The sequence below is a fragment of the Hippopotamus amphibius genome, chromosome 13 (genome assembly GCF_030028045.1).
Source record: "Hippopotamus amphibius kiboko isolate mHipAmp2 chromosome 13, mHipAmp2.hap2, whole genome shotgun sequence".
Taxonomy (NCBI): domain Eukaryota; kingdom Metazoa; phylum Chordata; class Mammalia; order Artiodactyla; family Hippopotamidae; genus Hippopotamus; species Hippopotamus amphibius.
Genome location: NC_080198.1, coordinates 43,100,778 through 43,389,135, shown reverse-complemented (window position 1 = coordinate 43,389,135; position 288,358 = coordinate 43,100,778). Strand labels below are relative to the sequence as shown.

General features: G+C 43.0%; 2 protein-coding genes and 1 pseudogene across 4 annotated transcripts; all 3 read right to left on the bottom strand.

Annotated features, from left to right (window-relative positions):
* Positions 1-1,870: 1,870 nt before the first annotated feature.
* Positions 1,871-4,907, bottom strand: LOC130834441 (oxysterols receptor LXR-beta-like; annotated as a pseudogene).
* Positions 4,908-32,686: 27,779 nt separating this feature from the next.
* On the bottom strand, positions 32,687-35,788 carry EIF1B (eukaryotic translation initiation factor 1B). Its single transcript, XM_057705804.1, has 4 exons — positions 35,497-35,788; positions 34,390-34,553; positions 34,074-34,175; positions 32,687-33,708 (listed from the first exon to the last, which is right to left on the bottom strand). Exons 1-4 carry the CDS (start codon positions 35,525-35,527, stop codon positions 33,664-33,666), a joined length of 342 nt encoding a protein of 113 aa, XP_057561787.1. The 5' UTR covers positions 35,528-35,788; the 3' UTR covers positions 32,687-33,663.
* A 28,745-nt stretch (positions 35,789-64,533) lies between these two features.
* On the bottom strand, positions 64,534-286,122 carry MYRIP (myosin VIIA and Rab interacting protein). Of its 3 annotated transcripts, none has more exons than XM_057706817.1 (17): positions 285,835-286,122; positions 255,845-255,988; positions 179,243-179,464; positions 137,431-137,567; positions 131,244-131,324; positions 127,680-127,777; positions 127,192-127,272; positions 126,008-126,151; positions 118,871-119,018; positions 114,697-115,334; positions 104,306-104,545; positions 85,239-85,433; positions 78,554-78,715; positions 72,465-72,569; positions 72,293-72,353; positions 70,680-70,798; positions 64,534-66,622 (listed from the first exon to the last, which is right to left on the bottom strand). In XM_057706817.1, the coding sequence occupies exons 2-17, from the start codon at positions 255,952-255,954 to the stop codon at positions 66,590-66,592; spliced, it is 2,574 nt and encodes an 857-aa protein (XP_057562800.1). In that variant the 5' UTR covers positions 255,955-255,988; positions 285,835-286,122; the 3' UTR covers positions 64,534-66,589. The 3 variants fall into 3 exon arrangements, with proteins under 3 accessions (XP_057562800.1, XP_057562801.1, XP_057562802.1); XM_057706818.1 differs by lacking the exon at positions 285,835-286,122 and adding an exon at positions 282,837-282,940; XM_057706819.1 differs by lacking the exons at positions 64,534-66,622; positions 70,680-70,798; positions 72,293-72,353 and adding an exon at positions 74,956-75,018 and having other exon boundaries at positions 72,539-72,569.
* Between the last annotated feature and the right edge of the window lie 2,236 nt (positions 286,123-288,358).

The window sequence follows — 288,358 nt, the reverse complement described above, 5'->3', positions numbered from 1 at the left end:
GTATGAAGGACACAGAGGGAAACTCAGCCACACTATAGAGAGCAAAGGGCAAGTCAAGCAGAGTAGCCTATGTTCTGCACATTCAAGATAAAAAGAAATGACATAATTATACCATTCCCTATTTTTTTTGTGGTTTTAAATTTTTCATAATAAATATTTTCAAAGGATTGCTTAAATTTACATTATACAAGCATACTACTAAAAGGTAAATACAAAGAGATGTGACAATAGCATAAGAAGACAGAGAAGAAATCTCAAAGAAACAGAAGGAAACTCTCCACAGCTACTTTCTGTGACAAAAGAACCTTATCAAGGAAGACAAGCGGTAGGACTAAAGAAGTGAATATATTTTGGCTTTTGTTTTTTTTAAGACAGTTTTATCTTGAAATTATGAGCCTACCTTGCTCTCCTAATATAAGAAAAAAATACGATGGGCTAAGCAGAAGGTATTTTCTGGCTTTTGAAAAACTGATGAAAATATGAGATATGGGGAAATTAAAAATTTCCACCCTTTATTCTTATAACAAAGGTAGAATTATGTAACCTTATCCAAACATTGACAGTATTTTTAGTATCTTTTCATATTTTATTGGCCATTTGCTGTTTTTGTTTTTTTTTTTCCGGTGAACTGAGAGTACATATAATTTACTCATCTGTTTTCTATTAGGTTGCTCATATTTTAAATACATTTTTTTGAAAAGGTAAAAGATTAAAAATAAATTTTGTGTCCAGAGACCCTCTACCTGCTGGGGCTTTTGAGGACTTGACAACCTCAGATTGTTTGTTGCAGGATTCAGGGATAGACATGCCCTGGTGATGACAACACAGCTGCAACTCCTTTTAGTCTTGCTGGCTGTAATGTGGGGCACCCAGCCATGGACCTTGCAGGCAAAGGCTAACCTTCTCAGTGTCTGCATGTGTTGCAGAACCAAACGTGGGTCTACTCACCTGATGCACAGCAAAGCTAATCTACTGATGCCGGGTTGTGGTGAAGTTTATTGCAAAGTACCCACACGGGGCCAAGCAAGGAGAATGGGCAGCTCATGCTCAAAAGATCCAAACTCCCCAGTGGCTTCCAGGCAAGGGTTTTATTTTTTTTAATTTTTTAAATTGAAGTATAATTGATTAACAATGTTGTGCCAATCTCTGCTGTACATCAAAGTGACTCAGTTATACACATATATGCATTATTTCTTTATGTTATTTTCCATTATGGCTTATTACAGGATACTGAATACAGTTCCCTGTGCCATACATTAGGACCTTGTTGTTTATACATTGTAAATGTAGTAGTTTGCATCTACCAACCCCAAACTCCCAGTCCATCCCTCTCCCTCCCTTCCTCCCCCATGGCAAATGCAAATCTGTTCTCTATGTCTATGAGTCTATTTCTGTTTTGTAGATAGATTTGTTTGTGCCATATGTTATTTTTTGTCAGGTTTTTATTCATACTTTATTTTCCTGGTTTTTTAGTTTGTTTGTTTGTTTGTTTTTAGTTTTTATTAAGTAAAAGGAGCAGGGGGTGGGGTGGGGGCTGTGGTCTCTGGGGCTGTGGGGGAGCCACAGGCCCTCCCCTGCCTCAGGTTCAGGGTGCATTTTGAGGTAGGCTTGAGGTGTAAGCTGCACGGGGAGCACAACTGGGAGTGCTGGGAGAGGTCAGGGGTCAGGACCTGTGACCCATCTACCCCTCCCAGGGAGACTCAGTGGGCAGGGAGGGAGGATCCTGGACCCCAACTGGGGCTCATCCTGAGGGTTGAAGGTTGGTGGGGCCAGGGCCTGAGCTCCAACCCAGAAGGTGGGACTCCAGGCCCAGTCCAGCCTCTCCCCACCCAGTGTCCATTCATTGGAGGGTGCAGGGGGGCCGGGCCCCTCACTCATGGACATCCCAGATCTTGGATAGCAAAGACAGCAGCTTCTGGTCCTGGAGCTGCAGGACAAAGAGCTGCTCTGAGTGCACGGAGCTGAGTGTGCACAGGCTCACGAGCTTCATCAGTATGCAGGGGAAGCGCAGCTGGTCCTGTGGCCTCTTGATGTGGGTGTAGGACAGCAGCATGTCCACGCAGGGCTGCTGCAGGGCCTGGACTCGGCTGGGTTTCTGCACGTTGGGCTGGCTGGCCGAGAAGATGTTGATGGCGATGAGGAGGACGTACTTGGCGTTGTCCAGGCCCAGGCGCCTCATGGCCTGCAAGAACTCAAAGATGGGGTTGATAAATTCCACCTGCAGGCCTGCACGGTGGAAGTCATCCTTGCTGTAGGTGAAGTCCGTCCTTTAGGAACGTGATGCACTCGGTATCGTGGTTGTAGCGTGTGGCCGTCTCCAGCAACATGATCTCAAAGGTAGATGCCTTCAGGAGGGTGATCTGGTCCTCGCGACCCAGCTGCAGGAAGCCAGGCACCTACTTGGTGAAGTCCACGATCTCCTAGACTGAGATGACGGCCAGCTCTGCGAAGTGGGCAAAACGCTGCTGGTGAGCATCTGTGGGACTGGGGGTCTGTGCCCAAGGGCCAGGGTGTGACTGTGGGCTGGTCAGAGAAGGAGCGTTTATTGCACTGCAGCTGGGTGGCCACCAACTGCTGGATCGTTAGTTCCTGAGTGGCTGTTAACTGGACACCTTCGCCTTCCCAGGAGCCCTGGCCACCCTTGTCGGACCCTCCAGGGGAGGCCTCAGGCCCAGAGGCTGAGCTGCTGCTGACTCCCAGCCCTGTGGGTGACTGCTGCTGCTGCTGCTTCCTAACCTTCTTCCAGATCTGTTCTTTGAAGAGGACGCACTGCTCCCGCATGCTGGTCTCCTTGCATTTTCGCAGTCGGCATTGCTGGCACTTGCGCCACATGAAGGCATCCATCTGGCAGGTTCCACTGCCCCAGCAGGTGTAGCACCCAGCCTTGCCTCGGATCACACTTTGCCGGAAGAAGCTCTTGCAGCCTTCGCAGCTGAGCATGTTGTAGTGGAAGCCAGCAACCGTGTCCCTGCACACCTGGCACCGCTCGTCACTCAGCATCTTTGGAGCCGGGTGGTTCTTTTGCTTGTGCTCCAGCTCCTCTGCTGTGTCTAGGATGACCACGACGGAGGCTGAGTCGGCCCCATCAGTGCCTGGGACATCAGAACCCTCCCCTCCAGGGCATGGCTCAGGACCATCCTCCTTTCCATCAGGTGGAGAAGAGGGGGTGCGGGGGCCATTTCCAGGCAAGCGGGTGTCCAGGGAACTCGTGGTGAGGGTGGATATGGTGGGGTCACGGAGAAGCTTCTTTCCAGGTCCCACCCCTCTCGAACATCAGTGGGAGGCGGGTCTCATGGCTGCCCACCAGGATCTCGTGGGCAGCCTCTCCAGGGGTCCCCTACTCCTGTTGCCCTGGAAACAACTGGGGGCAGCGTGAGCCTTGCTCTGTTTCTCTTTCTCCTCCTCTGTATCCCCTGGCTCCTCTCAGTGACTCCAGTCCCCTCAAAAGTACCTTCGCCGCTTCTCTGTGCCATATTTTAGATTCCACAGATAAGTGATATCATATGGCATTTGTCTTCCTCTTTCTGACTTACTTCACTTAGTATGAGAATCTCTAGTTGTATCCATGGTGCTGTAAATGGCATTATTTCATTCTTTTTTTCATGGCTGAGTAGTATTCCATTGTATATATGTACCACATCTTCTTTATCCATTCATCTGTTGATGGACATTTAGGTTGTTTCCATGTTTTGGCTGTTGTGAACCACACTGCTATGAACACACAGGGGTGCATGTATCTTTTTGAATTAGAGTTTTGTCCTGGTATTTCCCAGGAGTGGAATTGCTGGATCTTATGGTAATTCTATTTTTAGTTTTCTGAGGAACCTCCACACTGTTTTACATAATGGCTGCAACAGCTTACATTCCCACCAACAGTGTAAAAGGGTTCCCTTTTCTCCACACCTTCTGCAGCATTTATTTGTAGACTTTTTAATGATGGCCATTCTGACCGGTATGAGGTGGTATCTCACTGTAGTTGTGATTTGCATTTCTCTAATAATTAGTGATGTGGAACATCTTTTCATGTGCCTGCTGGCCATCTGTGTGTCTTCTTTGGAAAAATGTCTATTAAGGTCTTCTGCCCATTTTTCTGTTGGGTTGTTTGTTTTTTTGTTGAGTTGTATGAGCTGTTCATGTATTTTGGAGATTAAGCCCAGGCAAGGGTTATTAAAGACAAAGCAAGTTGCAGGTGTACGTGATCAGCTTGTGCACGTCCTTCTGATTTGATGGTGAGCTAACAGCATGATGTTTTGGGGAATCTCAATCATCAACCTCCTGGTTCCAGCCAGTCTGGGGTCTGTGTGCTGGTGGTCAGCATGCAGTTAACTTCTTCCACGTGGTGGGGGTTTTAGTATCTGCAGAACAACTCAAGGATATAGCTCAGAATATTATCTAAAGCCCTGGAGGGGGAATTAAAAGTCCTTGAGTTTGTTTTAGGGATAAGCTATTATTATTTTGTCTTGCTTGATTATTTTCCTTTATTTCTGCATTTCCTCACTTCTCTGATTAAATTTGCTCTTTGGAAGTCAAGGTTAAAGCTTTTCTACAAACAAGAGGTGGGGGACATGGCGGGGGGTATATCCCCAGGAAGGCCCTGCAGGGTCCTGCTTGGTTTCCTATGGATGCTAAAGCACCAGAAGAAAAGTCCAGGCTCCAAGGACAAGCTGCATGAACAGTGCAGTTCCTGGAAGGTAAATGCTGGCTGCTCCAGGAAGCCCACAAGAATGCGTCCTGCCTCTACAGACTCACTGGAACCACCGTGGAGAGGTGGCAAACACCCCTTCATCCAGGACACCTGCCTCTATGAATGCTTCCTTGACCTGGGTCCCTGGATCCAGCAGCTGGGCCAGAGTGGGCACAGAGAGCAGATCTGGACCTGCCCCTCTGCAAAACGACTCAGTCCTCATGGGAAAACTGGTGCACCTAGGAGTGTGCTGCACAACGTAATCAGTGTCCAGTGGAGCTTCCTGCCACCCCTTTGATTTCTACTTCCCACAGCTGCCACTGTGCAATGAAATCAATGCTGGACATTGCACTGGGGCTGTGCCCCGTGGGGCTGGCCTTTCCTGCTCATCCTGCCCCTGACGCTGCTCAGCTGAGCTGTTTCTCCCTTCTGCTACCCGGACATCCCAGCTTGTTCAGCCCCACAGCACCCAGACCCTCAACCCCTGCTCGGTGGTGGAGTCTCTGGCAGCCAATTTAAATAAATAGACACCTTTGTCGCTCACACAGAAGTCTTGCAAAAGGATAGATGATGGAAAGTAAGCCTCCCTCCAATGACAACTGCATTTTAATTGTTTCTTATAAAAAATGGGAAGGTTGTTCTGAAAAAAATTCAGATTTTGCCAAGAATTTAATATTTCTGTCTTTTTTTTTACTTTAATATTTAAAATTTTTTTTCTTGGTTTACTTATTTCTCCTGAAAAATTACCAACATTCTGTCGCTGGTGCCCATTTCCCATCAGAACGATGCCTTGCACTGTTTCCTTTTTGGGGCCCCCTCCAGCTGGGGTATCTAACTGTCAGGGCAAGACCCCGTCTACTAATGTCACCTTCCTGGGAGTTTCAGCTCTCACCTTCCTGCCCTGCACCCTGATCCACGCTTCTGCAATTCTTCTGATTTGGTTTCATTGCTTTTTCTTTGCAGAAAGCATGTCTTCACTTGCTTTACTATTTTTGAGTTTGGAGAATAATTTTTTAAATGAAAAATTGGAGTAAATTGTGATGTCTAGTTAGGAAGGAAAACTGCCCTACGATGTGGAGAAATTCAAGAAAAGATGGCTAATAGTGATCATATTTCTCATCTAAGGCATGACATGGGCTTGACTTGGAGGTCATAAAGGAGTGTTTGGGGATGTTTTGTAGAAAGAGCCTTGTCTAAAGGAGCCATCTAAAAAGGTTCAGGCTGGTTCATTCAGTTTCTTATGACCAGAGCCTTTCAAGGCTTCATCACAGGAGTTTATAGATGGGTGTTTTGAGATTCTCCTAGAAACAGTCTGGGTTCTAGGAGTCTGGCTTGTATGATTCATTTAGTGCCTGGTGATGACTGAAGATCTCTGCTCCAGGCTGAATGGTGAATCTTAACTATGAACCAATAGCCAAGACAGAGCAAAGCTGCCAAAATACGTGATAGAGAAAGAGAAAAGAGAACAGCAATAACAAAAACTGATTAGAAAAAAGGAACTCAGGGAACAAATAAGACAATGCAAGTAGCAGAAGAAACTCTAAAATACAAACCCCAGAATCATTAAGCTTCTCAGAGAGACTTGAAGATATTGTATCCATTAAATAAGAAGGAAACACGATGGAACAGGAGCTATTTAGAGTGTATGAAGCCTTCTGTTGGGCATTTAAAACATGACAGATGAAGGGAAGAGTCCAGTTGACTGTTTGGAAGATAAATATAGGGAAATATATTAGGATGTATTATAAAAAGATAAAGAAAATGGTAGAGAAATTATAAGAAAAAGAGGATTGGGACTTTGCTGGTGGTCCAGTGGTAAAGAATCCGTCCTGCAATGCAGCGAATGCGGTTTCGATCCCCGATCAGGGAACTAAGATCCCATAGGCCGTGAGGCAACTACGCCCGTGCATTTCAGCTAGAGAGAAGAGAAAACCCACATGCCACAAATGAAGAGAAGAGAAGAGAAGAGAAGAAAAAAAAAGAGGATCAATTCTGGAAGTACAGCATTCAATAACAAGTTCCAGAAATAGAGGAGAGAAAATAGAGGGAGAGATTATCAAAGAAGTAATACAAGAAAACCCCCCACAATTGGAGAAAAATAATACCCAGATTGAACGTGCTAAATTGAGTGCCCAGCACAATGGATGAAAAAAAGAGGCAAAGAAGGCATATCATTTTCAAAGCATTGATGATGGAGAGAAGATTGGAGAGAGAGAGGGACAGAGAGAGAAGGAAAAAGAGAACAGTTAACTTACAAAGGAATAGATTGGTATCAGACTTAATGCTGAATACTAGAAGATGGTGAAATTATGTGTTAAGATTGCCTTCTATGACCAAATAAAATGGTGATGATAGTAAAAAATAATTCCAATTATAAACAATAGCTAATATTTATTGACTGTTTACAAAGTGTCGGGAAGTAAGCTGAATTCTTCACACTGACCTTCTTGTTTAATGCTCCAAACAAATTTATAAGTTTTATTATTATTCCCAATTACATATGAAGAAACCAAAGTGCAACATGATTAACTAACTTGTTAAAGGTCATGCAGAGAGTAAACTTTGGAGGCAAAATGAGTTTCCAGAAAATCATGAAAATACTTGGATCATGCAGTAAGATGTTAACATTCTATCTGTCATACAGGGTAAGAGAGTAAAGAGAAGAAAAGAACAAAAAGAGAATTTGACAATGATTCCTACATTTTAGGTGTAAAAGAAATATCAATCAGAGATGGAAAGGGGAAAAAATAGTTTTGTAGCACTTAGGAACTCTTATTTTTGTTTCACCCCTCTGCTAATGAGCCTGATTGCAAAGTCTTTGCCATTAGGCAATGTCTGATACTTTGCATCTACTATGATACTGGGCACCAAAACAAATACTGGTCTACTTGTTATGTCAAAATGTGGTCTGCTGTGAATGAAGCATATCTGCACCTTGAGCCCCACTTACCTTGTGAAGCAAGAAAGGGAGTTCAAGGGGAAAACATTCAGGGTGTTTCGGCAGCCCCTGGAGAGGCGGGCGTGTCCCTTGAAGAAACAGAATTTAATTTACTTTTCTACAAGTAGAACTGTATTGGTAACAGAGTCTTGGTGAAAAGTTAGTGTGAACAAAGGAGGCTCTTAGGAAGAGAATGAGTCACCTTGGGTACTGCAGCTGATAACCAGTGTTGATAATCTTCAAGATAGGCAGAAAAAAAATTCTAGGGGAAATTTGATGTATTTGGGCATCTGAAAAAATTATTATTAGACATGTAATGGATCTTTTGGATTACTTGAAAAATCATGGAAAATTAAGCAAATAAAAACTGGGGGAAAATAGAAAATTGTAAAGGGAAGGAAGCAAATCATAGAACAACTTGGCTCACCAGTGAATAATGCTTATATTGGCTATTTGTTCAACCAAAAAAGCTATGATTTAACCATATTGCAAAGATGAAGAAGAGGAAGCAAGTGGTCATGACACATAAGAGCACGAAACTCTCAAATACCATAATTGGAAATTAACTGAGACGCTCTAAAATGGATAGATCTATAAGGGGCAACAAGGGCATCCTACTTAGAAACGTGAAATTAAGTATAAGAAGCAGCTGAAAGAGTTGAAAGTAGATGCTTCTGAAGAAGGACAGGGCAAGGGTGGGGGTGGAGATAGGTGGGGCATAGAACTGCCTTTTAACACTATTGATTTTTAAATTATGTGCCTGTATTATTCTATTATTAGTTTTTTACAATAGAAAGTATTTTCACATATTTCAAAATTCAAATGGTACTGTAAAAAGTCTGCTTTCTTTCCTACCTGGCTCCCCTCTGTAAAGGCATCCGACATTTTTTCCTTGTGTATTGTTCCAAAGACAATTTAATTATATTGTTTTTATTAAAATGAATATTAGTTTAAAAGGAGTTTAGGCAAAAAGAAAATCTGCTGAGGTATGTAGTTGACATGGTCCAATAAAATAAATTTTATCTTAATGCAGTGAAGTGACTTTTTCAGAAAATTAATAGAATGTCCTAATTCCTTGACATCATCAATAGTAATTCATACCATTGCTTTAATAACATTTTTTGAAGAAATAATTATGTCATTAAGTTAAAAATCAACAAATTTGCAATAATGACAACTTCTCTTTCCTTCTTAGAGGCATGGGCCTCAGATTTTAATTTTCTTATATTTCCTGCAACTTTTAGAAGGGAAAGGGGCTGACTTCAAGCCAAATGTTCTGTCCTTACACTTGAAAATAAATCCCTCTCCCAGAGGTAATGGTAAATTTAGCTGCAGGTTTACCTAAAAGGCAATTACAAATATTGGTAAAGACAAGATGCAATTTGTAGGCAGCCTAACTTGTTATTAAGTACAAAGTGTTTCATTGTCTTGTTAAACACTTTCCCCAGGGCTCTAAGGATTCATTCTCAAGCATGATGTCTAGCAGGTGGAGGAGGCTGAGGTGGAGATGGTGTGGGAAAGAGTAACATCTCAAAGGCTGCCCTATTTGATTGTAGAGGAGATGAGAGAAGCCCAGTCCTTATAACTCTGTGACTGTCACATCATTTGCCACAACCATGACAAAACAGTCTGCAGATAGTCTGTTAAAATCCTCTGTGTGTTCATTTATTCATTCATTCAAACATCAAGTTGTATTGAATGTCTACCTTGTGTCAATGCTGGGCTATGTTCAGGAACTATACAGAGGAGTGAGGCAGACAAACGCTCGTTGGCAAGATGCTCTTTTTTTTTTAATGGAATTGCATCGTTTTTAAAATTTATGTATGTATGTATCTATGTATTGGCTGTATTGGGTCTTTGTCGCTGCGCGCGGGCTTTTTCTAGTTGTGGAGAGCGGGAGCTACTCTTCATGGTGGTGTGTGGGCTTCTCGTTGCGGTGGCTTCTCTTGTTGCGGAGCACAGGCTCTAGGCTGAGCACGGACTCTAGGCACGCGGGCTTCAGTAGTTGTGGCACATGGGCTCAATAGTTGTGGCTCACAGGCTCTAGAGTACAGGCTCAGTAGTTGTGGCACACAGGTTAGTTGCTCCGCCGCATGTGGGATCTTCCCGGACCAGGGTTCGAACCTGTGTCCCCCTGCATTGGCAGGCGGATTCTTAACTACTTCGCCACCAGGGAAGCCCGCAAGATGCTCTTTATTTTTTGTGTTGCCAACTAACCAAAGGACTTGATGAAATCGTAAATTCTGGAGCGGGAATCTTCCTTAGAAGTTATCTTTCCAGCTGAGGCCCAGTGAAATTAAGCAACTGGCCCAGAGCCTCACTAGTATTTGCAGAACTTGAGATGAAAACCAGCTTCCAAACCTGGTTGGCTCCATGCGATAGATTATTAAAGGTGTAAAAGAGCTGTAGACAAGGACATTCTGTAACTCTCTTCAGAATAAGGTTCTGGAAACATGACTGAATGGGCTCCTTGACTTTTTACAGACTGAACAACTCATTGAACAGCTATGTCAAGGGGAAGGGAATTACCCCCAAGTGTCAGAAACCTCCTTGACCCTCCAGGCCAACTCCATGGTCTATCTGAGTAGCTGTGCTGGGGTGGGGAGACCCTGGCAGTAAGAGCCTCAGAAAGTGATGGTTGGACAGCAGAAACTATAAGGGGAGAATCAGGAAGTGCAAAAACCAGAAGTAAAATAAGAAGTCTCTGGTGACATCCATGGAAGGTAGAAGAAAGAAGGGAAAGTATGTGGAAAGAAAGGGTGGGAGGCCCGAAGCTTGCCATGCACTTAGGAGGAACTCCACAGGAACTGCTGCGTTCACAGGTCTCTATGAGAATGGAAAGCATTGTCCCCAAGGGAAAAGCTTATTGTTTGATATACTCAAGATAAGGACGGGAAGCTTTCTTCTACCTTATCAAGAGCTTCTGTTCCACAGAGAATAAAGCAAGCAGGCATGTTTCAGAAGTAAATGGCAGATGAATTACATTTTTGAAAGAGAGAGAAATAAAGTACATCTCACACAATTTTCAGCAGTAAGAATTGGGAACCTGAAACACTAGCACATGCAGTTAAGAGTAGAACATAGTTATTTGTTCAGTACTGTTGCTAATTCAGTCGCTGGGATGAAGCAAGGGCGGGGGTGGTGTGGGGGGTCAATAGGAAGAGAAGCAAATCTGAAGGGGGAAGGATAGGGTTAAGACAGAAATAAACAGAAAAGGACAAGTGTGGCGGGTGGAGACCCAAAGAGAAAGAACAGCAAAGATAGAAAAAAGACACCCTCAAGTGAGATTTCAGAGGAATAGCATGAAGATTCCTCAATCTGCCTTTAACCTTCCCTCCCCCCATCCCCAATAATTGTGGACTGCGAGATTTCTGGTTCCACCATCTCCCATTCAGATGAATCAAGGTCTCTCACCCAGAGTCCCTCCCACCATCACCTCCACCCCAAGAGATCATTAAAATCTCTATTTTCTTTAGCTGGTACCCACATCACCTGGCTTCTACTGAAGTTTTCTTCTAGCTCTTGTGCCTAAAGAATGTTGTAAAACTGTGTATCCTTCACACATTTTTAAGTTAACACCTACTCTTTTTTATCTTAAGATTAAGTAACTGCAAAGGATAGAATCTTCCAATGTACATATATATGAGCCTTAAGTATATTTTTATCAAACCATTGTTGTTGCAGATGTATCTTATTCAGTTTATGGGACTGTCTGCCATACAATCTAATTGGCAATGCGTGTCTTCATGGTTAAACCCATCCACCAAATCAGGCTCACTTTTTCTCAGAAGAAGTTTGGCTGCATTTTTTTTTTTTTGGGGGGGTACACCAGGTTCAATCATCTGTTTTTATACACATATCCCCATATTCTCTCCCCTCCTTGACTCCCCCCCCTCGAGTCCCCCCCACCCTCCGTGCCCCAGTCCTCCAAGGCATCTTCCATCCTCGAGCTTGGCTGCATTTTTGAACTCAGATGAAAACGCTCTACCTGTTCCTTTACAGCCACATCACTGTACAGAAAAGGTAGGGCCAGAGCGCCCCCAGGGCCACGCACTCTTTGCTTGTCCAGTTTTTGGATGCCCCAGAGGTGCTTGTGCCCCAGGATGATTCCCTTCGGAAGCTTTGGGATGTGTGAGAGGTGAGCCTTTTCTTGGTAAATTAGGAGAAGGAGAAACGGAAGAGTGCAAGCTTCTTCTCAGGTAAATTTACATTAGAAAGCAACACATAAAGAAGCTGAGGATCTGGAATCCTTTCTTCTCTCAGAAATCCCCTGGTACCCCCCAGGAGCATGAGTACCCCGTTCTGGAGACGGCGCTCTCCTGCCCCATTGCTGCCTCAAGTTCTCTCCCACTTTTTCCTTGATGCAGCCATGGTTTTTCTCCACTTAGTCAAACCCTGTGTATGTCTCTTGCCTCAAGCACTTCTGAGAATATTCTCCCCTCATCCTTGCCTTCAAACCCCCTAATGTCTATGTGCCTCCCCTCAGATGACTTTTTATTCCCTCGCAATCCATGGTAGGGAAGTTATTATTATTTTCTCCCCACCCTCTTATAAAAACCTCCGCTCTGTCCCTGGTGGGAACATAATTTGGGACAATCTCTATGGGGGCATTTTGTTAACTTTTTTTTCCACACTGCACAGCATGCAGGATCCTATTTCCCTGACCAGGTATTAAATCTGTGCCCCCTGCAATGGAAGCGTGGAGTCTCAACCACTGGACCGCCAGGGAACCAAATTTGCAAATGCACATATCTCTGACCCAGAAATTCTACTTCCAGGGCTTTATTTTTGTGAGGAGTTTAGGGCCAACTACAAGGTTAGGGGATACAGTCTCCACACAAGACCACCCTCACTTCTGACACTAACTGCAAGTTCAGAGGTTTCCCAGACCACCCAGGGGCTTAATAATCCACTAGAAAAACTCACAGAACTAATTGAAAGTGGTTATACTCATGGTTACAGTTTATTGCAGTGAAAGGATACAGATTAAGATGAGCCAAAGGAAGAGAAGCATAGGGCAGAGCCCAGGAGGTTTACAAACATGAGCTTCCACGGTCCTAACCCCGTGGAGTCAGGACATGCTCCCCTCCCAACATCTCCGTGTGACAATACACATGAAGTATCATCAACCAGGGAAGCCCAGTGCTCAGCATTTTTATGGGGCTCTATTACATAGGCATGGCTGATTGATTAATTGCCTGTGTGGCTGAACTTAGTCCCCAGGTCAGCTGATAATGCATGACCTAAAGCCCCAGTACCAAGTCATATGGTTGGTCTTTCTGGCATGGCCAGCCCCTACGCTAGGACTGTTGGGTGTGGCCAGCCTCCACCCTGAACAAAGGGACTTCTATCAAGTATGACATAGATTACTTTCCAGAAGCTGAAGGCAAAAGCCAGACTATCTCTTTGGACAGAGCCAAATTCTTTACTATGTAATCCTACGTATCCATTCACACATGTACAAAATGCCATACAGGTAAAGCTTATTAACCATAGCATGTTTGTCGTAGAAAGGTTTGGAACAACCTAACTATTTCTTAGCAGAGTGCCAGTTGAACAGGTTTAAGATCTATTTACCCAAGGTAATAATTTTTAGTCAGAAAAAAAGAATGAAGAAGATTTTTATGTATTGATATGAAATATATCATTAAGGAGAATTAGTTTTCTGTCATAGTGTAAAAACCACAAATTTTCTTGCAAATGCACAGTCTAGCTCTGGAAAGATAACCAACATTGTAATAATACTGTTCGTCTCTAGAGAGGGTAACTGGGTGGCTGCAGGATGGGCTGAGAGAAAGGTTTTCACTCCATACGAGTGAAACATTCTATAAGCATGTTTCTGTTTTGCTAGGAGACGCTTTTTAAAAAATTAATATAGGAATAGTGTTGAATTTTGTCAGATGGTATTTTAGCATCTAGAGAGAGAGATATTTTCCCCTTTAATCTCTTACTGTACTGAATTTCAGTAATAGATATCTTAATGTTCAATCATCTTTCCATTTCTAGAATAAACCCACAATATATTATCCTTTTAATCCACTGCCAAGCTCAATTTGCTAGTATTTTATTAGGGTATTTTTTCATCCATATTCCTAAGTAAAACCAATAGATCCCTTTCTTATAATTCACTAATTTTTGTATCAGATTTATGACAGGATCATAAATGAGTTGGGGAGATGTCCATCTCTTTCTGTGCTGTAGAACAATGTATGCAACATGAAAGCTCACTGGTCCTTTTTAATCATTTAGCACCAGGTACCTTGTTTAGGGTAGATCTTTTTTTTTTTTAAGTTTTTATTTTCTTAGTGATTTTTGGCTTATGTTTTAAATTTATTTATTTTTTATTTATTGACTGCATTAGATCTTCGTTGCTGCATAGGCTTTCTCTAGTTGTGGCGAGCCGGGGCTGCTCTTTGTTGTGGCGCTCGGGCTTCTCATTGTGGTGGCTTCTCTTGTTGTGGAGCATGGGCTGTAGGCTCGCGGGCTTCAGTAGTTGTGGCTCGCAGGCTCTAGAGCACAGGCTCAGTAGTTGTGGCGCACGGGCTTAGTTGCTCGGCGGCATGTGGGATCTTCCCGGATCAGGGATCGAACCTGTGTCCCCTGCATTGACAGGCAGATTCTTAACCACTGTGCCACCAGGGAAGCCCCTAGGGTAGATCTTTGACTGCTTTTTCTTTTTGGGTTGTTTTATTTTTCTAAAATAAATTTTTATCATCTGTATTGCCCTAAAATTATCCATTTGTTCTAGTTTTGCTTATTTATTCATAAAAAGTTTCACATAATTGATTCATCCTTTAGAAAATTCTTCCATATTTGCAGCTGTTTCTCTATTGCTGATCCTAATGTATGTGTGTGTGTGTGTGTGTGTGTGTGTGTGTGTGTTCTCTGGGATTATTTCTTTTTTTTTAATTTCTATTTTATTATGGAATATAGTTGATTAACAATGTTAGTTTCAGGTGTACAGCAAAGTGATTCAGTTATACATATACAAGTATGTATTCTTTTTCAGATTCTTTTCCCATTTAGGTTATTACAGAATATTGAGCAGAGTTCCCTGTGCTATACAGTGGGTCCTTATTGGATATCTATTTTAAATATAGTAGTGTGTATATGTCAATCCCAAACTCCCAATCTGTCCCTCCCCACCCCACTGCCCTCCAATCCTGGCCCCCTGGTAACCATTAGTTCATTCTCTGTCTGTTAGTCTGTTTCTGTTTTGTAAATAAGTTCATGTGTATCTTTTTTTTTTTAGATTCTGTATATAAGTGCTATCATATGATATTTGACTTTGTCTGACTTACTTCACTTAATATGATAATCTTCAGGTTCATCCATGTTACTGCAAATGGCATTACTTCATTCTTTTTAATGGCTGGGTGATATTCTATTGTGTATATGTACCACATCTTCTTTACCCGTTCTTCTGTCGATGGACATTTAGGTTGCGTCCATGTCTTGGCTATTGTAAACAGTGCTGCAATGAACATTGGGGTGCATGTATCTTTTTGAATTATGGTTTTCTCCAGGTGTATGCCCAGGAGCGGGATTGCTGGATCATATGGCAACTCACAGACCCTATGTCCAAATACAGTCACATTGGAGATTAGGGCTTCAAGATATGAATTTTCAGTGGGGGAGGATACAATCCAGTCCACAGCAGAGCTATTCACTTATGATGGGTACATTTTTCTGAATGTATGTTATACTTCAATTTTAAAAGTGTATTCAGTAAAGTAAAATGAAGGAGAACATGATGAGCATCAGAAGTCCCATGGTCACAATGGTTCTTGGAGACACATGGATCATATAACCATCTTACAGAGAGATGGACCAGAGCTCATAGCCATTGTGAAAAGTCCAGTCCCATCTCCAGGTGTGGGCTCTTTGCCTGACTCCCTGCTTTGGGGCACATCATAGGTCATAACAAAGTGCTCACTGTCCCTACGCAGAACACTGTGCCCACCTCCTCTGCAGTTTTCTCTTGTCATTGAGCCAATGATCTAACGAACAGGCTGTGGTCTGTATTAGGGTGTGACTGGCTGTTGGTAGAACAAAACATGGAGTATTCCTGGGGAATCGCAAGTTTGTTTGGAGGCTACAGGGCAAGTTGAGGTAAGGAGAGAGGAAAGAAGAAGAAAAGAAAGAAGTCAAAAATATTTTAAAATATTGAAGTGGAAAGATTTTTAAAACATTATTTGGTTATTAATTTGTAATTATATTACACTTTGATCATTAAAATTTCCACTTTTTGAAATTTGTCAACGTTCCCTTTGTGACCTAATGGTCAAAATTTGCTAATGTTTCATATTAGCATGAAAAAAGTTCATATTAATTCAACAAATACTTAATGAGGGCCTCTGGTGTACCAGGCACTCTTCCAGATTCTGAGGATCCATCAGTGAACAAAACAAAGGTCCTTGCCCTTGTGGAGTTTTCATTCAGGCGAGAGGAAACAGGTGGTGAGCAATACTCACAATGAATAAGCAAATCAGAAAGCAATATTGCATGCGCTGTGGAAAGTGACAGATGTTTTCCAAAATAGTAGAGTAGGGTAAGTGGGATGGGGAGTGCAGGAGTGCACAGATTGCGATTTCACGTAAGGTGGTCAGGGAAAGCCTGCTTGAAATGTGACGGTAGAGGAGATATGTGTGTTTGTGTGTGTATGCAGGTGTGCACACTTCCTGAGGGCTTTGTAGGGCTTTGCAGGACTTGGACTCATAGTGAAGTGGGTTTGGACAGGGAAAGGCCATGATCTCAGTTTTTCAGGACTCACACTGATGACTTTATGAAGATTTGACTGTAGGGGGACAAGAGTGGAGGCCGGGAGATGGTTAGGAGGTTATTAACATTGTTCAGTTGGGAGATGATGGTGGCTTGGATCAGGGTGGCAGCAGTAGCGGTGGAGAGAAGTAGTTGGACTGGGATATATTTTGAAGCTAAAGCCAACTGCATTTCCTGACAGATTAGTGATGGGGAATCAAAGAGAGGAGTCCAGGACCATGCCAAGGTTTTGGCTTGAGTGGCTTTCTAGAGCTACCATCAGCTGAGATGCAGAAAACTGTAGATGGATCAGGTTAGGGGCTGGAGATCTGGAACTCAATTTCTGAAATGCTAAATTTGAGATGTCGTAAGTAGCCAGTTGGGTCCATGAATATGGGATGCAGAAGAGAAGGCTGGAATGGAGATATAAATTTAGGAATTGTCAGCAGGCAGTTGCTATCTACAGCCAAGAGACTAGATGAGGTGACCCAGGGAGTGAGTGTAGATGGAGGAAAGAAGAGCCCGAGGACTAAGCTATGGGACACACACATGCCAAGTCTGGGAGAATTAGAGGAACAGGCAAAGGACTGAGAAAGAGGCACCAGTGAACTGGGAGGAAACTGAGAGGAAGGGGTCATGGAGGCCAAGTGCAGAAAGTGAATCGAAGGGAGGGAATATATTATTTGTTTTGAGGTTATAATGTTTACTGTATATTGTTGTTACTCAAATATTCTGTGTTCTTATTTATTTGTATCTACTCTGTCAACTTCTATTTTAAATTTTGTCATAAAGATTGTAGATTTGTCCATTTGCCCATGTATGTCTACCATTTTTGTTTTATGTATTTCAAAGCTTTAATGCTAAGTGCATAAAAGATTTAATTCTATAATTTTTCTACCTACTCTTTTTTTTCCCCTACTCTTTTTTGGTTTAAAATTTACAAAATTTGTGTATAGGTTTGTTCTTTACTTTCCTTTTTAATTTTATTGGAGTATAGTTGATTTACAGTGTTGTGTTAGTTTCAGGTGTCCAGCATAGTGATTCAGTTATACATATATACATATATTCATTCTTTTTCGGATTCTTATCCCATATAGATTATTACAGAATATTGAGTAGAGTTCTCTGTGCTATACAATAGGTTCGTATTAGTTTTCTATTTTATATGTAGTAGTGTGTGTGTGTTAATTCCAACCTCCTAATTAACCCACCCCCCCCGCCCACGATGTTTCCCCTTTGGTAACCATAAGTTTGTTTTCAAAATCTGTGAGTCTGTTTCTGTTTTGTACATTAGTTCATTTATATCATTAAAAAAATTAAATTCCATATATGAGTGATATCATATATTTGTCTTTCTCTTTTACCTACTCTTTTTTAAAAAATTTATTTATTTATTTATTTATTGGCTGCATTGTGTCATTGTTGCTGTGCATGGGCTTTCTCTAGCAGTGAGTGGGAACTACTCTTTGTTGCGGTGCACGGGCTTCTCATTGTGGTGGCTTCTCTCGTTGCAGAGCACGGGTTCTAGGCACGTGGGCTTCAGTAGTTGTGGTACATGGTCTCAATAGTTTTGGCTCACATGCTCTAGAGTGCAGGCTCAGTAGTGCAGGCTCAGTAGTTGTGGTGCACGGGCTTAGCTGCTCTGTGGCATGTGGGATCTTCTGGGACCAGTGATCGAACCCGTGTCCCCTGCATTGGCAGGCGGTTTCTTAACCACTGCGCCACCAGGGAAGTCCCATCTTTTACCTACTCTTAAAATTTATTTATTGCCTTGTTTTCTTCGAGGGAGCTTAGAGTAAAATGGAAAACACCACAATATTAAGGTCAGGGAAAGAAATGTGAGTAAGATGAGAGAGAAGCAAGAACTAAGATTTATGCCTGAGAAAAGTTACAGTGATTGAACACTGTCAAATGCAAGCTCCCCAAATATCGCCAACACAGCCTATTGATAAGGCAATGCTAAACTGATTGCTCACTGTGGAGGGGAGGACACCAACACCAGTGCAACAGAACTTTGGCTTGTGTCTTCAAGGGGCAATGGCAACGCTGAATCTTATTGAGAATTGAAACTTTTATCAAAGCAGGTCTTTCAGTATGATGCTTGATCAGGATTGGGTAAAGATCGTGACTAGTGGTTTAGAATTGGTGGTAACAGCAAGGTGAGAACTTTGAGGTGAGGGGTTCAAAGAATCTTAGGGAGTAAGCTGTCTGTTGATGCTTCCTTTACAGAGGCATTGATGTGTCTTCCGGGAGATTCATGTAATGAACTTTCACATTACTTTCCTGGGCAGGAGTCTCCTGGCATGGCAGTTATACTAACGCATAGGATGGAATAGTAAAGTCATGTTAAAGTAGACAGTAAGTTCTGTGTACGTCAGGGGAAATGGGTGTGTGTTTGTTTCAGTTCCTCAAACACAAAAACCAAGCCGGGCCATTTCTCACAGTGGTGTAGACCTCCAGTCCCCACCCTGATCACAGTAGGACTGCTTACTCTGGGCTCCCAAGGCTTTGAGTTGGTTTGACATCTCCTTAATGCTTGTAAGGTTTTCACAGTCAGTGAAGCTGCAATTCCTAATGAGCAGAGTCAGTTTAAATTGAAGAAAGCATAAGACTTGGACCAATACTGCTCATTGTTTATCTGCGGTGGATGTCCCAATGGACATAATCTTTTGTTCATTATTGACAAATTAGATTTGGAGTTTTCAGCTCCCATTTTGCTTTCCTACAAGCTTTCAGTTACACGTGATTAATGGCTGTAATTGTCCTGACTTTCCATTTTCTAGGAAGCACAGATTTCCTGGTACATGTGGCACTCTCCAGCTACCGAGCACAACTTACAGTATTCAACCTCTTCCCTTAAATTCCCTCACTACCCGGGGCATTGCTGAGAAAGACTCAGCTTAGAGTGTAGACTTAATTTTCTCATTTTTTTCCCCTGAAAGAATCACCAAGGTCCTACAAAAGGCTTAAAGATAGCTTTGATTCATCTCCCCATATTATTATTAATATTGATATTATTTTGCTTTGGTCATATCATTTAACTAATTGAATAATTAAATAAGTAGTTGAACAAAAGCTGCCATCCAGTGCATAGATACGCATTACACATTACATAATGAAAAATGTAATCAACATCAACCTCTCCATAGTGGACACTGTTGGTGTCCCACCCAGATGCCTCCACCAGGCTAGTGGACACAACCCCAGCAGCTGGGAGTGTTGGTGATCAATTATTAACAACTGCTTGCTTCAGAGAGTTGCTCTGGCAGACAGGAGCCATCTGGCCTGGAATATTACACCCCCTAGTCCACTCAGGGCAGCCCACAGCCAATGAGTGACTGACATGGGGGTATAAAAGGCCAGCCCTCTTGCCTCAAGCTAAGACTAACTCCACAGTACAATTCGTGCTTCATCAGGGCAGGAGAAGCCTCTGGTCTATAGTGTGATCAGCCCTGGCAGCCCCTGGGACCCTTGTTCTGAGCGAAGCTGCTGGGCCCCATGGTCACACCACCAGCAGTTCCCATGCACTCCTTGCCTTGAACAGCCCCAACATGACATCCACTAATTTGTTTCTGAACCGCAGAATTGTATTGAAAAGGTGACCAACAGAGCTGAGGATGACAGTGAGGAAAAGAAATGTGAAGTTGCCAGAGGATGGTGACTAAGAATAGCTCACTGGATGCTCTCGCATAACTCTCATACACTACTCGTGGGAGTGTACATTACTCACTCATTGCTTCCTGGTAAAATGGTCATAGCCTTTGACATAGATATTGGTTTCTCTAAATTTATTCTTACGATATACGTGATTAATTAGGCAAAGAATCAGCTATATGGAGGCCCATTTCAGTTTTACTTATAATAACAAAAAAATGGAGACAATCTGGAGCCCAAGAAAGGGGAATGATTATATATTCATGCAGTGCAACACTGCTTAGTTATCTAACCATGTCCTTCATTATCACTCATGGTTTCTGCAGACAGAATGGAGTTGGCTTATCTCTGCTCTGTGTTGTCTGGGGCCTCAATGGGACAACTTAAAGGCTGGAATGATCTGAAGGCTTGTTTGCTCTCATATTGGCAGACACTGATAATCAGCTAGAGGCCCAACTGGGTATGTCAGCTGGAACAATCACATGTGGCCTTTCCATGCAGCTTGGACTTCCTCACTGTGGTGGCTTCATTCCAAGATTGAAAAGAAAGGCCAGGCAGAAGCCATATTGCCTTTTATGACCTGCTGTGGAAGTCACATAGCATCACCTATGACACATTCTACTTACTGTGGTAGTTACAAAAGTCTGGCCGGGTTGAAAGGAAGGAAACAAAGACCCCGCCTCTTGATGGAGGCATGTCAATGTCACATTGTAGGAAGAGCATGTGGGACGGGATTATAATGTGCTGGTGCTAGCATCTATGGAAAATACAATGTGACTGTAACTAATCATATCAGAATGGCAAAATGTTCGTGATATGCTATGAAGTTAAAAAAATCAGATTATAAGACAATATGTACAGTATAATCCCACTTTGAAGGAATACTATATAGATGCAAAGTATTAACAATGGCTTCCACTGGAAATGAGATGAATTTAAATGGATAACTGGTTCATCCCAGTTTGTTCAAGTGTGTGTGTGTGTGTGTGTGTGTGTGTGTGTGTTGGGGCGGGGGCTTTACTGAAAGCATCTGTCTTCTTTGCACATAGGCAATTCCGGGGGTTTCCTTTGGGAGTGTTCTCTTTGGCCCCCTGAGTAGATCATTGGATTTAATAGTCAGGAGAAGCTGTTTTTACTCAGTGATGCTTCTGGGTGTTCTTCTATCAGGCCCTGGCCTGAGTCCAGGTTACTTAGCGCCGATTCCCAGCAGCATGTGGCCCCAGGGGCAAGGCATGAGTGAATTAAAGTTTAATTAAAGGTGAAACTCCACTGTAGATGGGGCTGCCTGTTTCCTCTTGGTTTGTTAGTGCAGGCGAGTGTTGGAAAAGGCAGCACAAGGACTCCTGGTAATATTGAAGCTCTTTCCCAGGCTTGTGTGTAATCAGTTCACCCAGCACTTTTGTGGGACACCTTTCTTTTCCTCTTGCAAAGGGAATAAAGAGATGCTGAAGAATATGGTAATGAAGACACAGAGGACCAGTGTGGGGTAGCACATCCAGAGTGGTTTCTCAGGTTTAGAATCAAATTGGTCCCCCAGCCTTGCAGACTCCCTGTCCCGGGCCCCTCAAGCAGCCATCTTTGAAAGACCAGTTGGTAAAGGTTTCTTGGGGACAGACCTGACTCTCATGGCTGTCAAGGAGCACTTAGCCTGATGACCCCCCTGCTGCAGGTGTGGGCGTGGAGAGGAAGGGGTGCACTTAGTTCTGAGGCTTTGGATCTCCATCCAGAGCAGAGCCAGGGCTGCCCACACTGGTCCGCACTGCCTGCATTCTCACAGATCACCTAAAGCTGACCGAATTATTTACAGTAAGAAATATCATTGCCAAAATAACCAACAGGAAGGGGCTGCTTACTTGGGAAACAAAATTAAGAAAGAAGGAAAGGCACTTTGATATGTACACGGGACCCAAGCAAGGAAGGTGCCACGTAGATGACTGTCCAAACTGCTGGGCAGTTTTTACATCCACTGCCAAGGTGACCTAACTGCTCAGAGAGGTCACTGGACGATCAGAAAAGCACCTTCTAGGTCACGTGTCGGTCTCATCACACACTGGCTCTGGAACTTTCTGTGAGGCTGGAAGCTCCTGGAGCCACAGTCTCCTCACCTGTGAAATGGGGCTTAAGTCACCTGCCTTACCTTTGCACCAGTGAAATGATGCCTGCTAGAGTTAGGCCTTGTCCACGGCAAGATGGGAGTTTATTTCAAGAATACGATAGAGCAACGAAGGGGACAGAGTTTCATGGAAATTAGCAAAAGAAAACTTAGTTGTGGCAAGGCCTTAGAAGTGACTGCAACTGGACCCATGGAAGTTCCAGGGACCTCAGCAGATGGAGTTTGCAAATCTTCACGGTAACATGGTAACAATGCAAATAATAATAATCACAGTAATAGTGATAATAATTAAGTCTAGCAAGCATTGACTCTGCAGAGCACATGCTAAGACCTTTGTACACATCACCTCATTTACTCATTCACTCCCCACCTCAACCCTGGGAGGCGTTTTCACCTTCACTGTAACCCTCCCCACCTAACGATGCCTCATCATTCCAGCTTAGACAAAGCTTTGGCTTGCCCGTGGCTCCTGCTCCCCTCAGGACCTCTAACATGCCTCCTTTCAGAAAGCCATAGTGCCTGCTACTCACTGCTTATTTCCCAGTTTCCCAGCTCACATTTCTGAGAGCAGGAACATCCCTGGTCTGCAGGGACCTGATGCTTATACAATTTTAGAGATATCTTTAAGAAAGGAAAAATACAACATATGAATGCAAATCTGGGCTCAGGGACCTGGAGGAGGCCTGGACAGGTGAGGGCCCTGAAGCTTCAGTGCATGTGTTTCAGGGTGAGTCAGCCTCTACTCCAGTCTAATAATAAGTTATTTGATGGTTGGGGTGGAGGGTGACATTCCATGGTACCAAGCATGGCTGGTAAAAGTTGGTACCTTTCAACACAGCCTCTCTCTGCAGTGGTCTCCTCTCAACCACTCAGAGAAACCTGGTCTCAGTGAGCCTGGCCATCTCTCCATCTCGTGTGTCCCTCTGTTCTTCATTCAGAAGCTGGACTTGGGAGAAGGAGACTGGGGTCAGGAACTAAGAACCAGGCTCCCTGGACACCTGAAGGTGCATAGTGACCAAGCGGTAATTTTGTGTCCTGCATGTCCCTTGTTCCTTGCATACCTGGCTCCCTCAGGGATCTCATGGGGATAAGAAATGGCGAGATCGACACGTGGGGCACTTATGGGGCTCCTAGACCCATGGCCAAATCACCTTCTTAAAACTGTCCAGACCTTTCCATTGTTCCTAACACTCCCCCCGATGATTTCCTTAAAAACAAAAAAGGACCTGAAGTTGGAAGATCTGAACATTTTAAGGCCCTCAGCATGTAATTTTGTTCAAATGAAACTGAATCATTTCATTCCAGAAAGTGATACTGATTTACACGTGCTCCAGAGAGGACACGCACCCTCCCCCAGATACCATCACTTCCTCGTTCAGTTTCACTCTGGTAGAAAATTGTTCCCAACTAAAGACTCGAACTTTTTTAACCCTTGAAAGTGAGTTCCAGGAGGCCTGCTCCTCTGCAGGCCAAAACAAGTCAGCTAGGTGACTTGGGAGGCATCTCTAGGGTGTGGCTAAGCAGGTCACTCAGACACCACGACACAGGACAGCAAATACTTCTTCCTTCTATGGGGTCCTGGACTTCTGGAGTAAGTCCCCAGGGGGACATTTTTCTGAATTTTTTAAACCAAAGTTCTTATATATTATGTTCTTTTCTTGAGTGCCTGGAGCATTTGAGAGTTTAGCCAGTATCTTATAGCCTCTCCATCTTTTCTGACTTTAAGGTCTTTTCTGTAAAACAAACTCAAATGAAAACAAACAAATTAGATGACTATGTAGGAAATGTAAGGGCTGGCTTTAAACGGGTCAATAGCATCATCTACTGGCCATTTGCAGGTACTGCAGCTACTATTTTTTTCAACTTCGTAAAATTTACAAAAGATATTCCTGACACCCTACAACAAAAAAGAAACAACAAAGAGAATTAGAAAGTGAAAAATAAGCACTATCTTCAAAGAATTATGTTAACACCTGATATCTCCAAATATACTAGTTGAGCAGAGTGACGCGTGCAGTGAAGATAATCCAGATTGAGGAGGATGCCATTGCATATATGTACCACATCTTCTTTATCCATTCATCTACAGGTGGATACTTAGTTTGCTTCCATATCTTGGCTGTTGTAAACTATGCTGCATTGAACATAGGTGTGCATATATCTTTTCAAATTAGTGCTTTCGTTTTCTTTGGATAAATACCCAGGGATGGAATTGCTGGATTGTATGGTAGCTCTATTTTTAATTTTTTGAGGAACCTCCATACTGTTTTCCATAGTGGCTGTACCAAATTACATTCCCACCAACAGTGTATGAGGGTTCCCTCTTCTCCACACCTTCTCCATTCTAACAGGTATGAGGTGATATTTCATTGTGGTTTTGACTTGCATTTCCCTGATAATTAGTGATGTTGAACATCTTTGCATGTGCCTGTTGACCATCTCTGTCTTTGGGAAAATGTCTAGATCCTTTGCCCATTTTAAAAATTGGATTGTTTGTTTTTGCTATTAAGTTGTTTGAATGGATTGTTTGTTTTTGCTATTAAGTTGTTTGAATTCTTAATATATTTTGGATATTAACTCTTTATTGCATATGTGATTTGTAAATACCTTCTCCCATTCAGTAGGTTTCCTTTTCATTTTGTAGAAGGTTTTCTTTTCTATGCAGAAGCTTTTTGGTTTTGTGCAGTCCCACTTGTTTATTTTTGCTTTTGTTGCCTTCACTTTGGGGGACAGATCCAAAAATTCCATACCAAGGCCAAAGTCAAGAACTTACCGCCTGTTTTCTTTTAGGATTTTTATAATTTCAGGTCTTCCATTTAAGTCTTTGACTCACTTGAGTTTAGTTTTGTACATGATGTGAAAAAATGGTCTAGTTTCATTCTTTTACTTCTAGCTGTCCAGTTTCCCAACACCACTTATTGAAGAGGCTGTCTTTCCCCCATTGTATATTCTTGCCTCCTTTGATTGACTGTATGTGTGGGGGTTTATTTCTAGGCTCTCTGTTCTGTTCCATTGATCTATGTGTCTGTATTTGTGTCCATATCATACTGCTTTTATTAGTATAGCTTTGTAGTATAGTTTGAAATCAGGGACCATGATGCCTCCGTTTTTGTTCTTTCTCAGGATTGTTTTGGCTAATCAGAGTTTTTTGTGGTTCTCTATAAATTATAGGATTATTTAGTCTAGTTCTATGAAAAATGCCATGGGTATTTTGATAGGGATTGCATTGAATCTGTAGATTGCTTTGGGTAGACTGACTTTTTTTTTTTTTAATTGGCTGTGTTGGGTCTTTTTTTTTTTTTTGCTGTGCACGGGCTTTCTTTTTTTTTAGTTGCAGTGAGTGGGGGCTACTCTTCGTTGTGGTGCACAGGCTCCTCATTGCCGTGGCTTCTGTTGTTGTGGAGCACAGGCTCTAGGCGTGTGGGCTTCAGTAGTTGCAGCACATGGGCTCAATAGTTGTGGCTCACGGGCTCTAAAGCGCAGGCTCAATAGTTGTGGTACACGGGCTTAGTTGCTCCGCGGCATGTGGGATCTTCCTGGAGCAGGGATCGAACTCGTGTCCCCTGCATTGGCAGGCGGATTCTCAACCACTGCGCCACCTAGGAAGCCCAGACGGACATTTTTAAAATATTAATTCCTCTGGTCCACGAGCGCAGTATACCTTTCCATTTATTGTGTCATCTTCAATTTGTTTCATCAGTGTCTTACAGTTTTCAGAGCATAGGTCTTTCACCTCTTTGGTTAAATTTATTTTTAGGTATTTTATTCTTTTTGACATGATTGTAAATGGGATTGTTTTCTTCGTTTCACTTTCTGATAGTACATTATTGGTATTTGGAAATGCAGCAGATTTCTACATATTAATTTTGTATTCTACATTACTGAATTCATTTATTAGTTCAAATAGTTGTTTGGTGGCATCTTTAATGTTTTCTATATATAGTATCATGTCATCTGCAAACAGTAACAGGTTTACTTCTTCCTCTCCAATTTGGATGCCTTTTATTTATTTATTTTTCTCTTGTATGATTGCTGTGGCTTGGACTTCTAATACTATGTTGAAGAAGAGTGGGCATGCTTGTCTTGTTACTAATCCCAAAGGAAAAGATTTCAGGTTTTCATTGTTGAGTATGATGTTAGCTGTGGATTTGTCATGAACGGCCTTTATTGTGTTGAGATATGTTCCCTCTCTACTCACTTTGGTGAGAGTCTATGAGAGCCATTTTTCCAACAGCATTTGCTCTCTTTGTGTCTCTGGGTAACATTTTGGTAGTTCTCACAATGTTTCAAACTTTTTCATTATTATTATATATGTTATGTTGATCTGTGATCAGCGGTTCATGTTCCTATTGGAAAAAGATTATGACTCACTGAAGGCTCAGGTGATGGTTAACATTTTTTAGCAATGACATATTTTAAAATTAAGGTATATATGCATTTTTTAAGACATAATACTATTGCATACTTAACAGACTACAGTATAGTGTAGGTATAACTTTTATATGTACTGGGAAACCAAAAAATTCATGGTGCTCTTTTAAAATATTTAAGAGTCTAGTGTTTATTTTTTTAACTTTATTGAAGTACAATTGATTTACAATCCTGTGTTAATTACTGGCGTACAGCAAAGTGACTCAGTTATACATATATATTCTTTTTCATAGTCTTTTCCGTTGTTTTTTAAAATTTTTATTTATTTATTTATTTATATATGTATTCAGTTATTGGCTGCATTGGGTCTTTGTTGCTGCATGCAGAGTTTCTCTAGTTGCAGCAAGTGGGGGCCACTCTTCGTTGTGGTGTGTGGGCTTCTCAGTGCAGTGGCTTCTCCTGTTGTGGAGCGTGGGCTCTAGGCACGTGGGTTTCAGTAGTTGTGGCTCGTGGGCTCTCGAGCGCAGGCTCAGTAGTTGTGGCACATGGGCTTAGCTGCTCCATGGCATGTGGAATCTTCCCTGTCCAGAGATTGAACCTGTGTCCCCTGCGTTGGCAGGCGGATTCATAACCACTGCGCCACCAGGGAAGTCCCTCCATTATGGTTTATCACAGGATATTGAATATAGTTCCCTGTGCTGTACAGTAGGACTTGTTTATCTCTCCTGTGTATAATACTTTACATCTGCTAATCCCAACTCCCACTCTATTCCTCCTCCACCTCCACTCCCTCTTGGCAGCCACAAGTCTATTCCCTATGTCTTTGAGTCTGTTTCTGTTTCTGTTTCAGAGATATGTTCATTTGTGTCATATTTTAGATTCCACATATAAGTGATGTCATATGGTGTTTGTCTTTTTCTTTCTGACTTCACTTAGTATGATCATCTCTAGGTCCATCCATGTTGCTGCAAGTGGCATTATTTCATGGTTTTTTATGGCTGAGTAATATTCCATTGTATATATATACACCACATTTTCTTTACCCATTAATCTGCCAATGGACATTTAGGTTGTTTCCATGTCTTGGCTATTATAAATAGTGCTGCTATGAACATAGGGGTGCATGTATCTTTTTGAATTACAGTTTTGTATGGATATAGCCCAGGAGTGGGATTGCTGATCATATGTCAACTCTATTTTTAGTTTTTTGAGGAACCTCCATACTCTTTTTCATAGTGGCTGCGTAGTGGTACTCTCTTTATTACAATATTCACTTTATTGCAGTGGGCTGGAACAGAACCACATCTCCAAGGTGTGCCTGTATTTGAAAGATGGGAAATATTAGGGGATATTTCTATGTGATGAAGAGGATCCAGTAGGAAGGAAGAAGTTGATGATTCAGAAAAAGGACAGAAATTACAGTGATAATTCAGGAGAAGAGGGGACGGTACCTCTTCTCAATTGAGGGGTTGATTTTAATGGGAGCAAGCACCCTTCATCCATTATAAACAGGAAAGAAGACAGAGAGTATGCACCATTGCCTTAGATGAGATTTGGAAATGGAAAAATGAAGCAGCTTCAAATATGTCAGTGATGGATGAGGCAAAGCCTTCAGCTGTGTAAGATAGAGGATGGGGCTGAAGGGAAAGAGAGAAGAACCATTGTTTTCCTCTAGCAACCGTGAGCTGTCCTGTGCAGGTACGGAGCCAGTGGTTGAGTTTAATAAGGGTTGCGGTTTTGACAAATGAGTACAAAGGAAGGAGACAAGATCAAAGGAGATGAGGGTATTTGCAAGGAGATAATTATGATGGTAAGCCAGGGAAGCTATGCTGAGTCATGATGTCTGTGAGAATTGCATAAGCTGATACATGTAAGGTACTCAGAACTCTAGGTTACAAATATTGAAAAGAAGTTAGCCATTTTTACTTTTATCGCAAGGAAAGTGAGAGAATGGGGGACAATGCTTGGTAAAAATGTGGAATGGTCAAAGGATCTATTGTTAGAGATAGCATATTTTCTGAAATAATACGTCCCAAACCTCCCTGGGGGTATTCCCTGGTCCGATGCCCATCTTGTCATTGATTCATGTAGAATCAAATCCCTAAAGTACAATTCCCAGGTTGCCACTGAGCTCCCATTAGGCTTCCCTCACTTGTAAAGGTGAGATCATCAGAGGCGCTCCAAGTGAGTATATTACTAATGATTAATCTGCCAAGTGAGTCCTGTTCTGGGTTCTTTAGGCCTAATGCAGTGGCATCATTGTGGATGTAAGGGCTTTAAGGGAGTCCAGTCACTGCTTTTCCCAGGCAAAAGTTGCTAATGTTCAAGTGACCCTCTAAGTAGGTGTGACTCTGGTAGCCAAACAGGCACACTCACCTGTGTATTGGTCTAAGACAGAGGTTTAAATTGAGAGCACTATGTATTTACTTTCTGTGTGTGTGCGTGTGTGTATAAAACTCCAGATTGTGTTCCTCAACAGGTGACAATTTAGCAGGAGCCTTGATTGTTTTCTAGCTTAATCATCCATTCTCTGGAGGCCATAAACAGATGTCTCTGTTTACATTTGGATTAAATTCCTTCTAATAACACTGTGATAGATAGTAGGTGAGGTGGCTTTATACATCCCCAGGGCAAGACAATGAAAGCATTTTCTTCTCTCTCCCAGGTTAAAGTAAACTGCAGTAGATTTCTATGGATTTCAATAATAAGGGATTGGCTAGATATATTTCTGCATAACATTTGAGGGATGACAAAATTAAACCTGTCAGCTGGTACTTTAATGATGCCTGCGACAACCTAAACCTCCCGTAATTTTCTGCGAACTGCCAAGAGCGATCTAGTTTTTTAAACGGCCACAAGGGGGTGTTAAAGGACTACATACTTGGCTCTAATCATCCCCTGCCTCTCCCCACCCTTTCTAGTCCTTACTTCAATAGAATCATTCCCTAGGTACCCTCTGTTGTTTCATTTCAATAATCTTAGTCTATCCAGTAGGTTGCTAGTGGTTCTTATAGTTTAATCTGAATATCAGGCTAATGTTTCCTGAATTTTTAGCAAGTTAATGGCAATTAGGCACTCAGAGTAGATGTTTGTGACCAGGGAGTAGGTGGGCCTTTTTCCTACTTCAAGGGATTATACCGCTGTCTAAATTCTTGATGATGTTTTCCCCACAGAATTTGTCACGATTGACATGGATTAAAGTGCTTTCTGATTTTATCTGCACTCTCCTGTATGTTGTTGTTGCCCAGTGACCGAGGAGGTGGGCCTGGGGTCCTGATAATGGATGAAAGACACATGGAGACAAACCTGGGGGTTATGGCTAGTTTCCTTCTGGACCACTGTGTAGGTCCAGAGACCCTCCATGCTAGAGCAGAGGGCTGCAGCAGAAGCCCAGCTTGGGGGTCAAGATCCCTTGGATTTTAGCTTTGAACTTTAGTCCCCTTTGTGCATTGAATGAAAGGTGCTTATCTCTATGTAATTGCTTTTTGCATGAAAAGAAGTTTGCAGGTTGTCCACTGGTTTGAGATGAAGACACCACGCTTCAGATCATGCCCTCAGTTCACTGGCAGATCTAATGCTCCTCCTGCTAGGTTCAAAATCAGGCTGAGGAGCTAATAGGTGAGTCACCCACCTCACAATGGCATCCTCACTGCCAATGCTGAGTTTAAATTGCCCTTTAAGTTCCCCATATAGCACAGAGAATCCCCACAGGCCACATGTCATCTGACACAATAATGCCTGGATTAGGAACATCCAAGGACAGCATAGTACTGCCTCCTCTACTGGCACCACTTCCACTGAATGGTTTTCCAGGAGTGAAGAAATAACAGCCATTTCTTTGGTTTATGACTTCTCTTTTCCCAAGCTTCCACTATCCAGATAAAAAGCGGGTAAATGCCCACATAGCCTCGTGAAAGGAGCTGTCAATGCTGAAGGCCCCTTACATGGTTTTGTTTTTGCTTAATTCTTGCTGATTCACTTGGCCCCTTGATCCCTGACAAGCACCAAGTTGCCTGGCTATCGCCTGTCAAGCAAGGGCAGCTGATTGCTCTCCATCTTGGTTTTAGATACATCAAGGCCATGCCTGCCTCATTTTCTTCCCACATGGAATTCTGACTTGGTGTGGGGAAACTTCACAGGCCCAATGGAACTAGTCTGTGTGGGCAATCTAATGAGCTCGATTTTTCCTGAGCTCTAACTGCCCATTCCTTTAGCTGGAGTCCAGCTGGTGACAGGAGGCACACAGAAGTCTGTTACCATTCTCTATGTCTCAAGTTATTTTGGTTAACTGCATCCCGATTGGGACCAGAACTGTTCCTTCCGTAAGATCAGAGCCGCCCCCTTTCTAGGGTGGTTCAGAGAACAGCTCTTACTTGAGTTCCTAAACAGGAAGAGCAGGCTGCACCCCCAGGCTTTCCTCTGCCACCTGTGGGGCCAAGATCGAAGGGCAGAGGACATTGTTGCTATAGCAGCAGTTTACTCAGGCTGTGTCTCAACCAAGCAAAGGTCAATTTCCTATTGGCTTCACCAAGACCTCTACCAAACCTAAAGGTTCAGGAACAAATCTACTAGTCCTCTACTCAGTAATTTTCATTTTGCACCATCGAAGTACAGGCCACTCAAAAAACTGCAGATCACAATTTTCCCACACAGGAGGCACAATTTTCCCACACAGTTTGACTGGTTATTTTTGCTGCATTTGTAGGGCATATTCTCCTTCCTCATTAACACAATACCACCCAGTCCCTTTCACAGACAAGAGTGCTGCAGTCTCTGAAGCGGACAAGAACATTGAGCTATTATGCTCTTGGGCATCTCTGAGGCTCCTGGTCAGACAACTTTCCCACACGAGGGGACTCGGAGTTTGACTGGTATGAGTAAAATTGCAGAAATCTGTTAACTATTTCCATTCCATTGCTGAAAGACAAGGGTACACGATACTGTTCTTGCTTCAAGGGTGGGGACTTCCCTACAGGTGACAAGTCCAGTCAGGTATCTGGGGCTCACAGGCTGAAGGATCAGAAGAGGTGCTCCTTACAAAATCCAGACTGAAGTTTCGCTCAAGGCTTTTGATCCCATCTAGTGGGAGTGGCCTGACATATGAAGTGATGGCCAAGACATTATTTGTGGGGTCCAAGAGGAAGGGCCTCTTTCTTTCCATTTAATGAGGTTTCCCTTGTCCGCCTACCTTCCTGTTCAATCTCAACAGACAATTCTTTTCTGGATATTACCTCAGATCTCCGTAGATGAAGCAGCACTTGAATATGCATGTTAATGTAAATTTCTGCTTTTATCATTTTCATAACTATTTCCACAGCACCTCTCAACGTGAGGTGGAATCATTACAAAATATTATAGGTAGAAAAGTGAGGATTTCTCAATTAAGTTAGAAAATTCTCCCATGCCTCTTTATCTTCTTGGTCAAATTATACTGCTGTTTTTCAGAAATGAGCTTACTAAATTTGGCACTATATTCTTGTGTACTCCTCAATATCCCAGTCTTTCTTGATTAGAGGTACAATGGGGTAAGAAAGTAACAAAACCTATTACTTAAGTATCCTTCAGAGGTAAACTCTGTGGGGGCTGCTTTTGTTTTTTCCAAAAGCAGTACCATCGAAACAGAGTAAGGGTTAAGCTGGTACAGACATTTTTCACACTATTAGCCCACTGCATTAAGCTAAAAAGTATACATCTATACAGTGGTCCCATCCTTATCCGAGATTTCCCTTTCTGCAGTTTCAGTTACCTGTGGTCCAAAACACAGGTAACTGGAAACTTCTAGGGATAAACAATTCATAGGTTTTATAGTGGGCACCATTCTGGGTAGTGTAAGATGGAATCTTGCACCATTCTACTCCATCTGGGTGAGACATGATTCATCCCTTTCTCCAGCGTATCCACACTGTATATGCTATCCCCGCCCCGTAGTATAGGAAAAAACATAGTATATATACGATTTGATACTATCTGCAGTTTCAGACATCCATTGAGGTCTTAGAATGTACCTGCCTTGGATAAAGGGGTGACTAGTGTAGATGCATTTCTCTATCTTGGTTAAATGATTTTAATGATACAGCCTGTATAACTGAACAATCACGGCTCAATAAAAAGCAGAAGTCTGGAACTCAAGAGGATGAGCTGCAAAAATCTCATAACCAAGAACTGCAAACTCTTTTATTTCTCACACTACCCCCAACCCCCATGCACTATTACTCGTGGCTCTTACTTCCTCTGGTGAATACCAAACCATGATTTAGTGAAAGAACATAGCTTTTCTGGTTGCAGGCCCTTGGCTGGCACCTCAACTCTGTCACTTCCCAGCACTTTAGGGAGGTTAACCCAAACCCTAATGCCTTCCATCTGTAGAACAGTGGCACCACCCACCACTCACACTTGCAGGGCAGTGCCTGTGACTAAATTTATTTTATGTCAGGAACCTACTTTATTGTCTGGCACTTAGGGATAGACTTGTGTTGGCATCCCAGTAACATAACCAATAAAAATAAAATAATTCTATGTGCTAACTTAAGTTTAAACTGTTTCATTTTCTTTTCAAAAATTTAATAGTACATTCTGGCAAATTCTTGGCTCTGGCTGAGTTTATACTGTTTCTACTCATTTTTCAGTAAGTAAAGAACTAAATTACATATAATAAAGGTTCTCCTCTAGCTTTAACAGCATCTGAAATTAACTGAAAACAATGCACAGAATGAGAACTCAAATTATGAAACACAAACTATATGTGTATATTACCTGCTTAGATTTGGGAGCCTAACTGCTCACAAAACGATTCATAGATTTTTTTTTTTTTATTGTTAAGCTGCAACATACATGGTTTAATACAACAAAAATTTAATCAAGTGAAAAGTAATAAACTGAACAATAAACACTCAAAACAAAATATTTTCCATTGGAAACATGTTAAGATGAATACGGGGTTTCATTACCATCTTACTGCAATTTTCTTATGTGTTACTAGCCTACATACCCCGTGTTTTCTGTAATCATGCACATGTGAATGGAAGTTTGAATGATTAAATAAATGAAAAGTCCTTTTACTGCAGAGAATCATTTCACAAAGCAGCCAAACTGGGTTTAGAGAACAAAATTATTCAAGAAATTCTCCACGTATTTAGGTTCATTTTAGAATCCATGAACCTTAAGCTGTTCCTCCTTGACAATGCCAACCTGCAAAATAAAATTTAGCAGAATCACTCTAACACATAAATTCATTCCTAAGAAAACAGAGCAGTCATTTTAGAATCACTGCTAACAGAGTATTGCAACACTATTATTTGTGGCATAAACTGTTAATAACAAAAATTCAACACACATTTGAATATCCTGACGTGCCACAAAACATCCTAAATGGACACAGGAATGATCAAGTCATTCTAATGACAAACTGGTACTCCATTCTTCAAAATAAGTACAACTGATGTGCTTCATTCACATGGATTTTTTACTAAGTAGGTAATTAATAATTCACACTGCCCTTAAATACAATTTTGAAAGCAATCTCAAGGTTGTACATAAAGCATCCAATTACTCACCTCCAGTAGAAACTGGCAAATGTTTTTTCTTTGGTCACCTTGAAGCTGAATAACCTCTCCGTATTCAGGATGTTCAATTACAGTACCATTACAGGCAAATTTCTGGAGAAGCAGATTCAACACAACTGAATTAAATACAATGATGTTTTATTTTCACCCTAAGATTATCTGGATGTTAATTAAGAGTATGAACATAGGTTTCTTGGGTCCAATCATTTTCACCCACACTGACAGTCAAGTAAAGGTGTGAATCGTAATCCTACTTAGAGTTGTGCATCAGTATTATATTTTAACCTCTTCTTCCTAACACCTTTACCTTTTTGAAAGCTTTCACAAGTTTCTTTTTGTCATAATCATCTGCAATGCCCTGAACTGTAGTCAGTGTCTTCCTGCCGTTCCGTTGCTGGATTCTTATATGAATGTAATCCTCAGTCCCTGCCGGGAGTAAGTCGTCACCCTTAGTTGCATCAGCAAAGGGGTCTGCAAAGGGATACAAAAAAATCCAAAGCAGGAAAATATCTTTTAGTCAGTAACTTCCAGATATATGGTACGCTACAATCTACACACTCAGCAAAGAAGGTTCTAGTACCTTTGCTTTTTTTCTGCAGGTGGGGATGGGGGGCAGTGATAAAGGTAGGGTATTAATAAAACCTCCAAGGTACTCTCACAAAAAGATTTTAAACAGGTATGTTCACTGATACCTGAACAGAAAAACGTTGCTATAGGTAGATAATGTTATCGTTGAACATAATCCTCTAATGAGAGAAAAAGAGATTTTAAGACCTTAATTTTATAGCCACTGTAAAAATGTGCGTCATCTCGATTACATTCTGATGACAACAGAAAGATTCACAGATGCCACCCCAATCATTTAACCGTAACTCTGCCTCGAAAAAAAAAACATATACACACACATATATCAAGAGTAGTTTTACACGTTACTGCGCAAGTAGAGAAGAGTGGCCCACTGCCCTGGAACAGAGCGGCGGCCTGACCCGCCGCACCTCTTACTAAATGACCCCGAGAGCCGCTCACACACAGCCCCGACCACTAATGGACGCCGCTGCCCCAGCTCGGGCCGGCGTCCCCCCGGCGAGCAGCAGCGCAGGTCTGGACGCCGAACAGGGCCGCAGAGGCGGCAGCGGGCAGAAACGAGGCGCGGGCGGCTCCCGGAGCGGGCAGGGGGCGGCCCGGGGCCCGCGGCCAGCGCTCCGGGGGCCGCCCCCGGGGAGGGGGTCGCCAGGGGCCCGGTCGCCATCTTCCGGGCGCCGAGACAAAGCCCCGCTCGGGGTGCGGGGAGGGCGGCGGGGGGCCCTTCGGGGCGGGGGGCGGGCAGTGGCGGCCGGCCGGCCGGGAGGCGCGCAGAGGCCGCGGGGGGGCGGGGGCGGGGGCGGGAGGGGGCGGCGGGGCGCCCCGCTCTTACCGAAAGATTGGAGATTCTGGATAGTGGACATGCGATACTAGTGTGAGGCCGGTGAGGGGACAGAATTCCTGCGGGGCCCGCCCGGATCACCGTGTCAAGAGGCTGCAGTAGCGAGAAAACGGAAATAAATAGGGAGACGCTTCGCTCAGGGGTTGGGATGCGGCTGGAGCGGCGGCGGCGGCGGCGGCGGCGGAAGCCGGGAGGAGGCAGGAAGAGGTGAAGGAGGAGGCGGAGGAAGAGGCGGCGGCGACGGACGCGGAGACGCGAGAGAAGAGGCGGCGCTGCGGCTTCTCCCACAAAATGGCCGACGGAGACTATTTAGCCGCGCCCGCCGCCCCTCCCACGTGACTCGCCCCCACCGGGCACCCTGGGACTTGTAGTTTTCGCGAGGCACGAGAGCCCGGAGAACCTGGAGCGGGTGGGTTGCCGGGACCTCAACTCCCAGCAGGGAGTGCGCCTCCGCCCCCCACCCCGAACGCCGGGCGGCGGGGCAGGGAAGAGTCCAGCCGGCTGCAGAGCCATCTGGCCAGAGCTCGCAGGTCTAGAGCTGTCCTCCGTGCGTTCTCGCAGGCTCTCTCGTGACTCTCCTTCTCTCGCGGTACAGTGGCATTGTCGAGGGTTTGGTGCTGAGGGGTGGGGGTACTCTCCATCAGTCACCCTCGAGGCCCTGGGTAATGTAAGTAAATTTGGGGTACAGGAGCAAAACAAGGCCCCTAGTCCCAGCTTTCGACTAGATGGCTGCCCCTCAGCACCTCCCCTCCTCGGCTCCCGCCTCGTCCGGTTGCAGGAACCCTGTTAGTCCCTACCAAGGATCGAGGTGGGAGCCTCCTGCCCAGGATTGGGCTGCCGTCTTATTCCCTAGCGAGGTGGTTCTCAAACTCTAGCGTGCATTTCCCCGAGGGCTTAATAAAATATAGATTGATAGACCCCAGAGCTTCTGTTTCAGGACATCTGGGGTGTGACCCGAGAATTTGCAAATCTAACAAACTGCCAGGAGATGCCGATGCTACCGGTCTGGGACCACAGTTGAGAACCATTGCCCACCTTCAGCAGGGGCCTGGCATCCACTGGGGGCCACGTATGTCCCCCAGGTCGACCGAACACACCAGAAAATCAGCCTGTCAACTTAAACACAGAATCTTGAACAGGAAGATTAATTGACCAGAACAGTAATATCTTCCTATCAAGCTATACACAGGAAAACAAACCTGAGACCATGGGAATGGGCTCACCCAGGCAGGTGCTCAATTGTGAAACTTGGTAGGCTTTCTGGAAGCAAAGAGATAGACTAAAAGTTCGGGATTCTTAACCTTGTTTTGTGCCGTGGCAGTCTTTTTTTTGTGAAGCCTATGGACCCCTTCTCAGAATAATGCTTTAAGTACATGAAATAAAACATGTAGGATTACGAAAAAAACTTATATTGAAATTAACAGTACATTAATAACATAGTATTGCTCCTCTGCTAATGCATTAATTAACGAGATCTAGCAGCAGGCCTCACAAAGGCTGGAATTTCAAAAAAGTAGCAAGATATTTTGAGATGTCTGTAGCATCAGAAGTGTAATATGAAAATATCTGTGACTTATATTGGTGCAAAGTTACAGATCCTTCAGGTACTACTGGGATGTTGCCAGGGTTCATAATGGAGGAAAGGGTAAATTTTGGTTAGAGGTTAGTGAAAATGTAGGTGGAGTCTTTTTTTCCCATCCAATTTTAGGAGTCCCCTCACCACCACCCCCTCAGTTTCAGCCATGGACCAAGGATCTGCAGACCTCAGGTTAGGAATACCTGGATTTAATCATCTTTTGTGATTAACTGTGATGATAGTTACCATGTACTGAGTGCATACTACTTGCCTGTTGTAAGCTTTATAAACAGTATTATTCATCTTCATAGCCATTCGATGACAGTTATTACTCTGTTTATATTCATGTAGAAACGGAGACTTTCATGGGTTAAATAATTTGCCAAAAAAAATCAAATTTTCAACTCTCAGGAATTTAACTACATTTTTGGTCTTTTAGTCCTGATTTAAATGAATAACACTTTTATTATTATCCAAACTTAAGTATAAAGTTTTAGAGCTGACTCTAAAACAAGGAGAATCAAATATTTTGTTGTTGTTCATTTGTTGATTACAGCTACAGTGGTTTTCTGGTCTTGTACCTTTATCAGCACACTTTAAAGTAATTTTTAATACTACTCTGGATGAAGTTCAGAATAAAGAAAATGCATCTCTATTTCTGTTTTCTTTCTTTGTCGCTAGACATCCCAAACCATTTTATATTACTTTGTTTCTTAGAAGGAGCCAAGGGTGGTCCAGTCAAGAAAAAAAAAAAAATAACAAAGAAACATAGAGAAGTTAAAAAAGATCCAGAAATCTTAGGGTTTCCATAGTCATTACCCCTGTCAGAAGAGCTCATACTTTCTTAGACCTAGTGTTTGCATCAGAAACCCCCAGGAGCTCAGAAATCTTCAGTCAACCCCAACTATGAATACAGGTCAGATACAGTTGGGATTATAATCTGGAAAACTCTTCTGACTCTGGTCATCATTCGTAGTCTTTGTGTTTAGACTTGACCTTTGGAAGACTTCAGTTTTCTCAATTTCGCCTGTTTCTTTTTACTTTTTAAAATGTGGCTGCTAGAGAAATTAATATTACATGTGGCTCACATACTATTTGTATTGGACAGCACTGGTTTAGAGTGAAAGGATTTGACCTATATGTAAAGTTATAAAAGGAACAAAATAAAGCACTTAAAATCTAGTATTTTTAGTTCTAAATGGTACCAGCCTAGTTTAAGGTGATTATTTCCTGCCTTATTTCTGAAGGGTGTTTAGATCACTTGCAGAGAACAGTAGTATTGACTAAAGGAATCAGCGAAGATTAAAAAAGAAAAAAAGGATAGTTGAGAAATAAAAGCCCCCAAAGCTAGAGATAGACCCCAGATCTGGTTCTTAACTTCCTGATGGTAAGAGAGAAAATCAGCTAGAAAGTCAGTATGTCTACAGGATAAAAACATACCAGTTGCATGGGAGGAATGACTTTGCCTGGCCCTGAGCCACAGGATGTGTTTCTCTTGGGCTCTCATAAAGGGGACACTGTGATGTAGTGGACATCATCCCCAGCAGTTTGCCTACCATGAAGGACAACGGTGGGTTTTATTCAGCTGTTTCGTATATCAGCCAGTCATGAAGACATGCTAACAGGTGAGGACCTCGGGTCCTCATCCATCCAGAGGTTGCCGGTTGCGGCGGCCTTGTGATGATGTGCTGCTCAGGTTTCCTGCTTCAGTGAGCATAACTGACCATCTGTTGCAGCTGCTGCACTCGGATTTCAACATCGCTGAGGTCACACCTCCCTCCAGCTGCTCCTGGTGACTCAACAAGGATCCTAATGCAGGCTCGTTCTTAAGAGACATGGCACTCCTCATCTAGGAGGACCTAGACCTACTGTCTAGTTCGGAAAAAGTCGCTTAAAAATCTCAACTTACTATCGTGAACCCTTGATTGTTATATTAGCAACGTGTGATATAAATGAAATGCTTGAAAACGTTAACCTAAAGTGGGAACTTGAATGATAGATCATTAAAATTAATAGTGATAATCAACAGTTACACCATCATTAAAGAGAAGGGAACAGTAATGGGCTCAAGATGGCTAACTTGGTATCTTCACTCTCAAAAGATCCCTAGGAGATGTGGGGATATATGTATAAATACAGCTGATTCACTTTGGTGTACCTCAAAAGCTGGTACAAGAGTGTAAAGCAATTATATTCCAATAAAGAGCTTAAAAAAATCCCTAATAATGTCAGAAAAGCTATATTTTAGGGAAGACTAAATCCAGCACTGAACAATAAGGGTGTGCCATCAATGGATCAGACATTTCTTTCCTCCTAAAGGAAAAAATATCAGAAATCAGTTGATAGAAGAAACTGCATGCTTAAACACTAGCACCATTGGATTATTAAAGATTAAGAAATATGTTTAAAATTCTGAGATTTTGAAACTGAAATCATATATTTAGGCAAAATAATATACAAAAAGGGAGGCAGAGGGACTTCCTAGGTGGCGCAGTGGGTAAGAATCCGCTTGCCAGTGCTGGGGACACGGGTTCAAGCCCTGTCCCAGGAAGATACCACATGTCGCAGAGCAACTAAGCCCGTGCACCACAACTATTGAGCCTGTGCTCTAGAGCCCGTGAGCCACAACTATTGAGCCCATGTGCCGCAACTACTGAAGCCCACGTGCCTAGAGCCCGTGCTCTGCAACAAGAAAGGCCACCGCAATGAGAAGTCTTCACACAACAACGAAGAGTAGCCCCTCCTCGCCACAGCTAGAGAAAGCCCATGTGCAGCAACGAAGACCCTACACAGCCAATTAAATAAATAAATTAATTAATTAAAAAAAAAACAAAAAGGGAGGCAGAATAAAGGCATTTTCAAAATGTTTAAAAACTCAGAAAGTTTATTCCCATGGACAATACTGATTACACACTCCAGAAAAATTAAAAACCCAAGGAAGAGAAAGACATGGGATAAAAGAATATAGGTGCATAAAGAAATCATTAAAAGTGATAGTTATGTCTAAACCATATCGGTATATAAGGAGCGTGAAATATTTTATGGGTGGTTTCTAGAAGAATAGAAATTTCATACATTTTCCAATCCAACAAAAGGCAGGAAAATGTATAAAAGCAACAAGAAATCATATAGTAAATTTAAAACATTAAATCATAATAAAGATGTAAAAAGTGCGTAATTATCAGTAATCACAAGTGTGAATGTTGTATTTTTCTATTAAAAGGTGACCTCTTTAGTTTCAATTAAAAATGGTCACAAAACTTTAGCTGTTATTTATGACACATTTAAGGTCAAATGACAAAGATTGAAAAAGTTATTGCAAGCCACTGCTAGTTGAAAAGTAGGGTATAACAATATTATTATTAGGAAAAATGAATTCAAGAAGAATTAAGCAGGACAAAGAAAAATAGTTCATTTGGATCAACGTTATATTGGACCAAGAATATGAATCACAAACTTTTATATTCCTTACAACTCGGCTAAATGTGTATAAGGCAAAAAAAGGAAAAGAAAAATATAGAGAAACTGAGAAGTTTGCAGTCTTAATGCAATACAGTAACAGATTTGTTTCAGAAACAGACATGTAAGGTAAACAAAAATGAAGATACAGATATTTTTAATACTGTAATTAATATGTTTGGTGCAATAAATATATGTAAAACTTTGTACCTAATGTAAAGCATACCGATTTTCAAACACCCAGGATGCCCAAATGTCCATCAACTAATGAATGAATAAACAACATTTGGTATATCCATACAATGGAATATATTCAGCCATAAAAGGAATGATACATGCCACAACATGGATGAACTTGGAAAACATTATGCTAAATGAAAGAAGCCAGTCACAAAAGACCACATACTGTATGATCCCTCTTAGGTGAATTGTCTAGAATTGGCCGAGCTATAGAGACAGCAAGTGGATTACTTGTTGCCTAGGGCTGGGGGTGTATTTGAGGGGAAATGGGTAGTTGCTGCTATAGAATATATAGTTTCTTTTTTGAGTTATGAGAATGTTCTGAAATTGATTTTGGTGATGGGTAAATTGTATGGTATGTGAATTATATCTCAATAAATTGGTGATAAAAAGAGTACACAAAAAGCTAAAAAAAGTTATTCATTGTCAACATATTAAATAAAATATTAGCCAATCAAGTCAGTACTCTATCCAAAAGAATATTAACCCAGACATGCTGTGATAACCAATCATAAGTAAGTATATTATTAAAATTGTTGTAAAAGCTTCAGAATTTAATAAAGATTTAAATATAGAGTTTTGCCATTTTGTAGGAGCACAGAGGAATGTTCATCAGCCAGGTGCTGAGGCATCCTCCACACCCCAAGTCTAACAAATCAAAATGACAGACTTTTACAACACGAACACGACCAAGACGACTCCCAGGAGTGGCATTTTAGTCAGTAGGGTTGGAGGGGCCTTGGGACACCAAGAAGGGGAATAGAGACTTGGTGATACTCGAGTAGAGGTGACAGAGACCTTGTGTCTTTCAGAGACGATGAGACCCCTTGACAGCATGGGAAAGAAAAGTGGACATCATAGTTTTAAGTCACCTGGCTTCAAAAAAGCTCTTTGTAAAGGGGTACTGATAACATACATTTGGAAAACCACAGAATATCATTTCATTGAGCTTTAACTTACAGGTACAGAATGAGGCACTACCACATTGTGAAGAGACTGATCCCTCCCTTCCCCAATATACTGACAAATTAAAGGACACAGGCTGTATGGTCATCTCAATAAGATGAAAAAAAAAAAACCCAAAACAAAACAGATTTTAATCGATCACCTGGCTCTATTCTCCAAGGATACTGCCTCCTCTCCCCACCCAATGAGGGCATGGCAAGGACCACAGCATGGGAGTTAAAGCTGCATGTTATATGATCTCATACAATTTCTGGAAGTGGGATGACACAGGAGGTTGTTCTTATTTCAAGGATAGACTGGTGACCTTTCCAAGTCTCAAATTTATGCTGATATTTTCATTGTAATAATACCTTTGCCTGAATTCTTAGCTCACTTTAATATGAGAATTACTTAGTTGATTCTATTACTCTTTTAACTGAGCCACCAGTGTTTTGTTTTGTTTTATATTCAATGTGCCCATATCATAGTCTGCCCACTATGGTATGTAATCCCAGAACAACGATGTCCTTACATCGCAGGGCTGTGCAAAGCTCTGGTAACAGCCTCACGCTCTTCATGTTTTGTCAGTTTCTTGGGCCATTGGGTCTACGTTTTCGAGACTTTTTTGAGTTTAATCACCTTTATTGGAAACATTTTCTTTATTTAATGGATTTACAATGCTGGTAAAACAGTCTAACCTAAGATTTCCTTCCTTCCTTCCTTCTTTCCTGCCTTCCTGCCTTTCTTCTTTTGACAGGATTGTATCTCATTTAAGCAAAGAAAAAAGAAATATTCATGTGTCAAAATTGTAATAGCTTGCATTTACTGAGTGTACACTATGTACCAGGTCAGGGCTAAGTGCTTTCCAGGCAATATTTGTATTTTCCTTAGCCTCATTTAAAATTCTAGACCACAAATCCCAAATGGGCATTCAGTACCACACTTCTTACTGCACTTCCTAGGATGTTTTCCTTTTTCTCACTCTCTACGATGATTATTTCATACATCTTCTCTCTTCTCAAAGCCAAATTCCTTCCCCTATGTTCCTTCTCAGCTGATGACCTTGCTCATATTTTGCTAAGAATATAGAAGCAATCATTTGGAAACAAATATCATCCAATCACCAAATCTCCAAATCTCACTGCATTTATACCACTGCTCTCTGCCTTGCCAACTTGTTACCATGGATAAGTATCCCTGCTTTCCTCTTTTGCCCTTTCAGAGATGTTGCTCCTGGAAGTATCCCCTTTTCCCTCTTGCATTTATAATGTTTCTCTCTCTATAGAATTAGTTCCACCAGGATGCAAATATTCTCTAGAATCTTCCATCTTAAAAGGACAAAAACAGAAATTCCTTTGACTTATATTCTTTTCTTGCCAGGACCTGTTTCTCTACTCTTCCAAAGAGTTGTCTACCATCACTGTCTCCACTTGCTCGTGACTTATCTCTCCTTAACCCCTCTAAACAGGCTTCCATCTCAACTGTTATGCTGAGACCATCCGTGCCCAAGTGTGCTTGACCTCCATATTGCCATCTCACTGTTTCCATCTGACTTGGTCCTCTCTGCGGCATGGGACGAAGTGAGCTACTCCTTTCTTCTCTTGCCTTCTATGACATTACCCTCTGTTGGTTTTCTTCCATACCATTGGTCACACTATTTCCAGCTTCTTTGCTGACTCCTTCTCTGCTCAAACTGTGCCTGTGTGTTTATTAAGATAAGAGGAAACAATCAGGAGATGTTGTGTTGGAAGCCAAGGGAACAAAATGTGTGTCCCAAAGGCTGAGTTATGAGTGGTGGTCGCCTGCAGAGAACAGTTAAACCCAGTGGACTGGCAACCCCACAGCTCCATCCAGTGGCATCGTGGTGTCAGGATGAGGGGATAGAGCTGAAGTAGAGGAGGTAGCTATTTCCAAACAGTCATGAGACCAGGGAGGGTCTCAGATCTCTTCCACTTGGGTTACACTGGTTATCATAAGCTACTGGCAAAAAGGAAATGCATTAGAACTTCCCCTTGAGCTAAAGAAAAATAAACATGGAGAGGGAGTTATTCTGCATGAAAAACATCTTTGAGGAAGGGAAACAAAGATGGACAATTATGTAAATAAAGCCATTTGGCTTTGAGAAATGGGTAGGACGTGGAAGAGAGGGTGAAAAAACAGACTAAATAAAAGAAAATCTCGAGTTTGGCTCACCTCAATTCCCTTTGAATATTAGGCATCTTTAATAGTAATACTTTTCCATAGAAACACAAGTATTTGCCGGGGTGTCAGTAATAGCAATGAGTTTGGAGGGCGACATCATTGCTTCTTGGAGTATAATTCCAAAATAAATAAAGGACCCAGGCAGTATAACAGACAATGTCCTCAGTAGCGTTTTTTTCACGGTAACTGCAGAAAGGGATTCCATGTGGCTTTTTCTTGCAGATGAAAAAGAGTAAAGACTTTTACTCTCTTAGAAACAGTTGTGCATCTGTCAAAACTACCCAGTCACAAAAACCAAATCTGGCTTTTCAAAATAAACATGTTGTTTCCTATGTAATTGCTATAATTAGCTGTGGGGACATCACTGACCCATTAGCAGCAAAAACAGATGGGATGAGATATGTCTTCATGCATGAGCTAGGATGTTGTGAAAATATTAGAAATTATTAGCCATAAACTCAGTCACCATGTTGTAGAGCCGGAATGCTAAGTTAACAAATAATGGAGGAAATGGTACAAGCAGTCCATGAAAGACCTCTTTTAGTTACTCACAGTGATAATTTTAGATGTCTTTCATGTAGCTAATTACAAAATGTGGAGATTGCAAAATCAGTTTAAGCAAAAATTTGAGAAAACTTCAGAGCAAGAGAAAGTACTTCTAATCCCCAAATCTATTCCTACTGTTTCAGCTAATGGAGCTGCCACTGACCCAGCAGCCTTGGCAGGAAACCTGGGGACCTTGTCACTCCTTTCTTCTCTCCACTCTTTCTGCTTGGTCTGGGTCGGCCTCCAACTCAGGAACACCTGCTTTCAGTATCACTAGTGTCTTGGGCCAGGGTGGGAGGTTATTAGGGAGTAGAATTGTGTGAAATGTTAGGATTTTGTAAGGGAGGTCGGGCTGACATGTTTATTCTTTAAAAAAATTTTTTTTTAATTGAAGTATAGTTGATTTACAATGTGTTAGTTTCAGGTGTACAGCAAAGTGATTCAGTTATACATATATACTTTTTCAGATTTTTTTTCCCTTATATATTATTACAAGATATTTAGTATAGTTCCTTGCGCTATACAGTAAGTAGGTCCTTGTTGGTTATCTATTAATCTCCCATGCTCCTAATTTATCTCTCTCCCCCTTTCCCCTTTGGTAACCATAATTTTATTTTCTGTGTCTATGAGTCTATTTCTGTTTTGTAAATGTTTATTTGTATCTTTTTTGTTTAGGTTCCACATGTAAGTGATATCATGTGATATTCGTCTTTGTCTGGCTTCCTTCACTTAGTATGATAATCTCTAGGTCCATCCATGTTGCTGCAAATGACATTATTTCATTCTTTTTTTTTTTTAATGGCTGAGCAATATTCCATTGTATATATGTACCACATTTTCTTTATTCATTTATCTGTCAATGGACATTTAGGTTGCTTCCATGCCTTGGCTTTTGTGAATAGTGCTGCTGTGAACATTGGGGTGCGTGTATCTTTTCGAATTAGAGTTTTCTCCAGATATATGGCATGTGTATTCTTAAAAAGCACCCGAGGGAACTCTGAGTATCCTTTCTCCCCACACAGTTCAGAGCCTCAGGGTGTCATACAGATGCTCAAGATCACAGGGAATACAAGTTCTTTTGCAGCAGGAACAGATTTTTCCAAACCCCAAATACATCATTCAAAATAAAGAAACAAAAGGCACCATGAAGGAGCCGTGAGGGAACAGGAAAGAACGGAGAACAAGCCAGACATGTGGACTTGAGGTACTCAACACAGATCTTTGACCACTGCCCCCACCCTGCCAGCCTGTCTCTGGGAAATACAACACTGCCCACTCCTGACTGTGCATCCTCCTCTAAAGGGCATGCCAACATCATTAATTCTGTGTCTTACTTCCTTTCCTAGACTGCAAGCTTCCAGAGAGCAGGATTGTATCTTTTCTTTCCACCTAGCTAGTGCCAGGTACCAGCCTGGCAAAGCCTGGGCACTAACACATGTTGCTGAATTCAGTGAATTCAGTGAGTGAATGTGTGTTTGTAATCTTCACGTGGATCTCTCCATCAGGAAGTCCAGAAGCACCTTAAACTCAATACGACCCGACTTGATCCTTTTATCGAGATTCTGCTCAACGTTATGCTGCCATTTCTGTACTGGTTGGTGCAATCAGGTCACGCAATCAGAGCCCTGATGTCTTCCAGTCTTTATACTGCTCGACCACTCAGTAGCCACTCACTCTCTTCTTCTTCTTCTTCTCCTCCTTCTTCTTCTTCAAGAAAGTGAGATTGATTGATTGATTTTAAATTTATTTATGTGTTTATTGGCTGCATTGGGTCTTCATTGCTGTGGGCTTTCTCTAGTTGTGGTAAGTGGGGGCTACTCTTTTTTTTTTTTTTTTTTTTTTTTTATTATTATTTTATTTTATTTTTTTGGGGGGTACACCAGGTTCAATCAACTGTTTTTATACACATATCCCCATATTCCCTCCCTTCCTTGACGCCCCCCCTCGGTTCCCCCCCACCCTCCCTGCCCCAGTCCTCTAAGGCATCTTCCATCCTCGAGTTGGACTCCCTTTGTTATACAACAACTTCCCACTGACTATTTTACAGTTGGTAGTATATATATGTCTGTACTACTCTCCCGCTTCTTCTCAGTTTCCCCTTCACCCCCCACCCCCTCCCATACCTCGAGTTCTCCAGTCCATTCTCTGTATCTGCTTCCCTGTTCTTGTCACTGAGTTCATCAGTACCATTTTTAGATTCCGTATATGTGAGTTAGCATACAATATTTGTCTTTCTCTTTCTGACTTACTTCACTCTGTATGACAGATTGTAGTTCTATCCACCTCATTACATATAGCTCCATCTCATCCCTTTTTATAGCTGAGTAATATTCCATTGTATATATATGCCACATCTTCTGTATCCATTCATTTGTTGATGGGCATTTAGGTTGCTTCCATGTCCTGGCTATTGTAAAGAGTGCTGCAATAAACATTATGGTACAAGTTTCTTTTGGGATTATGGTTTTCTTTGGGTATATGCCCAGGAGTGGGATTACTGGATCATATGGTAGTTCTATTTGTAGTTTTTTAAGGAACCTCCAAATTGTTTTCCATAGTGGCTGTACCAACTTACAGTCCCACCAACAGTGCAGAAGAGTTCCCTTTTCTCCACACCCTCTCCAACATTTGTTGTTTCCAGACTTTGTGATGATGGCCATTCTGATTGGTGTGAGGTGATACCTCATTGTGGCTTTGACTTGCATTTCTCTGATGATGAGTGATGTTGAGCATCTTTTCATGTGTTTGTTGGCCATCTGTATGTCTTCTTTGGAGAAATGTCTATTTAGGTCTTCTGCCCATTTGTGGATTGGGTTATTTGCTTTTTTGGTATGAAGCTGCATGAGCTGCTTGTATATTTTGGAGGTTAATCCTTTGTCCGTTGTTTCATAGGCAATTATTTTTTCCCATTCTGAGGGTTGCCTTTTAGTCTTGTTTATGGTTTCTTTTGCTGTGCAAAAGCTTTTAAGTTTCATGAGGTCCCATTCGTTGATTCTTGATTTTATTTCCATGATTCTAGGAGGTGGGTCAAAAAGGATGTTGCTTTGATGTATGTCAAAGAGTGTTCTGCCTATGTTTTCCTCTAGGAGTTTGATAGTGTCTGGCCTTATATGTAGGTCTTTAATCCATTTGGAGTTTATTTTTGTGTATGGTGTTAGGAAGTGTTCTAATTTCATTCTTTTACATGTTGCTGTCCAATTTTCCCAGCACCACTTATTGAAGAGGCTGTCTTTTTTCCATTGTATACTCGTGCCTCCTTTGTCAAAGATAAGGTGCCCATATGTGTTTGAGCTTACTTCTGAGTTCTCTATTCTGTTCCATTGATCTTCCTTTCTATTTTTGTGCCAGTACCATACTGTCTTGATCACTATGGCCTTGTAGTATAGTTTGAAGTCAGGAAGCCTGATTCCACCAACTCCATTTTTCCTTCTCAAGATTGCTTTGGCTATTCGGGGTCTTTTGCGTTTCCATACAAATCGTAAGATTTCTTGCTCTAGTTCTGTGAAAAATGCCATTGGTAATCTGATCGGGATTGCATTGAATCTGTAAATTGCTTTGGGTAGTACAGTCATTTTCACGATGTTGATTCTTCCAATCCAGGAACATGGTATAGCCCTCCATCTGTTTATGTCATCTTTGATTTCTTTCATCAATGTCTTAAAGTTTTCTGCATACAGATCTTTTGCCTCCTTAGGCAGGTTTATTCCTAGGTATTTTATTCTTTTGGTTGCAATGGTGAATGGGAGAGTTTCCTTAATTTCTCTTTCTGCTCTTCCATTGTTAGTGTATAGGAATGCAAGAGATTTCTGTGCATTAATTTTGTATCCTGCAACTTTACTAAACTCATCAATGAGTGCTAGCAGTTTTCTGGTAGAGTCTTTAGGGTTTTCTATATATAGTATCATGTCATCTGCAAAGAGTGATAATTTTACTTCTTCTTTTCCAATTTGGATTCCTTTAATTTCTTTTTCTTCTCTGATTGCTGTGGCTAACACTTCCAAAACTATGTTGAATAACAGTGGTGAGAGTGGACACCCTTGTCTTGTTCCTGTTCTTAGAGGGAATTCTTCCAGTTTTTCTCCATTGAGAACAATGTTGGCTTTTGGTTTGTCATATATGGCTTTTATGATGTTGAGGTAATTTCCTTCTATGCCCATTTTCTGGAGAGCTTTTATCATAAATGGATGTTGAACTTTGTCAAAAGCTTTTTCTGCATCTATTGAAATGATCATATGGTTTTTATCCTTCAATTTGTTGATATGATGTATCACGTTGATTGATTTGCGTATATTGAAGAATCCTTGCATCCCAGGGATAAACCCCACTTGATCGTGGTGTATGATTTTTTTAATGTGCTGTTGCAGTCTGTTAGCTAGTATTTTGTTGAGGATTTTTGCATCTATATTCATCAGTGATATTGGTCTGTAGTTTTCTTTTTTTGTGACATCTTTGCCTGGTTTTGGTATCAGGGTGATGGTAGCCTCATAGAATGAGTTTGGGAGTGCTCCGCCTTCTGCAATATTTTGGAAGAGTTTGAGAAGGATAGGTGTTAACTCTTCTCGAAATGTTTGATAGAATTCGCCTGTGAATCCATCTGGTCCTGGGCTTTTGTGTGTTGGGAGATTTTTAATCACTGCCTCAATTTCTGTACTTGTGATTGGTCTGTTCATGGTTTCTATTTCTTCCTGGTTCAGTCTTGGAAGATTGTATTTTTCTAAGAATGTATCCATTTCTTCCAGGTTATCCAATTGATTGGCATATAGTTGCTTGTAGTAGTCTCTCATGATGTTTTGTATTTCTGAGGTGTCCGTTGTGACTTCTCCTTTTTCATTTCTAATTCTGTTGATTTGCATCTTCTCTCTTTTTTTCTTGATGAGTCTGGCTAATGGTTTATCAATTTTGTTAATCTTCTCAAAGAACCAGCTTTTAGTTTTATTTATTTTTCTTATGGTTTCTTTCCTTTCTTTTTCATTTATTTCTGCTCTGATCTTTATGATTTCTTTCCTTCTGCTCATTTTGGGGTTTCTTTGTTCTTCTTTCTCTAGTTGTTTGAGGTGTAAGGTTAGGTTGTTTATTCGATCATTTTCTTGTTTCTTAAGGTAGGACTGTATTGCTATAAACTTCCCTCTTAGAACTGCTTTTGCTGCGTCCCATAGGTTTTGGGTTGTTGTGTTTTCGTTGTCATTTGTTTCTAGATACTTTTTGATTTCCTCTTTGATTTCTGTAGTGATTCCTTGGTTGTATAATAGTGAATTGTTTAGCCTCCATGTGTTTGTATTTTTTGCAGTTTTTTTCCTGTAATTGATATCTAGTCTCATGGCGTTGTGGTCTGAGAAGATGCTTGATATGATTTCAATTTTCTTGAATTTGCTGAGGTTTGATTTGTGACCCAAGATGTGATCTATCCTGGAAAATGTTCCGTGTGCACTTGAGAAGAACGTGTAGTCTGTCGTTTTTGGATGGAATGTCCTATAAATATCAATTAAGTCGAGATGGTCTAATGTGTCATTTAAAGCTTGTGTGTCTTTATTTATTTTCTGTTTGGATGATCTGTCCATTGATGTAAGTGGGGTGTTCAAGTCTCCCACTATAATTGTGTTACTGTCGATGTCCCCTTTTACAGCTGTTAGCATTTGCCTTATGTATTGAGGTGCTCCTATATTGGGGGCATAGATATTTACCATTGTGATATGTTCTTCTTGGATGGATCCCTTGATCATTATGTAGTGCCCTTCCTTGTCTCTTTTAATAGTCTTTACTTTCAAGTCTAATTTGTCTGATATGAGTATTGCTACTCCAGCTTTCTTTTGACTTCCATTTGCATGGAATATCTTTTTCCATCCCTTGACTTTCAGTCTATATGTATCCCTTGGTCTGAAGTGGGTTTCTTGTAGGCAGCATATAGAAGGGTCTTGTTTTTGTATCCATTCAGCCAGTCTGTGTCTTTTGGTTGGAGCATTTAATCCATTTACATTTAAAGTGATTATTGACATGTGTGTTCCAATTACCATTTTCTTAATTGTTTTGGGTTTGTATTTGTAGGTGTTTTCCTTTTCTTGTGTTTCCTACTTAGAGAAGTTCCTTTAGCACTTGTTGTAAGGCTGGTTTGGTGGTGCTGAATTCTCTTAACTTTTGCCTGTCTGGAAAGCTTTTGATTTCTCCCTCAAATCTGAATGAGATTCTTGCTGGGTAAAGTATTCTTGGCTGTAGGTTTCTCTCTTTCAGGACTTTCAGTATATCCTGCCATTCCCTTCTGGCCTGCAGAGTTTCTGTAGAAAGGTCAGCTGTTATCCTGATGGGTTTTCCCTTATATGTTGTTTGTTGCTTTTCTCTTGCTGCTTTTAATATTTTTTCTTTGTGTTGAATTGTCGTTAGTTTGATTAATATGTGTCTTGGTGTATTTCTCCTTGGGTTTATTCTGTATGGGACTCTCTGTGCTTCTTGGACTTGGTTCATTATTTCCTTTCCCATGTTGGGGAAGTTTTCCACTAGAACCTCTTCAAATATTTTCACAGACCCTTTCTTGTTTTCTTCTTCTTCTGGGATGCCTATAATTCGAATGTTGGTACGTTTAAGGTTATCACTGAGGTCTCTGAGGCTGTCTTCTAGTCTTTTTATTTTTTTATCTTTTTCCTGCTCTGTGGCGTTTATTTCTTCCATTCTATCTTCCAACTCACTTATTCGTTCTTCTGCCTCAGTCATTCTGCTGGTTAGAGCATCTAGAGTATTTTTAATTTCAGTTATTTTGTTATCCATTGCTGTTTGTTTTTCTGAGTTCTTATGAACTGTTTCTTGTACTTTCTCTAATTTGTTATCGAGATTTTGTATCATTTTTACTATCATTACTCTAAATTCTTTTTCAGGCATTTTTCCTATTTCCTCCTCATTTATTTGGTCTTGTGGGTTTTTTTCCTGCTCCTTTGCCTGCATGGTGTTTCTTTGTTTCCTCATGGTTGTCCAAGCTTTTGGGGTTGCTTGTCCTGGTGATAGAGGTGTTTATAGAAGACTGTCCAAGCCTCAGACTAATGTCCAAGTATTGGATTAGACGAATATTCAGTCGGCTATGTCGGGCTCCCCGCAGTCCCATCCGGTGTCCGAGGCCGTCTGCTGGTGTTCAGCTGGTTCTCTGTGGGAATGACTGCGTCCTTCCGTGCATTCCCAATGCATCTGTGGAGAGGGATGCACTCCACGTCTCTCTACTTCGCCGCCATCTTTTTCTCTCGGGGCTACTCTTTGTTGTGGTGCACAAGCTTCTCACTGCTGTGGCTTCTCTTGTTGCGGAGCACAGCCTCTAGGTACATGGGCTTCAGTAGTTGTGGCTTGTGAGCTCTAGAGCGCAGCCTCAGTAGTTGTGGAGCACAGGCTTAGTTACTCTGTGGCATGTGGGATCTTTCCGGCCCAGGGATCGAACCCATGTCCCCTGCATTGGTAGGCGGATTCTTAACCACTGTGCTACCACGGAAGTCCCCACTTCTTTTTTAAACTTCCTTGTTTCCTGAGACATGATTTTTTTCTGATTTTCCTTCTACCTTTGTGACTGCTCTTCCTCTGCTGGTCTAGTTCTACAGGGCCAGGGTCTTCGGTCCTTACCCTATTTTATAAGCTCCTTCAGTGATCCCATCCATAGGCACAGCTTCCAGCTCCGTCCAGGTCCCAACAACTCTTGGATCTCTAATTCCAGCCTGATCTCTACAATTGTGGATCCACTCACCTCCCAGTCCTCTCCACTTGGCCAACATCTCAAATCAAACATATCCAAAAGAGCGTCTTCCTTTCCCAGCCCCCAGCTCCATGAATAGAACCTATTGTTGTAGCCAGAGGTCCATGTGCATCCTTCACACTTCAATCTTTTTCACTACGCATATCCAACCAATTCCCGAATCCCACTTTTTTTGCCTCCAAAATGTCTTCTGGATCCAACAAAATTCTCCTTTCTCACTGTCCTAATCTAAGCTGTCTTGATTCCTTCCTGGACTCTATAGGAAGTCTCCTACAATCTCTTTGCCCTAATACAATATATTCCTTACATTAAAAATTCAGAGCTATTAAAAAAAAACAAACTCACAAATCTGCTCAGGTCACTTCTGAACTTTTCAGTGTCTCGCTAGGAATCATGGATTAAAGACAAAATGCACTGTATCAATCCAGACATGCACATAAATGATATATATCTGTATGAATGGGATGAAAATAGGGAAACATGCAAAATGCTCATATTACAAATGAAGGAGTGGATCATGTAACTCGGTGGGAAATGATATCTTAATGGTGAGTCCCAGTGCTCTGCTCAGGTAGAGAACTTCTCTGGATAAGTGATTGGGGCAGAGAGTGGGACGCTTACACCTGGGTTTTCAGTGGAGTCAAGGCATCAGAGAGGCCCTAGGAGTTGGCCAAGCTATTCTGTAGGTCAAAGACGAAGAGTCAGGGCCCAGCAGGATACTGGTGCTTTGTGGGGAGCCCACTATTGTTTGGAAAAAAGACTTTTGAGGAACAGGAATGTCTAAATTAGATTTTCAGCTATTAGGTGATATGCTATATGCCCCTGGTCCCCAATTTCTCCCCCACCCGCAGGCTCTGCCAACTCCTGCTGTGTATCAGCCCTTCAGTGAGATCTGCTACAGGGCTGCTTGATCTCTTTGTTGTTTTACGTGCAAATGGTGAAGGGGTTAAATTTCCTTTCTGGATTGATGCAGTACAAAATAGAGACTGCAAAACTGCTGATCTCCATAAGCACAAACTCACAGGCTTTTGGGAAAGTCTTTGGGCTTTAAGGGAAATAGAATTAGGGGTTTGAAGCAGTGTAGATTTGAACCTATATTTTTCATGGCATGGAACCTACTCTCACCTCCACCCAGGGCGACACTAGGATTCTCCTGGGCTGGGGAGGGGTTAGGATCCATCAGAGAGGACGTGACTTTTGAACTGAGCCTTCTTAAAGGAAGGGTAGGAATTTTCAAAGTCAGAGGGAGGCATTCCAGAGGACTGAACATAATGTGGGAAGATGCAGAATTTAGAAAGTTCCTAGTTTTAATGGTTTGTGACCCACAGAGGGTAAATGGGGCCCTACCAGGAGCTATGGTCCAGAATTATACACGGTTACAGCCCACCTCTGACAATGCTTGGAACAGGCTTTCCAAGCACATTTAGATCTTGTCTTTTTAGCATTAGCCAATATACCTATTTTCCTCTGCAATCAAAGACAGAGTAGGGGCCAGGGGAACAGAATCCTAACTGGTTCAAGTCAAGGCAGGGTGACTTACTCTTTTGTCATCAGACAGTTCAACGATCAATGGGCACCAGCCTGACATCTGGCCAAGTGGCATCAGCAGAGCTGTTGTGTCACAGACAGTCAGCATTTCAGCAGACCAGGGTCACTAGGAAGAATTGCTACTGGCCACAGAAAAGACAATAACAGTGTCATTTAACAACAAAAAAGAACCTCGGTTCCGCTAGACTGATGACAGCAACTCATTCATTGCCAGGATGGTTCTACAAAGATACAAATTACAAACAGGGTGGAAGCGCTGATTCATAGAGTCTGTTTTCGGTGGTAGAGCATTCATGACACGTGGTCTGCATTTATCAGAACAAAGAATACTTGTCTAGCCTTTACCTTTTAAGATGAAAATCTTTTTCTGACTTCCCATTGGTTTGTCATGAAATGAATGAAATAGTAGGGAAGAATAAATCAGAAAGGACAGGCTTGAAAGTGCAAGTTATTGTCATTACCAGGAAGCAGGAAAGGGCATGTTGAAGACAGACATGCAGAAGAAAACACTTGCCACCACCACTGCCTGCAAATAGCCCTTTCATCTTCAATTAAGTAATTACCACATTGCTCAGTGAATGAGGACAGCAATCACATGCCTTTTTATCCTGTCACCTCGCCACCTAGCACCTCGCCACCTAGCACCTCATGGTTGGAGCACATCCTGGCCCTGGGCCAGCACTGCCCCTTGTCATTTGATATACACAGTGCATGGAGGAGAAGGCAACTCTCACAGTCTGAGGCCCCCAGGCTCCCAGTCTTGTGCCTCCCTAAGCAAGTACAAAGCTGAGAATTCTGCAAACTTGGTGGCGCTGTCTGGGAGGTGCCAAATGCACACTCCCCAGATTTGCTATGATGACAGACTCTCCTGGACTCATGGAAGATTTAATGAGTTGACAGGTGTGTGCGGGATGTTTGGTGCACTTTTCCTGTGCAACTAGACTATCCAGAGGCTCTCAGGTTGCTGGGCTTGTAAACTACTGTGCCTGCCAGCCTGGCTGGCTCTGGGCACTATGATATGAAGGAAGGCAGGGCTGGATAGAGGAGGGGGCTGTTACCTGGTTCACCTGGCTCACAGCTCAGCTCACCTGGCTCTACAAGCAGAGATTTAGCTTTGTCCACTTCAAAGAGCCACAAGGAAACTTGATTAGAAATCCCCACTCCTCAAGACTGCCCATTGGGTTGTTTCCAGGCAACAATAACCTGATATCTCTTGGAAGTTCAGTTAAGATCGTTGGGTAGTAAGTAGACATCTCCTTCCTGGGCTGGGTAGGAGAGCAAGGGAAACAGATAAGACTGACAGAAAACTTTCCCCTAAAGGGATGGAACAACACTCATTACGGGGCTCAACCAATAGATTGGGGCTCTCTGGATTACCTCCTCACCTCTGCCCTTCTTTCAGCTGCCCTTTAAGCACTGGGTTAGATCTTGAGAATTAGCATTGTCCCTGACGGGGTAGTGATAGAGACTAGCTGGAGGGGGAATTTGAGTCATCAGAAGCTTATGAGGTTTTCTAACTAGTCTTTAAACTTTTGGGGCCACCCATCCCATCAGTAAAAACTGTTTGACAATGCATCCCCAAAATATGCATATTCACTTATAAATCACTTACGTGTACTTTCATCTATCCATGTATTTATTATTGGTAAATCTTACTTCCAGATAAAAGATAAGTGAAAGGACTAATATATGTTCTTTCACCTGACTCCAGTCGACCGTCTTCTGTACCTCTTATGTAGTCTGTACCCCACTTTGGAAACTGCTCTTCTAACCTTTGAGTTCCCCAAGCTCTGGCTTTTTATGGGCAAAGGATGAAGGAGAGAGATCCACTCAGAGAAAAGATGAGTCTTGGCTGGGCACATGGGTTTTGTTCAAAGAAGTCAGTGAAAAGAGTGAGCATCTCAACATCTTCCCTGCCCCTGCCTTATCAGTGATGGCAGGAAGGAGTCATGGCACCCAAGAACTCTGTGTTAGCTCTTGATCAGCTTAGAGACAGTTTTTTAAGAGGCCAGCTAAACTAAGCCAAGGTTACTGATGTCTCATTGGGGCCCACAGGTTGTGAGCATCTGTGCTTATAGGAGCTTTTGCTTTTGGATTCTGGGCAGCAGGTGCCTAGACCATTCACTGCCACCTAGGGTTGCTCCACTGTCTTTAGAAAAGTGGGGAGGGTGAAGTAGAGGTTTGGGGAAGCCTTTTGCTTCTCCATCTTGGTGTTGAGATCCCTCCTATACACTTCAGTGTTGGGAGAATGCTTACCCCCAACCTCAGGATGAGCATGAGGGTGTCTGTTGGGCACCATCTTCAGTTGAGTCACTTGAGCATGGGGTAACCACAGCCTAGAGCTAGGACCACCGTGGCCACCCTAGGTGAACCAAATTTGTTTCAAGCACCTGCTCTGTGCCAGGTTCTGTGTGGGATAAATGGAACCCACTTGCTCAAGAAGCTTTCAGGTCAGTGCAGGAGAAAGATTATCAAACATGCACCTTCAGTGCAAGGGATGTTTTAATTTGGGGTTTCCTTAAAGGAGATTCTGCGTTGAGCAGTGCATTTGGGAGGTGACCCCCAGGGTACATGCTGAGGGAGAGGGAACGTGAGAGAATGAAGGGAGGAAAAAGTCACAAAAGAAGCACTAATGAATAGGTTACCACTGTGGGTACCTGGAACTCAGTCTTGCAGGGGACCCTCTGAGGGACTCTATTAAACTGTGCTACTCAAAGTATGGCCAGCAACATCAGCATGACTTGGAAACTTGTTAGAAATGCAGTGTCATGGGCCCCACCAGGCCTGCTGAATCAGAATTTGCACATTAAAGTCTGAGAAGCACTGCCTTGAATCTTTCATCTTTATCAAACATGATAACTTTGATATTAAATATGTTTTTCTATATTTGAGGACTTGATTGTACGAAGCTGTATCCTTCTGAATAACTTCTTTGAGGTTTCCAATGTTTGAAGTGGATATTAAAGTCTTCCAGTCCCTTGAAAGCTCTTTAAAATGCAACTCCATTTACCTGCACTTTATCATAATTATAACTCAATTGCAGAGACAGAAGGCTCACGCAACCAACTGTTCTGTAAAATGCAAATTTTGTATGGGAAATACTTCCCCTGGGAGAAAATAGAGTGGCTGTCATTCGAAAAGTTATTTTTAAAGGAGTGCACCAAATGCCTCCTGTACTTTAAAGTTTTGTCAAAAATTTCAATGAATACAGGACTCTTTGTGAAAGATCAACACACACACACACACACAGAAGGAAGGAAGGAAGGAAGGAAAGAAAAAGAAAGAGAGAGAGATGCTTCCAAAAATGTAACAGAAATTTCATATATAATGAAATGTCAAAAACAAGTAGCTCAGTAGTTACTTATACATCCTTTATATTGGCATGTGATTTTACTTTTGATATCCACGTGTCTTCATTTCATCACTCACACAAGGAATAATCTAAGGTTATAAAACTAATTTTTCACATAGTATATCAGTTAGCTATTACTGCATAATAAGCCATCCCAAACTCAGTGTTTTAAAAGAGCAATGATTTATTCTTGCTCTTATGTCTATAGGTTGTCTGGCATGGCTCTGATGATCTTGGCTGGGCTCAGCTCAGGTTGGCTATAGGTTGGATCTGAGTTTGTTCCTTGGACCAGTGGCCTGCCTGTGGCATGTGCTCATAGGCAAATATAAGGGGACACACCCAACTCCATAAACACATTTCAAGCCCCTTATGTAGCTCTTCTTCTAGCATCTCATTAGCCAAAGCAAGTTACATGGCCAAATCCAAACCAAAAGTTGGATAATGCTATGGTCTGGATGTTTGTGTCCCACAAAATTCGTGTGTTGAAACCTGACCCCTAAGGTGATGAAATCAAGAGGTAAGGCCTTTGGGAGGTGATTAGGTCAGGAGTGCTCCACTCTCATGACTGGGATTAGCGCGCTTTTTTTTTGGGTGTGTGGTAGGATTTCTCCTTAAAGTCCCAATTTTTTTTTTGGAAACTTTATTGAGATACAGTTAACATACAATAAACTGCATATATTTAGAGCGTACAATTTGGTATCCCAATCTACCAATTCATTCCCCCCCAAGCCTCCCCACTTTCCCCACTTAGTGTCCGTATGTTTGTTCTCTACATCTGTGTCTCTATTTCCGCCTTGCAAACCAGTTGATTTGTACCATTTTTCTATAATCTACATATATGTGTTAATATACGGTATTTGTTTTTCTCCTTCTGACTCACTTTACTCTGTATGACAGTCTCTAGGTCCATCCATGTCTCTAAGAATGTCCCAGTTTCATTGCTTTTTACAGCTGAGTAATATTCCATTGTATTTATGTACCATATCTTTTTTATCCATTCATCTGTTGATGGACATTTAGGTTGCTTCCATGTCCTGGCTATTGTAAATAGTGCTGCACTGAACATTGGAGTGCATGTGTCTTTTTGAATTATGGTGTTCTCTGGGTATATGCCCAGCAGTGGGATTGCTGGGGTATATGGTAACTCTATTTATAGTTTTGCAAGGAACCTCCATACTGTTCTCCATAGTGGCTGTATCAATTTACATTCCCACCAACAGTGCAAGAGCGTTCCCTTTTCTCCACATCCTCTCCAGCATTTACGATTTGCAGATTTTCTGATGATGCCCATTCTAACCAGTGTGAGGTGATACCTCATTGTCATTTTGATTTGCATTTCTCTAATAATTAGTGATGTTGAGCAGCTTTTCATGTGCCTCTTGGCCATCCATATGTCTCCTTTGGAGAAATGCCCGTTTAGGTCTTCTGCCCATTTTTTGATTGGGTTCCTTGTTTTTTTGATATTGAGCTGGATAAACTGTTTATATATTTTGGAGATTAGTCCTCTGTCTGTTGATTCATTTGCAAATATTTTCTCCCAGTCTGAGGGTTGTCTTTTCGTCTTGCTTATAGTTTCCTTTGCAGTGCAGAAGCTTTGAAGTTTCAGTAGGTCCCACTTATTTATTTTTGTTTGTATTTCCATTATTCTAGGGGGTGGATCAAAAAAGATCTTGCTGTTATTTACGTCGAAGAGTGTTCTTCCTATGTTTTCCTCTAGCAGTTTTATAGTGTCTGGCCTTACATTTAGGTCTTTTATCCATTTTGAGTTTATTTTTGTGTATGGCATTAGGGAGTATTCTAATCTCATTCTTTTACATGTAGCTGTCCAGTTTTCCCAGCACCACTTATTGAAGAGGCTGTCTTTTCTGCAATGTATATCCTTGCCTCCTTTGTCATAGATGAGTTGACTGTAGTTTATCTCTGGGCTTTCTATCCTGTTCCATTGATCTATATTTCTGTTTTTGTGCCAGTACCATACTGTCTTGATCACTGTAGCCTTGTAGTATAGCCTGAAGTCAGGAAGCCTGATTCCACCAACTCCATCTTTCCTTCTCAAGATTGCTTTGGCTATTCGGGGTCTTTTGTGTTTCCACACAAATCATAAAATTTCTTGTTCGTTCTGTGAAAAATGCCATTGGTAATTTGATAGGGATTGCATTGAATCTGTAAATTGCTTTGGGTAGTATAGTCATTTTCACAATGTTGATTCTTCCAATCCAAGAACATGGTATGTCCCTCCATCTGTTTGTGTGTTCTTTGATTTCTTTCATTAGTGTCTTATAGTTTTCTGAGTACAGGTCTGTTACCTCCTTGGTTAGGTTTATTCCTAGGTATTTTATTCTTTTTGTTGCAATGGTGAATGGGATTGTTTCCTTAATTTCTCTTTCTGACCTTTCATTGTTAGTGTATAGAAATGCAAGAGATTTCTGTGTGTTAATTTTGTATCCTGCAGCTTTACCAAATTCGTTGATTAGCTCAAGTAGTTTTCTGGTGGCATCTTTAGGATTTTCTATGTATAATATCATGTTATCTGCAAACAGTGACAGTTTTACTTCTTTTCCAATTTGGATTCCTTTTATTTCTTTTTCTTCTCTGATTGCTGTGGCAAGGACTTCCAAAACTATGTTGAATAGTAGTGGCAAGAGTGGACATCCTTGTCTTGTTCCTGATCTTAGAGGGAATGCTTCCAGTTTTTCACCATTGAGAATGATGTTTGCTGTGGGTTTGTCATATATGGCCTTTATTATGTTGAGGTAGGTTCCCTCTCTGCCCACCTTCTGGAGAGTTTTTACCATAAATGGGTGTTGACTTTTGTCAAAAGCTTTTTCTGCATCTATTGAGATGATCACCTGGTTTTTATCCTTCAGTTTATTAATATGGTGTATCACATTGATTGATTGATTTGCGTATATTGAAGAATCCTTGCATTCCAGGGATAAACCCCATTTGATCATGGTGTGTGATGCTTTTAATGTGTTGTTGGATTCTGTTAGCTAGTATTTTGTTGAGGATTTTTGCATCTAAATTCATCAGTGATATTGGTGTAATTTTCTTTATTTGTGGTATCTTTGTCTGGTTTTGGTATCAGGGTGATGGTGGCCTCATAAAATGAGTTTGGGAGTGTTCCCTCCTCTGCAATGTTTTGGAAGAGTTTGAGAAGGATGGGTGTCAGCTCTTCTCTAAATGTTTGATAAAATTCACCTGTAAATCCATCTGGTCCTGGACTTTTGTTTGTTGGGAGATTTTTAATCACAGTTTCAATTTCATTACTTGTGATTGGTCTGTTCATATTTTCTACGTCTTCCTGATTCAGTCTTGGAAGTTTATACCTTTCTAAGAATCTGTCCATTTCATCCAGGTTGTCCATTTTATTGGCATATAGTTGCTTGCAGTAATCTCTTATGGTGCTTTTTATTTCTGCAGTGTCTGTTGTAACTTCTCCTGTTTCCTTTCTAATTTTATTGATTTGAGTCCTCTCCCTCTTTTTCTTGATGAATCTTGCTAGGGGTTTATCAATTGTATTTATCTTCTCAAAGAACCAGCTTTTAGTTTTATTGATTTTTGCTATTGTTTTCTTTGTCTCTATTTCATTTATTTCTGCTCTGATCTTTATGATTTCTCTCCATCTACTAACTTTGGGTTTTGTTTGCTCTTCTTTCTCTAGGTTCTTTAGGTGTAAGGTTAGATTGTTTATTTGGGATTTTTCTTGTTTTTTGAGGTGGGATTGTGTTGCTATAAACTTCCCTCTTAGAACTGCCTTTGCTGCATCCCATAGGTTTTGGATCGTTGTGTTTTCACTGTCATTTGTCTCTAGGTATTTTTTGATTTCCTCTTTGGTTTCTTCAGTGATCTCTTGGTTATTTAGTAGCGTATTGTTTAGCCTCCATGTGTTTGTGTTTTTTACAGTTTTTTTCCAGTAGTTGATTTCTAATCTCATAGCACTGTGGTCAGAAAAGATGCTTGACATGATTTCAATTTTCTTGAATTTACCAAGGCTTGCTTTATGACCCAAAATGTGATCTATCCTGGAGAATGTTCCATGTGCACTGGAGAAGAATGTGTAATCTGCTGTTTTTGGATGTAATGTCCTATAGCTATCTATTAAATTAAGCTGATTTATTGTGTCATTTAAAGCTTGTGTTTCCTTATTAATTTTCTGTGTGGATGATCTGTCCATTGGTGCAAGTGGGGCGTTTAAGTCCCCCACTATTATTGTGTTACTGTCAATTTCCTCTTTCATGGTTGTTAGTATTTGCCTTATGTATTGAGGTGCTCCTATATTGGGTGCATATATATTTATAATTGTTATCTCTTCTTCTTGGCTTGATCCCTCGATCTTTATGTAGTGTCCTTTCTTGTCTCTTGTAACATTTTTTTATTTTAAAGTCTATTTTATCTGATATGAGTATTGCTACTCCAGCTTTCTTTTGATTTCCATTTGCATGGAATATCTTTTCCCATCCCCTCACTTTCAGTCTGTATGTGTCCTTAGGTCTGAAGTTGAGTCTCTTGTAGACAGCATATATTTGGGTCTTGTTTTTGTATCCATTCAGCCAGTCTGTGTCTTCTGGTTGGGGCATTTAGTCCATTTACATTCAAGGTAATTACCGATATGTATGTTCCTATTACCATTTTCTTAATTGTTTTGTTGTTGTTTTTGTAGGTCCTTTTCTTCTCTTATGTTTCCTGCTTAGAGAAATTCCTTTAGCATTTGTTGTAGAGCTGGTTTGGTGGTGCTGAATTCTCTTACCTTTTGCTTGTCTGTAAAGCTTTTGATTTCTCCGTCAAATCTGAATGAGATCCTTGCTGGGCAGAGTATTCTTGGTTGTAGGTTCTTCCCTTTCATCACTTGAAAAATATGCCACTCCTTTCTGGCTTGCAGAGTTTCTGTTGAGAAATCAGCTGTTAACCTGATGGGAGTTCCCTTGTATGTTATTTGTCATTTTTCCCTTGTTGCTTTTAATAACTTTTCTCTGTCTTTAATTTTTATCAATTTGACTACTATGTCTTGGCGTGTTTCTCCTTGGGTTTATCCTTTGGGAGGTGATTAGGTCAGGAGTGCTCCATTCTCATGACTGGGATTAGTGCACTTTTAAAAGAGTCTCCAGAGAGATCCCTCGCCACGTGAGGACACAGAGAGAAGTCTGCAGCAGGCTTTCACCACAACCTGACTGGGCAGGCACTCTGAACTTAGACTCCCAGCCTCCAGAACTGTGAGAAATAAATTTTTGTTGTTCATAAAATTCCCAGTGTCTGGTATTTTGTTATAGCAGCCAGAAGACAGAGGAGTGTGCTCCAACAACCTTGAGGCAAGTCACACGGCCAAGCCCAGCTTCTGTGGGGTGAGGTAGTGCACTCCTCCCAGAGTTAGGGGATTATGGGAGTGAATATTTACAGAACAATAATCTCTTCTACTATGAGTAGAAAAATTGAGGCACAGCATTTTGCAAAATAAATCATGGTGCTGATATCTGAATGATTTTCTCATCGCAGGAGAAAAAGGAGGAAACCAGTATTGAGGACACATAATTACCAAACATTCTGTTGCGTTTTCTCGTGTTACTTCATTGAACCTTTTAACAACACCAAGAGGAAGATTTTTAACTCCATTTTACAGATGAGGTGGTAGGCCACAGAGCTGGTGTGTGGAATGTCAAAGAGTAGAGCCTAGTGTTTTCTGGCAGCCTTCAAATGCTGTGAATATTGGGTGACTTTTTTTTTTTTGTCATGGCAAATCAAGCACTTATATCTTAGGGGAAAATACTGTCTTTACTCTGTTCCTATTTACCCCAGAAGCAAGAAGAGCTGTAAATTTTCTATGAGTGTAGCTGCCCATCACCCTTGACACTCAAATTGTTGACCCAAACCAGTTCTCTTGAACACTCGGAGTGTTGACACAGATTGGCTCAATACAAGCTTTTTGGGCTTCTGGGTTAGGGAGGTGGGATGCCTGGGTAACTGGAGTGTGGCTGGACCCTCTTGGCTGTCTTCCCTGTCTTGCTGTCCTGTGGGAATATGGTGTGGGGCATGGGCGGGTAGGGAAGTCAGGAATTCTGGTCAGGAAATGCTGCTTGGAGAGTATCTCAGAGGGTCTCCTGGCATTGTTCTCCACACCCACCCCCAGCCTCATCTGAAATGCCCCGCCAACCTAAGTGTAAGCTTGTTTGTTATGAATGTTTAGCAAACATTATTATGCCAGGCACATTAATGGTAGCGTAGAGAAAGGTAAAGTGAGGATGGGGATGATTGGATTTATTCCTCGAATCTGTGTTTTTGCAGGGGATTCTGATGCCCTCTCAAGCTTGAGTACTACTGCCTTAGTCTATCAGGCAGAGAAGGCTGTTCTTCTTTAACTACAGTTGATTTGCAACACTGTGTGACTTTCAGGTGTACAGCTTCAGATTCTTTTTGATTATAGATTATTAGCAGATATTGAATATAGTTCCCTGTGCTATACAATAAAGCCTTGTTGTTTATCGATTTTATATATAGTGGTGTGTATCTGTTAATCCCAATCTCCTAATCTATCCCTCCCCCCTTTCCCATTTGGTAACCATAAATTTGTTTTCTATCTCCGTGAGTCTGTTTCTTTTGGTAAGTAAGTTGATTTGTATCATTTTTTTTTTAGATTCCATATATAAGTAATATCACATGATATTTGTCTTTCTCTCTTGGTTTACCTCACTTAGTATGAAAAGTTCTAGGTCCACCCATGTGGCTGCTCTTGGCTTCTATTCATATTTTTATTCCCTTATTCACTTCAGCTTAGTGGTGGGTTCCTATTCCCATCTGGGGATGGCAGGGGCCAGTGTCTGGGCAGGCCAGCCTCAGAGGACTAACAACTGCCTCTGAGCCTGTGAAAGACTGGGAGAGTAATTGCCTTGCTTCTCAGTCAGCTACACAGTCCCTGCAGACGTGGGCAGGGACTTTTCCACTGATGCCTAGACTTCCCTCCAGGGTCTCACCCAGGGTCCTCAAATTTGGCACCACTGACATTTTGAGTTGGATAATTCTTTGTTGTGGGGGGCTGTGTGTGCATTGTAGGGGCAGCAGCATCCCTAGCCGCTCTCCACTATACACATGCCCTGCCCCCACCAAGTTGTGATAATGTCCCCTGAGGCACAAAATCACACTGCCCCTCCTCCCTGCTCTGAGATCTGCTAGTGTTACCTGAGTGACCACTCAGTGGAGATGGTCCTGGGAAATTCTGTTCTCAGGAGAACAAGCAATGGAGAGGTGAGCGGTGTAACTGGAAGGAACATGTGGTGTAGAACAACTGTGGCTTTGAATCTTGGTCCCTCCAATGACTAGCCATTGACCTCTCTACCCCTTCTTCACTCCCAGTCTTCGCTAACCAAAAAAAAAATCACACACCCACAAACATTATTTTCATAAATGACTTTTACTTCTTTATCATTTCTCTTGACAGTAATTCTTGGCAATGTGCATATAACATGAAGGCAAGCATACTTTCAGAAGTCATCAAAGATATGGTCCTATTGGCCTCATTTTCTTAAACCATTAAAATATTTTCATTTATAAAAATTAATCTAAATATAAATATTGACACTGAAGATCAAAATCACTTGATGACAAAATAATTCTTCTGGAACTATAACATGTGTTTATGGATTTTAATAGTAAATTAAATCTTTGCACTTATTTGGCACAAGGAAACCTTTATAAAAATTCAAATGCCGTAGAGTAGGCTTCTTCTTTTTGTTTTTTTGCAAGGCTTACACAGTACACATTTTTGTCAAAGAAAACTGAATATTTTAACACTGTAACACAACAATAGTTGCTTTTCATGCCTCTTAAAGAAAACACTCTATTTGGAACTCAGATCTTTTCTGTTGTGTTTTTAAATTTTGTGTTTGTTTGCTTTTAATCACACCAACAGAACAAAAAGCCAAAGATTTGCTTTATTTCAAAGGAATCATTTCTCTTGGATAACACATACACAGCATCAGCAAGGAGTATTACTGGAAGATAGGTAGACTCCCATCAGGAAAGGATCGTTAACACACATTTCAGCAGCAAGTCATGTCTGGAAATGTGCGCAGCAGCAGAAGAATGCAGAAGTTGAAAACAACACAGAATGAGGCTTTGTCAGGCATTCGAATTATACTTAGCTTTAAAGGTCTGACTTTGGCAAATTAATCACTCTGGCCCTCAGTCTCCAAATCTGAAAAGTGGGGATACCTACTGAATAGGGTTGCTATTAGGATTAAAATGAGAAGAATAATGCCTTCTTCAGAGTGGTCACTTAATAAACATCAGTCATGCTATTCCCTTACCTCCCATCTTTTGCCTTCTTCCTCAGATTCAGAATATATCAGGAGCAAATTTTAAAAAAAGTTGCTGATGCTCAATTAATTGAGTGAAAGTCCAGTTCCATTTGCTTTTATAAACACACTCTAAATAGTCATGCATTTGAGACCACACATGTGGAGTTAGTGTCAACTCTTGGCATCTGTTGAGTTCAGAGTTTGTCCTTGCTTTATTCAGACAAGCAAGTTTTCTCAGGCTATTCCTTAACCATTTTTATCTTTAAGGTCATTTTACTACTTTTGCTGAACATTTATTGGGAAATAAATTTTGGAGGACAACATTTCCTCGTGTGGTTGTATCCTGCAATAACCCAGTTACCTAAACCTCATTTAGATGTGGTCATTGCTAAACCACATCTTATTGATTCTGGACAGTGTGCTCAAGTCCAGATGATGGGCTTTCTCAAGCCCCTCTTCCCTTCAGAGTGAGGAAACTCTCAGTGAGTCCAAGGAAGAGAACCCTGAATTCTCAATGAGACACTGTTTCAGACAGGTGTGGGCATGGCATTTCTGTCCTGTGGCTTGTGACTGCAAAGCAGTGGGAGGAACTGATGGTGTGGTGGGCTAGGAACTAGCGGGATGGAGGTGGCTGGAGGAAGACCTTGACAGTTGAGGGCTCCCCAAGTTAGACAGCCTCTAGTGCTCACTACAGGGGCATTTCACTTTTCTCCTTAGCATTGTAGGACAAAGAAGCTTGTGAGAGATTAATAAGAATTATTCTATGAGATAAATGTTAATATCCTTCCGTCCACTATCCCCTGACCCCAACAATAATTTTTGGGAGAAATTGTTGACATGTAATTCTAGTTGAATCAAAGGGATCACAAAAAAAAAAAAAGGTCTTAAAGACAACACACAGCAGCAAAGCAAACAGGGAAAAGATGCATTTTTTGAACATGGAGCTCTGCTGTTGGAAGCCAGCGTCTTGGTTTTCTGTCTTGGATTCTCCTGGGAGCCTAAGGCAGAGAGTAGGCAAGACCTTGATGCTGAAGTCTGGGTCTGCTTTCTGGTTGAGGTATCAGGACAGCCCTTTGCAGGGGTGCACTGTGGCCTCCCCAGGCCCTCTCCTCAGGTGGAAATCCGTACAGTATTCGATGGCTGTTGGGTCAAGGCACTGTCGTGTACGGCCGGAGGCAGTGGGTCACTGGCAGTGGAGTTCCATGGTGCTAATACATCACAGCAGACTCCAGGGTGGGCTCCTGAGGTGAGGAAATGAGCAATGCAATCAGCCACTTGGTGAAAGTGAGGAGAGGCCATTCACAAGGTCTACTGCTTTTTTATGTCGTAAAAGCTATTCATGCCCACTGACCAGTGAAATATTTCACAATATTCAAAAAGTGATGCATCTCTTACATGTACTTCTTAATCCATCTGAAATTCATTTTGATATATGGAACAAGGCAAACTGATTCCCTCTCCACTACATCCCGTTGGCTAATTTCCCAAGCACAGTTTGTTTTTGTTTTTAAATCTATACCTTCTCTACTGGTTCCTAATGCTTAAAAAACCATATAACACATTTTCATATGTGCCTGTATCTGTTTCTGAGCTTTCTATTCTATTTCATTAATCATCAATTTCTGTATACCTTTTAATTGCTTTTAAAATCTGGCAGGAAGATCACTTTAATTTTGCAAAATGCTCATCTATTCTTTTTGATTTATTCTTACATGAATGTTAGTTCCAAGAAAATCTCACTGAGAATTTTATGTGAACTGGATTAAACTATAAATTAATTTGGAAAGAAATGACCTGTTGGTGGGATCTATTAATATCTCAATATTAAAGATATTGGTGCATTCCTGTGAAGTTTACCCAGTAATTGATTTAATGTACTGCTGCATTTAATTTGCTAGTATTTTATGTAGCATGCCTCATCTCTCTGAAGAAGTGCTATTGGTGTGTTGTTTGTATGTGTCTGTGTGTGTCTATGTGTGTGTGAGTGGCGTGGAGATGTGTACACACTTACCAGCCCTGTCAGGCTTTGGTTGTTGGGGTTTTAATAGCTTCACAACATGAATCTTTTAGTTTTCACATTATTTAATTCTCCGCAGTATTTCATATTGCATGAGAATTAACTGTACCTTAAAAATTTATCAGTGAAATCATTTGGCTAGAGAATCTTTTTTGAATTTGTAATAAATTTTAAAATTTTATTTGTCAGTTTTTAACTAATATTCTGATTTGATTCTGATTTTATTAGAACCAAGACTTTAAAATTTATTAGCATAGATTTACATTACATCGTATATCTAAATAAAAATTTTACATCTCTATTAGAATCTTATTTTTTATTTATTGTTTTTTTTTTTCTTGAATTGGCTAACAAAAATTTTTCTATTTTTCCAAAGAATAAGCTCTTGGATTTATCATCATTTCTGTATTTTTTGGTTTTAATTAATTGGTTTATGCATTTATCTTTGATTTCTGAAAATCAGTGTCTAGTTCATTTTTTTTTTGCTTCTTTCTTCTTTAATAATGAAGAAAAGATTTAATACTGTGAATTTGACTCACTGTGGTCCTATATGTATCCCATTTGTTTTGATATATGTAGTTTTCATTTTGTAAATGCTCTGTGGATTAGCTTTTCTCTTTAATCCAGTAGTTACTGAGACATGCGTATGAGATGTGCACATTGTGTATGTGTTTCTTGTGTATGTGGATGCACATGCTTTAAAACTTCTGAGTAGGATTTCTATTTTAACTTTTGTTCTGATTTTCTAGATTTGCTCTATCCAATATGGTAGACACTAGCCACAAGTGGCTGTTTACATTTAGATTAATTAAAATTAAATAATATTTAAAAATCAGTCCCTCCAAGGCAGTAGCCACATTTCAAGAGCTCAGCAGCCACTTCTGGCTGGTAGCTACCATACTGGGCACTGCAGATATAGAACACTCCCATCATTTCAGAAAGTTCTACTGGACACATTGTGGGCTGTTTGAGATTATTTTTGGTATTGGCGTCACAAAGGGTAGTTTTACACTTTCTACTTTTTGGAATTTATTGAGGTTTTCTTTGTAGATAAAATCAATTTTTATAAATGTTCCATTGATGCTTGGAAAGAAAGTGAATTCTCTGTTGAGTATAAAGTTGGATATATTTCTTAATTAAAGTTCAATAATTACACTATTCAAATTATCTAATTTTTATTTATTTCTGGGTGTACTGGGCTTCCAAGGACTGATAAGGGAATTTTAAAGTCATCAACCATGGCACCTTAAATTGTGTTGCTCTATTCAAGAAAGACTCATGACTTACTTTGTTTTATCTATATCTAAAACATCCTCCCTCCCAGTGTCTTCTGTGTGCGTCTTGCCTTGAATTCTACTTGTTTGAAAGCAGTATTCCTGCCCTTTCTTTTTTGTTTGCATTTATTTAGCAAATGTTGTCTAATCTTTCATTTTTAACCTGTGTTATTTAAATTTAATTTATTTAAAAAATAATTTACTGAGGTGAAATTCACAAACCATAAAATTAACCATTTAAAAATTAACAGTTCAGTGGCATTTAGTACGTTTAGTGCAACCACCACCTCTATCAAGGTTCAAAACACACCATCACTCTAAAGTAAAACCTCTTACCTGCTAAGCATTTCCTTCCTATTCCCCTCCCCCAGAGCCCCTGGCAACCACTGATCTATGTTCTACATCTATGGAAGGTAATTTATTTATTATTTATGTTTTTTTAAGAGTGGGGGATCTGGAGCTTTATTCTTTAAATTTTTTTTAATTTTTATTGATGTATGGTTGATTTACAGTGTTGATTTACAATGTTGATTTACATTATTTCCAGATTCTTTTCCCTTATAGGTTGTTACAAAATTCTGACTATAGTTCCCTGTGCTCTATAGTAGGTCTTTGTTGTTTATTTTATATATATATTAGTTGACCTCAGACTCCTAATTTATCCCTCCCCCCTACTCCCCACTTTCCCCTAAGGTAATTTATTTTTATTTTATTTTTTTTTATAAATTTATTTATTTAATTTATTTATTGGCTGCACTGGGTCTATGTTGCTGCACACGGGCTTTCTCTAGTTGCTGCGAGCGGGGGCTACTCTTCATTGTGGTGCACAGGCTCCTCATTGTAGTGGCTTCTCTTGTTGTGGAGCACAGGCCCTAGGTGCGTGGGCTTCAATAGTTGCAGCACATGGGCTCAGTAGTTGTGGCTCACAGGCTTTAGAGCACAGGCTCAATAGTTGTGGCGCACGGGCTTAGTTGCTCCGTGGCATGTGGAATCTTCCCAGGGCAGGGCTCAAACCCGCATCCCCTGAATTGACAGGCAGATTCTTTACCACTGCGCCACCTAGGAAGTCCTAAGGTGATTTATTTTTAACTATCTTATTTATAACAGATTCCTTCCCTGGCCCTAGTGTTCTGCCCTTTTAGTGTGAAAATGCTTCTTTTTAGCTCTTTGAAGTAATGGCCAGGAGCCAGGTAATTGGACTTTGAAAGGTCAGGGGTAATGGCTGGCCAGCGAAACAAAGGCAGTGGGCAGCACTGTTGCCATATGGTGCCTAAGAGATGCAGTAACTTGCACTTCAAAATGGCATGCCCGCTATTACGCCATTACCTGGTGCTTCTGTGCTCATGACATAAGGACTGGGGGGCGGGTGATGGGAAGGGAGCGACAGGTGAGGCATAAAAGGCACGGAATAGGGTTGCCATTGCTTCAGTCTTGTCAGCCAGCCATTGTCTGCCCGCTCAGCATGACTGGTACCACGGAGGCCGTTTGGCTGGATCTTCACCTTCCACATAAGCAGCATCAAGTATTTGCAAAATTCTGAAGCATATGTTGGTGTTACAGTAATAATTCCTTAGCCTTCTTATCTGATCTCCAGGTTTATGCAAATTATCCACTATCCCTTCCTTTGTCGCATTTATGGGCAATTGCTGACTTTTTCTTTAGGAACACCAGTAATTCTTGGCTAACAAGAAATTTAAGGAAGAGTGACTATGAATCAAAAACAGAATAAAAACTTACACCTCAGTCAGACCTTATCTTTCTGTCTACATATTTTTATGTCTCATATTAAACCTGGTCCCTACAAAGAGCTGGAGATATAGTTGGCAGGATGTATCCACAGACCCAAGAGGTTAGCAATATAAGGACCCCACCACCCAACCAACAGACCACGAGACTAGAGAAAGGATGCTTCTCAGGGCTCTGACTGGGGATCTACAGAAAGAAGGCTACGGAATGGAGGTGCCATCAACAGTGAAAGTAACTGGTATTAAGATAGAGATGACTTACTGTCAAATCCTTGGTGGTGCTTTTCCTTTCTTTAGTCCTGTTTGTCGAGGAGTCTTGGAGAAGGAAGTTGCGGTTAAATGTTTTAATGGTGGTCGCTGAAGATGCCTCAGCTTTTTCAGCTAAAAGGAAACACACGGCAATAAGTATTATCCAGAAGCTGGACTGATGGTTAAGGAAGAAGGACTACGTGTCCAGATTACCCAGATTGTTTTCTAGACTGGCATCTCATTCTGGTCCATAGGTCTGACTGTGGAAATTTTTTGTTCTGTTTAATTAATTAATTAATTATTGGTGAGCCAAATAAATCAAGGCATCACCGGTGGCCTTCTAGGAAGAGGTAGCTTGGAGATAATCCAATACAGTCTACAAACTCTTATTTGCAATTCTGAAATATAAAAGGCTCTAAAAACAGCAAATCTTTACAACTTTGGAGTCAAAACTGCCTGATGGAAAAACCCGACTTAAACTGATAAGTGGCCATTTAAGTCCTTGTCCCTCTCCTGGAGCACGAACATTCTCATGCTTTGCTACAGGGATATTAATGTGTTTATCAGATGCTATTCCAGATGCCATGGGGAGGGGGCTGTCATGAAATACACAGTGCAGTTACCATATTACCTTTCTAAAGTCCAAATAATTCTGAAACACATATTGACCCAAGGGTTTCAAATAAGGGATCGTGGATCTGTAATATATTTTAATTGTTTAGGGCTCTGGGGAACATAAAGTATGCATTCAGTAAACGTTTGATGAACAATGAATGGTGGAACCAGGACTCAAACATATATCTTCTGACATTCTATTCTTCTAATTTGTAGGTCTAAATATCTAGTTTGGCATCATCATTCTGTGGCTTCTGAATCCAGGGAAACTGTTGAAAGTGTCCAGTAGATAAGGGTGATGGGACCGGCATTGCTGGAATCCCTCTAGGTTGGGCTCTGTGTTAGATGCTTTTGGTGCCCTGCCCACATCTCCCTGAGAGTCACCATTCCAGCCCACCCTGACAGCATCCTGCTGCAGGCTCCACCACTCTCTCTTGGCCCATGAATGATGGGGTGGGTCAGAAGTACCAGGGAGTTAATGTCCCCACCAGAAATAACCTTCAGGCAAAGATGAGAGTTGAAATACCTCATCTTCCTATTCTTTGAGCAGGAAACTCTGAGGTGCAGTTAAGACTGTCTCCCAGAGATCCCCAGCAGGGGTTAGCCCCATTTGCCCAAAGCAGCAAACTACTAATTAAAGTACAATTGTATTGGCTTAATTTCCTTCCCTGAATCTTTTCTCTCTTCCCTTATCAGTGTTTCTTTTTTTTAAGCTCTTTATTGGAATATAATTGCTTTACACTGTTGTGCCAGTTTTTGAGGTACACCAAAGTGAACCAGCTGTGTTTATACATATATCCCCATATCCCCTTGGAACTACCTCCCAAATCACATCCGTGTCCCAGGGTCTGCCTCTTGGAGGAATCCAAGTCAAGACAGACTCTTCACAAGGGAAATTCTGGGTGAGAACACTCCATTAGATCTGGTCCTCAAACTCAGATTCCTGAGTTACTCTGAGTGAATGAGTCAGGTTTAATTCTTTGGTGGCTCTGTGGTTTGATTTAAGCATACCTTTCACCGGTGGAGCAGGCAATTTCCTCCTCTGCTGCCTTGATGTGTCTATGGTTTGTACCTACAAACAGAACACGGCAATCAGTGCACCTTCGCGAAGCCAGAGATGTTTTAACTTCTACATTTTCAAGATTGTGCAATATTCCAGCAGAGGGAGGAGGGGCAAACACACCTGGTTCCGTTGCTTCTGATCTCGTTTTCTCGTGAGGCGCCCACAGGGTGCTATATTTAATCCTGCAATGGTCAGGGCTGAAATCCGGCTCTCAATATCAGAAATCTTAATGCAACAGAAAAACAGAATCACTGGGAGAAAGTCCAGGAAGAGAGAATCTTTGTTAAAAATGTTATGACTCTATAGAGAACAAATCTGCCTTGATATTTGCTCATTCATTCATTCATTCATTCAACTTCCACCAAGCACTTCTCTATCGAGTACTGTAGTGGGGAAATAAACCACAGGTCTTTCTCTATAATTTTCCAGTTGTTAGCTCTAGAGCATGTCACCCCTGTCAGAGGACCCCTAGGGATAAACAGAAGCCCAGGGCACGATGGGAACCCTGGCCCAGGGCCATCTGTCTCAGCATAGGGGTGGGGATGGGGGTCAGAGAATGCTTCCCTGGGAGGCCACACGATGTGAGCTTTGAAAGGCAAGTGTTATATATAGGTCTGGCTTCCTTATTCCGTGACTACCTGAATCCAAACCACAGCACTAGGTCTTAGGAGGGAGGCCCAGCAGCCCCTGGTTCAAATCTACTTCCTCTATTAAGAGGCCAAGTGGCCTCAAGAAACTCCCTCCTCTCTTTGGGCATCAGTTTCCTTTACTATAACATAGGAAGGTCAGAAGGAGTTCAGGTTTTTTTCCAGCAATGTCTTAAGGCAGAGATAGAGAACAAGAGCCCACTCAGGACTCAGGAAAGAACCCTGGTCCATCTGTGTTCCCAGGAGTGGAGAAGACATGGTCCCTGCTCTTAGAAGAGGGCATTACTGTGTGTTGTTGCCATGCTGAGTGCTTTAAATACATGAACTCATTCATGCTTCGTCCATAATCCTGTGACACAGGTACCATTCTCTTGGTTTTACAGATGAGGAAACCGTGGCTCAGAGGGATGAACGACACACCCAACATCTCACAGCAGAGCTCAGAATTAATGCCAGTGCTCACGCTCTCACGATGTTGCCCCATTCTCAGAGGCCGTGACAAGGCCTGGCCTGGGGGACACTGGAGGAGGCAGGAGGAGGCTGGGATCACAGCCATCCTGCCGCGATGGCACAGCCTGAGTATTGCTGGGGCATCACACAAGGAAATCTGAAAGTGGGCCCAGCCGCCAGTGTGTGTGCCCTCTGCCCCGATGTCTCCATTGCCTTCCCTGTCCCTAAGCTATTTGTGCTGTGCAAGACAAATTCTAATTCTGCTGTGATTTACTGAGGGCTTCTTTGGACAAAGCCCATTGGCATAGCTGCTATAGGAAGTGCAGAGAGAAGGTCTGAAAGGTCAGCAAATATGGGAGATGCTTCCCCTGTCCCGGAGGAGGGGAAATCTTTCTCAGATGAGGAGGAGGAGGCCGGTAAAGGCCAAGACTGTGGCAGCTGGTGAAACAATCCAAGTTAAGCTGCCCAGCAGCAAGCCCCCAGAAGGGGCCACTGTGCAGCCCCTGTCCCTTCCTAACCCCCAGATGCCTTCCTATTCTCATTCCTCAAATTTCACAATGAAAATTGCATTCCCTTGGTTTATAGACCCATAAATTGCATAAACTCTTATCAGTCATTTGCAACTGGTGTGGGCTGGAAGCCCACATTCTTTCCCGGAAGCTGTTTTGATGGAGGGCTTTGCTTAGAGGGCCCTGGGAGACAGGTCAATGGGAGAGCAAGTTGCTGACCTCCTGATTTGCTGACTGCCAGGCTCTGGAATAAGAAGGGTTAATTTTTCCAGTTTTAGTCCATAGGGCAAAAGATGAAGAAAGAGGAAAGGAGACTGCCAAGGGCTGATTTTGCCTACATTTTGTCTATCATCTATCTATCTATCTATCTATCTATCCATCTATCATGTTGTATTTGTGTTCCATTAATTCCCTAAGATTGCATATTAGGGACGCTTACACTTGCTAGAAGGGGACGACCAATTCAGCTCTGGGTTTCCTGGGAGCCAAAGCAAAAAAGATCAGTTTAAGACTCTATGTCCGCAAGATAAAAATCAAGTACTCAGAAGAATAGCTTTTCCTGATATTAAGAGTTAATAGAGACCTTCCCCAGGAATGCCCACAGAGATGACCCTGCAGGACGCAATGGACAGCATCCTTAGCACGCTGCCCGTGGACCATCCTGCAGTTGCCTTTAGCACCGGGCAATCCTGTCCCAAAGGTAAACTCCAAGGTGAAAGCAACCCTAGAATCTGAGCTAATCTAAGAACATCATTCAGCACATCTACCCTCCAGCGGGACCCTCCTACCATCCTGTAGGACACATTCTGTGACATCTTCTGTGAGGCTCTGCTTTGGACAAGAAAAGACAACAAGGAATGAGGCTTCCTTCTCTGGCAGCAACTATAGGACAAGGGGAGTCTCCACGCTAATAAAGGTTCCCACGTTGAAAAGATCCATAAAGATGATGGCAGGGTTGACAACCTCCCATGCAAAGTAAGGACTCTTACACAAGTGGATATATACCTGAGGGCAGGACCAGCACATTTTTCAGGAAACCACACAGGATAGACTGGTGAAGAATGTGGGCTGTGAGGTCAGAAAGACTTAGGTTAAAATCCTGGCTTCATCACTTTCTAGCTATTTGACTTTGGTTTAACCATTCTGAGCCTAATTTTCTCCAGATATAAAAAGGGAAAAATAACAATAGCCACCTCATGGAGTGGCTGAAAGGATTAAATACAATAATGAGTTCAAGGGTTAAGCCCAACACCTGGCCCACAGTAAGACTCACTGAACATTAGGTATTATTAATGACATTATTATAATATTTAATAACTAATGATAAATTAATAGGCACATTCAAACACATGGAAAATGGATATTTTGGACTCCAGGATTTTCTGCCATTAAACTTGGCTCCAGTAATTTGAGTAGAAAAAATTGGAAGCATGAATAATTAATTATCCAATAAAACCCTCCCAAATACCCATAACCAAATTCTTCCTGCTAAACCATTCAAGAAGTATTTTCTGCAAAATATACCCCCAGAAAACAAATTTGATTCTACTTTATGTAATACTACGTATAAGTTGATTAAATGTTGAGCGGCATTTGTGGGAAATGATTTTTTTTGTGTGGGGGTGTTGGGGGGGGGCTGGTGTTTCACATGCAGCTGAATCAAATCAATCTAACACACCACTATGCATATTGTTTCATAATTGACTTTGATTTTGAAGAGTTTTCACAATTTGGTGGGTGCGTTAGAATCACCTGGAAACTTGTTAAATATACAGGTGCCGCGACTCCATTCTGCAGTCTCTGCATCAGGACTGGTGTGAAGCCTGGGCATCTGTTCATTTGCCAAGCTCCCTGGATGATTCTGAGGTACTCGGTATTTGCAAAACCTCTTTGCCCCACTATTAGTTTTTTTTTTTTAAAGAACTTTTATTGAGATAAAGTTAACAGACAATAAACAGCATATTTTAGAGTGTACAATTTGGTGTCCCAATCTCCCAATTCATTCCCCCCCAGCCCTCCCCACTTTCCCCACTTGGTGTCCTTGTGTTTGTTCTCTACACCTGTGTCTCCATTTCTGCCTTGCATTTCCTCTGTCATAGCTGTTAGCATTTGCCTTATGTATTGAGGTGCTCCTATATTGGGTGCATATATATTTATAATTGTTATCTCCTCTTCTTGGATGGATCCCCCGATCCCTATGCAATGTCCTTTCTTGTCTCTTGCAACATTTTTTATTTTAAAGTCTATTTTATCTGATATGACTATTGCTACTCCAGCTTTCTTTTGATTTCCATTTGCATGGAATATCTTTTTCCATCCCCTCACTTTCCATCTGTATGTGTCCCTAGGTCTGAAGTGGGTCTCCTGTAGACAGCATATATATGGGTCTTGTTTTTGCATCCACTCAGCCAGTCTGTGTCTTCCGGTTGGTGCATTTAGTCCACTTACATTCAAGGTAATTGTCGATATGTATGTTTCTATTACCATTTTCTTAATTGTTTTGTTGTTGTTTTTGTAGGTCCTTTTCTTCTCTTATGTTTCCCGCTTAGAGAAGTTCCTTTAGCATTTGGTGTAGGGCTGGTTTGGTGGTGCTGAATTCTCCTAGCTGTTGCTTGTTTGTAAAGCTTTTGATTTCTCCATTGAATCTGAATGAGATCCTTGCTGGATAAAGTATTCTTGGTTGTAGGTTCTTCCCTTTCATCACTTGAAAAATATCGTGCCACTCCCTTCTGGCTTGCAGAGTTTCTGCTGAGAAATCAGCTGTTAACCTTATGGGAGTTCCCTTGTATGTTATTTGTTGTTTTTCCCTTGTTTCTTTCAATAACATCTCTCTGTCTTTAATTTTTGTCAACTTGACTAATATATGTCTTGGTGTGTTTCTCCTTGGATTTATCCTGCCTGGGACTCTCTGCGCTTCCTGCACTTGGGTAGCTATTTCCTTTCCCATGTTAGGGAAGTTTTCAACTATAATCTCTTCCAATATTTTCTCAGGACCATTCTCTCTCTCATCTCCTTCTGGGACCCCTATAATGCGTTTAACATTGTCCCAGAGGTATCTTAGGCTCTCTTCAGTTCTTTTCATTCTTTTTTCTTTATTCTTTTCCGCATCAGTGATGATCACCATTCTGTCTCCCAGGTCACTTATTCGCCCTTCTGCCTCTGTTAATCTGCTATTGGTTCCTTCTAGTGTATTTTTCATTTCCATTATTGTGTTGCATATCTCTGTTTGTTTGCTCTTTAATTCTTCTAGGTCTTTGGTAAACTTTTCAATCTTTGCATCCAGTCTTTTTTCAAAGTCCTGGATCATCTTCACTATCATTATTCTGAATTCTTTTTCTGGAAGGGTGCCTATCTCCTCTTCATTTAGTTGTTTTTCTGGGGCTTTATCCTGTCCCTTCTGGTACAAAGTCCTCTGCTTTTTCATTTTCTCTATCTTTCTGTGGCTGTGGTTTTCAGTTCCACAAGACAGAATACTGCTGATACTGCTTGATACTGCTGTCTGCCCTCTTGTGGAGGAAGCTATCTAGGAGCCTCCTGTGTGCTTCCTGATGGTAGGGACTCGGGAAATGATTTTTGAGGAGAGTTGCTCTTCAGTCATTCTTGCTGGTAATAAATGGTCAACAGGGCCATCTTTGATGAGACCATTCCTAGCACAGAACCGATGCCCTCCCGTTCTCAAGAGTGCTGAATGATATCAGTACTTGTGATTTTTTTAGTCTTTAAAATAAAAATATTCATTTAAAAATAATTATCACCCAAGACTGTCATCTTCTCCATCCAGAAATGGTTTCTATTGATCCGCATTCTCCAAAGGATGCAGTTTTAAAAGGCAGGGTCTACAGAAACATCAGTGAACCAGGGGTCTATGCTGAGCTTATACTGCAGAGACCAGCATTTCTCGTGGGTTGCTGAGTATGTGTATGTCCACGGACCCCAGTTTGAGAATCAGTTACTTAATCCACAGTCAATTCTGAGCCAGAGTCAGAGGACAAGAGAATATCCATGGAAACTGCAAACGAGCATCTTCAGAAAGTTATAGATAATATAGTAATTAGTTCTAAAACAGATGTATCTAAATTATGCAAAATATTGGTCTAAGAAATCTACACTTCATTTTTCATTCATTTATTCATCTCATTTTTGTTAAGGCCCAAACCTGTGTCAGGTGTTATGCTAGGCACTGGAGTTATTGTGTTAAGCTAGACAGCTATAGTCCTGTCCTCAAGGAGCTTTTAGTGTGTCGTGGGGAAAACTGGCATTAAATAGCTAATCAACAGTGCGATAAAGGTTAGGGAAGGGTGGGCTTGGGGTGGAATGGGAGCCTCTATAGCAAGGGTCAGAGAATTTGTCAAAGAGGAAAATGGCATGGGTTTTAAAGAGAAGTCTGATCGATTATCAAGGCCATAATTTGGGGAGATGAGGGCTGCACTTTAAAAAAGGAGGATTTGGTGGAATCCACCTGGAAGGACCATGTCCATGAAAGTCTGCTGGAGATGGCAGGAACTGACAGATACAAAGGCTTTGAAATGATTTTTGTGGAAGATGGGATGCCCTCTCCTTTTGCCTGGTGGTCCTCCATCTGGGCAGAGAGGAGAGTTCTTACCTGGATCTCAGCATGGTGGACCTGGGCTGCCGCCGTGGCTACTTGGTCCTCCAGATCTGCCAGTTCAACCTCATCAGTGCCACTGTGGATGGAGCGGGCGGCATCCTCTAGCTCACTCAGCTGGCCTTCGAGTCCGTACACCGTGCCTGCCGCCAAGTACACCTGTAAGAGGAGGCGTGGCCTTTAAGCTTAGGTCTGTGGACCCAGGACTGGTGGGGCCCTTGCAGGGGATACCAGAACTCAGGGGAGTGAGAGAGAACTAGACTCAACATTGGGAGAAGGAGACAGGGAATCCCCCATTTATAAACATTCTTCACACTTAAGTGCCAACACAGGGTCTTGCCACCCCCTCACTGTCAACCATACCTCCTTTTCCCCCAACTTCTCCTGCAAGAAAAAGTAGTTTGTACGGTTTAAAAATATAATAAAATAGTACAAGAATACATCAGCTACATAATTGTGAATTTGTCCAGCAACTATAACCACCACAGTATCAGGACAGAGGAAACAAAGAGAAAAACTCATGATGTAGTTTTTCCAATAAAAATTTTGGTTGGCATTTAGTAATTTGGGAAAATGCAGGAAACATGAAAGAGGTGAAATTAATTTAAGACAATTACAAATTTTGAGTGACTTCTCTCTAAGTACCAGTAGCTTGCTTGAATCAGGTTAAGGGAATGACAATGAACCTGAAATTTATCTTAGGAAAATACCTTATTTCTTAGAAAACAGTGTGATGTTGTGGAGCATGTAAAATCTATTTATGGTCAATTAAGACAGTTTTTTGAGAGCTCCTGAAGATTAAAGAGAAAATAAGATAAAGGAAGTAATTCGAGAGAAAATTAAAGGAAAAAATACTTTGGCTTTATGAGTTTATAAGGTGATTCTCATAAAAGTAGGCAAACAGAAAGTAAAATCATTGGAATAATTTAGACTGAGGGATGCTGGATAGGGTGAATGAAACAAATGCTCCTTCAGCCTAATTAATAACGTCATGAATCAATGGACAACACAAGGAACCAAATGTATCTAGAGAAGGTAATTACTTAAACAGAGTTTCATGAGGTTTAATCAATGTGTATAAAGCTCTAAACATGTAATCACAGCCATTTTGAACTGATTTGAATATGCACGGTCACTCCTGTAACAGTTCCTTTAACTTGAGTTAAAAATACAACAGAGTTAGGCAAGCCAAGAGCTATGCTCGCAGGTCACGCATGGTCGTCTGCACTGAGCAATGTTGAGAGTTGGTGAGGAGGGCAAAGAATCCGGAGATGGTCCAACTAGGTCAATTCCTTGGCATGATTCATGCATCTGCGTGAAAACTGGCAATTTTACAAAACACTTCAGAGTGGAGCAAAGGCAGGTGCAGGTTTGATGACAGCAAATCTGACTGTGCATCACCAGGGACAATTAGCTGGGCTGTGGGAGCTTCCAGCAGTGACTGACACAGCTGACGTCACATTGGGTGATTCATCGGTCATACAGGGGTCATGGACCAAATGTCTGCTGGCAGTTGCCCTATTTCAGTTTGCCCTTAGCTTTATATTTCTTTATCACATGCAAGTATTAGAGAACTTCTGTTTCTAAAAGATCCTCACAGTTTAATATAGCCATTTATTCCTTACCTTCAAAACAAGAAACACTATTGTTTGTCACATGAAGGAAATGATGAATATTTCAAAGCTATTTGAGTGTAGAAATCATTAAAAATTTGTCTCTCAAAAGTTGTGAGGTTGAAAAACTTATCTTTGGGGGAAGAAAAATTGAAGAGAGAGAGAGAGAGGAAATTAGAATAAGAAGGAGAAGAGGAGGTGGGAAAGGAAAGGGAGGAGGGGGAGGAGGAGGAAGAGGAGAGGAGAGGGGAGAGAGGAGAAGGAGATGGGAGAGATGGCCACAGTGGTTTGAGTTTGGATATTACACTTTTGGTACCCACACCAAAAAAAGGGGGAATTCATTTTGATAGGATAATTAAAACCATAAACTTACAGCTTTGCACAATGAAACTAAATTTAGAATTATTATTTAAATGAAATGAATAATTTCAGTGTGGCAATGGTTAAACATGACCTGACATAACTTTGGTCTCAGAGCCTTGACGTTTCCAGAAACACGCAAAACCCAACGTCGTCATATCCTATGGCTGTATCAACTTAATAGCACCTTGCTGTTTTGTCACCATGGACATCCACTAATGTTCCTTATTTTCTCTGCCAAGACAAAGCAATATGAAATCGCTCCAAGTCCTCAGTAAGGCCAGAATGTTCATCCTTTACTTTGTGTTCCCTAAAAGCCTGCTTTCCCGGCACTAGGGGGGATGGGGAGGTTCAGTGGTCTGGCACTGATAACTGCTCAACATGAACTTACAAGCAAGAGGATGGCACCAAAGGATTAGAGGATGATGGTGTGGATGACCATGACAGGTATTTATTGAGCCAGAGGGCTGGTGCCAGATTTCACACCTTTACCCACCCTGCCCTATGATGCTGTGATACTTAATCTCGATTGGAATGTTTTAGCGATTTACATTTCAAACGTTGGCACAAAGGTACTAGAGTTACTGTGGTTATAGATGGGTATAATATTGGCTCTGTGGCTGGGCTGAAATAAAAATCAACAAGCTATATAACGAAATTGTTATTGTAGTCTTAAAAATAACCCATTTGAAAAACATTAACCTGGAATTGCTTGCTTAATTAAGGTCCACTTTTGGCCAAAAAGTATGGTTACCATGTCTGAGTAATCTATATCCTCTCCAAACTCTAGTCACTGATGCCTGTGGCCCCATTGACTGGCTCCTGGTTCAACAAGCCTTTCTCAGAGTGGTTCAAGGGATGAGAATAAGTGTTTAAAATGAAGGACCTTATGGTCAATGCCCCTAGGGTAAAGAACATTAGACAGATTTCTTTATTGCAGGACTTCTCAGAGTCTTTAATGTGCTAACACGTATCTCGATTTTCCTAGAAAGGGTATATGGGTTTCTCAAACTTATCTGATCTTACAGCATCTTGTTGGACTTGGCATCCATGAAATATACTTTAGGGGACTAAGGTTAGACAGTAACAGACAGTATTTCTTTTCTTGTTCTCTGAGAGCAGAGAGCCACGACCACTTCTAGAAGTTCTACCTTTCCTGTGCTGTGGGTGTTGTACAAGGGCTTTGAGAAGGAAGATCAACCTCCTCTGCCTGGTCTTAGGTTCTGGGGGCCGAGCTGGGTCCCCCCACGGCCATCCCACTGTGCCTGCTGCCACTGGTTATACACTACAACCTATTTGGTGTTGCCGGAGTTATAAGGCAGAAGTAAAAGGCAAGTTGAGACTGTTCCTCCACTGGCTCTGTGGCTTGGAATTATGGGGTGCCCCAGGTGGTCTCTGTCACTTAGGAAAGATAAGAATGAGGAAGGTCCTTGGATGGGGGTGGGAGGGTGAGGGAGCTGACATCTCTCCCGCTCACAGCCCTGCATAAACGCACAAGGTGGCCCTGGTGGGTCCCTACCATCCACGCCACAGATGTGAAAATGGCCATACCGGTTGTTCTCTGTTGATCCCTATATCCATTTTCCATTCTTCTCTGCGCTGTTCTCTGTGAGGCTGATCTATACAAACTTTACCACAAGGCTCCCTTGCTGGCTGGGGTGGGTTTGGCCCATGGGCAGCACCAGCGGGAGATCAAAGGCAGGAGGAGAAAGAAGTGAGAGCCTGTTTTCCCCTGCTTTCTCCCTTCCTGGATTCCACGGCGACAGCTCCCATGACGGGGCACTCTTCCAGGCTCCAGTTTTCCCTGGGCTACACTGGCCAGAAGTGGTGACTACTTCCTTCCACTGCCACTCTCTGGGCACTTTAGCATCCCTTATCTTTGCCCACACCTGAGCCAATACTCCCTTCCCGAAACTCTCCTCTCCCAGCCAGACCCCTACAGGTACCGTAAAACGCTGTGCTTCAGAGCTCCCCAGACACTCAGTCCGAGAAACTGAGTCCCTGTTGTGTGTACAGGGGAGCCTGGCATTGGTCCGAGGTTCCTCCCACCTTTAGGGAAGACAGAGCTGATGTCACAGCCAGGCAGCAGGTGAGAAGTGTCAAAGCTAAGAGACTAAGGAAACTCTAAAATCCCCATGCCCTGCCCCAATTAAGTGGATTAACAAGGAAGTTTATGAAAACAGGAGATTCGACATATGAACGTGACATTTTTTGTTTTATCTTATGTAGCTCTGAAATCTTCCTACGTCTTCCTAAAGGTGAACATCCTCTTGCAAATGAGAATATTCTCTTTTATCTCAGCCTCTTGGTCTGCAGAAGCCAGTGTTCAGAAGGCAGACTGAGTGTTGCCATTTCTATTTCTGCCATTCCCTGGGCTCTTCAGCACAAAGGGGAAAGGCCGAGGAGGAATGAGGCGCAGGAGCGCTCTTTAGAACACAGACGGACAACAGCCCTGGTTTAATTAAATCAGCTGCACCCAGAGGCCAGTTTAAGAAGTGGCCCTGCCCTGCTCCTGCGGCTCAACTGAATTCCATCCTGGAAACAGCAGAGCAAGCAACCTGCCCGTGGCTCTGTGATCTGGTGAACTGAAGAGATAAAAAAAAAAGTCATCCCTTCTGTGACTCAAAGACCCACAGAATTCAAAGGAACATGGATGGAGTCTCTTGGGAGGTGAAATTTGAAAAGCTAGATGGGGTAGGGAAGGAGATGGAGGCAGGCAGTTAACTCTTTGGGAACAGGAGAGGCATCTTAGAGGGGCTGGACAGGGAGCAGGAAGTTGAAATGCCCCGCCTTCCACTGCTGGCATTCCTGACATCAGTGGCTAAGCAGATGTGTTTCGAACTCAAAGTGTGAATGGACCCACAAAAAGAAGCATGATGTACAACAAAAGGATCTTACAAAATGAAAACTCTGCCAAGGCCATTGTATTTTTCAATATACTCCTTAGCGGGGGACGAAAAGGCATGCTGTCTTTGCGTTCAGCGTGCCGTGGGGTCTGGCCCTTGTCATTTAAATCTGGATTATTTCATGCATTGTAAGTTTTTTGGATACCATACTTTGTAAAAAGAAAAAAATACATCCCTTTCCTGGTGAACCATCTCTTTATTTTAATCTTTTCAATTCTGTGTGTGCAGGATTAGGGCCATTTTAGGACTATCAGCCCCTGAAAGAATTGTGTTACAGGCATTTTTAAAGAACAGAGACCTACACATTAGAAGTAAAACATTTCTTTTTAAAAAAGGACTTTATTGATCTGATGCAATCAGATAAACACTCCTTGGGCACCTCCTCTGTGTCAGGCTCCGGGCCAAGGGCTAAGGCTACTGACAGGAAAGGCAGCAGGTCCTGTGCTGCAGGAATTTATATACCTGGTGTCCAACCTGGGTATGACCGCGCCCTTGTCTTCCTCCAGGCCCCTGCTAGCATTTGACAACGTCTGGAGACATTTTCGATTGTCAAATCTAGGAGGGTGCAGCTTCCAGCATCTAGTGGGTAGAGACTAGGGACACTGCTAAACACCCTACAATACACAGGACAGCCCCCGCAACAAAGAACTATCTAACCCAGGATGTCAGTGGTGCTGATCTAATGGGAGATATATGAGTGAACAGAAAGGGCAACAAAGTCAGGCAGACATACGCTTAGGTTTTGTGGAAATCCAAAGGGAGATGGTCTTCCACTTTCAAAGTGAAACTAATATTGGCTTCTTTTTTTTTTTTTTAAACTTGAGTCATTTTGATTTGTTGCTGTTTCAACTTAAGGCAAAAAATCTCTCTGATAACATTTCCTGGTTTCTGAGAACACCATTCATTAGAGCATCTCCAAATTAGGGTTGATTCTGCTGGATGTGGAAAGATGGAATCACCTGACTGGATCTGACATCAGGACTATGCCAACTGGTGATGGTGACAATGGCCTGAGTGGCTAATGTCCAGATTTCTCTGTGTCACCCCTGGTTTGCATTGTTGGAAGATTCTCATTGGACCTTTACTGAAGTTTTATGCGCGATTGTAGATATGTATACATAAGAATCTATTAATTCTTTCTTTCCTCAGCAGTTGGAAGGACAGAAAAATCCATTACAAACAGACATATCTGTGAAGCAGGGCAGAGCAGTTGTAGTAACCTAAGTTCTGTTGGCAACCACCCACTCTTATTCTCTATAGTGGCTCTGGCAGTGCTCCACCTGGATCCCCATGGATCCCGTATCTAGTTTCTGCATACTCCCTCCCTGCTCCCAAGCTGCAGTGTGCTTTTGTTTCCAACAGCTCAGATCGATGCAGAAAACTGCCTTTGGTCTACTGTAGACACTTTGCCTGCAGGCAGAGAGACTGAGGTGCCCGCTGGCTGTAGGAAAGGCCAGTTCCTTTGCCTTAGGTCAGGACAACTCTGAGATGCAACTTACACCCCAGAGTCACCTGCAGGATCGGGCTGAAGCTACTTTTCATCTGAGATCACAGCTTTGCTTGGCTTCTTCCTTCCCCCCACTCTCTTACCAGTCTCCCCTGGGAGCACTTCCCTAATAAATCACTTGCACAGAAATCCTCATCTTGGGGTCTGCTTTTGGGGAACCCAGTCTCAGACCCTTCTGAGAATATACTTGCTATGGCGGTGGTGTATTTTGTCCTTCCCTCTTTGTGATGAGTTACATCATCAGCTTCTCCTTTGAACGTGTGTGCCCTAGACAGAGCACAGCCACACTGTCTTACATTTTCTTCCAGGGAAGTCAGCTGCTCATCCAGTCTCACTTGGTCTGTCCCAAGAGGAAACGTCCCCTTCTCTCTGTCAGGAGGGACAGGCGGGAACTCCCAGGGCCCTGTAGATTCTGCTATCAACTCCTCTGTGGCATTGATGACTTTCAGGACTTCTGTGGAGATGTTGCAGAGAGAAACAGCAGAATACTTCTGTTTGGTCCAATAACAGAAGGGGACAGAAGACAAAAACAACATTAACAATGACATGGAAATTCTGCATTATCAGGGTGCTCATCCTGAGATCGATTCTGTTACAACACACACAAACATCAATGTGCCAAAGGACTGAGACACTAAAAAAATCTACCCAGTCTGAGGGGACTGAGAGGAGGCCGGAGGTGACTTGTGACTTGGCTTAGTTTCTGTGATTCACAATGAATTATTTCAGATTCTTAGGGAGAGAGGAAGGAGAGCTCAAGTGGAAGCTACTAAGTCCTCCCTCCACTGCTGATAGTTTCATATTCATTACCTTGTTTTCTGGATGATATTCTCTTTCCTCAACAGAACTTCAGTCACAGACTCTGTCAAACTACATTCATGATGTGGTCCAGTGGGTAGCTTTCTGGATGCGGACTTAGGAGACCTGGGCTCTAGATCTGGCTGTAGCTTCATCTAGATATGGGACCTTGGCCAGGCTCCTTCCCGTTTCTGGAACTCCGTACATTGAGAGGATTGGAAAGGGTTTCTCTGCAGTTTCTTGGTAGCTACTAGTTAGCTCACCTACAGCTATTCCCAAGCCCGTTCTTCCTTGTCTTCCTCCACCATTGAGGCCGAACAGAAAATATACGCCATTTCCCAGCCTCCCTTGCAGCCAGGGGCAGTCATGTTCTGACCAGTGAGCCTCAAGGGAAAGTCTGTTGAGGGGTTTCTAGCAAAGCTTTTGTTTTCCTAATCAGGTGAACAGATGAAGCAGATGCTCTCCTGCCCCCACGTCTCTCTGCCTGCATCATAGGTGTGCAGTTAGGAAGCCAGCAAGAGTGAGGATGATACCCAGTGCTGGGTCAGGTGGATCAGAAAGACTGAAAGAGCCTGGGGGCCCACAAAGCACTGGATCAGCTGAACGGCCTCCGAACACCCTGACACATGAGCAAAATAAGTCCCTATCTGTTGGAGCCCCCGTTGGCCAGATTTTCCGTTATTTGTGGTTGAATATATTTCCACTCACTTCTAGCTTTTGTATTCATGGCTCAAAATTACCGTCGGTCTGGGCCATTGTTTTTAATAGAGCAGAGGTACTTCAGCCACAAAGAATTATCTGCATCTTGAGTTTATCTGAACATACAGCACCAAGAAGTAAGCAGAAGATCAATGTTGCTTGGCAGTAATGGTATCCATCTATAATCAATTTTACTTAGCCCATCACCTGGTTTGTAAACTGGAAGTCAAATATTGCCTATGGGCATTTTTTTAGACCCCTAAAATGTTTTAGGAAAGCCTGGAATTTTAATTGCCTTTTGTACCTCCCAAGGTATTTATCTGATTCATATATTCTGGCCAAAATATTAGTGATAGCTCTGGCTTGATTTTGCAAAGTTTGTTTCTCTAAGTAAATTCTACTGCAGGTTTTATCTCACTAGAGGAAGTTTTCAGTGGCCCTGCAATTTCATTAGGGAGTCAAAGTGTCTAAGTGACAAGTCTGTGGCTGAGTCCACAGCCTAGAAGCTGGCTCTGGGCTCTGGCACATGGTTTCATCCTAGGGTCTCATTCTGGCACCTGTCAATCATCCTAGGGTTAGGGTGCATGTGCTCAGAGGGCTCCTCTCCAGCCTGTCTGTTCCACAATGGCTGCTTGACTGAGCCAAGAATGGTGCACTTTTGGTTCAAGGGACTTTGCTACATGCCAAAAAAATGGGTCTGGGTTATGAGGAAAATGAGATGGAGGGAAGGCGACCAGACCCACCAGAATAGGGAGGTGTCCGAGGGAGAGCCAAGCCAACTCTTCACCTTAGGAAAAGCTTGCAGAGGCCATCCCCCAGTATCCTGAATCCTGTAACTCGATGTGGCAGCTTTTGCAGATAAATTGGACTCAGAATGTTTTGGGCATGAAATAGTTGCCACTGTTTGCTTAAGTCCATTTTAGAAAAGGTGATGCTATATGTATGAAAGCAGATTTGTTACTCTTCTCTTAGTAAATAAAGCTTGTATTTAGAAAGTTTGCCCTTTATTTGATAGAAGAGGTACCTTTGTACATGTTTTTTTTTAAGCTCTTAATTGCAGTATAATTGCTTTACACTGTTGTGCCAGTTTCTGCTGTACAACAAAGTGAATCAGCTTTATTTATACATGTATCCCCATATCCCCTCCCTCTTGAGCCTCCCCCCCACCCTCCCTATCCTACCCCTCTAGGTCATTACCAATCATCGAGTTGATCTCCCTGTGTTATGCAGCAACTTCCCACTAGCTGTTTTACATTCGGTAGTGTATACATGTCAGTGCTACTCTCTCACTTCGTTCCAGCTTCCCCTTCGCCCCCCACCCCGTGTCCTCAAGTCCATTCTCTACATCTGTGTCTTTATTCTTCCCCTGCCACTGGGTTCATCAGTACCATTTTTTAAGATTCCATATATATGTGTTAGCATATGGTATCTGTTTTTTTCTTTCTGGCTTACTTCACTCTGCATGACAGACTCTAGGTCCACCCACCTCACTACAAATAACTCAATTTCATTCCTTTTTATGGCTAAGTAATATTCCATTGTATATATGTGCCACATCTTCTTTATCCATTCATCTGTTGATGGGCATTTAGGTTGCTTCCATGTCCTGGCTATGGTAAATAGTGCTGCAGTGAACATTGTGGTAAATGTATCTTTTTGAATTATGGTTTTCTCAAGGTATATGCCCAGTAGTGGGATTGCTGGGTCATATGGTGGTGTACGTACATCTTTTGAAAAGAAAGACATATGACTAAGGGATTCAAGAAAAAAAGGTAAGACCACAGCATGATGGAAGGGCAGGTGTGAACATTTACACACATCTTCAATTGGTCCAGGGTCATTAAAGGGCCAATGTTATTAACGGGAAGGATTTAAGAGGTGCTTAAACGGAAAGAGTTATCTGTATCTTGACTCCAACTGAACATATAATATCAAAGCAATAAGCTGGACATCAGTGTTGCTTGGCAGTCATTGTTCCTTTCCATCTATAAATAGCCTTGTTTATTCAATCACAGAAGTTGCCAGCTGGAAGCCAAATATTGCCTAGAGGCATGCTTTTTTGATAAGAATGACTTCTGTGAGAAAACCACTTCCTAGTTCTCTGCAGTCCCCACCATTCATTCTACATATTTTATTGGGGGCCTATGGTATGCAGGCTCTGCTCCAGGTGCTAGGCTGAAGCAGTGATGGGGATGAAGTCCCTGCCCCTACGGCGTGCCTTTAGCTCTACCCCAGCCACGTGACACGGTGACATACTTTCCTGACCGCTGAAGGTATCTGCTTTCGTCATTAAGTGAGAGTGAGCGGTCCCCAGCAGTTGGTCTGTGGAGAGCACCACAGCTTCACTTGGAAGGTCTGTGGTCCCCTTCAGAAGGGAATCAGCTTCCAGCTGGGGAAGTGACTGAAAAAAATTTATATGGAAATTGGGCAAGATCTCCCTGGTTGGTTGGTGTCCCAGTTCTGCCCTCCATTAGGAAACAAACTGGAGCCCACAAGCACTTGTAGGGAATGAATCCCACCTGTAGGGAATCAGGTGTTTCTTGCCTGTTCTACAGGCATCTTGCTGGCTTGTTTGGACATGAGAGCAGGAATGGACAGGGCACCTGCTGGAAGTGAAGATAACTGGGATCTTATGAGCTGTGCGACAGGAGCAGGGCACCCAATCTCCTTGTTCCTTAGTTTCCTCACTAGCCCAATAAGAGATTAGAAGATTTGTCACAGGGCTAACATCAGCTGGTTATGTAAATGTCCTGTTCCCTGCCCAGTCTAGTTTAAAAGTAGAGAGCACCTTCCACAATTGTGTGAAATAAAGCTATATTTAGCACCAGACAGGGTTTTGTTCAGATGAAAAGCTGGTGAGGATTCAGAGGTGCTGGCAGGGAGCCCTGTGTGTGTGAGAAATGAAAATCTAAAGGAGCCTTTCCACTTTATTGCTTACAGCCCCAGAGACCTGGGCTGAAGGGCACAAACAAAGCACGATTCCAGAGCCAGAGAGAGCTCTCTACGACGGCAGCTGACGTTCCTCCAGACGTGAATTGTAAGATGGATCAAATGTGACGGTCCATGGTATCAAATAAGAGAGAGGTGAAAGTGTGAAGAAAATCAGCTGGCAGAATAGGGGCTATTGCAGAACAGGAAAGTTGGCCTCAAGGACACTTGTGGCCAAGGGCCCCACAGATGATGGAATGCAAATGGCCAGTGGACCCATGCAGTAACCAGATTCAACCTTCTACTAATCAAAGAAACACAAATTCAGCAACAAATGTATTAAGTGCCAGGTACATGCACAACTCCCTTTCAGAATGCTCAGCGTAGCCAATACGGCTTCTGGAGCAGGAGCTTTCAGCTGCTGATCCGCCCAGGGATGTATTTTCTCTGATGCACCGACACTCCTCAGTTTCCGGACCACACGTGGTCACAACTGACAGTCTGAGTGTCCACTCTAGGGTCCAGTCTGTGTCCACAGCCCCTTATGGAATATCAAATTCATAATGTCAACTTCACAACCACCAGGCTGGAACCAATAGTCCACGCTCGGGGTACAGAAGGTGATGAGAAACCTCCAGTGTTTCTTCCATCATTCATCACTGAGGCAGCGAAACAAGCACTAACCTCAACAAAGACTCAGCTTCCTGCCCGACTTGTAACCAAAAACAGGACCAATGCAGACCTTTAAGGAGGTGTTAACCACTCAGAGGCGGGGGCCTGCCACAGTGGCTGTGTCAATGGACCTGAGAAGGAAGACCAGGTCAGGACCCAACACATAAATCCACCTGTGTCTCTTCTCTTCTCTTTAGGGGTTGCAGGGCAGAGCAGACTCCTTTACTTCTTGTCTTACTACCCACAAACTTGAGCCTGAGCAATCTCTCCATCCGTAGCCATGTCTTCTTTTTCTCTTCCTATAAAAACATGTTGGTAGAAACAAATTCTCCCTCCATTTACGCTTCCTTATAAACCGTTTTCCAAAGACATGCAGCATGCAAAGTGTTGCCAGGGGGAGATTCTGAGTCTCTAGAATTCAAAAGAAGAAAATATTTCCATCCTAAACGCTAGGTATACCTGCTTATTTGCAATCCTCGCAAATTCTCCCAAGAATTTTCCGGTGTCATTTAGCATTTCAAAGCTTTGTCTTGCACAAAGCAATGCAAACTCATGTTGACTTAAAAAAATATATGCACAAAGTGAGAGTTGCGAGTTAAGTTTTATTTGGGGCAAAATGAGGACTGCAGCCCGGGAGGCAGCATCTCAAATAGCTCTGAGAAAGTGCTCCAGGGAGGCAAGGGGAGGAGCCAGGATATATAGGGGTTTTGCAACAAAGGACAGGTAGTCAGGAAAGTCAAGAGATTATTGTTAATTAAAGGAAACCAGGTATCTCAAGTTAAGGAATTTAGCACTTTTCTATGTATGGGAAGATGCAAGCTTTGGGCTCACTGAAGTCATTCCTTTAATATGTACCTTAGCTATCTGGGGCCTGCATTTTCACATCCTGAGTCTCCTCAGGGCTCACCACAGGGAGTGACTCGCAGTCTGATGGCAGGTGTTCATATCAGCGAAGGCTGCAGTCCTTGATGACTGTGACATCCTTTATTTATTGATATGGCAGGAAATATTCCATTAATAAATATTCTATTCATTACACACTTCAAGCTGGAATAAGAGGGAATGCTCCTTATCAGAGTGGCTCAAGCTTGTGAACATGTGAGCAGCAGGGGCTCATTAGATGCCTGGCTTGACAGGAAGAGAACACGGTGGAACGACAGAGGGCTGTTCCCAGCCCTCCCTCTACCTTGGGCATGTGTGTGCACCTGCGTCTGCCATTCTCAGCTGCGCCAAAACAGATTCAGTATCTGGCTGTGTGTGATGAACTGGGGCTGTAACAGAGGCCTGCGGTATCTATTTATGTGACTTGATATGTCTTGATATGATAGAACCTAATACAATGTGGGAAAAAAGCTTTGAGGAGTAAATGATGCGTACAGGTTTCTGGGGCAGAGGAGGGAATTTCCTGGTCCCACCTCGGGGATTGTTCTGACACCTATAATAAGAACTAAGCAGGTGGAAGCTGAAGGGACATTGACGTTAGGGGTTTTGTGAGATTTAGAAGCGGGCAGTATGCTTTGAGGTCCACGGGTTAATCTCTGAAGCAGGGAGGGCAGTGGCGAGGGGACTGCCACATCGATAGGGTCCTGCCAAGGGCTACCTTACTCATCGGGCTCAGCAGGCGTGGAGCCTAGGGCCCACTATTCTTTTAAGGGGTCCATGAAAATGTCTTAATTTCTCTTAAAATCATAAGGAAAAATGAACTATTAGGTCCAAGCATGTGTTTTAATACATAATATTAATCTTTATATATACCAACACAGTTGTAAAATACAATATTGAATGTTTTTTTGTTGAGGGAAAGGGTCCACAAAGGCAAAAGTGCTTGGGCCCACAAAAGTCATAAACTGGCCCCGGTCTTGCTGATCTGGAGCCTCTATGGAGAAGGCACCTGGGCAGGGTTGGTTCCTCTGGTGGATCTGGGTGGCAGCAGCCTGGTGAAGGCCCTGAGCAGTCCCCTGTAGGAGGGCTGATCGTGAACATGTGGGAGGACCTTCCCCTAGATTCCCCCAAATAATGGAGGGAGACAGTGGGGTGGGTAGGTGCTCCGGTCTTGTGGTTTCCTGGTGGGGACGGATGCTAAGGTGACCTCCTCATTGTACACACCAGATGATGAGGCTTGAGAAATCCAGGTTACACTGTGTAGACTTAGGGGAAATAATCTCTCTGAGCCTCAGCTATGAAATGGAGATAACACCATCCAGCTCAAGGGTTTTTGAGAAGATGAAATTAGCTAGTATATATCAAGTGTCCGCAGTGTTTGGGTCCAGAGCTGTCCACCTCTCCTCAAACCTCTCCCACCTGCCCTACTGGCTCGAGCTGGGCACATTATTGGTGACGGCCAATGTCTTAGACACATTTTTATTATGTACTGTGTTCTTGAAACAACTTTCCTTGACTACTTGATGTTTTGAAGAATGCTTTTTACTGTTTTTTAACCAAAAAAAGTTAAACTTTGCTGTTGTTTCCCAGCTTTTTTTCTCCTGCTAAGTAAGAGTTAAAAAAAAAAACCACCATGGTCGACTACTATCCGGCATCACCATAACGTCATAAAGAAGGGACACCTTAACACCAAAAGTGGAAAACATAACATCAGAATACAGAATGGTCTGTCCTAAGAAATGACAGTAAATAACCTGACACTGACATTCAGACACATACACACGTGCATGCACACATGCACACACACACACACACACACGTGCACACGCACGTAGGACCCTCCATTTCCCAGTAAGGAGCATACTGAACCATAAATACGGATAGGCAATGAAAACAAGGTATGTCATTGCCTAGCTGGGCAACCAAACAAGGCAGGCCCTCAAACATCATCTACTATTTCCCATCATCACTAATTTAACTCAAGCCTTCAGGAAGCATCTGCTCTATGCCAGGCACAGCACTGGGCCCTGCAGGGGATGCAGAGTGAGTAAGCCTCGGTCCCTGTTCTCAGAGAGCTGAGACAGGAGAAGGGCAGGAAGACCCAGGTAGCAGAAAACAGGTCCTACGCTGCACTGGGAGCCACAGGCTGCGGACCAGCAGAGGGGCAAGCAGTTTCCGTTAATGCATGACTCTGGGGTCAGTCTGGAAGCACAGGAAAGATGCTGAGAAACAGAGAAGATGAGAAGGGTAAGGGCACAGGGCTTGGAGGTGCGACGGCATGGCGTGCACAGGGAATGGCACTGCAGCCCAGGGCGTGCAGAGAATGACAAATGGGAAGAGGGAGGCAAGGGGCTGGGTCCTACAGTGCCAAGTTCAGGGGTTTAAGTTTCAAACTGCTGGCGATCAGGTGCCACTGCAGGTTTCCACTACTGTTATTATCCAGAGCTGTCATTTCCTGAGTGCTTACTATGTGCCAGGCTCTGGGAGCCTCATTTAATGTCCGAACCTCCCTATGATGTAGGAACTAAGACCACTACCTGATAGATGAGGGACTGTGGCTTAGAGAGGTGATATGGTTTGCCCTGAAGGAGCCGAAATTTGCACCCAGGTCTGCCTGATTTCAAAGCCTAGGTTCTTAACATGCCAGCTTGAGAGGCTTATGCTTTAGGAAGGTAATTCTGACTACTACAGGAGGGACAGATTTAGGGCCTGGGAGCATCAGAGGCAGAGACAAGTGTAGGACACTATTACTGAAGCTTGACTCCAAGGTCACAAGGGCCTGAGGTGGGGCAGCTGGAGTGGGAACAAAAGGATGAAAGGGACAATATTCTGGAGCGAGAATGGAGAGAATTCTGTGGCCGTAAAGCCAACAGGGAGATGGTAAGATGCTGCTGTGCTTTCCAGCTGAGGGATCTGGAAGAAACCTATGCCATTAAAGGGGGTTGAAACACCAAGAGACAGAAGAGTTCATTAGGCTCCTCAAATAAGGAAAAACCATAATATTTCAAAGCTCTTTTTACAGCCCAGGAGACTGAGTGATTACCAAATGCCAAACAGAATAACCCCCAAATCACTGGCTCAGCCTTTATTTTGAATCCAGTATTTTTGATGTCAGGTTTCCCGTGTGGGTTTGGGGGCACAACCTTCACAGCTGGCTTTAGTAAAAATGAGAAAGTGGTGAACATGCGGGACCCTCCAGTCTTCCTTTCAGCCCTGTGACAAATGGATGTTCCTTTGAGGGTGAGCAGGGCACCGTGGGCATCCTGAGTAACAGAAAGAACTTTAGTAGAGTCTTCTAAAGACATATTGGCTCCCATGTAGGAACTACAGGCAGAGGAGAAAAGGCTGTCCATGTTCAAGTTGCATAAAATGTGTACGGGCCTCACCTTCTCTCCGGGACACCTTGCTCCTGAGAGAGCCTGTCAGGAAGGAAGGAAGGAAAGGAAGGAAGGAAGGAAGGAAGGAAGGAAGGAAGGAAGGAAGGAAGCTCAGCGTTAATGTGCACCCCTCCTGTGCCAGGTCTGATCCCAGGCTTCTTGTGATTTCGTGTAAACCCTCACAACAACCTGACGTGGTGACGATTTTCATCCCATCTTGAGAGGTGAGATGGAACTGTGGCTCAAAGAAGAAGATGCACAGCTGGGATTTGGACCCAAAGACTTTGGTCTCCAAAGCCCCCCACACTCCTTCCCACCTGCCATGACACCTCCTCCACCTCATAATTCCCAGGACCCAGTGGACTGCAGAAAGTGATGGGAGAACAGGATCTCACTGCATAATCAGATCAGCGAGAGAAGGGCCTGCAGCCTCCACCAAGTGATATCAATCAGAACGAGCTCCTTGATTTGTACAGCGACAACCAAGCCACACAACAGAGCTCGAGATCCCATGAGCGACCAGCTCCTGTTCTGAGCCTTACCGAGCCTACCTGAGATGGAGCCGCCAAAGACAACCGGAGCAAACAAGAATGTGGTCTCTGAGGAAATCTGCTCCAAGTGTGATCCAGACTTCACAGCCCGCTCATTACTTTTCTGTCCCACATTACAGATGCTGCCTTGGCTTTATGAAATGCTTCTATCAAACCACCAGAGCAAGCAAGGAAATTTGTCCAAATGCCCTGATTTCATGTATTTTTTTCCTTCTCAAAGGTAAGAAAAGAAACTCCATATGTCCTCCTAAATAGTTGACAGAAATCTGCTAGAAAAATTCAATGCAAATATGTTTCAGTTCTCACGAAACATAAGGCTCTCCGGCGAGGCCTCTACAACCCGTCAAAATACATTCTCCATGAACAGACTCACGTCCCCAAAGAGTGACTTGACGAAAGAAGGTGGCACAGAATTGTGGAAAGAAATTGGAGCGTGAACCTAATAAATTAGCATATGTAATAAACTGAAACGAAATATAACGGAGATTAGAGAACGGACCTCTAGGAATGTTTGGGTTCTTACTTAAATCATCTAGATTTTGATGGTCAGAGGTGAAAGAAATAAGAGTTTGTTAAATGGTGATGACTGAAATGAATTTTTAAGCATGTGCTATTTGCACATTTAGTTTAGTTCCAGAATTAACCCACGGGTCTGTCTGTTTCCCTGAGGTCATTTTCTTTCCCTTCCTGAGTGGAGGCCCTGTTGTTTGATGTAGGCACCTGAGCAGGGCCACTCCAGGATCTGGTAATGGTGAGAGAGGAGGGGAGTGACAGGGCCACTGCCTTTGACTAAACCTGCCTGGGCAGATGTAGGGCAGGCAGGACTTCCTGTCCTGGCAGAGGAGGTGATCCTGGTCATTAATTCTTTTCGCTTTTGTACACTGGCTGTTCTGCAGAAATTAGTTCCTGGTACTCACTGGACACACTTCCCCACTGTTGGCGGTAACCAGGGCTCTGCCAGGGCACGTGCTCAGCTCTGAAGTAGCCCGATGAGACAGGAAACCACCTTCCACGTCCACTTGGAAAGGAGGTGGCACATGGCAACCAGGGTGATCTTGATAAACGTAGGGTCCTCCTTGTTACGTCTCTGCTGAAACCTTCCCAGGTGCTTCGTGTCTCACGCAGAATAGAAGCCAGAGTTCTCTGCATGGCCCACACGGCTGGCTTGCTCTGGCCCCTGCCCTCTCTCACTTCTCCAAGCGCTCTCCCCGTGGCTACGTTACCCCAGCTACCCTAGCTCTTTAAGCCATTCCTTGAACTTGTCAAGGTCATTTCCACCTTAAGGCCTTGCATGTATTTCTCTGCCTGGAAAGCCCTTCCTTTAGAACTTTGCCTGACTTTTCCCTTCTTGCCCTTTGGGTTTCAGTGGAAAACACAGTTGGTCAGAAAAGTCTGAACCATCCAGGACTCCTCCTCCTCCCAACTCCATCCACGAGTGTCCTGCTGAATCTTCGTAGCACTGGTCACTGTGGACCTCTTCCCTTGTATGTGTTACCATACTTACCAGCTGTTGCCCCCAACAGTGCGTAAATTCCACAAGAGCAGAGACCTTTCGTCTCTGATCCCTACTGTACTGCAGCTCTTAGAATCGTTCAACAATTATTTGTTGAACAAATGGTAAATGAACAGGGATTCCAACTCCAGAGCTTGTGCCACCACCTCTCATGGGAAGTTGGCATCTCTTCCGTTATTGTCTCCTGTACATATTGCTGGGCCTACAAACCAGGGGAAGCCGTTCGTTCCTTTGCTGGAGTGAACATTAAGGACCTTCCTCTCTTGCCACATCCCTTCCCCCAAAAGAACAAGTGCACATATGTCTCAACACATTTATTAAAAAATGATCTCTTCCTGACCAGGGGTGAGAGGTGGGTGGTAGTTATGAGATAAATGGTGAGTTAAATAAAGTATATTCTAGGCCATACTTCTGGATTATTTCATTGCATCCTTTATCAATATCTCACAAATTTAATTGCTCTGCCTTTAAAACATAATGTACTATCTTAATAGATAGGTCCTCTTCATTTCTTTTACTTTTTCTAAACATTTCTAAATTATTCTTGACTTTATTTTATCAGATGATTTTTTGAATCCTTTTGAAAAGTTAAAAAAAACTTCTGGTTCAGATTTGACTTGAGTTACATTAAATGTCTACCCTCATTTTGGAAGAATTCTTCACACTGTCGTTCCTACCAGCAAACCCGGTAGGTTTCTTAGAGATCTGCAGTTTTCTTGTTAAGCTTTAACTTCACATTTTTTTGTTCCTATTATGTATGGAATTAATTTCCATTTTATCTCCCCAATCTTCCAGTCTGGTTTGAAATTTTAGTTATGAAACAGGGATTTCTAATGTAAATCCCAGAACCTATTAAGCTGTACTGTGTAACTGCACTGAATGGTACGATTCATGAATTGACATGATACTACTAGACCTTTTCTTTGAATAGAATCAATTTTTATTTTGCATTTATTTGCATTCAAAGTTGCTGTGTCCTTTTTTTAAAACTGAAGTTGATTTACAATGTTGTGTTAGTTTCAGGTGTACAGTAAAGTGATTCAGTTATATATATCAATCTATATATTCTTTTTCAGATTCTTTTCCCTTATAGGTTATTACAAGATATTGAATATAGTTCCCTGTGCTATACCACAGGCCTTTGTTGTTTATCTATTTTTATATGTAGTAGTGTGCATAGCTGCTGTATTCTTTTACAGGCTCTTTTTATCTCCGGTAAATGTTTGTGATCTCTGACCTTACCCTGGGGATCCTTTATATTTCTCCACATGTTTTTCTCCCATTCTATGCAATAGCTATTTCAAACCCTCTCCACAATCCTGATATTCCAATTTCACTACCCCTCTACTTTCAGAAGGCAAACTTGTTCAGAAAGTTCTAGTTCAGAAAGCTTTCTAGTTCAGAAAGCTAGAGATATAACCAAGCAGGACCTTACGGGGCCTTCCTGGGACAGACACCCCCCACCCCCCACCCCCACCATGTCCTCTGCCCACCTCTTGTTTGTAGAAAGACTTTAGCCTCCGAGGCCATCCCCGAGTTCCAAAGAATAAATTTAATAAATTTAGAAGTGAGAAAATGCAGAAACAAAGGAAAACAGGCAAGCAAGACAAAATAATAATAGATTAGCCATTAACAAAGTCAAAGAGCTTTAGTTCCTCTCAAGGGCTATAGGTAACATTCTGAGCCATTGCCTCTGAGCTGTTTTGCAAACACTGAAACCCCCACAGGTGGAAAACGTTAACTGCATGCTGACCACAGACCCCAGACAGGTTGGAACCAGAAGGTTAAGGATGTGGACTCCCAATTACCTCACTACCAACCAATCAGAAGAATGTACACAAGCTGATCCTGTGCCCTGCAACCCTCTCCCTCACCCTATCATTAAAAACCTTTCCCTGGAAGCCACCAGGGAGTTCCGGCCTCTTGGGCATTAGCCATCCCCAGTCTTGCTTGGCGCTCTGCAATGAACGCTACATCTTCTTTCACCCAACCCAGTGTCAGTAGATTGGCTTTACTGTGCATAGGCAAGCGGACCCAAGTTTGGTTGGGTAACAGCGGGTGGGACTGGGTGGGACGCACAGAACATAAAACAAACTCTCTTCATCTTCCTAAACATCAGATTTACCCACTTACTTGTATCTGGATCGTTCTGGCTTTGCTATTGCAATGCCGATGCCCCATCTGTTTTCTGGACCTTATCCCCTCCATTGCCCCAAGCGTCCCTTATTGTTGGACACTTAGGTTGTTTCAAAGTCTTCCTGGTATAAAAATATAACACTTGATGAACTGCACTGTGGTATACCCTTGGCTGCTTTTCCAGTTATGCCTTAGGATAAATGATTGAAAGTATATTCACTGGAGCAAAGGGTATGCACACTTTGACTGCTTTGAGTTACCAAGTCACCAGTGTGCTAATATGTGCTACTTTGTGGGTATTAGATTGCCTATTTCCCTGAACTCTTACCCACATTGATTACCGTTCTTTTTAACCATCCAATTTGTTAGGCAAAGTGGCATTTCATTATTTCAATTTGCATTTTTATTGTCTGTCTGAACAAACGATAAACTTTTCCCTGTTCATGGCTGTCTTCTCAGGGCCTCAATGTGCTTTTGTTGAATGGAAAAAAATGAATGTGCAAACCATATGCCAAGTTCTGGGCTAGGTGTTGTATTGAATACAGCTGAGATACAATTAAAGTTGAATATTTTTTCATATGCTTATCGGTCATTTACATTCTTTTTTTGTTTTTCTTTTTGGTGAATTGTCTGCTTATGTAGACTGCCCTTTTATCTACTAGCGTTATGAGTATATTAATTCTCGAGGGGTCAGTTCACCTTTTGCCTAGAGAGTAAGATATTCTGCTGAAGCCCTCGTGATCCAGGAGAGAACCCAGAACTCTCTTCCCAGCCGTGCAGGCCCCTCCCCCACACATACAGGACGCGTGGGAATGAGTTATGTCAGTGACAGCAGGAGTGAAATGAAACCTCACCTGTTCAAGTGCTGTGGATGAGAGCTATGGCTCTAAGTGGACAGCTAAAACTTCTCTTTTTTCCTAAGGCAGCAATTAAATAGAAACTTAGAAGAGGTGTTGATTCCTCAACAGGCATGAGGCCTACTGAGATCCGTGAAGCTCGTAAGATATGTCAGGATCTAACCTTATAGTCACTTTAGCATCAACTGAAGATGGAGACATGCTTCTCAAATGAGATGCTACCTGGGGTGAAAGACACTGAATCCTCATGTGGAGGGTGAGCCACTTTACAAGGGGGAGACACCCGTGGACAATACTTGATTTTATGTTAACACTGTGATATCAACAGAAGGTTTTTCACAAGCACATTAAACTGCAGAAACCTACAGCTCTGGGTTTTCTCAGACAACAGTCAATCAATCTGTCTGCTTGACCATTGACCACAACTGTGTTTCTCTGTGACTTGATGCTAGTAAATGGGGAGCAGCGATGGGAAGATGCACAAATTTGTCTCTTGTTTGAGGAGATAGACATTGATTACTTTAAGGAGGTCTCAGTACTTTGATGAGAATTATTCCATGAAACTATGAATATGGGAGATATCTGCTGGTCTGTGACTCCCTTGTGAAAATAAAACACAATGGTTCACTACTTGTGATAATTTATAAACAAAGACACTTGAAAGAAAAATGCTTTCAGGACACTGCGTGTACAAATTTGACTATAATGCAAGAATTTACTAATCTGGGCCTTCAACAGACTCACATTCCAAAAGCTTGACACATAGGACATCTTTTGTCATATAAATAGTGTCATCAATGATACTTATGCCAGGAAACAAAAACCTATTTAATGCCTTACATGTCGAGAACCATGGGATTTTAGAGCCAGCAGGGACCTTGGGGATCACTGCTCTAAGCCTGGGGAGATAGGGTTTTGTGGGAGATTCAGCCCCTACATGTAGCCTCCAACCTCAGGCTGGGGTTCTTGACCCTTCTTTGCATCCTCCTTTCAGGAATGCAGCACCTGCATACCTAGAGGCAGATAGTTCTAGGAACCACTTCAGCCAGGCCTTTCTTCCATAACCATTTGCATGGCCACCTGCCCAGCGGTAGAGGAGAAACGGTGCTCATTCCTGGGTTCAAAGGACCCCAAGGTTTGGAAGGTTAACCATGAGATTCAGTGGAACCAAGATGACTTCAATTAAAAACATGACCCTCTAGGAATCCAGGTTTCTGGGCTGGCCCCAAGCTTCACAAGCTGGTTCTTCAGGTCGTTACAATTTAGATGGCACTGACCATCCTTGAATCATCATTGGGTCCCCAACACCCAGCCAAAGTGAGTCAACTGTAGGGACAAGACTGCCTACAGAAAAGGGCCAATTCCCATTGAGAAAAAGCATGTTTCTAAAATGGTTCTTCCGCTGCTGGACAAGACTGTGAAGCCCTAATTCCTACATAGGTTGTCATACGAAGGACAGTGAACTGCCACTGATGTCCCTGTGTCTGTGGGAATACACGCATTCCTCTGCTTTGGCTCCCAGAGAACAGAACCTGTGGTAGAGGCAGGAGGGACGGTGAAGTCCGGATAAAGCTCTCTCTGTGTAAGGGGTCCCCGTGCTCAGGCAGAGGCCATTAGCAGCCAGTTGGGCATGTGGATTTCCCCACTGCTTAGTCACAAACACTGCAGCGAGTGTTTGTGAACTGGGGACTCTGCTGTTCTTCTGTTTGGTTACTGTCTTAGCCTGGTTTCCCCAGAAGCAGACCCTGAGACAGGGATTTGAGTGCATGGAGTTTATTTGGGAAGTGATCCCAAGAACCAGTGGAGGAGAGGAGGGGAGCAAGGCAGGGAAGGGAAGGCTGCCAGATCAAGCTGGTCCTCACTGCAGGTGCCCAGAGCCAGATCTGCTGAGGAACTCAGGGCGTCAGTGGGTAGCACACACTCTGTGGGCTACTGCCCCAACAGAGGCAAAGGCGCTGGAGTATTTATACTCTTCCCATCAGTCACTGGTTAGGGCTGCTGCCGGGGAGGAGAGTGTTATTCTCTCACTCCCAGACCGCCTTCTGCACGGGATGAGGAGCTCCTGCTGCGTCAGGAGCCCCCAGGCAGATGGACCTTGGGCCAGAGTGTGGAAGCACGGTAAAGAGATAAGGTGAGCACACACAGCTTCCGGAGGAGTTTCGGGAGTGTGTGTATACCTGTGTGTGCGTTGGACAAACTAGTTGTGGTTGGATTACAAGGGAAGTCATAGTTACTCTGATCCTGAAGAAGGGAGCCTGGGAGCTTCTGATGCAGTGTTTTCCCCATTACCTTCTTCAGAGCATGACCTAGCACAGAATGTGGTTACAGACCTCTGGCTTGACACTGCACGTGCGTCACTAAGCTGTTCCTTCAGTGCTAGCATGGGGACGTTATTTCACAACAGTGAAGTGTCTTTTCCTTGAGGTTGTTAAAGGGGCTATGAGGTTGTTAATATCTGCTGGGCTCTGGCTGTGTGCTACCCCTATACTGCATAATTCAGTCCTCCCAACTCTATAAGGGGGTACGGTTATCCCCATTTTACAGATGAGGCCAACCTGTGTTTGTCCAATCGACAATGAAGACCCAGACTGGTTTTAGGGATTGATATAAAAACAAGCCAGACATGGGCTTGTTGACATGCTAGGAGCAAGTTCAAGGGCCGCAGGGCAACTCCAGCTGCTGAGTAGAGAAAGGACTGGAGGGGCCGAGGAGGGCAACTAGGAGGCGGGGTGTAGGAAGCAGGCAAGCAATGGCCTTGGCTTAGAACCAAAGTCCAAAGGTTGCAAACTGCATGGTTGTGTTTCACATTCAGTCTATCCCTGAAGCCTATCCCTATACCCTCTGCTTCTAACTAATCTTCCGTAGATGAACTTATATTTCTGTTTTCCTTTCATCAGAGTAGCCCATGCCTGATGGAGAAAGATATATTAATCTCTTTTGGTTTGCTTATGTAGGTTTTTACATATACTAGTGATATCTGGTTGATCATTTAATCCATTGATTCATGGTTGGCAATGAGAAAGACAAACTTTGAGAAATTGACACATTTGGGAGTTTGAATAAAAGCAACTCCCCTAATTTCCTGCCCAGCGAGGGCACAGGGCAGGATGGGGGCAGGATGGAGGGTTTGTCCAAGTGCCCAGGATTTTCCTCCTTTCCCCATTCACATTCTTCCTGGAAGAGCACAGTACAGACGGGTGGCTGTGCCTCCAGAAGGCGAGGCCTGCAGGCTGACGGGGGTGGGGGTGCGTGACTCACCCCGGCCTGGCACGCCACTGGTACACCATGAGCTTTTGGAGCCTTGGGACCACCAGGCAGCAAAGCCAGCAGGATGTAGATCCATCGTAAGAAATGCTGTGATATTCTTCAGTTACCATCTGGCTCTCTGCCCTAGCAGACAAATGTGACTATAATGGGGCACTGGTTCAAGTAACAGAGAGGATCAGAGCCCATAACCACTGAGGAGGCAGTGCATCGGAGCCCACATCTCAGGGAAGGGCTGCGGGTGAAGGCCAAGATCTGCTCTCCACCCGGAGACGTGCCGGGGGAAAGAGGTGTGCGCCGTCCCCAAGCAAAGGACCTGGCAGGTGTATGAGTGAGGATTCAATGGTTATGGAGGCTGGGATGGGAATGAATGAAAGGCAGAGTCTGAGGTGTTGGGAGGTTCAGGGGCTCAGCCATGGAAGACGGTCCCCACTTCCCTTGGGGCCTGCTCTGGACCACCTGTGCTCATTCCCGGGTCGGCCAGGCCGCTGCCCAGTACCCCAGATTGGCTGTTTGAGCAGATGAAGGGGCTCATTCACTATGCATGTGGGTTATCAGCAGCCTGTTAGCTTAGCCTACCCTTAGAATAGGGAAAAAACTGATCCTAAACACAAAGAAGTCTAGATGTTACCAGACAAGATCTTATCTGAGTTCCAGAAGAGGCAGCTTGTTGTAAAGAGAGGAGCCTGTGATTTGAGGCAAAGCAGGTTTGTGATGCAGCCTTGGCTCTGAAACTTACTAGCTGTGGGCCTTGGGTAAGTACCTTCATGTCTGGCCTCAGTTTCCTCACCTGCAACATGGGTCTGTGTCTGCCTCAAAGGTTTTATATTAAATGAACTAACTAACATGTGCAAAGCATCAGGCACGGAGGAGACACTGAACAAATGCTAACTTCTTCCTCTTCTACTGGAGGCAGCAGGGATATCCTGACCAAGGGACCAATGTGTGAACGTACTTGGAGGAGCTGTAGTGGGAACCTAGGCATATATTGGAGGATGGTGGGCAGAGAGGCTGGGATCCCTTTCTACCAGAGGTAGGGTCTATTGTCTGTGGTTTTCACACATATCCCTTGGAACTCGGTGGCCTGCTTGGGGGAAGGAAGGGAGGACGGTGGGACTGAAGATCAAGTGGTTGGGGCTTTGGGGACCCTCAAAGCAGCAGTGCTTTCATCTGTTTAAAACACTGGGATTCCATAAAAGGTGTGTTTGAGAAAGGCTTCTAGCTAAGTCAAACAAGCCAAAATCTGAAAACTGCAGAGATAAATGATCCAGAAGGCCACTTTCAACACAAAGACTTTATACTATGAAATGAAGCTTCATCGTTGGCTAAAAAAGGATTGGCTAGATGCTCTCAATCCACAGGAAACATTCCTCAGGGAGAGGATGGGCGGGAATAATACAGCTCTTTACCAATGAGAGAGACCATGGGTACTACATTACAAACTTGAAACATAAGGCATAGGCGATGAGAGGTCTTGGGAGACTTCCAAGGACTTGCAGTGCTATTTTCCTGATTGAATAACTCAGTGTTAATCAAATAGTTTTCTTGGGCTCTCCCAAGTGCACAGGGATGGGCATCTTAGAGTACTCTTTGGTGTCCCAGCACATCTCTGCACAAATATAGAACCTTCTCCCACATCCCAGCTGCAGAAACCAAACCATCTACAGGTGGTTTCGCAGCCCTTACCTTCTTCAGCTCTTCCTGGACACTCTGGCTGTTGTCTTCAGAGGACAGACTTTCCTTCTGGTTCTCAGACTCTGTCTTGGGCTCGGACTCCTGATCCTCCCCAGAAGAAGTCTCCTTCTCACTCATTTTCATCGCCAACTCATACAGCCTGCTTCTTCGTTTCTCTTCTGCAGCGTCTGTGCCGGCCTGGGGTTGCTGAGCCTCACTGCTAATGTCAGTCTCTGATAAATCACCCGACACCTAAATGAAAGCCAGAATCATGAGCTGACGATTCTTCTGCTGCTGTCATGTTGCTTGCTGTTCCCAATAATCCCCGAGTAAAGGACAATCCAGGAAAATGAAGCTCTTACCTGATCTGCTTTCCCTATGGATGGACTTTTACTTTTTATTTTTACTTTCTCAAACACGTGTAACTTAAGACTTTGTTAAAAATTTAGGCAGGTGAGCATCTGTACTCAGAAAAGTGAATTCAGTGTTTTTTATTTGCAAAATACTTATCGAGTGTCCACTAGGGGCAGCACTGTGCTGGTGTTGAGGATGCAAGGCTGAGCAAACCTCCACCCGTCTCCGGGTGGAGGAGACAGTAAAACCCTGATATGTGCAGAGAAGCAGGGGGTGGGGAGGGAGGCTCTGACAGCCCATTGAGGGGCATCTGATGGGAAGGCTGGGCGTAAGGGAAAGCTTGCTTGTGGAGGTGATGTTTGAGTTGAGATTCAAAGTGTAGCAGTTACCCAGGTAAAAGGGAGAGAGGAAGGAACGGTATTCTAGGCAAATCACAAAGATTTTGAGATGGTGCAAGGTCCTTGTGCAAACATAAGGAATACTATGTGACCCTCCCTTGATAATTACACAATTACATCTTCGGCTCCTACTATCTCCTAAGCTCCCTCTGTGCGTAGAGCCCTGACCAGGCCTGGGGAACTCCCGGAAGACATGGACATTGTCACTCTCACTCTGTTCTTCACCTTACATTGGACAGATGTGTACGGAATTTTAACAAGATAACCCTTAGCATACCATCAGGGTCCACTGGACCCAATGTTAGTTTTTGAGTGTCCGCTTTAAGTTGTTCTATCTATTTATAAGACTTGGTATTTTATGGCTTTTATTCTTTCTTGAAGGACTCCCAATGAACAAAGAGAAAATATACTAATTTTGTAAATGAAACTCATTCTATTTTGCAATTACTATCTGGGTTGATTGGACCCTTTTATAAATCTAAGACACATGAAGGAATTTTTATGATCTCATTTTCCTTATCTTTTGAAATGTTTTGCTGGGAATTTCATCATCCTGGGAATTGTCTTTCATCATTACTCATCAAATATCTCAAATTATGCTCAAAAATAGACTAGAATAATAAAACAGAAGAACGGAATTACCTAGAAGGATGATTCAACAGCGAAATAAATTATCACCATTTTGAGACTGCTTTTAGCTTACTGTATACAGTTGGGAATTCAAAATTTTTCATAATGGCAAAGGAAAACAATGGACAGAGAACAGCATCTCACAATTATTAGATGATTCAGAAGATGAAGTCAAAGTGGAGAGCAGCTCCCCAGACTTTAACAGTGATGATGAAACTGATTGTATAAGTAAAATCTCAGACTAAGAATCTTCAGATAACAGTGGCCTAGTGAATGTCCTCAAACCCAAGGATCCATGAGTACACAACGTATTTATCAGGGTAAGAGAAAAGATGGTATTTTCATTCAGTCAGTCACTCAGCAAGAAGGGCTTCATCACATATTTTGCAACAAGAATCTAGACCATCCTGTTCTGCTAAAAAGATGTGTGGCAGATTCTTTAGTGTTTGTGCATCAAATGTGCTTGGTACAGTCTGTAACTGGACACATGCTAAAGGGAGCTGTTTATATAAAGGTGATTAGAGGGAGACAGATGATAGAAATGGAAAACCCCCCACTGGACTGATAAAAGCAAAAAGGTCCCTTGGAAATGAGGATTTTTTTTCTGGCCCTGAGTAAGACTCGATGATGAGGGCCTCGTGAGAAGTGACTCATGCCCCCAGCATGCTTGAGAAGGAGGAATCCTTTGGTCTGAGGACTTGGGGCAGCTCCCCGGGAAGAATGGCCCCTGAGCAGGTTCTTGAGAGATGAGGAGCATGTTAATACGTACACATGGGGACAAGCATCCTTGATGAGGAAGCAGCAGGACCCCTGAGACCCAGGATGCATGAAACTGCTCAGGATAGTTGGAGGAATAAAGCTCAGAAGTGGAGAGGATGGGGAGCGTGGGGGTATGGAGAAAACAGCCCTCGGTTAGACTGCAGAGGGCTAAGCATCCACCTGAGGAACTGAGCTTTATCTGTCAAATGTCTCCCAGGCTCCTGGGTGGCACCAAGGGCATCCAGAAGCTGGTTCATGGAAGATCTTTGGTACGGCTGGAAGGGGAGCACCTCCCTGGTATGGCTCCCTATAGTGGAAATGAGGTAGCTGCCCTGGGGCTGGACAGCCGCGCAGGGAGCAGATGAAAGTGAGAGCCTAGGTGGTGGGAGAGGTCCTGGGTTCTGACTGAGCGCACGGGAGACGGAGCCTTAGACACTGGCCGGGGATGCCAGGCGGGGGGCGGGGGCGGGGGCATGGCGTGATGAACAGGGGCCCCATCACTGAGAGACCTGCAGGGACCCAGAGGACACAACTCAGCTCTAAGAGGACACCAGAAGTCCCCCTCCACCTCAAAGACGGCAAAGGTAGAGAAAGTGGAGGGGTTGGACGACAGGTTATTTACTTTAAAAAATACAGTTTTAAGCAGAAAGTTGATTAAATCGCAAGAGGGTAAGTGTCCCTTGGATTGGCTGGTTTACATTCCTGGCTCTTCAGAACGGGGAGGCTGATGAGGAAACTTAAGGCAGTTATGGAAGAACAAAAAGCTGTCTTTTCTTTGCACACTTACATTTAGTGTGTGGAATGTGGAGTTTCTGGCTAAATAAGGATGTAAAATGTTAAACACCTGGTGACGGGATACTCATTAAGATAAGCTAGTACATTTTCTTAAACAAGAGACTTTTAATCTATTCTTAGTGGTCTGCAAGTTCTTGATACTAATCTTTACATTTTGGTTTTCATTTTACTGATGACCTAAAAAAAAAGGGCACACTGTGAACTACCAGGGCAACCACCTTAGAGCTGAGTGCTGGCATGGGGTCGCCGTTCCTGTATTTGTATTTATGCTTCTCGTGGTGCTAAGAGATTTCTTATGTTGATGCTATTTAAATTTGAATGCAGCCCTTCTCAAACTAGACAGCCTCTGAAAATTTCTTGAGTAATCTGTGAATTCTCAAGATTGAGAAACAGAGATGGAAATAAATGGAGGCGATGGGGATGTGAGAGGTGGGGGAAGGAACTGGAAGGTTCTCACGGCTGAGCACAGCTGTGTGGGTGAGCTCTGCCCTGGGCGCGGCACGTGGAATCTCATTCAAGGGTCGTAATCGTTCCCTCTGTGCCCACGAGGACACTGAGGTTGAGTAGGCTGTCCAAGGTCACGTGGCTAGTGCATGGCTGAGCTGAAGATGGCCTGACCCTGAAGGCCAAGTTCTTTGCATTCTTCCAAGATGAGGCTAGAAGCTCCACATTAAACCATGTTCCTTGGAAGAAGAACAGATAGCAAAACCACAGAGGGGAAGAACCCGAGATGTAAAGGATTTCACCTCTTGTTTCGTGAGGGGAAATTATAAAGGAGTGCGAAGATACTTTTTCTAGAAGCTTTTTGGAGGTACCCTCAGATTTTCTCAGAGGACCGTCCTTGCCTTCAGTCACCCTAGTGGTCTGTCTTTACAGACCTTGAAATCTTACCTGCTTTAATTCAAAGCAATTTTTCTCCTACTCAGCCTTATCGTCATCCTCATCAAAATTCTCTGCACATTTGAAGGGAGCAATGTCAATGCCTTCCAGGCTAAACAACCCCAGACCTGGTAACACTTTCCCAGAGCCTGGCTTTCAATGGCCAGCATTTGAGGCGGAGGTGGGAGGCTCTGGGTTTTCTCCATCTTTTCAAAAAGAGCCCCGCTAAAGAGTTACTCTCAGATGTTACCTGTCAGCCTTCATTGAATACATCCTGGTGTCCTGGTGGCTCTCCCCAGCCCCTGTGATGAAAGATACTGAACCTGACTTAAAAATCAGAATTTCTGCAGCTTGTTTTTAGATATTATTTTAGCCAACTTCAGAGAAAAGCCCCAACGGGTTAACTAACCCTAGAGGCACTGTATGTGCCAAATGTACGTAGTTTTACTTGCAAATCCCTTGGCATAGTTACCCCGAATTGGAGAACAGAAGAATGAGCCTCGGGGCTGGCTGACTCCACTGCTGGCCTGTTTCTTCTGAGGACTCAAAAAAGTTCTGTCTCTGTGCCTTAAGACAGAGGTTTGTCCTCTCCTGTTAACCTAAAACTAGATTTATTTACATGCTGTACTGTGGTGAATAAGGCATTAAAAAAAAAATAACTGGTGTAATAAGAACAGTCTCACATACCAAACTATACATACAAATCCTTGGTTAACTTAACAGGGTGGAAATGGGAAGATGGAACCTGGAATTTTATCAAATTTAATATTATAACATTACAATCTTCCTGCCTCAAGAAGAATTCCTCCACCTGGAAAGGTCTGAGTTGGGCCAGTGGCGCTGCACAGAAGGCAGACAGGGGTGCCCGGCTCTTGGAGATGAACTTGTTGAAGGAGGTTATGGGAATGTAGCACCTGGATGTCATCTGGAAGGCTTAATTTTAGCTTTTATAATTACAGGTCAGTTGTCTTGGTGTGAATCCCAAGCTGTTCTCTGAGTCCTTCACATTATAAAATTGATTTAAAAATAAAACCTTAATCAAATCTGGGGCACATTTCCCGCTCCCAGAACCCAAATCCCTCTGATGGATGGGCTCTGCCCCCAGTCTGTTTTCCCTTTATAATCTCCTATCTGGCAGAATTAACTACGCCATTTGTTGCAGCAGCAGCCATTTATTCCCTAGAATTATGGCAGTCCATATAAAATATCTGGAAAATCATTAGCCTAGACTTCTCAGGTCCATATTTACATGAGGAGTAAGCATTTAAGACACAATTCTTTTCATATTGCCCACAGTTGGCCTATCATCTTGTAGAAAAATCCTCTAGGAGAGAAGCAGCATTCACAGTGGATTTCATCTTTTTTTTCTTTGACTCTGGATTGGCACTGGGTGTCGATTAAGTTACATGATCCTTGAATTTGGATGGTGATTCAAAACCTGGACCGTAATGCAGTCGTGAGAGGCAGCATCTCAGAAGGGGCAGGAAGAGGCTCCTGGACAATCGCGTGATGGCCTTCAGGGCAGGGGCTGGCCTAGTGGGGCCGAGGGGCACTCCAGATCCCCTTCTTCTCATTGCTAACGACTCGCTACCTGTTGTGAGTGGGCGGGGTCCGAGTCCCTGCCATACGGAGAGCTCAGCATCTGCCTCACGTAGGGGACACGGTTTTACTGCCACAAGTAAGTAAAGGCTTTAACCGACGGGGAGCCCCTCTGTTTAACCTCTGCCCAAAGGAGGGCTATAACTTAACTATAGCAAAACACAGGTCAGTATGGTGGACGATCCGTGATATCCAGCAGAGTCTTGTTTAAAAAATGTGAAGCTCTGAGTGCTTGTGTTTATGCACATTTCCCCCCGCACCGGGGAGAAGACTCCATCATTCATCAGGTTCTCGAAAGGGCCTTTATGACACAGGAATGTTTAAGAAATACGGCTATACAGCGAATGTCCATTGTTTTCTAGACCTTTGCTCTGCAACTGGCTTGTCTTAGAGGGCACAGCCAGCAATTCTCACTCACAAGGGGAATCACTGGACAGATACTTGAGTCAGGTTTTTCTTCTGTCGAGGGGGTATGTGGTCATCCTTGCTCTAAACGGTTCGCAGGTTATGATCTGTGCTTGCTTACGCTGCTGTGGAGGTGGGAGGGGGACGGCAGCCCTGTCTCAGAGCGGCTCTTTAAGTTTTCATTTAAAGGAAGTTTCCGTGCCTAAAAAGAGATGAAAATCAATGGTGAAGAACTGGGGATGGAGAGGTGGGGACTATCGCCTTTTGGTCTGTGTACTGGAGGAAATTCAAATACGGTTGCAGTAGATTTAAGGGCTTGCTTGGGAGGGTTCTCTTGACACCTGCCTCAGAGGTAGGTGGACCTGTCAGGTGCCTCAGTGTTCATGGGCGTGGGGGGTGTTGTCATAGTACTCTCAACATGCACGGTCTTGCAAGCACTTGAATTCAGAGCCGCACGGCACTCATGAACCAGGGCTTGGGGAGGCAGCCATCCACTCCTCTACAGATCCCACAGCTTAATCCTGGAGAAACCTGGACCAGCAGAAGTCAGAGTATTTTGGCCCCTCGTAGACCTGACCCGACTGAGTTGTCCCCAGAGTGATGTATTGGTCCACACTGAGTGACGCTGTGAGAAGCAGCCTCCAAAGTGTGTATTGGTTTGAAGCAGTTTATCGTGGAGGGTGCTGTATTCTGCATTCTCTCCACAGGGACCCATGGGGTAAATTTCTCTTGGATCTCAGGTCCAGGAGCAGCATCTTTTAGGAATGGGTTTATGATTCTAACATGGCTTCCATGACTCGGGAAACTGCTCATAGCAGATATAGGATTAATTATTTAATAATGATTTGATGATGACAGACATTTAATTCGAAAAAAATAGGGTTAGACCTTACCTCATATGATCCCCCAAAGTAAAGTACAGATGGACTAAAGAGCTAAATGTAAAATACAAAACTACAAAGTATTAGGAAAAAATAGGAAAAATATTCTAATAACCTTGGAGATTTAAAACCTCAAACAAGGTACAAAATTTAAACGAAATGAAGAAAATAATTGATACATTATTAGTAGCAGAAATTTTTGCATGTAAAATATACTTAAATAAAGTTAGGTGAAAGTGATAGACAAGGGGAGAGTATCTTCAGCGTGTAACCATCAAAGAACTAAAATCTACAGTATAATTAGAAAATAAAACTTATTCCTAAAACTCAAGAAGGAAAAGACAACTGGTCTGACGAAATAATAGAAAAAAACATAAATGTGTCTTTCACAAAAGAAAAAAATGCAAATAGCTGTAAATATAGGAAAAATGCTCAATCTCAGTAGTAACTAGGTTAACTAAAAAGAAATGTATTTTTTTCCTCACATAAAGTTGGCAACAATTTAACAGACTGACAACACCAAGTATTGTTGACAATATGAGAAAATGTGCTCTGTAGTGCCTCACTATGTAGACTGCTATGAAGTTCTGGGAGTTTAATTTGGCAAGTACTCATTAAAATTAAAGATCCATCTCTGCCTCAAGTCAGCTATTCTACTCCTGTACTTGTATAATAAGCCTTGCACAATAGTATTTTCTGCGGTATTGTTTATAACATCAAACATTGAAAAAAGTCTTGAATATCTATCATTATGGGAACTATTGATTGTGGATTCCTCCCCTCCTTGGAACAGCGGAGAACTGAGGAGGTTGGGCGGGATGTTTGGAGAAATGCTGATGAAGTTCTTTTATCATTAGCATTGCTTAGAATTGTCTGTCCCTGGTGCAAGGTGATAATGAAAAAGACTTTAATTGGATTTATTATTGTTGTAAAATTCTCATCAGACAATGCACCCTCATTGTTTGCACCCTGGCCACTCCCACAGTCCCCCCTGAGGACCACTACGATGCAATCTTTTGATCTTTTGAAGGTACTATGCGGAGATCTCCGTGCTCTGACCTCTCCATCACTTACTGTTAGGAGGAAGAGGTGGAAGAATGTGGGGAGCCAGATGCCAATGTTGCTAAAACATAGATACATTTATAGAACTATATTTCCAAATGTGCTATACATACATGATACACAAATACAAATGCAGTCATTGCGGGGGGATGGCAGGGATATAGGGTTGTGGTCAAGGGAGACTGTATCTGTATGTTTTAATAATTTTTATATTCAGTTATTTATATAACTTATAAGTATGCAAACAGTTTATATATATACATATGTATAATTTATATACCTTTCTTTTGTTTTGCGGGGGGGGGCGGGGGGGTGGTTGGAGAGAAGAGAACTGCCCTAGTAAACTAAATAGAAGGGAGGACACGGAGGACCAGGGTTTTGAAGTCCCCAGAAGTGCAACGCCATCGCCACCTAGTGGCGGGAAGAGGACACTGCCAAGGAGGCTGTCACAGTGCAGCTCCTGGATCCTTTCTGCCAGCCCTTGCTTTCTCCCTGTTGATGCCTTGCAAGGATTAACAGCAGAAGACAACTTACAAGCCACCTCAGAATAAGTGGCAAGCTTCAGACACCTCGTTATGGTGGACAGGTGGCATTTTATACCTGCCAGTGAATCATGCAGACAACTCTCAAGAATATCCCTTGAGGCAAGTCACCCAGAGTCCCTGGAAAACAGTCTCCACTGGAGCTAGAGGATAATGATTCACACTTGAACAGAATTTTATATTTCTCATTTATGATCACAACAGTCTCACATGGCAGATTTGTAATGCTCTTATTTTACAGGGGAAATAAAAGGAGAGCTTGGACCAAATTTCTAAGCAATATATTAGCAGATCAGGCAGCACTGATGTTAAATTCTGTGACCTGAGGATCTCCAAGTTCATGACTATCTTAATGGGGGCCCCAGGATCAGGGATATTCATAGAATATTCATAGAAGATCACTGTAGCAGATGCTGGTGGTGTCCCAGGCTGTATCCCCCTGGACCTACACGAGTTGCCTGCAGCCACAGGGGACAGTTTCTGGCCCACTCATAGTTTCCCACCTCAGACCTGGGTCTCTCGCTCTCCTTCTCCATCTGAAGGATTTCTCAGGCACGGTCCATGCAAACCTGGCTGTGTATGGAGTTTATGCCCACCCTGGGTGGGACCTCTCTCTACTGGTGGGAGATGGGAGACCAGATAACTGCTCCCCGTCTTCTAGTGGGAGAAGCTTCTGAGCTGTGATCCACATGGCTTCTCAGGGGATCCCTGGTGGGATGGAACCCCAGTTGCCTATATCATATCTTCATTGGCCTTTCTCATTTCTCTGTTTCACTCTTAGGTTTCCTGGGATCGCCTTTCTCATAAACCTACATCCAAATCCTTAATTCCAGACCTGCTTTTGGTGGAACCCAAACTAAGAATGCAAGGCATGGTAGCTGGGTACTATGGGAGATGCAATGACATTCAGAAAGTGGGTGTGGTTTCTCCAGGAGCATAAAAAGTCAAGTTGACAGTAATGCGAGTAGCTATGGTGATGTGCCTACAGAAGGCAGAGGCAACATAACCAGCTCTTCCATAAGGCTCACAGTTTCAAATAGTGCAATCCATTGCTCATATAAGGGCATTTAAACGTTCCAGGCTACATGTGTCACTTTTGAGTTTAGAAAATATTGCTATGGGAAGGCCAGAGTCGGCATCATGAAGTTCAATATTCAGTCCCCAGTGATCACAGCCAGGAAGAGGTGAGGGCGAGGACACAGCGTGATCACAGGCATAGAGCTGGGGATGAGCAGGGTATATTCAGAGAATATGAAATTAATCTGGTCCATGAACTACCTGAAATTGTAAGCAAAATGTGTGTGTGTGTGTGTGTGTGTGTGCACAGGTCCATTTTTCTAGGGAGAGATTCTATAGCTTTAACCAGATTCTCTAAGGGGGTTCATGAGGTAAACCATCAGGGAAGAGGCACTGAGGATTCTGAGAAGGCTTGTGATGGGGACTAAGAATCACAGAATGTTAGTAAACTGTGCCCTGAATCATCACATTGAAACAACGCTGACTGTGCCCTTGTGCTGTGTTCTAGGACAGAGCTCAGCTCTTTATAAAGTTACCTTATTCACTCATCACAACCATTCTTTGAAGTGGATTCTAATATTATCCCCATTTGACAGATGAGGAAATCAAGACCTAAGAAGATGTCTCGTCCAAGGTCACACAGCCAGACTTGAACTTGGGCAGGCTGATTCTAGACCCCATACCCTGAACTCCATGCCAGTGGCCCTCAAACTTTAATGCACAGCAGAATCACCAAGAGAGCTTGTTATAACAGAGATGCCTGGGCCTCATCCCCAGAATTTCTGATTCAGCAGCTCTGGGGCGGGGCCTGAGGATCTACATTTCTAACAAGTTGCCAGGTGCTGCTGCTGCTGCTGGTCTGGGGCCCACACCTTTCAAACCTACTTTGACCTCTAAGCTCTCATCTCCAGAGAGGAGGGCATGGAGTCTCCGAGAGCAGTGACCTGTCTTAGCAGCAAAACCAAGATGAGAATCTGGGTCTGTGGACTCTGAACCTGGGACTCTCCACGCCACTCCTGCTTGGAGGAGGGCACAGCCTACTGAAAAATGTTTGTGTGCTTGCATGCACCCAGCTTTATTACCTGATGTGTGTCCAGTTCCGGAGGGTGGCCACTGGGGGAAGATAATTCCTTGCTTGTCTCCTCCGAGCCCATCCGGGTTCTTCTCCATCTCCTAGCCCTGCGGTCTGCAGCGGCTGGGGCTTCCTCAGGCTCACTGCTGTCTGAGGTCTCTCTGCTGGCTGCCTGGGGGTTCAAGTTCACGTCTAGCTCTCCCTGTAGGCGCATCTTCGTGGCTGCGGCGCTCCTGGGGGCCTTCGCCTGCAACCAGGACAGCCTGGCCCGGTGCCCAGCTTCCCGGGAAGAGCCCGCCGAGGAGGTCTCCGAGTCAGAGCACATGGCCTCGGGGTTGGGGGAGAGCCCAGAGGAGGCGGAAGCGGCGGAGGGGCCTTGGTCTGAGCCCTGGGCTTGCGTGGGCTGAGGCTGGGGGTTCCTGGGCAGGCCCCGGGGCTGCGGGCACAGCGTGCTCAAGGCCTCCCTCCAGTCAAAGTCCTCCTCGCTGTCGGAGCCCATCTCCTCGTAGGCGGATGCCACTCTGGAGGCCGCCTCCAGGGCCTGAAACGTGCCACTCTTAGGTTTGGCCAGCAGGCGGGTTGGGGGCAGAGCCCCATCCTTCAGGGCCATCCAGTTCCCATCAGGGCTCTGCAACACTGGGGCCACAGCTGTGGGCAGGAGGGAGAGAGAGACCAGAGAGGGGCTGTTATTGCCTTAGAGCAAGGGGCCCCTCAAAGACCTCTCCTCCTCTGACCCCTTCTTCCTAGGGCACTTTCTGGTCTCCCCGCCCAGACGTGGCCTCCTCCTTCCCTGAGTTGCTGTGACAGCCTGTCTGGTTCATTCTATGATCCAACTTGGATTCTGGTTGATCACACACAGGGTTGGGCCGATGACAAGGGCCCTGCGGCAGGGTCTGGGTCTCATCCATTTCTTTGGCCTGCACTGTCCCAAAGTCAGTTCGTGCAGAGGAAAGAGCAGAGGCTGGGCAGTCAGAGGGCCTCGGCAGAGAACCGGCTCAGCCACTCAGCCACTGTGTGAGTCTCCGAGCTTGGGTCTCTGGTTGGAGAAAAGGGCACAGCTGATACCTCCCTGGGCTGCGATGAGGATGCAATGAGGTGAGGCTCATAAAGTGTGGGACACATACCTGCTCAGGGCAAAAGATGAATTCTTAACAGCTCTTTCCCCCTTACCTATAAATGAGGCTGCTGTGAACTTAGGAGTCAGGCAGAGCCAGGGCCGAGCCCCAGTCACTGCCATTACCAGCAGGTGAGCTTGGTCAGAGAGCATCTCTGAGCCCGTTTCCTGACCTGTCAGGGGGGACAGTGTGACCCTCCCGGGCTGTCAGAGGATGATTATGAGACAACATACATGAAGTATCCATCACGGTGCCTAGTACACGGAGGCCCCCAGCTATTCTTATCGTCCATCTATTGGACTGGAATATACTGTTATTATTTAGCACCTGGCTAAGGAGCGGCACCTGTGTACTCCTTGTACAGGTGCACAGAAAACAGATATGTCTATACCCTGTGTCTGCATCCTGTAGTTCCTCTTCAGCACTAAAACGCTGTTTCCATGGACTGTGTGAACACTCAAAAGAGAGGCTACCCAGGATGTTATTACCTTTTACATGTTACGGGCTCTACTTGTGATAATAGTACATCTTCTGGGAGAAAGTGCTCTATTTTGTTGGCATCTTCCCCAGTGCCATCCATGTCCCAAGATCGCCAGTCAGGTCGTGCAGAAGGCAGTGACTAAAGAGCCCATCCGGGTTTCTCCAGAAACGTTCAGGCTCTCTCTCAGCTGAAGCTAGTCAAGGCCAGTGAAGAGAAATCTTGCCTTTCCTGATCTCTGGTAATCTTGGTCGCCAGAGCCTGTGCTGGCTGCCCCGGAGGCAGGATGGAATCACCACCTCCTGGGAGCAGCGCTGACCAGTGACTGTGGGGAGCTGGGAGATACGTACCGCAGCTGCCTTCGCCACTGGAATGCTTGGAGCTCCCCAGTGGGGCCAGCTTGTGGCCCTCGGTCCGCCCCCGCTTGATGACGAGTCATTTGTTGCCTGCTTTCCCTCCCTGTCTCATGTCCCTGCTTCTGTCTCTGTGGCTCCAGCTTCATCGCCAAATAAAGTACAGGCCCTCGGATCTTTATAGCAGGCTCCGCTTCTGAGGTAAGCCAGACAGACACCCACGTGACGCAGGCTCACAGACTCAGCCGTGGAGTACTCACTCTGAGGGGAAGGCTGCACCCTTGGGGCCTCACGGGTGGTGGCTAAGTCTGCCCTCAGGACCATCTCTGGGGCTCTGAGCCTGATGTTCCTCCTCAGTGGCACGCCCTCGGCCTTCTTTCCTGAGGCGCTCGCTACTCTGTTCTCTGAGCTGTGCCGGAAAGCTTTCACTGCTGGACCCCCAGCCCCTGGCCAGTTCTGCAACCCATCTTGGGCTTGTAAAGACCACTCGCGAGTGAACACAGGCACCCACAGCTGCAAGGGAAGACGGGGCTCTTGATGTGCGGCTCCACATGAGCCCGGCTGTCTACAGCCTCTCCTGGGGTCATGGGAGGAAGCCAAAGAGGGAAGGTGCTAATGATGCCACTCTGTGCCTGGCTCCAGGGTTGGCTGTGTTATAAATATGGTCCTGGGCCCACCTCCAACACCCACATGGTGGGCGGCGGTCTGCCCACTGCCAGCTCCTCTCTTCTCCTGCCTTTTATAATCCCAGATTGCATGTCCCTCTGGGAAGGCTAGAGGTTGGCCAATTTTTATCTCAGCGAAAGCAGGGATGGCTCCATAAATGCCCAACCCTATGAAAACCTTGGCTGTCAAGCTGCATTGTGGGAAATTCTCAAAGCTCTGCCTGGGCTCTGGTACCACATTCCCTTAGGGCACTGGGACATCCCTCTGGGACCCTGCCCTCCTCCATCCTCTCCTTTCTCCAAATTCTCACTCTTTCATGGTTGCGCAGACAACTCACAGTCAGAAACTCAGGAGCAGGAACTGTGCCCTGGTCTTTACTTCCCAGCACTGAGCACATGCTGTGTATATATATGGCAGACGCTCAATCAAGGTCTCCGAAGTGAAAACGTGTTTGGGGGGGACGTGCATGACTTGCTGTAAGCACTATCAAGACTGAAAACTGAAGGTGGGTTTACTCAGCCCAGTGTCCCTACAGCTGACCTCAACCGTGGACCAACAGGCTCCCCTGAGGCATACACAGAACTGCTGAAAATAGCCCAGTTGACGTGAACCTTCTAAGATGACCTCTGCCTCTGGGCCTCTTCTGTTCTACATTTCTGCTCTGCTGAGACTGAGCAGAACCCCCAGGGAATAACCTGCTTCCTGCTAAACAGATCAGACATCTTTCAAGACCTCTGGGGTTGGCCTGGACATTTTAGCATGTCAAGAACCAAGAGGTCCTCAGAAAAACCAGCAGTTTTCTACACAAGTGCTTTATATTTTTTAAGTCTTCACCCTGAGAGATGCATGGATTTTTGAGCCAAGTATGAAATATTTTTCTGTGTGTGATGTTGTTGAACTAAGCTTTTGGTTTCTACGCAACTGATAAATTACACATGGTGCCTTTGTTTAGACAAATTTATGCACAAAATTGTGTTTTGAAAACCAAGATCCTTTGCAGATTTATTTGGAATGCTCATAATTCAGCAGGAACTGTTTTGTAAAATGGAGTGTCTTTTAAAAGTGCTTATAATACCCCGTAAATTTGTCAATTTCTAAGTCTGAATTTTGAAACTCAGAGACACTTACTACCATGCATAGTTGAAAAGCCCTGCACATTGGAGCCCTGATGTTTGGGTTTGAGGACCACATTAGCTGTGGCGTGTTGGACGCTGAAAGGAATGCCTGTGAGGTTGCATCGGTGTCCCTGGCCAACATATAATAGGATACCTTCTACCTAGTCCACCTAGAACAGGCAGCTGAAGTGGGGCTGTGCGGCTGAGCGACTTGACCACACTTGCCCACTGTCTCACGGGTCTCGACAGGAAAGCTGCCCACGCAGGAAACATGCCCACATTCTATATGGAGTGCTGTGTGAGAGACCTTGTGACTTGGTGGTCCAGCTGTCCCAAATGGGCACACCCCACTCAGCTGACGGTAGGAAGGGCTGAGCAAACCACACAACAGCTGAGATGCCTCCCAACAGTATTTCTGAAACCCACAGACCAAGCAGATGCTGCTTAAAAGAGTTACTTGTCTCGTCCAGCCTGTCCGCACTCTTCCAGCTGGGCAGCGCCTCTTCCTCCCTTGGCTGCTGGTCCCCCGGCTGCCTCGATGCAACCTCCAGTGAAGACGTCCTCAGGGCATCTTCTCTGCTGAGTGAGAACGCAGACTGTGACTGCTGTGGAAAGAAAAGAGGGGAAGGGGTGACCTCGTAAGGCACACTCCCCAGGAGGAGTGCCTTCAGATCCGCAGGTACCCCATCACATGGAGAAGACACGGCTGATGGTAGTGGCTTTTCTTGTGGTGAGGTTTAGAAGTTGCAAATCAGTACATCATGCTGTATAATGGCACCAGTGGTTCCCTCTTTATTCCGTTGCAAGCAGCCTGGCCTGCCAGAAAGCATCAGAGATGTAGTGGAATCTGACAGAGCTGATTCTCACAAGGCTCCTTGTTTACCCAGCCATTCTCCTGGCCAAGATTTCTTAGGGCCAACTGTATGTGATGAAAATGAGAGCATCTTCCCTTCAGAGACCTCCAAACCTGAGCATTTCAGCAGTGTAGCTAGAAAGTTATAGCACAATGTAAGTGCTGAGATAGATAAGTGGGCCAGGGATGGTCAGTCCACAAGCCTGGAGCCTTTGCAACACATTCCCATTTAGTTAAAAAAAATGAAAATACACTCTAACCCAACGGCAAGTGGTAGACATGGGATTTCAAATGACTGACAAGAAATATGTTTGAACTGTATCATTTCTATATGTTACAAATGTTATATAGAGAATTTGAAGCTCAAATGTTCTATGTCGGGAATTTCATCAAATAGAAAGAGCCTATTTTTTTCCATTGTCACTTAATGAAAGAATTCTCTTTCATTGGTGACTTATTGCACTTTGCTCTTTCTACATCGATGAAACTGAGGAAGGAAGGGCCAAGCCACAGAAAGCACCTCTACTGCGACATGACCAGAAGTACTGATCTCTGACTCAGGGCCCAGGCAGTTTGGCGCCACCTGCTGGCGGACCTCAACAACAACAGCCCTACTGCCTTCTCCCTCAGGGAGAAAGCGGCTGGCTCGTCTTGGTAACTTTCTTCCTCTCCCACCACAGGCGCTGAGAGTAGGAGACCAAAGGGGAGCATGCTTGGAGAACTGCAGGCAGGGACCTCAGGCGGCTGAGGCTGGACTCAGGACTCAGCTGTGTCTGGGCTCCAAGACCACCTCTGCTACAACACTGTGGCTGAGTGACTTGATGAAAAGTGGAAACCTCATCGTGCTCTGCACACAGTAAATGCATAATAAGTGGGAGTTTTAAAAAGGTGTTTATAGCCAAGGAAAATAATAAACATAAGCTCCAGGATGTCTGGGTGGGAAAATTGAGCATCATGCCTAGGGTCTTGGGAGAGGATAATGCACTCTGCAACCTCGCCCTGAAGGATGGTTAACCGGTCCGAGAAAAGACTCAGAGAGGGCTGAGGATCAAGGCCCAGTATCCCCATCATTGCAGGCCAGGCCAGGGCCCAGAGGCCCTCAGACACAGGGCATCTGGCACACTTGTTGGCAAGGGTGGTAGAGCCAGTTCTGGTCCAGAAAGAGTCACAGGAAGCCTCTTCTGTTTCCCCTCACAAGGCCTTGAGGCTGATCCAGGAGGAAGATGGGTTTCCAGAACAAATATGGACCCTTTAAGCTGTGCACCAAGGGTCACAACCTGCCTCTTCTTTGATTACAGAAGAGAGTATGACGGGTCTCCAAGACCTGCCATTTGATGCAGGGGTCACAGGTTAATGCAGCCCAGGGGTGGAGGAGCTCTTTCCCTCTTATTGATTAGGTAAGATTCTGTGTGCATTCACTTCAAACAGGCCATGGTCTGTGGGAAACGCCCTTCCTCAAGCTGGGCTGAGGGTCCTGGCTGCTTCTATGCTTGCTGTGTTGTATGACACTCTACTGCAACATCTGTGGGTTTTTTTGTTTGTTTGGTTGGCTGGTTTTTTGCCTGGTGTCCCCACTAGATTGCAAGCAACCGAGGGCAGTTAATGGACTGTCAGTGGTGACATCCCCAGTCCCTGGCACAGTAACTGGTACAGAACTGGAAATCCATGAATGCTGGCTGTGGAGTGAATGTGATTCGGGGTGGGCTACGGGATAGGTTTTCAGAAGTGCCCGATTGATGACGATGATATGCTGACCTTCCTAACTCCTTGGGTGACACTGGGGAGCAAGAGAAACAAAGAAGAAGCCCACCGTCATCCTCGCTTACATCATGGAGGGCAGGGTCTTACTTGGAGGAGAGCCAAGCTAACACACATGTCAAGCGGCTTTCAGCTGGGTGCCAGTTCCGTCATTCTGAGGGCACAGCAACCACTGATCCTGTCTCTAGCGCCTGGAACAGCTCTGATACTTGACAACAACCAAGGTTTTCTTGGAGCTGGGTATTCAGGGAGCCATCTATAGTTTTGCGAAATCCTTGACAGATGATGAGCGGCTATCACAGAGGCAGAGATCAAGGCTGACAGTCTGCTGGCAAGTGAAGTTATTCAAAAGGAAGAAACAAATCCTTCCATGGCAAACCCCATGTATTTATATGGGGTTGTGTATATTCAGGGAGATATACCCTTGACACGCCTCCCACCTTGGACTGACAAGAAGACCCCCCTTCTCTGTGATCACACAGATCTTCCTGTCTCTGCTACAGTCACATTCCAACTTGTTGACTCCTCCACAGACTGTGAGCTCCTTGAAGACAGGGATGGTCTTTTGGGTGTAACCCTCAGTGCCACATTTGTGACTGAATTTGTAGGATGTAAGACACAGGTCTGGCCCGAAGGAGCTGATGGACTATTGCCAGATGCAGTATTACTGCAGCCTCACCTGAGCCATTTTCTATGCCCTGGCCTTTATTTTTCTGTCTTCAAACTTCTTCCTGTAAATTGCTGAATACATGTTTAAAAGAGAGAGGAAATAGTAGTTACTATTTCATTTTACAGTGGCTCAAGCCATATTTTATTTCTGATGTGTGTGTAGGAGGTGGCCGGGCTCCATTTCTATAGGACGAAAATGCTCCCTCACCTGCTAAAGTCAAGACCAAGAAATGAAAAGTCCTTCTCTAGTCCCAACAGGGAAGATGGGATCAATGTTTTTCATGAGTTGAGGATGCCAGGCTTTCATAATCTATTTCAGGCAAGCCATTGTTTCACACCAGGGAAAAAAAACTATACCCTGACAATCACAAAAATCCCCAAAGAGCTGCCTCCAGCTCGTCTCAGGACACTGCTGGCCTGCTGTCTCCAGCCAGGGTGGAAAAGCCCCAGCTTTGAGACCTAGACCCAGTTTTGCCACAAACTCGCTGCAGTAATCATATGACACAGAAGATGGCGCCACCATGACACTTTTACTTGCCATTTGGTTCAACCTCTGCGGCTCTCTGGAAGTGATGGGATTACTTGATTAATTTATTTGCTTTATTACCCTGGCTGGGCCCTCTGTGCCCACCCTTTCATTCCCACCCACCAATTCTGTTTTTCTTCCTCTTACCCACCCTAGGATCCGTGGAAGAAACAGGGCTGGTGATGTCAGGAAGGGCAGGCCGGAGTTACAGGGCCTGCACATCTCTGCTGGGGGGCTGGGCATGGTGGGTGGAGTCCATGGGCCCAGGAATGTTGCATGCCGGCAAAGCCTTGCAAAGATGGGCTGAGAATTTCCAACAGGCCCTGCCTCTTAACTCTTGGGGCATGAAAGGGTAGTGTGTTGGGTAGGGGGTCCATGCCAGCTCCTCCTCTTGTCATGTGGGATCTTGGGAGGATCGGTTCTAAGCCTCAGTTTCCTCACAGAAAGGGATCAGCGCCCTGCCTAGCACACAGGACGCACTCAGTAAATATCAGTCGAAATAACAGCATTTATTAAGCGCTGCCACTGAGCCAGGGCAAGGCCTCCATCCTCTCACTCAGTCCGACTGGGTGCACGTGAGTGAACGGCAGCAGCCTGGAATGACCTGCCCAAGCACCAGGCGGAGGCAGGGCTTGACCTTGGGTCTGTCTGGCTCCAAGGTGATGCTCTTCCGTGCCCTCTTGGTGCTGTGCCTCACACCCTTTGCTGAAAGCCTGGGGACAAGGCACTCCTGGATGCATGTTCCAACCCAGCAGGACCTGCCATCCAAACCAGCTGGTTCTGAGGCTTTAGGCAAAACTGGCAGTGTGATCACCAGCTACCTTTCTTAAGGCTTCCTCTGCAGCCGGTCTGGTCCCCCGTGTGGGCGCCCGTGTCCTGCTCTCCCTGCATCTCTTGTAATGTTATATTGTTGCTGTGACGGCAACGACTCGCATCATCGCCCACAGGGCAGGCTCCCTGGGGCACCGATCATGGCTTCAAAATAGCCTCTGCTCTCAAGGAGCCCACATCATCAAACAGGGAGAGAATGTTTTCAGTATCAAGGGTTTGCCGGCAAAGGATGGATAACAGCGTTCATATGAATAGCGACTGCGACATAGCGTTGCTTTGTATTTTTAGGGTCAGGCATCGTCATGAAATCCAATAATTATAACAAAAACGAAAAATACTTTAGGTCTGTACTGTAGTCATTTAAAGGAGAGAGCACATGTGAGGGAGGAAAGCGACAGAAACACAAAGAGAAAAGGCTGAGGAAAATAGAAACGGACGGAGGAGAGGCTGAGAGAGTCAGACCGAGATGCACCTTAGTCCCCAGACACACTGGACACCCAGCCTCTGCTGCCATCTCTGTCATCAGTAAGATCACCGTATCAACACGGAGACGACTTCTTATACACACGCGCCCACACAGACAGGCAGCAAGGGAATTCTAATCCCCGCACGGGTCCTTCTAGGATATTGTATCTTAAGGCTTTGAAAGCCAGACAGCAATGACTCCACACCCCGCTACTGGCGGAGAACCACACAATAAGGGAGGAAATTAAAAAGAGGACAATCACACTGAACTTTCTTTCAAGAAAACAGATGAGAAATCCTGTCAGCATGGGGATGGATTAAGCTTGGGTTTTGCAGTTAAGCCCCAGGAAGGAGGCCTGCTGTGCTATAGGATTCTGCATAGTTACCCCTGGAGCCAGAGTATCCATGTCCCTGGAGAACTGAGGATAAAGGAGGAAGCACTGCCAGAAGGCCACTGGTTTAGGGCCCTCCAGGGTCTGCAGGTCAAGGTGCCCCCCTCAAGATATCACAAAAAGGCTATCCTTAAGCCTGTGGCCTGCTGGCATCCCTGGCCAGCTCTGGGCCAATGTTCGGATGCCCAGCTCTGCCCCAGAGCCCGCGAGTCAGCGCCCCAGCGTAGGGCTTTAGCATGTGATGAAGATAAGAGTCCGGGGCGAGAACAGCCTGTGGAAAGGCGAGAGAGCCACTTTCCTTGAAGCCCCCAAGGACCGAGGCTTGGCCTGCTGGTTCATGTCCAGGCTCTGGCCAGTGTCCAGAAGCATTTCTGCTCTTATGCCCTCTGTTTCTCACTCCGTCTTTATCTAGCTCCCTAGACCAGAGCTGTGTAAGAAAACTTCCAGGGAGGCTGGAAATGTTCTGTATCTGCACTGCCCAGTAAAGTGGCCACCAGTCCCAGGGGCTGTTGAGGACTTGACATATGGCCAGTGTGACTAAAGAACTAGATTTAAAATTTAACTTTAATTAATTTAAATTTAAATTGTCACTTGTGTCTTGTGGTCACCATATTGGACAGTGCAGACTGACCTAGGACCTTTGGGATGAAAGGGACCTTAGGGATCAAGTCCACTGATCTCATTTTTTAGAGGAAGAAGCTGGATCAAAAACTTTGGAACAGGAAGAAGGTATCAACTTCCGATCCTACCGATCACTAGCGGTGGGAGCGTATGCAAGTTATGCTAAAGCTGTAGTTTCTTCACCTATAAAATGGGTCCACTAATACCTGTATTCCCACCTTTCGGTGGAGAGTAAAAGAAATAACACGTGATGGGGTGCTTTTCCCATGTCTTCCTTTTCATGTTTTTCAAACTGAATTATAGTTGATTTAAAATATTGTGTTAGTTTCAGGTGTACAGCAAAGTGGTTCACCTACATATACATAATGTTTCAGATTATCTCCATTATAGGTTAGTATAAGATACTGAATATAGTTCCCTGTGCTATACAGTAAATCCTTATTGTTTATCTATTTTATATATAGTATATCTGTGTATCTGTTAACCCCATGCTCCTAATTTATCTCCCCCCCACCTCCCTTTTCCCTTTGGTAACCATAGTTTGTTTTGTATGTCTGTGAGTCTATTTCTGTTTTGTATATATGTTCATTTGTATTATTTTTTAGAATCCACATCTACGTGATATCGTATGATATCTGCCTTTCTCTGTCTGACTTGCTTCACTTAGTGTGATAACCTCTGATCCATCCACGTTGCTGCGAATGGCATTATTTCATTCGTTTTCACCCCGCCTTTCCCGTTTTAAATGGCGCCTGGGTGTTGCCCCGTCCCTTGGCCCGTGCTGTGCCTGTGAGCACCTGCATCTGATAGCACACAGGCCCTGCTGGCCAGTCCTGCTCTCTCGTGCTGAATTTCCACACTGAGGGCCCAGCCTCTATCCCATTCTCCACACATCCTCGCCGGGGCTACTTACACACACACCAAAGGATTCTACGGGCTTGATGACTCTCCTGCAGGTATGGCCGGCCCAGACCCTTGGGTCACAGCAAGGACACTGTGCTCGGTGACTGGGGATGACAACCAAAAAGGTCTATCCACGTCCCGACTTCCTGCCCACGTCCAGATGTGTGCTGAGAAGCCAGTGGCAATCCTCTCGCTGTCACTTCTCTGTTTCAGTAAAGCAAGCGCTCAAGGTGTAAGAACACACGTGGCCCTCAGAAAGCCATTCTTTTTCTATGGGACTCAGTACAACTTTTGTCAGAATTAATTTTAAAAAGGCTCTTGACATTGTTATTTTTCCTAAATTGGTCTCTGTGTAAAAAACCACCTCCATGTGCGTAAGAGCACAGGCCTCCCAGCCCCCGCTCAGCGCTCTCTGCATCTCTCCCTGCCCTTCAGGAACTGTACGCTGTCTGGCGGGCACATGTGCTGACTACAGATGTTAAGCGTGGTGTCCCCGTTTCTGTGGGGAGAACGGCTCTGACCTGCACACACGCAGGGCACCTGTGGGAGGTGGGCCAGCACGGCGTGGGGACTCACCCAGAAGGTGGTGGAAGCTCGGTGGCCTCCCGGGGAGGCTGTGGTCCCCTCGTCAGCTGCCTTTGCACTGCAGCTCTGGGGCTGTGGCCACTCCGCTTCTTCTTCCATGTGCTGCTCACTTTTGCTCTTCTGTTTCCTTATGATCTGGGGCGGAGGGTGACAAAGGGGACAAGTTACTGGAGAGGCCTCCAGTGCTATGTGGGGTAACTGGGACCACCTTTGGGAAATTTTTAGCCATGTGAGAGCTTAGTTTCAGGGACTTCCCTGGTGGTCCAGTGGTTATGACTTTGCCTTCCAATGCAGGGGGTGTGGGTTCGATCCCTGGTTGGGGAACTAAGATCCCACATGCTTTGCGGCCAAAAAAAAAAAAACCAAAACAGAAGCAACATTGTAACAAATTAAATAGAGACTTAAAATGGTCCATGCCAAAAAAAATCTTAAAAAAAAAAAAGAGCTTAATCAACAGAATACCAGCAGAATACCAGAGCTGCTTAATGATAAAACAGCACCACTAAAGCATTGAACATTCTACAGCACTTTGCAGTTTACAGGTAGTCCTTTTATGATGCTGACAACTTCTCCTATTTATTAAGTGTCTACTGTGTGCCAGGCTCTGTGCTTGGCACTGTATATGCTTTACCTCATTTAATTCTCAAAGTAATTCTAAGAGCTACATACTATAATTCTCCCCATTTTACAGGTGAGGAATCAGGCTCAGAAGTTATCAGTTAAGGACACACAGCTCATATACAGTGGAGCTGGATCTCAAATGCAGAGTCTCTGGCTGTATATCCTGACTTTAGGAAGTATCTGAAAGCCCTAAGGAGGGAGCAGATACCATGCATCATGAGGGAAGGCTTCGGCTTGTTCACACCACTTGCTGGGTTGGGCATGGCCACCTGGATTTAATGAGTCCATTTGTACAAAGGTCTCTGGGCTGAGTTCCTGGCTCCTCATCCACCAGCTCAATCCCTAAAGGCAACCACGTTCACACTGCTTGGTTTTTGCAGCCCAATGCAACCCCTCTGCATTAGCCCCAGAGTACAATGGCAGAAGTGAGAAGGAACAGAACACATGGTGCCCAAGGCAACAACGGTGCCTACGGCGGCTCTTCCCCTCACCAACGGCCCCGGTCCAGGCCAGGCTGGTAAACCGCAGCCATGTGGATGCTAGGGTTCACCTACCTTCTGCAGGATGGTTGTGGCCAGTTCCTCAGTCAGCTCCTCCTTGTGGTCCCGCAGGTAACTGGCCTCATTCTGCTTGTCCTGCAGAGGGAGGAAGAGAACGTCGTGAGCTGTGAGTATGTTTGGGGGACGTGGCCATCGCTTTCTCAGGAGTCCTGACCACAAATGCAGGGGGAGGATGGGCTTTCGTCAAGGATGGCCACCGTGATGATGGTTTCCCCACAGCCTGTACTTTCTCTTGGCAGCCAGGACCCCACCCACATCTCCTGCCAGACAGATATCGTGTGGGGGGGGGTGCGTACCAGGCTGTCCCCATAGGCTTCAGCTTTCTCAGGAGTCCTGACCACAAATGCAGGGGGAGGATGGCCTTTCGTCAAGGATGGCCACCGTGATGATGGTTTCCCCACAGCCTGCACTCTCTCTGGGCAGCCAGGACCCCACCCACATCTCCTGCCAGACAGATATCGTGTGTGTGGGGGGGTGCGTACCAGGCTGTCCCCATAGGCTTCAGCTTTGGAAATCGCTTCCTCGATGGCCTCTTCAGCCACCCGTAGGGCGACAGCCAATGTGTCCATCATGCTATGTCCTAAACAGGAAACAACACAGACCACTTTCTGAAAGGCAAGGGCGGGTAAAATGAAGCTCTTCTGCTTCAATATGTAGGGGCCCCGAGGTAGGTTCTACATGCCCACCCTGGCACACAAGCCCCTGCCCTTCTCATCTGCCTCACTGCCTCCCACGCCTCAGTCACATCCCTGAGCCATCATCTGTGATGCTTTGAGAGCTACTGTCTCTCTCTCCATGACTCCATCATCTTGTTCCTCCTCCCTCTGACCCCTTGCTTCATCACTGAGCTGTTTCCCAAAGACACCAAGGGTTCCTCCTCCGGAAAATCTTCTGGACCACCTCTCCCTTTTCCCCACCTTGGCTGGATGCCCATCCGAGGCTCCGGGTTTACTTCCGTCAGAGCCAGGAAGGCCCCCTCCCACAGGTCATTCTCAGGGGTCATAGTCACCTTGTGTCCTGACAGTAAGCACAGCGCCAAGCACACAAAGTGGCTTAAAGAAAACTGCACAAAAGGATTTAATAATAGGAAATAACGGTTCTTCATCTACTTTCTCAGATAAAGATTATGTTTTATTTTGTGCATGTAATGTATCATGGTAATGATAGGGAGGAAAACTGTAAAATCTTCTAAGGGCTGTGCTCATGGTTTAATGCAAATACAAAATCCATGGCAGAACTTTTTAGACTCTAAACCCTACTGTCAATAACATTGGCTGACCTTGCCAAGCTCGACCGCGTGCTGGGCCGCAGACCCAGTGTCTCATACGTGATCCTTCCAACAACCCACTGCGCAGGCACCGTTTTATAGATGAGAGAACTGAAGCACAGAGAGGTCAAATAACTCACCCAATGCTGCACAGTGAGATAGAGAGCTGAGATTTGAATTCAGGACTCTCTGTCTCCATATCCGGTGATTTTAACCACGAAAGTGAGATAAATACAAGCTGACATAATTTTTTAAAATAGTGCTATCATATATTTAGTGAACATATTTTTTGCATATGGTGACAAATGGAAATTTTCCCAAGTCAAAGGACTTCTGCAGGTGACAAAATTCTTTTTGAAGTCAAGCACTTGGACAAGTTCTCCTTCCTGGAGGTACTAGACTTTTTGCTTCTTACTTAAAAGTGAGAATTTCTATCATTCCTCTTAGTTCACCCCAGAAGCTGACTCACATCAGGTGCAAGAGCAGAGGTCTGCAGGGGCTGTTTGCCTGTGTCTCCTTTTCCCTGATTTCAACCTCCTGTTTCCATTTATAATCTCCTAGTCATGCATTATTTAACACATGCAAATCTCCCGAAAGCTGCCTCAGATTCTTTGTAGAATGAGACAAGGTGTAAATATATTGATTCATTAATTAATCAATCCCTTAATTAAAATACTCAATTCAAGCTTCTTAGGCTCCTAAAGACACACATGTGGACAGAAAGTGGCATTTGGCAAACATAATAAATTCTCCCAAACCAACCCAGTTAAAGTCAAAGCCATCTAGCCAGGCAGCTGATGAGGACATTGTAGGCCAGCTGTGACAGTCCTGACAGAGACACGCGGCGGCAACCCAGAACCCCTCAGGGTGGCTGAGTGAACACACAGTTCCCCGGTGTTCCTGTAAGAAAAGTCTACAAAATCTAAGTTGTCACCACACCCAGTGCTGCCTGGAGACAGACACTGTATCTTCCATCTCTCTTCTTCAAGATACCAATCAACGTGTTTTTCACAGAAGTGGCACCCCGCCAATTCTTGTCGATTCAAAGTGCACCAAGACCTCCCCAGTGGTAAGCTCTCCAAGGGCCCCAGTGATGCCCTGAGGGACACGGGCTCAGTGCACGCTCTCATGCACTTTCTGAGCTATTAGGTGACCAGGCACACATGTAACTGCTAAGAGCCCTGGAAAGGAAGAGCCTGGAGCCATCAGAGAGGCTCTGGAGGCCACGCTTGTGATTTTGGCATGAAGTAGAGTGGAGCACTGAAGAGGTTTGGGCTGAAAGTGAAGGCTCGACTTGGTGTTTCAGAGACAAAAACTGGTGGGGTGTGGAGGGAGGATAAGGGGGCAGAGGCAGAGTGACTGAAGTTCACAGGACCAGTTAGGTGGGGGGACAGTTAGTTTCATGTGTCAACTTGGTGAGGCTATAGCACCCAGCTGTTTAATCAAACACTCACCCAGGTGTTGCTATGAAGGTGTTTTGTAGGTGGGGTTCACATTGTGGTTATAATAGTTGAATTTAAGAGAAGGAGAATACCCTTGAAAATGTGAGTAGGTCTCATCCAATCCGTTGAAAGTCCTTAAGAGCAAAAACAGAGGTTTCCCAGAGAAGAAATCCTGCCTCGAGACTTAAGCATCTACCTCTACTAGAGTTTCTAGCTTGGTGACCTATCTATAGATTTTGGGCTTGCCAGGCCCCCAGCTGTATGAGCTAAGTCCTTGTAATGAACCTCTTTGTGTGTGTGTGTGTGTGTGTGTGTGTGTGTGTGTGTGTCTGTGTGTGTGTCTGTGTGTGTTACGTGTGCATATCCTATTGGTTCTGTTACTCTGGAGAACCCTGGCTGATACACATGGTTACAGAAATTAATATTAACACAGAAGAGTTGAGGGCAGGGAGGTGCTCAGGCCATAGGCCTTGGAATAGAAAGAAAAGGATAGGATTGGAAATAGAACCAACAGGAACCTGGGTGACTGGGTGGAAGCAGGGAGGGGCATTGAGGGAAAGGTAAATCTTGCTGGTGGACTTAAGTGGCTGAGGAGCTTGATTAGGACATGCTGAGGTTAAGATCCCTGGAGGGGCTGCAGGTCTTGGTGGCCAAGCATGAGAACTTGGAGTCTAGAACTGGGCTGAAGTCAGGGCTAGGCATTCAGACGGAGGTGCATCAAGGCCATATGACGACCCAGGGAAAAGTTTCAGACAGCAAGGATGACAGAGGACGAGACCTTCACGAGAAGGTGCCCAAGGAAAGAACAGAGAGAGTACAGGAGCGCTGTAGGGGCCAGAGGACCAGGGGGACTAGGAGGCACCTGTTCCCAACACCCACTACTTTGGAGAAGGAGCTGGAGTGTTGGAGGAAGTTTTATTTGGAATTGGAAGAAGTTTGTTTTGCTTTTAACCTCTGCTCTAAGGGGACGATTATATTGGTATAAAAAAGTAAAGTTGATCAGTAAATGATACATTCTTTATAAGAATATTTTAATATGAATTGCACAAGTGAGAATGTTGACTGTCATATTCCAATTCCAGAAGAACACACACTAGTTGATCGTAAGTATCTAGTGGCTGGTAGGGAATGTACTTCTCTAGACTACACCTTACGTATATGCACCTATTTTGATGATGGGGTCACACAAATGGCAATGAAAGAAGACCCAGGGAAGGCTCTCACACACAATAACAGAGTTGCATCAGTGGTCCCGATGCAATGGGGGACCCTGTAGATCTGAAGGTGTTTCTAGTCCTCCAACCTCCCATTAGGTGTAAACCCTTAAGCAACCTTACCTTCTGACTGCCTATAAAATGTTGAGTCACTGCCTGAAATACTTCCTTCATTCTCCAGGTTTGCCTCAAAAAAGCTTCCTCCTGGGGTGGGGGGAGGGGAAGGAGAGAGAGAGGAGATTTAAGGTTATCCAAGGTCTCCAGTGAGCCCACTGCACCATGTCATTGAGCTGGCAGACCACCATTACCCACTTTGATTGTCAGCCTTGCAAATAGGCTTAGGGAATCACTAGGTTCTACAATAATGGTACACATTTTGACCAGTCACATTTTTCTTTCTCATACTAATTCCTAGTGCAGCATCACTTCCACCCCCAACTTTCTTCCAGATCCTTCCTTGGAGACAATATGGAATCAAACATGGGACAATAGGTTGAAGAATGAGAGATATAAGCTCATTTCCTGGAACTGCAAATGACTAGTTGTGTGACCTTGATCAAGTTACTTAACCTCTTGGACACCTGGCTTCCTTACTAGAAAACCTGTGATAATGGTAGAACTCTCCTCATGCTGGGTGATGAGACACTGCACGCCTGGCCTTTAGCCGCTGTCCACGGCATCAGTCCAAACCATTGCCTTTAGAAAGTGAGTTAACTGTCATTAGCAGTTAACAGAAACAAACCCAAGTGAGACAAGGTAAGCCACGGCATTTGAACTTTTCAGACCCACTACCTCTTCTCTGGCCTTCTCTCAATTGAACACACACCCCAGTCTTCGTTCCAGGCCGGGAAGAACATTTGGCCAAGCCCTTTTTAAGTTGGGGATTTACCATCTGTGTTCACACATTAATTCATCAAATGAGATCTTTAAAGGTGTGGAGGTGTGGATGATGCTGGCTCTTTCCTTTTCCAGTTCCTGTATTGTATCCCAGTGCCCAGGAGAGCACTGAGACAGCAGGGGGCTCAAAAGCATTCTTAAATTGGATGCTGGTGGAAAACACTGATAGAACCAAGAGAACAAATGTGGGTCTGCAGGTCTTAGCTCAAAAGGGGGACATGCTATGGGTGCCAAGTCACACTAAGCAGTAGACCTTTGATACACATAATACAGCCTATGCTTCCTTGGATGGGCTGCACGGGGCTCCGGTGTGGGAACCCTAAGGGTCTCTGCCCTAGGCACCTGCAGCGCGGTCAGCAGGCTGCGGCCGTTATGAACTAGGCCATTAGTGTGCGGTCTGCCACGGTGACTCGGACTGACCACGTACCATTCTCTGTGTTTGTGGTTTTTTGACCAGCCTTTCAAAAGATCCAAAGTCACTTATTCTAGCTCTGTGACCCTAAGGAAGTGACTTTATCTTTCTGGGCCTCCATTTCCTCACTTATAAAATAAGGCTTTAGGATACGTCATCGCCTCAGTTCCCAGGCTATACATCTAAGTGCAAATATTTCACTGTGGCTTGGCTGCGTCCAGCATCCATTCATTCACCCAGCAAATGTTCCATGGGCACCTAGTAGATGCCTGTCCCTGGGCTGGGTGTTGGGGTGTGCTGGTGAGCTAAGCCAGAAATCCTCCCTGCCCTGATAACCGTGATAGTCTGGTGGGTGAGAATTTATTAACCAAACATGTATGTAAATAGATATAAAACTGTGGATATGTTGAGTGCTGTGACTGGGTGGTTCACAGAATAGGGCAAGCGTTTAGCAGGGAAGACGGACCTAGACGGTGAGTAACCAGCCAAAGGAGGGTGGGGGTGGGAGGGAGTCCAGAGCAGGGCTTGCACAGGGACAAGCAGTGGGGACAGCGGGGTGCACCTGAAGAGCTAAAGCAGAGGCCGTGTGGCTGGGCTGCAGAGAGGAGAGGGAGCCTGGTGTGAGATGGGCTGGAGGCAGACCGCGCAGATCACCATGGCCACAGTCGCATTCTGATCTTTGTCCCAACTTGAAGCCACGTGAAGCCAGTAAAGGCTCCACAAGGGTGACCTGGTCAGGTGTGTGCCTCTAAAGGTGCATGCTGGCTGCTGTGTGGAGGACAGCTTGGAGGAGGGAGAGGGTGGGTGTCTAGAGAGGAAGCCGGGAGTGTGGTCCGCCCTCTGGAGTGTCCCTGTGATGGGAAAGAGCATGGCAGGGCAGAATTAAGGAAGATGTGCAGTGTGCGAAACCAGGGAGGACGCAGAGGACAGTAACTTGGAAACACCTGCGGAGGGCACATGACGGCTGAGTGACTGTAAACGTGTTCTGAAAACAGAACCAATCTCAAAGGAAAACCGACTGAGATAAGGCAGTCATGAAGCCCGACGGTGCCAGCTCCGGGTTGAAGCTTAGCTATACTCCCTAGTAGTGATAATATACACAAGGCGTTCTGTTTTGGCTCTTCTGAAGTCTCATGCCTTGTGTTTTTCATTATTTTGTTTGTAATTTGGTCTCTGCTAGAATGCTTTTGATCTTCCTCAATAAATATGCCATGGGAATCAGAGATCGGGGCTCTTGACTGACTTGGTCTTGAGTCCCCTGACCTCATGCTTTCCTATACTCTTGTGTGAATTTTCTTAATTCCGCCGTGCCACTCACATTCAGGTTCATTCGTGTGGAGGTTACCTCCACAGTGCAGTCCAGGAAGGGCTTAGGAAACGGGAGAGACTGGGTGTGATTATAAATCAATAGGAAGGAACCAGTTAAGAGAGAGGCCGAAAGGCAAGACAGAAGGGCTGAGTGACCTTGAGACCTTCGTGGAAGGCGACAGGGATCAGATGTGGAGGTGTACATGGTCTGCCCTGCAAAGGAGGCTGTAAGGCCGTCTCCTGAGACAATGGGGAGGGTGGTGGGGAGCATGAGGAGGGAGGAGAAGATCTGAAAACACCTTTGGGAGACTGCGCTGACCAGGACAGGCTCTGGTTTTACAGGATTATAAATCTTCTAGTACAACAATTCTCCCTGTGTCCCTTTAAATTCATAGATGGGGATTTTTCCAAGGGCAGAAAGCAACTGAACGGTTCCGGAAAGCACCGACATAGCAGCCAGAAATCAAGTCAGAGCGTTCATGAGCTGGAGGAACCTCTGATTTCGGGCGACTTGGTGTTTTAGACCATTTGTCAGTCAGATCCCAGATGAGAGATGTCATAGGCCTTTCCAAGAATCGTGTCAAAAATAGATATAGCATGTTAATAAACAAAAGCAGGACTTATTTCCTCCACTTTATGTATCCAATACTAAATAAATACATGTATTATTTATCAAATTGTCTAGGGATTAAGTATATTAATCAGGGCTGCTTTCATCTTTTCATATAGTGCTTCTTTTTAGAATAACTGTTAAACAGATCACGCTGAATCTATTGGATAAACCACACAGGCACACATTAACATTGGACATTATATTTTTTTATAACTCTGTTTACTTATTTCTCTGGCTTCTCCACTGCAGTGCTGGCTTTGAGATGGTACGGTCTTGCCCATCTTGTCACTCCCAGGTCTTAAACTAGGCGTTCAGTAAGGAATGAATAAGTCTTAGATGTATCTGACAAAACAGATGGGTCTCCTGTTAGGCCTAATCTGGTCACCTGGTATGGGCTGGAGGAAGAAGAAAGTGAGCTTGGGACCGATGGCCATGCAAGGGGTGCATGTCATGGCTGACCCGTAAGCTTCTGTGAACTCAGTGAATTTTCAATGGACTGTTTTTGTTGTTGTTGTTGTTGTTGTTGTTAATGGCAAACTGGTCCATGCAGTGGAGATGTTTCGTAGGTAAAAGGAGTTTTATACTGAGAGTCCTGGAGCAGAGCACAGGTCTTGCACCCTGTAGATTATGTTCTGACAATCAAAATTCTGAAACGAAGGACCCTCAGATGGGGTTGAAGATGGAACCATTTTATTCAGAACTCTGCCATACGTATTATAGTGAAGTTCTAGCTGAGGTTCCCAGTCTTGGCTATGTCTTAAAATAACCCGGGGTGCTTTAAAAAATATCTGTACTGGGCCCACCTCCAGAAATTTGGAAGTAATTGACTGGGGGTGGAAGATGATTCTGGCACTGTGAGGTTTTTCAAAGCTCCTGAGGTGATTCTAACGTGTAGTCGGGCTTGAGGATGGCAGAGGACAACCATACCAAGGTGCTGGGTGGTAGGCAGAAGCTAATGCTGATGACTCTGCAGTCATCCAGCATAACCAGGACGCTGCTTACGCACGGGGAGATCTGTCCGTACTTGAGGTGTAACTCAGTTTTCTACGTGGTAAGTAGAAAACTGTTTTATGATCACGACTTTACAGATTTGGGTACCACCTCATGAGCTGCCTCCTGCCTGCTTGTCTTCATGTTGCTCAAAAGGAAATCTCAGTTTAAACTGAGATACAAATCATGTTAAAGTAACTGATTCTAGTACCGCTATGAAGCGTCCTGGTACCCACCAAAGTGCTTTTAAGACTGAACTGTGGGGACTTCCCTGGTGGTCCAGTGGGTAACACTCTGCGCTCCCAATGCAGGGGGCCCGGGTTCGATCCCTGGTCGGGGAACTAGATCCCACATGCATGCTGCAACTAACAGTCTACATGCCACAACTTAAAAAAAAAAAAGATCCCGCATGCTATAAATAAGACCCAGCGCAGCCAAAATAAATAAATAAATATATATTTTTTAAAAATTAAAAGAAAAGCCTGGATTGTGCAATATTGAGGACCTAAGATGCACCAGCCACTGGACCACGCTTTGGGAACACAGAGGTAAAGAAGCTTATTGCTTCCGCCTGGTCCAGCAGGAGAGCCACTTTGTAAACCATCACCTGAATGCAACGTGCTAAGTGACTGAGGCCCAGATGAAAGACGTGGTGAATCACAGAGTCCAAGACCTAAATCTGCTTCAATAGTGGCACAGTTATTCCCAGCAAATGATTCACCTTTGAAAATGACACTTGAACGTTTGAAAGCCTTTAGCTGGCTCACTTGGAATTCATGTGCCCCTGCTCCACCTGTGGGGCCCGAGGGAGAGACAGAAAGAGACCGGAGTTGTGCTCTGTGTGTAGGATTCTCCAAATGAGTTTGCTTCTCCCTCTCATTTTGCATGAAGCAATAGAGAACACCTCTGAGATTTGAATGTGGTGACTTGTAAAGTGGTACCTGAAGCAGACCTGAGGATGAACAAGAAAGAAAGGATGGGATGGAAATGATGAGGCAACTCTATTCTGGAACTTTCTTGAGGTATCTCTTTGGGTTGAAAACCTACTGTTAACATGATTACTCTTAAGCTTTATTTCTTTTTTTGTCTTCATTCCTAGAGACACGTTTTTAGAAAAATCAGCAAAGAGAAGATAAAAATAATACGTGGAAACCTTCAGCCCTGCTCTCTTAGCTACAGGCTTCCTGAGTGGTTTGAAAGACAGAGCTTCTAACAACTACCACCAAAGGCCCTAATGACTCTCCGTGTTTAATGCTTCCATCCTATTTCCCCCTTGTCTCAGTGACTGGCATATTTTTAGATAAGACACAACCAAAGACTTTACTGAGAATACAACAATGTACAATAATGACGTGAAAAAGTTCCAAATGAAATGGATGAGATTTTTTTTTTCTTCCCTCTTTCTCATGGATGAAAAGCATTTACCTGTGTCAGCAAAGGGATGAAAAAAAATCTGCCTCTGGACAGGGAAAAAACAGGCTTTTTGGGGAGGACATGCTATTCGTATTCTGACAACCACTTCTTTCCACTGGCTGGTCTAATAGAAATAAGGATTATAATCTCTCATTCTAATTGCATTGGCTGTCTCCACAGCATAGGTAGGATTCATCCTTTAAGCTTCCTGGGAGGAAGCTGAGGCTTTTCTAACTCTCCCTTTACTTCAGGCTCTGGGCCTGGAGTGTAGAGAATTCTGGAGTAGGAAGGGAGGGGAGCGGGGGGCATATCCGCTGAGTGCAGACCTAGTCTGCACAAGCAAACAAAGATGAATTTCCAGTGTTTTAATCACTTGGGAAAGATGGCCAAGAATCTTTAAACTCTAGGGATTTGGAATGAAAATGTCCACAATATGCAGAAACACCTTGGTCCTCTGCTAACATATCTAGCCCAGTGGAGATGCTGGAATCAAAGGACTTAAAACTTAGAATCTTTGGTATATGTCCTTCTATTTCTGCTCCTTACTGGAACCAGATATTTAAGCCACTTTCTCTGTCCCAGGTGAGTGTGCCGCAGTGTACAGGGCCTCCAAGCCAGGCCTTCTTCTATTCTGCCGGCCCCTCAAAGACTCCCAGGATGGCAGGCAGCCAGCGTACCTAGGAGGTCGAAGCACCCTCCGCTCTCCAGCCGGTGTTTCCTGTACAGGTTCTTCAAGACCTTAGCGCTGCCAAAACGTTTGAAGCGGCTCTTCACATTATTGTAGAACCATTCCAGAGACTGGGTCCTCAGAACCCTGAGGACAACACAAAATTAGAAAACAGAAAATTAGAATTAAAGGACAGAATTCTAAAATGGTGGACTGCAAAAGTTGCCACAATACTCTGCAGCTCTTTTCATCGAGATGTGGAGTTTATTTCTCTACCCTTTGGATCAGGGCTGGCCTTGTGACGTGCTCGGATCACAGAGACTGGTGGAAGTGATGCTGGGTGAGTCCTGAGCCTGGCAGCTTCCTCTCTTGCTGCTCTTGAAAGCCCTGCAACCCACTGCCATGTGAACAAGCCCAAGAAAGCCTTTGGGATGACAAGAGACACTTGGCCTAATCACCCCTCTTGCCCCAGCCAATAGCCAGACAATCCCTAGATGGGTGAGTGAGGCCACTGACTGCCAGTTGACTGAAGATGCATGAGTGACCCTTCTTAAGACCAGCAGAAGAACCATGCACCTGAGTCTATCCAAAGAACAAGCTGATAAATGCCTGCCATTTGAAGCCACTAGCTGACACATCTGCTTAACAGCAGGCTTTATATTTGATACTCTCACAGCATTAACAACATTTCTAATTCAGCTTGGGAAGATAAAAAGCACACGTGAGACCGTGGGCTCTATGGCAAAATTCTGTAGGCTCTCACGCATTCAGCCTGAAGCACTGTGAGAAAGCGCTTTGCTGGTCAGTGCTGTCACGCTCAGTACAAAACGCTGATACGGTTCTTCTCTTTTCTGCCTGACAAGAACATATTTCTAAGCCCCTCCCATTTTAAGAGTAGCTTTGGTTGTCGTTTTTCTTATTACAAATGTAATAATGTCTACTCGTTTTAAAAGTTTGGAGAAGCAAAATGAATATAAATGCTTCTAATTCGATGAAGGAACAAGCACACACTTAGCTGCTCTTCCTCCCCAGATGCCAGTGAAATGTGAGAAGAAATCCAAAGGGAAAGAAATCGATGGAAATGAAGAATGGAGCTGAGATGAGAATCAGGGATTTTGACAGATTTCTGGAAAATTCAAGTAAGTGACAGCATAAAGGTAACAGAGAACGCTGTCCTGCAAAACAGGCAGAAGGGCTGGGACTCACAGAACAAGAGGTCCAATTTACAGCTGATTGGTGAACACTCAGCCATCAAAAAACAATGAAATTTTACCATTTGCCGCAACATGGATGAACTATATTCATTACGCTGTGTGAAATAAGTCAGACAGAGAAAGACAAATACTGTATGATATCACTTATAGGTGGAATCTAAAAAATACAACAAACTAGTGAATAAAACAAAAACAAAGCAGACTCACAGAAAAAACAAAGTTGGTTGGTGGAGAGAGCAGGACTGGATTACGAGATGGGATTCACAAAGCTAGTTTAATCATCTTGTGGACAACAGTGAGGCCTCTGGGCCCCCATCCCTATTCCCAAACACACTGACAACTGGTCCAAGGATGCTTGGTTCTAGGTCAAAAATAGAAAGCAGTTCTCTAATAAAATTGAACCATCTGCCTGAGGAGGACTAGGACTTCAATACGGGGGTTACCGCCTTGCAGTGAAGCCCTCCTTATTTGGCCCTGGGGGAGCCCCCACATGCCTGCCTACCAGACCTTATCCACGTACCCCAACGCCAAACCTGCCAGTTGTCTGGTGAACAAACTTGGAGCTCTCTGCACCAAGCCCAGCCCCTCAGGAGGCCCTCACTGACCACCCTAAAAAATACCACCACCGTGCCAACGCAGCTATCCTCTTACTCTCATTTTTGCTCCCCATATTTCTATAGAGTGCTTCTCTGTACCTGATGTTTAATTTTATATAATTCATGATTTATAAGATAATCAGTACATTAGTATGTTGATTAACAATGAATTATTAAATTGTTTCTTATCTATTTCCCGTTTCCAGTGGAACATAATAAGCTCATGGAAGGCAGGCTTTTTTCCCCGCTCCTGTATCCCATGTGCCTAGGCCACTGCAGGGTACAGAGCAGACACTCAATAAAATCTGGTGATGGGGGGACGCAGTTTTAAACCTATTTTTTCACTTACTATTCCTGATTGGCTTTAATGTTGTTGAACAGTCTTCGCCACAGCATTTTTGCTAGCCCCAGAGTTCGCCATAGGTGAACATAGCATGTTTTATATCACTAGTCTCTTGTCTTGGGATATTGAATCTGTCCATTGCATTTGCTATTAAAATTTGCTATTAAAAAACAATTCTGTGATGCGTATGTTGGCAGCTAAGTGACCAACATATGCAGAATTGTGGATTCTCAAAGTAGAACCGCTGGGTTCAAAGATGTCAGTCTTTCAGAAAATTTGTACCAATGTCACGCCTCATCCGTGGTGTGAGATTTTAAAGTCCTCAAAGTAGCCTCACATTGAAAAGAAACCCCCAATGGAGTGGCCAGGTACACCATGGAAAACCTATGTCTGAACCCCACGTGAAGCATAGGAAGGAAGACACAAGGGCAGAAAACAAGCATCACCTCCTCCACTCTGGCTTGGTAGACAAGACAGCAATTAGAGGCTTGTCTTCATTGAGGGAGAAAAGCAGCTATAAGACAGAATGTACCAAATGTATCATCCTTTTGTACAGAACTGCACTATATCATCAACATCATTAATGTCAAAAAAAAATGAACACAATTATGTGAGTGCTAGCTCTGTCATAGGCACTGTGCCAAAAGCTCTCCTTGAATCACTGTGTAATTCTCATGGAGTACAGCGCAGTGGGTAAGAGCATGGGTGCTGGAGCAGGTTGGACTGGTCCAGGCCCCAGCATTTCTGCCTGTGTGGTCGTGAGCAAAGTACTTAATCCCCTAGGCTCAGTTTCTTCATCTATAGTACGAGGAGGACGACAGCAACCGCCTTATAAGGCTCTTTTGAGGAGTAAATGCCATAACGAAACAATAAGGTGTCTGGCACAACAAGGGCTCAATACTTCCTTCTGACAGCTCTACAAGGATGAGTACCATTTTCACAGATGAGTGCACTGAGATGTGGTGGGACTGAGGCTCTGGCCGAAAGGACTGAGTGCCTGAGCAGGGATTCAAAAATGGGAGCTCACACGTGCCGGTCACAGGGGCCCAACATGAACAGCTGGCTCTCTTCAGTGTATTTCCCTATAGCATTTTAATTTATTACAGTAAGTATCTGTCATTTTTATTTAAAAAAAAACCCATAAAGTTATTTTCAGAATTTAGAATAATATAGCAGAAAAGAAACAAAGAAGACCATCCTTGGAAATCATAACCTCTGGGCTTATGATTTATTTGAGAGCTTTAAAAGCACGAAAGAACTGTGACTTTAGAAGAGAAACGTTCTCCAGGCTGCCTCTCCTGCACACCACCCTGCTCTCTGCACAGCAGCTGACCTCCAGGAAGGTGCTGCTGCAGCGCTCAGCGTTGCAGGTGGACAGATCCACAAGGGTATTGGTGGAGGAGAGTTGTGACTGCGCCCTCATTCTTCTTTTCCCTTTGGGACACTCCCCCTCCTTCCCAACTGAGTCTCTGTTGTTCTGGAAAGGTTGCCCCCACCCCAACCCTGCTCCCTGGCAGCCTTGGGGGTCGTCACATGACTCAGACTTCCGCATCAAGGTCTGAGGTGGGACTTTAACTGCTGTTGGGAAGAGATGCTCCCTTTCTGCTGGGCTGGCTTGGCAGCAGAATGAAAGCCTGGGCTGCTGGGGCCACCTCTGCCATCACTTGGGGGGATATTTGTGGTCTTCTGAACAAAAGCATATCTGACAGTGGGAAGGAAAAGGATCCTGTTGATATACTCTGAACACGTGGATCTACCCAAACATGAGGTCAACCCTTGGACTCTTCTATTTCATGAGCCAATAAAATTCTCTCTTTTGTTTAAGCCTTTTTGAGTTGGGTTTCTATTATTTGCAACCAAGAATCCTGATACTTCAAGTACATCATAGGATGAGCTTTCTGTTACGTCCCTGGTTATATCAAAACTCTATGGCATTTAGAAACACTTTGATGACCTCAAAAATAGAATGCCTCGGCTTGCTCAAGTCAGACAGAAGAATCAGGGCACTGCCTGGGCTGCTGGAAGGTGGGAGAACAGTGCTGAATCATTGGAGAATGACCGGCAAAACTACAGCCTGATTTGGAGACTAGAAAGCTTTTCCGTAAGAAGTGATGTATTTTAGATTATGTTTTGACTTAGAGTTAATGTGGAGAGCTTTTCTGGAAGCCCCAGGGAGAGCTCAGTCATGATTACCTTCATTTGATATTACTGCTTTTATTTCACTTATTTTAAAATTCATGGCTCAGAGGAAACTCACAGCATACATGCAGTTTGTGGGGCAGAGGTGTGGGGAGAGGGCCGTGAGGACGCCAGCACCCAGGATGGGCTGGCTAAATGCCGCAGGGTCCCCAGCCCACCCTCCCGTCTCCAGCTTCCCCCTGAACAGATGCGACTGCAGGCAAGTGTAGATGAGAAGGAAGGAGCCCTGTGTCAGCATCTTGCTGGAACAGAAAGCAGAGTGGAATCTACGTCTGTGTGTGAATTCCTTCATTTGTTCACTTATTCATTCTTCCATTCCTCATTATTTATTGAGTGCCCTACACAGCAGGAACTGTGCTAGGGATATGGGGAGTAAGAAAACAGATGAAACTTGTACCCAACAGTGTCGTCAGACTAATCTCTTCCATGAGTACCAGATGCATCATGAGATGGACCCAAAAGTCAAGCCAAAGGCATCTCTGTAATGGCCAGACAGTCTGTGTCCCACCGGCATCGGGTTTTGGACCCTTCCCACAGACATGAGAAACAGAGCCCACCTTGGTTTATGGCTCAGGCATTTTTTTCTGGACTTTTTAAAAAAACTGAAGTATAGTTGATTTACAATGTTGTGATACTTTCAGGTTACAGCAAAGTGATTCAGATATACATATATATAATATATATATTATACACACACACACATACACACACACATATATATATTCTTTTGCAGACTCTTTTCCATTATGGTTTATTACAAGATGTTAAAAATAGTTCCCTGTGCTGTGCAGTAGGTCCTTGTTGTTCATCTATTTTATATATAGTAGTGTGTATCTGTTAATCTCAAATTCCTAATATATCCCTCCCCCCTCCTTTCCCTTTTGGTAACCATAAGTTTGTTTTCTATGTCCGTGAGTCTGTTTCTCTTTTGTAAGTTCATTTGTATCATATTTTAGATTCCACCTATAAGTGATAGCATATGATATTTGTCTTTCTCTGTCTGACTTACTTCACTTAGTATGATCATCTCTAGGTCCATCCACGTTGATGCAAATGGCATTCTTTTGTTCTTTTTTATGGCTAATATTCTATTGTATATATGGACCACATCTTTTTCTTTATCCATTCCTCTGTTGATGGACATTTAGGTTGCTTCCATGTCTTGGCTATTGTGAATAGTGCTGCTATGAACACTGGGGTACCTATATCTTTTCGAATTAGAATTTTTGTCTTTTCTGGATATACCAGGCATTTTCTTCAATGATGCCCAAACTGCCGCTTCTCAGCTGCAGTAAACACATGGGGGGTGCCTTAGAAAGGACGGGGAGCTGAAGTCCTGGTGACGAGACTTGTGTTGAAAAGGTTCCCAACTTGGAACTGTCCAGAGGGCCCCTGTTTGACTTCCCTGGTTTATTATTTTTTTTTAAATGATTCCAAGTTATCCCTAAAAATGCTCACACAAAGGTTCTTAGTTCTGTGCAGTTTCACAATCTTAAGCATAATCATTTCTTTCAACACTAGAGCTTTAAAAAAATCAACATCAACCCTTCAAAATTCACCAATCACAACAGTCAGAATTGGTTACTTTTAGTCCTTGGAACTACAGTTGGTTCATCTGTAAAATTATGGTCACACAACTGACCAGGATAGGGAATACAGGAAGAGGATCAGGTTTGGAGGGAAGGTGGTAAGTTGAGTTAGGACACCTAAATTTGGGGTGCCCCCCATATCCCCAGGTGGCAATACCTGGTGGGCATCAGATATACCATACTAGTTTTGGACTTTGATAGGAATCTGGACTAGAAATATGGATTTGGTAGTCTTTGGTCCACAGGTAGTATGGAAACCAAAAATCAGTGTATTGGAGGTATAGATCATCATTATCTCTATTTTACAAGGAAAACAGAAACAAGTAATTTGCTGGTGTCACTGACTGAACGAAGAGCAAATCAGGGAACAGACCATAGACCTCATTCTTGGGTCAGTGCCTTGACGTCTGATGGCGTTATTTTCCTTCCAGAGCCCCTAGTTAGTCTTCTTATTGCAAATTACAGCTTTTGTTTCAAAGTTTAAGCAAATAGAAAGCCCCATGGATCAAGGAATCAGCAGACAATGTAAAATCATTTTATCATTTCCCTAAAACAACCTACTTATCACATTGTCAATACTAATCACTTCAAGGCACTTGTCTGCATAAGCAGATTGCTAATTTTTTTTCTATGACATGAATAAACTTGTAAGCATGGTGCATTCTCATCAGAAGACAGACTGGAATCACATAACTCATCACAAGAGCAGCCCTGAAATTACAACCCCATGAAAGCTTTGCCCAGGAATGCCAGACTGATTTTGGCTCATTAGACAAAACAGCATGATTGTGAGAAGGAAGGAACTGCCTACGTAAGAACTGCTCAGATCCTGGCTGCTGGTGATGAAGGCAAGGCCGCCTCGGCCCTCAGCCGACACGGCAGGCGCTGTGCAGACTAAGCTCACGCTGGGGGAGACTCCAGCAGAGACTGCGGATCCTGTTCCTTCCTGTGTGGTCCTTGGACCAGCAGGGTGGGCACCTTGATGAAAACGGCAATCCCAGCCCTCCACTCGCACCCTGAGACTGGCTGAATCAAATCGCACGTTAGCAAGATTCCCAAGTGGTTACTAGGCACATCAAAGCTTGATAAGCACTCGCCTAGAAAAATTAGCTGGGTGTTTTCTGAGTCCACATGGTTTTTGTTTTGTTCCTAATTTTGACCACACAATCCACTTAGGTAGGACAAGAGAGAGAACAGCTGACTTGCCTCCCTCCTTCCTGCTTTCCAAGAAAAAAGAACTGAACTGGATAATAAAAAGTTTGGAAGAGGAACAGAATAATTAAAGTGGTACTCCCCAAATCAGGTGCCTTCATTACAAAAAAAGAAAATGCCAAAAATACTGAATTTGAGCCAAGTTCAAATCATTCTATACAGCAAGGCTCCCCAATCTACAACAAACTAAACTGACAATTATGAAGTAACATTACTTTGTTGGTGAAAATTAGGAAGCACAGCAATTACAATCCATGACCAACTCAAGATGACCTTGATGACGTGTGGATGATGAAGCATCCCTCCTAAACACTGTAAGCACATCCATGATCTGGGAGCTTTGCTTCACAGAACACAGAATGAGAAGATTCAGCACCAACAACACACTGAATGATAATAAAAGAGAAAAAGCTCCAGGTCTTTCAAACAGAGGGACTTCAACATAGGCAATTGGTTATACAGATGACGAAACCACTGAGGCTCCAAAGAGAGTATGAGTGAGGCATCCCAGAGGCTAGCAATGGGGAAGCTGCCGCCACCCCAGGGACAGAGGGACAAGAGAGGGATTACCAGGAGGAGCATCCTGGAGCCAGGAGCTGGGGCCTCAGAGGAGATGCAGCTGCTGCAGAGACGCTGCTTGAGCCAGAAAGACTAATGCTGTGTTTTCTCTTTTCCTCCTGCCCTCCCAGGTCCCTCCAGGGCCTGTCATTGGCCAAGCTCAGAAGGGAGCCTGGGCAATGCAGTCTTCAGGGCTCAGCCCCCCAGAAACAGAGTAGAGAAAGGAAAGGCCAGGATGTGGCATCTGGCATCACACAGCAAATGACTGTTCTAATGTTAGCTTATAAAAACCAGATTCTGGCAAACCTTAATAACTCAACAGATTACTAGGAAGTAGCCTTAGTTTTAAGTAGAAATCTTAAGTCTGTAGAATTGTACCCCATTTGCCTACAAGAAGAGAAAAAAGGAACTGTGTTTAGGAGTTGGTTTGCAGCCTATAAAAGGCATCTCTGTGCCTCCAGAACATGCTTTAGGAATTGCTGGCGTGGGGCAGATGGGCTGGGGATCAGATTGAATTTTAGCACTTATCACCTGTGTAACCAAGGTCACATTAACTAACCTCTGTGGGGGCCATCTGCCTCATTTGCAAAATGGAGATACTAAAATTGATCTGACAGAGACTTACAAAGCATCACTGACCTAATATGCTTATGCATCTACCATGGAACTTGAACACAGTAAGCATGAGGAGAATGGTAGTTATTTAATCTCAGAAGAAACTAAATATTCATTAAATTTAAGTCTTATTATAAGGACTTTTTCTCTAAAGAAGTAAAAATCAGGGACTTCCTAGGTGGCTCAGTGGTTAAGAATCTGCCTGCCAACGCAGGGGACACGGGTTCGATCCCTGCTCCAGGAAGATCCCACATGCCACAGAGCAACTAAGCCCGTGTGCCACAACTATTGAGCCTGTGCTCTAGAGCCCACAAGCCACAACTATTGAGCCCATGTGCCGCAACTACTGAAGCCCGCACGCCTAGAGCCCGTGCTCCATAAAAAGAGAAGCCACCAAAATGCAGAGTAGCCCCCGCTTGCCGCAACTAGAGAAAGCCCGTGTGCAGCAATGAAGACCCAATTAATTAATTAATTAATTATTTTTAAAAAAGTAAAAATCAAAGAGCCACCTTCCCCCTACACAGACCACAGTATAGGACCAGTAGGAAGAACTTGGCTTATCCACTAGAACCAGTAACTGGCATCAGTGTGGGCCTCAGCTGCTTGCTACATGTCTCCTGAGAGCAGCTGTCCAGGGACAGGCTTCCCTGTGTGACCGTGTGCACCGTTTCTCCTGCCAGCAGAGCCTGGGGAGCGCAGAACTTTCCAGCTGGGTCTGTGGCCCTGCTGATGGCAGCTCTCCCAAGTGAGTGCTCTCACTGAGGAAAGGCCTGGGGACAGCCTTGCTACCAGAATCACTCAGTCCTACTCTGCTGAGACTCAACTCTTAGGAATTATGATGTCTAAGTAACTCCTTGGATACAGTGTCCCTAAAATAAACTCAAGGCATGATTACCCAACTTTACTAAAAAACCAAAAAACCCCATCAAACAAACTTTCTTTCTTCCCCACATCTGATCCTAGGCAACTCATTTAAACTATCAGAGGTTTTTTTTTTCCTTCTCCCCAGCTGCAAAAGGAGATAATATTTCATCAGATTTTTCTAAAGATTAAATGATATATAACACATGGGAGGCACTCAGCACAGTGTCCTGCCTGGTGTAAATCTTTAGAATATGCTATTTATTATCATCAACGTTATTATTTTATCCTAAGCCCTCTGAATTCTTTTTTGGCAGGAAGTGGGTATAATCAAGAGATAAAGAGTGAAAATAGACTTGTCGGGAAACGCATTCAATTCTTACATTTCATCTTAACGAAAAGGTTATATCTTAGGGTGAAGATGGTTCTTAACCTTTAGCATTTAGTTTTTAAACTTAAAACCCAGCTTGCTGCACCAACCTCAGAGTTTCTGACTTGTTTGGTCTGGGCACGGCCCGAATATGGGCGTTTCTGACAGATATGCAGGTGATGTGATGCCGTTACTCCAGGGACCACACTTTTGAGAATCACTGAGTTTGAGGATAGATTTGGCACATTGTAGAACATAATATCTTCCTGTGTTCTGTAGCCAAGAACACAGGAAGATATTACTGATTCAGAACTGTGGGGAAAACAACAGAATGACAGGCAGGTGTTTGGAAAATAAGACTCCTTCAGCCCTGACAGCACGAAGGCCCTTGAGCACGCAGTCAGAGCAATCAGTCTTGAAAAGTCAAGAGAGACTGGGCGACTGGTGGAAAAAAACAGCCCTCACACTGGGACCCCTGAGCGTGTCACTGGGAATTTGCAGACAGACATGGCCAGGAGGCTGGAAGTGTCATGTTCAGTTGATACGTGACAATTGCCATTAATGTGAAGTATCCTGCTAAGGGCGGGAAGCTGGAGTTGACAAATAGCAGCAAGGAAAGCCTGGGAGAGAAGTGAGGACGTGTGTCTGTGTGTGACACCCCCAAGGCTGCTTCTGGGCGCTCTGCACAACTCCTCCAATCTGCGCAGTGGCTAAAGGGAGATGGATGAAGAAACAGGCTGAAGGAGAGAGCAAAGGAGTAGATTTTGAAAATATTATTAGTTTTTTCAGGTTTAATATTTTTTTTACTGCAGTATAGTTGATTTACAATGTTGTGTTAATTTCTGCTGCACAGCAAAGTGATTCAGATATATATATATATATTTTACTATTCCATTATGGTTTATCATAGGATATTCAATATACTTCCATGTGCTATACAGTAGGACCTTGTTATTTATCCCTTCTATATATAAAAGCTTACACCGAGAGGAGAAAAGATGGCGGCGAAGTAGAGAGACGTGGAGTGCATCCCTCTCCACAGATGCATTGGGAACGCACGGAAGGACGCAGTAATTCCCACAGAGAACCAGCTGAACACCAGCAGACGGCCTCGGACACCAGAAAGGGCTGCGGGGAGCCCGACATAGCCGGTAGGGAGGCATCTACGACGGCTCAAAGAGGGTGAAGCGGCGGAGCTGTGGCAGACGGGAGGGAGTGAGAAACATATGGAGGGTCCGCAGCGCAGCTCAGCGTTCCTGGACTGAGACATCGATCCGCGGCTGAACGGAGGGTCCAGGAGCGGGAGCGTGGGAACCGGAGAGCTGGTTCAGGGTGAGAAACATTGTTGCCGGTAGGGTGACGGACCGAGAGGACAGGAGAGAGGAGGTCCGCGGAGAGGAGTGCCCGTCCCTGAGAGCTGCCCGGCCATGATGGCGGCTGGAGGCTGCAGGCTCACGGGCGGGGGGGGAGGAGCCGCGCGCATAGCCTCTCCCTCTCTTTCGGTGCCTCTGCAACAGGCAGCGGAGAGACGCCCTGCAGGCCACCTAAGGCGCTCAGGGATAACAAGCACCCTCAGGCGCTCGGGCGGGGCTAGATTAAAACCCCTTGCAACGCCAGCAGCAGGGAGGCTGCCGAGAGAAAAAAGAAAAAAAAAAACCAGCATCAAAAAGAAAAAACCCCGAGAGAGGCCCAACTCTAAGACTTTCTGTGTACGCCTGAGCCACCAGCGCCCTCTGCAACAGGCACCTCCAAGCCTGACTGAAACAACAGTGCGCCACTGCTCACTCACTCCCAGGAGAAGGAGCCACTATTGTACCCTCTCCCTCCCCACACACCGAGGCTTACAGACAAACAATAAAGGAACCTCTGCTGGTCACAGAATAACGCAAAAAAAAACCCAAGGCAAGGAGAAGGACACTTACAGCTGAGACGCTAAGGAAACAGAAATAGTAGTATCAATACCTATTGAACTGGTCCATTCTGGGATCAGTTCTGGATTTTTTTTTTTTCTTTCTCTCTCTCTTTTTTTTTTTTTTTTTTTTGATTTATTAAATACGATCTTAGCCCTAAGGGATCTACAAGTTTTATAACATAATTTTTTAAGGATATTTTTTATTCTTTTTTTTTTTTTTTTTTGCCTTTTTATATACTTCTATATCTAGCTAAGTTTTTGGTAGTACGGACAAAATATCTCTCATACTTTCCTTTCATCCCTATCTTTTATACACTTCTATTCCTTTCTTTTTCTTTGCATATTTCCAACCACATTACGCTCTTCTGTTCCCCTTTCTTCCAGCCTTTTTAAGTTTATTTTATCTTAACATACTTATAAGCAACACTATCGGTCTGCTCAGACTCCTTGCTCTATTCTCCAGATGATGCACTGCCTTGGTATTAATATTAGGCTTTTGTCTTTATCTTAGTTCTTAGTACAGTTGTCTAATTACATTCTGAGAATCTCCATTCTCTCTGGTGGTACTCCAGCTCATTTCTATATTTGATCCTAGCTTACAAAATCTCCCTGGATTGATGTTTGTAAGTGTAGGGTGTTATTTGTTGTTTGTTTGCTTTTGCTTTTGTCTCTGATTTGTTCTGTTTCAGTTGTCAATTTCTGCTGGGTTCCTCTTTGAATATCTGATAGCACATTGGGGTTCTGTCAGGTCTTTCTAGAGCCTTATGTCCTAACGGATTCAATAATTGTGTGTCTTATACATGTATGTGTTTCCTAGACTGAATATTCGTTTAATCCAATACTTGGACATTAGTCTGAGGCTTGGACAGTCTTCTATAAACACCTCTATCACCAGGACAAGCAACCCCAAAAGCTTGGACAACCATGAGGAAACAAAGAAACCCCATGCAGGCAAAGGAGCAGGAAAAAAACCCACAAGACCAAATAAATGAGGAGGACATAGGAAAAATGCCTGAAAAAGAATTTAGAGTAATGATAGTAAAAATGATACAAAATCTCGATAACAAAATAGAGAAAGTACAAGAAACAGTTCATAAGAACTCAGAAAAACAAACAGCAATGGATAACAAAATAACTGAAATTAAAAATACTCTAGATGCTATAACCAGCAGAATGACTGAGGCAGAAGAACGAATAAGTGAGTTGGAAGATAGAATGGGAGAAATAAACGCCACAGAGCAGGAAAAAGAAAAAAAAATGAAAAGACTAGAAGACAGCCTCAGAGACCTCAGTGATAACCTTAAACGTACCAACATTCGAATTATAGGCATCCCAGAAGAAGAAGAAAACAAGAAAGGGTCTGAGAAAATATTGGAAGAGGTTCTAGTGGAAAACTTCCCCAACATGGGAAAGGAAATAATTCACCAAGTCCAAGAAGCACAGAGAGTCCCATACAGAATAAACCCAAGGAGAAATACACCAAGACACATATTAATCAAACTAACGACAATTAAACACAAAGAAAAAATATTAAAAGCAGCAAGAGAAAAGCAACAAACAACATATAAGGGAAAACCCATCAGGATAACAGCTGACCTTTCTACAGAAACTCTGCAGGCCAGAAGGGAATGGCAGGATATACTGAAAGTCCTGAAAGAGAGAAACCTACAGCCAAGAATACTCTACCCAGCAAGAATCTCATTCAGATTTGAGGGAGAAATCAAAAGCTTCCCAGACAAGCAAAAGTTAAGAGAATTCAGCACCACCAAACCAGCCTTACAACAAGTGCTAAAGGAACTTCTCTAAGTAGGAAACACAAGAAAAGGAAAACACCTACAAATACAAACCCAAAACAATTAAGAAAATGGTAATTGGAACACACATGTCAATAATCACTTTAAATGTAAATGGATTAAATGCTCCAACCAAAAGACACAGACTGGCTGAATGGATACAAACACAAGACCCTTCTATATGCTGCCTACAAGAAACCCACTTCAGACCAAGGGATACATATAGACTGAAAGTCAAGGGATGGAAAAAGATATTCCATGCAAATGGAAGTCAAAAGAAAGCTGGAGTAGCAATACTCATATCAGACAAATTAGACTTTAAAGTAAAGACTATTAAAAGAGACAAGGAAGGACACTACATAATGATCAAGGGATCCATCCAAGAAGAACATATCACAATGGTAAATATCTATGCCCCCAATATAGGAGCACCTCAATACATAAGGCAAATGCTAACAGCTATAAAAGGGGACATCGACAGTAACACAATTATAGTGGGAGACTTGAACACCCCACTTACATCAATGGACAGATCATCCAAACAGAAAATAAATAAAGACACACAAGCTTTAAATGACACATTAGACCATCTCGACTTCATTGATATTTATAGGACATTCCATCCAAAAACGACAGACTACACTTTCTTCTCAAGTGCACACGGAACATTTTCCAGGATAGATCACATCTTGGGTCACACATCAAACCTCAGCAAATTCAAGAAAAGTGAAATCATATCAAGCATCTTCTCAGACCACAACGCCATGAGACTAGATATCAATTACAGGAAAAAAACTGCAAAAAATACAAACACATGGAGGCTAAACAGTTCACTCTTAAACAACCAGGGAATCACTACAGAAATCAAAGAGGAAATCAAAAAATATCTAGAAACAAATGACAACAAAAACACAACAACCCAAAACCTATGGGACGCAGCAAAAGCAGTTCTAAGAGGGAAGTTTATAGCAATACAGTCCTACCTTAAGAAACAAGAAAATGATCGAATAAACAACCTAACCTTACACCTCAAACAACTAGAGAAAGAAGAACAAAGAAACCCCAAAGTGAGCAGAAGGAAAGAAATCATAAAGATCAGAGCAGAAATAAATGAAAAAGAAAGGAAAGAAACCATAAGAAAAATAAATGAAACTAAAAGCTGGTTCTTTGAGAAGATTAACAAAATTGATAAACCATTAGCCAGACTCATCAAGAAAAACAGGGAGAAGATGCAAATCAACAGAATTAGAAATGAAAAAGGAGAAGTCACAACGGACACCTCAGAAATACAAAACATCATGAGACACTACTACAAGCAACTATATGCCAATCAATTGGATAACCTGGAAGAAATGGATACATTCTTAGAAAAATACAATCTTCCAAGACTGAACCAGGAAGAAATAGAAACCATGAACAGACCAATCACAAGTACGGAAATTGAGGCAGTGATTAAAAATCTCCCAACAAACAAAAGCCCAGGACCAGATGGATTCACGGGCGAATTCTATCAAACATTTCGAGAAGAGTTAACACCTATCCTTCTCAAACTCTTCCAAAATATTGCAGAAGGCGGAGCACTCCCAAACTCATTCTACGAGGCTACCATCACCCTGATACCAAAACCAGGCAAAGATGTCACAAAAAAAGAAAACTACAGACCAATATCACTGATGAATATAGATGCAAAAATCCTCAACAAAATACTAGCTAACAGACTGCAACAGCACATTAAAAAAATCATACACCATGATCAAGTGGGGTTTATCCCTGGGATGCAAGGATTCTTCAATATACACAAATCAATCAATGTGATACATCATATCAACAAATTGAAGGATAAAAACCATATGATCATTTCAATAGATGCAGAAAAAGCTTTTGACAAAGTTCAACATCCATTTATGATAAAAGCTCTCCAGAAAATGGGCATAGAAGGAAATTACCTCAACATCATAAAAGCCATATATGACAAACCAAAAGCCAACATTGTTCTCAATGGAGAAAAACTGGAAGAATTCCCTCTAAGAACAGGAACAAGACAAGGGTGTCCACTCTCACCACTGTTATTCAACATAGTTTTGGAAGTGTTAGCCACAGCAATCAGAGAAGAAAAAGAAATCAAAGGAATCCAAATTGGAAAAGAAGAAGTAAAATTGTCACTCTTTGCAGATGACATGATATTATATATAGAAAACCCTAAAGACTCTACCAGAAAACTGCTAGCACTCATTGATGAGTTTAGTAAAGTAGCAGGATACAAAATTAATGCACAGAAATCTCTTGCATTCCTATACACTAACAATGGAAGAGCAGAAAGAGAAATTAAGGAAACTCTCCCATTCACCATTGCAACCAAAAGAATAAAATACCTAGGAATAAACCTGCCTAAGGAGGCAAAAGATCTGTATGCAGAAAACTTTAAGACATTGATGAAAGAAATCAAAGACGACACAAACAGATGGAGGGACATACCATGTTCCTGGACTGGAAGAATCAACATCGTGAAAATGACTGTACTACCCAAAGCAATTTACAGATTCAATGCAATCCCTATCAAATTACCAATGGCATTTTTCACAGAACTAGAGCAAGAAATCTTACGATTTGTATGGAAACGCAAAAGACCCCGAATAGCCAAAGCAATCTTGAGAAGGAAAAATGGAGTTGGTGGAATCAGGCTTCCTGACTTCAGACTATACTACAAGGCCATAGTGATCAAGACAGTATGGTACTGGCACAAAAATAGAAAGGATGATCAATGGAATAGAATAGAGAACTCAGAAGTAAGCTCAAACACATATGGGCACCTTATCTTTGACAAAGGAGGCACGAGTATACAATGGAAAAAAGACAGCCTCTTCAATAAGTGGTGCTGGGAAAATTGGACAGCAACATGTAAAAGAATGAAATTCGAACACTTCCTAACACCATACACAAAAATAAACTCCAAATGGATTAAAGACCTACATGTAAGGCCAGACACTATCAAACTCCTAGAGGAAAACATAGGCAGAACACTCTTTGACATACATCAAAGCAACATCCTTTTTGACCCACCTCCTAGAATCATGGAAATAAAATCAAGAATAAACGAATGGGACCTCATGAAACTTAAAAGCTTTTGCACAGCAAAAGAAACCATAAACAAGACTAAAAGGCAACCCTCAGAATGGGAAAAAATAATTGCCTATGGAACAACGGACAAAGGATTAACCTCCAAAATATACAAGCAGCTCATGCAGCTTCATACCAAAAAAGCAAATAACCCAATCCACAAATGGGCAGAAGACCTAAATAGACATTTCTCCAAAGAAGACATCCAGATGGCCAACAAACACATGAAAAGATGCTCAACATCACTCATCATCAGAGAAATGCAAGTGAAAGCCACAATGAGGTATCACCTCACACCAATCAGAATGGCCATCATCACAAAGTCTGGAAACCACAAATGTTGGAGAGGGTGTGGAGAAAAGGGAACTCTCCTGCACTGTTGGTGGGACTGTAAGTTGGTACAGCCACTATGGAAAACAATTTGGAGGTTCCTTAAAAAACTACAAATAGAACTACCATATGATCCAGTAATCCCACTCCTGGGCATATACCCAAAGAAAACCATAATCCCAAAAGAAACTTGTACCATAATGTTTATTGCAGCACTATTTACAATAGCCAGGACATGGAAGCAACCTAAATGCCCATCAACAAATGAATGGATACAGAAGATGTGGCATATATATACAATGGAATATTACTCAGCTATAAAAAGGGATGAGATGGAGCTCTATGTAATGAGGTGGATAGAACTACAATCTCTCATACATAGTGAAGTAAGTCAGAAAGAGAAGGACAAATATTGTATGCTAACTCACATATACGGAATCTAAAAATGGTACTGATGAACTCAGTGACAAGAACAAGGAAGCAGATACAGAGAATGGACTGGAGAACTCGAGGTATGGGAGGGGGCGGGGGGTGAAGGGGAAGCTGAGAAGAAGCGAGAGAGTAGCACAGACATATATATACTACCAACTGTAAAATAGTCAGTGGGAAGTTGTTGTATAACAAAGGGAGTCCAACTCGAGGATGGAAGATGCCTTAGAGGACTGGGGCAGGGAGGGTGGGGGGGACTCGAGGTGGGGGCGTCAAGGAAGGGAGGGAATACGGGGATATGTGTATAAAAACAGTTGATTGAACCTGGTGTAAAAAAAAAAAAAAAAAGACATATCTGCAACAAAAATAGGAAAAAAAAAAAGAAAAAAAAAGCTTACACCTGCTAACCTCAACCTCCCACTCCATCCCTCCCCCAACCCCCTTCCCCTTGGCAGCCACCAGTCTCTTCTCTATGTCCACGAGTCTGTTTCTATTTTATAGATAGGTTCATTTGTGTCATATTTTAGGTTCCACATATCAGTGATATCATATGGTATTTGTCTTCCTCTGACTTACTTCACTCAGTATGATAATCTCTAGTTGCATCCATGTTACTGAAAATGGCATTCTTTCATTCTTTCATATGGCTGAGTAGTATTGCATTGTATATACGGACCACAGCTTCTTTATCTATTCATCTGTCATTGGACATTTAAGTTTCTTCCATGTCTTGGCTTCTGTGAACAGTGCTGCTATGCACGCAGGGGTGCATGTATCTTTTTGAATTACAGTTTTGTCTGGATATATGCCCAGGAGTGGGGTTGCTGGATCATATGGTAATTCTATTTTTAGTTTTTTGAGGAACCTTCATACTGTTTTCCTCAGTGGCTGCACCAACTTACATTCTCACCAACAGTGTAACAGGGTTCCCTTTTCTCCACACCCTCTCCAGCATTTGTTATTTGTTGACTTTTTAATAATGGCCATTCTGACCAATGTGAAGTGATACCTTGAAAACATTATTGATGAGTGTGCTTCCGTTAAGGCCAGGAAAGTAAAATTATAAGAAGTTGTGTTTTTGATTTAAATAAAATATTTAAACTTAAAATGACATTGTGAGTTTAACAGACATGCTTTTTAATTTTTCACTATTTTTTCAGATATTTTAATATGCTAAAAAATTATCATTAAAATACATAAGAATATTATATAGGGGAATAAATATTTCCTATTGTCTCAGTCTCCTATCAGAGGCTTTTATTAGAACCTATCTTTAGTTAAAATTTTTATATTTTGATAGTAAATATTTTATAATTATAAATGGAATATAACCTTTAAAAATTGTGAATCACTATACTACATGGTACACCTAAAACTTTTTTTTCCCTTTTAAAAAAATTATTTATTTATTTATTTATTTATTTATTTATTTATTTATTTATTTTTTGGGATCTTCCTGGAGCGGGGATCAAACCCGTGACCTCTGCATTGGCAGGCGGATTCTTAACCACTGCACCACCTAGGAAGCCCTATTTATTTATTTATTTATGGCTGTGTAGGGTCTTTTTTTTTTTTAAGCTCTTTATTGGAGTATAATTGCTTTACCCTGTTGTGCCAGTTTCTGCTGTACAACAAAGTGAATCAGCTGTATTTATACATATATCCCCATATCCCCTCCCTCCCTCGACTCCTTCCCACCCCCCATCCCACCCCCATCCCACCCCTCTAAGTCATCACCCATCATCAAGTTGATCTCCCTGTGTTATGCAGCAGCTTCCCACTAGCTCTCTATTTTACACTGGGTAGTGTATATATGTCAACGCTACTCTCTCACTTGGTCCCAGCTTCCCCTTCACCCCTCACCCTGTGTCCTCAAGTCCATTCTCTATATCTGCATCTTAATTCCTGCACTGTCACTGGGTTCATCAGTACCATTTTTTTAGATTCCATATATATGAGTTAGCGTACGGTATTTGTTTTTCTCTTTCTGGCTTCCTTTGCTCTGTATTAGTTGAGGCACGTGGGATCTTCACTGAAGCATGCGGATCTTTCATTGCAGCGCATGGGCTGCTCTCTAGTTGTGGCGTGCGGGTTTTCTTTCCTCGGGCTGTGGCACGCAGGCTCCAGGGCACGTGGGCTCTGTAGTTTGTGACACGCAGGCTTAGTTGCTCCACAGCATGTGGGATCTTAGTTCCCTGATTGAACCTGTGTCCCCTGCACTGGAAGGCGGATTCTTTACCACTGGACCACCAGAGAAGTCCTGGTACAGCTGTAACTTATATAACATTATATATCAACTATACTTCAATGAAAAATTTTATATTTTGTTCTTTATGAATTTCTGCATTAATTTTGATTTCTAAACATGCTACATTAAAATATTTATCTTGATTATTCAGTTTCGGTCAAGCCCTTAAATTTTGCACTGGAGGTGAGTGCCTTGTTTACCTGACCCTAACTTGGCCCTGACGGGCAGCCCCATGTTGGCACTTTGACCCTAGGGTTTCGTGCCAGAGGAGGCCTGGGGCGGGGGACACAGCTGTGACCCTGGAAGGGGGGAAAGTGCCCAGTGAAGCAGGTGGTCCCAGGAGGAGAGGGTAGTGCCTGGAGAGTACAGTGGCAGTACCTAGGGAAGTATGGTGATGCATGCAGCACCCAGGATACACTAAGAATGAGGAACAGTGGGGAAAAAAGTGGAAAAAAAAATCCATGGATGTCATGGGTTAGTTTTTTTTTTTAAGCTCTCTATTGGAGTATAATTGCTTTACACTATTGTGCCAGTTTCTGCTGTACAACAAAGTGAATCAGCTGTATTTATCCATATATCCCCATATCCCCGGGTTAGTTGTTAAAACTTGTGCCTTCAGACACTCCCAGGAATCCATGAGGGTGGGGTATGGAGAGGAGCTTTGGAGGCTGGGATCCTGCGTTAGTAGTTAGAGATAAAAACCAGTGAAGCAGCATCACCCAAGGAAGGTCTAAATAAGAAATTTCTGAGATGGTCTGGAGGTGGACGTGTCAGGGCATGCTCTGTCCCTTCCAGGACTTTCCAGCTGTCATTCATAGGACTTGGCACAGCAGCCTCCGCTTTACGGTCACTCTGGCCTTGGCAGGATCTGCCCAACTGTCCCTACCTGTCCTTCAAGAAGCCCTCACCAGACTTGATGCCACCGGCCCTGACCTGGCCCTGAACCCTTCCATCTCTCAGGCTGTCTCCATGGCCCTGGGCTCCATGCTTACGCTTGATGCCTTCCTCTCTGTCTGGTTCAGCGAGTCTGACTGATACACTCAACCAGGCAATCGTCAAGCCTGGGGGACGGGGGACGAAATGGTTTCTTTTAGTGTCAGCTGTTTGGAGGAAGGAATAAATGTCATTTGAATACAGCTTTTCTTTTGCCTTCTTATTTGTAAAGCTGATTGGGACTCACTTCTTTCGCTTGTCAGAATCAACTCGAAGTGAGAGAATTTAACTGCATTTGTTTGAAGAGCTGCTGTCCTGCTGTCCCTGCCATTTGCTCTCTAAACCAAGCTGGTCCAGAAGGGAAATCCTGCATCCCCCCGTGCTAACTTGTGTGATCCAGGGACTGAGACAGCAAAGAACAGGCAGTCAGCACATATGGGTTCTTCTCCCAGTCACATCACTCCGTGCACAGTCTTGAACACATATTTATCTTTCTGCATCTCACCTCCCGCATCCTCAGAATACAAACGATCACAGCTTTCTACAACCAAACTTCCAGGGACACACAGTTGCATTGGATACTGCCTTACCTCCCATGTCCTGACACACTGAGGTGTGCCAGCTTTGCTCTGATAACATCTTCACATTTGTATTTTTTAAAAGTGTGTAATTTCCTTTTTAGCTTATTCACCTGTTTGATTAATGGTAACGTCATGTTATATAATGAGGTGTCTTCCCGTTAAGTTCCAAGCTGGTTGTTGGAACAAGATGATCTGATTACTGTTTATATTAACCAATTGTGAACTTAGCTGTAATAAACACACATGTACTACTGCGAAGATTAAAAGGCAAGGACTTTGCTACATGAAGTGAGTGGTTAAAGATAGTGTAAAAACGTCACGGTTTGTTCATAGCAGATTGGAGTTGCTGGGGCTGTCGTGTAATTAGTAACATCTGCCGGTTCCTGAATGCCTCCTACCTGCCTGCCATGGAGCCGGGTCTTTTTAGTCCTCAAAACTAAATTATGAGACAAGCATTCTTTTGTGAAAACAAGCTACATAGCTCGTCAATGGTGAAGCCAATATCCTCTTTCTTTTTCTGCCTGTTAATTTTAAATAAAAAAAATTAGTAGATGTGTCATGGAGTTTAAAATGTACGTCTCCTGCTCACCCATGTTCACCCATCCATCCAGTTCCCTTCCCCAGAGGCAAACAATGCTGTCAGTGTCTTGTGCACCTATGCACACACATGACAATACTCCCCAAAGGGTTCCCCTTTGCTGTTTTTCTGTACAAATGGTAGTACTTCTCTGCACTGGCTGTTTCACAGAACACATCCTAGAGATCATCCCATATCATAAATATAGAGCCTCCTTATTCCTGTTGAGGGGTATACCATAATTATTTAACCTGTGCCCTATTGGTTGTCATTTAAATTGTTTCCTAATTTGCTGTTACATCAATGTGGCAGGGAATGGCCTTTACACACACACACACACACACACACACACACACTCACGAAGGGAGCAGAACATCTGTTAGGAAAGAATCGGGGAATCTTCTCTTTAAAGGATCTAGGCAGGATTTTGAAAGATGTGCTGTCCCTTTATTGTGAGCGGTAGGCAGAATATTCTGCAAATCATCACACTAGCTCTGTCTGTGTGTGAGTACGAGTGCCAGCTTCAGAATATTCCTGAGGACGCAGGCACTCTGCTTATAGCGTGCTGCTGTTGAAAAAGCACTTCCTTAGAAAAGGACCCACAGATAAACCGAGGGTGCTGAGGAAAGGAAGAAATTGGTCCCTTTTTGCTGACTGCCAAGTAACTGCAGCCTCTGTGGATGCGTCCCTTTCTTCCAGACAAACGTGCGTGTGCAAAATTCTGTTGCACTTTCCTGGAATGGATTGCATCAGAAGTGGGTTCTCTTCACACATGCAGGGCATAAACGCAAACTTTTTGAAATGGCACCTGCCTCACCCACTTTTTCTATGCAAAAATCAATGGCCACTTCTTACAAAAATGGGAACACACGTATATTCTGCAAATCCAAGATAAGTTAATGTATTTCTGTTCAAATGTAAATCTCAGAAAAAAAAAAAAAAAAGGCTGATGTTGTCTTTTGACTTGAAAAGTAAGTTGAAATCCTGGAGTCGTCTCTGACAGGGCCAGATGCAAGCCATCTGACCTGCCAAGCTTTTAAGACTGGTCATTTTGCGGGTGAAAGTGTTAGGAACTCTGACTTCAAGGGAGCGCAGTAAGGAGCTCAGATCAGAGTCTGCGGGGCTGCTTGGAGAGATGAGCGCAGCTGAGGAACAGTGGAAGTCTCTCACATTCTGGCTGAGCTCCTCTAGCCACTCCTGTTCTCGTAAGTCATCGAGCTCATCTCGGGCAAGGTCCGCACCACCCCCGCTGTCCATGCTGTCAACAGATCACGAATCCCCTTTCCAGTGTCCAGTGTGAGCAGGAGGGATCTCCAACTGGGTTCTGCAGCGTTCCCAGGCCTCTGCAGATTTCTCCCTGCAGAGAAACTCTGGGCGCCACGCTGCAGGATGCGTCCTTCAGGGGTGGAAATCGTGTGCATTTGCTACCAGTCTCCACCTCCAGAGTGGGAGCCTGGCCAGAGATCTGTGTGTGTAGGTGGTAGGGGCGGGATTTTATTTTAGCATTATCCACCACGGTGGACTTCAGATATTCTCCATCTGTACAGAGCCCAAAATACCTCTCAAGAGAAGCCCTGAATACATTACCTACATTCCTGTTAGAGGGGGCTTTTAACAGAATTCTCACCAAAATTGAAACCACTGACCAGGATTCAACTAAGCACCCCAAAACCCAGCCTTTAGAAAGTCTGCAGATTTTTGAGTTCTTGCGAGCATCACAGTGCAGAAGGGAAACTACAGAGCCAGCCTGCCTGCTATAAATCCCAACTCCTCCACTTCGTAGCATGTGATGGGAACGTTCCTCGACCTCTCTTTCCTTAGGTTCTGCATCTGTAAAATGGGTGCAGTATACCTGCTTTATGGAGTTATGAGGGTAGCTGAGTGCTTAGAACAGTAATTCAGTACAGAATAAGCTCTCAACAATGTCAGCTATTACACAGAAAAGTCATTTCCCTTTTCTACGAGCTTTTTTTGGTGATTGTTGGTCGTGGGATCTATGTGCAAAGGCAGTGATTGAAGGTCCAGCCTGTGAAGAAGCTAAAAGCTTCCATGGCAACAGACGAGCCTTTTTTTCTGGGTGCTGGTAGGGCCACGGATACCAAGCCACAGTGATGCAGAAAGCGGCGCGTTAGGACGATGGCTGGAGGGCTTTGCTCCGCCCAAACAGCACCCTGGGGGCCTTGCCAAGCAGCACAGATGCTGCCCCTCAGAGCATCCAGATTTTCCTTACAGGTGTCACTTTGCCTGGCAAAGAAAGCTTTTTTCATTTCAAAGATGTTGATGTCTTCTGTCCTATGCTCTCAGCCCTACTGCCCTGAGATGGGGGCCCTGGGAGAATCTGCTGGGCTGAACCCCATTTCCCAGGCTGCCCTTACAGCAGCTCACCAGAGGCCGGTCCGGACACCCCTCTATTCAGTCCTGGGCATGAAATCATGCAGAAATTCTGGCCTGCGATGGCCACCCCTGTGGCCAGAGCTGACGCAGACCCATTAAAAACAAGCTTTAATTTCTTTGCTCACTTAGATGAGGGTTTTGTTGGAGGGGCGTGGAACGTATGGACTCAAAGTCATTTGCAGAGATGTCCCCATTGGTTTATCATGCCGCCTGTGTCATGTGCTCAGCGTGACTTCATCCTCACACAGTCTCCCTTACTCCACAGGGAGGATTCAGGCCTGGGAGATGCACTTTATGTCAGAGGAGAGACATGGAAAGATATTAGCCTAGAGGTCCAGAGAGGTGGGTTCCCTGCCCACCTCTGTCACACAGTGGTTGTGAAACCAGGCTCAGATCACTTTCCTTCTCTGACATTAGTTTTCTTACCTGAGGCACTCCGTGGGAGCGTGAGCCCAAGCTTTAAAGTTGGAACTTACGTTTAGGGCTTGACTGCCTTCGGGGGTGTAACCAGAGATGGAATGACCCAGGATAACCCGTGCAGGCCCACCATTGAAGGGTCAGTGGTCACAGATGTTGTCCAGAGTTGGAGTGTGTGTGTGTGTGTGTGTGTGTGTGTGTGTGTGTGTGTGTTGGGGGACTGGGGAAGAGGGAGCGGGGTGAGGTGTTGTGTTGTACAGCCTCTATGTGTGTGAGAGAACAGGAGGAGAGTGTACATGTGAGAGAAGCAGAGAGACACTGTGGGTATCGCTTCTACGTGTGAGAGAAGGCAGGTGGGGAGAGAAGAGGGCAGGGAGAGGGGAGGAGGGACTGTGGAGAATTGGAGAGCATATCGTGAGTGTGTGAGAGAAAAAGGGAACAGGCAGAGGGAGAGAGCAAGGAAGAGAGGGAGGCAGAGAGGGGATGGGTGGTGCGTGCGTGTGTGTGCGCGTGCACACGTGTGGCAGCCGTGACAGGTGGCTGGACTATGCACACAGCCCCTGCCTACACGGTTCTCAAAAACCTCCCCAAGTTCCCTGGAGAAGCTCTGTCAGGGACTTTGGGGAATTCTCTCCTCTGACTGGCTCTAAAGCAAGGCTGGATTCTCTCGGTCTGAGGACGGAGGATCAGGAGGTCCCCAGGGTCCTGCCCCTCTGGTCAGGGCCTGATTTCTGGCTCTGGGTATCTGAAAGTCTGGCTCTGTGCTGGAGGAGATGATCCCCGCTCGGGACCTGGGGTTCCTCAAAGCAGCACAGCCTGTGGAGGCAGCAGCAGGAAGCTGACTCACCCTCCCTGCTCAGGGAGGGGGGATGCCAGGGTCTGTTTACAGCTCCAGGCCTGAGGAAGTCATCCCAGAAGGGATGTGAGGAAGGAGGAGTCAGGCTCTATCCTTGTGAGGGATGTAACAGCAATGGACCACTCCAGTTTGGAGGAGGTGTGAAGTCAGTTTGGGAAATTGTAAAAAGAGCTTGTAGTGGAAATCTTCCTTTCAGAGTCTGGCACCCATTCATCCTCTTTCTGATAAAAACAGTACCCCCCAATATTTGGGGAACCACCTCCCCCCATTCCCTTTGGTGGAGCTGACCTCGGCTCCAAGAACAGGTCTGGCTTTAATCAGGTGTCGTCCCCTCGTCCCAGCCACAGTGATTAGATCGAGGAGGGACAGGTGAACCCAAATCAGGCCAGTGGGAGCCACGCCTACGACGCTGTTCAACCCTTGCAAGTGGGGCGGTTTCTAAGGGTGTGAGATTGAGAGAATGGAGGGATTAGAGTTCTGGCTGTCATCCTGCTATTGTGAGGAGTTTGAAACTGCAACCCACCAGCAGAAAGCAATGGAAAGGAAAGAAACTGAGTCCTGAAGGTACCGCTTAAACTCTGGATCCAGCAGTACCTGAAGCCTCACTACTCTTGAACATCTTTGATTACATAGCTAATACATTCCCTTTTCTTTAAATCTAGCTGGGTTGGGTTTTCTATCGCTGGTAATCCATGAAAGCCTGGCTGAAACAGCGCTGAATGGGATTCCCAAACCCCTACTGAGAACCCACAATGTACTGGGCAGGTACAGTGACAGGTGCTGGGGGAGGAGGTAACTAAACACAAGGCTCCTGTCCCTAGGGGGCTTCCGGGCACCAGGGAAGGCAGATGTCTGAATGAGGAGCCAACACCCCAGTGACAGATGTTCTTGTGCTACAAAGGAGAGGAGCTGACAGCCTTAATCCAGAGCTGAGATGGGAAGGTCGGCAGGGGACAGAGGAGTCAGGACATGGGGTTGTCACTGGGTAACAGACACCAGCTTTAGAGACAGAAGGACCAAGCCTTACATCCCAACACAACCTCTCGAAGTCTCCATTTTTCACCTGCAAAACGGAGAATCTTATCTCACAGTTTTGTTGTAAGAATTAAACATTTAATCAGCCACTGAAGACATATTTGTTGAGAACCTGTTATGTGCCAAAAACTGTGGACAATATGATGTGCAAAACAGAGGGGGCGCTTATACTCCAGTGGAGTAAGCGTCAAAACCAGCGCCTAGAACCTGAGTGAGCGGAACAGGGAGGGACAGGGGTGGGAGAGGAGTCTCTACAAACAGTCTTTCTTGATGACAGTCTGTGGCCATGGAGGGGAGGTCTGGAAGCAGAGTAAGATTTGAGCATGTGAAGACAGAGGGAGGGAGCAGCATTCCAGGTGGAGAAAGACCCCTATCATGAAGAGACAGAGAGGAAGGAAGACGGGAGGTGGGAGAGCAGGTAGGACCGACCCTGTGGGCCTTTGAGGGATGTTGAGTTTTGTCTTTATCTTAAGAGCCAAAGAAAACATGGATGGATTGCCTCTGGATACTTAGGAGTTTGACGCAAACTGCTGTCACTGGTTTTGTGTTCAACTGCAATACTGTTATGGCCAAGTTGAGAAAAGAAATTAGGAGAGAAGCAAACTGTGATAAGCTCAGGGCATCTCACCTCTGTTGGAGAAATGCTGTGAACAAGGGCGGCGGCAAGCAGTGAAGGTGCAGGGTTATCCCTGTGCTGGGCAGGAGCCGCTGGTGGGGAACCACAGACTTGCTTCCACTGTCCCCTTGGAGGGCCAGAGGGACCAGGCCCGGGCCTCCGTTCCATGGCGGGGGCGTAGTCACTAACTACAAAGCTGTGATGCACCAAGGGGCCTGGACCTCCTGGGACATGAAGCCCATTAGTAGACCAAACTTCCAGGGGGTGGGGAGCATCTGAGACAGAGCTGCCTCTGGGAGCTGGCAGTGGTGGCCTCTCCTCCCAGGTCAGCAGAGTGGGACAGTGGAAAGATGCTGGGTTTCAAAATCAAATAAGCTGGGTTGCCCAATCCAGGCTCAGTGCATTGTCAGCCATGTGACTCTGAGCAGGTCTCGGAGCCCATCTCCTACCCTGTAAATCGAGTCTAATGCTTGCCTTGCAGGCTTTCTGGGGATGTGGGGAGTTAACGCAGACAACATGCCTCCCATTCAGAAAGCGGGCCGTGACTTTCACATCTCTTTTCCAGTCCTTCTTGGGGTTCTGGGTAACTAGCATGAGCCACATGTGACAAGATGGACCCAAGACAAGCCCCAGGCACTGCTGAAAGCATCCCAGTAGAATACCCTGAGTTGCCATAAGGACTTGCGTGTGTAAATAAAATTCCCCTGGGAGAAGGATTTGGGGAGCCATGCCCACCCCTTATCGCACAGGGTGAATGCCTTTCACAGCCTTTCCTGGCAGCTGGCTGTGATCAAGGGGAAAAGGAGAGAGAGAGCCCAGGAGGGGTGCAGAGCACGTAGTGGGTGAGGACATCCCCCAGGCAGGGTCTCTGAACCAAGAGTTAGTGGCAGGGACTTCCCTGGTGGTCCAGTGATTAGGGCTCCGTGCTTTCACTATTGAGAGCTGGTCTTCAATCTCTGATCGGAGAACTAAGATCCTGCAAGGCATGTGGCGTGCCCCCCCCCAAAAAAAACAGAGTTAGTGGCAGTTTCCATTTGCAGCAACATGGATGGGATGGACCTAGAGATTATCATACTAAATGAAATCAGTCAGACAAAGACAAATATCATATATCACTCATATGCGGAACCTAAAATCTGATACAAATGAACTTATTTACAGAACAGAAACAGACTCACAGACAGAGAAAACAAACTTGTGGTTGCCAAAGGGGAAAGGTGGGGAGGGATGAAATAGGAGTTTGGGATTCATAGATATACACACTATATACAAAACAGACAAACAACAAGGACCTAATGTATGGCACAGGTAACCATATTCAGTTTCTTGTAATAACCTATAATGGAAAAGAATCTGGAAAAATATATATATATATAACTGAATCACTTTGCTGTATACCTGAAACTAACACAATATTGTAAATCAATTATAGTTCAATAAAAAGAAATAAATAAATAAACAGCAAAAGAGTTAGTGGCAGTTTCAAAACCCCCCTTTGCAGTCACACAGTGGCAGTGGCCACATCCTCAGAACAGCACAGACTCGCAGGTCGGGGAATGGCAATCCAAACACACAGGGCACAAAAGACACGGCGAGAACACTGCAAGGCTTACAGGGCCTCAGAGAGCCACTTACAGCTTCTGAAATGCATTTTAATGTGTTTCTTTGCAATGCCATCTCTTCCCAGGCAAGTTCAATCCTTGGCACCATTACCAGGGTGAGAGTGGAAAGCGCAGACTTCCCTGGCCAAGGTTAGCATGAAATCTTCCTTCTGGGAGGTTCTGGGAAGAGGAGGAACAATCAAGCCAGAGCCTTTATCTTGTTTACCGTCCCCTCCTCTACTCAACCCCTGATGCAGCTCAGAGTCCTGCAGTCTAATTTGCAGATCAAGCATATTATTAGATGTGAGAATTAGAAGTGACAAGCAAAATGCCCCATGCCGTGATGCTAATACTCATTAAACCATCCTTGTCTATTATTTCAGAGAAAATACAAGCTCACTAAGAATATACTTAGTGATTGTCTGCTAAAAGATGCTCCTAGTGCTTTACGTCAAACATGGGGAGGTCTGCGCCGTCTTTGATTTGTCACGTGGCCATTAAAACCACGGCTGCAGAGAAATACTATGTTCTGTAATTTTAAAAAGTGGCTGACACCAGAAGGAAAGGTTTCACCAGGATGGAGCATCTCTGGATCAGGAAGCCTAAACTCTGGGGTCTCACCCCGAAGGCCAGACCCTCCTCTAACCTGGTGTCTCTGTTGGTGGCTGCCCCCTTCGGTGGCCCCGCTGGGGAGATCCCCTGGAGACCATGCCAGGGGGCCTCACCAAGACCTGGATGAAGGCTCCAGAGCTGCAAAGGGGAGGTGAACACAGAGGGAACCTTTGGCTGGATCAGCTCCTGCTAAGGACACCCGTCTCTGTGGGGCAGGTGCCACGTGCACTAGCTTACTTGGGAGCACACTAGCTTACCTGAAATTCACGCCTGGGAAACCACAACTGAAAGGAAGAAGAGGAATCCTATTCCCTGTTTCCGGAAGGCTTACCTCTGCTCCACCTGAGTGTCTGAGCATTTATGTGGCACCTACTTAAGCCTTCACAGACCCACCACGCTAGAATACAACTCAACACGGCACGTCCTCCACAGACATCAGCCAGGAGGCCTACACCAACGGAGGTGGGACACTGCCACTGAGGAATGAAAGGCACAGCTACCTGTGCCACATAACATGTCACCTTGTGGCCTTTTAATTCTGAGAGACATTTCTGAAATGGCTCCAGGCAGAGAAGTGCATAAGCCAGCAGGTTTGGTAGACGAGTTAAAAATGAATGAAGCTGGTCAGCTGAGTTAGGTTTTCATTTCCTAAACTTGAAACCCTATCCTGTAATACTCATAGGTGACTTGCTCTCGGAGACTAGAAACCAGCCTTCAGCAGTAATGGTGACAGGACAAGTCTGGCTGGTCTACAAGGGGAGCGGGCTCTCTCCACCACTTTCAGCCTCATGCCCCACACCAGGTGGGGACCTGTCACATGCAAAGGCAGATTCCTCTTTTTCCCAACCATCTTGGGGAGCTACCCTGTCCTCTAAGTCCAAGCTCACGCGATGCTGTCTGAACACAATCACCGCCCTTCACGACACAGGCAAATTTCAGCACCGAGCATCAGGCCAGCTCCTCACTGGCTAGCCACTGGGCGCTCTGAGGAATGTGTCACAGGGGTCCCTGATCACTGTCAACCTCTCAGGAGGAGCCCAGAAAGGTCAGGGATTTTGCACAAGGTCTCAAAGCTTACCAAGCAAGAGAATAGCCTGATTAGAAATAAAGCTGAGTATACTGATTTTTCTTGATGAAGTTTTGAATGCAACAAATATTCATGGCATGTTTTTCAGCATCCAGTAACACCACATGAGGTAATTATTAGTAAACCCTTGCGAGAGAGATTGTCCCAAGGTCAAAAATAAAAGGATGGAGAGAAGCACTTTTATATTATTATTAGAGGTGCACACGGTGTCAGAAGTGACTTTCCTTGACCTTGTCCCATTGAAACAGACTCACAGGCTCTCACACATCCACACACATCTTGGCCTGAAGATCCTGCATAGAATTTTAGAGAAGAAAACAGAAACTGATGGAAAGTGCTTTTCAGTGAAGCAAATGCTATTCTGCATAAATGTTGCCAAGGCCTTTTGTAATACAATAAGCCCAGAAACATCCAGCAAAGAGAAGCAGTTTCCTCAGAACTAATGTATAAAAGCTTTATGATGATGATTACATCCCTGAGACTATCATAAAAATTCTAAGTCTCATGCCCCCTTTTAGCTCTGTTTGTTTGTTTTTGGCTCTTTTTAGGGTTGATTTTTTTTTTTTTTTTTTTTTGAGCCACAGACAAGTCTAATGACCACTTCTAGCATTCTGGCATACTGCAACTATATCTAGGACCAATATTTTCCTGCTATGTGAATACACCTCAGTCTCAGGCCCAGGAGCATCTCTGAGTCTTAAGAACCTGCATGGAAAGCTACTAAGATTAAAGATGGCTTTTGAGGGCTCCCAGTGAAAAAGGACAATGTTGTTACAACTTCTGCAAACAGCAATTTTTTCAGCTACAAAATTGGAATATTGGCTCCACATGTCTCATGGGTGGCTGAGAGGTTAAAACAATATAATACAAGTAAAAACTGCTTCTTAAATTTAGTAAGGTCTGGCTGCATCCTTCTTAATGACCTAGACTTGAGCTTGGGTTCAGGCAGTAAGATGCTCTTAGACACAGGATGCTGTCAGGTCCCCTGTCTTACCCTTCAGGGCCTCTGCACTGCCTCCGGGTGCTCTCCCAGCATTTATACCAACTCTGTACGGTTATGGTTGGGACTTCCCTGTCTTCCGTAGTAGATTCTGAGCTCCTATAGGGCAGGGGCCTCTTCCTGTTGTTCTTGGAGACCCCCTTCTCCGCTCCAGTCAGTGCTATGTTCCAGCTGTGAGGAGCTGACTGTGGGCACCTCTCCCCAGCTCAGCATCCAGTGATAACATGTTGGTAGCTTGAAAACATATATGGTGGGAATATCTACACTATGGAAATTGCCAAATGCTACAAATCAAGCTCTTCTTTATCCCTGGAGAGCCAGCTGTCAAAAATTTACCAGGATACCACGGCACAGGCCAGCTTTCTCACCTCATCCTTTTAACCCGACACATTCACGCTGGACAAATGCTCTCTGCAACAGAACCAAAATCTAGTGTGTCATGACACCCTCCCTTCTCGAAGCAGATGTTTCAGTCTGTACCCTCAGTTCTGTGAGCCACTTGCCTGGCTTACTCCCCCGTGACGGCAACCATAACAACTGTAGGAACAGCTAACGCCTATTGGTACTCACTACGGGCGGCGGCTGGGCTGAGCCCTGGCACGTGCCTCTCACTGAGTCTCGTCCACAGCACTGTGAGGCTGGCACCACGTTACACTCCTCTGACCCAGGAGGGAAGCGAGGCTTGGGATCCTTGCCTATGAGCAGGTGGGGCCAGCATCAGAACCCAAGCCACCTTGGCCGCATCGGCCCCCTGTCACAGCCACACTGGGTCACTTGCCCTGCTACCCTCCCGTGGGCCCTCTCTCCACGGTCGTATCCCTGTGCATGTCCAGCACGAGTCAGCATGTGTCTGTTTTCACCCATGTAGCAGTGCTATGAGGGGAGCTCGTTCATTATGCTTTGTGGCACCTTATGAATTCCCTAACAGCCCCCAGTTTTCATCCTGGACTCAGGGCGTGGGGCTGGCCTCCCTCGTCCCCACCCTAGAGCTCTGAATGCCAACCGGCCTCAGTGTCCACCCTGAGATTCCCTTGCCGCTACACTCTTCCTTCTGGATTGAGGCTCCCAGGGGCCACAGCTGTCCACATCACTTCTCTGAACCTGGCCTTGGGAACATTCACTGGAGGTCCACTGCGGTAGGCACAGGGCTGCCTCATTTATTTCTCCCAGCACTTCCCTAAACCACCAAAAGCTCTATTTGATGGATGGTAGACTTGGGAGCAGACAGCTAGTATGGGGCCAAGCCAGGGTTTCAGCCAGGTGTGTATGACAGCTGGGCTGTATTCTTTCCACACTACCAGAGGTCCTGAATGTAAGTCAGGCGACAGGCCTCTGGATGGCCAGGGGAGCCAGTTCTCACTGCCATCTCCTGGCCCCTGGCCCACAAAGCAGCAGGCCCTGCCTTGGTGACCCTCTGGGTGTGGGCCCTGCAGCTCCTTCTCCCGTCCCAGCCCCTGGTGAGCAGGACCTTGCTGTGGGTTGAGCTGTAGCCCCGTCCTGTGCTGGGGAGGGCCTGCCCAAGGTATGAAATCCCCACTGCCACAAAATAATCATCCCTTGAAAGGCAGCCTCCGTGCAGTGAAAAGCAAGCTATTTAACTCTGCTTTAAGGTGGCAGCTACATTAAGACCAGTTCAGGTCACTAGGGAACATATCCATTCTGCCTGGGCTGCTGTGGACATCCTGGTTTGATTGGACCTTTTTTATTTTTATTTTTAAATTTTCTGACCTCCAGGGTTTCAGTTGAGAAACCTGTTGTCACTCGAATTGATCTTCACTTATAAGAAATATATTGTTTATGTCTGGCTGCTTTCAAAAGTTTTCATTTTTTCTTTAGTTTTTAATAGTTTATTATATATCTTGGTATGGATCTGAATGCATTTGGTTTTCCAAGTTGTGTGCTTATTTTTGAGGGTTTCAAGGACATATTCTGGCATTATTCTCAGAGAATGACCTTTTCTCCTCAAAATCAGCTGGTGAATTTATTTGCTTTTTATTTCCCTCGAGTACCACCCACAAGCCTTAACCAGCAGCTTCTAATTTTCTCCATTCGTGCTTAAAAAAATCCTCTACTGCAATAAAAAGTGTAGCTGGAATACTTGTATGAGTGTGATGAGAAGTGATGTCCTTGTCACAGGAGGTGCCATCCTCTGGCACGCCCGCAGGGTCTCGGCACGGCTTCCCAGCTGTGCCATCAGAGCCGGAGCCACCAGAGCCAGGGGCTGTGGACCGCAGAAAGGAAAAGAAATTAAAGTTCTTATCACCAGAGCCTCCTAGCCGTGGGACAGACACCATGGTGGGCACAAATCATCCTTTCTCTAATCCTTCTGCAACCTTCTAAGCCCAGTGTCATGAATTCCCATTTTTCAAATGAGGAAAATGACGCTCAAAGATGCTCAGCAACCGGCCAGTGGCCACACAGCTGTGAAGTGGCAGAGCCAGTGTCAACGTGCCAACAAATTTGAATTGCCTACCTACAGTAAGCACTAATCTTCAGTGTCACAGTGAATGTTTACATATGTGGACACACATAAGACCACCGCTTAGTCCATGTATAGAACATTCTAATCACTCCAGGAGGCTTGCTTGGTCCCCTTCCATTCAGTAACCCCTTTTACTCCCAAGGGCCATCGCTATTCTGGCTTCTCTCATCACAGATCAGTTTGACCATTTCAGAACGCTACATAAATGGAATCATATAGCACGTGCCATCTGTGTCTGTCTTCTTTGTCTCAGCATCACGTGGAGCTCCATCCATGGTGCTGCATGTGTCAAGAGTTTCTTCTTTTTCATTACTGTAGAGTATTTCATTACATGACGACACCACAATTTTTTTTAAAAGAACGTTTATCGAGATATGGTTAACATACAATAAACTGCATATATTTAGAGTGTACAATTTGGTATCCCAATCTCCCGATCCATTCATGACACCACAATTTTTATATTCATTCTCTGTGGATAGACTTTTGGGTGGTTTCCAGTTTGGGGGTATTACAAATAAAGCTGCTGTGGGTATCTGTGTGCATGTGTTTTCTGGACAGACACACTCTTACAAAGTCAACCGCGATGACCTCTCGCACCAGTTGCATCATGTAGCAGGAAGTTGTAGTTTTGTTCTATTTTGTTTGTTTTCTTTTGCCACAGAAATTATGCTTCTCTTATTTTTAGCCATGGGGGATTTAGGAAGGAAGAGTCTTATTGACTTAAACAGGAAGAGGTCTGAGTAAGTTCTTAAAGTGCTCTCCAAGCAGTTTTTAATCCCTTCTTGGTAAATCCTTATGAGGCAGGAGATAGATGGGCTCCAGGCTAGGCATTTACAACTGGCCTCCTGTTTGCATTTCCTGAGACAGGAGATAGGTGGGCTCCAGCTTAGATATTTACAACCAGCCTCCTGCTTGCACTTCGAGATAGAAATAACAGGAACAGGGTAAGTAGCTGGACTTTGTCTCCTGAGGGTACTTTAAGATAACAGTCAGGGCAGGGACAGAGAGGGGCTAAACCCTGTTTGAGTAAAAAATCAAGAGGTCATGTATTTCCCATCCCTGGGGTAAGGGAGACACCGTACATGTGCAGAAAGGCTCCTTGGGGGTCAAAAAGGAGGGGGTGCCATTCCATAACATGTCATGCTAAGCCCCCCCTCCCCCCAACACCATAGGCTTCTGGACTGGAATCCATCTTGGAAAAAAGTTGTGCACGCATGTTGCGGAGGGTCCTAGGGCAGGTCGGGTGTGGAAAAAGAAAACAGACAACTGGCCAAAGGTAAACAAAGACCAGGAAGCACTGCCCTGTGTAAATGACTTAACCGCCTCTTCACTGCGCTCCTCCTCATTAAGGGGGACGCCCACACCCTTTCTCTCCGGGTGTGCATCTCTGCCTTGCTTCTGTCTTAACTAAACTGTGTCTCCGTGTGCTCTCCCACTTGTTGTGCTGTGTCTCTAATAATAAACTGTGTACCTATTTTTACAGTTTTTGCCTCTTTGAGAAATGCATTTCTCAATAAGGGCAAGAGGCAGGGAAAACTTGCTTCTAGCCTCTAGCCCTTGCTGGTCTGTGGCGAGGATGCCTGGTTTTCATCCAGGCTACCCAGGTTCAACTCTAGGGCAGGGAACTAAGATCTCGCTTCACGCCACTGCTCACTGCTGCCTCTCCCAGATGATGTGGAAGCAAAGTGAGATGGGATCATTTTTACCTCTTCAGTAAACACATACAGGAGGATACACCCTCACACCTCCTCACACTTTGTATCATTTCAAACTCTGTGCTGCTCTACACATTCCTAAATTTCCAACATCATCCACCAACTACCCTACCTGACCTAAATGATACACCTCATGCTTCAGCCACACCAGTACTGCTGCCCTGAAAAAGATACACTTTTTCATGACCCTGCAATTCTACTGTACTCTTCCTCTTTGCCAGATCCCATCCTTCTTTCAAATCCTTGCTTAAATGAAGTCTTCCCTTTTCTCTTTGGCAAGCTGACAGAATTGTAAATTGGTGGGGACGTAAATTTTAAATACATAAACCTAGTACACAGACACACACATACACACACTTTAATTGAGAATATACAACAAATTTTGGTTTCCTGAAGGCAATTTTTAAACATAAAGGATGCAATGTAATGCACAGGAAATTTTTAAACGGTGAGAAGCAAATCACTTCTATTTGATAACATATAATGACCATGGCATAGCCTACCTACTGAATGGTATATTGTTTCCCCCAAAATTAAAGATCTAAGCTAAATTGATTAGAAGCAATGAAAAAATTTTAGAGATTTACAACTGTACCTGAAAGGTATAGCTGACACAAAGATTTCTTAAAGTTATTCAGCTTATTTGGAATTCATTACACTTCCTGAGTTTACAAGGCCATTCCTAGATGCCTCTCAAAAAATCTCATTTTAGAGGTTAAACAAATCACCTGAGGGACACACAGTCCCAGAAAATGCAGATGTCTTTGTGTGGTTTAATTCAAAGGAGGCTCTGGGAGCTACTTGACTGGGGAGTTGGAGGGTCCCTGGAACAATTCTTTAGAAAAAAAAGGAAATACTCTTTTGTTAATTATCTCATAACTTCACTTCTACTGGTGTAAACTATAAGCCTCTTCAGTTCTTTCCTCACCAACGAATTCCTAAATACTCCCCTGACTGGGCTGCCTTTGAATTACAGAGCCCATAATATTCTCTGATGCTTTTATGGTGATTCTGAGAGCAATTCACACCTCAGGCAGGATTCCTAGGAATCCTTTATGACAGTACAGCTCACACAGCCCAGGCTGAAGTAGCCCATTTATATGGTAAATGCATTGGCCCCTCCCATCAGGTGATGCTGAATTAGTTTGCTTTCTTTAGGCCACTTGTTCTGCTCTCAAATGAGAACTCAAGAAATTTAGCAACAGTGGCTTTCGGTCTTGATTTTAAGAGCTGTTTGTGGTCTTATGAAATGAACACAGCATCATCTTCTACATGAGTTCCTGCTAAACTTAATTGCCTTCATGCTGAATACTGCCTTGTCCAAATGAGAGCTTACTTCTATAGGACCTTTCTAAGGATTTACATTTCGTAAGGTTTTTATAAAGTGAAATGGATGTTCTTTACTGGCTATGCCCCTCTTATGTTGGGGGACATTCAAATCCTTCTTTTCAGTTCTTAAATTGATGCTCTGTGGACCTTTTTGAGGGAACTTCAAATTGTTAACCACAAGGCTTATCCTAGGCTTGTGTCTGTATATCTGTGCTTTATACATAAAAAGAGCAAGATTCCCTCTTCCCTCCAAAGACCACACTTTGCCTGGTTGGGGGAATATGGTCCTGTTGAGAATGCATACCCTGGAGTCAAAGATTTGGGTTTGGATCCTGCTCCCACCCTTACCTGGAACAGTAATATGCCTCAGCATCTACAACTCTAACAGGGGCTGCTAACCACCTTGCAGGACCATGAAGTGGAGAGTGTTGGCATCTAATTAACATTCTTTTCAGGACATCTACTCTCTGCTGCCTGCAGCCTAGGTTCAGCCCTCAGAAAGCTAGCCTTGCCTACCTTGCCCGAGCTTTCCAGCCTGCCTCTGCCTCCTGTCCTCCCCTGCTGAACTCCTACCTCGTGAAAGCCCAGCTCAGGCATCCCTTCCTCTGGGACACCTGTCCTGCTGTTGCTCTAACCATTGGCCCCCAAGGACTTCACAGTCTCTAACAGAGCACTCTTGACTCACAGCTACTCAGGCACAGACGTACCTCCAGTTAGTGTGGAAGCTGCCATGCGCCGTACTGGGATCTGTTTGACTCTTTAACCTTGGCCATCAACGTAGCCTGGACACTTGCTGAAGGAGAGAACCAGCGCCTCTGCTTATCAGAGAAATTTCAAAAGGATCAAAATTTCTGCTTAGGATTCCAGGCTTTCACTGCTGTGGCCTGCGTTCAATCCATGGTCGGGGAACTGAGATCCTGCAAGCCGCCAGGCGCAGACAGGGGGCCGGGCGGGGGGACCCAAAAAGATAAAAATTTCAGGCTAGCCCCTTCCCCAGAGTAACTGTCCTGAAACTTATGCCAGGAGGCTTCAGGAAGAAAGGAGAAAAGGAACATTACAGACAAAAGGCATACCAAGAACTCATAACAAAAAATTATACGGCAAACACTGCAAGTGAACATGTGAACAGACAGGTCTCCAGAAAATCAGTGAAGGACAGTAAAGAGTTGATTGCTTTAGTTCAGGCCTCCTGTGTAGGCTAAACTCAGTAAGCATTTATGGGGGAAATAAGTGAAAAATACTTCATTTACCATGAGATGTGTCAGTGTGTATTTCCAGGAACAAGGATGCTCTCTTACATAATCATGTAAAGTGATCAATTTCAGGAAATTTAAAACCCATACAATACTGTTCTATCATTATCCATATTCCAATGGTGTCAGTTGTCCCAGTGTCCTTCATAGCCATGTCCTCTCGCCTCAACGGCTCATCAAGGATTAGGCATGTCACTTAGTTATTGTTTCTTGTTAGTCTTCTTTAATCTAAACATTTCCTCAGTCTCTTTTTCTTTCAATGACATCAACATTTTGAAGACTTCAAGCCAGTTATTTTGTATAATATCACTTGATGTGTCTTTGATGTTTCCTCAAGATGAGATTTATTCTGACATTTGGAAGGGCAGACTGTCTCTCACAGTACACGAACAGAACTTACCACCAACATTCCTCATTTTCTTTTCCTTTAAATTCTTCAGTCTAGTGAAGAGATTTGTCAGTTGTATAGCGACTGAACAGCTCTGGGTAAGATGGGATTTTCCAAGTACGCAGTAATGTTCTTTGACTTGCTCCATCACAGTGTGTAAAGACATCCCAAGAGCTCATTCTTCAAAATAAACTACAAGAAATTGGCACACGGTGCTGCCAACACAAGTAATTCCATTGCCATTCAAGCTCCTTTGCCACATAAATATTCCACAAAGTGTACACCTAGGAAGAATGCTCTCTGTTCCAAAAAGTGAAACACTTCAAAGAAACCATGGCATACTAATTTTCAGTATAAGAATTTACCCATGCTAACACAATATACACATTATTTTAAATGTCTCATTGTATTCTGTCAAGTTGAATATGTCCTAACTTACTTCCTCTGTTCTATTGTTGGACATTTAGATTATTTCTGGTTTTTATATTACAAGTAATCCAGTATATCTCATTTTTGTACTGAGAATTAAAAATATTCCATTGTATAGGTATGGTTTTTGAAAACCATTAGGTATAGGTTTTTAAAAATGAAATTACTGGGTAAAAGGACTTGAACATGCTAATGGCTCTTGATACATGTTGGTAAAAGGTTAAGCCCATTTTGATTTTGCCAGCAATGGATGACAGTGTCTTTTTCAATCTACCCTTGACAACACTGAGGAGAATGTTGGAAAAAACCCCATTAATTTAATGAGGAAAAAAAAGCTACTTGAAACATCAATCTCTATTCCCTTGCTTCTTGTGAGGTTCAACATTTCCCCACGTATTTGTTAACCTGTGAATGTCCTCATCCCATAGTGATAATTTTTGTAATAAACTTATTTTATGTATTCATTTATTTATTTATTGGCTGTGTTGGGTCTTCGTTGCTGCACACGGGCTTTCTCTAGTTGCAGCGAAGCAGGGGCTACTCTTCATTGTGGGGCACGGGCTCCTCACTGCGGTGGCTTCTCTTGCTGTGAAGCACGGGCTCTAGGCACATGGGCTTCAGTAGTTGTGGCACTCAGGCTCAGTAGTTGTGGCTCATGGGCTCTAGAGCACAGGCTCAGTAGTTGTGGCACATGAGCTTAGTTGTTCCATGGCATGTGGGATCTTCAAGGACCAGGGCTCGAACCCATGTCCTCTGCATTGGCAGGTAGATTCTTAACCACTGTGCCACTAGGGAAGTGCCCATAGTGATAATTTTTTAATATCATACCCTCTTTCGGGATATTGCAAACCCACTGGGATATCTCTAAAACACGCTGTGGAGTTTATAGTAAAAGGGCAGCATGCTAATTTATGAATCATGTGGACTGTGTCAACACCAAGCAATAAGTGATCAGGTAGAAGTAAAGGACATTCAGCTCCAAGAGAAAACAAATGAAGGCTTAAGCTGTCTCAGAAAAACTAAAGCCAATGTCACAGGCATAATAAAGAGATATGTTTTGATTTCAGTCCCAAGGATAATTTTTCTGTCATTCCCTGAAAACAATCTCCCACACTGGTCTGTGTTAAAGGCGATAGCACAAAACAACAAAAATCAGAGAGAACAATTTTTATAATGAAGCAAAGAACCAAGAAGCCAATTTGTTTCCAAGGAAAGTAGGAACGCCATTCCTGAATCACTTCGACACCAAATGATAATGGCTGATGTGTACTTCTAGGCTCACTCAGAAAGTTTGGTTTCGTGCAGAAGATTTTAAAATGCAACCACTATATGTCCTTATTTATGATGTTTGACTGAATCTACGTAATAAATGGTTAAGAAGATTAATTTATATATAACAAAAAAATGACAGAATGATTCTGTTGTATCCCATTAGCTATATAACTTCTAAAATAAGTAATCCATTATTTGTTCTATAATAAATTCACTGACTTTGTTAATCTCCCAAAGCTAAAAATTTTAAACTAACACTGACAACAGAAATATGCTTTAATGCAAAACACATGGAGGAAAACTGACAAAGCACTAACCATCTGATCATAATCATAGCAATGACCATTACAAGGGAATTTTCATTCAAAATTCTTAAATTGCTTTTACTATAATAAATAACGAAACAGAACCCTAGGACAGGTAGACTCTTTTCAACTGCGATGAGAAAGAAGAAAGCTGAAGTTCCAGATTACCACCGTTTTTACAGTGACTTGACACTACCTGTGTCCTCCCCAGGGAAGCCCACATTCTAATCTGAGTCACTCTTGTGGAACCACACCATAGACAGTCCTGCGTGCTTGACACAGTCATTTACTTCTGACACAACAGGTTAATATTATCACGTGAATGTCTACCCTCAATTCCTAGTGCCTTACTTTTCTGTGAGCAAGAATTTTTATTATTACAATTATTCACAGCTTCATAATCTCTCAAAAAACATATGCATATGGTAGCTACTGGATAAACAGCTAGAAATTAAACCAATGCATCAAAAATGAAATTAATTTACAGAGGAAAGGAAAAGTATGTCATGGGCAGTGGGGAGTGAAACATGAGTCTAAAAAGTGGTCACCTCTGCAACTTCACAGAGGTGCTATCCACTATTTCATTGGGATTTCACACAATACACACACAGGTATTCTTCACGTAATTTGATATATACAGTGTTTTAAAACTCAATTGCTTGACTATAAATATGCTGAAAGAATCTCCCAAAGAGTAATACCCTAAAGTAAATCACTTCTAAACCAAGGTGAATTTCAGACTGCACGAAGGGCAGAGAAGCTGCTGGTCAAAGTAGATGGCAGCACAGAGTGATCCCAAACGCCATCCCCTAGCGTGACACTGGCTTTTCTCAGGTATTTAAAGTCTAAACCATCTGTTGTAAGTTAATTTTTTGTTTGTTTGTTTCAAGAAACTGGGCCGGTTTTAAAAGCTGTTATTTACCTGAAATTTTCCACACTTGATTCAAGTCAAAATATTCCTTAAATGTTTCCCATGATGAATTTGGCAGTGTGTCCTGTACAATGCTGAGGGCTTACGCAGCTTGTTACTACACAAATAAACTCGTCTGAGGCATCCTTCAAAACGTAAAAGACTGTCAGCCCACTGGCCATACATCTGAGGTACTTCAAGCTGGACATACTTCTCTATCAAACTGAGCCTTAGAGAAATTTCAAGAAGCAGAACCTGCCACGTGGATCGTGGACTTCTTTCCCGGACAGGTTCCTATGATGGACTTGAATAATATGGAAACACAGGAAATGAGCTCAACTTTTCCATCTTCTTTGGCTTCACACGATAATAATCCCAAGACTCCTGGAGATATCCCCACAAGACATCATACAAGATTGAACCAGCACAACTCCCAACTTAACCTCAGCATCCTCTTTCTGCCGACTCTAATTAAACAAGTTTGGGTGTGTTCTATCTGCATTAGACACAAGACTCCTTAGTAACCCCCCCCCCCCCTTAAATAATAATGCCGATCAATCAGTGACTGTTGGTTCCACCCGACTGAAGTAAGACGGTGCCATCAGTGAGCGGAGACCCTAAGGGTGCCCTCAGCCACTCACCTCGCCTGCTGGCAGACGCAGCAGATCCACACCTTCTCGTGCTTCTGGTAGGAGCAGCAGCTCTTGCAGACGTTGAACTTACAGTCCCCACACCGGCGCTTGGTGTTGACGAGGAAGGTGAAGGGCGAGCAGCAGCGCATGCAGCAGTGCTCCACGAACTTCTGGTGCTTGGAGAGGATGCTGCACTTGCTGCCTTCCTCATCCAGCTTCTGCTTCATCTCGCTGGGGAGCCAGGTGGGCGAAAGGGTGAGGAGAAGAGAAACAGCACATCAGGTCAGGGAGCTCCCTCCCTAAAGCACCGCACACCCCGGCCCTCCCGTTCGCCAAGCTACCATGTGGGATCTTCCTGTAAAACACAGAAAGATCAATGGCTTGACATAATATCCAGAGGAACGCTAATGGTGGATTGATTTTGTATTCTTCTATATGTCATATTTTCTATAAGAAAGCACAAAACCTTATTACTTGTATTTCAGACACTAGATTGAAACACATGATTAAAAAACTAAGCACATTACAAAAATCTTTAACTTAATTAACGCCTTTTTAAAGGAGCAAGAGATCGTTTATGTTAAAACATTAATCCTCACAACAGCCCTGCTGGGAATATGACAAATGCAATCCTGGCCCTTAATATCCCTGGAAACTGAAGCACCAGGGATTTTAAAAGCTTTCAAATCAATGTAAGTCAATAAAGATGCTCTGTGTGATGGGCTAATCCTAAATACTGGTGACTCAGAGTTGGATAAAAGTTAACCCCCTTCTTCCAAAGAGCTCGTGGCTGTTCTGGGCACACAACTGGTTGCAGTAATGTGAAACACCACATTGCATGCACTTTCTCTACACTCTGAGAAGGAAAGGAAAAACCCTAAGAGCCAAGGATCTACCCCAAACACACTAAGTTACCCAGGATAACACTGACCAGAAGTAACCAAGTTATTCTGCCTTGGCAAGTTTGAGTTGTTTTTTCCTTTTCAAAGATGGACACCCACAAAGAATGACAGAAAATAATTATTTTTTCCTGTATCCATTTTGTGATTGTATAATTCATCCCAGATGAATCTGTGATGTATGTGGCAAATATTTTCTTTCATTTTGCACTTGTCTTTTCAACTTTGTTTATGGTGTCTTCCATCATTTAGAAGTGTTTAGTTTTTCTGTAGTTAAATCTGTCAGTCTTTTCTTCTAGGGCTTCTGAGTTTACAGCTTGCTTATTACTCCTCCCACTCTCTACCAACCACTAATCTACTTTCCATTACTACAAATTTGCCTATTCTGGACATTTATTATAAGTGGAATCATACCATATGTGTTCAAGGTTCACCCATGTGATAGCGTGCATCAGAATTTCATTCCTTTTTACTGCCAAGTAATATTCCATTTACAGATATACCATATTTTATTTATCTATTCATTGACTGATAGACATCTAGGTTCTTTCTACTTTTTGGCTATTTTGAATCATGCTGTTATCGACATTCAGGTACAAGTTTCTGTGTGGATGTATCTTTTCAGTCCCTGGAGTGGAATTACTGGGAGAGATGGTAATGCTAAATGTTTAAACTTTTAAGAAACTACCAGACTGTTTTCCAAATTGCTGCTGCATCTTCACCCCACCAGCAACATATGAGGGTTCTGATTTTTCTGCATCCTCACCAGCACTTGTTATGGTCTGCCTTTTTTATTATAGCCATCCTAGGGGGGTTCAGGTGGTATCTAACTGTGCTTTTGATTTGCATTTCCCTAATGATGAATAATGTTAAGCATCTTTTCATGTACTTACTAGCCATTTGTGCATATTCCTTGCAGAAAAGTCTATACAAATCTTTTATGCATTTTAAAATTAGAATATTTCTCTTTTGCTTGTTGTGTTATAAGAGTTCTTTATATATTCTGGATATAAGTCCCTTATCAGATATATGATTTGCAAATATTTTCTCTTTATTATATTAGGCCTTATATTTTATTAGTATTTTTAGGTGTCTTTAGTATAAAGAAGGGCTGCACTAGCTCATCCCAGCCTACTACTAGAACTGGAAATCTACATATGGTTTTATAATCTAATTTTTCACTTAACAACACATCATAAACATCTTTCCATGAAAATTCAAAGAGTATTTGCAGCTTTAGCTTTCAGGTGCCCTGAGCTGGCTTACACAGCTGCCAATATATGCAGAGGGCTTACTGCTCTGTGCTGCGGTGCCCAATACTAATTTGTTGATTGAGCATCAGAAGGGGAGATTACATCAGGCCAGCTGATAATTCTACAGGATAAAATACTGTACAGGTATACCTGGCTGAACAAAATATTTACAGGGAAACAGGACAGAAGTTTTCTTCCTTAAGGCATGAAGATATTGCTATCCAGTCCCTCAAATTTAGGACAGAAGATGAGCTAAGTTATCAACAGCTCTGACCTCTGTAAACAATGTAAGAATGGCCTTGGCAACTGACCTTCTTCTATTGATATTTTAAAGACACTAAATTAAATAGGATAAAACACCCAAGAAGGAAAGTCTTTGGGATCAAAAAAAGCTCTGTGAACTCAACACACAAGATCACTTGAGTTTTATGAGTTTTGTTTCCTGATACACAGGACTGCAAACACCGGTGGCATTTAAAAACTCCCCGAGAGTCTAATAACAAAACTGTGCCAACTCTTCCAACGTTTGTTCCAAGCAAATGGCGTGTTTTGAATCACGAGGCTCAGTGGAGGAAAAGAATGCCCTTCTGGACCATCTCTTACTTCTCAGATTCTGCTGCCCTAGAGTACCTCATGGAAGGGGTCACTGAAAAGAATTTTATAGGATAACCTATAGTGGCTGACTGCAGAATCAACCAAGAATCATGGAAGACCAGGTACCTGCACTGAATGTCCTGGGAAGGACCAGGCCCCAAAATGGTCAGCCACGCGGGAAAGAGTGATGGATTTAGAGTCAGTGGCTGAAGTGCACAGCTGAGCTCAGTCACTTCCCAAAGATCCCTCCAACCTTTCTAAGCCTCTACTTTCTGAGTGGCAAAAGTAATTCCTACTTCACAGAGTTGCCAGAGATTTTAAATGAGCAAAGCAACAATAAGTAAACAGTATTTTTCATTTGGATTAGCAAGAAATCCAGTGGTCTCAGTACCCATAACATTTGATCACACTTGTTTCTATGTCAAGAAGGTTTTGTGGAATGAGGGTTCAAGATGGCAGAGTAGAAGGACGTGCACTCATTCCCTCTTGCAAGAGCACCAGGATCACAAGTAACTGCTGAACAATCATTGACAGGAAGACACTGGAACTCACCAAAAAAGATACCCCACATCCAAAGACAAAGGAGAGGCCACAAAGAGATGGTAGGAGGGTGCAATCACAATAAAATCAAATCCCATAACCACTGGGTAGGCAACTCACAAACTGGAGAACAAATATACCACAGAAGTCCACTCACTGGAGTAAAGATTCTGAGCCCCATGGCAGGCTTCCCAACCTGGGGGTCTGGCAATGGGAGGAGGAATCCCCAGAGAATCAGACTTTGAAGGCCAGCAGGATTTGATTGCAGTACTTCCACAGGACTGGGGGAAACAGAGACTCCACTCTTGGAGGGCACGCACAAAGCAGTGTGCACATGTGCACATCAGGACCCAGGGGGAAGGAGCAGTGACCCCATACGAGACTGAACCAGACCTATCTGCTAGTGTTGGAGGGTATCCTGCAGAGGCAGGGGGTGGCTGTGGCTCACCATGGGGACAAGGACACTGGCAGCAGAAGTTCTGGGAAGTACTCATTGGCATGAGCTCTCCCAGAGTCCTGCCATTAGTCCCACCAAAGAGCCTGTAGCCTCCAGTGCTGGGTCACCTCAGGCCAAACAACCAACAGGGAGGGAACTCAGCTGCACCCATTGGCAGACAAATGAATTAAAGTTTTACTGAGCTCTGCTCACCAGAACAACACCCAGTTCTACCCACCACCAATCCTTCCCATCAGGAAGGGTGCACAAGCCTCTTAGATAGCCTCATCCACCAGAGGGGAGTCAGCAGTAGCAAGAACTATAATCCTGCAGCCTGCAGAACAAAAACCACAATCACAGAAAGACAAAATGAAAAGGCAGAGGACTTTGTACCAGATGAAGGTACAAAGTAAAACCCCAGAAAAACAACTAAATGAGGTGGAGATAGGCAACCTTTCAGAAAAAGAATTCAAAATAATGATAGTGAAGATGATCCGGGACCTTGGAAAAAGAATGGATGCAAAGATCGAAAAGATGCAAGAAATGTTTGACAAAGATCTAGAAGAATTAAAGAACAAACAAACAGAGATAAGCAATACAATAACTGAAATGAAAAATACACTAGAAGGAACCAACAGCAGAATAACTGAGGCAGAAGAATGGATAAGTGACCTGGAAGACAGAATGGTGGAAATCACTGCTGCAGAACAGAATAAAGAAAAAGGAATGAAGAGAAATGAGGACAGTTTAAGAGACCTCTGGGACAACATTAAATGCACCAACATTCGCATTATAGGGGTCCTAGAAGGAGAAGAGAGAGAGAAAGGACCCAAGAAAATATTTGAAGAGATTATAGTCAAAAACTTCCCTGACATGGGAAAGGAAATAGCCACGTAAGTCCAGGAAGCACAGAGTCCTAGGCAGGATAAACCCAAGGAGAAACACTCGAAGACACACAGTAATCAAATCGACAAAAATTAAAGACAAAGAAAAATTATTAAAAGCAACAAGGGAAAAATGACAACATACAAGGCAACTCCCATAAGGTTAATAGCTGATCTTTCGGCAGAAACTCTAAAAGCCAGAAGGGAGTGGCACACTATATTTAAAGTGAGAAAAAGGGAAGAGCGTACAACCAAGAACACTCTACCCAACAAGGATCTCATTCAGATTCAACAGAGAAATCAAAAGCTTTACAGACAAGCAAAAGCTAAGAGAATTCAGCACCACCAAATCAGCCCTACAAGAAATGCTAAAGGATCTTCTCTAAGAGGGAAACACAAGAGAAGAAAAGGACCTACAAAAAAAAAAAAGAAAACCCAAAACAATTAAGGAAATGGTAATAGCAATGTACATATCTGTAATTACCTTAAATGTGAATGGAGTAAATGCTCCAACCAAAAGACACAGACTGGATGAATGGATACAAAAACAGGACCCGTATATATGCTGTCTACAAGAAACCCACTTCAGACCTAGGGACACATACAGACTGAAAGTGAGGGGATGGAAAAAGATATTCCATGCAAGTGGAAATCAAAAGAAAGTTGGAGTAACAATACCCATATCAGATAAAATAGACTTTAAAAAAAAGAATGTTGCAAGGGACAAGGAAGGACACTACATAATGATCAAGGGATCAATCCAAGAAGAAGATATAATAATTGTAAATATATATGCACCCAACATAGGAACACCTCAATACATAAGGCAAATGCTAATAATTATAAAAGAAGAAATCAACAGTAACACAATAATAGTGGGGGATTTTAACAACTCACTTACACCAATGGACAGATCATCCAGACAGAAAATTAATAAGGAAACACAAGCTTTAAATGACACAATAGACCAGCTAGATTTAATTGATATTTATAGGACATTCCATCCAAAAACAGCAGACTACACTTTCTTCTCAAGTGCACATGGAACTTTCTCCAGGATAGATCACATCTTGGGTCACAAATAAAGCCTTGGCAAGTTTAGGAAAACTGAAATCATATCAAGCATCTTTTCCAACCACAATGCTACAAAATTAGAAATAAAGTACAGGAAAAAAACCATAAAAAACACAAATGCATGGAAGCTAAAATATATGCTTCTAAATAACCAAGAGATCACTGAAGAAATCAAAGAGGAAATCAAAAAATACCTAGAGACAACTGATGACAAAAACATGATGATCCAAAACCAATGGGATGCAGCAAAGGCAGTTCTAAGAGGGAAGTTTATAGAAATACAATCCTACCTCAAGAAACAAGAAAAATCCCAAATAAATAATCTAAACTTACACCTATAGGAACTATGGAAATAAGAACAAACAAAACCCAAAGTTAGTAGAAGGAAGAAAATCATAAAGATCAGAGCACAAATAAATGAAATAGAAACAAAGAAAACAGTAGCAAAGATCAATGAAACTAAAAGCTGGTTCTTTAAGAAGATAAATAAAATTGATAAACCTTTAGCCAGACTCATCAGAAAAAGAGGGAGAGGACTCAAATCAATAAAATTAGAAATGAAAAAGAAGTTACAATGGACACTGCAGAAATACGAGGCATCATAAGAGACTACTACAAGCAACTATATGCCGATAAAAGGGACAACCTGGAAGAAATGGACAAATTCTTAGAAAGGTATGACCTTCCAAGACTGAACCATGAAAAAATAGAAAATATGAACAGACCAATCACAAGTAATGAAATTGAAACTGTAATTAAAAATCTTCTAAAAAACAAAAGTCCAGGATCAGATGGCTTCAGAGGTGAATTCTATCAAACATTTAGAGAAGAGCTAACACCCATTCTTCTCAAGCTCTTCCAAAAAACTGCAGAGGAAGGAACACTCCCAAACTCATTCTATGAGGCCACCATCACCCTGATACCAAAACCAGACAAAGATACTACAAAAAAAGAAAATTACAGACCAATATCACTGATGAATATAGATGCAAAGATCCTCAACAACACATTATAAAGATCATACACCATGATCAAGTGGGGTTTATCCCACAGATGCAAGGATTCTTCAATATATGCAAATCAATCAATGTGATACACCATATTAACAAATTGAAGGATAAAAACCCTATGATCATCTCAATAGATGCAGGAAAAGCTTTTGACAAAAGTCAACACCCATTTATGATATAAACTCTCCAGAAGGTGGGCATAGAGGGAACCTACCTCAACATAATAAAGGCCATATACGACAAACCCACAGCAAACATCATTCTCAATGGTGAAATACTGAAAGCATTCCCTCTAAGATCAGGAACAAGACAAGGATGTCCACTCTCGCCACTACTATTCAATATAGTTTTGGAAGTCCTCGCAACAGCAATCAGAGAAGAAAATAAATATAAAGAATCCAAATTGGAAAAGAAGTAGTAAAACTGTCACTGTTTGCAGATGACATGATACTATACATAGAAAATCCTAAAGCTGCCACCAGAAAACTACTTGAGCTAATCAATGAATTTGGTAACGTTGCAGGATACAAAATTAACACACAGAAATCTCTTTCTTTCCTATACACTAACAACAAAAGATCAGAAAGAGAAATTAAGGAAACAATCCCACTCACCATTGCAACAAAAACAATAACATACCTAGGAATAAACCTACCTAAGGAGGTAAAATACCTGTATTCAGAAAACTATACGACACTGATGAAAGAAATCAAAGATGACAAACAGATGGAGAGATATACCATGTTCTTGGATTGGAAGAATCAACATTGTGAAAATGGCTATACTACCCAAAGAAGTCTACAGATTCAATGCAATCTCTATCAAATTACCAATGACATGTTTTACAGAACTAGAACGAAAAATCCTAAAATTTTTATGGAGACACAAAAGACCCTGAATAGCCAAAGCAATCTTGAGAAAAAAAAAAAACCAAACAAACAAAAACAAAAACCAAAAAAAAACAGAGCTGGAGGAATCAGACTCCCTGACTTCAGATTATACTACAAAGCTACAGTAATCAAGAGAATATGGTACGGCACAAAAACAGAAATGTAGATCATTGGAACAGGACAGAATGCCCAGAGATAAACCCATGCACCTAAGGTCAACTAATCTATGACAAAGGAGGCAAGGATATACAATGGAGAAAAGACAGTCTCTTCAATAAGTGGTGCTGGGGAAAATGGACAGCTACATGTAAAAGAATGAAATTAGAACACTCTCTGATACCATACACAAAAATAAACTCAAAATGGTTAAAGACCTAAATGTAAGGCCAGGCACTATAAAACTCTTAGAGGAAAACAAAGGAAGAACACTCTTTGATGTAAATCACAGCAAGATCTTTTTTTTTAATTCTTAACTGCAGAAGGTAGTAGTTTTATATTTAAAAAAAAAACTAAAAATTCTTCAGGGTGAATGAATAATAAAGAGTAGTTCTATTTCTAATTTTTTGAGGAATCTCCATAGTGTTTTCCATAGTGGCTGCACCAACTGACATTCCTACCACAAGTGTTCCCTTTTCTCTACAACCTCACCAACACTTGTTTTCTCTTGTTTTGTTTGTTTGTTTGTTTTTTATAACAGCCATTGTAACAGGTGTGAGGTGATATCTCATTATGGTTTTGATTTGCATTTTGCTGATGATCAGTGATACTGAGCACCTTTTCATTTATGTGTTGGTCATTGGTTTGTCTCCCTTGGAAAAATGTCTGTTCATGTTGTTTGACTTTTAAAATCAGATTATTGGTTTAAAAAATTTTTTTTTGATTTTTTTCTTTTGCTGTTGAGTTATATGAGTTCCTTATATATTTTAGGTATTGCCCCCTTATCAGATATATAGTTTGCAAATATTTTCTCCCATTGTGTAGGTTTTCTCCTTCTGTTGATTTTTTTTTTTTTTTTTTGCTAGCAGAGGCCTTTTAGTTTGATGTTATCCCACTTGTTTATTTTTGCTTTTGTTGCCTGTGCTTTTGTTGTTATATCAAAAAATCACTGAAAAGACTGATGTCAAAGAGCTTTTCCCCTGTTTTCCTCTAAGATTTTATGGTTTCCAGTCTTGTTTGTCTTTAATCCACCTGAAGTTAATTTTTGTGATTGGTGTAAGACAGGGATCCAGTTTCATTCCGTTGCATGTAAAATTACCATATGAAGCAAGACCTTTTTTGACCCACCTCCTAGAGTAATGGAAATAAAAACAAACAAATGGGACCTAATGAAACTTAAAAGCTTTTGCCCATCAAAGGAAACTATAAACAAGATGAAAAGACAACCCTCAGAATGGGAGAAAATATTTTCAAACGAGTCAATGGACAAAGGATTAATCTCCAAACTATAAAAACAGTTCATCCAGCTCAAAATAAAAAAAAAAAAACAACCCAATCCAAAAATAGGCAGAAAACCTAAATAGGCATTTCTCCAAAGAAGATATACAGATGGCCAAAAAACACATGAAAAGCCGCTCAACACCACTAATTATTAGAGAAATGCAAATCAAAACTTCAGTGAGGTATCACCTCACACCAGCTGGAATGGGCATCATCAGAAAATCTACAAACAATAAATGCTGGAGAGGGTATGGAGAAAAGGGAACCCTCTTGCACTATTGGTGGGAATGTAAATTGATACAGCCTTTATGAGAACAGCATGGAGGTTCCTTAAAAAACTAAAAATAGAATTACCATATGACCCAGCAATCCCACTACTGGGCATATACCCAGAGAAAACCATAATTCAAAAAGACACATGCACCCCAATATTCACTGCAGCACTATTTACAACAGCCAGGTCATAGAAGCAACCTAAATGTCCATTGTCAGACAAATGGATAAAGATGTGGTGCATATATACAATGGAATATTAGCCATAAAAAGGAATGAAATTGGGACATTTGTAGAGACATGGATGGACCTAGAGACTGTCATACAGAGTGAAGTAAGTCAGAAAGAGAAAAACAAATATTGTATATTAATGCATATATGTGGAATCTAGAAAAATAGTACAGATCAACTTGTTTGCAAGGTGGAAATAGAGACACAGATGTAGAGAACAAACATATGGACACAAAGGGGAAAAGCTGGGGGGAGGGGGGTTGGGGGTGGGATGAATTGGGAGATTGGGATTGCCATATATACACTAATATGTATAAAATAGATGATTAATAAGAGAAAATATCAAATGTACAATTTAAATACATGCAGCTTATTATATGTCAAGTATATCTCAATAAAACTCTCTTTTGAAGGAAAAAACATTAATAAAATAAAGGTTTTGTGATAGTATCTGGGCAAGAAGGCTCAATATGTATTTGCTGCTTGTGCACTGAATGACAGTGGGTGTGAAGTGGTAGCTCAGTGTGGTTTTGACTTGCCTTTCCAAATGACTAATAATGTTGAACATAGCTAGTCTTGTCTTTAGCAATGTCATCTACCATCTGGTTTAGCCTCTTCCTGATAACATCACTCTGCAACAGACATATGAAAAGCTTATCAACATTTCATGGTATCTGGGTCCCCTACCATGCCAATTCTGATTCTCACCACGTGTTGAGAATGCATGCAGGCTCAGTGGGGCTAGAGTGTCATAAGCTGGCTGTGTCTGCCATGGGCGTAGCAGGGAGAATGGATGGTATAAATGTCACTTGTTTGCCATCAAAGAGACAGTAATTCGAGCCCATAGCTACGAGCCACCACTCCATGGTCACAGGCACTATTGTCTAGATTGCCAATTATTCACTCAATTCACACTCACTGAGTACCTACAATCCAGGCACTAGGGATGAAAAGAAAACAGGCCATAGTCCCTCCTCTTTGTGAATCATGTATTAAAGTGGAAATTCAACTGATTACAAACTCAATAAAATATAAAACGATTATAAATTATAAAGCATTCTATTACAGAATAAGCAGGGCACTTAGACTGAGAATGACATGGCTACCTACCCTAGACTGGATGGTGACAGAAGTCTTCTCTGGGGAGGTGACATTTAAATTGGGACTACAGGTTGAGAAAGGGCTAGCCCAACAGAAAAAAATAGCATAACAGGCAGAGAAAACAGGAGAGGAAAAGAGCTTAATGTTGGGGAAAGGGGAGGGAAGACAAGACAGGCCCTGGAAAGGAGTTTGGATTTTATCTTACATTGCAATGGGAAGTTATTGAGGCTGGGGAGCAGGAACAGAGCAGGATCCAATTTCCACTGTAATAGCACCTGCTGTCACATTAAGGCTGACTTCTAGGGGGTCATGTGTGGAAGCCTGGAGAGCAGTGCAGTCATCTAGGTAGATGGCTGGACCAGGGTAGGAGCAGAGGAGATGGAGAGGAGTGGACAGATGCATGGCACACCTGCTGAAGGATCTGACACCGGGGCGGAGGGAAAGAATGGACAAAGAACCATTCTCAGGTTTCCGGCTTTTTTGGGGAGTGAAGCCGTTTATGGAGCGAGGGAAGACTACGATGGTAGAAGCATGTTTTAGTGAAATCTGTGAGGCATCTGAAGGGATCTGCCATGTGGACAACGGACAGGTGTTTGTGCATCTCAGAGGAGGGATCTGGGCCAACTGTGTAAAGTTTGGGAATTATCTTCAGACCCATCTCCATAAATATGGGAATGGATAAAGGGAGAGAGGGCAGCAAGAGGAAAACAAGAGGGCATAGAAACAAGTCAGGGAAACCCCAAATGTTTAAACTCAGGCTGAAAAGTTGAAGAGGTGAAGCCAGACAAAGAGACTGAGAAAGACCCCAGAGGAAGATGTTTCAAAGAGAGAATGGCTGACTGTGTCTGCCGTGAGGGCAGAGACGTGTCCACTGGGTTTGGCAACATGGAGATCGCGGGTGGCCCCGACAAAAGCAATTTCATTGTGGGGGTGGGGAGCAGGGCAGGAGCCACTGCCATGGACTGCAGAGTGAGCAGGAGGTGAGGTAGTGGAAGCATCATGGAATGCCTCTAATGCCAGTAATGTTATAAATGCTATAAATGCTGAGAGCAAGGCTCCAGAGGTTGAGCCCAATTGATAGGAATAATAACAGTCATAATAATTTAAAAGCATGTTTTGCTTTTAATCTGTCATGGGTAATATCACCCTCTCACTGTGTAATTTCAGGCAGAATCATTTTGCTGCCTCCTGATGGTGTTATCAAAACTCATTCAAGGTTAATGGAGTTCAGTCTTCACAGTACAGAAAATAAACACTTAAAGATTCCCTCTGGATGGTGGGGTTAATAGACACACACCAAATATACTGTGATTACCAGCTCTAAAAGGAAGCAGACCATCTTAAACCAGAACTTTTGCTGGTCCCTTTAGCCCCATATGAGCATGTCTGTAAGGAGTTATGGGAGCTCCAACAACCTGAATTTCTGCAACCTGAACTTCTGCAACCTGAATTTCTGGATGCTGGGGAGAGGACGAGGGGCACTGGCTCTGCTCCTGATGGCAACAAGTTACTCAGCTCTTCTAAGCCTTGGCTTCTTTTCTTTTCTTTTCCTTTTTTTTTTTTTTTTTTTTTGGTCAAAGAAGGATATCAGCAGCATCCTGAAATGTCTGTTGCAGAAGTAAATGAGAAAATGTACCTTAGTTGATGAGCAGGTGCCTAAAAAGTAAACCTGATTGCACGGATGTCTGGTATTATTTCAGTTCAAACCAGCTAAGCCTCTGACCCACAGCAGGTGCTTAGAAAAGGCTCCCACCTCCCCACTGGGTCTTCTGGAATATTTGGCTAAAGGCCATTTGTCAGGATTCAGTTAGCCCACATCAGGTCAGGCAATTAGGTAATTTGACTGAAAGGATGGTTTGGACAAAAATTAATGTCTCCAGTGATTTTTTAAAAGAACTAGTGGTTTTTTTGGTTTTGTTTTGTTCTTTGTTTTGTCTCTCAAGGGGGTGAGGGTTAAAACCTTTCTGTATCTTGAAACATTTTTGCTGGTTACCATCAATATATAGGAAAACTAATGATACTGAAAAATTTGGGGTCACTGAAGAGAGCCATAGTTTATATTTATCACGCTGAAATTAATCTACAAATGATTTTGTCATCACAATTCAGAAGAAAAGGGTGTAAAATGAACACACATGTACATAAATTTCTGTGTGGAATCCACTGAAGTTTAAGGAAATAGAATGGAAACAGACAGTAAGCTCCATGTTTCATAAAATGAAGGAATTCCCAACAACCCGCCACTTCCAAAACAGACTATGGAAGTCCAGTGACATTTGGGATCTGGAGGGAAGAGGATGAAATCAGACACACATCCACCCTGACCCTGAGCAGACAGAGTTATCGAAATACAAACGAGGGCACCCCAGGGGCATCATAATTCTTTTCTTGAAAAGAAGAATGGCCAGGTCACCAGAGAAACTGGGACCTTCACCCTGTGGACTCACATCAATATCACAGTGTATCAGAGTTTCATGACAAACCCAGGCTGGCCAGGAGCATGTGAAAAAGAAAAACCAAAGGCATCTAGCCTGCAAGAGGGGTCACACCTCCGTGGTGGTAGGCGCATCAGATCAGATGGGGAATGCCTGGGAGGGACATCCCCACCTGAAGCTGATTACCTTCCCAGCTCACTTACCTTCCATTACCTTCCAGCATCATCCCCCTCACCTCCAAACAGCTAGGTCTGCTTTCCTAACCTCATGATAGCCTGGGGCAGGTCCCTCCTGGGTTTTCACAAAGCAGTTTTTCAATCACTATCTTCACAACCCAGGAAAGCAGGGGGGGCAATCATATCTCCCACCTCCTCAAATCAACCACAGTGCATACAACAGAACAGACCCTCGTTTAACAGCTATGAATGACTTCACTTAAGCAGTGGTCCAAGAGGAATGGAGGTGTGGGGGCTGAGAATAAAGAAGGCCCGCTGAGAATGTGCTAGATACAAAATAAATAATATAAAACAAAGCAAGCTTTCCTTTCTACCAGCCTTGCCTCCTTATGGGCTTTTGAGCGGCGAGCACCTGGACCCACTTCCCCTAGCAGACCTTGGCTCCCAACGTGCGGCTGTGCTCTCGCGCGATCTGGCTCCCGGATGTCCCCGGCGGAGCCGCCGGCCACTACGGCGCGCCGGGATGCATGTGCTGAGCCCGCTGCTCGTGGCTCGCTGGCCCCGCCCGAGAGGGGGCTTGCGGGGACGTTCCTAGTAGCTGCTGGAACCATTTGTTTCGGGAATTCTCCCTGTTTCTTCCATGCTGGGCACTGACTGCCAGCGTACCTTGGTGGAACGGAAACATGCACCTGGATGAGCCGAAGAGCTCCAAGACCGAGTAAGTCCACCGGTGTGCACCCGGGCCAGCTTTTCTTTTGAGCATCAAGTGCTATTTGGGCATTTTGCCAATTGGTTCTGACGTGTGTCTGATGTTGAAGACCATTGGTGAGCACAAGGTGCTATTTGGGCATTTTTGCCAGTTAGTTCTGACCTGTGTCTGATGTTGAGGACGCTTTGCGTTGAGAAATGTTTGTTTGGGACTCCATATCGGTTATTGTCTTGGAGGACTTCTAACAGTTGTCTTCTGGCGTGTGACTATGTTCCATTTGTGTGATTGGTATTCTTGTTGCTTTTTGTAAAATGGGGAATTCAGGTTCAGTTCATTAAGAAAAATTTTAGCTACGAGCCTATGACTAAGAAAAAGAAAGATGATTTTTTTTAACAGTGTGGCTAACAGTATTCTTCAGACTCCAGAAAAAATCGGTTAAGATGAAACTCTTCTGAAACTCCAAAACTGGTTCTTTTCGCATATGCAGTTAGAGAAAGCTAGCTTGATAAGATACTGTTTTCAGAATTCTGACCCTGAGAGAACAAAAATATGCCTAGGAGAAAGCTTGACGGTAACTCTTATCATGTCCTTGAAATACAAACACAGCCCACTCTGCCTGACACTTCAGCCCCTGGGTTAAAAAGATGTTTGGGTTCATCACTTATTTGCAAAGCAGAAATAGAGGCACAGACATAGAGAACTTTTAAACATATGGATACCAAGGGGCGAAGAGGGGCTGGGATGAATTGGGAGATTGGGATTGACATATATGCACTACTGTGTATGAAACAGATAACTAATGAGAACCTACTGGATAGCACAGGGAACTCTACTCAATGCTCTGTGGTGATCTAAATGGGAAGCAAATCCAAAAAAGAGGGGATATATTTATACGTATAGCTGATTCACTTTGCTGTACAACAGAAACTAACACAACATTATAAAGCAACTACAATAAAAATTAATTAAAAAAAGATGTTTGGGTTTATTAAACATGCATCTTGTACCACATTAAAGAGAAATTGTGCTATGAGAAAAATGTATGTTTTTAGAGTTTATGGAGTATGTTCTTAAGTTTGCCAGTCAGAAAATGCTGATATAACAAGTAATTCAATGACTTGTTTCTTGGTTTTGTCAAAGTCTTTTAAAGGTTAAAAACTGTAATATGTAAAAATGATAAGGGAAGCATCTCAGTGTGTAAAGCAAGTAGGATATGTGTTGGCGAGAGAAGGTGTAAAAAATGAAAATATTTTTTGCTGAAGGATAAAAGGATAATTTTGTCCTAACATTTGCTGTTTCTGGATGGGAAAATAAATAAGGGACAATTTAATATAGAGAAAGAAAGTGAAAAAAGGTTTGTTAAAAAAAAGAAAAAAGAACTTCAAGAAAAGAATTTTATTTTAAGATAAAGATTAGATCAAATTTTATTAGATAATTGAATTTTGTTATTAATAGTAAACTGATGCAAAACTGGTTTTCTCTCTGTAAAGAGAACAAAGTTTTTCTAAATGAATTAGGATTATTTGGTATGTTAAATTATACGGACAACACTGTCAAATAATAATGATAAACATTCTTAGTACTGTATGGGTAAATAACATTAATATAAGTGTTCTAGAAGTTAGGTGAAGTTTTAAAATTTTGAATATGTTCTGGCATTATGTTGTTAGTCATACTTCTAGTTATAGATTGTCTAGTAAAGTTGTCACTGAGTATAACTTAACTACTTATGTGTATCACTGCTAGCTTTAAGTCTACTGCTTGAAGCACATGTACAATGTTTGTGCGACAATTGGATATAATTGATGTATAGGTTATAAAATGTTTCCCCATCAGCATACCTCTGTATTTATTTGTTATGTCTGATTAGTTTTCCCCCAATGTGAATAACTAGGCCAATATATAAACAAAAAGTAGGCCTCGCACCAAGGGACATGAATAGACCCAGAGCAGGCAACTGAGCCACTCTGGCAGTATTGGAAACATACGAGGGTGAGTCAAAAATTATCTGCACTCTGGCTGTAGCATTTATTTTAATTAACTTTTAGAAAAGACAAATACATCATTTTTCAACATAATCTCCTTGCTTTTCAATACACTTTGGCCATCTGTCAACAAATTTTCATGTTCCCCCCCTAAAAAATGTTTTAGGCTGAACTGCCAGCCTGTCTTCGTTTCTTTATCAGAAGTGAATCTTCATCATTGTAGAGCTGCTTTCAGGGGACCAAACAGGTGAAAGTCTGATGGAGCAACACCAGGACTATAGGGAGGTTGCATTAACACCTCAAAACAAAGTTTTTGCAGAGTGTCGACAGTGTGGGCAGAAGTGGGCGGAGATGCGTTGTCATGCAAGATCACAACGCCCTTGGATAGCAGTCCTCTGCGTTTAATCCAAAGTTTAAGCTTGCTTCAGCTCTTCAATAAGATACTCTATCCATTCATACACACTTCTTCAAGGCAAAACACTTTCTCCATACTGTGCACAAAGTCTTCAGTAAATTATGGCACCAGCTACACCCTCAGACCACAAAAAAGGAATCACTGCATGCTGCTCTTCTTTCATTCAGATCACAAGTGGGGCATCCAATTTTGCTCACACCGCAGTTACAAATGAAGTGATGTAACATGTTCATGCCTGCACAGCAGTGACTGGGGAGACAGTAGCCTTGAACGGAAAGCACTGATAAGACAGTGAGGCCAACAGAAGTTTTAATATAACTGGAGTGTGGATGATTTTTGACTCACCCTTGGATATTGATTATCAATGCTTTCTATGAAAAGATTTGCTATTAAAAGGGGAAAATGGTGGAAGAAATTTTCACATATGGGGAAGTCATCTTGGCTTATACGTGATTAAACTTTAGGCTAACCAAAACAGCTTGTTTGTGGCTTATTAAACACATTGTACATCTGCTTTAACCATTAAGGGAAAAAAACACATTCAGAGAATAATACAAAGATACCTTTTGATTATTATCCTCACTGTAATATGTCTACTAATTTTCAAATGTTCGTCCAGGTGCTATGACAAAGTAATCAAAGAGGTCATGTTTTCATAATACAAAATATTGATGCTAAGCTTGGAACTCAAGATTATTCTCTGTGTCCATCCCTCAAATTAGGCAGGACTGTGCCCCACTTTAGCAGGAAGCAACCACAGTGGTTATTGCCCCATTCCCTCAAAGATTTGGGGAAAATTGCAACAGAAATGAAATTAAAACTGAGGTCCCCAGCCAAGTTTATCAGTAACCTCTCTATGCCAAACTTTATTCCCTTTCTGGTTCTGTACCTGTCCCTCCTTAAGACTGAGGAGTATAAAAAAAAAAAAAAAAAGGATGGGTTTGAAATGGAGCAGGACCTTATGGTTCTTCCCACCCCGCCCCATGTTCTCCATTTGCCTTTTGTCTACAGAAGAACTTTAGCCAGAGTAAGTTTAATCAGAGACGTGATAAAATGCAGAGGCAAAGAAAAGCAGTCAAACAAGACCCGATAATAATACAGTCCTTAAGAAAGGCAAGGACATTTAGTTCCTCCTCAGAGGCTACAGATAATATTCTGAGCCATATCCTTCGAGCTATTTTATAGATACTGAAACCCCCACCAGGTGGAAGACGTTAACTACATGATGACCAGACTGTCGCCGTGACATAAGCCGCCACACGAGTCTGCCCCCACCCCCCACCCCGACCCCTTTGCTGACCTCGGAAATAAAGCAAACTTTCCACCAACTCTGCCTCTTTATTGGCTTTTGAGCAGTAAGCAGCTGAACCTCACTTTCAGTAACAGTATGTGCTATATTTTAATATTTTGACGCCATCAGCAGGTTAACCTGAGCTGTCCAGGGTGACGGACCGCTGTGTGCTGGGCAGATTCACCAGACAGCTGCTCCTGCTGTTTCCACTGGACAGAGGAGCATCACTGAAGTTGTGAGACAAACTAGACACAGGGTGACCATGTGTCACTACCAATCTGTGCGTCTCCAGATCCCCATCATGTTATGACATATGTATGAAAAAACATATACAAAGTAAACTGGATATTAACATTGTTATAAGACCACATCTATAAGTCCTGATTTCAAATAGTTTTGCTCATTAATATGGCTTCATTTCATTATTTAACTCATGGGATTTATAAGTAAATATTTATACATTTGAATGTGAAATAAATTTATGAAAATAAAAGACCGCTTTTATATCTTTATATATTAGGAACTGGCCTGAGGTTTTATTTTTCTGATGGTTCTTTTACTTCGATTAAAAGTCACTGAATGAGGATGCCTTGAGGCTGTAGCTTTTGAGCTTTCTCATTTTATGTATTTAATTTTTTTTTTCCTAAAAGAGCTTCTAAAGTTGGAATGGGGATTGTTTATCTTCCATATGCCCCAGGATTTCTGCTTTCCTGCTTCTATTTCTGTCAGTAAAGGTTGGTTCATTAAACAAAAAAGGGAAAGAACTCAGGAAAGGAACTGCATCCGCCTTCAGATGCCACAGTGCTTTGCCTCCCCTGGGCGTAATCACAGGGCAGGTTCCTGGGTCCACAAAGGAGGCTTGGGCAAACATGGTGCGGGAAGTGACACTGTCCCTGTGAGAAGAGGGATAAGCTCAAAGCCTGGCTATGATCTTGGTGCTATGTTAAGGTCAGACATGTGTTAATTTTCTTCTATACTCGGGCAGCCTAAGACACTGAACCCCCAAGGAAAACCCAATCCATGGTTGATGGTGAGCCTGATTACCAGAGGAGGAGGGACAGAAGGAGGGGAGGGAAGATACCCCTTCTTCTCTCCTTCCTCATTGACAGAACGTTGAGTTTGAGCCAAGCCATTGCCTCCCAGAATCAAGACCAGGCTTGCCAGCAACCCTTGCAGCTACATGTGGCCATGTGACTAAGTTCTGGCCCATGAGATAAAAGTGGAAAGGAGGTGTGGTACATAGGGTGCTTAGAGGGCGCTCACTCAGCCAGAAGGGGCTCCTTTTCTGTCTTTCTGCTTTTCCTCCCCCATCTCATTCTGTGTTCATGCGGGCATCAGCTCTAGCTGCCAGCTCCATCTATGACTTGACCTTGGGAAACTGTGGCTCAAAAACAAAGGCTCTTGGGTTCTCAGTGATGTGAGGGAGCCACCACACTCGTCCTGAATCTACCCCTGAATTTCTTCTATGTGAAAGAGAAATAAATTCATTCTTGTTTCATCACTGTTTATCTGCTGTTATTTTGGGGTTTTTCTCATACACAGACAGACCTGACTCTGAGAAAGGAGAGCAGGGCCAAGTGTCAAGTAGAGTGAGAGCAAAGTAAGGATGGGAAGGGAGGCTGAGTGATGAGGCAGAGAGTGGCAGGATTCTGAGCAAGATGGAATGGAAAGGAAAGCAGGATGACACAAGCGGTCTGTAACAAAGACCATGTATCCCAAAAGTGGTGGCAGGGCCAGGGGAGGGATGTCGGCTTGAAGCTGCCACACCAAGCTGGCGAACCAATGCAAAGCATCAGTACTGTAAATAGAAACACACTGAACCCACCACGGAGTGGGGCTGGGTGTGAAGAAGGTCTACAACTGACCCAGTTGTAGGGCAACTTTCTTTGCAAGGACTTCTGATGCCTCCTGGCTCACTGGCTCACTCAGGACTGCTCTGTCCTTCTCTCTCCATGAGAAGCATGGAGGCCTGTCTATAAGGAGCCCTCATTTCACAAGCCTGTCAGGTCTGTAAGTGGTCACTGCTACTTGTCCCCTCTATGACTCCCTCCTTCTAGAATTTCCAGGGAGGCCAGAGTTCCTCTGCCCTTTCTCCTCCCCTCCAGGCACTGGATGCCAGAGGAAGCTCTGCTGTCACCTTGGCGGCCACTTCCTGAGGCCAGCTTTCCATGAGTTCCTGGTGGCCAAACTCCTTATGTCTTGACACTGCTCTTTCTCCTTGGCCTTGCTGTCCAGCAGAATTCCCAGAAATCTCCTGGCTCTGTGCTTCAAAAAAGCCAGCACTGCCCCATTCTCACTGGCCTTTCCCTGCCTGGATATACAGCTCCCCTGGTTGGCTTGCCCTTGAATGGCTGGCCATCTTCCTAGGACTCTCTCTTTTGTTGTCCTTCCTTTCTAGTTTCCAGGACAGCATTCCTTTTCCTACCCTCATCCTCCCTTGGATGGAGAAAGGAAAACCATCTTTATTGAGAAAGTGCTGCATGAAGAGCACAGTTCTGGTATCGGGAAGCCTGGGAGAGAATCCTGACCTGGCATTTCAGCTCTCTGACCTCAGTTTTACTCACCTGTAATATGGGGCCAATAATGTTCACCACACAGAATTGTTGGAAGGACTAGAAATATACATTCATAGCACCTGTACATCACGGGCATGTGATAAGTCACTTTAAAAAAAATCATTGTAATGATATTCATAGCATCAGTATAACCATTTAATGGTACCACTGAGAAATGCAGTTTTTCTAGGACATGGCATCTCCAGCGATGTGAGGGATTTCTGACCGCAGGAGACAGCCCTGTCCATCCAGAAGACCTATGTCTCCTTGAAGCGCATCTCAGAGTGCTCCTCAGTGGGGCTGCTCAGGAAGTCCCAAGTCATCCCTCCATGGTGGTGACCCTGCCCAGGACAGAGCCTCAGCAGCGTCAGGGTCTGGGTGGCTCCACACTGGGGCTGTGCAGCTCCAAGCTCCTTGTCTGCCTGACATAGCTCTAGATCCTGCTGGAAGCTTCCCTCCCGCAAGGAACCCCGGTGCTGCTACTTCTTCCCCTGCCCTGCCTTGCACGTGCCTTGGCTGTCCCAACAGCGAGTTCTGCCACCCCACCCCCAGTCCTGGGGCAAGGGCAGGCAGGAGCAGCTTCAAGCAAGGAGAGAGAGAACACTCAGGAAGCAGACGAACTCAGCGGAGTCTCCGCCAAAAACATCCTCCCACGTCTGCGGCCCTGAGGCTGCCTGGTCCTGTCTGGACCCCCAGAAATGAGAAGATGAAAGGCAAAACCGACTGCCAAGAACTGGAAATTCTGTATACTTCTCATTCCTTTAATAATACCGCTCTGGGGGAGGGAGGATTGGAATACGTGTGTTTTCTGGCTTTGGAACTGTCAGGCCTCCTGAGGTTGAGTGTCCATGTGGACAGCTGTGATGTCAGGTGGTCTGCAGGGTCCTGCTGTAACTACCAGCATCGCGGAAGAGCTCTCTCCCCAGCTCTGCCCTCTAGCCCACGCTCCTCTGTGTCTGAGCCGCCTCTTGATTCTGGAATCACAGTGACCGTCCATTGGCCCCCCACCCCACATCTTTGCTGCCACCCTGGCCTGTTTCCCTGGAGAGAAGACGGGGGCCAACGTGGGGACTTAAAGCCTGGCTAAGCCAGGGAACAGGGTCTGACGTTAAAAATACAAGAAATCATTTAGGAAAGAGAGACAGTATTAGTTTAATGGCCGTCAGAGGCTTCAGTTGTACATTTTTATTTTAATATGTTAAAACGTGTTTCCTAAAGCCTGCATCTAAATTTATCCATTGCTTTAAAACTGTTACTGAATAAATTCTTCCCTTGTTGAAATTTCTATCTTTTGCTTTTATAAATGAATCCTCCCTAGTTTCTGTGGTCCTTTATTAAATAAACATATATGGAGATGCTCCCTGGTGCCGAATAATGTTCTAAATGCAAGGTGGTTTAGACATAAAAAGGGATAGAATCATGGAGGCAAATAATAGGGAGTAAGAGGACTCTGCGTGAAGGCCCTTCTGAGGGTACACTGTGCAAGGAGAGCTGGACAGTCTGGGATGGTGTTTTTGAAAACCTGTGTGATGGTTAATGTTAGATGTCAACTTGGCTGGGTCACAGGGTACCCAGATATTTGGTCAAACACATTTCGATGTTGCTGTCAAAGTATTTTTTTGGAGCATTTGAATCAGTAGCCTTTGGGTAACACAGATTACCCTTCATAACATGGGTGGGCTTCATCCAATCAGCTGGATTTTAAAAAATTTTTATTTTGGAGTATAGTCGATTTACAGTGTTGTGTTAGTTTCAGGTGTACAGCAAAGTGATTCAGTTATACCTATACTTTATCTATTCTTTTTCAGATTCTTTTCCCATATAGGGTATTACACAGTATTGAGTAGAGTTCCCTGTGCTATACAGTAGGTCCTTGTTATCTATTTTGTATATATATATATATAGTGTGTATATGTTAACCAGTTGGATTTTTAACAGAAAGACTGGTCTCCCCCGAAGGAGAGGGAGTTCTGCCAGCAGACTGCCTTTGGACTTGAGCTGCAACTCAGGGTCTCCAGCCTGCGAGCCTACCTCGCAGATTTTCAGTTTACCAAGCCCCTACAATTATGTGAGTTTCTTCCTTAAAATCTTTCTCTTTCTCTACACACACACACACACATACATACATATATCCTACTGGTCCTGTTCCTCTGAAGAACCCTGACTACTGCATCCTGCCATGGGCAAGAAGTCATGTTAGGCTCCCTACATACCTTACCAGAGTGTGCAGAAGGAGAAACTGAGGTTCTGTAGGCTGAATTACCTTCTCTCAGCTCAGACCCACTGAGGGATTGAGAGAGGGTTGAAGCCAGCTCGTGAGCACTGAAGGGGAGGACATATGGGCTAGGCTGGGAGCATCCCTGTGCCTTTGCTTCTCTATCCCTTTCCTCCCATGACTTCCTCATTGGATCCCCTATTTTAAAAATGACCCTCTGTGCATGTTTTTTTTAAACATATTTAAACAAATGAAAAACCAGAGGACAGCCTGCTCAGTAGCTCATAGAAGAACACTGGCCAAGGCCTCAGGGCTATTATCTCAAGATGAATTGTCCCCTGACAACTGATCGAGTCTATTTTGAAACTGCTTTCTCCATGGCTGGATGCATTAACTTGAAACAGAATTCTGCCAAAAATAGAGGCTGCCTCTGTCTCCAAGTGACCCCGAAGACTAAACCAATATGAGTTATTTCTCCAAAGCCAAGAGATTTTCCTGAAGCATGTGCTGAGGCCATATCACACATGCAGAGGAGAAACTGGCCCTCACATCAACATGCCCCCACTCCATCTGGCTACGTAAGGGAAACCACCATGGTTATTTTCCACTTAACCCCGCAGCTATCCTCCTGATGTGAATAGTACCCACAGTGAGTGCAGATGCTAGACAGTGCATGCTGCAAACAGACAGTGTTTTGGAGCTACACTGTTAGTCTGCAAAATGATGGGGTAGCGTGATTAATGTTTAACATGAAAACTTCTAGGAAGCGTGAGTGCTCAATCACAGATTCCTCAGGTGAGTCCATGGATGTCATCTCATGGAGACCTCGGATTTAACACATTTTAGATGTGTCCCTGCAAAGCTGCTCCCACCCCAGACTTGCCGGGCTCAGTGAATGTCCTCTCCAACCACCCAACTGCTAATGCCACAGGACATCTCCTTGGTGTTGCCTTTACTTACATAGCATAGTCAACCCAGGTTCTACACATTCTAGATCCTGAACAGAAAATATCTGGCATCCATCTACTTGTCTCCATCTTTGCCATCACCCCCCCCACCCCCTGCCACCCCCAGTCCAACCCAGTCTCATCTCCCCTCGGACCAGGGCAACGGCCTCTTTCTAAACTGAAGACACTTCTTCGTCTTCCCTAATCTCCATCTTTAAACTACAGCAAAGGAGAACCTTTAAAAAACGAAAATCTGATTGGGTCACCCACCTGCTTAGCGCGTGTTCACAGATTTCCGTTTTTCTCAAGATATAATAGGAGCCCACATGGCCCGTGAGCCTCCAAACACACCCCCTCCCCTGATGCTCTAACCATACTGCCTGTTCAGTTTCTTGCTATTCTTTGAAAATGCCACGTTCTTGCCTTTTCTGAGGCTTTTCCATGTGATCTCTCTTCTTGAAAGCTCCTCTTGCCAGTTTTCACTCAGCCCAAGTCCACTCACTCTCCACATTTTCCCATGAAAGGTGTCCCCTTTGTTCTTCAGAGTAAACCGAGTCTCGCTGTGATTCTCTCACAGCACTTAAGTTTCCTCCTTGACCGATGTTTCACAATTTCTAATGATAAATGTGTGTATGTGCATTATATTTATATTTTAGTATATTTTGTTTAATGTTTGTTTCACCACTATTCGACTCAATTACAAAGGAGATTTGCAAAGTATTACAGGATATTACATATACTGTGTTGCAAAATATAGTCAAGATACTCAGCAGATGAACATGACATGTCCAACACAGCTGGCATACTCGAACCTGGGCCATGAGCTGTGAGGAGCCACACTGCTATGCTCCCATCACAAAATATTTCATTTTGATGCCCATGAAGTCAAATCACATTGCTTCACATGACCTGCCTATGAAGCCTATTTTCTACATTTTAATACTCTCCTCTGTATCATTTTGAAAACTGTGATTATTCTGGCTTATTAATTTCCTGCATCTGCTGTGACATTGGAGCCATGAACAAAGAGAGGATGTACTGGCCAACAAAGCCAGAGAATGAACGTAATTAATTATAAAAATAGCACCTGATGGTAAAATGAGGTCTGAGACATAAGTGTTATTTCATGCACTGAACAAATATTGACTTGATGCTAACTTTCTCATAGCACCGTGTCAGGCACTGTGGGTCACACAGGTGGGTTAGTAAGACAGGAGCCTGCAATGTACAGGATCGGATGAACACGGAACACCCAAAACAAGTGGAGATTAGGAAGAAGCGGGATGTGGATGACCCAACGTGAGCCCAACACGCGGTGAGCCAGACTCCACGGCCCGCAGTGAAACTCTGATCCCATAGCACAGACCACTTTCGTCCTGTCCCAGCACCATGGCAGAGGGTGGAAGCCCTTCCTGGACATTGCAGATTTCTTTCTGGCAAAGCTTCTGCTTTGTGGCTCGAAGTTCTATCAAATATATAGTGTTAACGGTTCGCTGGTTCCTTTGACTAGTGTAAGACCCTCAGGTAAAGGTAAAAAAACTTACAATACTTTAAGAGTTTGGAACAGAAGACAGTAGGGTGGTACAGCAGAAAGTTTAGGAGCTCAGAGCCAGACATGCCTGCACTGAAATCCACTGAATTGAAACATGTTCATGGACACCTAAGAGGTTTCAAGAGGCAGGACTCTAGGAGGGCTATAAACTCTCTGAAATTGTCTGGAAGTTTTTGCATATAAAAAAAATTGTCCAAAAGGGAAGATGGCAGATGGGAATAGTAGGAAGTTCGTAAACATCACAGTCAGACCTGGGCTGCATCAGCTGTGCAGCAGTTACCTGGCCCGATGCAAATTATTCATGTATGCACCACTCCAAGCTTAGTTTTCAGGTCAGAAGAACAGTATGAATTATACCACGTGGCCAGAGGTGTACGCTTTTCAGAAACAGAAACAGGAATACAGTAATTCCAATACTAAATGACTGTGGTCCTGACCTGGCTGGGGAGGCACCTTCATTCACATCAGGGTGTGCCGAAAGATGTCAGGAGAAAGAGTATGTAGGGCTAGCTACAGAAGTACAGAATCTCCAAAAACTGTTGGAATGGAGAAAAGTGCACTAAGGGAAGCCAGACCATTGCCTTCTCTTCACCCCGCCATGCTTTATCCGCAGCAATCACTGTAAGTCAATCCGTTAAATTTCCAATGCCTCAAGCAGGCCAGTTTCTTAACTCTGGTCTCCAGCTCTAAAGTTGTTCTGAATCAGCGAACTCCCAAGTCAAGAGATTCAACCCATGTGCAAGCAGGTCTTCAGTGCCCCCGTCATTTCTGGGGCTCCCCCAAAAGGGTCCATTCATAAGTCTGTTTTCTTTCTTTGTTCCCACTGTCACCTGGAGATGTCCTTTCTCTGTAAAGTTCTTGAAAATGCCTCACAGGCTGCCACTCAGAGAGAGGTCACCAGTTCCCACACAGAGCAGGACACACGTGCTGGTACAGGTTTCTGCCTTATCTCATCCTCACGGGCTGTCCTCAGCTGTTACCTTCAACTTTGTTTCTTTCTCACCTTCTCTGCCTTGTCCCAGTTTGTCATCCTCTTCCTGATTCTATTCTTCCTTCACATCCTTTAGCTTCCAAATGCCACTTACCTGCCTGAAGTGACTGTTTATCAGTTACGATTTGTGTCAGTAAGCCACTTGGATGACTTACATGGATTCATTGGAAAACTGAGTCAACATTTTATCAGCTAGTAATTGCTAGAGTTTAGTTTCATGGTGCTATTGAAAGAAACTATCTACCTACCTACTTATCTACCTATCTATTGATATACCGATATAAACATATATATACATAAATAAACTATATAGATGTTTCTTTTAATAGTTTATGGCTATTGATTGGCTTTAATACATGGTCTAGAGTGGCTTTAATCTCCCTCTATGCTTCTGTTCACCTCCTCTCAGCTCTGCATACTTTTATGTCCCTAAGGCAGAAGGGTGGGGCTTTTCTTGTGTTTGCTTGTAAGTCTTGATAGTGGTAGGCTAATAATGAAGTCCAGTTTCAAAAGCATTTCCTTAAAATGATGTTTAAAATGGGGCAGAGGGGACTGCTCTATACCATAAGTCAGCCAGCCTTGCATTCTCACGCAGCAAGTTCTCAATGAGTTCTCTCGTCAACATTGACCAAATGCCTTTAAGGTGCTTGGCCTCATGTATAAGAGTAAGGAATCACGTGTACCCTTGAGGAGGGACTGTCACACTAGCCACAAACTGCAGTACTTCCTAGAGGATGTAGTACTGAGGCCCCAGCAGTGTGTGCCACGTGAGCTCTGAAGACCTGGCATCACCTTCCACTGGGCTTCCGAAGCCAGAAACCCAGCATTCTCCCTGACTCCCCTCTTCCTCTCATCCATGATGTCCAATCAGTCACCATGGCCTATTGGATCTACCCTGAAACACCTCCTGAATCTGCTCATTTTTCGCCACTGCCACTGCTAGGTTGGTGCAAGCCACCGTGTCTTACTGCAGTCACCTCTTCTCTGGTCTGTCCCAGTTCTGCTGCCGGTCCAGTCACAGGAACAGCCAGGATGATCTTTCAGAAATGCTGATATAAGTCACTCCCAGGCTTAAAACCTTGTGATGTCTCGCCTTCTCACTCCTCTAATCCCAGCACCTGGCCCAGAGCCTGACACACAAAGGTCCTCAGCAGTGTTTGTTGAATGACTGACTGAAGGAACTCAGTTTTAGTTATTATGTGGTTATTCTCTGACTCTGAAAGTGAAAGAACTCAATGGTTCCTACCATTTCCTTGTGAGACAAAAACCCAATAAGAACAGCAAAATAACCCCCACTCTGCATGGATAATACCACTGGTAGCTGCACTTTCCAGTGGGAGGAACTTGAGTAAGAAGAATATCTCTCCGTATGGGATTATGCCAAGTTATTTATTGTTTTATGGAACTGTCTCCAAAAGTTTCCACATCCTTTACCATTTAAGAAACTGAGTCTGAAGGCCTCTGCCCATTAAGCATACATCACTTTCTCATTGTGCACCTACAGGGAACCACTTTCACAATTTTTGCCAAAAGTGTCTATCAACGTTACTACTATTTACTTAATATTTTCCCTTTAATCATCTCACCTACAGAATCTTAAATATCATCATTTTGACTAATTCTAAGCATTTGCATCCATGAAATATTGGACTAGATATGTTTGTTAAATTTTCTTCTAATACACATTAAAATAAAAACATAACTATTAATATAAAAATGTTTAGTCCTGCACCACCCACATTTATCTGGTCTACCAGCCATGGTCCACTTCAGGAAAGGCTCCTGCAAGGAATTTATGAAAAACTTGACTGAAATGTAGAAGCTTCTAATGTTTCCCAGGTACTCAGATCCAGGGTAGGAGAAAGGAGGAGGTAGCCTACCATGTTTCTAATCTCAGAGCGTCATTAGGAAAAATGAACAAGTGTGTATAATGTCCACCTGGAAGACCTTGCAGGAGACCCATCATCACAGCTGTGGACTGCCCAGGGCTGTATGGGGGGTGGACAAGCCACATGAGGGAGACTTCATGACAGTCTCATCAGGTTTCTTGGCTTATAGCTTGGTCTTTACCTCACGAAATTAAGACTCAAAAAATTAAGGAAGGAAAAGAAGGCAACTTACAGACCATCAAGTTCAAGCCCCACAAGTACCTCCAGAGTGAGTCTGTGTGTAAGGATACACTGAGACTCTCCCCATGACATGGCCTGGGGACCAGCTTTGTGCATGATTGAAGGGACTCCAGGGGCCATCTGTATGGGTTTTTTACTTGACTCTCTGACTTTGGAACTTAAGACTCAAGTCAACTGTGCCATGCGAAGGAAGGAGCCTTTTCTGGGAAGAGCAGATGCTGTTTGCAGCACAACCTCTACAGTGAAATGTCAACAGCAATTTACTTGAAAACACTCAGAGTTGTCTTTATGGATGGTAATATTTCAGATTGCAGTAAGCAAGTGGTATACATTTATTTATAATAGTTATAGGTTTACACTTGTAAGTTCTTTTTGCACTTTTAAGTTCTGTCTTTGAAATTCCACTCTGTGAAGTATTTATACTTGAAAGTCAAGTTAGTTAAATTTATACTTTAAGTTATAAACACTGTTATAAAAGAAGTGTTTATACTTTGTTATACTCAAAGTCATCTTTTCAATTATTAAGTTTAAATTAGGTCCACTTAGCAGGCAAATTAAAGACAGGCAGACACATGATTCAAAATGATGTCTTTTTTGTTTTAATTTTTATTTTATATTGGTGTATAGTTGATTAACAATGTGTTAGTTTCAGATTTACAGCAAAGTGATTCAGTTGTACATATACATGTATCTATTCTTTTTCGAATTTTTTTCCCATTTAGGTTGTTACAGTATAATGAGCAGAGTTCCCGGTGCTATACAGTAGGTCCTCGTTGGTTACCTATTTTAAATATAGCAGTGTGTAAATGTCAATCCCAAACTCCCAATTTATTCCTCCCCCCACCCTTCCCCTTTGGTAACCATAAGTTTGTTTTCTAAGTCTGTGAATCTGTCTCTGTTTTGTAAATAAGTTCATTCATATCATTTTTTTTTTTTAGATTCCACATAAAAGTGATAGCATATATTTTGTCTCTGTCTAACTTCACCTAGTATGACAATCTCTAGGTTGCTGCAAATGGCATTATTTCATTGTTTTTAATGGCTGAGTAATATTCCATTGTATACACGTACTGCATCTTCTTTATCCATTCATCTGTCAATGGACATTTAGGTTGCTTCCATGTCTTGGCTATTGCAAATGGTGCTACAGTGAACACTGGGGTGCATGTATCCTTTTGAACCATGTTTTTCTTATATATTTCCATACTAGCATTTATTATACTTTTTGATGATGGCCATTCTGACCTGTGTGAGGTGATACCCCATTGTAGTTTTGATTTGCATTTCTCTAATAATTAGTGATATTGAGCATCTTTTAATGTCTCCATGGCTGTCTGTATGCCTTCTTTGGAGAAATGTCTATTTAGGTCTTCTACTCATTTTTTGATTGTGTTGTTTGTTTTTTGTATATTGAGCTGCATGAGCTGTTTGTAAGTTTTGGATATTAATCCCTTGTTGGTTGCATCGTTTGCAGATATCTTCTCCCATTCTGTGGGTTGTCTTTTCATTTCGTTTATAGTTTCCTTTACTGTGAAAAGCTTTTGAGTTTCATTAGGTCCCATTTGTTTATTTTTGTTTTTATTTCCATTCCTCTAGGAGACGGATCAAAAAAGATATTGTGGCGATTTATGTCAAAGAGTGTTCTGCCTATATTTTCCTATAAGAGTTTTACAGTATCAGGTCTTACATTTAGGTCTTTAATCCATTTTGAGTTTATTTTTGTTTGGTGTTAAATAAAGTTTTAATTTCATTCTTTTATATGTAGCTGTCCAGTTTCCCCAGCACCCAAAATGATGTCATCGTTTAACTGAAATCACAGTAAAGAAAGTAACTGGAAGGCTGATAATCTTTGAAGGCTAAGTGGCATTAGCACTAAGTGGAATATGTCTTATAACCCAGAGGATCAGATCTGCTGTGCCCACCCCCTCATGCCCTGAAATGTGGGGATTACTGCATCTGCCCCCAGAGTGTTTATTGTTCCCCACACTTAATGTCTAGTCATCTGCTCTTAGAGGGAAGATTGAGCAGATTTGGTGGTGGTGGTGGAAAGATGAAGTTGTGTGCTTTTAATTGTTTCTATTTTCTTACTGAATTAAGAAAAGATTTAATTAAAAAAAAAACCCTTGGAATAATAAAAATCCAAATGTTAACAGTTTCCCTTTGGCTAGAAAATAGCTGTTACTCTCTTTAAAATGGAAGTTGCTCATCTTATACGAGGGCAGAGATTAGACTAATGTGACTTAAGCCTTAATTTCTCTATTAAAGCACTCAGTAGAGGAGGGGAAAAATGAGTGGTGGCAGGCTGACTTTCCTCTTAGGGCCAATTTACTTTCAGTTGAAATTTCAGTTACTGGTTCCTTATTATTAATAAGCAACCATGCCTGGGAGGATGGGCTCCCTGATTAATAAAACATGTAACTTTATTCTTAGTTTGAAATAAATAAATAATGTTCGTCATCAGCTCCCAAAAAAGGTTTAATTAGCTGCGAATGAGGTGACAGGAGTGAGGAGGGTTGTGGAGTGAGGACGAGGTATGAATAACTGACATCTTGGAGAGTGGAGATTGACTAGGGAAATGATGGGGGAGTGGTCGTCAGCACGGTCCCTCCATCCACACTCAGCTGCTCAGGGGCAAGGGGAGCTTCAGAGGGAGACTGGAGGTTAACCAGGTGAGCAGAAGGGTCACAGGAATAATGAGATGAATGTCCATGTAATAAAATTTTCTGTGAATGAGGGGGACCGGCTACAAGGCTGACAGGTGGCCAGAACAAGGATGGGTGGTGGGTGTTACGTTCAGATGGCAAGTGCTTCAAAGGACCCAAGGTTCTGGTCTGGAGCAGGCCCAGAATTACAACGGGGGAGGGAAGAAACAGCCACAGTTTGAAAAAGCTTTGGGGTAGCGGTGTCTTTGGGGGAGAGGCATACTTCATAGCAAGAGTACAATGGCAGGGACTTCCCTGGTGGCGCAGTGGTTAAGGATCCGCCTGCCAATGCAGGGCACACGGGTTTGATCCCTGCTCCCGGAGTATTCCACACGCCACAGAGCAACTAAGCCCGTGCAGAGCCACAACTACTGAGCCTGCGCTCTAGAGCCTGCAAGCCACAACTATTGAGCCCATGTGCCGCAACTACTGAAGCCCGCACGCCTAGAGCCTGTGCTCCACAACAAGAGAAGCCACCGCCATGAGGAGCCTGTGCACCACAATGAAGAGTAGCCCCCACTTGCTGCAACTAGAGAAAGCCCATGTGCAGCAACAGACCCAATGCAATAAATAAATAAATAAATAAATAAATAAATAAATATTAAAAAAAAAAAAGAGTGCAATGGCAACTTTCAGAGAAGAGGCTGAGGATGGGGGGCTCCATTGATGATGGTGGTGAGCCGCAAGGGGCAGAGAGGAGAAGGGTTTGGGGATCTAGGGTGGTAGAGGTAGAGGCAGAGAAGAGGCTAAAATGCACTGCATGGGGAGGAAGTTCACAGAGGAGGCTTGGTTTCGTGGACATGAGGAGGGTATAGGGCGATGAGAGGCTTGATGGGACGGGTCCTGGAGGCCTCTTAGGGGAGAGTGGATAAGGAGTTGTAATTTCAGCCTCCTTCTTGAAACTGGTCTCTTGGGCTAATCGTGATGGCAACGCTGGGTGGTGGGCAGAGTTAAGGCAGCAATGGCCTGGTCTTTCATGAAGCACAGGAAGTTTGTTCAACTTCCCTCCGCCTTCACAGAGAGTTGAACTTCCCTGCTGGAGCAAGTGGCCCTTCCATTAGGTAACACATTCATTCTGGAAGGTTAATTAATCCCACACACATTTACTGCGTCCCTGTTGTGTGCTACGCACTATCCTAGGCACGTGGAGTATGTCAGTGAGCAAAAGAGAAAAAGATCTCTGCTCTCAGGCACTTATATTCACTATATTACATAATGAATACATAAATTATATTGTATGATAGAAGGTGATAAATACTATGGAAAAAAGAAAAAGTAGACCAGGGTAAAGGGAGATCTGGAGTGCTGGTGGTGGAGCCTACATATTAAATAAGGTGGTCAGAGTAAGAGGGTGACATTTGAGCAAAGACTTGAAGGTAGTGCAGGGAAGAGCATGGTAGGCAGAGGGAACAGTCAGTGCAAAGATCCTCGAGAGGGAAGCCTGCGTGATGTTCTGGAGAAACACCAAGAGAACAAGGTGGCTAAGGACAAGTGAGCAAAGGGGAGAGATGTCGGAAAGTAGTAAAAATAGTAATAAGTCTGATCAAAATGAATGAGAGATATTTACAGAGAAAAAAATCCATGTTTACAATTTAGTTCTCCTCATTCACCATGGGACAGTGAACAAGTCACTTCGTTTCTCTGAATTCCGTGTTTCTTCTCTAGAAATGAGAAGCTGGAGCAGAGATCTCTCTAAGTTTCCATCTGGTTCTAAAACCTAAGCCTCAAGGGAGTAGGGACATATATTCTGAAGACAACTGGCTGCAGGAGTTTGTCTCTGGAAGTCACTAGAAGCTTGCTGAGACTGAGGCTTAGACAGACCAGTCTTCATACAGTTTGCCATTTGGCTGCCAGTGTTATATTTTGTAATCTATTATCCTCAATTAACATTTATTCAGAGTCCACTAGAGGGCAGTCCTGCACTTAGAAATGGGAAAAGGTCCACCAGCTAACAACCTGACCGTTATCTATTGGGCCATGATGACTAGAACAATCAGAATGAATAACAAGACACTCTGAAAGCTTTCAATAAGGTTTCAGTTTTTCAACATTTCTTTAGTCATAGGATGTGGCCTTACATCACAGCAATATGAGAAGGCAGCATTTCCTGGCACCTAATTCTAAATTGAATTTCTCATGGGGTGTTTACACTGGGCAACCAAGTGACATAAAGGTTCATTTTGTAGGTAGTGTGTCCTTATTAATGTCCATCTTGGAGCTCTGTTTTGTTCCCAGCCCTTATCACAGTCTGTAACAAATGGATTTACGTATCTATTCTTGTGTTTACTTCTTAATTGTCTCCTCCGCTAGATCATCACTTCCCCGAGGGCAGGGCCTTGTCTGAGTGGCTCACCATAGGAGGCCCAGCCCTCCCACAGGGTCCAGTAGCAGGCTGTCAGCTATTTACTGAATAAATAAATAATTAGAATAAGTCAAGCATCATGGTGATCATAGCAGAAGAGGTCTTGGGAACTAAAATCTGTAGAGTCAAAATACTCTAATGCAATAAACTGAATAATTTGTGATGGAGAATATTTTTAATCAGTAACTCATACTATTCAAACTTTAGGATTAAAAAAATTGTTATACAGCAAAGAGGTATAAATATATACATATATACCAAAGGAGACAATTTGACCAAGGAAACCAATATTACCTTTGGTTTTGTTTTAGATTTTCTTTCTTCTTTTGCAGGACTATTTCACATTTTCCTGACAATGTTTAATTTAGTGCCCTGTATACTGTACTGGCAGGGATAAAGTAACTGGATCACATAAAGTCTGCAATGTAATCCAGGCCCACCTTTTCAAATATCAGAAACCTGTATTTCAGGTTTATCTTTAGCATTGGTATTTGGTTATGGATTAAGCCTCGTCTAAGTAAAATTTCAAAAAGACTGCTGAAGAAATAAGTTTCTGTGACTGCTTTAGGTTTTAAATATTTCTGATCTTTGGTTAAACACTTGCTACCCATTCATCATCACAATAAACGCTTTTCCATATTATTCTAGACTACTCAAACTTATGGAAAATGGAGCTGACATATTCTCTAATCTAAGCGTTTGACATTACTGGGTAAATAATCCTGAGGAGTTTTTCCAATACACCATAATATATTTTTGCTTCATAAACTAGAAAGTATTTTTAAGATTCCATTTTCAGAGGAAACAAGGCCTAGTAATTAGGATCATGATTCAGGCAACAAAAAAAGTGGAATTGAAGTTATTGAAGAATTGAAAAAATTTACTATCTAGAGCAGATACTAAAAAGATAACACCCCTTCTTTAAAGTATTTTTTTCAAGATTAATAATATTTACTGGTTAGATGTCCCTAGTAGATATTTTGTGATGTTGAAACTGCTAAACATTTTATGAAAATATTTTGTGTCTTTCCCAAGAGACTCGGCAGTCCCTGGGTTTCTGAAATACAATGATTAGCAGTTATTGTTGTTGAACACAGTCAAAGCCATCGAGTATTTGTAAATAATGTTCAACTGCAGCTGTAAAGTGGTTCCTTTGGTAATTTCCTTTGGTAATAAAACTGACTATTCCATTCACAAAATTGTCAACCAATATTAGGGGACCACACCAATCTACAGGGGTCCAGTTTCTCATCCTACATAAACATATATGGTGCCACCAACAGACTTGGGTGTTGCTGCCAACACAGATTGTGAGTGGAGGGGACAGACCCACAAAACCCTGTTCAACTCTCAGGACCAACCTATTAAGTATTCTTGGATACCCTTGTCCACCCACTACTCTCTATAGAATCAATTACTCTCTCCCTGTGCTGTATATACCTTTACTCAGTAGTGCTCTAACATCACTAAGTCCATCATTCTGTTAAGCACTTTATATGCATCCTTTCATTTAATACTCTCAGAAGACAGGTCTGGCCCCTAGTTTATAGGTGAGTTAACTGAGGCATATTACAGTAATTATAATCATGTGTTTGTTTTTCCTTGTGTTCTCCAGCCTAGCCCATTCACTTCTATTCATGCTATGTATATTTCCCAAGCTCCTCCTATGTGCAAAGGTCTCCCCACCCTGGCTGGCATACAGCAAGCCCGCATACTGGATTCCACAAGTGGAATGCATCCATTTGCTGATGTGTTCTAACATCCAGCATTAAATTAGTCCGTAGATGTATGTCTTATAAGCAACATACATTCCTGTGATTAGAGAAAATTGTTCAGATAAAATTGTCTCTTCAGGAGCTTGGCAATGTTTCAGACCTAGCCTCCAGGCTGTTACTGAAAACAATTCAAAACATCTCAAAGGAAGGCTCACAGTGTCATCAAGAGAGGGCATCTCCGCACCCAGACTCCAACAACAGATACAGTGAGGAGGCAGCATCTTATTTTGACAGAGAACCAGATTTTCATCACCTCCCTTGATTATAGAAATTGAAAATAGAACTCAGAAAGGTGAAGAAGGCAAGGAGGAAAAAATTAATAGATACCAAGTAATAAAGTATGAATATTGAAAAAAGTGAAAAGAACCCAGACAGCAGAGATCTAAGAGACAAACCTAAATGTAGAAAGAAAGACAAACATTGGGTAAGGATACAGCCCAGATAAGGAAGCCCACAGTATCTAGCCATCTTTTTGTGTAAAATTAAAAACAAATTTTGAGAGAACTCCCTGGCGGTCCAGTGGTTAGGACTCGGCAGTTTCACTGCTGAGAGCCTGGGTTCAATCCCTGGCCGGGGAACTAAGATCCCACAAAAAAAAAAAATTTTTTTTTTTTTTGACCTCAAAGATTCTCTATTTTGGGCTTCCTAGGTGGTGCAGTGGTTGAGAATCTGCCTGCCAATGCAGGGGACACAGGTTCAATCCCTGCTCCAGGAAGATCCCACATGCTGCAGAGCAACTAAGCCTGTGTGCCACAACTATTGAGCCTGCGCTTTAGAGCCCGTGAGCCACAACTGTTGAGCCCATGTGCTGCAACTACTGAAGCCCATGCACCTAGAGCCCGTGCTCCGCAACAAGAGAAGCCACGGCAATGAGGAACCCGCGCACCACAACAAAGAGTAGCCCCCACTCACTGCAACTAAAAAAAAGAAAGTCCGTGCACAGCAAAGAAGACCCAACACAGCCAATAAAATAAATAAATAAATTAATTAATTAAAAAAAAGATTCTCTATTTTTCTTTCTTCAACCCTGGGCCAATTTCAAATGGAGAGAGTAGTTCTGATCATGTTTGGGGAAAGAGAAAAGACTTCTCTGGAGCCAGGAAAGCCATACCATTTTGTCAAGTTTTAACTTTAAGCAGAATTCTAGGGCACTTATAGGTCTTTGGAATAAAAATGTCTGACAACTAAACTGGGGGCCTCAATACACAATGATGAAATGCAAGTAATGCCCCCAAATAGACAGTGTTGTTTCAGTAGAAAAGGTAACTAAAAATCCAATCAGAGCCAGGTTAACTAGAGGAACAATGAGTATCACATTGAACAATGAGTACTGACCCAAAGACATCCAGGAGATGAGGTCAGAGTGGGCAGCACCAGGTCCCATGGGCCTTGACAGTCCTGAGAGATTTTCCGAGTGAGATAGGAGGCCACCAGAGGAGGGTTCAGAATAAAGAAGAACATTGTATCATGTGTTGTCTTAGCATCTGTAGTGGCCCCCCATGGCTCTATGTACTCATTCTCTTAGTTGCTGCCCTTCTTCTCTGGAACATTGCCCTTGACCTTACATAAGTCCCCTTGCCCAGGGGCCACACCCATCCAACAGGTCAGACCCTGGTTAATGTCCAATGAGTATGGGGTCGAGGAGACTGTAAGATGCCAGCCTCTTGCCTTAAGGTGGGGCAACTCTGGTGCAACTCATACTCCAAAGCCCCTGTGGGATCAGGCTGACAGTCCAGCTGAGACCTCAGCCTGATTTGGACACCGATGTCTCCGAAGAGCAATGCTCCCCGCCCATCAAACAGACCATCTAAATCCCTGCCTCAGGCTCTGCTTCTAGAGAACTGGTCTCAAGAAGCGTGATGACCCTTCTCCTCTATAACCTGTGCCACAGTTGTAATTTTGCACTTCCTTCTGTGATTCTTTGCCTAATTTCTGCTTTCCCATTGGACTGTGAGCTCGTGTGTTCACTTTTGTTTCCTCAGCACTAACCCCAGTGATCTGCATTCACCAAAGGCTTTACATAGATCTTGTAAAAATATTTTCACCACTGATGTTAATTTTCATTATGAAAATACCGCCTCGATGCTAATTAGAGGTGACAAAGTATTTTAGTGGTGGCTATGTTCATTGGAAAATATAATCAATTGCCAATTTACTTGCCATTTAAAAATTACCTATTGAATGCCATGAAATCAAATGTTGCCTGCATCCTCCAGCAGAATGTGTGACAAAAGGTTGTTCATCTGACCACACTGGGCAAGCCGGTTGCTTAGTATTAATTACTAAACACTACAAATCCCAAGAGGGACAAACTCATTAAAAAATCTGGGTTGAGTTCTCCACAAACGGTTTTTGAAAAACTTTAGGCCTTAAGTATTGTAATAGCTATTGAGTTTGTTTTCATTCAGCAGTCAGCACTAATGTCCAACGAACCTATGGGTCATTTCTATAAAGGGCCTCCTCCTCCCTCTGTGTAATTTCCTCCTATTTTATACTTTTTTTTTTCCCCAAAAAGGGGGTAATAAGCAACTCCTGCATCAAACATCATGTTGAAAGTGGGAAAATGCTACAACTTAAAACAGAAAAGAGGCTGGAGATCTAGGTGACTTATGTGAGGATTCTGGTAACATTTTAAAAAATCAATACAGAGCTCAATAAAACACAAAGATAAGTTATAAAGCATTTTTCTTCCAAATAAATGCCTTGGACAAGATTATGGAGCTACCCACTTGAAGATTAGAGCACTAAACTCAAATACAATGATGTGATCAGGCTGGAGCTGGAATTGATTTCTTGGTGATTTCTAAGAAGCCCTGTTCCCAATCAGCACATGCCTGGGCTTGTGCCAGATTTCTGGGAAGACTGTTTATGTCAACACAAACATATGGCATTGAGGAATCAGAAATCCTAGGCGGAACACAGAGTCCAGGGTTATTTTTACAAGGTAAGAGAGACAAGATGCATTTAATCAGGGAGGGGTTGTAGCTCATTTTGCAAAGCCCCAAGGCTCCCTCATGACAGGCAGATAAAACAGACTGCTATGCAAGACTTCAGCCAAACCGCATGGTACAGACGCCCCCAAAGCCACAGTGCACATCACCCACTTTCAACATTAATGCCTCAAACTGACATGCTACCTATTCAGTGCCTTTATAGCAGTACCCTTATCCAGGCAAAATCATACCTACAGATAATCATTTTCAATATTTAGTAATATTCCCTCCAGAATTTTATTTTAATCTCTTTATTGGAGTATAATTGCTTTACACTGATGTGCCAGTTTTTGCTGTACAACAGTGAATCAGCTGTATTTATACATATATCCCCATATCCCCTCCCTCCCGTGACCCCCTCCCACCCTCCCTATCCCAGCCCTCTAAGTCATCACCCATCATTGAGTTGATCTCCCTGTGTTATGCAGCAGCTTCCCACTAGCTATCTGTTTTACATTTGGTAGTGTATATATGTCAATGCTACTTTCTCACTTAGTTCCAACTTCCCCTTCATCCCCCATCCCGTGTCCTCAAGTCTGTTCTCTGCATCTGCATCTTTCTTCTTGCCCTGTCACTGGGTTCATCAGTACCATTTTTTTAGATTCCATATATATGCGTTAGCATAAGGTATTTGTTTTTCTCTTTCTGGCTTACTTTGCTCTGTATGACAGACTCTAGGTCCATCCACCTCACTACAAATAACTCAATTTCATTCCTTTTTATGGCTGAGTAATATTCCATTGTATATATGTGCCACATCTTCTTTATCCATTCATTTGTTGATGGGCATTTAAGTCACTTCCATGTCCTGGCTATTGTAAATAGTGCTGCAATGAACATTATGGTATATGTTTCTTTTTGGATTATGGTATTCTCAGGGTATATGCCCAGTAGTGGGATTGCTGGGTCATGTGGCAGTTCTATTTTTAGTTTTTTAAGGAACCTCCAAAGTGTTTTCCATAGTGGCTGTACCAATTTCCATAGTGGCTGTACCTCCCACCAATGGTGCAGGAGGGTTCCCTTTTCTCCACACCCTCTCCAGCATTTATTGTTTCTAGATTTTTTGATGATGGCCATTCTGACCAGTGTGAGGTGATACCTCATTGTGGCTTTGACTTGCATTTCTCTAATGATTAGTGATATTGAGCATCTTTTCATGTTTGTTAGCTATCTGCATATCTTCTTTGGAGAAATGTCTATTTAGGTCTTCTGCCCATTTTTGGATGGGGTTATTTGCTTTTTTGATATTGAGCTGCATGAGCTGCTTGTATATTTTGGAGATTAATCCTTTGTCAGTTGCTTCATTGGCAAATATTTTCTCCCATTCTGAGGGTTGTCTTCTTGTCTTGTTTATGGTTTCTTTTGCTGTGCAAAAGCTTTTAACTTTCATTAGGTCCCATCTGTTTATTTTTTATTTTATTTCCATAATTCTAGGGGGTAGGTCACAAAGGATCTTGCTTTGATGTATGTCATAGAGTGTTCTGCCTGTGTTTTCCTCTAAGAGTTTTATAGTGTCTGACCTTACATTTAGGTCTTTAATCCATTTTGAGTTTATTTTTGCATATGGTGTTAGAAAGTGTTCTAATTTCATTCTTTTACATGTTGCTGTCCAATTTTCCCAGCACCACTTATTGAAGAGGCTGTCTTTTCTCCATTGTATATTCTTGCCTCCTTTGTCATCCAGAACTTTTAAAATCAATACAAACGCATATATATATATATATATATATATATATATATATATATATACACACACACACATCCTCTGGTTATTTGCAAAATCAAAATCTTGCTACACATGTATTGGATTATCTTTACTTTCAAAATATCAAGACAGTCCAATAAACAGAGTCACATTACTCAAGTTAGTTGAACTGAGAGATAAAAATCAAGACTTGCAGGGTGTGAATTTTTTTGTGTGGTCCAAAGGAGATGTCTCACCAATGGAATCCAGCTCTAATGCTGCTATGAAAGGAAGGGTCCATTCTGCCATTTCAGAAGAAAAAAACTGAGGGGAGGAAAGAGAAGTGACTGGAAGGTTAGTGGCAAACCCTGAGGTTTGCACAACACACATCTCTATTTCCTAATCCATTCATGTGAGCTTCATTTTCATCTGTGAAAGGGTGATCAGAACACATGCCTATGTCCAAAAATGAGAGAGAATGTTCAAAACTAAAATATCAAAATAACAAAAATGTGATTCAGGTTTGATACTTTTAAAAATATATTTATTTCCTTATTTTTTCCAGCATGATCAGGATGTCATAAAAGGCAAATTCATGATTTTTGAAAGTAACTCAAAAAAAAAAAAAAAGTAACTCAATCATCACAGTTACAGTTTAACTCTATGTTAAAATCATTTTATATCAGTGATACTTTAAAGTCATATCCCTCTGCTGATATGATGCTATTTTCACCCAATAAAAAAGAAGTTAAATTAATATGGGAATAATTACATGCTGGGAAAGACAGCGGTACTAATAATAATCACATCTTTGGTACATTCTGAATAAGAACTAAACTGCCAAAAATTACCACCTCAGAAGCTAGTGTTGTTAATAATTATTGCCACTGAAAGAGAAAATTCCAGGGTGAATATCCATATTTATTCCAGATTGTCTTGTGAGTCATTAAGTCTTGCTCATGTGAATATAAGATATTCTAACAAGTAACTGAAGTTTAATATGTTGCTAGCACTTTGTAGCTAATAGTCCCAGAAATGCAGGTGACTGATATTGTACTTTGAGGTGATTAATACTTAGGAATAGCAAAGACGCATAACTGTCAGTTATATTTTTACCGGCATTTGATTGTTCAGAAAGGCTGTAAATGCTAATGCTGCTTTACCCCAGGAAGTAGAAATCATGGCATTTATTAGAATTCCTTAACTGGCTTTATGGTCAACAGATGACTCATGAATTATTCATAGGCGTAATATGATAAACTGTTGCCGAACCTCCGACCTGGTTTTATTCATAGCTAGGAGCCTCATCCGTGCAGACAGCACATAATGCTTGCCATAAGGAACCAGTAAGAATTTATTTCAAAATCAGCATGCTATTGCTGGTGTCCCCGGAACCTTAATGATGCAGATTTCTTTCTTGTAAAGACAACGGATTCCCTTTCAACTTTCTCTGAGATGAATTTTTTAATTAATTAATTAATTAATTAATTGGCTGTGTTGGGTCTTTGTTGCTGCACACGGGCTTTCTCTAGTTGCGGTGAGCGGGGGCTACTCTTTGTTGTGGTGCACAGGCTCCTCATTGCGGTGGCTTCTCTTGTTGCATGGCACGGGCTCTAGGCATGTGGGCTTCAGTAGTTGTGGCACATGGGCTCACTAGTTGTGGCTCATGGGCTCTAAAGCACAGGCTCAATAGTTGTGGCACACAGGCTTAGTGGCTCTGTGGCATGTGGGATCTTCCTGGAGCAGGGATCGAACCTGTGTCCCTTGAATTGGCAGGCGGATTCTTAACCACTGTGCCACCTAGGAAGCCCTCTGAGATGAATTTTTAAGATGTTTCCATGTGGCTTTCTATTTGACTTATGATCTAAATCATACTTATATACAAAATATAGTAATCTATACTATCTGTAGATGAACTATTATCTGTACTATTTTATCTATAAATCTTTTTTTATGACCCAAAATGCCATAGAGAAGAGAAATTACATACATAGGCATATTTATTACATCCCAATGCTATTATTACCTGCCTAACACTCACGTTTTTTATGAAATCACATCAAAAGGTAGCAACAGCGAAGTCAGACAATGTGTAGTAGTCTCAATTTCTCCCCACTGATTCCAAATTTGGGGGCCATTTTCCATTCTCCACTATGAGGTAGGTAGGAGGGGAATGAAATTCAAATTGGTAAAGTAATGTCCTTTTTTATTCCCAGAAGACAGGTAGGGAAAAATGAAAATATATGGTCATAAGAAGCACTAGAGGAGATGGGAGTTTTGTCTTATTATCAGAGTTTAGGTTAAAGTATATAATATATATAAGTGCATACTATATGTAAGATGCTATGGCTTCTCTTGTTATGGAGCATGGGCTCTAGGTGCATGGGTTTCAGTAGTTGCAGCACGCAGGCTCAGTAATTGTGGCTTGAGGGCTCTAGAGCACAGGTTCAGTAGTTGTGGTGCACAGGCTTAGTGGCTCCACAGCATGTGGGATCTTCTCAGACCAGGGATTGAACCCGTGTCCGCTGCATTAGCAGGCGAATTCTTAACCACTGCGCCACCAGGGAAGTCCAAATTCTACCTGTTGTTAAAGGAAGTTTATATGTACTATCTGCCTCTAAGCCAGATAACTATGATTACCCTATTTTAAAATGAGAAAACTGAGACTCAGAGAAATTACACTACTTGTTCAAGTTCACGTACTTGGAGCTGTTTATAACATTAATGGAGGACTTGCCCCTCTGGAACCACTCTCCACTGTGCCCACCTGGTGACTAACTTGGAGGTACCACATTAGCAGACTCCGGGGCCCTCTGACTTTGGTGGGTTCAGTCTGTGGGGAACCCAGGTAGGTGACCAGAGGGAGAGAGTGAGGTATATTTTCAGGGTCAGGGTATTCCCATCCCCCAAGCTCCTTCTCCAGAGGACTGGTTTCATCGCTTACCCAGAGGTCGCAGCACCTGTGAGGGCACCCCTCCATCCCAGGCTTTGTTTTCAGGCTTCCATTAACCTCTCCTCCCCTAAACTCCCAGACTGGGGACCACAGTGATGACTGGTTACTATACGGTGTCATTTGGAGTTTCCCTAGAGCCCACTCCTTTATAAATAAGCCTTTTTGTGAACCCTTCCTCAAAGTATCCTAATTTGACTACACTGTTTCCTGCTGGAACCCAAATTGATACCTCTGCTATACACATGCTCTGAGGAGGTCAGTCTGTGCCTTCAAGAAGCTTTTTCCTTAGGGACTTCCTTGGTGGTCCAGTGGCTAAAACTCCATGTTCCCAATACAGGGGCCCCAGGTTCAATCCCTAGTTAGGGAACTAGATCCCACTTGCCACAACTAAAAGTTCACATGCAGCAACTAAAGATCCCACATGTTGCAACTAAAGATTCCGCATGCTGCAGCAAAGATCAAAGATCCCATGTGCTGCAATTAAGACCCAGCAGAGTCAAATAAATAAATAAATAAATATTTAAAACAAAAAAAAAAAAGCTTTTTTCTTAGAGGTAGAGCAGAAGCAAACAAATGCAGTAGTCATTCAGTGTTTTCAAAAGCCCAGTATCTGTAGTCCCCCCTTTTCTGGCAACTTTCATAGGTATTCTTGCTAAAACTCAGGATGCCCTCACCTGGCTTCCAAAGCTTCTGGGGTTAAGCCTGGCTGTTTTGGATAACCATTCAGCAACAAACACACTCTGAACGGCCAAGGAAAGCTCTCTTATTGCACAGAGGCCTTCAGAAAGGCTAGTTCTGAGGAACTAGAAAGAAGATAGAACATACTGGGGTAAACTTACCTTGAAATCCTGTAATTATCCAACTGCCTGCCTGCCTTGGCTGCAGGGCAGAGAATTTCCATGACAACCACCTACATTGCCCCTCTAATGCCCTTTTCCCTCAGCCAACACAGGAGGGACTTGAATATTTACTTTCATAATGTGCATTTCATTGCAACACTAAAGAAACAACTGGATTCAACTAATATCAAACACAACGGTACATAAATCTATATTAGTTTTCTTGAATTTGAAATGTTTTGTATTTAAATACTGTGATGGTCCATGTTATGTGTCAACTTGGCGACGCTATAGTCTCCCAGTTATTCAAACTTCACAGGTATTGCTGTGAAGGTGTTTTCTAGATGTGACTAAGTCCAGTCATCAGTTGACTTTAAGTTAGGGAGATCATTTTAGATGATCTGGGTGGGCTTGATTCAATCAGTTGAAAGGCCTTAACAGCAGAACTGATGCTTCCCTGGGAAAGGAGAAATTCTGCCTGTGGACAGCAGCTTCAGCTCATGCATGCGAGTTCTAGCCTGCCCTTCATGATGGTCTGCCATATGGATTTTGAAGTTGCCTATCCAGCTCTTACAATCACGTTCGAGGTCTTTGCAATAAACCTCAATATACATCCGCTATTGGTTCTGTTTCTCCAGTTGACCCAGGCTGATACAGATATCTACTAGGAAGAGTAAAGAGTTGAGATCCTAAAACTATTCTTAATTGCTATAATTAAGTAAATGTAAAGCTCTACTTATTTGGGGAAGGGGGAGGAGGGGACAAAATAGCAAATCATTAAGTAGCTCCAAATGGGAAAAATGCAAAGTTTAAATTAAAAGAAATTACATTTAGTTTTATAAAATGCTTTTGTTTCTTTAATGCAATTCAGAGTTATGTGCCATTCATAAAATGGTCTTAAGGAATGTATAAGAATTCATTCAAAATAAGTTCATCTAGAGGCTTCTGGGATTCCAAATATGTATATAAAGAAGGTTAAATCCAATTAGGTCATAATATTAATGAATTCAATAAAACAAAATTTAATATGTAACGTCCACTTGGGGGACTTACGGGAAGACATGAAGAAAAAATTATAAAGAATAATTTCTGTTAAATTCATACTTGTACATAAAATACTTTATCAAATTGTTACCCTGAACCTCAAAGTAGCTGCAAGTATGAATTTTATTACACATTTATTTAAAGCCTAGAGTGTCTCAAAGGATATGGTATTAAAACATTATGAGTTTGCAGACTGACTTTTTATTACCATGCCTAATGAGTACACTCATCCTCTTTTTTCTCAAAACTAAAAAATGCCTGTATCAAAATGACTCAAAACTTTAATTCTTTTTAAATTAATTAATTAATTAATTTTATTGGCTGTGCTGGGTCTTTTTTGCTGTGCAGGGGCCCTCTTTTTAGTTGCGGTGAGTGGGGGCCACTCTTCGTTGTGGTGCGCAGGCTCCCCACTGCGGTGGCCTCTCCTGTTGCAGAGCACAGGCTCCAGGTGCATGGGCTCCAGCAGTTGCAGCTCACAGGCTCCACAGCCGTGGCTCTTGGGCTCTAAAGCGCAGGCTCGGTAGTTGTGGCGCAGGGGCCCAGCCGCTCCGCAGCATGTGGGATGCTCCCGGAGCAGGGATCAAACCCATGTCTCCCGCTCTGGCAGGTGGATTCTCAACCAGTGGGCCACCAAGGAAGTCCAAAATTACTAATTCTTGACATGATTCTCCAAGCGGTTATACTGATCACATGGACACAGAATAAATGAAGATAAGAAAAGTTTTAAGCTTCTTCAAACATTGTCATCTCCCATAAAAACTATGATGAAATTCTACAGCAGTCTAAAGTGCGCTCCAAAGCAGTACATAATTCCAAGTTCTTCCTGGACCACTTTCATGACAATTTCTTGAAAGGGCAGAAGCTCTTCTGGATGATGTTTTACCTGCAGCCTTACCCTGAAGCAAGAGTTTCATAAGCAGCGCCCTGGTCAAGCCTCAGAGTGATCTCGTCATTAGTTTAACATCTAAACCAGACTTTGCCATGAGCAAAAATCAACCTGCATCCAGTTTTAAAGAGGGGCACCAAAGACCTTGAACAGATGTTATGTATTATCTACAACAACTTTATAGTTGTTAACAACAGAGAGATTATTTCTTCTCACTTTCTGGCTAGAATAACAAATGCAGTTGTGAGCAGCCCCATGCTGCAGTCTTTATTAAATGGTCCACTGCATAAGATCTTATTGTCTTTTCATTTGGAATTCATGCCAGCAATTTCTTAGCTGCTATATTATCACGTATACCTCTGAAAAACTCTTCGTACTGCTTAAAATACTCTGGAAACAGTTTTTTTTTTTAAGTTTTTTTTCTGAAGTGAAACAAACAGAATAGAACCCAAGTTGTTCATGATGGTAGTTAAGAGCTGAAAATTCACCAGGGAGAAGCAAGCTATAGGAGGATGAAAATAAATATTTTGCCATTTTGAATGCGCCAGCTGGCAGGCTTGGGTAAAATGTCAGGCATTGGCACAAGAGAGGAATTCAAATGCACAGCTGAAGAAGAAATCTAAAACAATGAGAATTGTTCAACACCACATACTGCCCTAGATGGAAGATAGTAAACTATTTTCATACTGTGTTTTAAAATTAAGAATAGCATGTAATTGCCTAGATATACAATCCTTCTGGACTTAGTCTCAATCTTAAACATAAACCTAAAATAACTGATCTTTGAAGATGTAGATTTCCAGTACATAATATGAATATGAAGATGCAGATTTCTAGAACACAACATGAAGATTTATTGGTAAGATAAGCAGTCAACAATGAACAGATGAGATCACATAGGAAAATACTGCTTTTACTTTTAACACAGATGAGTGATTAGTAGAAATATAAATATACACGTATATATATATATATTTAATTCTGGACATATGTAGAACACCAAACTTCTTCTAGTATCTTTGATTCTACGACTGAGCTTTATGTTTTTCATGTTGTCATGTTTTTATATCTAAACACCAACACACAAGATAAGGAAGCAAGGTGCCATCTCTGCATTCATGTAACAAATTTACAAATTCCAAACACAGCCACCTGTTTTGTTCATCTCTTCACCAACAGCAGTGCGCACACTGCAAGATACTTGATAAAAAACGGCTGGATGAATAAGCGGATGAACGAATGCACACATAAATGAATAAATAAGGTGAAGGATGGATGGATAGAAAGATACCAGACATGCTTAACTGAAAACAAAGTGAAAATTCTGCCCAACATTTTCCACTCTCATACTTCTAACACTAGTCTTCATGAACTGTCCAAAGCTCACCCCTCACACCATCAAACACCCCTCTACCCCTTCCCTGACCCTGGCTGGAGAGAACGGATGAAAACTGACTTTGCCAGGCAGTTCACACACATCGTCTCATTTTGTCTGCACAGCTGGTGAATCAGGCAAACACCGCCCCTTTGACAGATAAGGAGACTGACGTTCTGAGAAGTGACATGCCCAGGCACTGGGCACTCGGAACATGCTGCAGCTGAATTCAAATCCAGACCTTTTCTGACACAAAGTGTGTGCTTTTTCTGTTCACATTTGTATGGCATCGAGATGCTCCGAGGCCTCTTTCTGTGATCATTTTCCAAGTATTTGCACTTAACTGTATTAATTTACCTTTGCTTCGTCTTATGCATATGTTCTCTCTGAGGACTGAAGTATGATAACTTTATACTATGACATTAAATTGAAAAAAATCAATCCTCTATAATTCTACCAGTCTGGCGCAGAAGTTGTTTCCAAGGCAAGTTTTTGGCTTCTCTACTGAGCATCTTGGCCAGAAGTGGGCTGGCAGACACTCTTCCATCTTCCTACACAGTGAGTCTAAGTCACGGCCACAGTCAACAACTTTAGGGCTTTAAAACGTGAGGCCTGATTCAAGACTCAGGGCATGCTTTTGGTTCTTCCTCCCAGGGCTGGGACATCCTGGGTTGGGAAGTGCTCTGAGACAATGTCTCCTACAGCAGAGCCCCTGACCCCCTCCTCTGGAGTGCAGTTGAGGCTCTTCTTAGAGAAGATGTGCATCTCTGGACAAGCAAACAGCACCCCTTCCCACAGAGGACTTTCACGTTAGAATGGACTTTACAGGTGCTTCGTTCCCATGCCTTCACTATACAAGTGATAAAGCTCTCACTCATGGAACACACAGCCATTAGTGTTTCCGGGTTCTTCCCACCTCCAAATTGTTTCCCAGCAGATTTACAGGAAATTTTATTCCTTGTACTAGTTAGTCAATTCCTTAAACAAAGAAAACGCAGAGTTACAATGTGACAACCTCCACCAGCCCTTCAGGAGTTTAGACATAATAACCACTGGCATTTCCCAGAGATTACCAGGAGTCAGTGATGCCTAATGTTTCCATGTGCCTAATCCTACTCCACCCTCATAACAACCCAGAGAAGGGCATATTATGGCCATCTTACAGACAGGTAAACCGAGGCTCTGAGAAATGAAGTTACTTGTTTAAGGCCATATAGCTAAAAAATGGTGGATCTGCAGCTTGAACCCCAGTGAATAAGAAGCTTAGACATCATGTGCATGCTGTACTACCCTGCTCATAACTGGCCTCATGAACTCTCCCAAGAAACTCTGTTCATTCTCTGTTCATGAAACAGAATCACATATTGATCATTTAATCCCTGATGCTCCATCCAAATACCCTTATGCCTTGGGCCTACCTGAAGCATTTGCCTTTAATTCCTTTTAATGCCCCACTGGCTGACCTAACAGTCCTACTGCACAACACATGGCTGACTGCTATAAGGAGAATTAGATCCCTGTCAGCAGAATAGGAAAATGTGCCTCACTGTGGGAGCTAATTCCAAAACTAGGCATGATGGAATAGGACTGAAAGATGCAGCTCTGTGGCCCTCTGATATTACACACCTCTGCTAGAAATGGAAGGTTTCGTTCAGAACCCAAATCTGGAATCTTCCAGAGAGTGAGGCCAGGAAATGAGGGCATTGTGGCTGGTCTTGTTCTCCAATGCTAGGGCCTAATCCTTGACCTCAGCCATCCAGACTCAACACTTTCCTTTCCTGCCTGGACTCCCGGAAGCCCAGAGAAAAATGGCTGGAGTGGTAGGAATCACCAGTGACCCACTCTAGAGTCAAGTCAGCTGATCTCCTCTTGTCTCTCCACTGTTATTTCCCTTGCCATCTCTTCTGGAGGAATTGTGGTGACATCAGTAAGTCACTTCAAATCCCTTCTGAAGTGAGACTGAGGTGTAAATGAATAAAGTAATCACCATCAGGGAAATGTGTGTGGGTCCCTTTGCTCTCTGGCTCTCCAGCTACCATTTCCCCTCCACCTCCAAGAACATTCAGGAAAAAAAACAACAAACAAAAAACCTCAAGGGAAACTGCCTGGAAAACAACACTTGTGGGAAACATGATCCTTGATTTCAACCCTGAACACAGTGTTCTGAGATGTTTTTTTAAAGCTAGGTTTCCTTCCAGAATTCAACTTGCACAGGTCTGCCAGATAAACATTTTGGACTCAAACAGTAGTTAGGGAAACGTTTGTCTGCTTGGATTTGAATGAGAAGAGGAAACTGCTGTAGATGAGAGATTGCAAAGTGCCGTTGCACTTAGCGTGACATTAAAAGCACAGCAACAATCAAAGTGACACTTCTCCTCACCGGGAGGTTCCTGACTGCACGGTCTACCCCTCACAAGGGGGAAGGCATCACTTTTCAGAAGGAAGATCCAATGCACCACTCGCTTCCTAAGAAATGCAATTGTTTGAAACCAGCACTGACTAATGTGGCTTATGTAAGCTCACATTTAAGGCAACGTCTGCCTCTGTCTTGATTCCCTCATTAGCAACCTGTTATGGCTAAACCACCACATGGTGTCCCAGAATACTCGATTTTTTTAAGTTGTAATTTTGCCAAAAGAAATACACAAGTGTATGTGGTGCCAATACATACACTGAGACATAAGCTAGGCATACTAGTTTAACTGTGGGTACAATGCTGTCTTTATATAGTATTGTTCCTCTGCAAAGCTGTATGGATTTCTTAAAATTCTGTTTGGTGGATGAGAGAAGGAAAGCAAGTCAACCTGTAGTTCATCTGTAATGAACTACAGATGCTATGATGAGAGAAATAAAGGAAAAAGAACAGTCTTATAATTGTAAGCCAGAACAGTTCACTGCTTGCTATTACTAAACTCTGCCTCCCTAAGTAAAATTAAATAACTGCTTCATTAACTGGGCTCATGGTTTTTACAAGAGGGTCTCAGGAGTAAGTGCTCAATGAGAATTAATTCCCACTTTTAATGTGATAGCCTTTTGGGAGGAAGATAAAGGGGGCAGGAGAGGAACACTGTAAACAGACTGACCATCTACCAACCTTCTTCCCCTTCACCCAACCGATTACATGACAATCTTGGGACAGCATGGTTTTTGAAAAGCTCTCTAGGTGATTCTAATGTTCCACCAGGACTCAGGATCACTGTTCTAGAACATCCATGGAGCTAAGATCAGGAGGCTGAAGTTTTATTTTAATACACTGAAATCACATCAAGTTTTTTAAATTAGTAAGTAATACAGCTTTAGAGCACTGATCGAAATCTAAACCACTGGCAGATTATAAATGGGTTGCTTGTGACAAAACTACCTTGTTCTTCTGTCACCTGAAGAGAAGAGACCATATGCTCACTGTTCCTCAGCCAGTATTTCCAATGTACATTAAATTGATCACTAATAACCAGTCTTTCTACACCAGAACATTTCCAGAAGGAGGGATTCTGCTAAGGGCACTAAGCCTGAAAACAAAAACGGTATAATTGGAAATGGTATAATAGAATGGCAAGCTTTAGATGATTCCACTGCTTTTACTCATTTTAGATGTATATCATGTAGCCCAACACAATCAACAACTGTTGAGAAAATAAGTGAAAATGGGTGACAAATAGCATATATGGTATATTAAATATGGCTACCAGTTTTCTGCATCTACTTTCATCGAGAGTTGAGTCTATTAGAGTTACCATGTGATCCAGCAATCCCACTCCTGGGCATTTATCTGGAGACAACTCTAATTTGAAAAGATACATGCACCTCAATGTTCATAGCAGCACTATTCACAAGGGCCAAGACATGGAAGTAACCTAAGTGTCCACTGACAGATGAATGGATAAAGAGGATGTGGTACATATATACGATGGACTACTACACAGCCATTAGAAAGAATGAAATAATGCCTTTTGCAGCAACATAGATGCACCCAGAGATTAACATACTAAGTGAAGTAAATCAGAGAGAGAAAGACAAATATCCTATGATATCACTTATATGTGAAGTCTAAAAAAATATACAAATGAACTTATTTACAAAATAGAAACAGATTCACAGACTTTGAAAACAAACTTATGGTTACCAAAGGGGAAAGGGGGTGGGGGATGGATAAATTAGCAGTTTGGGATTAGCAGATACAAACTGCTGTATATAAAACAAACAACAAGGTCCTACAGTAGAGCACAGGGAACTATATTCAATATCCTGTAATAAACCATAATGGAAAAGAATACAAAAAAGAATATATATATATATATATGCATATGTACACACACGCAGATATAACCAAATCATTTTCCTGTACACCAGAAACAAACACAACACTGTAAATCAACTATACTTCAATTAAAAATTTAAATTAAAAAAAGAGTTGCGGTTTATTAGTCTAATCCTGATCCTTTATCTCAAGAACTCTTGCAGCTTCTACTCATGGTTTTCTTAAAATCCTGAGACTACCACACTGCAAAGAAGCTCAGGATGAAAGACCAAATGGAAATAGAGACCCAGGCATCCCAGCCATCCCAGCTGAAACCGGATACCAAAAATTTAAAAGTCACTGTGGTTTTGATTTCGATTTCTCTAATGATCAGTGATGTTGAGCATCTTTTCATGTGCTTCTTGGCCATCTGTATGTCTTCTTTGGAGAAATATCTATTTAGGTCTTCTGCCCATTTTTGGATGGGGTTGTTTGTTTTTTTGATATTGAGCTGCATGAGTTGCTTGTATATTTTGGAGATTAATCCTTTGTCGGTTGCTTCATTTGCAAATATTTTCTCCCATTCTGAGGATTGTCTTTTTGTCTTTTTTATGGTTTCCTTTGCTGTACAGAAACTTTTACGTTTCATTAGGTGCCATTTGTTTATTTTTGTTTTCTTTTATTTCCATTTCTCTAGGAGGTGGGTCAAAAAGGATCTTGCTGTCATTTACATCATAGAGTGTTCTGCCTGTGTTTTCCTCTAAGAGTTTTATAGTGTCCATCAACAGATGAATGGATAAAGAAGATGTGGCACATATATACAATGGAATATTACTCAGCCATAAAAAGGAACAAAATTGAGTTGTTTGTAGGTGGATGGATGTAGAGTCTGTCATACAGAGTGAAGTAAGTCAGAAAGAGAAAAACAAATACTGTATGCTAACGCATGTATATGAAATCTAAGAAAATGGTACTGATGAACCCAGTGGCAGGGCATATGCAGATGTAGAGAACGTATTTGAGGACATGGCAGAGTGGGGGGTGGGGGAAGCTGGAACTAAGTGAGAGAGTAGCACTGATATAGATACACGACCAAATGTAAAACAGATAGCTAGTGGGAAGCAGCTGCATAACACAAGGAGATCAACTCGATGATGGGTGATGACCTAGAGGGGAAGGGTGGGAGGGAGGTTCAAGAGGGAGGGGATATGGGAATATATGTATAAATACAGCTGATTCACCTTGTTGTACAGCAGAAACTGGCACAACAATGTAAAGCAATTATATTCCAATAAAGATCTGAAAAAAATTTTTTTTTAATTTAAAAAAATATAAGTCACTGTGATACTGAAGTGACAGAAACCTAGAAGGAAAATGATCATGTCATCTTGGAATTCATAACGGTGAAGAAATGAAAATCTGGACATAATCATATGCATAAAAGGACCTCAGGAAAGTGTATTTTTCTAGAACATGTGTATTATCAAAAGGTCAAGCCCATGATGGAATACAACTCAAAAAGGAATAGAATATAGAAATGAAAACTGATAATTGTGAATGACCTTGATAAGGAATAAAGGAGAAGAAATCTTAATAACCAATGTGGCTGTAGGAGAAATTCTCTGGGTTATTCATTCATCCACTGATTCATACAAACAAACATGGAATATTAGCCATGTGCAAAGTGCTGTGCTCTAATGAGGTCATATTTTTAAAAGCACAAGCTAAAGAGGGAAGATCCCATATTTTTGAAAAGTATATACTAAAAACATTTTTTTAATGGCCAAGATTTATAAGAATATTTACAGAAAAGTCAAATGAACTAAGATATTAGAAAGAAATGGTGTATAAAATTATGTTGCAGGGCAATAGAAATAAGAAACAAAATGTGATATTGCTTGGGGCAGATGGTAGAATGCTATTTCACAGATGCTACTGGCAAATTCAGAACTCTTCAACATCTTTTTTTCTTCCATCATCTCCACCAAAGATACTATTTTACAGTTAAAATAAAAAACTGGAACCCAAGACAAGAGATAAAATTAGTTAAAATTAAAAACAAAACAAAACAAAAACAAAAAACCACACACAGGTGCCTTACTTACACTAACTTTAGGTTGCCCACCTGAGCCAAATCACATCCCAGGGCCCAGAAAGAACTTGCAAATGCTGTTACTGACCACTGTCAACAGTCTCTGAGGATAGGCACCAAAAGCTCTGAATCAGATGAATGTGACTCCACTTTTCAAATAAGAAAAAAAGGTGGATTCTATTTAAATATAAAGCTTGAAATCAATGCCTGATAAAATTCTAGAAAGATAGCTTAATGAAACAGGTGGCTAACGAGCATTTGGAAAAAAGGCTGATTCTGAGGAGTTAGGAATCACTAACTAAAATGTGTGGTATTTTATATAGGTAAGGCTTTTTTTCCAGATATAGTGTCTCTTTTAGTCCTTATACCAACTCAGTTGCCATGATCCAGATGCAGAAATTGAGTTTGCTACACATTGAGTGTGATATGTCCAAGATCATACAGTAAGTGGCTAAACTACAACTCAAATTCAATTCATTCCAAACTCACCTCATTGCTGATAGAAGAAGGGATCACCATATATAACAGTGTGAGTCAATTTCAGCAAGACATTTGACCAAGTTCTTTGTCATATGTTTTTAGACAAGATGGAAACTGTGAGCTAGATGATGGATGGAAAGGAATTGCATCTTCTTTCAGATGTCTCAAAGCATCTCAAACTCATCTTGTCCAAAAGCAGATTCATGAACGTCTCCCTCAAACCTGGCCTTCTTTAACTATTCCTTTTCTCAGTGAAGGTATTGTGTGCATTCTAGGAACTTGATAGATACTCTTGAAAAACTTCCTCCATGACCTCATGTTCAATCTATCACCAAAGCCTGCCGATTTTATTCTGAAACAGCTCTCAGCACATGTAAGGTATCATTCCGCTGCGGCTGACAACCCTGAGAAAACCGTAATTCAAAAAGATACATGTACCACAATGTTCATTGCAGCACTATTTACAATAGCCAGGACATGGAAGCAACCTAAATGCCCTTCAACAGATAAATGGATAAAGAAGATGTGGTGGGCTTCCCTGGTGGCACAGTGGTTAAGAATCTGCCTGCCAATGCAGGGGACACGGGTTTGAGCCCTGGTCCAGCAAGATCCCACATGCCCCAGAGCAACTAAGCCCGTGCACCACAACTACTGAGCCTGCACTTTAGAGCCTGCGAGCCACAACTACTGAAGCCCACGTGCCTAGAGCCTGTGCTCCACAACAAGAGACATCACTGCAATAAGAAGGCTGCACACTGCAACAGAGTAGCTCCTGCTCTCCACAACTAGAGAAAGCCCGAGTGCAGTAATGAAGACCCAACACAGCCAAAAATAAAATAAATAAATGTAATAAAAATTAAAAAGAAGAAGATGTGGCACATACATACAATGGAATACTGCTCAGCCATAAAAATGAATGAAATTGAGTTACAGTATTTATAGTGAGATAGAAGACCCAGAGTCTGTCATAGAGAGTGAAGTAAGCCAGAAAGAGAAAACAAATGCTGTATGCTAACGCGTATATATGGAACCTAAAAAAATGGTACTGATGAACCCAGTGGCAGGGCAAGAATAAAGACACAGATGTAGAGAATGGACTTGAGAACACGGGGAGGGGATGGGGGGAAGGTTGGGACGAAGTGAGAGGCAGTATTTGTTACCGTGTAGAGCTAAATTGGACTCCATGTTAGATCTGTTTCTTTGACTTTAACCTTTGCTTTTTGTTGCTCTTGTTATTGTAATCGTACATGATGGCCTGCCCCTGGGAACACTGCCCCTCTGGCTGAATGTTGAACTAAAGTGCCTGTGAGCTGAACACAGGCAGACAATCTGCCCTGCCCACCTGTGTGAGTGGCTGAAATTAACCTGTCCCCTCACCAAGGCTGGTTATTCCTGGAGATCTTCTGTAAGACTGATGGCCCTTTCACTTTACTTCCTCACAGCCTCTCCCTCTGTGATTCTATAAAACAAACTGGTATCCAGACCCCAATAAGATGTTTTTTTAGGAGACATTAGTCTGCCATCTTCTCAGTTTGCTGGCTTTCTGAATAAAGTCGTATTCCTTGCCTCAACACCTCGTCTTTGATTCATTGGCCTGTTGTGCGGCGAGCGGAGTGAGCTTGGACTCGGGAACATACTGACATATATACACTACCAAATGTAAAATAGATAGATAGTGGGAAGCTGCTGCAGAGCACAGGGAGATCAACTCATGCTTGGTGATGACCTAGAGGGGTGGGATAGGGAGGGTGGGAGGGGATATGGGGACATATGTATAAATACAGCTGATTCACTTTGTTGTACAGCAGAAACTGGTAAAGCAATTATACTCCAATAAAGATCAGGAAGGAAAAAAAAAAGAGTCCCTCTGGTTGTTATTCTTTGAAGTATATATTTTATCTCTGGCTACTTTTGAGATCTTCCGTGTGTCTTTGTTGTTCTGCAGCTTCGCTAAGATGAGTCCATTTGTAGATTTGTTTTTGTTATCCTGCTTGTGAATCTGGGCTTCATGAAAATCTTGATTGGAGCTTTTCATCTCTTCAAATATTGCCTCTAACCCATTCTTTAAACTCAGTAACAACACTGCTTTGCTGCTAAATTTATTATCTCAGTTTCTGTGGGTCAGGAGTCTGGGTGTTTTAGCTGGGGCCTCTGCTCAGGGCCTCATAAGGCTGAAATCAACTTGCTGGTCAGCTGTATTCTCAAAGTAATTGCACTTAACTTTGATTTTTTATTAAATTTGAGGGTCTTTATGTTCTAATAAATGAGTTTAACAAATTCACATTGACTGGGATAATAAATTTGATCTTCTTGCGTCATTTTCTCTTGTGCTTCCTTGCAGCCCCATCGCCCCTCCTATCCCTCCACCCCCAACATCTTTTCCTCTAGAGACCAAAGCTTCCTTTGATCTTCTTTCTCCTTCTTTGGTCATCCAGAAGGAATATGTAGTCTCTTAAGACTTTTGAGGAGTTACCTGCATATTTTTAAATCATTTAATACTCCTTTCCCTATCACCGTGAAGAATAAAACAGGATCTAAAGATACATCCACGTGATTTTCTCTCCTCTTTTTGTCCCCCACCAAGTAAAAGAACCGTGGCTTTTATATTCTGATTATTAATGCTTTATATACTTTTTTCTCACTTAACAATTATTTTTGATGTCATATTGTTGTACAATCATAAGAATAATTATTTAACATTAACTCAAATTTTAAAGGTTTAATTACTCACCACTTATTTTGTATTTCATTCTCCCTTAATCTGAGGTTTGATGAATTTCTTAATTGTCTGAACAGTTTTAAGTAATTGTGAGTCCTTAAATGTCTGAGAAGTCCTTTGAGTTGAGACTGGAAAGCACTCCCCTGTTTCTGGCTTGTTGATGGAATTCCTGTTATTTTGACAGGCATTTGGAATGAGGTGAAGTGCACAGGCATAACTGTAATTTCTTGGGCCAAAGACATATTCTAAAGGTAGCCAAAGAAAATATGAAAACCTAACACAATATTGTAAAGCAACTATACTCCATTAAAAAAAAAAAAACACTTAAAAAAAAAAACATGAAATACCACCAGTGATCCCTGTCTAGCGGCAGACCTTACACACATCCTTTAATTTCTCTGAGCTTTCCTTCCTTATGGATAGGAAGGAGGCTCCTCCAAACCACCTCAGACACTCTTCTAGATGTTTTAGTCAAGACTTTATGAAAAAAAAAAAAAAGACTTTATGAAGCTAATAGAAATACCAATATTTAATCAATACCGTAAAAGCAGAATAATTAATTTCCAGCAAAATATGAATGAAGTCTACTATATGTTTAAAGTTTCAGGGTTACACAGTGATGGACAGTAAATATAAAAATAAATATTTCTCTCAGTGCCTTGCTTAGGAGAAAAAGTAGAAACTCATAAATAACATTTCATCCAAGTATATGTACAACCACGTTATTTTCAAGTCTAGTGAAAAGGAAACATACTTTTGATGAACACTTCGTATTCATTCAACATCACACAAGCAATTATGACACATGAATGTTTTTTAGGTTCCATTAAAAAATGTCTCCACTAGATTTTATAGTGACATGGTTACAAATTTAGAAAGTATACAAAGGTTTACTCTTTTCGTGAAAAATGAATTTATTTATTTGTTTATTTTTGGCTGTGTTGGGTTTTCATTGCCGAGCGTGGGCTTTCCCTAGTTGCGGCCAGCGGGGGCTACTCTTCCTTGTGATGCATGCGCTTCTTACTGTAGTGGCTTCTCTTGTTGCGGAGCACAGGCTTTAGGCGGGTGGGCTCCAGTAGTTGTGGCTCGCGGGCTCTAGAGCACAGCCTCAGTAGTTGTGGAGCACGGGCTTAGTTTCTCTGAGGCATGTGGGATCTTCCCGGACTAGGGCTCAAACCCATGTCCCCTGCACTGGCAAGCGGATTCTTAACCACTGCACCACCAGGGAAGTCTGAAAGGTTTACTCTTAATTCTGTTTTTTAGCTACCTAATTTCCATCCTCTCAAAGTTGTGTATCCTTCCAGAGATATTTCATATAAATACAGAAAATCTCTCCCTCCCCCTCCCTTTCCCCCTTCCCCCATTTCTATCTCTGTCTCTGTTTCTCTGTTTTTTGTTTTTTGTTTTCTTTTTGGCCTTATTTATTTATTTATTTATTTATTTATTTATTTATTTATTTTGGCTGTGTGGGTCTTCATTGCTACGAGTGGGCTTTCTCTAGTTGTGGCAAGCGGGGGCTACTCTTTGTTGTGGTGCATGGGCTTCTCAGTGCAGTGGCTTCTCTTGTTTTGGAGCACAGGCCCTAGGCATGCAGGCTTCAGTAGTTGCAGCGCACAGACTCAGTAGTTGCGGCACAGGGGCCCTAGAGCGTGGGCTACAGTAGCTGCGGCAACGTGGGCTCAGTAATTGTGGCTCTGGGGCTCTAGAGCACAGGCTTAGTAGTTGTGGCGCATGAGCTTAGTTGCTCCACCGCATGTGGTATCTTCCTGAACCAGGGATCGAACCCATGTCCCCTGCATTGGCAGGTGGATTCTTAACCGCTATGCCACCAGGGAAGTTCCTGACCCTTTTAAATAAAATTGTATTATTCCATTTTCCTGAGGCTTTTCACTTAACCTATCTTGGAGATCTTTGTACATCAGTATAAACTGCTTCCTCATTCTCATTCTTTTTTATACTAACCTCGCATTCCATTGTCTGGATATACCATGGTTTATTTTCCCAATAACTTATTGGTGTATGTTTTAAGCAATGTTACAATTATAACCCCAAACATATGTCATTCCAAATGTGTGAAGTGTATTTCGAGGCTAATTCTTAGAAATGAAATCACTAGGTTCTAGGCTACACACATTTGTAATTATGAGCGTTACAGACATGTTGCTCTCCATAAAGGAAATAACAAATTTATGCTCCCACCCAGTAATATGTGAGCTTAGTAGAGCATGATTTTTAATAGTTCCAAAGCGCGCTACATGGTACTTTAAATTCCTGTCCCCAGTTTTTTTTGGTTTGGTTTTGTGGGGCTATTTGGAATGAGAGTAAGAGTCAGATGAGTGCTGGTTTTTGTCCCAAAGTATACTGGTTCCTCTCTCGTCTCCCTAAAGCACATGAATACTACAAAACAAACACTATCGCTATAAAGCTTCATAAATTTAAGACACACTTAAATAACCAGGGTTCAGAGTCCATTAAGTTTGAGTGTCTCTACAAAGCCCATCTAAATGCTAAACTGCATTGAAATAGCAGGAGAGAACTGGTGAACTCTTGGCCCTATGAATCAAATGTCTAATGAGAATTGATTTAACAGGCTCCGGGGGACCTTATCTTATTGCTAATAAAAGAAATCCCATCCGGCACTTTCCTACACTGCCTAGATATTAAATAGGGCTTATGATGATTAAGCACCAGAAAAGTTAATTAAGAGGTAATTCCAGGGGAATGTACGGATCTCTGAGGGCAGTGGTCTTCTACTGGGTAACTTAAGGAAAGGAGATAGGAGACCAGCTACCAAACTTCAGGCACTAGGCAGAAGCACCACAGCACAGAGTCATGCAGCCCCAAGCCCACCCCCAGGGCAGCCATCCTCAGCTGAGGGCTTCCTCCCCACACAGAAGGGATGCCCACTTCCACTCCAACCCTCAGCACCCACTCCAAGAACAGGACCTCTACCTGGCAAAAGGGACACGAAACCATGATGAGGCGATCCCATTGGTTTTTCCTCATTGTGTGGGGCCACCATAAAACTTTAATAATATTAAACAGAAGCGTGGGGTTTATAACAATGTAGACCAAGGAGAATGTTGTCATAAATTACGGTCAGCCATCAAAGCAATTATGCCCCAAAGTTTAATGAGCTATATCTCATCCAACTCTGGATGAAGAAATTTCTGGAGCATTAAGATTGCTTCTTATCTTTGAACATAATCTCAGTCATGGGTGTCCTAGACGAGTTTACAGAACAGAAGAGTTAAGGTCATCAGAGCTAAAAGTGTGCTCATACCAGCTCCATCATCATGTCCACAGCAGGAAAGTTGCTCCAGAGCAAACAAGTACCTCATTTACTTTTTAAAAAATGATTTGTTGTTGTTGATTGAATTGATATACCTAAAATACAGGAGAAATGATCTAATTCTTATTTCTATAAAATTCAAACATCTGGCATGTCAGGCCTAAATGAACAATGCTAATTCCTAGGAGATACGTAAAACACAAGGCTTTCAGCAGGGGTCATAGTGCACAATTTTTATTCTGGCACCAAGTCTCAAGAGCTTATTGTTTCTTGGAAGGTTAGTAGTGGTCCTTTCTGCTTTATCGTCCTGACACACAGTGAGATCAAAGGAAACTCGAGTGACATGGCTCTCTTCTGTTATTCTGACCTTCATTTAATATACATTTCCTATTCTGAAAGCACGGAGAGGTACTAAGTCCTAAAGGGCTGCTAACATTGTTAGGTCTTACGTGGAACTCAGCTGTCTATTTGCTTAACCAGCTCTAAATAGAGATCCCTTGCCAAACAGTACTTGCCATAAAGAACTCAACACAGGGCACGTTCACTTGGATGCTGTCCACAGGTTTTAGGAGCAAACACAGAATTTCTCACCACTGAGCAAACAAAACTGGAGCTACCCTCTGGAAACCAGCTCAGTGGTGCGGCTCAGTGGCCTGGAAAAGTTTTATTTCACACATTTAAGCCAGTCATTCTATTTTTAGGGATGGGTTTTAAGGATAAAAGATTGGAGATGACAAAATTTCACAAAATACAAGGATGCTCCCTGTGGCATTTATTTTTATAATATAATTACAAAAATCATAAACAACCCAAATATCCACTAATCAAGGCATGGTTAACTAGATGAAGACACACTCATATGATGTTATGTGATGGGATATATGAGATGACATGATATTACTATATAATATGATATAAAACAGCCTTAGCTAATGACACAGGACACTGCTTAAAATAATATTAAGTGGGAGGAAACTATATACATAGAAAGCCAGTTTGCTTTTTAAAAATTTGTCTACTGTATATACACATGTACACACTTTTTTATAAGACTACATTTCCCTCATAACAGCACTTCTCACACTGAACTGCCAGAGTACTTTTCTGTTTTGCTTCACTCCCCCGCCCCACTTCTTTGCATACCTCCTGTTCTCTGATTGGTGGTGGGCCAGGAACATACAAGCACCAGGTGGCCCACATTAGAGAGACAGGCGTGACCTGAGGATAAAGAGCAGGAGTGTGTCTGAACCTGCCTGAGATGCTGTTCAAGGGATCCCTGACACAGAGAAGGCACGGTGGGATGTTCACACCCTCTTCCTTCTCGAAAGTTTGGAGACAGATGTGAGCAAAACTCACTGGACCTCTGCCTAGAAACCCTGGCGAAGAGTAAGTGTCCAAGACCCTGACTTGTAAGAAAGGAAGATTATTTTTCAATAGGAATAACATATCAGTCATAAGGAACACCCTTGCTGTTGTCCTGGCAAATAAGCATTTTGCTCCAAGAAAGCTGAAACCAGGTTGGTCTTTGGAAGATTAATACACTAGAGTCAGACTGTTGTTATTAGAGAAGCAGACAGGTTTGTGCACCTGATTTAAATTGTGGCTAAAAAAAGAATCCTCAGCATGAGTGGACCAGAACCCAACCATGGTCAGTCACGCCAAGCAGTGACAAACAAAGGAAAGGGCGGGAACAAAGGACAGTCTGGTCTGCAATAACCTTTTCAAATTATCTGTTGATCCCTTAAGCTACACTGTTCCTTCTTAATGGTAAAAGCCAAGAAAAGAGTAGCATGGTTTGACAGAAGGAACTGCAAGACTAGTTTCTCCTTTACATTTTACTCTTTAGCCTTGTGCAAGGCACAGGCAAAATGCTAACACCTTAATCTTTTCGAATTATGGTTTTTTCTGGATATATGCCCAGGAGTGGGATTGCTGGATCATATGGTGGTTCTAGTTTTGATTTTTTAAGGAACCTCCATACTGTTCTCCATAATGGCTGTACCAATGTATATTCCCGCCAACAGTGTAGGAGGGTTCCCTTTTCTCCACACCCTCTCCAGCATTTATTGTTTGTAGACTTTTTGATGATGGCCATTTTGACCAGTGTGAGGTGATACCTCATTGTAGTTTTGATTTGCATTTCTCTAATAATTAGCAATATTGAGCATCTTTTCATGTGCTTTTTTGGCCATCTGAATGTATTCTTTGGAGAAATATCTATTTAGATCGTCTGCCCATTTTTGGATTGGGTTCTTTGTTTTTTTCTGATATTGAGCCGCATGAGCTGTTTGTATATTTTGCAGATTAATCCCTTGTTGGTCACTTCATTTGCAAATATTTTCTCCCATCTGTGGCTTGTCTTTTCATTTTGTTTATGGTTTTCTTTGTTGTGCAAAAGCTTTTAAGTTTAATTAGGTCCCATTTATTTATTTTTGTTTTTATTTTCATTACTCTAGGAGGTGGCTCCAAAAAGATATTGCTGCAGTTTATGTCAAAGGGCGTTGTGCCTATGTTTTACTATAAGAGTTTTATAGTATCTGGTCTTACATTTTAGGTTTTTAATCCATTTTGAGTTCATTTTTGTGTATGATGTTAGAGAATGTTCTAGTTTCATTCTTTTTTTTTTTTTTAGTTTCATTCTTTTCTATGTAGCTGTCCAGTTTTCCCAGCACCACTTATTGAAGAGACCATCTTTTCTCCACTGTGTATTCTTGCTTCCTTTGTCATAGATTAATTGACCATAGGTACATGGGTTTATTTCTGGGCTTTCTATCCTGTTCCATTGATCTATATTTCCGTTTTTGTGCCAGTAGCATACTGTTTTGATTATTATAGCTTCATAGTATAGTCTGAAGCCAGGGAGCCTAATTCCTCCAGCTCCATTTTCCTTTCTCAGGACTTCTTTGGCTATTTGGGTTTTTTTGTGTTTCCATACAAATTGTAACATTTTTTTTTGTTCTAGTTCTGTGAAAAATGCCATTGGTAATTTAATAGGGATTGCACTGAATCTGTAGATTGCCTTGGGTAGTATACTCATTTTGACAATATTGATTCTCCCAATTCAAGAACACAGTATATCTTTTCATCTGTTTGTGTCATCCTCAGTTTCTTTCATCTGTGTCTTACAGTTTTTAGAGTACAAGTCTTTTGTCTCCTTAGGTAGGTTTATTCCTAGGTATTTTATTCTTTTTGACGTATAGTAAATGAAATTGTTTCCTTAATTCCCTTTCTGATCTTTCATTGTTAGTGTATAGAAATGCAAGAGATTTCTGTGTATTAATTTTGTACCTGCAACTTTACCACATTCACTGATGAGCTCTAGTAGTTTTCTGGTAGTATCTTTCGGATTTTCTATGTATAGTATTATGTCATCTGGAACAAATTTATTTTCAATGATGATAATTTGCATTTAAGCAACACAGTGAGTTTTAAATATTCCCATGAAACTAGTTGTGGGGGGAGGATGTAGATCTCTTGACATTTAACTAAATACCTAACTACATTGGAAAACAAAAACTAAACAAGAGATACACTGTCACAATTGAGGAAACAGGATGAGACTTGCACTGTTCATTTGCTGTGTTGCCTTATATAACATACTTAACACCTGTGGACTCAATGCTTTGTTTATAAAAAGGAGCAGGTTATACTTGAATTCAAGATTGATTTTTAAGTTTCACTTTAGCTCTAAAATTCCGTCATTTATTCTGGAATATTCTTTCTCTACTTCAGAGTTTGATAATGTCAGTTCTAGGACAGGCTGCCCATAGAAAGGCAAGGCATGAATAACAGATAAAGTTCTTCTGACCAGAGGCATCCTTTGCCATTCTCAATAATGGCAACAGTTCACCAGAATCTTCTCTATGTCCAGTGATATTTTGAGCACATCAGCAACCCATCTGCCTTTAATGGCAGATTAGAGCAGAGAGAAGGTACCCGGGGATACGGACTGGCCCGTGTGATTCATGAAGCAGCAGCCCAGGAGCGAGGCGCTGCCTAACTATGGGTCTGCAACATGAAAGACTTTGGAAACCACTTTCAAGGGAGAAACATGTCTCCAGGAGAAAACAAACACTCTCAGTGGCTGCATCTAAGGTCAGTTAGTCCTGCTGGGGTGGCTGTGTGTGTTCAGAACTTCTACTTCCTATTTAAAAGCTTCCCTTTTGTATTTAAGCTATCAAAGCAGAAAGGGTGATTTTCTCAGAAACTCACTCTGCATTTGCCCACTGATCTGTTTTCTACTTCATATACAAATACTTTGTTTCTACAATCAGAACGAAACAGAAGCCACTGAACAGTTCCTATGGAAGATACACAGGGAAACAGAAATGCACGGAACCACCACCCTAAATAAAAGGCATCAGAGTTTCTGATTCTAAGGAAAAAACATTCTGGAAGCCAGGAGTCTCCTCTGGCCACAGCAGGTCAGCACACAAGTGAATGTAGAGAATGAAGAGCGACATCAAAGGCCTAAATAGTTCAGCATCGGCTATAAAACAAACACTAGCATTTCTAGTCTGCCTGCAGAGAATCCTCTAACCACAAAAAAGGGGAAAGTATCCTGCTTTAGGAAAAGCTAAACCATAAAAACCGTTGAATTTACTAAACAGATATGAAAATTTAAAGGGAACTCTAATTATTTAATTCTTAGGCCAAATACACCAGCCCAGAGTAAGGCACGAACAGACCTCGCCCTGAGTTCTTATGAGTCCTTACCATGTTCCAGAGGCTGTCCATGCGGCTGCACATGTACTAGTTCATTTAACCTCCCACACTCCAGTCAGGTACCCTCATCATCTCCATTATACAGTGGGAAAACTGGAGGCGCAAAGACCAAGGAACATGCCCCAAGGTCACACGTCAGATGAGGATTCTCTGGTTACAAAACAAGCCAGCCTCAGTGAACCTGTAGTTCTTATGTTTCCAGCAAGACAAGTAGTGCCATTGAGCACCTGGCATTAAATACCACTCCTGTGCCTCTGCTCTGAGATTCATGTAAAATGAATAAATACCATACGAAGGAAAGAGGATTAAAAATACAGTTGACAATGAACTGACTCTGTCTCCCCCCGCCCCCCCGCCCACCACCACACATACCCCTAAGCACAGCAGGCAGTGTAGGATGTTATGGGTCTACTTCAGGACCACACAAAGCTGCTTATGCTCTCACAGAAATAGAAGCTTTTAGGATCTGGTTCAGGATCCACTCGGCTAGATAAAGCTGATGGCAGGGGAGCTGGCCTAAGAGAGGAAGACGGGGAAGGCAAGAAGGAAAGGGGGAGTGTCAGAAGGGCAGGGCCACGTGGCAAAAGCCCAGGGCCTGGAGAAATGCAGGTCCTCTGGGGGCTCAGAGATGTAGCGCAGGGAGGGAGACAAGCCACAGCCATGGGCAGTCTGACTTGGGACCTCGCCGGAGCCCAGATTCAGGGCAGGGCGGGGATGTGGCAGGAGCGCTCAGGTAGGCTCCAGCTCTGGGAAGTAGGGCAGCGGGGCAGAGGAACCTGCAGATGGGACGTGACGAGCAACACAAGATCGTGCCCCTCCAACCAGGCAGCCTGGGGAAGTGACAAAGCCCCGGCTCCAGGCACATTCCTGGCATGGAACAGGGCAAAGTCACAGCCCAGGCCATCTTACGCTGTGCAGCAAATGGGCCCTGGTAGCTGTGAGATGCTCAGCCTGGAAGATGTAAAAGGCAAGCTGAGCATTGCACGGTGGGAGCTGACTAGGGGTAACTGTCACAGCTACAGGGGCTGACCACAAACGAACATTTGGAGGAACTTGGCAGAGGCTAAGGACACATCATTCTAGTGCTAACTCCAGAGGTGGCTGGAACCACAGACCCTGCCAACCTCCTAGGCGGGTCACCACATCTGGAAACCCAGGATCCAGCTAGACACACAGGAGCCAGGTACTCTGGCTCTAGCCTGAGGCATAGGGATAAGAATCAGCCAGAGAAGGAGGCTTGGGTCCTAGGCCCACACACGTGAATAGCTGCTGCAGGAGGGGAGCCCTTGAGTCAGGCCAGCAGTGGGCCGTGAAGTGCAGCGGGCTGGGACTCACCGGGCACCTGGGGCCCAGCTCCTCTGGGAATTGAAGCAAAGAAATCTCGAGGCTAGAGCAGACATCTCCCGTTTGAAAGAAGGAACTCATTAAAAGTTATTCTGAGAGTCAGAAAGGTTCATGAATTTACTTCATGATAGTATCAGCTTAGAAACTGGTCCTGGAGATAGGCCTGTTTTCTTTCTTTCTTTACTTTTTTTTTTCCTATCCTCACTGGCTTTTTTTAAAATTGAAGTATAGTTGATGTATAATGTTGTGTTAATTTCTGCTGTACAGCAAAGTGATTCAGTTACACACACACACACACACACACACACACGAGGGTGAATCAAAAATTATCCGCACTCTGGCTGTAGAATTTACAGAAGTTTTAATATAACCAGAGTGTGGATAATTTTTGACCCACCCTTGTATATACATTCTTTTTAAATATTCTTTTCCATTATAGTTTATCATAGGATATTGAATATGGTTCTCAGTGCCATACAGTAGGACCCTGTTGTTTATCCATCCTGTATAATAGCTTACATCTGGTAATCCCAACCTCCCACTCCATCACTCCCCAAACCCCCTCTCCCTTGGCAACCACAAGTCTGTTCTCCGTGTCCGAGAGTCTGTTTCTGTTTTGCAGATAGGCTCATTTGTGTCATATTTTAGATTCCATATGTAAGTGATATCATATGGTATTTGTCTTTCTCCTTCTGACTTACTTCACTTAATATGATAATCTCTAGTTGCATCCATGTTGCTGCAAATGGCATTATTTTGTTCTTTTTATGGCTAAGTAGTAGTCTATTGTATATACGGACCACATCTTCTTTATCCATTCATCTGTCAGTGGACATATAGGTTGCTTCCATGTCGTGGCTATTGTAAATAGTGCTGCAATGAACACACGGGTGCATGTATCTTTTCGAATTAAGAGTTTTGTCTGGATATATGGCCAGGAGTGGGATTGCTGGGTCTTATGGTAGTTCTATTTTTAGTTTCCTGAGGAACCTCCATACTGTTTTCCATAGTAGCTGCACCAACTTACATTCCTAGCAACAGTGCAGGAAGGTTTGAGATGAGCCTGTTGTCTTCAGGAGCTGAGTAAGGAGGTGAAGGCAGGGGACAAGGCCCCTGAGGCACGGGCCTGTTTCCAAGAACTGAAGAAGGTCATGGGGACAAGGAAGTTGTCATTCCAATAGCACAGGGTGAAGGTGAAACTCTGATTTCTACAGTGTCCATCTGTGTTCACCAACTCTGCATTTCAGACTATTTCTGGCTAAATGTTTGTGGACGTGCCTGAACTACTGCGGTTGAAAAAAAAAACTGCTTTCACAACAGCTGCAGAAACTTTTCTCCTTATTCTCTTTCAAGACCTGAATTCTATGCACACCAAATGCCAAAGAAATGCTTTCTGGAGCCAGAGGTCCAAGGAATGAAAGTCCAGCCAAGAATTAGCACCACAAAAGCTTTATCAGAGCCCAGCAGAGTTGAGCCTCTGACATTGGGAGTGGAAAAGTAAATAAGATCAGGAACTTAGAGCCACAAAAGCAATCTAGAATATTATTAAAGAATATGGGATTATGGGGAGAAGGTATCCACAATTTACAAATTAGTAACCACACATCTTTGAAGGGTTACAAATTAAAAAGCAAATAAGAGCATCAGTATGATTCTTTTTCTACATTATAAGCACATTTGCAGCATCAAACTCTCTTGGCCATTCTTTTTTTTTTAATAAATTTATTTATTTATTTATTTATTGGCTGCGTTGGATCTTCACTGCTGCACATGGGCTTGCTCTAGTTGCGGTGAGCGGGGGCTACTCTTCATTGTGGTGCGCAGGCTTCTCATTTTGGTGGCTTCTCTTGTTGTGGAGCACGGGCTCTAGGCGCATGGGCTTCAGTAGTTGCAGCACATGGGCTCAGTAGTTGTGGCTCACAGGCTTAGCTGCTCTGCGGCATGTGGGATCTTCCCAGACCAGGGCTCGAACCGATGTCCCCTGCATTGGCAGGTGGATTCTTAACCACTGCGCCACCTAGAAGTCCCTCTCTTGGCCATTCTTAAAAGCAGATCCCCACAGGCGAATATGTGATAACTTGCAGTTTTATGGTGCCAGAGACATTATACGAATTATGAATATGAGGCTATCCTAAGGCCACTTCATTATTTCAAAACTCATGACATATACTTGGTCACCCATTAATTTCAAAGAAATATCAAAGGGTTTATTCCATCCTGAGATGTACAAACTCTTCACAGTGAATATGACACGATCACAGGGTGCTTTCCTTTTAAATTGTACAGGAAAGCCAATACCAGGCTATTATGCTGAGATCACCTTCACATGGCAGATATGACAGTTCTTGATAGCAAAGGCCAATGCACAGTTAGGTAGCTAAGACATTTGCTGTATCTTTCAGATACCTACAAACCTCATAAAGGAAAGGATTAGCCTTAAAAAAAAAATTGGGGAAGAAAGCTATTTTTTGATCCTGTAAGTTCCAAATTGCTTCACCTAGCATTCCAAACCAGTGCTGGCCAATAAAAATATAATGTGAGTGATGTATATAAAGTCTTCCAGTAGTCACAGTTTTAAAAAGTAAAAAAGAAACAGGTGAAATTAACTTTAATTACACATTTTACTTAGAATGTAATTTTAGATACATGTCAATGTATTTTCAATATAAAATTATTGACATACTTTACGTTCTTTTCCATACTAGAGCTTTCATGCTACAGACTAGGTCTCCATTTGGACAAGCCATACGTCAAGTGCTCAGTGCCACAGACGGCTGATGACGACTGTGATGTGCTACCCTTCCCCATACCCTGACTTAGGCCCTACTACTTTCCCATCCCTGGGAATGTTACCCCAAGCTTGAGCAAGCACAGGTACCAGACTTTCTAAGATGGCCCTAATTTCACCCATTCTGTCCCATGGCTCCGGCGTGCCCTTGTTTTCAGTACCGAGGCAGTGTGATGTCCTAGCTCTGAGTTGATTCTTCCTTTCACTGTGTGCAACCTGGGCCAGTTTTTAACTTCTTTTCAGAGCCTCACTTTCCCCACTTGGGAAATGGGTAAGAATAGCGCTTTTCCCAGGGTTGCTGGGAATGAGAGGAGGTGAGTTTCTGCAACACCACTCTCTATTCCACACAATTAGCAATGGTGCAAAAAGAACTGCTGTCAAGGCAGTCACTTCCTCCGCTGCCCCACCACACTCCTGATTGGGGTTGAGAAAGCAAGCCAACAAGCCCTCCTTTCTATCCTATCACGTCACTCAGGATGCTGCCTGCTGCCCAGACCTTTGTCTCAATCCACTTAAAGAATCCTGTCTACCTTCAAGGATCAAATCAAATGCACCTCTCCTTCAGGAAGTCTTTTCTTTTTCCTACCTCCCACCTACAAGATGAAAGTATTCCCATGGGTCTGCCATAATGTTTTTATTTCTTACTCTCTATAGCATCCTAATTATTCATATCAGACTTAGCTCACCTTCTGGACTTTTCCTCAAGAGTCAAGGCACTTATTAACTTTGTGCCCCACCCCCACCCTGCATCTCCCCCATGTTTCTCCAGGTGGTTCCTGACATTCAGTATATGATTATAAAGCAAATGAAGGGATAGCCAATAGCTTTGATTTAATATATGTGAACTTTTCATTATTAAAAATACCAATAATAAGTACAAAGGCAATCTAAAAATATCTATGAGGTCCCTTCTAGCTTTGAGATTGATACACTTTATCCTACTCACATCCCGCTTCTGAGGTCCCCGCACCTGCCCTACACAAGTCCTCAGGACCATTCCTGGTGTCTACAAATTGCTGGGCCTTCCCCCATCACAAAGTGACTCAAACAGAACTGTATCAAACCTTCCACGCCACCACAGAGTGCACCTGCTTTGGGCTCTGTTATTTTAGAGCCCTGCCAGGTGACTGGCCAGCCAACCTGATCTAGCAATGCAGAGGAAGGAATTCCTGCCTTGCAGCATCCCCTCTCTGAGACAGCAGATGCATCACCTGGACAGGTTAATGCCCTAGTGTTATTGTGGCATCTCAGGAGCCACAAAGGGCCAGTGAGGAGATGCGGGGCAGATGTACTCTGTGAATGCATATTTATTTCATAAACCACAGGGCACATTTATTCCAACTGAGTAAAGACGAGGCAATCTGACTTCCAGCTTCAAAGGAGGATATGACCAGGAGTGTTTGTTAATTCATTCGATCAAGTTAAGTGTCCAAACCAGGGACCTTGAGAACAAAGCCATTTTACTTTTTGAAAAAGAAACTTCTTGAAAAAGTAAGTTCCCATAATAAAATTTTAATTTGTTTAAAATGAATGTTGAATGAAGAAAGATCACTAGCTCATTTCATTAAAAGCACTGTGTTCTTTTTATTTTATAAAATTGTGATTAAACCTCAAAGGAGTTTCTAGACTAGAAGCACAAAGCATTTCTAGTTTGGGGAGATGCCCTGCTTTCCTGCAGTGGTCCTTCCACACCCCCAGCAGCTCTCAGTTACTTTCTCACAACACTTAGACCTGACTCTTGAGGGATGGACAATTGCCCTCACATCCCGTTACCAACGTGGCAGAGAGGGCACAGGCCATGTCAGCAACTGAGTAACAGAAACAGGCCTCCAAGTGCATTAATCCCCTTCTTAATGCAGGCCCAAGGAGGAGGAATTTACACGCTGCAGCTGCTGAGCCTCTCAGAGAAAGACTAGACGGGAAGTGCCCTGCCACTCATGCTCTCCGTCCTCCCCTCCCTTCCTTCCCCTGGCCTGGCCTGGCCTCGCCTGGGCCCAGCAGTCCTTGGCAGGCAGAAGCACACTCTCAGTTCAGCAAATCCTGACAATTAATGGCCAGTCACAGTTACGGGAAACCATTTCATCAAATCTAACCTCTGCTCCCCCACAGACCAAGTCCATTAGAGCACCAGCAAATCTTTGGAAGTTATCCAGATGCTAACTAGCTTCTGGCCAGCACATTTTAAATGAGAAATTTTAAAGGCTGTGGCTATCTCATAAACATCTCAATCTGAACACTAGAGTACTGTGCAATTAACACTTATTTTAAAAACCACTTTGTAAACGTGCCTGACAATATAAAATCACAGGGTATAAAATGATTCTACTGTAAGTCTGGAGATATTTCCACAGGTGTCTTATACTACACAAGGGGCCAGATTGCAGAAGAAGACCAGGAGCCCTGGCATCAGGAACCTTGGGTCCAGGCCAGACTCCACCACTGGTACACTGCCTATGTACCTCCCGAGCCTGCTTCTGCAGCTACAAAGTCAAGGGTGGGGGCCTAAAGTCAAGGTCCCTTTCAGCTCCCAGAAACTATATCAGTCAATGTAATACTAGGCTATGCTGCTATAACAAATAAACACTGAGGCCTCAGTGATTTATCCCAACAAAAGCTTATTTCTTTTGGACACAAAGGTCCCTGCTGGTCATCAGAAACTCCCTTCCATCCGGGGTCTTAGGGGTCAGGCTCCCTCCACCTACTGACAAGTTAAGCAGAGGTAGAAGGACCTATATCCATGCCTGTGTGACCCCAGACCATGCTCTGGGTACATGCTGCACATGGGGAGGGCCCTTCATGTCTGCACCTCCTCCAGCCTCCTCTGTGGCCTTGACCGGCAAGTAAGTTACTGTGGCTGATGGGTTCCAGATGACAGACTAAGCAAACACTTAGTGGCCTCTCCTCCTTCTCAAAACTCCTTTAAAATGATATCAAAGAAATAAAAGTGTAAATAATTCATAAAAGTTAAAAAAGGAAAAAAGGAGGGGACCGATCAGCCACCTGCAGATTTCAATGAAAAGGAATCTGGAAAAGGGATCAGTGAACACTATTTTCAATCATAATAACTTAAGGGCTGCCTATTGATTCTCAACATTAGAGTCAACCTCTGACCAAAACAAGAAAGACGCCAGTTGATGTTTGCAGACCAGCCCCTGAACGGCCTCAACCTTGGATACGTAACAGTGACGGTACCGCAGGGGCCGGTGTGAGGTGAAGACAGTGGAAGGGGTGGCTGACGGAAGGTACGGATGCCGTACGCATACCTGTGCTGCCAGAACCAAGAAGGGACGGTGGACGTGGATGGAACGAGACCCAGAGGTTGCTGTATACAGTTTGTTTGAAAGATGACCAACAGAAAACCAAACCACAAATAATAATATAATTGTCAAGCAACAAAAGGTAAAAGTAGTCTAAGTAAGTGAGTAAAATCCCCACCATTCAGAGCAGAGACATGAAAGACTATCTAAAACTGATGCATCGAGAAACAGCAACATAAACATATTGTTTAGATTTGTGGAGGTAATGCTAGGAGGACTACAGAACTAAGGACAAAACTGATTTAATGTGGAGCAAAGGACTGCTGCTTTTCATTGTAAGGTCTTCTTTTCCATTTTGTTTTTTACTGGTTGCATGAAATCATCTGATACAAAAGAAAGACAAGGAATAAAATCCATCAAGTATAATGTGTATTTCCTACACATTTACCTGATGCGTCTAGACCCAAAGCCCCTGGAGGTGGGAGCAGAAGTCAACATGTCTTTTGTTCTCCGACATGCTCCATCCATAGCTTTAATACTATGCTGTGTCCTGGAAAATGCAATCAACACTCACTCTGCTGAACTTGTACAGAAGTACCCCTCCTCTGTCTGCTATTCCACTATTCTCAGGCCTGCCCAATCCTCTATATTCCCCCCACAAATAGTCCTACTATACATATAGCCTTTAATGGGACTAAATGTTCGCTATCCCACAGCCCCAGTGCTAGGAAAGCACGTAATCTTAGTGATACGCGGTCCACAGAGTCACTTTCTATAGGAAGACCTATGACTCTGCGTACACACAGGAGCTGATGTACCCAATTGTGGTGTGACTGTGCTCATTGGGGGGGGGGGGAGTGGGGGACAGGACTCTTCTACCTGCACAGGACAGTTCTGAAAAGGCTTAATCCAGTCTATACAATTCCGAGAGTGTGGAAAGCAGAATCCTGGCTCTGCCTCAATTAACTGTGTGACTCTGAGAAAGCTTTGCAACCTCTCTGTGCTTGGGTGCCTTCATGTAAATGGGGACCCCCCTTAAGGGCACTCCTGTGAGGAATCAATAATGTGAACTGTGCAGAGCACCCAGACTGCTTTGCACCTTCCAGTTATCTTTCCATGAATTTATTTCAGTGACCTAAGCGTGCTGAATCCTTCAGCCCCACTTTCTCTCTCTCCCTTACCATCATACCTCCTGAGAACATTTAATTCACACCTTCACCAACTACTTATTGACAATACTTTATGTCAACACTGAATACAGATCATTAGAAACACTGTGTAACCTCTGCACCCAAGACCTACCCTCACAAAACCTAACCAGAGAAACTAGGTAAATAAAGAACAGCTGGTCAGGAGAAAAGAAACACAATTCAATCTGAAACCTTAAAATAAAACTCTTCCATTCTGAGTCTTATGTGCACGGAAGCAAATATTAAAGAATTCAAAAATACTTTCTGTAACATAGCTTCCGAGACTCTTCCATGTCTCCTAAATCCAAGCAATGCAGAGAGGCAAGGAAATGTTTGACAGCTGCAGTGGTTTTGAATTTGGATTTACTACGCGTGGTTTGGTCTTAGGAGATTGCTTGGACTTTGTTCTATTACTGTCCTCCCCTGGCTCCCTCCCTCCCAGCTCCTCTGGAAACATAAAGGCACATCCCTGAATCAGAACTTGACATTTGCTGTTCCTCCACCTTGCTTGATGTTGCCCCAGAGAGCAGCCCAGCTCCCTCCCTCACCTCCTTTAAGTCTCTGATCAAGTCTCACTGGAGAGGTCTTCCCTGAGCAGCCCATGCAAAAGAGAACACCCTGCCCATCCCAGGCAAGGGTCTGCCTCCCTTCCCTCCTTTATTCTTTTTCGTGGCTCTCAACACCTAATACGTACAAATATATTTGTATTTATTTACTTCGTCTCTCTCTCCTCCCTCTAGGGCAGCACTAGCCAATAGAAATATAATGTGAGACGTCTCATTTTAAATTTCCAAGTAGCCACACTAAAAAAAACCCCTAAAAATCAGGAAAATTAATTTTAATGTTTCTTCTTTAACCTCACATATCCAAAACACTGGTGTTTCAAAATGTAATCAATATAAAAATAATTCAGATATCATACATTTTTTGGTACTAAATTTTTGAGATCTGGTGTGTATGTTATGCTTACAGTGCATCTCAATTCAGACTCATCCCATTACAGGTGCACAGAACCACATGTGGTTGGTGGCTATGGCATGGGTAGCACAGCTCTGGAATATAAACTCCATGGGGTAAAGGCGTGTTTGGCTCACTGTTATGTACCCAACAGCTACAACAGTGCCTGGCACCCGGGGTTTTTTAAATTGAGGTATAGTTGATTTACAGTGTTATTTTCTGCTGTGCAACAAAGTGATTCAGTTTATATATATATATATACACACCCCCACATATATATATACACACACATATATATATTCTTTTTCTACTATTCTTTTCCATTATAGTTTATCATGGGATACTGAATATAGTTCTCTGTGTTATACAGTAGGACCTTGTTGTTTATCCATTCCATATATAATAGCTTAAATCTGCTAACCCCAACCTCCCACTCCATCCCTACCCCAACCCCCTCCTCCTTGGCAACTACCAGTCTGTTCTCTATGTCCGTGATTCTGTTTCTATTTCGTAGATAGGTTCATTTGTGCCATATTTTAGATTCCACATATAAGTGATATCACATGGTATTTGTAGTTCTCTTTCTGACTTACTTCACTTAGTATGATAATATCTAGTTGTATCCATGTTGCTGCAAATGGCATTATTTCATTCTTTTTTATGGCTTAGTAGTATACATTGTACATACGTACCACACCTTCTTTATCCATTCATCTGTTGATGGACATTTAGGTTGTTTCCAGGACTTGGCTATTGTGAATAGTGCTGCTATGAACATAGGGGTGCATGTATTCTTTTGGATTAGAGTTTTGTCTGGATATGTACCCAGGAGTGGGATTGCTGGATCATATGGTAATTCTATTTTTAGTTTTCTGAGGAACCTCTATACTGTTTTCCACAGTGGCTGCACCAACTTACATTCCCACTAACAGTGTAGGAGGGTTCCCTTTCTTCCACACTCTCTCCAGCATTTGTTTTTTTGTAGACTCTTTAATGATGGCCATTCTGACTGGTGTGAGGTTCTGATTTGCATTTCTCTAATAATTAGCTATATTGAGCATAATTTCATGTGCCTATTGGCCATTTGTATTTTTTCTTTGAAGAACTGTTTATTTAGGTCTTCTGCCAATTTTTCAAGTGGGTTGTTTGTTTTATTTGTTATTGAGTCGTATGAGCTGTTCGTATATTTTGGAAATTAAGCCCTTGTCAGTTGCATTGTTTGCAAATATTTTCTCCCATTCTGTAGGTTGTCTTTTTGTTTTATTGTCTACTTTGTTTTGCAAAAGCTTGTAAGTTTGATCAGGTCCCATTTGTTTATTTATGTTTTTATTTCTATTGCCTTGGGAAACTGACCTAAGAAAACATTGGTACAATTTATGTCAGAGGATGTTTTGCCTATAATCTCTTCTAAGAGTTTTACTGTGTCATGTCTTATGTTTAAGTCTTTAAGCCATTTTGAGTTTATTTTTGTGTATGGTGTGAGGCTGTGTTCTAGCTTCATTGATTTATATGTGGCTGTCCAACTTTCCCAACACCACTTGCTGAAGAGACTGCCTTTTTCCTGTTGTATATTCTCATCTCCTTTATAGAAGATTAACTGACCATAGGTGTGTGGGTTTATTTCTGGGCTCTCTATTCTGTTCCATTGATCCATGTCTGTTTTTGTGGCACATGGTTTTTAAATCAACTATTTAATTAACAGATTTCTTGTCTTCCATCTAATAAGCACATATTGAATGCTTATGCTTTCCCATATACAATACGGGGGGAAAAAAACCATGGTGTAGATAAAGTTAATTACTAGGGTGCTTACAAGTAAGGGAGGTAAATATTCTACAGAAACAGAAAGTCTGAGAAACTCCAAGGGCAAAGGAAAACAACCCATGTCAATTTTAAACAGAGTGGGAAAGGGCATGGTTAGAGCTGAAAGGGGCCACCACCCTGGAGGAGAGGAGGCGGGAGGATCACAGAGAAGGTTACTGCAGTGACTGGGACCAAAGGTCACGAAAGCTGGACTGGGACAGGGTTGGGAGAGATGCTGAGGAGGCTGATATAATAGGGCCTGGCCCTGCCCTGTCTGGGGACCAAGTCAGGGAAGGAATTATAAAGACTGAGATTTTGAGCTCAGTGGCTAAGGAAGGAGACAATGCCATGACAAACCTGTGGAATCCCGAGGGAAAACAGGCTTATGGAGGAGGGGAGCTCATGATGACCTGCCATCAGGTGCTAACACACAAACCCCAACACATGACCTCATTTCCATCACTCTGTCTTCTTCCAAATTTAGGCAGCAACGGTACTTCCAAGAACATCCCACAAGGAAATATGAGCTGCAGGGGAGTCAGAAGCCCCCCCTCCCTGGATCTCAGTTTTCCCCTCTATAAAATGGGGAGGGTGATGCTAAGCCAGGTAACCCCATCCCAGCCTGGTGGTCACTCTCCTTCTACCAGGTCTTCAGAGCTCTCTTCCTGCACCACAGTAGCTGAGAGCTCTAACCGAAGATTGTACCACTACGCGTCTAATTCTCCCATTTACATAACACGTTGGTTATTTTTCAACAGCACCTGCCGACAAGAAAATTAAAGGCAGGAGCAAGCTCAAAACAGCTACCATCGGCACCAACTCCATCCATCCCAGAGCTAATAATTTACAGGGTAAGCAGCCAAACACAACCTTGACTGCACGTGTGAACAGTCACATTTCTAAGCTGACATTTCGATGCCCAGCATTGAAGCTGGCCAGCCTGACTTCAAAGGGAAGAACATTCTTCTCATGTGTGTTTACACGACATAAAGACTTTGAACGCAGGGCTGAAAGCAAGGAACACCGAGGAAGCCTATTTCATGTGTCCACCTATGGTTCACTGTACCCACGTAGGAAATAGAAGCATCTCACCTGAGCCGCTCTTCCTCTTTTTTTCGGAGATTGAAGTCTCGCTGGACCACCTGGAGAACATGCTCTGTTTCATCATCGGTCAGACCAGACAGGTCCAGCTTCCTCCCCATGATTTAACACCAAACACAGACAATGAAAGGAGACCTGAGAAATCAAAGGAGAGACCACAAATTGAGGGCAAGATAAAAGTTATCCATGGAGAAAATCAACCAATGTTGTTATTAAACAGAATTAAACACAGTGTTTACATAAGGTAGTATCCTGCTCTGCTCTCATACTCAGCGAACATTTACAGACATCTTCAGCAAGACTGCGGAGGAAAAGAGAAGGTAACTGATCATCAGCAGTGTCATTTATCCCAACTCTTAAATTAGAAGAAAACAGATAAATTATTCTTTTCAGCAAAATGAAGCGTACATGAGACCTGGTGTGGATTTCCGCAAAACACCAAAAGACAACATCCAAAACTTCTAAAGTTCTGTGGTTTGAAGTTTCAAATTTTAAATATTACACATAATTATAAGATAAAATAAAATCATACTTTAAAAAAAATCCGAGGGGAATTCCCTGGTGGTCCAGTGGTTAAGATTCCAGGCTTTCACTGCTGGGGGCCCAGGTTCAATCCCTGGTTGAGGAACTAAGGTCCCACAAGCCACATGGTAAGGCCAAATAAATAAATAAAACTGTAAAAAAAAAATCCTATATATACTATATCCCCTGAAGTTTTTATCACATGACTGTGAAATATAAACTAGAAATCAATAAACTCTACCCTGCAAAAAAAATCCATGTTAAAATCTTTTTAGACATTTTCTCAGAACTAGAAAAGATGATATTTCAAAGACATACCTCCCAGCATGAATACCTAAAAATTATGGGAAACTATATTTTTAAAAAATCATTTTTAATGAATGGCTGCACCCAGGGATAAAGTCAAATGAATAGTTCCAAAAAAACTGCCCAGAACTGAAGGGCAGCACAAACATAAATGCAAACATTCTCAACAAATATTAGTGGAACCAATGCAGCAAGATTTCAAAAGCATTATTATATAACATGACCCAGTGAATTTTATCTAAGCAATGCAAGGTGGTTTTAGCATTCAAAAATCAATCAGAGTAACCCACCACATTAACAGAATAAAAGGGAAAAAATCATCCAATCATTTCAATAGATGCAGGAAAAGCACCTGACAAACTTCAAGGCCCATTCAGGATAGAAACCCTCTGAAAACTAAGACTAGAAGATACTTCCTCGATCATCTAAAAGGCATTTAGAAAATAAAAACCTACAGTTAACATCATATTCAACGAAGGACTGTTTCCCCCTAAGATCAGGAGAAAGGCAAGAATGACCACTCTTACAGCCTCTACTCAATATTGAATGTCTTTATTATAAAGCTGCATTAATTGAGACAGAGTGGTGTTGGAATACAGGTAGGTGTATTAGCTGGGCAGGGCTGCTGTAACAAGCACCACAGACTAGGTGGCTTAAATAACAGAAATGTATTTGCTCACAGTCCTGAAGGCTAGAAGTCTGAGAGCAAGATGTCGGCAGAGTTGACTTCTCCTGAAGCCTCTCTTCTTGGCTTATAGATGGCCATCTTTTCCCTGTGTTTTCACATGGTCTTCCTTCCATGCACATCTATGTCTAATTTTTCCTTCTTATAAGGACACCAATTATATTGGATAGGGTCCACCCTAAATACCCTCATTTTAACCTAACTGCCTCTTTAAATAGTCTATCTCCAAATATAGTCACAATCTGAGGTACTGGCGTTAGGACTCCAACATGTGAATTTGTCGGGAGACACAACTCAACTTGTAACACTTCACCCTTTGCCCCCACCCCCACCCCCAGATATCATGTCCTTCTCACATGTAAATTACATTCACCCCATCCCAACAGCCACAACAGTCCTAACCTATGCTCGCATCAACTCCAAGTCCAAAATCTCACCTTATTATCATCTAAATTAGCTATAGGTAAGACTTGAGGTATCATTCATCCTGAGGCAAAATTCCTTTCCCATTGTGAACCTGTGAACCAGACAAGTTAACTGCTACCAAAATAGAATAGTGGGGCAGGCAGTGGATAGACATTCCATTCTAGCAGGGAGAAATTGGAAAGGAGAAAGAAGTCTTAGGTCTCAAGCAAGTCTGAAAGATGGGCAAATTCCACTAGATTTTTTTTATTGTTATTGACATACGTGGGACTTCCCTGGTGGTACAGTGGTTAAGAATCCACCTGCCAATGCAGGGGGGGACACAGGTTCGTTCTCTGGTCCGGGAAGATCCCACATGCCGTGGAGCAACTAAGCCCGTGTGCCACGACTACTGAGCCCAAGTGCCACAACTACTGAAGCCCACATGCCTAGAGCCTGTGCTCTGCAACAAGAAAAGCCACCACAATGAGAAGCCCGCGCACCACAACAAAGAGTAGACCCTGCTTGCCACAACCAGAGAAGCAGCAATGAAGACCCAAAGCAGCCAAAAATAAAATAAATAAAAATAAACTTATTTAAAAAAGTTATACTTGACATACAATACTATGTTAGTTTCAGCTGTACCACATAGTAATTTGATATTTTTATACACTATGAAATAATCACCACAATAAGTCCAGTTACCATCCTTCACCATACAAAGCTGTTACAATATTATTGACTGTATTCCCTATGTGTACTTTTTTCCATGCATAATCTATTATTTATTTGTTTATTTTTAATTTTTTTATCCCCATGTGTACTTTACATCCCCGTGAGTTATTTACTTTATAATTGGATTTCTGTACCTCTTAATTCCCTTCACCTATTTCATGTGTCCCCCCCGCCCCCCTCTGGCACCACCAGTTTGTTCTCTATATTTATGAGTGTGTTTCTGTTTTGTTTGTTTAAGGCTCAAGGGTAGTCCTCTTTGGTTCCATGCCCTGTCCTCTGAGTCCACCAGGGTGGCTGTCCTACCCTCTTGGCCCTGGTGTAGCCAACAGCAGCTTGGCCTGCCCTTGGTAACTGAGGAGGGACAGCCCCCCGCCCCAGGCCATGGTGACCATGGCACCCCTGCCCTCTGATTTGTCTTCAGGATCATTCTTCCCTTTTCCTGAAGGATAATGCATGTTTGTAGCCAAGTAGCTCTACTGGCCCACCCTACAGACTCTCGGAAGTCCAGCAGCCTTCCCTCATTTGTCCTGTCTCTATTTTGCCTAAGCTGGCTGGCAGTGTTTCTGTGGATATAAATTCTCAAAAACGTTTTTGGCTTCCAATGCAATTCGAGGTGAGGGGTCACACTATCATACAAGAGGGTCCTCTACAGATCTGTCCTGGATAACCGCGTCTCTATTCCTGGCTTCTGCTGCGATGGTTGACTGGATCCATGAGACACACTCTAATCTCTTTAGCAAATGGTTGTCCAGCCACACCCTTGTTGCTCTCTACAGACAGACTTTCTCATTTTTGCAATATGGATAGGCTGAGAATTTTCCAAATCTTCAAGTTCTAATTCCTTGTGTGTAACAATTCCTTCTTCAATTTACCTCTCTCTTCTCACATCTTATTATAGCAGCAAGGACAGCCAGCCTTTAGTATTTCTGTTAGAATTCTCAGCTAAATATCTAAGTTCACCATCACTTGCAAGTTTTACTTTCCACAAAATACTAGAACACTAGACCAAATTCTCTGCCACTTTTTAACAAGGAACACCTTTCCTCCAGTTTCCAATAACATCTTCCTCATTTCCAGCTGAAACCTCACTAGGTTACCTCTAACATTCATATTCCTACCAACATTCTGTTCATGATGATACATGTGTTCTCTAACATGAGAGACGCTTTCTCTACAGCTCTCCTCTTTTCTTCCCAAGTTCTCACTATAATCACCTTAACATCCAAATTTCTACCAACAGTCTCCTCAAGGCAACCTAGGCTTTTTCTAACATACACCTCAAAACTCTTCCACCCTCTACCCTTACCCAGTTCCAAAGTCACGTCCACATTTTTATATAGAAGAAGAAACAGAGATGGCAAATATGCATATAAAAAGATGTTTAATTTCATTGGTAGTTACAGAATGGCAATTAAAACCATATTCCACACCCACCAAAATTGTCTTTATCGAGTGTTGACAGGAGGTGGGACGGTTTTGACATAGTGAGTACAAACTGGTATGGTCCCTTTGTAACACAATTAGGCATCATTTTCAAAGCTGAAGATGCATGTACCTTATGAATTAGCATCTCTGCCACACCTAGGTATATTCCTCAGATATAATCTTGCAAATACACACCAACAGAAAGGAACTGGGTTGAATCATATGAAATAAATAGGAAGCTATAAAAATGCCTGTTTCACATAGTTCAGCCTAACAGAAGACTATTAGTAACAGTTGCATTCAAAATAGCAAAAAATAAAACAAAATAAATAAAACATGTAAACCACCCCCAAACATTCATTAACAGGAAGAAGGATAAACAAATAGTGTATACGTGTTTCCTACCAATGGAATACTCTACTGTAGTGAAAAAGAACATCCCGAAGATATATTCCACGTGGATGAATCTTAAAAACATGCTGTTGAGACAGAGAAGCCACATGTATATGCATGTACAGCAGGCAAACAGTGTGACTCCTTTTATATAAAGTTCAAAAACATAGAAAGCCAAAGAGTACATATATTTTTAGGAATAAATGTGATAAAACTACACAGAACAGACTATGACCTCTGTGGAGGAGAGAGAGGATCTGGCTGGGGAGAGAGCCTAGAGTACCTGCTGGTCTGAGGAAGTGAATGAGAAATAAGACCCCACCCCTGAGCTGCTCAGGAAAGGGGAAGCTTCATAGGCATCTTCTTGTCTTCTGATGAACAGGAAGAAACAGATTAAATGGCACAGAGAAAATGCAGACCAACTTCTTCCTTTAAAACACCCCATTAAAGGTGATAATGGCACTTTGGAGTTTCCCAGAAAGTGACGTGTCTGCCCCCATCACTTCACTTCACTGGCTCTTGGTCCCTGAGAATTTCAAATGAGATTCTAAGATGCCCAGTAAGTACAAGACAGAGGTGGCAACTTTGATCATATCAAATCTAAAAAGAATGATCAGGACTCAAGAGGGATAAATGGTTTCTGTAAAGAAATAAAGTAGCTGTAAATGGATAAGACAGAGAATAATGAGAAACCCTTTTTGGGAAATGGTAAAAGCTTCTTCCCTTTTCTACAGTAAACACAATTAGATTCCCTGCGCAACAGGAGAAAGACCATCGTTAGGGCTGGAAAAGCCTCAATGTCCATGAGTCAGAGGCCACGCAGGTATGACTCTTTCATTTCAGGAGTGTAAGACCAGAGGGAAGTGATTTCCCAGACACAAAACTGGTTCAGATGCTCTGACTTCCAGACCTGTGCTCTCGCTCCCAGATTTCTCTGGTTTATACTCAACTAACATGGTAGCAGAGAGAATACATTTTAAAATTTAATAATGAGGAAATTAATAAACTTCAAGATTTAATTATATCACCATTTCCCTAACGTGTGTTTCTCAGGTCACTGTTCCCACAAGCGTTCTGAGAAAGGAGAGCTCTGTGATGAAATAAACTTGAGAAATGCCTCGAAATATATTGCCCTCTTGGGGATATACAGTGCATGTAAGCTTATCAGAGCCTCTAAGAAGTCTGTCACTGAAGAACCAGTCTGATTTTGTTTAACCCGGTATTTCTCAAATGCATTTGTCTGCAGATACCTCTTTCTTTAATAATAGCCACCTCTTCACATCCAAAGAAATGACTATTTGGGAATTATTGCCGTAAGTCCATCCCATGATGACAAACTCCAGTAGCTACTCTAATATAATTACTGAATTGATTTAGCTGGGTTTTTAATGCAATTATTGTAAGAAGCTACAGAGTTATATGAGCCTTAGAAGAAACTGATGACTTAAAAAGGAAAGCAAATGTATACAAATTTAAAGACAGAAAACCAAAATAAAGGTAGAATTGTCTACACTATTCTTGGCTAGAACAACTAGAGGAAGGATATAGTTACTTCTATAGGAAACTAATTCCAAACCTTGCAAATGAAAAAAACAGACATTCCAAGAATATGAAATACACACGTAATGGGAGGTTCATCATGAAAGATCAGTGTCTACACAAGTGACATTCCAGAAAGGAACCTAGAACAAGTGGGTCAGGGACAAATGCGTGAATGAGATCTTTATAAATCAGTGTGTATGTGTGTGTGAGATGGCGATGTACCTAATACACAGAGAGAAGTAAAGAGATTAACTTGGAATATCCAAAGTCCTCAAAGCAATAAAGGGTAAATACTGTTGAGGTGTCCCTCTTTGACCATGGCTAGATCTTGACTAGAACTTAAAAAAAAAATTGTTATTCCTACAAAGGAATCAAAATGTTAGGGCTGTCCCATTTAAGGCACTTGTTATCAGGGGGTCAAAAAAGAAAAGAACTTGGTCTGGGAAGGAAAGAAAAAAAGCACAAATGGTCCAAGATGCACTTTCACTGTGACTTCCTTGGAGCAACTGGTGCCTGGGCTATAGGACTTACTGACCTTCATGCCTTCACCTTCAAGGGTGTAATCCCTGCCATGAACATCCCCCTCTCTGAGACTCATCCTTTACCTGTACACAGGAATGCCCCAGAGAAGACATGGTCACACCACCAGGGCACAGCTGATCGGACTAGGGGTGTCACCTGACCTGTACCAGATGTCAGAGTCTATCTCCTGGGAATGATATTAACAGGAGTGAGAAAAAGGGAACAGAAGAATACTGAATAAATTATGGTGGATAACTTTCCAAATTTGATGAAAAGTGTTAATCTCCTCATCCAAGAAGCTCAACAAACTCTAGGTAGGATAAATTCAAAGAATGCACATCCAGACACATCATAGTCAAACAGTCAAAAGCCAAAGAAAATAGAGAATCTCGAAAGTAACAAGAGAAAATGACTCATCACACACAAGGGATCCTCAATAAGATCAACTGCTGACTTCTTAGGAATCATGGAGGCCAGAAGGTAGTGAGTGAGATGATATACTCAAAGAACTGAAACGAAAGGACTATTATGCAAGAATTCTGTATCCAGAAAATTATCCTTCAAAAATGAAGGATAAATTAACACAATTAAGGCATTCTAGATAAGCAAAAACAGAGAGACTTTATCACTAGCAGACCTGCCTTACAAGAAATGCTAGAAGTCTTTGCAGCAAAGACTGACAAACTTAAAGGAAGAAATCAACAATTCAGCAATAATAGAGATTTCAATTTCAACCTTCAATAATAGATATAGCAACTAGCAAAACATCCGCAAGGATACAGAAAATTTAAGCCATATTATAAGTTACCTAGATCTAACAGACAACTACAGAACACTCCACGTGATGGTAAAGCATACATTCTTCTCAAATGCATGTGGAATATTCTTCAGATAGACCGTATATTAGGCTGTAAAGTAAATCTCAATACATTTAAAGGAATTGAATGATATAAAATATTTTCTCTAACCACAATGGAAGGAAATTAAAAATTAATAACAGAAAGAAATTTGGGAAATTCACATGTATATGGAAATTAAACAATGCACTCTAAATAACCAAGGGGTCAAGAGAAATAAGAAAATACTTTGAGATAAATAAAATGAAAACACACATACCAAAACTTATGGGTTGCAGCTAAACCAGTGCTTAGGGGTAAATTTACAGCTATAAACACCTATATTAAAAAGGAAGCATCAGGACTTCCTAGGTGGTGCAGTGGTTAAGAATCCGCCTGCCAATGCAGGGGACATGGGTTTGATCCTTGCTCCAGGAAGATTCCACGTGCCATGGAACAACCAAGCCCATGTGCCACAACTGTTGAGCCTGCACTCTGGAGCCCATGAGCCACAACTATTGAGCCCGTGTGTTGCAACTACTGAAGCCCATGTGCCTAGAGCCCATGCTTAGCAACAAGAGAAGCCACCAAAATGAGGAGCCCATGCACCACAATAAAGAGTAGCCCTCGCTCACCAAAACTAGAGAAAGCCCATGTGCAGCAGTGAAGACCCAATGCACCCAATAAATAAATAAATAAATTTATGAAAAAAAGGAAGCATCACAAATCAATAACCACATCTTCTACCTTAAGAGACTATAAAAAAAGAAAAAAGAAAAGCAAACTGAACCCAAGTAAGCAGAAGGAAGGAAATAATAAAGACAAGAGAGGACATCAATAGAATAGAAAAACAAGAGAGAAATCAACAAAACCCAAAGTTAGATCTCTGAGAAGATTAACAAAATTGACAACCCTTCGGCAAGACTGACCAAGAAAAAAACATAAGATTCAAATTACTAAAATTAGGAATGAAAGAGGGCCATCAATACTGACTTTACAGAAATAATAAGGATTATAAAGGAATACTGTGAATAGCCATATGCCAGAAAATTAGATAACCTAGATGAAATGAAAAAAATCCTAGAAAGAACCTACCAAAACTGACTCAAGAAGAAATAAAAATTCTGAATAGATCTATAACTAGTAACGATACTGAATTAGTAATCAAAAGCTTCCACAAAGGAAAGCGAAAGGCTAGGTGGCTTCACTGGTGAATTTTATCAAACACTTAGAGAAAAATTAACACCAATCCTTCAAAAACTCTTCCCTACAAAATAGAATAGGAGAAAACACTTTTTAACCCATTTTAAGAAGCCAGCATTATCCTGATACCAAAAGCAGACATGGCTATCACAAGATATAAAACTATAAACCAATATCTGTTATGAATATAGATGAAAAAATCCTCAACAAAATATCAGCAAACAAAATCCAGCAACACACAAAAAAGGATTATGTACACCATAACAAAGTGGAATTTATGCCAGGAATGCAAGGTTGGTTGAACACGTGAAACTCTTAATATAATACAGCATATTAATAGAATAAAGGACAAAGATTACGTAACCTTCTTAATAAATACAGAAAAGCATTTGATGAAATCCAATACCCTTTCTGACATAAACACTCAATAAACTAGGAATAGAAGGGAGCTTTCTTGAATTAAGTCTACAAAAAACTCACAGCCAACATCATACTTAATGTGAATGAATACATGCTTTCCCCCCAAATGTCATGAACACAATAAGACTGTCACTTTTACCACTTCTATTCAGTATTGCACTGGAGGTTCTAGCCAGGGAAATAGGCAGGAAAAAGAACTAAAAAGCATCTAAATTGGGAAGGAAAAGTGGGAATATCTCTATTCAGAGAAAACATAATCTCATATATAGAAAAGTCTAAGGAATACACATACACAAAGCCAATTAAAACCCAAAAACTGAAATCAGCAAGGTTGCAAGACACGAGATCAGTATACACATATCAATCATATTTCCATATACTATAAATGAAAACTTCAAAAAATGAAATTAAGAAAATTCTACTTACAATAGCATCAAAAAAATAAAATACTTATGAATAATTTTAACACAGGTTCAAGATATGTACACTAAACTCAGGAAACACATCCCATGGATTGGAAGACAATGTTAAGATAGCAGAACTTTCAAGACTGATCTACAGATTCAATGCAATTCTTATCAAAATCCCAGCTTCCTTTTTGGCAAGAACTGACGTGTTGATCCAAAAATCCATATGGAGATGTCGGGGCCAAGAGAAGCCAAAACAATCTTGATTGCTAAATGAATGAAAAAACAAAAAAAGTAAAGTGTCCCTCTGCCACAGGGACACTCTGGCCCATGAGTGGCTGTCCCCAGGCATGCTCTGCAGACTGAAATTCTAGAAGGGACCCTTGCACTGCAGAGGAGCCAGATCAGCTCCAAGCCCAGCTGCACTGGGAACCCATGGCTTCCTACAGTCTGAATGCTATCGCCCTGAGACTGCCAGGCACCAACTCCTATAGCCCCTGTGACCTCCATCTGAACCACTGACCCTCCTGATACCTCATGGAGGCTCCACACTCATCCTATTTTAGGCAAGCCTTCCTTCCCCATTAAATGGAATTGACACTATAATTTTATTTCCGGCAAATGAGAACAGTTCTAGAAGTTGAAAATTGGTGGGGAGATCTCATTATCCCCAACCATTTGAGATGTGATGGCATTTTCTACCTCTTAGATCCTGGTGGAAACTTCTTCAGAAATAAGGATGGTAAAAGTGGGGGAGCTGCTTCCACAGCCTCTGCTGGCAGCAGGTATTGGGAGCTGTTTCAGATGGTACTAGATGGGCACACACGCACCGTGAGCGCAAAGTGGATGGAGTTAGCAGGCGAGGTGGGTGGAAGGGAAATAAAACGGGAGACTAAACCAGTGGTTCTCCACTGAGCATCATATTGCCTCCCAGGAGATGATCAGCTATGTCTGGAGAAATTCTGAGTTGTTTCTAATGGGGGTGTGCCACTGGCATCCAGTGGGCAGAGGCCGGGGGTTTTTACTATACATCCTGTGATGCACAGGACAGCTCCCGGCAGCAGAGAATTATCTGGTCCAAAATGTCAATAATGTCAAGGTTGAGAAAACCTGGTCTAAACTGAAAGGTGCACAGCTGCCAGACTCTTACTGTGTGCTTCCCAGTAGCCCCAGCTATGCTCAGCAGAGTTCACAAGGGGGCCTTCACACTGAAATTACACCATTGGCTCTCCTGGTTCTCAGGCTTCAAACTCAGACTGCAACTATGTCACTGGCTCTCCTGGGTCTCCAGCGGCATATCTTGGGATTTGTGAGCCTACTGAATCATGTGATCCAACTCCTTATAATAAATCTTTCTATTTTATACATATATACATACACACACACACATAGACACACATATCCTGTTGGTTCTGTCTTTCTGGAAACTCTGGCTAGTACAGACATGTATGCATATTACTAACGTTACTGGCAAATGAGCTGGTTTATAAACCTTGATTGCATTTTTCTGACCTTATCTGCAGTGACAAAACTAACAGGTCTGTAGTGGAGCCCAATGCATTGCTCTGCCATCTTGAATTAGAGCAATGCCTACAATCCCATGCTTTTGCTTCCTGAGACTTTGGTCACAGTGGAAGCCCTGTGATGCCTCTCCTGCCTTTTGGGCTTTTTCTCTGTCTGCTTCCCCTCCTCTGGGTGTTTTCATGTTGATCCCCTGCACAGAGGACAGCTAATGAACACTCAATAAAAATACACAGCTCTTCAGCCCACTGAGAATTTCCTCTTCAGTTTCAACTGGATAATGATGCTCTTTGCTCCCTCTGTTATATAAAGTCTGGTACATTTCTCCTGACTGTAATAAAAGTGTGTCAAGATAAGAGTTGGCAGCTGGCTGCATTTGGAACTTGACCACATAAGACTATGAAAAAATATACATTAAAACTTCATTAATTCAGACTTCCTCAATTCCAAATTTGTGATCAAACACAGTAGGCTAAAATTTACTGTTCCATTTTTTCTCAAAACAAAGGGAGTAAGACAACTAACGTAGATGAGAAAAGGAGAATATTTACCTTCCAAAGAGAGCAAATTATCAGGTACTTACTTAGAAGTATCAATTTATATGTAAACAGCACAATTACAGTGTAAGCAAATAACAGCTGCGGAGCCTGGGTTTTTAGTATGCAAACCTCAGAGGGTTCCCCTAAGTCACGAACGTTGGGACTTAATCTCAAGACCCAGGATGAGTACTGTTTGTTCACGTCTTCACTGAGTAGAGGCTGGGACAGCTGGCAATAAAGGACAGTCAGGCACAGAGTGGTAAGGGCTACCTGCGGAACGGGCCGGGAGTCACTGCCCCTGGGTCGCGGGAAAGAGGGAGGGCAGGAGCCAGAGATGGAGAGACTTGCCGATGTCGGTCCTGCCTGGTCCAGGGCCCTACGGAGGGGTGAGGGTTGGCAGGTACCCAGCCTGAGAGAGGAGCACAGGCAGAGGCTCCCCTTAGCAACTTGCATACCGCTCAATACAGAGGCAGTCTGTGAAGCCGTGTTAAAGAGCTTGGACTTCACCCTCGGGCCCTGGGAGCCACTGCAGGGTCCTAAACAGACGAGCAACCCGAGATACAGCGTTTGTGCTTTCCTGGGATCTCCGAGGTAGTGGTGGGAAGCTGGGATGGAGGTGAACAGGGACAGAGGCAGGACCTGGAAGTCATGACAGCGGTCTAGGTGGGAGCTTGAAGTTGAGAGGAGAGCAGAAAAAATCACTCAAAGCTGCCTTTCCACTCCCTGATTAAACTCTTTCCTCTTGGAAAATGTTCAGGCAGGTCAAAGTTCAGCTCCCACTGGGCACCTCCTTCCATCTTCCTCCTCCTTCCCAAAATGGCATCTGGCAGGAGGGGCAGGCTTTATTGCTCTTGGCAGTAAAGGCCAGTACACACAGAGTCCTTCTAGGCTGGGCTCTGCCATGCGGTCTGGTCTGGTGCCTGGCCTCTAATTATCTAAAGGGGGGACCGGTCTTCTTTGTCCTTTGTTATGAGTGGCACACTCGGCTGTCACTTGTAGGTTACTTGTGGGTTGGTGGCATTTGTTTGTTGATTGACTGGATCTGAGAGCAGCCTATCAAAAAGAACTCTTGCCACATCTCACCAAGTCCTGCCACAAGTGCTGTTACTACATGCCAACTATTCTGTGCCAAAAAAAGATCATCCAAAATGTCTACCAAGTGTCTAAAACTCAATAAATGACTTTGAAACTCAGAGATATAATCTGTACATGAATAGAAAATAGCCTCAATCATAGCCCTCAATAAGCTAAAGGAAGACAAGGAAATAGAGATAACATCTTAAAGAAGAGGAAATGAAATATATGGAAATAGTAAACTCCCAAATGAGAGATACTTTTCAAATGTGTGACAAAAAGTCAAATCCTAAACCAGCTCCCTCTGTACTTCAAGCCAGATGTTCCAAGAGCAGACATCCGTGCCCTAAGCCGCGCCTCCTCCAGGCCCTAGAATGAGACAGGATTAGTACACAGCCTCTCCAGCAGCAGCCTCAGTCCCAGCCACAGCGTTCAGTCTGTTGTTTCTCTGATGGACTGTCCTAGACTGTCTAGGGCTGTTGTTTTATTGTTACTGTTATTATTTTAATCATCATTTAGCCTTTCAGTAAAAACAGAGGCTTGAAGCTTGGTGGGAGTTTTTGGATTTTGGAGATGACATGTAGAAACACATAAGTATGTTGCTCTCAGCCATTTACTGAGTAACCTGTAAGCACCCAGTTTGGAGTGAGGCCCAGAGCAAGAGACGGCTCTGCAGCAAGTCCAGGCGGCACTGCCAGAGACTCTGTCCCCTTGTTTATGCAGGACCCAACCGATCCAATGATATCAAAGTATCCACAGCAAAGAGAGATGCCATACAGGACCTCTGGGAAGCTCTAGGAGAAGCACCACAAAGCCTTTCAAGGGTGTTAAAGCAGAACTACACCCTCCTCTACAGGTAACTATTCTCCTTTTGAGAAAGAGCTCATGCTTGCTACCAGGCCCTGGTACTCAATGCCTGCCTATGGGACACCAAGTGACCACGTGACCAGGAGAAGCGAGCTTTGAGCTTCTTGTTAGGCTTGGCGTGCACAGTAGGAACCCACTGTCAAATGGAAATGCTCTATAAGAAATCAGTTCCAGAAGGTGTAAGTTGCATAGGCAGGTAACTCAGAGTCCCACGTCTCCTGTGTCTGCTGTTATGTCTCCTCTTCCTCAGTCCACACCTACGTCCTCATAGGAAGTTCGTGGTGATCAACCAACGTAAGAGGAAAAACCTCAGTCCGGATTTGTGGGTGATTCTGGAAGACATCACGGACACCAGACAGAAGTGGACGGCTGCAGCATTACAGCCCCACTCAGGGGTGGCTCTGAAAGATAGCAGTGAGGGGCCATCCTGCTGCTGGGCAGGGTTTCAAGCCATATATTGATCTTCCACGTTGTCTGGATGGAGAGCTGTCTGGAAGGAGAGCTGTCTGGAAGAATGGACCAGACATCCGTTTGTGGACAGTAGCCAACAGAATGGCAGGATGGGAAAGAACAGGACTGGGAGATCAATGACAAGGAAGTCTGAGAAGGGGTGTGTGGAGATCTCTTAGAAGACCAGAGTGTGATGGTATTTGAATATCTATGCGGAAGTTCTCCATAATCCAGTGGACAAGAGGACACCCAAGGAGGTGGGGCAGCCCCTTCCCCAGTGCTTATCCAGTGAGCCCTGTACAAAATGGACATGGCAGAGGGTTCAACAACATGGGGACACATGGGTCCAACCTCACAGACTTCCTCTTTGCAGGCCTAATCTGCCTGTCACCACTGCTGAGGACAGCGGAGACCAGTGTGGATGCCCTCCCCTGGATGTAGAGGGGAGGAAACCAGTCAGTCACCTGGGTGCAGAGAGATTACACTAGACCTTCTATCATAGAGGGGGTAGTGAGTCCTCCCTGGAATATACACGTATACATTTTCCATCTCTGCCTGTACCTTTATCCATCACTTATAGAATACTTGAATCACTGTCATGGTTCCCCCCTGCATGCTGTGGATGTCCAAGAAACACTTTTACAGCAAACAAAGTCTGGCCACAGACTTACGTCCATGGGATTCACTCATCTCACCAATGTACCGCATCACCTGGTCAGCTGGTGGGATGACCTACTGATGACTTTTGATCCAGCAGTTTTCTGCCTCTGGACAAGATGATCTTCAAAACACCTCTCTGATCCGATCTTTCTGAATGCTGTGGAGTCTGCAATGACCCAAGGCCCAAACGCAATAAATAGGTTTCTTTCTTTTCCTGAAGCCTTAATATAGTGAAAGTTGAAATAAATGTTTGAACTGGACTGCAGTGTACATTTTTCAAAAGGAAAATAGTTTCAAATAGAAATGCTTACACTAAAATATTGTACTCAGCTAGGCCCTTCAAACTGTGGTTACAGTCAAAGATATATAAACAATAACATTAAAAAGAGATTTGATCCTAGATGATGTCCTATTGGATAGATAAAAAAGAGGAGAGCAAATCTGCTCTAGGCAATAAAAAAAAAACAAATAACAAAAAACAAAACCCTGAAACCTACAATTCAGTACCATGGCAGGAGGGAAATTAATGATCTTCAACACTAGCCTGCTCCACAGCGAGTTTCACCAGCCCAGCTATGCTTCAGCAATACATCTTCTCATAGGTGGGAGGTTCAGAGACACATACTTTAATTAAAGCTAGCTACTTCAAAGATAAGTAAAGGTGTGTTTTAGAAATCTATAGATAAGATTACAGAACTCTAAAGCAGAAGATAACCCAAAAGCTGCAGCTTTATTTTAAATAAAGTGGTTCAGCATTTGAGGACTACAGAAGTCTGGGAAGGTAGTTTAGCCCTGAGTAGTCATGCCCGTGGATATTTAATTCAGATTGGATATGAGTGGAAAACAAATTGTCTTCACTTTTTAAAATTTTATCGAAGGATAGTCGATTTACAATGTTGTATTAATTTCTGCTGTACAGCACAGTGACTCAGTTATACATATTCTTTTTCATATTCTTTGCCATTATGGTTTATCACAGAATATTGAATATACTTCCCTGTGCTATACAGTAGGACCTTGTTGTTTATCTATCCTATACATCATAGTGTGCATCTGCTAATCCCAAACTCCCAACCCATCTCTCCCCCACTTCTCCCTCTTGGCAAACACAAGTCTGTTCTCTGTCTATGAGTCTGTTTCTGTTTCATAGATAAATTCATTTGTGTCATACTTTAGATTCCACATGTAAGTGATATGATATGGTATTTGTCTTTCTCCTTCTGACTTACTTCGCTTAGTATGATAACCTCTAGGTGCATCCATGTTGCTGCAAGTGGCATGATTTCTTTCTTTTTTATGGATCAGTAATATTTCATTATATATATATATATACCACATCTTCTTTACCCAGTCCTCTGTCGATGGACATTTAAGTTGTTTCCATATCTTGGCTACTGTAAATTGTGCTGCTATGAACATAGGGGTGCACGTATCTTTCTGAATTATAGTTTTGTCTGGATACAGCCCAGGAGTGGGATTGCTGGATCATATGGCAACTCCATTTTTAGTGTTTTGAGGAACCTCCATACTGTTCTTCATAGTGGCTGCACAATTTACATTCCCACCAACAGTGTAAGAGGGTTCCCTTTCCTCCACATGCTCTCCAATCAAACAGTCTTCATTTTTTCTCCTCAAAATCCACACTAAAAGCATAACGTAAATATCCCATAATGTGGCCAGTGGAATTTGCTATAGTCTCGGCCCACTGATTCTAAAGTCCGTAAACACTGCTTGGTGCCCATTTGGACTCAGAGATGTGCCAGACAAAGGAGAAACCAGAAATAAAGCACGTGGTCCTGCTCTGAATTTCCACAGCCAGGGGTGGCAGATGATCTCCACCAATGTGTACCCCAGCCTGGTCCGGCCAGGGTCCCTTTCCTGAGCCATCTCTTTGCCATCTTTTGCTTCTGGACTCTAAATTCTGTAAAACAGTTATTGAAGGGGAACATCCGGCCAGGCACTCATCCGAAGGAACCTCTAACAATTCTCTGCCCACCTCATTCTTTTGCATTTTCCCTCTAGAATTTTTGTGTACTTTTCAGTACCTCCAAATTCCCATTTGAAAATTTGAAAGACATGATAATATCATAAAAGAAAATTAATCACCTGACAGCATCAAACAAATACAACCAGGGCTAACCCACTGGTTCCTTTAAGTCTCGTGTCGCCCGCTCTGTAGGGACTGTTGTTATTTTTGTCCTATTATACACAGAAGTATGCATCTTTTCTCACTAAAGCCTTTCTTTATCTCCAGCATTTTTTTCATGTTACATGATCACTCTCAAGCCTCACTCCTCATGGCTACATTATATTGTATCAAGTGGATATATTTATTGATCTGCTCCTAGTGTTGTACTTCTGGGTTGATTCCAACTTTGGATTACTTCATAGAAAACTATGATACAAACATCTTTGTGCATAAAGGGGGTTTCCACATTAAGGATTTTTTCCCCTTAGGCTAGATTCCCAGAAATAAAATCACTAGGTTTAAGGTTAATGTGCCCCTGAGACACATTTTCAGGCATCCAGTTGAAGAACAACATCTAAATAGTGAGGCCACCTGAATGGGCAAAACTGGCACAGATGCCAACAGGCCTCCTACTGTGTTGTCTTATTTGTGCAGGCCAGTGGGGGCACCACTTTACACTAAAGTTGGTCTTTGCCTCTACGCTGAACCCCAAACAATTTTATAGTCTCTTAAAAACAAAACCTGTTTTTGTGCTAACTAGAAGATTTTTGGTTAAGTCCCTACCTGAGAAACAAGTGCTATGTACACCAAACTCCCCATGCTACAGATTGATGGCATTTTCTTAAAGTTCGTCAATTTTATCAGGTTTATCTGATGTAAGTATTAGGTACTGAATACCATCCTCCCAAGTCCCAAAAGCTTATTTCTGAGACCACTTCAGAATAATGAGTCTGAAAGGGGTAAAACACAAGATTCAGCCTTTGTGTCTCTGGCAATTAAAGCAAATTTCTCACATGTTTTTAACAGAAAGAACAGAAACACTGGAAGACATCCATTTCCACTGGAAAGACAACTGTTTGAGGAGTCTTTCCATAATCTGGGGGAGAATCACTTGAAGAAAATTAATGCCAGGTGGTCAACTACGTTCTGGGTTGTAACTCAGGAGTCCTCCCTATTCAGGAAGGAGGCACTGAAACTATTTCCAAAAAACAAATAAACAAAAAGCCACACAGCAGTGATAGGAGAATGAACACAAGGTGGGAGGACATGGGGTATAGAAGGAACAGTAAGAGACTCTTGTATAGATCTGCTTATCTTTTCTGCATTCCAACATTTCTCCCAATTCCAATTTTGCAGAAAGGAGAGTCTTCCAGACAAAATTCTTAACTTTTGACCAACAGAGTGCTAGAGACTATGCAAAGCGACTCTGACTTTTCACATTAAATGATATTCATTTGAGCATTTGGAAAACGTTTAAATACATTTATGACAACTTGGGTATATGGATGTATTTTTTAACTGTTTATTTCATCAAATCTAAATGTAAGTCAAGTAATCCTGGTGAAAACTTAGCATCCAAATTGAGATGTGCCGTGTTTGAAAAATACATATTAGATTTCAAAGATTAGTGTGAAATCAAGAAGGTAAAACAAGGCATTAATAATTTATATATTGATTATATTGATTGGAACCAAAGCAATTAAGCTGAGAAAAATACAAGTGGAACAGGTTTGGGGGGGAAGATCAGGGGTTCTGCTTTCAAAAGTTGATTTGAAAATGATAATTGCATATCCAGAAAATGTCAAGGAGGTTATTCAAGGAGTTCCGGAGAGAGGTCCAGCCTAGAGACATACGTTTGGGGATCACTGGCATAGATGGTATTTAAAACCATGAAACAAAATGAAGTCTGTAGGAAGAGGGTATAAATACAAAGGCAAAGAAAAGACCCAGCCGTAGGATGCTCCAACATTAAGAGGTCAAGCAAAAGACAAAAAGCCAGCTAGAGAGAGGAGAGAGAACTTGCAAGGAGTTAGAAGGAAAATTAAGAGTGTATCCTCCAGGCATAGTAAAGAAAGTGTATCAATGAGGAGGAACTGATTCGCTGAGTCAAATGGTGCTAAAAGGTCAGGGAGGATGAGGACTGAGAATGGACCCTTGTGTTCAGTAAGGTGGTGGTGGTCGTTAGTAATCTCAATGGCTTCCCGTGAAGTTGATGAAACTTGGCTCTAGCAATCTGCAAGGGTAGGTTTAACACAGTATGCAAGGGGAGGAGTTACAGACAGCAATCCTAGACAACTCTTTTTACTAGTTTTTATATACAGGAAAGTAGAGGAATGGAGCCATCGCTAGCAGTGGACGTGAACTGAGGAAGGAGTGTTTTCCAACAAAAAGAAACAGCATGTTTGTAAGCCAATGAGAATCACCTGGTAGAGAGGGAAACTGGTGATACAGAGCACAGAGGGGTGAATGACTGGAGTAATAGCCTTGAGTATTCGAGGAAGAGAGGCTCCAGGGCCAGGAAGTGGAGAGACTGGCTTTGGATATGAGCATAAAGATTTCCTGTTTCGTCACAGAACAAGAGGCAGAGTATAAGGCAACAGATGCAGGCAGGTGGGCAGAGGGTGGCACGCGTCTGTGGAAGCTCCCCTCTGACGGCTCAGTTTTCTCAGCCAGAGTGGAAGAGGGGATACCATGTAAGAGTGAGGATGAGGAGGAGGTGTGGGTGTCAGAGGAGACGGGAGCGAATGTGAAACGATCAGTGAAGAGCATGGGAGAGTGCAGGGACCAGGAAGATATCAGTCAGCATTAAGGATCCACCGGACATCCATGGCCACGTGAGACCAGTCAGCTGTTTGTGAGTTTTCCTCCGGCCACATTCAGCAGCTCAAACATAGGCAGGAGGAGGCAGAGATTAGGCTTTAACTAATGTGTGATTCTGTGGAGTAAGAAGGATGCTGCCTGAGAGGGTAAGTGAACTGAAGTCAAAGGATTGCTATAAGGTGGGAAAGGCAGGAGAGGACCTCAAGTGTCAGGGGTCACAGACTGGAAGTTGGGAGTATTGAGGGACTGTTGGAATTGGAGTGAGAGAGGGAAAAAACTGGAAGATGGAAGTTGGTTATCAGAAAACATGATGCATGAAACAGACTATGAAGAGCCGGTCATAACTAGGAGAAAATGTCTATCTTTGACTATGGAAATAAGTGGTGGGATTGGGTGGAGGAGAGAAAATTGGAGCAAAAGAGGTCAAGGAACTCCAGGATGTTAACAGGCTCCTCTACCTGGAGCTAAAGTCACCAGGAGCTGAGAAGAAGTGGCCCTGGAGCCCAGGGGACTGACGAACAGGATACAGGGCACAATGGGATGAGTGCTGGCCCACCCACGGCAGAGTGGGGTGGGGCCATGAGTGAGGAGGCACAGGAGGGACAGGTGCTTTGAGTGTCCTCTTGACCTCAGTGGGGAGCAGAAGACCAGAGTCAGCATGGTCACCCAGTGTGAGGGGCTCCTACTGATGTTCACTCAGTAGGGGCAGACTTACTCCGAGGGAGCAGGGCACCCCTTGGTCCTCACTGAGGAGGCTGAGGATGTCTGAGAAAGCTCAGCATCACTCAAGCCCACAAACACCTCTTGCCATTTATGATGGAGATGGGTAGAAAGTCTGGGTGGGGAGGGTCTTAGTTCCAGGGCTTGACCCTCTACTGGGACCCTTGTTTGTTCTCTCACTTTATTCCACATTAACAAGGAATCCAGAAGTAGACTGCCTGACCAGTCTTCTCCAATTGCTAAATTCCTGTTAATAATAAGATTATTTTATATAAAACATTAAATAAGTATGCTTGTTATGGTTAAGGAAATGAGTTTATCAAAGCACAACTAACGCATAAGAAACTATACAGATTATCACACATATTTGAAAAAGGTGATGGAAACTCAGTGGACAGATTAAAAAACAGAAGAGGCACAGCAGAGAAGAGAATTAGTGAATTGGTAGAGAGAGCTGAACTAAGAACCCAGAATGTAGCACTGAGAAAGGAAGTAAAATGTGGAAGAGACGTTAAAAGACACAGATGACCCAGGAGGAAAGTCCCACATGTCTGATCAGAGTTTCAGGAGCAGAGAATGAGGAAAAGCAACATTCAAAGAAATAATGGCTGAGAATTTTCCAGAGCACTGATTAGATGTCAATTCTCACATGTACGAAGTCCAGCAAATCCTGAGGGCGATAAGTAAAGAGAAGCCTGTTACATACACTGCTGTGAAACTCAGAGCGACAAACACACAGAGAGGGAACTCAAATCAGCCAGAAAGAAAAGACAGATTACTACCAAAGAACAATAACCAGGTTGTTAGCTAAATTCTTGAAAGGAAACAATGGAAAATGGAAGACAGTGGAATGATATTGTCAACAAATTGCATACCACGTGAAAAAAAAAGTAATAAACAGATGGGGTTTTAAAAAGTCTGACTGAAACACCAGACAATGTTAACATATAAATTGGGTCGATGGGTGATCTGAGTTAAATATAAAGTCCTTGAATTGCTCAGGAGGACAGAAATGATTGATTCAGTTTAGATTTTGTTAAGGTAAATATGTATGCTAAAATTACCATAAAATGAACACTAGAAAATACAAATGGAGTGTAAAGCTTTTGAATAAGTGGAGGAGGAAAATGTAATGTGGGATAGGAGAGAGAATCTAAACTAATACAAAAAGCAACTAGATAGAATAACCAAGTATATAAAAAGTGGGACAGTGAACGAGAACAAAGTAAAATGGTAACATAAATCCAAATATACTAATAGTGGCAGCATAAATGAACTTAACTTTCACATTAAAATTTACAGGTTGGAAATAATAAAGCAACTTTATGCTCTTTACAACAGTTTCACAAGGGAAATAAAAATATACAGAACTGTTGACAGTAAAGGGGTAAGAAAATGATATGACAAGCAAGTGCTACACAAAAGAAAAGTGGTATAGCTCTATTCAAAACATACCTATTTTTTTAACAATTTACCTTTTTATTTTTATCCTTATTTCTATTTTTTATTGAAGTATACTTGATTTACAATGTTTCAGGTATACAGCAAAGTGATTCAGTTATATGTGTGTGTGTGTGTGTGTGTGTGTGTGTGTGTGTATTCTTTTTCAGATTATTTTCCATTATAGGGTATTATAAGATATTGAATACATTTCCCTGTGCTATACAGTAGGTCTTTGTTATTTATCTATTTTATATATAGTAGTGTGTATCTGTTAATTCCAACTCCTAATTTACCCATCTCCCTGCTTCCCCCTTAGGGAACCATAAGTTTGTTTTCTATGTCTGTTGAGTCTATTTCGGTTTTGTAAGTAAGTTCATTTGTGTCGATTTTTTAGATTCCACAGGTAAGTGATATATATTTGTCTTTCTTAGACCTAGAAACAAGGGTTAGATCTGCAGTCCTAGAGAGGCACCTGACATTCAGTGGACCGTGGAGCTGAAAGGCCCACTGATGGATTTCTAATAGATTTTAAACAAGGATTCCATTAAAACAGCATTTAAAATTTTTTCTTCTAATTAGCCATAAAAGAGAGAGACTAATCTCAAATACTCTGGTTACATGTCGTTCTAGTAAATCAAAGTCCCTAATGATCAATAAATTGCTTTTCAAAGATAGCAAAACAACAAAACCACATTTCTATAACACAAACACAAGAACCTGCCAGATTTTCAGAGGCTGGAGCTACACCGATAAAGTGAAATGATGGTTGAGACAAAGGTTTTCAAGAAGAGGTTAGGATGAGGGCTGGAAGCACTGCTTATGCAGATTGGACTATCTTCAGAAAAAACATAATGTAGATGAGCTTGGGTCATTTTCCCTTTCTCCAGTGATATCCAGGCTTCCAAGCCTAGAAAATGAGGCTATGAGGTAGTTACATTTCATACCAAAAAGGGAGAACCATATAGGATGACAGTTATCTGAGCCATGAATCAATGTCAGATTATTTGGGGACTTTGGCAAATAGTCACACTAGATCCTGGGGTCATGGGCACCTCTGTCCTGTAGGCACCCGCCCTTCCTCTCTCTCATGTCTTGTGTTCTTTTCCCAAGTGTCTGCTCGGTGAGATTAAATTGTCAGCCCACAGAATGGATTTGCTCATCCCAGCTGTAGATCACATATCTGTCACATCAGTGGCATTATGCTGTAAATCACTGCTGCAAAAGGACGTTCCATAGAGTGGTTTTCTGTCCCCAGCGGATGATACATACATGTACACCCAAAAATTTAACACACAGTTACCTAGGAAAGGTCATGGGGGCAGATAACACATGGCTGAATAAAACACCAAAGACAGTTTTCAAACAGCATTTACGCAGTTTCATAGAGCTCTTTTTTACTCCCTTTAGACAAATGCAGAATGGATTCTCAGAGTAAGTCTCAAGTGAGGGAGGTTTCTCTCAGTAAAGCATCCAGCCCGTCCCCAAACAATTCCGTCTTTGAGCCTTTTCCCCAATAACCCTCTGGTGGTTTCATGCTATTCTGGTCTTATTGTCACTAGCAATTGATCATGTAAGGTCATTCGCAAGAGGGTGTTAATGGTACATTATCACTTTGGACTTATGCCAACCAAGGTCTTCTAAATTTTAAAAGAGATGAAGAAAAGGAACAATCGTCCAAGGGTAGAACCCCTGCCCTGGGCAGGGAGGCGCAGAGCTGGGTAGAGGTGCTTTTCTGGTTGTCAAGGGCTCAACCCCTCTTGTAGGCTTCCCTGAATAAAGGCACTATAAAGTCGCTTACCTTTTACTTAAACTCTCACCAGTTCTCCTAAGCCAAGTAAATATTTACATGATGTTTATGATTTATACACTTAATCATTTATATGATGCAAGATTCGAAATGAAAAGGCAAAATAACCCCGAGCTTTCTAAATGAACTTAAGGATATTTATATATATACACACACACATAAATACTTTTCACTTTAGCACCTGTGTTCCGCCTCCTCTAGTATTACTGTTTTCTTAAAGTGACAGATACTATCATATACACTGCTAGGGGTGTTTAAGTGAATATAAATCACTTTGGGAGCAATTTGGCACCAGATGGTTAAGTTGTAAGTTTATATAAAATATGACCCTCCAGTTCTACTTCTGGGCATACATCCTCAAGAATTTCTTTTGCATGTGCATTTCAAAGATGTTTACCACACACACCTATGTAACAGCCACAGAAAAAATACAGAAACCATCTAAAATCCATCATGGAGGCAACAGATTAACAAAATATGGTATTTTCATATGATGGAATGATATTTAACAGTTAAAAATGTGAACATGATCTGCATAAACAATCTGACAGTTCTCTCAAAACCACTGATAATGCAAATTTCTTTCACAGAAAGTAAAAGAGAAACAATCCTCCTGTAAAATTCTGTAATGAAGTGGGCTATGAAGAGCCAATAAACATGAATGTATATTCTGCCTCGCTAGAAAAGTAAAAAGTAAGATTCTTTTTTCCCCTTTGCCTATGAAATTGACAGTGTTGATGAATAATTATGTTTATTGCCAGCAAGGCATGGGGTCTGGCACACTCATACACTACCAGGAGCAAAAGAAATTCATAAACTTTCCTGGAGGCTTATTTGGCAATCTGTATCAAAAATTTAAAGTAAATAAATTTTGACAAAGTAATTCATCCTCAGAAAATAGAAATATGTGCAAAGATAAAGTGACAATAAAAAGTATAAAGTGCTTAATGTTTTAAACGAATGATTTTCTTAAATTATGGTACACAGATGAAATGGATTATTAGGATGACAAAAATAATGACAGAAGAATAACCACTGACATTAATGCTGCTCACATATTGTGGGTAAAAAAAAAAAGATCTTATTTGTGTTTAAAAAAATTATATTCATCTGGCCCTTAATATTCAAGGATACCTGGTACCAGAGAAGAGTCACTTAAAGTAAATCCACTTAAAATGGGGACCAAAATTTCATACTAAATAATGGGAAATAAAAGGATTTGATTAGCACTATAGTTGAAGAAAAGAAACAGTAAAATACATTTTATTTTCTATTTCACCAAATTTTGATAACTATTTTTCATGGGAAGTGATATTTAGGATAGATCCTAAAATTCATGTTGAAGCCTAAAGGGTCAAAAATAGCTGAGACAATTTTGAAGAAAAAGGCTAAGAAGGGAAGATTTATTATAAAGCTTTATAATTAAATGAAAGTGGTATCAGCTCAGGAATCACAAAAAGATTAATAGAACAGAACAGAGTTAAGAAACATCTGAAAATATAACCAAAATTGGTATATGACAGAGACGGCAACAAAATAAATGAGAAAATAATTAAATATTCATTCAATGATAATGGGATAATGGTTTTCAATATGGAAAACATTAGATCCCTGCCTCACACAGTACAGAAATATAAATTTCTGATGAGTTTCAAGGTCTAAAAGTTTTATCTAGTAAAAAATAGCGATGCAAAGAAAAGAAAACTTGAAAATCAAAATTATATTTTTTAAAGCTCTCTAAGGGAAATGCAAAGTAAAAGCAGTGAAATACATTCCATGCTTATCAGATTAATAAAAATTAAAACATCTGGACTTCGCTGGTGGTCCAGTGGTTAACACTTCACACTTCCATTGCAGGGGGTGCAGGTTCAATTCCTGGTCAGGGAACTAACATCTCGCGTGCCATGCGGTTGCAGCCAAAAAGCAAAATTAAAACATCTGATTAATGTAAGGCACAGCCAAAGATACTGGGATACAAAGAACTCCAAGACAGTGCTAGTGGGAGTATAGAGTGGTACAACAGCTTCAGAGGGCAATTTGCAAAACCTAGCAGAGTTGAAGTAACAGAGAGATGTTGATGCAAGTATATCCTACCACTAGTTACTAGTTCTGAGGATATATACCTTAGACACACTCTTGTACATTTCTACAAGATCCTATTAAGGATATTCCCTGCAATATTTCTTACAATAGCAAAAGGTAAAAATATCTTTTTTGTCCTTCAGTGGAGAATTAACTTTGGTATATTAAACAAACATTAAAATGAATCAACTAGATCTACAATTATCAACATATGCCAAAAAACAATGTTGGGTGAAAAAAGGAAATCACAAAAATCAATGGCAAGCCTCTATTTACATAACAATTTTTTATAATTTATCTGTTTATTGTTTTAATTTTTTACATATCATTTTATTAAAAGGTGTATACCATTAGCCCTCTATGTATTTCCCCCTTCCTCCCTTCAATCTTCCAGGTAAACATAAAGTTCTTCTGAGAGCATCTTTTTTTTTTTAATTGAAGTATAGTTGATTTATAATGTATTCCTTTCAGGTGTACAGCAGAGTGATTCATTTATACATATATATATGTATGTATTCTTTTTCAGATTCATTTCCATTATAGGTTATTACAAGATACTGAATATAGTTCCCTGTGCTGTACAGTAGTAGGTCCTGTTGTTTATCTGTTTTATATATATAGTAGTTTGTATCTATTAATCCCAGATTCCTAATTTATCCCCCCCCCCCCAACTTCCCCCTTTGGTAACCATAAGCTTGTTTTCTATGTCTGTGAGTCTATATCCATTACTTAAAATTTTAAACACAAAATGAGACTACAGATTCTGATGGGCACACACTCAGCCCCAATGTTACAGGCTGCAAGGACTCAACTCCAGATTCTCATCCTTCACTGTCTGGATGTCCCTCTTGCTCAGCAGAGAATTTTCTATTTACAGCAATCCCATACTTCAACTCAAGTAGCTACTACATGTAACGTGCTGCCCTAGGTGCCAGGGAGGACCAAAGAATTATGCAAGACTCCTCTCACCCTACAGAGGGTACCACTCAGCTAGGGAAGCCATCTGAGAGACTGGCTCTCAGTCCTCACTCTGGATCACAAAGTGTGTAAACTTAGAGTGCTTAATTGCCAAGGCCCAGTTCCTTCATCTATAAAATGGGAAAGTTATCCTCCTATTTTGAACATGAAATGAATATATACACAGTGTCCAGATATGCAAACACTCAACACTCTCAGCAATCAAAGGCATGGCAGCCATCACACGCATACAACCTTCTAAACAGCGACTCAGTCACACTGACAGTGAAAAGATGATGGACGGGACAGGGGCGCTGGGTGGGTCCGCTTAGGCCTCTCCACAGCTGGATCTAACACGCCCACCCCTGGTGGCTTCCCCCCATGACTGCCCCCTCCCTGTGGAACAAAGGGCATTTCTTCTAGCAGCAGTTTGGCTACATCCAGCCCTATTTATTCTTCTGAGTTCACCATGGACAGTGCTCTGTGAAGAGAGCTACCTGCCTCAGGAAAGAAAACTGCTTCTCTCACACCTTTGGAAGGATTCTGGGATGAAAGGAGACCAAAAGGATGATAACTCACCTAAGTGAGCTTTTCAGTTGACCTCTTTAGAATCCCAAAGACATACCACAGCTCCGTATTATTAAAGAGAAGGCAACAGTGTCTCAGCTCTACTCACCTCCAACATAACCTGCCTCTAAGCCGCAAGCGACCCTCTTCAAAAGCTGGGATGGGGTTCTATCCATGGACTTAGGAGCAGGCACCAGAAGGGAGCCTGCCTGCAAGATCTGGAAAAACCACAGTGTTTGGAAATCACTTTTGGAGATACTGTTGAATTTGATTCCTGGGATTCCTTCCTGGGGACTTGGGGAAGGATGGTGGGTATTTGTCAGCCAGCCAGCCAGTGTGGCGCCACCATGTGGCAACAGCACAAACAGTTCATAATTCACTCAGCCTTGAATTTCTGTGATTCTCCACCAATTTTTAACTTTGAGGAATTAAAAACACTTCTATTTTTATATGTCACATGAAGAATTCACTCATATCTTTTCTTCATTCATATTTTATTATCACATTATTTCAGATTTGCATTATTCAAACATGCTCTATGAATAAACCAGCCTCCAGTGTCAGCACTGTTATATCTGGGGTTGGGATTGTCACATCACCCAAGAACTGATGATCAGATTGTCAGGGGACAACCAGATCAGACTCCACCCAGATCTTAAGACCAAATTCTTCCTTCTAGCTTTCTGGACTGGCTTAGGTATAACTACCTTTGGTTGCATATATTAAAAAGGAGGTGAAAAACATCAAGCAGTTTCATTTTAGCTTTGAAACTAAAATGATAAATAATAATAGTAACAGAAAATAAAACTCGCCTGACAAAACTAAGCAGGTAGCTTTGAAACTAAAATGATAAATAATAATAGTAACAGAAAATAAAACTCGCCTGACAAAACTAAGCAGGATGATGGTTACCCTCGGGGAAGGAGGGGTGATAGTGCCTGTAGTGGATAACAGAGAGGCTGGGAATATTCTAGATCTTAATCCGGGCACTTGTTACACAGGTGTGTTCAGTTTGTGAAAATCCACTGAGGTCAGATCTATGCAGTTTTCTGGGATGTTGTTATACCTCAAAGGTCTGAGAAGTCGGTCAACCTTCTTTAACTTGCCTTTGAGACAAACACAATAATAACCAGGAAGGCAAAAAGAGGGGCATGCCTCGTTCTTCTCTACAAGGTATTTCAGTCTGTGAATCAATTGCTATAAGGGCCATGGCCACAGATGAGCTCTCCTTCTGTCCCTCTGGATAGGGAGGAAGGAGACAGGACACAATCAATACCTCTGTTAGCTTAAATTGCTGAAGGTGGTTAACAGTTGACTTTCTCAGATCCTGGAGCAGACAATTCCCCCTCCTCCTCCACATACAAAACCTAGACCACAAAGAGAATCCTGCCACAAAGAGATGCACACCATCTCCACAGACACAATCCCCCCTGCAACACACACATAGACACACCACCCACCACCAGACACAACCCCCAACTCGACAGACACAGCTAGATTTCAGTTCAGAGAGAGAAACCATAGATGTGGTGGGTGGGATGGGGGGTAGTTAGGAGGGATGGGGCTGCCCATGGCCAGGCAAGGAACAGCAACAGGAAGATGGAAAGTAGTATTTTCAAAGTCTTACCAAGCAAAATTTGCCTAGAGAGAAGGATTTTTAGACCTGTGAATACAGTCCCAAAGCTGCTGTGAAAATATATTTAAATCACCCCCATTTCCACCCACAGCTCAGATCCTCTTGGACCAGCTTCCTTCTACTTTCACATCTATCATGTACCCTGAACCCCAACTGCCTTGGGAAGACTAAAAGCAGGGATTATTCCATTTTATAGATTTTAAAAGTTGAGGCTCAAAGATGTTTGTCAGACATCTCAAAACTAAGTGGTCATCTCATCCCTGAGTTGGGTCGTGGGAGGCTGAATTGGAGGGACAGGGTGATAACGGCAAAAGAGGACGGGAGACCCTCTCCCCAGCCTAAAGCTCAGAGGACCGCCCACAGCCCCACAGGAGCTGCCTCAAAGGATCTGGAGTAAACGAGTCATGTCTGGCAACATTTACACACATTCTGGGACTGGACTCGGAATGTGGGAAACATCCAGATCGAGGGAAAGGGAGTGGAGCAGGCAGAAATAAAACCAGTCTTAAGGCACGTTCTAAGAGCAGATGGGAGCCAAGCCCAGAGCGTACCGCTTCTCTTAGGAAGTCCCTGGGCCCAAACTGCTGTGTGCAGTTCAAGTCTCTTGGATACTTACTTATCCTTGGGGACAGGGCTTATTTGGGAGAAGAAAACGGAACAGGACTGACCTAAGAGCAGGCACCTAGCAAATTCCCCTACCCTGCGGAGACATTAGTAAATTAAGTGACAGGGAATGGAAGGAATGCTGCAGGTCCCCGGGTTCCCAACGCGGAACCGCTCCGCTCCGCTCTCCACGAAGGTCCCCGGCGGCTACATCCAAGCCTCTCAAGGGTACCGTAGAATCGGCTCCCGACCTCTCCAAAAGCGGCGGAGTTGGAGGGGAGGGAGTAGGAAGGAGATCAGGATGAAGCTGAAGTGAGCACCCCCCGCCCCGCAATAGCCGCTCCTTCCCAAGCAGCCCGAGAACCCGGCCAGAAGCTGACTCCGGTTCTTAGTCCGCGCAGCGGCCGTGACCTTGTGCAAGTCCCTGATTAGTCCCATTTTACAGAAATCAAGAGTGGGAAAGAATCAGGTCCGCGGCGCTGGGCTGCTCTGGGCGCTTACCGGATGGTTTAAGGCGCCCCGCCAGCGCGCGAGGAGCGTAGTGGGTGCGCGGTGAACCGCAGCCCGAGAGCTACGTGGCCAGTGGGAATCGCACACCGCGAAGGAAACGCAGAGCGGAGCTCCGACCCCCGGCAGCGGGAGGTACCGGCGGTTCCGATTCCGATTCTGCGACGACCCCCTAGCAAGTTCGATGCGCCCCCACGCCCCTCCGTAGAGGCGTACCGGCCCTGCCCCGGGGGCTCTGGCTCAGGATGCGCACGGAGTGTACGGGGACGCGAGAGACACCTCCGTCCACCCACCCCCGAAGTTGCGGCAACGTAAGGGAAGAGTGGCGCAAAGCTGCCGGAGGGGAGGGGACGGTACTCACACGGGGCGGCCGGGCTGGAGCAGGTCTCTGACCGGGGTCATCGATGGCGGCCGGGCTCAGGACACCGCGCCTCGGGATGCCTGGGGCACCTGCCGCAGCGTGCCGCGTGGATGAGGAAGCCGCGAGCAGAGAGGCAGGGGCGCGGGGCGGTCGGCGCGCCAGATCTGAGCTGCAGCGCCGCGGGGGCTCGGCCGCCAGAACCGCAGCCGCAGCGGGAGCCCGGAGCGGGCGCGGGAGGCGGGAGCGCGGCGGCGGCAGCTGCTGCGAGGGAGGCGCCCGCGCCGCAGGCAGCCGGGGCCGGCCTGGCCGCAGCCCCTGCCGACACCTGCGGGCCCGGCCGGCGGCCAATCGGAGGCGCCTGGGGCGGGGGCGCGTGCGGGGCACCCGGAGGGAGGGGGGGGCGCGCGCTCGCGCCTGCGCGGGGGCAGGGGGTGCCTGCCCGGCGGGCTCTTCAGGCCCTCCCCCCGCGCGCAGGCGGCACGCGCGGGAGGGGCGGGGCGCGGCGGAGGCGGGGCTGGGGCCGCGCGCGAGAGGGACCGGGTCCCGCGCGCCTCGCTCGGCCCTGCCTTGCGGCGCAGTGCGGTGCCGGGCGCCCAGGTCCGGGGTCCCCAGACGAGCCCTCAGGTCTTTCGCAGCTTTGAAATAAGGGTTTTCCTGTCCCCTGCCCCAGCGCCCCGGGCACCCGGACCCTCCCTGACCGCCGAGTGGCTGGTCACCCGAATCCGGGGCTGGCCTGGCGTCCGGAGTGTGGGCGCCCTCCCTCCCCAGCCTCCCCTAAGCCGGCGTGTCTTCCTCACTTCGTAGTGCCTGGGTGTTTAAAGTCACCGTGGTGACCCACCCCTTGGTCTCGGTTCCTTTCGTTCTCTCCTGAATTTACTGCGCTAGCGACGCTCTTTCGTTCAACACGCATTGACTGGTTTCGCCCTTGGCTCAGGGAGCTTGCTGTCCCAGGCTACTGCGCTCCCAGATGTCCCAAAGCCCCCATCGATGTCGCACCGCAGGGTTAGTGAGACCGCGCTGTCACAAGGACGCCCAAAGATTGCTGCCAGTGAGGACCGCATTCGGGCTTTTGCCAGGAGTTCCAGGTCGGGAAGAAGGACTGGGGGTTGAAAGGTTCCCTTCCAGGCCAGGGCTTCATTGCGCGTTTGCGTCCATCAGAGCACAGGGCCTGGAATCTTTCGAAGAGGGACTGCTTCAGCCCCAACACCTCGGCTAAGAAAGCGCATTATCAATTTTCGCTGCAGGACGGAAGTCGCGCCATCAGAATAAAACGACATGGGTGATTCCTAAAACCCTGGGAATCCTTTCTCAGGACCATGGATTGAGGCTGCTCTCCGTGTAAATATGCCCAGTAGGAATGGACCACTCATTTGCTGATCTGTCCGCAGCAGCCAAAAACAAAACAAGAAAAACAAAAACGAACAAACAAAAAGACCTTTAAGAAGGGAACTTAGAAGGTTAAAGGAGTTGATTTCTCTAAAGATCTGGTTTCCTCTGTTAAAGTGATTTTATTATCCACAGACTGGTTAAAGTGGAAGAAATTTTGTGTTTTGTTTCTATTTTATTTACATTCAATTTTAATCTCATTTATTTCTGCAGTGGTACGAAAATTTAAAAGAGCAAGTGACTACACGGTTAACAAGACTCCCTGCCACCCTTGTCTCCCAGCCTCTCACTTCTCTTCCTGGAGGCAACTGTTGTTACCACCTTTGTGTGTTTAAAATCTACAACTAAATATATTTCTCTAATGTTCTTATTTTTACCTTTTTTAATACAAAATGGTAGGTCTAACTTCAGGTGCAGATGGATTCAGGGGTCCGCAAGTGATGTCAGAAGTAGAACAGGAATCTCAGCCCTGACTTTGTCTTTCTTTCTCCCTCTCCCTTCCCTCCTCTCCTCTCTGCTTTCCTCTGTGGGCTTCATTGTTAAGCTGACTTACTCCATGGTGGCCCCTGACAGCTTCAGGCTTGTCTTCTCAGTGGTCAGGATCCAAGAATGAGGCAGTCTTTTCTTTCCCAGAATTAACCCCCTCCCCCCCACCCCCAAGAAGACTCATTTGCCCTGTTTCAGTCATACTTTACCCCTTGAGCAGTCTGGGACATGGGTGTTCTGATTGTCTGGCTTGGGGTATCCTGAAGGTTTGCAAGGACAGTGAAATGGACACAGTGGTGGGAGCAGGTATTTCATGCCTGGTGGATCTTAAGCCACTTGTAAATGCTCGTGTTCATTTATGTCCACACGTTGTGAAGACCTCTGCTTCTGCAGCTGGATCCCAGGCCAGCAGGGTAAAGTTTAGCGTGTAGAATGTGAAAGGATTACTCTCCACATGTGGCCTTCCAGTGGCTGCATCATGACAAGAATGGGAGCCGGGTTCAAAAGTTATTTGAGATCATGCAGGTGTTTGCAAAACTGGCCTAATAAATAAATTCACCTCTTTACAGACTCTTTCAGAATCAAGGTCCTAACATCTTCCCTAAGTTATAAACATTTTAAAAGAAAGATGAATAAATATGGAATAGTTCAA

What these genes read in the sequence shown, in the direction of transcription:
- MYRIP (XM_057706817.1), bottom strand. Translation starts at nt 255,954, where the DNA reads ATGGGGAGGAAGCTGGACCTGTCTGGTCTGACCGATGATGAAACAGAG. An exon ending in TGCGTCTGCCAGCAGGCGAG is followed by an intron (nt 137,568 to 179,242) that starts GTGAGTGGCTGA and finishes TGTTGTCCTCAG; the next exon opens with GGTTCTGAGGACCCAGTCTC. An exon ending in AAGCCTATGGGGACAGCCTG is followed by an intron (nt 127,273 to 127,679) that starts GTACGCACCCCC and finishes CTCCCTCTGCAG; the next exon opens with GACAAGCAGAATGAGGCCAG.
- EIF1B (XM_057705804.1), bottom strand. Translation starts at nt 35,527, where the DNA reads ATGTCCACTATCCAGAATCTCCAATCTTTCG. An exon ending in CCAGAATCTCCAATCTTTCG is followed by an intron (nt 34,554 to 35,496) that starts GTAAGAGCGGGG and finishes ATCCCTTTGCAG; the next exon opens with ACCCCTTTGCTGATGCAACT. An exon ending in TTGTGAAAGCTTTCAAAAAG is followed by an intron (nt 34,176 to 34,389) that starts GTAAAGGTGTTA and finishes CTGCTTCTCCAG; the next exon opens with AAATTTGCCTGTAATGGTAC.